Source organism: Peromyscus eremicus, chromosome 3 (assembly GCF_949786415.1).
Source record: "Peromyscus eremicus chromosome 3, PerEre_H2_v1, whole genome shotgun sequence".
Lineage (NCBI taxonomy): Eukaryota > Metazoa > Chordata > Mammalia > Rodentia > Cricetidae > Peromyscus > Peromyscus eremicus.
The window spans coordinates 156133388-156421745 of record NC_081418.1 but is presented as its reverse complement, the minus strand read 5'-3'; the positions used below and the strand labels follow the sequence as shown (position 1 = coordinate 156421745).

The 288358-nt window shown below is 43.5% G+C and overlaps 2 protein-coding genes across 2 annotated transcripts; one reads left to right on the top strand and one right to left on the bottom strand.

The window, feature by feature from the left end:
* The first annotated feature begins 54937 nt into the window (after window positions 1-54937).
* Window positions 54938-278643, top strand: Tmtc1 (transmembrane O-mannosyltransferase targeting cadherins 1). Its single transcript, XM_059256410.1, has 20 exons — window positions 54938-55236; window positions 72661-72838; window positions 81847-81920; window positions 85510-85686; window positions 87129-87332; window positions 161697-161778; window positions 162288-162391; window positions 176028-176217; window positions 193175-193296; window positions 202199-202366; window positions 209454-209567; window positions 228282-228425; window positions 244276-244384; window positions 256948-257050; window positions 259007-259142; window positions 259630-259774; window positions 260690-260827; window positions 267833-267955; window positions 269476-269553; window positions 275553-278643. The coding sequence occupies exons 1-20, from the start codon at window positions 54938-54940 to the stop codon at window positions 275691-275693; spliced, it is 2829 nt and encodes a 942-aa protein (XP_059112393.1). The 3' UTR covers window positions 275694-278643.
* On the bottom strand, window positions 145589-146543 carry LOC131905534 (small ribosomal subunit protein eS4, X isoform-like). Its single transcript, XM_059256411.1, has one exon. The coding sequence runs from the start codon at window positions 146474-146476 to the stop codon at window positions 145688-145690; it is 789 nt and encodes a 262-aa protein (XP_059112394.1). The 5' UTR covers window positions 146477-146543; the 3' UTR covers window positions 145589-145687.
* Window positions 278644-288358: the final 9715 nt, after the last annotated feature.

Genomic DNA, 288358 nt, shown 5'->3' with positions numbered 1-288358 from the left:
TTAATAACATATGCTCTCATCTTTAACAATGGTAATGAAAATGATGTCTTAAGTAGCACTCTCCTAATTCTGCAAGCATTTGCACATGTATTACTGTATTACAGGACTGCCCGAATCTTGTGCTTTGGTGCATAATGTAATTCCTCTCTTAGGATAGGGACTCAGAGAGCACTTCATGTACTTATGATCAGCACCACCAGCAGAGCTAGAGTCTTTGTGTTTCCCACACCAGCCTATGTCTCTTTTCAACAGTGTGCTTTCACTACCCAGTCATAAATAACCTTTGTTCATGTGAGTCTTAAGATCCTTTCAGAGTAGGGAGTGACTTTGCTGCCCTGGGTTTCCCGCCACACAAACACCTCTGGAGTGACCCGTCAGTCAGTCAGCAATTTGTTCACCAGGGAACAAATCTCAGATTTTCTGGAGATAGGTGAAAGGGGCTTCACTTCACTTTCACTTCTGAAAGATACCTTCCTTGTAGATAAGCTGCTTTTTCTTCCCCTTTTAGTATTTCACAGATATTTGTTCAACATCTTTTGCCTTACATTGCTCTTGTGTTTATCTTTTCTTTTAAATATTGTGTGTGTGTGTGTGTGTGTGTGTGTGTGTGTGTGTGTAAACACATGTGCACATACTTGTGGAGGCCTGATGTGGACATCAGGCATCTTTCTCAATGGCTCTCCATCTTATTTTTGAGACAGGGTTCCTCAATGAACCTAGACCTTGTGGAATCAGCTAGACTGGCTGGCCCATGAGCTCCAGGGATCCTCCTGCCTCTGCCTTCCAGCCCTAAGATTACAGAACTCCAGTTCTCATGCAAGCACTTTCCCCATCCCAAATACTTGATGATATTTATAGCCATTTTTTTTCCTATCAACCCTGCCATCTATGTCGTTTGGAGACATATGCCAACTATGTCGTTTCTTCTTGGCCATAGTTACCACTTTTTGTGCTTCATCATCTTTTAACCATGTGCTTTAACCATCTTTTATTGTGTATGTTAAGTACTTTTGGGAGGACTATTTGAATTTGGTTATTTATTTTTAATTATGTTGAATTTGCTTTGGCAACTTTGAAGGTTTGTGACCAATGGGCCAACCTGGCCTTTTTGAGACTTGTTTCTGTATTTTACTGACACTCATCTAGGATGTTGTTTACTTCTGAGCTAGTTTGCATTGTTATTACAATAACTCTTAGCCTGGTTGTCCCAAGTATTCTACCAGGAACAAATCAATAAGCAAGTACTCAGCAGCCCCAGGGACTTGAGACTTGCTTAGCTTTTAGTTGCTTTTGGCATCTGATCTCACCAGCTTTTACTCCATTCATGTATTGATATAAAATAATGACTGTTTTAAAGGAACTAAGAAAATAGTTCATTTTGAAGGTCAACAAGATGGCTCAGGTGGTAAAGGTGCTCACTGGCACACCTGATGACCTTGCCAATCTCCAGAACCCACATGACAGAGAGAACTGACTCCCACAATCTGACCTCCACAGATGTGCTGTGGTATAGGTGCACACACATGCATATACACACCAATAAGTAAATGAAAAATAATGAAAGAAAAATGTTTATTTTGAGCCAAATGTGAGTTGCTACAGAACCAGGAGCGTGGACTCACACTACTCTGAGTGAATGTCCTACCATCAAAGTCCTACATGAACTTTATGGACACAGAATAAAAGAAAGCCAGAAATTGATGCACTCACCAAATATATTGATGGAGAATGAGGAAGTGAAGCTATTGCAACGTGGTGAAATTGATCAGATTCTGTTATCATATTAAAGTGCTCTTAGCTCTAGGGTTGCTGAAGGCAACCTACACCTTCAAGCTTAGCTACACCTTCAAGAATTCTCCCTGAGTCACAAGAATATGAGATCAGATACAGAGGTTAAAATAAATGCAGTTTAAGGGACCAAGATGGCCTGGGATGGCCTGGGTAGTAAACTATAGCTTCCCATCACTCCAGAAGCATTATGCTCCTGGTCACTGGTCTGCAGGGTCTTAACAGAGATGCAACCATATCTGAAGCTGTATCATATATACATGTGTGACGATGTGATCCAAATACCAGTCAATATTCATTGTCCAATCATATGTACCCAGCACCACGTTTGTTATCATACTCATAGCACAGGCTGAGTATTCCTTATCCCCAAATGCTCCAAACAGGAAATTTCAAATGTTCACAGATGTTACAATATTTACATATTCATAATGATAGTTTTATTTTATTACAATTTTTATTTATGCTTCATATATACCTTATACACATGGCCTAAAAGTTAAAGATAATTTTACACAGTATTTTTAGCACACCTTGGCTTCAACTAAATCCAACCCACTAAATCAGAGATGAGATTTTCCACTCCTGACATCATGTTAATGCTAAAGAGTTTTAGATTTTAGATCTGAGACATTTGGTCAGCATTTTAAATTGCCACAAAAGTACCTTTCAGAGTAGAGGATAGAAAGTCTAGTGACTGATCTGTGGTCAAATGGCTTTTAAGTAAAAAAGCTGAGAGTCTGAGGAGTGTGTGTGTGTGTGTGTGTGTGTGTGTGTGTGTGTGTGTGTGTGTTATTGGATATGGAACCTAAGGCCTTGTACATGTTAGGCAAGTTCTCTACTGCTGAACTACATTCCCAGCCCAGGACTGAAATCTGAACACATACAGTCTGATCACAAGTTCCCATGCCCTATGATTTTAACTGTGATACTCTGGCTTCCCCAAGACCTTTCTTGATTGTTCTAGATGCTCTGTTCAGTTTAATGATCACAATCGAGCAAATGCCATAAACAATGATTTTGCCTTGATAGGTGATATTTTAACAGCCGTCAGAATTTGAATCATTTTGCTCACAAAGGACCCTAAGAGCTGGGCACTGTTGTTGCTTCACAGTCAAGGAGACTGAAGTATACCAAGGTGGGGTCACTTCTTCAAGGTCACACAGGAAGGAGGCAACAAAGGAAGAACTTGATCCCAGCTGCTCAGGTCCGAAGGCCCTGACCTTAAGCTGCTCCCTGCCCCAACAGCAAAGGCTCACATCACAGTGCTAGGATTGGACTACAGGCCTTGCCAATCTCTTCTGCCTCAGCCCTCTGCCCTGGCTTCCTATGCCTCCTGAGCTTTGGTCTTGTCTCATCTGTCCCAGCTTCTTTCCTAGACTATGCCTCCAAGTGTTTTTCGAAACTATTGGTTGGCACTAGCTGATGACCTAGAATAAATGCTAAAGAAACAAGGGTGGGATGGGCCAGGGAGAGTGTTACTTTGCAATGCTATTGAAGGGAGCCCTGTTTCTTCTTAGATTGATTAGCTGCAGGTTTTGCATTTCCAAACATAATTGCCTTTAAACATGGTTTGAATCTGGAAGGAGGTGGGGTCTTCATTAGGCTGGCAATTGTGCACAGATTACTTGAGTTTAATGTATTTATAGAAGTTCTGTCTGTCACCAGGCCTTGGGGAATACTTGCACTATTTAAAATATAAATTAGAAAAATATGCTGATGTAATTATCTGCCCTGAGGAATTTTCCCCTCATCACTGCCTTCATGCCAATGTGAAAACTCCCACTTGGCCGTTCCTCCCCAGGCAGATTGGAGTATGCATGTGCAAGTTAGTGAGAAATGCTTTGTGTGAACACAAATGCTTGTCGTCTAGGGTTCTTCATGTACATTACCTTCTCCTGATTCTCTTCTATCCAAGAGAATCTTATATCTCCTACCTGCTGGTGTCAGTGGCTTTGTGTGATCGTCCCTTCTTGGACATCTTCGGGGTTTCCTTGCTTCTACTTGAAAGGTCTTCTTTCTTTCTATATGGGGGGGGGGGGAGAAGCTACATCTGGTTTGAAGTAGATGATCAATAATTATTATGAAATAAAGGGTGTGTTGTGACAGAAATGATTACGATTAAAGAGAAATCAATCCTAAACTCTTTTCTTTTTCTCTCTCTCTCTTTCTCTTTTTCTCTCCCTCTTTCTTTCTTTCTTTCTTTCTTTCTTTCTTTCTTTCTTTCTTTCTTTCTTTCTTTCTTTCTTTCTTCCTTCCTTCCTTCCTTCCTTCCTTCCTTCCTTCCTTCCTCCCTTCCTCTCTCTCTGTCTTTCTCTCTCTCTCTCTCTCTCCCTAAAATGTGTCTCACACATGCCCTGCTGTCATGTGATATTTTGTTTGTGTTCTGACAAATAAAGCTTGCCTGAAGATCAGAGGCTGGCCTGTTAAGATACAAGTCAAACCATGATTAAGTTTAAACCCCAGAAATTACTAGTGACTTCACATCCGTTCAGTGATGTCTATGGAGCTTCACACTCAAAACCAAGCTCATCCAAAACCCCATCCTCTCCAGCTTCACCTCCTGCTGTCACACTCTCTCTCAGGCTGCCAGCCACCCCATCCTCCTCCATGCTCCTTCACCAGCAAGGCTTAGTTCTGCCTCAAGGCCTCCACACTTCCTGTTGTTGGTCTAGAGCAGTGGTTCTCAACCTTCCTAATGCTGAGAACCTTTAATACAGTTCCTCATGTTGTGGTGACCCCAACCATAAAATTATTTTTGTTATTACTTCATAACTGTAATTTTGGTACTGTTATGAATTGTAATGTAAATATCTGATATGTGACATCGTTTGACCCACCAAAGGGTTGAAACCCATGGTTGAGAAACACAAGTCTAGAATATTCTTTAAAACATGTATACACTTCTTCCCTCTCTCGCTCAAGTTCACACACACACACACACACACACACACACACACACACACACACAGAGGTTTTATCCCCCGTCCATACTCTTTCTCCTGGAGCCATTATTACTTTCCCATATACTATATTTTATTGCTTAATTTTCTCTGCTTTTTCTTCAAAGGCTCTTTGATGGCCATGTTCTCCTTTTCTATCTGTTCTCTATCCCTTGCCTAGACCAGTGCTTGGCATGCAATCAGCCAGCTATAATATATACTTATTGCACTGATGAATGAAAGCTACCAGTTGGTGAGATGCCAGCTTCCTCCAGGGATGTTCCTTTCATTTATGGCCTTGTTTTTGGCTATGGAGGTCTCTCAGTCACATTTTCTAATGAACCAAGCAAGCTTGCATTGCATTCAAATAAACACTTTTTCTTGTTCTTTTATGTCTAAGTATTGTTACCCAATTTTATTGTTACAATAACAATTGCTGAAATAGTGTTAGAAAAAAAATCACTAACATTGTGGAAGTGACAAAAAATAAATAAATTCAAAGAAGACCTTAAAGGCATAAAGCAGAATAATGTTTATTCTATTAAACCTACAACATTAATTATTTAAAATATATTTCCTGGGACGCCCACCCACCCACTCACTATGCTCCAGGCTCAGTTCTAAGAGCTGGAGTCACCATGATGAATTAGTCCCTATGTTGTTGGATAATTAACAAACACATGGTTCAGGCTGAGATAAGCTGGAAGTTAACTCAGTGTGTGATGAAGAGAGGCAAAGCAGAACTACTTTAGGTGGAATGATCAGGAAAGAATGTGTTAGTCAGGCTTTCTATCAGTGTGAAAGACACTTGGGGAAAATGGGTTAAAGGGAGGGAATCACAATTTGACAGATCTCAGCCCATTGTCCTTGGCTTCTTGGATGCTGAGCCTATGGTGAAGCAGAGTGTCATAGTGGCAGAAGCAAGTGGGCGAAGCCACTCACCTCATAGAAGATAGGAAATACAGAGAATAAGTCCTGGGCCAGGTACAACCTTCCAAGGTTGCTCCCAGTGACCTACTTACTCCAGCTAACACTTCTCCCAAATATGTCCTTCCTTTCCCAAAATAGTTCCAACCGCTTGGGACACAGCAAACAGAAGCTTCTGAGTTCAGTTCAAACCACAGGAGACAGAGTAGGAAGTATTTGAGAGAACTGACCTAAACAAAGAAAGTCACATGACTACAACACGCCCCGCCCTCGTCTTTTTTTTTTTTTTTTTTTTAAGGATCAGCAAGTACCATGTCCCTGAGATCTGAAAGTCTGATGTAATACCAATTTGCCTCATTCTGGGATACTATTGATTGTGTGAAGTTGGTGCAAAAGGTCAAGTGAATTCGTCCATCCTCAGGATAGAAGCAAAGAACAGCTGTGGAAATTTGAGATGTCAGACTCTCATCTACAAAACAGATGAGTTTGGTGTCTTCCAAATGCAGTGTAGAACTTGCTTCAGAATCACAGGGAGCTTGCTGAAATGCAAATTCTTGGACCTCACTTCAGAATTCCTGAGTCAGATGTTTTTGGGACAGACCTCAAAATTTGCATTTAAACAGCTTTCCAAGAGGCTCCGATGCAGACTTTTGAGGTGTGTGTTGAATAGTTTTATGTCAAATTGAGACAAGTTAAAGTCATTCAAGAGGAAGGAACCTCTTTCTTCAATTAAGAAATGCTTCCATAAGATTGGGCTGTAGGCAGGCCTGTAGAGAATTTTCTTAATTAGTGATTGATGTGGGGGCGTTTAGCCCATTGTGGATGGTGCCACCTCTGGACTGGTGGTCTTGGGTTCTATAATAAAGCAGGCTGAGCAAGCCATGATGAGTAAGCCAGTAAGCAGCACCCCTCTGTGGCCTCTGCATCAGCTCCTGCCTCCAGGTTCCTGCCTTGTGTGAGCTTCTGTCCTCACCATTATACTGAACTGTGAGTGAAATAAACACTTTCCTCCCCAAGTTGCTTGTAGCTAGAGTTTTCCTGCCTGGCCCACAGTCAGGGCAAATCTCTCTCATCCACCAGTCCCACAGCCTCTCAGACCCGACCAAGTAAACACAGAGACTTATATTGGTTACAAACTGTATGGCCGTGGCAGGCTTCTTGTTAACTGTTCTTTGTAGATGTAACCAACTGTCTTATTAAATAAGAAACACAGAGCCGATTCAGAGAAGAAAGCCAAGAAGTCAGAACTAAGAGCCTTACCCTTCCTGCTTCAGCTATCCTGCTTCAGCCAAGAGAGCTCTCCGAAAAAGGGGCCTACTTCCTGTGTGTATGCCTTTTTATAGTCTAGCTGTTCTGCCTTCTCATTGGTTGTAAACCTAAACACGTGACTGCCTTGTCATTGCCTGTATGTACCGCCCTCCAGGTCCTTAAAGGCATGCGCCACCACCGCCACGCACTTGCTATGGCTCTAAAACTCTGACCCCCAGGCAACTTTATTTATTAACATACAATTAAAATCACATTTCAGTACAAGTAAAATACCACCACATTTCCCCTTTTCTATTTTAATAAAAAGGGAAAAAAAGAAAAAGGTTATAACTAACAAAAGAAAAACTATATACAAAAGTACAATAACTATATACAATATATACAAATAATAAATGTCTAAACAATGTCTAGTCCATTTGTATTTGACAAATTCAGAGATAATAATTTCATTATCCTATTTTGTTAAGTCCAAAATGTATCTAATTCACTTTCTATCCTAATTAATCTTCAGCTATAACTAACTAACCTTCAACTATAACTAACTAATCTTCAACTCCCTCAGAGACCCAAGAAGGAAATAATATTAGCTAACAAAAAATTACTTTGTTAATTGCTCTAAGGTCTGTTACCATTCTCCATTTACCAGATTTCTTTTTAATAACAAATACAGGAGAATTCCAAGGGCTGGTTGATTTCTCAATATGCTGAGCATTTAACTGTTCTTCTACCAGCTCTTCTAAAGCCTGGAGTTTCTCTGTTGTTAAAGGCCATTGCTGGACCCATACAGGCTTGTCTGTTAACCATTTTAAAGGTAGAGCTAGCCGGGCGGTGGTGGCGCACGCCTTTAATCCCAGCACTTGGGAGGCAGAGCCGGGCGGATCTCTGTGAGTTCGAGGCCAGCCTGGGCTACCAAGTGAGTTCCAGGAAAAGGCGCAAAGCTACACAGAGAAACCCTGTCTCAAAAAAACAAAAACAAAAAAAAAAAAAAAAAAAAAAAAAAGAAAAAAAAAAAAAGGTAGAGCTGTTGATGTCTTTGGAAGATCATCAGTTGTTGTGCTCTGTTCTTGTATAATATGGATGGCTGGTGACCACTCAGAATAATGCCTTCTAATATTTCTCTCAGAAACATGTGCTAGTTTATGATTTGTTATATTATATAGTTATGATTTTCTGAGATTGGAAGGATGTTAATCTGAGTATTTTATTGTTGTAACAAGTCTCAACCCCAGAGGTTCATAGCTATGTTAGCTACATATGGTTTCAATTTTCCTCTCTGTCCTTCTGGACCTATACATTCAAGCCATCTTGCACTCTGTTTCACCTGAGATAATGTCCCAATTCCTAATAGTTGAACATTTACCTCCTGAAGAGGCCAAGTTGGATGCCAAAATTCTGGTGCAATTATGGTAACGTCCGCACCTGTGTATACCAGACCAGACAACAAAACACCATTTATTTTTATCGATAATTTTGGTCTTTGTTCATTAATAGAAGTTTGCTAAAAAATTTTCTTTATATTTGCTCCTGAATTTTCTATTCTCTCTGTTTCATCATCCTGACCAGCATGACTTATTCCAATAGGCATTTGGTTATTTAATTGCTCTGGGTAGGGGTTTCCTCTACGACTGCAGGAAAGGTTTGAACTGGATTTGCTATTGGGGCCTGCATGAGGCCCCTCTGGGAGTTTCCTGAAGACTGAGGCAAAGGATTACTCTGTCTGTCCCTTGTTGATCTACATTCATTGGTCCAGTGTTTTCCCTTACCACACCTTCTGCATACTCCAGAAGGGGCATTCTGTTGCCATTGTTCCTTGAAGAAACATTGTTTCTAGGAATGACCTGTTTACAGTCCCTTTTCAAATATCCTTGCTTTCCACATCCAAAACATCTAACATTCCTCAAACCTTTTGAAATTGCTTCTCCTACCCACGTATCATCATGCTCATGAGCTTCAACATTAACCGTGTCTCTAATCCAATCTTCCAAAGGTGCAGATCTTGCCTTTAACGGCCTGATTATTGTTTTGCATGCTGCATTCGCATTCTCAAAGGCCAAAGATTCAATTATTATCTTACTAGCTTCTGAATCCGGGACCATTCTCTTTACTGCTGAAGCCAGTCTTTGTAAAAAATCTGTGAAAGATTCTTTTGGGCCTTGTACAACCTTTGTAAATGACTCAGTTTTTTTTCCTGGTTCCTGAACTCTGTCCCATGCATTCAAGGCTGCTGTTCAACATAAAATTAGGGTTTGGACATCATATAAACATTGTGTTTGTGCTGAAGCATATTGACCTTCTCCAATAAGCTGATCCTGGCAGACTTGTATTCCTTTATCCCTCCACTGTTTTTCTATGGTTTTTGCTTCATCCTTGAACCAAGTTAGCCACTGAAGCCTTTGACTGGGTTCAAGAACAGCTTGTGCCAGCTCCCGCCAGTCCTGTGGTACAATCCTATTATATGTTGACCAAGAATTTAACATTTGCTTTACATATGGGGAATGCATGCCATAAGATGCTATTGCCTCCTTAAACCTTTGTAAATCTAACATTTCGATTGGAGCCCAAATATTTTGTGTAGTCATTTGATCAGGCAACTGCTGTATGGTTACTGGACAAACTAAGGGTGACTGTGTGAAAACAGGCTTTCTTTCTGTAACCCTATGATCCAATCTTGAAGCAACTTCACTGTTAGTTTCTTCTGTCTGAGTTTTTACAGGTTTAACAGGTTTTTCTAAAGCTGTCACCCTGGCACTTAAATTGACTATCTTTTTAAATAGTAAAATGAGGATAAGCATAGTAATAAAATGCATAATTCGATCAACATTAATCTTCTCATATAGCTGTTCCATTGTCAGACTGTCTAAAATTGCAAACAAAGCCCAATTTTCTTCCAATGTACACAGAAAACCCATTTTTTTTTAATGTGGAAAAAAATTTCTCTTTTAAATAGTTTCCTTTAAAATATCTGATATGTTAAGTGACTTACCAAGTCCTTGTAGAACAGTACCAATCCGAGGGAATTTCAAAACAGCCACCTAGTGTCCGAGGTGTGAGTCCAGAGAGAGAGAGAGAGAGAGAGAGAGAGAGAGAGAGAGAGAGAGAGAGAGCACACGCAAGAACCGTAGCCGCAAGTTCTGCCTAAGAGCTTGAATCCAGCCACGTGTTCCCGCTTGAGCCTAGTCAAGCCTTGGCTCTGGCTACCTTAAGCTCCAACCACATGCGTTGGCTTTACAGGCAGGGGCCCTGTTCGGCAGGGCAGGCCTAAGTTGTCTGTATCACTGGCTTTAAGCAAGTAGCTCAAGGTTGGTCCGGCCTGAGGCCAAGCCGACCTGGGCCCGGGCTAGGGAGCCGGCCGCCCTGGCGGGAAACCAGACCTGCCCACCGCCCTGGCGGGAACCCGGACCTGCCGCCAAGCCAAGTTAAGCGGTTTTTAATGGATTCTTGTCACGTTGGGCGCCAAATGTAGATGTAACCAACCGTCTTATTAAATAAGAAACACAGAGCCAATTCAGAGAAGAAAGCCAAGAGGTCAGAACTAAGAGCCTTACCCTTCCTGCTTTAGCTATCCTGCTTCAGCCAAGAGAGCTCTCTGAAAAAGGGGCCTACTTCCTGTGTGTATGCCTTTTTATAGTCTAGCTGTTCTGCCTTCTCATTGGTTGTAAACCTAAACACGTGACTGCCTTGTCATTGCCTGTATGTACCGCCCTCCAGGTCCTTAAAGGCGTGTGCCACCACTGCCACGCACTTGCTATGGCTCTAAAACTCTGACCCCCAGGCAACTTTATTTATTAACATACAATTAAAATCACATTTCAGTACAAGTAAAATACCACCACGGTTCTTAAAGCTTAAATTAATCCATTTCCATTAATCTATACCTTGCCACGTGGCTCGTGGCTTACCGGCATTTTCACATGCTATTTGTCATCATGGCGGCTGGCAGTGTCTCTCCTCTCTCACTCAGCCTTCCACTTGCCAGCTTTATTCTCCTCCTTGTCCCGCCTATACTTCCTGCCTAGCCAATGGCCAATCAGTGTTTTATACTGATCAGCAACACATTTGCCATACAGAACATCCCACAGCAGTTGCTTTTGGTCATGGAGTTTCCTCACAGCAATACTAACCTTAACTAAGAAAAGGAATGGGGATCTCAGTATTGAGGTCACTTGCTAGGATGGCAAAGAAGAAATTCTGAAAGTACGAGAGACTCAAGGCTCGTTTATCAGTTTCCCCTCTTCCTCTTAAGATACTGCTTTCTTTTGGTCCTTCTTTTAGAAACTTCTAAAATGCAGAAATTGTGCAAATACCTATACCCACTTTGGACAGTGAAAAAAATTAAAGGGTTAGAGAAATTGATATTGGTAGGACAGCTGGCCTATTGGATGACCGAAGATGCACACTTTTGCATCTTATACTGCAGAGTGCTTTTGTTGATAATTTGGGTCCCTTGTCCTTCTGGAACATGATAAATTCCCAACAATATATGTAAATTTGTATGTGTGCACTCATTTTTTTTCAGAAGAAAGGGGCAGTAATTCTCATAAAATACTCAGAAGAGTCCAAAAAGTTTAAGAACCACAACGTAAAAAAGGTGGTTAGCTAACTCTGATAAAATGTTAAACACAATTTGAAAACTAGGGAAATTGGCTTTCTTACTCATAAGCCTCTCCACACCCAAATTCTGACTCACAAAAAAATTAGCTTTGTGGGTGGCATTTTTCTTTGTATATACAATGTACTCTTTTAAGTCGTAGAACCTCATAAATAGCAATTTTATGCCTGTCAAGAATGTTTTGATGTGGGTAGGGTTACAAACTCCCCTGGCCCCCTACCTCCTGACCTGTTATCTCTTCCAGGGACTCTGAGGGTGACAGCTGACTTTAGATTCTAACACACACACACACACACACACACACACACACACACACACACCCTCTCCTATCTATCTATCTCTATCTATCTATCTATCTATCTATCTATCTATCTATCTATCTATCATCTATCTATCTCTCTATTATCTCTCTATCTGCCTATCTATCAATCATCCATCCATCTATCTCTCATTCATCTATCTACCTATCAATCATCTATCTCTCTGTCATCTCTTTTCCCCCTCTCACTCTTATTCTAAAAGCCCCACTTTCTTTTTTCTCTGGCTTCCCCTCTAGTGTTAGTATGTTCACCAAGTGTTAGTTTTCATCCTAAGAAAATAAGAGTCACAATCAGCCACAGTGCTTCACAGTGGTCATGTAAGAATTCCCTCCTAGGGCCAAGAACTAGAGAGCTCACTGGAGGAAGTCTGGTGATGAGCTGTACTGCAGACCCTGAGGTGTCTCCTTGCTCTCTGCCTTACTCTCCTGTTCTTCCGGGTTGATGAGAAAAGACATGGTCAGCTGGGTGACAGTGGCTTATTGTGGGAAGAAGTGAGAAAGAGGAGGGAAAGGAACCCAAGCAACTGTGCATACACGCAGAAGCAGGCTTTGGCTGTAACTGTTAAACTGTACAGCCAGTGGTTCTGTCCATCTGCAGCCACTTTGCTGGAGGTGGGCTGGGGCTGCGCTTTGGTCCAGTCCAGCATAGTCTTCTGAAATTCCTGTTTTTGCCTCTACCTCTCTTCACTCCGTCCTCTGCCCAGCAGCCAGGGTGGGTCTGTCGGGACAAATCCCTCCTCCATGGTCTCTCCATTTTACCTGGCATACAGCCAAGCCTGCTGTGGCCCACAGGGCTCTCCTCCTACCTAGTCACCACCCCCACGGAACCTTGGTGTTGGAATGGCTCACAACTACCCATGACTCTAGCTCCATGGAATGTGATGCCTTCTGTGGGCATTCAAGTGTACACACACACAGACAAATAAATAAAACATTAGTCATCACAAATGTATATTCTATGAGTTCAGGGATTTTTTTTCCTATTTTATTCCAACACATGGTATGATCCAGGAGTACCTGTGTGTTCTTTTTTTTTTTTTTCGAGACAGGGTTTCTCTGTGTAGCTTTGCGCCTTTTCCTAGAACTCACTAGCCCAGGCTGGCCTCGAACTCACAGAGATCCGCCTGGCTCTGCCTCCCTAGTGCTGGGATTAAAGGCGTGCACCACCACCGCCCGGCCTATGTGTTCTTTTTTGTTGGTTTATTTGTTTGTTTTTCAAGACAGGGTTTATCTGTGTAGTTTTGGTGCCTGTCCTGGACCTCTCTCTCTCTGTAGACCAGGCTGGCCTCAAACTCACAGAGATCCGCCTGGCTCTGCCTCCGCCTCCCAAGTGCTGGGATTAAAGGTGTGCACCGCTGCAGCCCAGCTGTGTATGTTCTTAATATTTGACAAAAATGCTGTCCTCTTAAGACTACATATTCTGTACTTGAATGCATACACATCAAAAGTTCTTTTGATTCCAAATTCCAAAATTCTACCTCCATGAAAATTTTACCCATTCCTTACTTTTAGCCAGGCAATGGGGGAACGTCTCCCCATGTGAGCAGTGGTCAGTCAGCTGAAGGCAGCTGTTAGTGCCTGTGGCTTCCCTGTCATGGTCCCTGTTGCATGCTGTTCTAAGAAATCTTTCCTTGCTGGGCTGAAGAGATGGCTCAGAAGGTAAAGGCACTTGCCACCAAGTCTAAAAATCTGAGTGTGATCCTTGGGACCCGCCCACAGAGTGGGAGGGAAGAACCAGCCCTGGTGGTTATCCTCTGACCTCCACGTGTGTCCAAACCAAATGCCATACTCTGAGTGGGGTTTGGAAGAATAAAGAAAGCAGAATTAGTGATGAAGATGTAGCTTAGTGATGAGAGCATTTCATCTGCCTAGTATGTATGAGGACCTGGGTTCAATTCTCAATGCTGACATTTTTAAACACACACACACACGCACACACGCACACGCACACGCACGCGCACGCGCACGCACACGCACACGCACGCACACGCACATACATATGAGAGGGGGAAGAGAGAGAAAGCAGAATTATCACCTCTGCTTTTTAAGATATCAATACACTGGGAAAGTCAAAATACAAATTTGACCTTACATTAACTAAATCCCCAAAGTCTTAGCCATTGTGAAGTCATATTATACCACCTAACTGGATGATTGCCACTTGGACCAAATTGCCAGAATCAGGCACCGGGCCTTGTGTCTGCCGTTGTCTTGGAAGGCTTTGTGTCAGCTTAAGGTCTCATCACTGCTTTCCTCTCACCTGAGCACTCCAAAGCAGATGGGCCTACGCCTCTCCGAACAGATGGAAACAGTCAGTAGCTCTCACCACTCCGATGTAATGTCCAAAGTTCCATGTTCTCTGAGAACCAGAGATTCTTGATTTCCTTCCCTGATTCCAGTTCCACTTCCAGAAATTCTTCCCTCACCTCAGCCCTTTCCTGATTCTATTTGGACATCATCTTTCCAGAGTACAGAGCCTTTCTGTTGTTCCCTCTCTGGGAAAAAAGGACCCAGAACCCCGTGGTAAGCCATGAGATGTTGATACCAGCTCATCCTGACCCCAGTGCTCCATGACAGGGCTCTGCCCTCCCACTGAGCCCCAATAAACACCTCCATGTTTAGTAATCTCTCTCCACTGGAGGGCACTTGGTACAATTATTGCCCATCATGAATAGCACTCAAAGTATACCTTTGTCATCTCTTGGTGTCACACAGCTGCAGTGACCTACCGTCACCACACTAGGACTTCTGTAGCCAAAGAGGGTGCTAGAAATACAGAACTGTCCTAAGAACACATCTTTCTTGCATGGTGCTCACAGTTGGTTCAATTACTTGCAACCAAAGAATCTCGGTTGCCATAGACACCAATCCAGGAAGAGGGTCCAGCCCTGTCATCCCCCAGCATAGAGCTCTGAATATCCAAAGCTCTTTCTTCTTCTGGAGTCAGGATTAGGCAGATGACTTTCCTCTTGGACTAATTCTCACCCTTTCTCCTCACATGTTATAGCTCATGTCACAGCAGGGAAGGGATAATTTGAAAATTACTTAGAGCACATTGAACTGAATTTATGAGACAAAAGTAGACAGTGCAGTCTTCAAAGTTTAGTTTCATATTAACATGTGACTCTTGTGATTAAAACACACACACACACACACACACACACACACACACACACACACACACATCTCCATGAGAGGAATGCTGAGGATATACCAGAAGCCAGCTGTGAGGAAGATCTTAGTGTCAGCCCCCAGCTATCACAGGGACAGCCAGACTGAGTAGATGAGGGGTATGCTATGTCACTTTCTCTTATGTTACAACCAGATGTTGTTTCTGTTCACAATTATGTTTTTGTCAGACTTTATTAATTAGCACTGCCAAAAACAATTTCAGGACCCCACACTGATCAAGCTGCATCCTTCAACTGCGGTAGGTCCCAATTGCTTTTCAAGCGTCACCCTGCACTGAAAGGGTATCTGTTTGATCAGTGGATATCCACATGGCATGCCCAATTCTCAAGTTAATTAAAGTTTGTAGGTTTCACCCTCCCAACAAGTATATAAAGACAGAAACCATAGACTAGTGAGAAAAACAGGCAGGCCTGGATGTGAGACTTGGGGGAGGGGGGGCATGTTTTCATGTTTACCCCTGAAAAAAACTCAAAGCTTCTGTTTCTTTTTCAGAAAACAGACAATAATGACCTGATTGCCACACATGTTACTGTATGCTGGTGTCAATTCCCATGTCCTCGGTTGTTCTTTCATAATGTCTACTTGTGATCAACATTAGGTACAGAGCAACCATCTTCTATTTAACATATTTTTGACTAGTATGTGGCTGGGACTGAAACTGGTTCATGAAAGAAGCAGCCTGTGATCAGCCTGAATCCTCCATCATCAAGGCTGCCTGTAGCTTTAGACTCATGGTTTTATGTTACACATCTTTTCCATCAGAACTAGCTAAAGCCAGGTGTGATGGTGCATATCTATACTTCTGGCACTCAGGAGGCTGAGGCAATGGGAATGTCAAAAGTTTGAGATCAGCCATGGGTACACCTAACATTCCAGACTAGCCTGTCTCAAAAGGCAAAACCACCACCACCACCACCACAACAACAACAACAAAACCCTGAAGTTTGCCCTCTATGGTGAGATTCAAAACACTCATGAGAGATGGATCGAACCTGAGTAAGGTACCCACCCAATTGCAATCAATTGTAGAATTTAAGCTTTTGTACTGTAGTGTTCTCATCCTAGATCTAAGATGTACCAGGACCAACCAGCAGCTTATGTTATAGGATTCAGTTGTATTGCTTAGAACTGAAGCTACCAGGAAAAAGCCACAACTGTGTTGTAGATGCCACAAGCCTGATGGACTGATTAGAACTTTGTGACTATGGGGAGTTAGAATGTCACAGTTTCAGAGCCAAATTAACTTTGGCTATCTTTCATCTCCTCAGTAACTATCCATTGCCCACCTCTGTCTCTGACCTAACATCCTTGTGAATCTCATATAAAACTTTCTGGAATATATTGACTTAGAAGACGAATAACTTTTACCAAGCCACTCCCTATGGGTCTATAGGGGCTATTTTCATTCAAACTACCAGACCAGGTATTTGGCTTTAATGGTTCTCAGTCTTGCAGATTGAATAAGGAACATTAGGGAACCTTGGTAATCTGCAGGCATTGAAGGCAAAATATGTTAATAAGGTTTAGGGTTGACTGCCTAACTTTAAAAGGCTTTTAAAGTCCAGCCTGCTATTTCTTATTAGTAGTTCCAGGAAAACAAACCTTAAATCTAAATTAATATTAACTAGTTAATATTGTCACAACATTTATGAAAGCAATCGGATAAAATTTGATGAGAGTAGGCCTATTTCATAAACAAATTGGGGCTTATTGTGATTTTTTTTATTAGAAATGAAGGTGGCCTGAGTCCATGTTGGGGTTTGTGGTCCTGCTGCATCTGGACCTGTTGTGGAATAATCTCTCTGTAAACTGTGAATGTGTTGCTCTCATTGGTTTAATAAAGAGCTAAATGGCCAATAGCTAGGCAGGAAGAGGTTAGGTGGAACTTGCAGACAGTAAGAGAGTGTGGAGATTAAGAAGGACAGAGATGCCAGGAGCTGGGGGGGGCAGATGCAGAATGAGTCAGACACACAAAGTGGGATAGAGGTAACGAAGTCATGAGGTAGAAAGTAGTTAATAGAAATGGGTTAATGTAAGTTATAAGAGCTAGTTGGCTGATCTTTTATAATTAATAAGAAGTCTCCATGTGGTTATTTGGGAACTGGCTGATGGAACAGAAAAGTCCGCCTACATGGACCTATGTTACCACTGAAGGCATAGGGATGTCCATGGTCTGTGCTGCCACTTGAAGCCATGTTGATGTCCGTGGGCCAGGCTGCCTCTGGTGATCATGTTGGTGTCCATGGTCCATACTGCCACCTGAAAACATGCTGATGGCTGTGGCATGTGCTCATGCCAAAGGCCAGGTGGATATCCATGGTCCATGCTGTCACCAGAGACCACATGGAAGCTCATGATCCATTCGAGCTACTGCTGACTGTAAAGGACAAGGAAGCTTCTTCTGCAGTGGTATGGATGACTGCAGACTCACAGCTGAGAAAGAGGGACATAGAAGGCTTCTGTGACAACCCCCTGGCCCTCCCCCCAAAAGAAACACCCTAGACAGGAAGCCAATGAAGAGAACTCTTGAAAATTGTCATAAGGATTCTGGAGTTCTTCACAGTAGAGGGCTACTGGTGGGAGTGGAGTGGGGAAGAACTCACTTTCTTTAAGGGGCTGGATGCAGGGAGTTTGATCATGCTTCAGTGACTACATGGGCAAAACAAATTGAACTCTCTTTTTTTCAATCTCTTTTGGGGGTGGAAGGCCAATGGGGGAGGCAGGGTGGACCTGGATGGACTGGGAAGTAAGGGTGATCAGGGTGCATTTTGTGAAATTCCCAATTAATCAATAAAAGTATTATGATAATAATAAAAATAATAAATCTTAAAAGAAATTTATACAAAGAAGAAGAAATGAAGGGGGCTGTAAGGAGAGAGTATCAATCTGAGGAAAACCCCTTGTCAGGCTCTAGACCCACAGTTCTACATAAAGCCTTTGCTCCAAAGGCTTCCAACGTGGGTGACTTGATAAGAGCTTCTGAGGACTAACTACACTTAGTCCAACTGACGAGCGGCCTACTCAGGGTGTTCACTGCAATAGCAGGTACCACAACACAGACATTCAGACGTCAATGCAGGAAAATATCAAGCTCAAACCTAGAAACCTCAACTATGGGTGGTCTTGACTGAGGCACATCCTCAGTCAGTATTTTGGTTTTGTCCCTCAGAAAGTCATTATTGAAAACTTCATAGTGTGATATGTTTATCTCAGTACTCTTCCAAGCATGCTATCAGTCCTTGTCCATTTCTAGGTGGTCTTATTGTGACCAAGGTGACAACTGGAAGATCAATGACACAGGAACTCTGTCAGCATTGTGAATTACGAGCCCATGAGGAGACTGACCCAAGTTCCAATTAATCTATCATTAATAAAAGAATGCTGGTTATTTAAATAAGAGGATTGCTTCAAACAAAACAAGTGGAGTAAATGGGTAAATGGCTGAGTTGCTAAAATGCTTGTCATACAAGAATGAACACCTGAGTTCCATCCTCAGGACCCATGTGACGAACCAGATGAGGTGGTAAAAGCTTGTGCTCCCAGCACTGGGGAGGCAGAGACAAGAGGATCCCTGAGACTCTGGTTACTTAGTCTTGTTCTAGGTTCAGTAAAAAGTCTTGTCTCAAAAAATAAGGTGGCAAGCCATTGAGAAACACACACACACACACACACACACACACACACACACACACACACACAGGAATTAAAAGACCATTCATTTTTCTAAGATAGCCTAAGTGCTGTGTGTTTCTTTGTAAGCAAACTGACTCCAAATGTAAACAGTGAAAAGAAACCTAAGACGTGAACAATCAGTCACTTGCTAGGGACTTTATCTCCAACCATACCCACACAGGCAACTCCTCACTGTGTTCAGAATGGTCAATAATTCACTAACATCCAACCACAGCCTAATATAGGCTCACAGCTCACACTGCAGAGAGGATCATCTTTCCCAGGATTCATACTTCCTTATCCAGAATTGTTCTTTGTGCAGATTAACTGTTTAATTTCTGTAAACTTTTCATTTTAACAACTATAACTACATTGTAAGTGCCAATAAAGGCAGACCAGTAAAGGGCTCCTGTGGAGATGGGGGATTTTAATTGGGCCTCCAAGGGTATTCAAGTAAGACTGGATGAAGTGTGGAAGAAGGGGAGGACCACAGAAAGCATAGGTGTGTGTTCATGTGAAACAGTGCAGAAAGTGATTGAAGGAGCCTTCCTGAACCTTGAGAGCCCATGGGTAAATAAGGCAAGGAATTATTGTCTTTGGCGGCAGATTATGAGAACCTAGGAAACTGGCAGACAAGTTCATTCTTAATGTAACAGTGAACAGGAAGCACAGAAGGTTCTTGAATGAGTGAGGAGCTGGAAAATGAGCTGAAGATTAGCAGTTGTGATGGTGAGGAGACTGATCCTGAAATTTCTGCTTGGAAAGTGGGCAATGGAGTCCTGAGATGAGGCTCTGAAACAACAAACAAAAGCCACTGTCTTGTGACGATTGATTAAAGATGTTCTATTATTTCAGCAAAGAGAAATTTGGAAATAACCTCAAGGTTTCTATAATAACAGTGCTACAGTTGGAGTATAATTAGACAGTAGGGAATGGAGCCATTAAAATGTAACCTGACGTCTTCTTTGTTAATAGTTACACACGGGATACAACTGAGGATTAGGGAAGGAGCCAGTTTGGCTCAGGTGAGTGTGAGGAGCCAGCTTCACGTTGGCATGTTGAATTCTCATAGGTGCCATGTCAGAATGGAAATACCATTTTGGATTTTAGCTGAAATATAAATCACAAATTACATCTTCCTTCCATGAAAAGATCTGGACTGGTCAATACAAGGATATATTGTCCCGGCCCTTCACCACTCCAGTTGGGAGTATTAGACAAGAAAACACATTACTACAGCACAAGTCAGCCTGTGACACGTCAGTGATTCTTAATATTTTCACACTAAAAAGTGGGATTCTGCACTGCAGATGACATTAGAAAGCATTCTTAGAAATAATGGCGAGGAAAATTGGTTGTCATCTATTGGCGTGCCAACCAAGCCTGCTGTGTCCCGGGGAAACGAGTATTGGAGACTTTCTGAACTTGTGTGTTTTTGAAGAACCCCAACAGCGTATTAGACTTGCCATCACCTTTTATGTCATAGAACTAAGGATGTCTGTTTCTCTAGTAAAGACCACTTACATTTGTGTAGCTAAGTCTTGAAACTAAATATTGTATGTGTATCTGTGGTGGTATTGTGTTCCCCAAAATATTGTGTACCCTAATAAACTTATCTAGGGTCAGAGAACAGAAAAGCCACTAGATACTTACGATAGGCAGTGGTAGCACACGCCTTTAATCCTAGCATTCCAGAGGCAGAAATCCATGTGTTCAAGGATACAGCCAAGCATGGTGACTCATGCCTTTAATCCCAGAAAGCGAGCCTTTAATCCCAGGGAGTGGTGGTAGAAAGCAGAAAGATATATAAGGTGTGAAGATCAGAAACTAGAAGCTTTTAGCTGGTTAAGCTTCAGGCTTTCGAGCAACAGTTCAGCTGAGATTCGTTCTGGATGAGGACACAGAAGCTTCCAGTCTGAGGAAACAAGACCAGCTGAGAAGTTGGCCAGGTAAGGTAGCTGTGGCTTGTTCTGTCTCTCTGACCTTCCAGTGTTCACCCCAATACCTGGCTCAGGTTTGATTTAATTAATAAGACCTTTTAAGATTCCTGATACAAACCTGTGTGTCTTTTCCTACACCATTGGTCTTTCTATTTTTCTTTTCTCAATTTTAAACTTAATTCTTCATTATTTCTTACGCCAGTACCAAGCTGTTTTTATTACTGTAGCTCTATAGTAGAGCTTGAAGTCAGAGATCATGATGCCTCCAGAGGTTGTGTTATTGTACAGGATTCTTTTGGCTATCCTGGGTTTTTTGTTTTTCCATATGAAGTTGAGTATTATTCTTTCCAGGTCTGTGAAGAATTGTGTTGGCATTTTGATGGGGATTGCATTGAATCTGTAGATTGCTTTTGGTAAGATTGCCATTTTTACTATGTTAGTCCTGCCTATCCATGAGCATGGGAGATCTTTCCATTTTCTGACATCTTCTTCAATTTCTTTTTTCAGGGACTTAAAGTTCTTGTCATATAGGTCCTTCACTTGCTTGGTTAGTGTTACCCCAAGGTATTTTATGTCATTTGTGGCTATTGTAATTCTTCATTATTTCTTAGAAAAGAGTTTGTGTGTGTGTGTGTGTGTGTGCATGTGTGTGTGTGCGTGTGCATGTGTGTGTGTGTGTGTGTGTGTGATATAGTGTGTGTGAGTATATATAGTCATCAGCAGTCAACCTCAGCTGTCTTCCCCTCCTCCTCTCTACCTAATTTTTTTGAGACAAGGTCTTTCACTGAACTGGAGCTCACCATTTTGACCATACTGACTGGGAAGTGAGTCCCAGAGATTCATTCATGTTCATACCTCTCTTGCTCATAGGCTTAAATGTGGGTTCTGGAGCTCCCAGCTCAGGTCCTCATGCTTGCAAGGCTCGCAAATGACTCATTGTGCCATCTCCCCAGCCCACGTCAGGCATTTCCAGTGACCATAAGGTTTCTTTTAATCATGTATGGTCATTTTTAAGTCAAGAACCCTAAGAAGGCATTCACCTTGCCTTCAGGGACAGCACAGCAGCAAACGCTTTTATGCATCAGTCCTTGCAGAGTTCTATTCTTTTAAGACAAGTTCCCAGAAGAGAGACTGCTTAATCAAATGCTATGCACAATTAAATTTTGATTCACTTTATCAGAATAGTTGTTCTAATTTATTCTCTTACCAGCTGAGGATGAAAAGACCTGATTCCTCAGAACTTCCTTCATGTTTTAAATCAGGGCATCTCCCACTGGACCTCAGCTTTGATGAACTGACTTGGGATTTTGTTTCGCAAGATCTGTTACAGCTGAAAGCTGTCTCTTAAGCCAATGGGCTACTTTGCTTCAACTAATCTTAGCCACACACATCTGAACTCTTTGGGCCAGGAATGAAAGTTCCAGTTTCCCTGCCTACCTCCAGGTATCTCTCTTGGCAACATCTCTGAGACTTCAAGACAGGGCTCAGGTGAGGAAGTCCCAGAAGTGGCTGAGAAAGTCTGCTGAATCAGCTTACTTGAGGGATCTGCTGACGCTGTTTTCCTTCACCTTGTGCTCAACTCTTGAGTGCCTCTAGATCTTCGGCAGAAAGCTCCTCTTTGCCTGATAAAGGATGGGCTTCAGAAGTCCTCTACATGTCCACAGCCCTTACTCAGATCTCCTGAGTGCTCTTAAAGCATCTTTCAGAGGAAGTTAAAAGGGCTGGAGTTAGCAGACCCACATAGCAATTCTCCCACAGGTTTATTTTTTCATCCCATTTAAAAGGATGCTATCACTATTCAGGCTTTGAGGGGTTCCAGTATGACAAAGCCCATTTCAATTATAGACCACAAATAACCATTAAAAACATATCCTTGCCAAACTTTCATTTTCTAACGTAAATCCACTCTCCTCTTTTCAAATGACCGCTGGGAAACACATCTTCCTCCAAGAAGAGCAGATAAAACGGCTTCAGTCCACAGCCGTGACTCCTCCTGTCTTTTTCCTGGTTTAGGTAAGGAAACTACCTCACGTACGTGGGAACCTCACGTGGTGGTAACCAGACTTCAGTGGGTAAAGCGTCAGTCTGTGGAGATAGCTGGCTGAGTGCTTGCCTTGCAAACACTGGGACATGAGTTCGATCCCCAGAATCCACACTTACAATGAGAAGCCTATGTGTGCTTCTGATCTCACACTGCTGTGGAGGAGGAGAGAGGTGAGTCTCTGGGGCTCCCTTGCTGGCCAGCCTAGCCTACTTCTAAGCCAATAAGAGACCCTGTCTCAAACAACAACAACAACAACAAATGTGGCTGGAGCCTGAGGAATGACACTCAAGGTTGTCCCCCAAGGTTGTCCTCTGTCTTCCATAAGCACACACACAGCATAGACAACTACATGCATGTGCACCCACATGTACACGCACTTGAACACACATCCACAAAGAAGTTCTAGATCATCCACAAATCCACTGACATAATCAGCAGCATAATTAACAACATGACTGATAATAAGATTTAAATGAGAGGTTCAAGAGGTTTTACACCCACCTCAGAGATCTGAGAACATTCTAGAATACTACAACTGATAAACTAGAGGACTGAAAAGTAAAATGACAGATATGTGACAAGGACAGACAGCATCCAAATACTATTTCAGACATATGCAACAGGGGTTCTTGCAAATGAAGGTATCTCAAAGGCTTGTTAAGTGTTTGGCTCTGAGTGATATTTGAATGGAAGATGGCTTCCTAATCAATAAATGAATTGTGTATCTAACAGTGTAGTTGGGGTGTGTGCTGGCATGGTTGGGGTGTGTGGTAGCATGGTTGGGGTGTGTGCTGGTGTGGTTGAGATGTGTAGTGGCATGGTTGGCGTGTGTGGTAGCATAGTTGGGGTGTGTGGTGGTGTGACTGGGTCTGTGTGGTGGCATGGTTGTGGCTGTGTTCTGGTGTGTTTTTTGTGTGTGGTAGCATGTTTGGGGTATGTGGTGGCATGGTTTGGGTATATGTAAAGTTCCTCTTCCTACTAACAAGGCAGCACCTTTCTCCTTAGAGTCACTTGAAACACTTTTACAGTTTCCTTACAAATTTCTGAGGCCTAGAACCCCAGTTATCCACAAGTGCCATTTCTTATTAATAGCTTTCTTAGCCAGCAGGTAGAGCTGCTACAAGCTACAGAAGGCTGAAGAGAGAGGAATTCTGTTTTCATAAAGGAAGAGGCTCTTTCATTTTCAGGTATGGTGTGACAAGCAGCTCTGGAGACAAAGTCATGTCTCTGTCACACTGTCCTTCTGTCCTGGATGTTAATGTGTGTTATGGTTTGTATCTGAGGCCTGTTACTCAGAATGGGGCTGTGGGGAGGTGGTGAGACTTTTAAGAGGGGAGCCTTGTAGGGTCGTCTGGACTGGAGCATGCCCATTAGAGGGTTTTCATTCATGTCCTGTCCATGGCGGGAATGACTTTGCTCTGCTGATGTTTCCCGATGTGCTGCCTCACTACAGGCCCAGAAGCAGTGGGGCAACTGACTATGGACTGAGACCTCCAACACTGTGAGTCCTTTCCACCCTACTAGTTGGCCTATCTCAGGCATTTGTTACAGAAATGGAAAGCTGACTCGCTCAAAAGATAACAATTATTGAAACCTTCAAGATCGGAGCAAGTAACATTTTGAAATGGAGGTGTGGTGAGAAGAAGATGTGCTAAAAGCTTTCATTTTGTATACTTTGTGGTTTAGGTTTAATCTTAGGAAAGCAGCTCACAATGGCTAGTCAGTGTTACCCAGTACTAATTATGTTAGACACATTTCAGAGGGCAGCCTGCTTGAAGCCTATCATTAACAAGGAAAGTCTGAACTCTGACATTTCTCTCATCTGTATCTTTGCTGGATCTATTCACTAACTCCATGTGCACATACTCACCCCACAGACACACACACTCATACACATAATTAAAAATGAAATAAGTCTTTTAAAAATGCAAATGATTTTGGTAGAGAGTTTGGCTATTCTTCCTCTAAAACGCCTAGGACCAGAAGTGTTTTAGATTCTGGAACATTTGATAGTGAAATGTTTGGAAGCTGGGACTCCAATCCAAACACAAAGCTCATTTATGCTTCATGCAGATTGTCTGAAGGTAATTTCATACAACATATTGGTACATCTGCGTTCTGGCTGAGCCCTAGTTAGATGAAGTCAGTTCTGGAATTTTCCACTTAGGGTATCATATCAGCACTCAAAAAGCTTTGGAATTTGGAGAATTTTAGATTTCAGATTTTTGGATTAGTGACACTCAACTTGTTCTAACCTTGATCCCATGACTTTGGTAGTTTTATTCATCACTTCTAATGCTGGCTTTGTAAATTGGGTAGGAAGTTCTAAAACATTTCTGTTACCTGTAAAGATCTTCAGTGTTTTTTTTTTTCTGATTTAAAAATTTCTTTTTATTTTTGGCATTTTTTTTTTGCCACAGCCAAGGTGGCCAGTCCAGTACAACACTGAGGAGAAGTGACAGTGAGTGTAGCCCACAGGGATACTGGACACTCTGCTGGCTCTACATGCCCAACTCACAGACTCCCAAGGAACAGCAGGCTTTGACTAGCTGGTGCAGGTATCAGTTGAATCTACAAGTATTAGAGAAATATCAAACTGAATTTAACTACTCTGTAAGAAAGACTTATCATAGCTAAGGGGAGAATGCATCCCTGAGGTGATACCCAGGGACAAGACAACAGGCGGGAAGCCCAGAGGGAGAAGGAGGAGCAATCTTTCCTCCTTCCTTGCCTTCCATTCTTCCTCTAATACCATTCAAGCAAACGGCCTGCGATAGAGCTGTTCAGTAGAGGAGAGATGTGGTTTGCAGATCACAGACCCAGCATCACAGAGCTGAATATAGAGGAGACATTCAGAGCTAAGAGAAAACAGATAAGTAATGGTCAATCCAAAAATTCACATATCAACTTCAGAGACCCTGAGCGACTCCCAGAAGTCCACATAACTTCACCTCTGGTTTGTTTTACTTTCATAGCGTGGGAAAGACTATCAAGCTCAGGTAACACAGGTTCGCTCTGCTCTGACCTCAGCTCTGGGGAAGCCCCTTTCCAGTTCCACTTCTACCGTCTTATGCCATCACCGCCGTTGTCCTTATTTCCCCCACATCCTCTGACTCGCTGTCACTCTCCTCCACAAAACTATTTTACTCTTGACCCTGAAAAAACTTCCTTCTTAGCATCACCTGTGCTAAGAGTCTGCTTCCATTCAGGGTACCATGAGCATGGTGACTTTACTTCTCCCTCCCTCTTACAACTTCATGGACAAATTCACAAACACATGGACAAGTGTGCACAGACCTGGCAACCTCAGCATAGAAACCCTGACATTGTTTGCTCCAGGGTAGAAACCAAGTTAGCATCCAACTTTTACCTTGGCTGATTCTAAAGCTCTTATTCTTTGTGTCTTCCCTAATTGCCACCATTCTTTAGTCTTTAGTACTGAGAATCAATAACTCCACTTATATCCCTTCATTTTCAATTTGCTTGTAAATTGCTTGCTGTATGTGACAATCAAATTCCTGTTTAAAAAGTAGGCTGGATGATATTATTTTCTGTATGTTACAAGAGGAAACTTTAGCTCAGATCCTTTCCTTTCAGAGAGGAAAACATGTCCAAAGGAAACACAGACGGTTGATGAACCCACCTCTGTTTCAGTGTGCTTTCCATTCTGAACTCATTTTAAACATTTTGAAATTAACTCTACATCCCAAATACCCCCAGCCTCTTTTCTTTCCACTGCCTGAAAGCCACTGGGCACTGTTTGTGCTTTTAGAGATGATTGACTTCCTTAGATGCTAGTTCCTGGATATTTACCAGCACATTTGCATCTTATTCCAATTTTTTCTTTTCTTTCTTTCTTTTTCATTTATTTATTTTTTGGAGTGCTATGGTCTGCATACTGTGTCCCTCCAAAACCAATATGTTGAGAGATGACTAGGTCATGAAGCCTGCACTCCCATGGGCCAGACAGAGAGAGCCCTTATAAAAGGCTCCCACTACATGAGTGCTCCTCTAGAAGGCACCATTTGGAAGCAGAGAGCAAGCCCTTTTACATACTGACTCAGCTGTACCTTCATCCTGGTCCTCTCAGCCTCCAGAACCATAAGCAATAGATTTCTAGTTTTCACAAAGCAATCATACTATATTGTGTTTTGGTATCCCACATGAGACCAGGTATGTGGCAATCTTTTGGACTTTGAGCTTTTCATTTTGATATGGTATGAGAGAGACAAACATCAAAAAGTCTACTTCACTGTGTGAGCCTTGGTTTACCCAGAACCAGGAGAAGGTAGCTATTTGTCTACAGATCTCCTAGGCATCGCAAACTGCAAGAGTTTGTAGCTCCATGTCCTCCAGATCATTCTCTGGGGAGTGAAGTAGTTCATCTACTGGGTCATTGTAGCTCCAGTCTTGAACAAGAATTGGCATTAATACCAAAACTCCTTAGCTACACTGAACTGATTCTTTCTTGGGCCTTTTGTTATTATTTGTTTTCGAAAAGAGGTCTCCAACCCAGACATCCCTCAAATTCGCTATGTAGTTAGGGTCAGCCTTGAACTCTAGATTCTCCTGTCTCCATTTCCCAAGTCCCAGCATTACAGACATGCACTACCATGCTTGGCTCATATGTGCACATGCATGTAAAAGCTAGAGGCCAATCTAGATGTAATCTACACTGTTTTAGAGGTGGAATCTCTCACCAAATCCAGAGTTCACTAATAGAAAGCTTAGGTATCCATCTGTTTCTTCTTGCCCAGTGCTGGGGCTACAGGCGTGTCCCCACATCAGGCAGATAGGAAAGGCAAATCAATACACAAGTGGTCCTGCTGGAGACATAGGATTCCAGCAGAACAATGCTATCCTTCAATTTTCCCATTGACAAAAATGGATGAGAAAGCTTGGGAGATGCCTCAGTCAGTAAAGTTCTTTCTATGTAAGCAAAAGGACTTGAGTTGAGATTCCAGTGGTCAGTATAAAAGCTTGGAGTAGTGATGTGCTCTTGAAATCCCGGCACTAGGGAGGCAGAGAAAGGAGGATCCCTGTGGTTTACTGGCCTGTCTCTAAAATTAAGGTGTGGAGTGGTTAAAGAAGCATTGACTTCTGACATCCACATGCAATAAACCCCCATATATTGTACACACACACACACACACACACACACACACACACACACACACACACACAAGGGTAGGGAGATTGCATTATTTTCTCAATGGAGGCTGTGTTTTCATGGCTTCATAGGCTATGCTGTGTCTTGCAGCTTCCTGTTATGATTCTATGAATATTAGGAGTTCCAGGGGAATGTATTGATAACAAAGTCCTCAGAACTGTCTCTGGTAAAATAGTTTAAAATTGGCTTGGGATGATGAAGGCAAATGTGAAACAAGTTTTCTTGTTGGACTATCTTTGGGTCACCAGCCCCAAACAACAACATGAAGGCTTACTATTAATTATGAAAGCTTGGCTTTTAGCTTAGGCTTGTCCCACTAGCTCTTATAACTTAAATTAACCTGCTTTTATTAATTTATATTCTGCCACATGGCTCATTACCTCTACTCTGTTCCATATGTCCACCCTCTTCAGTGACTCCCTGACATCATCTGTACACCTAGATACCTCCTGTTCTTCCTGTCTCTCCCCAGAAATTCCACCCATCCCCTCCTGCCTAGCTATTGGCCATTCAGCTCTTTATTAAACCAATCAGAAGGCACCTTGACAAAGACATATCTTCACAGTGTACAGAAATATTCTGCAATGCACATGTTAGAGAGTGAGTGATAGATGCCTCCTGCTGGGGCAGCCAACAGCATGCCACAGGACCTGGTACTAGGTCTGGACAGAATCTAACATCTCTATAATGATCTGGAAGAGTGAGTCAATGGCTCATTAATGGAGTCCACAGATGAGGTAGAACGATTGATGGAGTGCTGGGAAGCAAAGGAATTAATGATAATAGTAAAGCTAGATGCAACTTATGGAAATGCTCACTCATCCTTGGAACAGAAAATCCCCATCTGAAAATCATTTAATGGGAGTGATTGGTCCAGAAAGTGCCTTGGGTACCAGCAAATGCCTGGAGGTAAGTTAGGCAGAGATTGGAAAGCAGAGCCAGCACAATTGGAGTTTCTCTCTGGAAAGATCTGGCAACATCTGGCCAGGGTTCATGAGTTTTCCTTAGTTCTTGACACACAGCCAGGGCCCCTGAAATCCATTCTGTTCTTCCTTGTGGCCAGCCTGCCTTGTACTTCTTACTGGCTGAGAAAGATGCCCCCAGATGGGTTTCTCATCATTTCACACCAGTCAAGTGGATGCTGCTTAATACTTTGTTCCCTGGAGTCAATAACAAGGCCAAGGCTAACGGTGTGGGCCTGTCTTCCGTGTAGAATGTTGGCGAATATTCCAGTTTGAATCAGGAAATGGTTGTCTTTGGCCTCGGCCCTCATTCCAACCCAGGTGTGCTTTATTTTTAGTCTTCATCCAGGGTGAAACTGCTTGCCACTACGGGGTTTAGCCACTGGACTTGCTGGGGTCTTGATGGCTGCAGTACCTTGGTTGTTTCCCCTGGCATCTATGTGCCTCCCTTCCAGTGCCCTTTTATCTCCTGAGGCATCGGGAAGGACTAAATAATTTAAGGTATTTAAGTGTTATAACTAGTATAGAGCCCTGACTTCAGAAGGCCAGGGTCAAACATCTGTTTCTTCAGTTTCAGGAGAGTCTAACTGTCCCCTGGAGGTCTAGACAAATAACTTCTCTCCTCTCTTCTTCCCCATATTTTTGTTGTTGTTGTTGTTGTCTTTCCTATTGTTGTTTTGAGATGAAGCCTCATGTAGTTCAGACCAGCTCTAACTCATTATGTAGCCAAAGTTGGTCTTGAATTCCTAATCTTCTGTTTCTACCTCCTTCTGGTGAAATTGCAGGCATGTGCCACCACACCTAGTTCTTTTCTTACCTGTCGTGACTGTGAACTTAACCAAGCCTTGTAACTTCTGAGAGAGGGGCAGCAATCTTCTTTTGTGGTGACAGTCTTACCTGAAGGCAGGAAATTATGGCCAGTTTCTCAGCATAGCATAGCATTATAAACATTATGTTAAATTTTTCAACCTAGAAAAAATACAATTGCTTCTTATGAGAGTCTGGAGTCCACTCAGCAATGCTATCTAACTCTATTGTCTTTGGCTATTATTAAAGTTGAATTTCTGTTGATTCAACATTTGGAAGGGTTACGGATAACAGGATGAACTTGCAAGTAAATTACTGCATGATTACTAGATCAACCAAGAAGAAGTGACAAGGGTGGGCAATAATGATACTTCTGGGCATGTGGAATGATACAGTGTCCAGCACACCATGCATAGAATGCACTCTTTATACTGGGGCTTACTGGTGGCTGATCCACACAAGCCTGGAAAGTCAAGACTGGAGGCCCCCACATCCTCTTTTCTTTAAGCCCTATGAGGACATGATACAGGATACACCTTCCTGCTCGTTGATGAGGAAATTCTCAGTTTCAGGAGCAGCACCCTGAGAGCCACGCTGGGCTGTGCCCAAAACAGACTGTAGCTTCTAGCCTGAATTCAGGGAATTATGGATTCTGTTGATTCTCAGACCCTGATGGAGGCAGATCTGTCCCTTGTCAGATGTCAACTGGATGCTTGCCCAGTGTTCAACAGCAAACAGCTGACAGTTCTGAACCCTACAGCCTTCGCCTCTGCCCTTCCCAACGTGAGGCTTCCACCTGCTCGCTGGTCCCTTGCAGCCGACACAGCAGCGGCTGCTATGATTACATTTCATGTCACCCTCAATTAACCTGACAGAATACAGCCCTCCCTATCCCCTCCATAGACTAAGAGGAGAGAAGAGGCTTAAGGTAAAAAAACAGAAAGAACTTTTATGTTCCTGGCTCTTCTTCAGGTAAATCTGTCAGAAAATTGCACGTTTATTGTTTCCAGGCCCTGAGCTCACATTGCAGCAGCCCAGGTCTGGAAGGGCCTGTCAATTCATCCATCAGCTTTCACAGGGTGGAAACCCCTGTGAGACTGGGGCCACTCAGCACAGTGGGGACACTAATGACAGGGTCCTAGCAAACACCTTTCTTTGTGCCTGGAGGGTACCTCCCATTTCACCTTCCAGATAAAAATAGCACAGGACTTGATTGTAAAAGAAATAAATAATATGGTGTGTGTGTGTGTGTGTGTGTGTGTGTGTGTGTGTTCGTGTGTGTGTTCATCCGTCCACAGGATAGTGTCAGAGCCAAATGCCTGTGGAATTTTCCAAGGAAAATGAAAATGTAGTTGCTGTCAACATCTTTCAGGGAATCCATTTTTCCCCTCTCTGAAGTTGGACTGTATACAACCCAGAAACACTGCAATCTGTACTAAAGTGGTGCTGTTGGTTATTTCTCTGTATGCAAATGGAGCTTATGACATAGTTATTCACATTATCTATACAACACATAAGTAGCGTTTATTACCCAGAAAGCAACATTGACAATTAAATGGAAAGTTAGGGAAGAAACCTAGCTAGCTATTTAATTTCTTTTCAATGCTAGAATATGCCAAGTATGTTTTATTAAACTTAGTGAATTACAGGCTATTATTTCACTGAATTACATCAGTCATTGAAGGTGCAAGATATAGCATTGAGAAATTAGCAAATGCACCAGGTGTGGTGGTACACACCTTTAATTCCAGGGCTCAGGAGGCGGGAGGAAGATAGATCTCTAAGTTAGAGGCCAGCCTGATCTACAGAGTGAGTTCCAGGCCAATGGGGGCTACATAGTGAGACCCTGTCTCAAACAATAACACAACACAACACAACAAAACAAAAAAGGGACACCCAGTGTGATAATGAGCTTTAGTCCACCTTGACACTGATGAGTCAGCATAGGTGGCACTGTTCCCTAGGCAGGGAGTCTTGAACTACATGAAGTGGAGAAAGCAAGTCAAATGAACACGTATTCATCATTCTCTGCATTTGACTGTGAGTGTGGTAAGACTAGCTGCTTGGCGTTTCTTCCTTTACTTCCTTACAATAATGCACTATAACCTGGAATTATGGCTGAAATAAACCTCTTTCTTAACTAAATTCCTTTTTGCCAGGGTATTTTATCATCAGAGAAACAGAAATGAATCTAGGACATCCAGTTAATGTCCAAAATACCCAAGAGCAACGTGAGGGTGGAAAGATCTATTTTGGGTCAGTCCTTGGATGCACAGAACCTCAGGGCAGGGGAAGGACATATGTGCCAGAGAAGATTCTTCATCTTTTGGTGACCAGGGAACAGAGCAGGAAAGGGACTGGGGACCAGGTATAACCTACAAAGTCATGTCTCAGGTGACCTACTTCCCACTAGATTCTATCTCCCAATAGCACTACCAGCTGGGAACCAGACTGCTGTGGGAATTCATTCTGTTCAACCAATAAACTTTGGGCTGTGTGCCCAATAGGCATGGCCCTTTCTGGGTATATGACCGTTAAAACTGAGGAGAGGTTATGCCTGCTCTCTCTTGGGTGGCCAGAGACCTGATGGTTGGTTCCCTTCACCCTTGGGCAGAACGGAGGACGACGGCTGTTTACTTTGTTCTGTATCCATGAGTGTATTATCGCCATTTTATTTTTTTTTTTTTGGTTTTTCGAGACAGGGTTTCTCTGTGTAGCTTTGCGCCTTTCCTGGAACTCACTTGGTAGCCCAGGCTGGCCTCGAACTCACAGAGATCCGCCTGGCTCTGCCTCCCGAGTGCTGGGATTAAAGGCGTGCGCCACCACCGCTCGGCGCCATTTTATATCTTAATAAAATAAATTCTTGATATCTTTGAACAGACTCTCTTGGATTCTCATATCACCAAACCTTCTACATATGAGCCTGTGAGGAACACTTCATGTTTAAACTAGAAATGCTCCAAATGCATGTTCCTTTAGTCCTCAACTGGCATTATGATGTCCTTGTTTAAAACCAATTGCTCCTGTAGTTGATGTCACTACCTGAATGTCTGCAAAGTTCAAGTTAGGAAAATCCTGAGGAAGCCGGGAAGTGATTTGCCTGCATCTGTTCTCCTGATTGTCACAGTCCTGAGCTCCATTGTGTCTTTGTCGTGGTACACCTGTGCTGTTTGCTTCCGGGTCTTCTTTGCCACACTAATTTCTTCATCATTTTGAGGTAGAAATATGAACGCAGGATGGAACTCTATGAACAATTAGATTTTATGGAAAGGAGAAGATACTGGAGTCTGGGATGAGGGAGACATGGAAATAGGGTTGTTAGTGCATTCCACAGCATGGGTGTCTCTAGCACAGCCACACCTGTGGTCGGACACAATTAGTTGAATATTTCAAAATAGCTGGTAGAGAGGATTTGAATGTTTCCAACACAATGGCATGATGAATGTCTAGGATGAATAGTTTTTGTGACCTGTTCATTCATTTGTGTATATGTATACTGTACCCCTTAGAAGTGTATGGTTACCAGGTGCCAATTCAAAAAAAAAAACTGTATACAATTTCCATGAGAAGGAAAATAAGAATTTCATGGTGATGTTTAAAGTTTATGATATTACTCTGATTGCTTTTGCTTTTTAACAAGCTGATTCTAGGCAAGTGATGCTGTATTTAATGCAGGGGTGACTTTGAATGGGATTTTTAAATGCTTTTCTCAGCTTTATTAAGAAACTTTCTGAAACAGAGCATGGTAGTACATGTCTGTAATCCTAGTACTCAACAGGATGAGAAAAGAGAATGCCAGGCTGTGAGTTCAGAGTTAGCCTGACCGTGTAATGTGTTCCAGATCTGCCAAGGTTACACAGCAAGTCACTGTCTCAAAAACCAGCAAAGAATGTCATTGTAAGAAATTAATATTTCTAGCCTTCCTAATGAGAAAAGAAAAATATATTTTTGACTGGTAAAAATTTTATCCTTTTTTGATGAGTCATTATTGTGTTTACTAAATAAGCAAGATAAGGTAGAACAGACTCTTTCATTGAAATTGGCATTGAGAGGGCCAAGTGTGGGTGCAGGAAAATCACAGCAAGAGCAATGGCATCTAGATCATGTTGGGAGGACTTTGAGTATCCAAGTCCTGGATGACAGTACTCAGTGGTTTCCAAAGTGGCCTCTGCTCCAGGTTGGGTATCTCTGGACTGTGAATCTTGCTGCTTGTTCTACCTCCAGTCTCTCTGTGTTACTGTGTCACGAATATATGGTGGCATGGGGGTCTTCCACATGACACCCCAGTGCCAGCCTTTCACATGACCAAGTTAGCCTTCATGACACATTTAAAGTGCCCCAGAGGGGAAAGCTATTAGATTCTATACATTTCCTGTTACTGTTTGATTGGAAGCTCACAGAGGATTCATTCATACATACTATACTACAGGAAAACACCTCAGTAAGTAAAGCACTCTTGGCCATGGCCTCTAAAATAGTTTTCAGCTCAAATCCAATTTTGAGTATAAGTCCATGTACATTGTATCTTCTTGTCACTGTTTGGGTCAAGAACTGACATTCATTTATTCACTCAACTGATCATTCATAGTCAATTTTCATGTTCCCTCATCCATTGGAAAATGTATATTGGGTCACATGGCAATATACAATTCTATTATTTCTGGGATCACATTTGGGATTCAAGACCTGGGAGTCATCTTCTGATTTTCCCTTTTCACTGGGTAGTATATCCTCCAAAAAGCTTTATCGTTTTTTAAAATTACCTTCCAAAATTAGTTCAAGGGTGCTGGTTGTCATAAAGGATATTCCATGATAAACAGGGATAGACTATAGCTCTTAATTAGAGTTGAACCCTAGAATTTATAATAAAATTATCACCCAGAGAATTTTTTTCTTCTGGTTAAAATCATCTACCCAAAATAGTGTCCCTGTAGCAATGGCTTACAAGGGGAGGAATTGTATGGGTCATTCTCTAAGGGTTTTGCATTATGAGGCAAGTGTTCCTTGTGGTGAAAACTTACCAAATTCAATTTCAGTTCAGTAAAAATGTATCTTTTCTCATTTATAAAATATTAGGTGAAATTATTGACAAACTTCATGTTTTTATAGGTCAACATTGGCAAAATAGCTTCCATTTTCCACTGGCCAAGGGATTGCTTTTAAGTTATATACTTTTAATGCATTCTTCTGCACGTGTGCACCTGTGTGTGTGTGAGTGTGGAAACCTAAGGTTAACCTTGGGTAACCTTGGGTGGGTGTCTTCCTTCCAGATCCATCTTCCCCCTTGGTTGACTTTTGTTTTTGTTTTTGTTTTGTTTTGTTTTTTGAGACAGAGTCTTTCATTGGCCTGGGGCTTACCTACCAGGTTATGCTGGCTGAACCCTGAGACCAGGGATCTCCATTCTCTTCCTACTGAGCACTGTGATTACAAGTGTGCACTGCCTTGCTTTTTCCACAGATGGTAGAGGATCAAACTCATGTCTGCATATGTTGGCAGCGAGCCCTTTTCTGCCTGATCCATCTCCCCAGTTCAAATGTTCCCATTTTGACAGCGCAGTTCCAGGACAGTGTGTGCGCTCACACACACATATGTACCCAGTGAAAACACAAATTGATCTTCTGACAAACTTCAGTCTCTGGAATAACCAGCTACTGTAGACTAGTTGTGTCTTCTCTAAAATCCAGTGTAACTTGTGCAATGAAGTGTGTAGCTTTGCTCTCTGGCTTCTCACTCAGAAAGACCTGTTTCTTCATCCACAGCATGGCAGTCAGCAGCTTCTCTTACTGTTACAGCTTATGACTGTCAATCTCTTTACCAACTAACCTATTATAGATATTTGCACTGTGTCCACTTGGGGCTTATTATAAAGCTGCTTTGAATAAATATTTGCATTCAGATCTGTTTGTGATATATTCATTTCACATGGATGAATACCTAGGAGTGGAGTCTTGGATCACATCTAACTTACTAAGAAGCTGTCATCTCTCTGTACGTTTATTTCTACACTATTCTGCTCCTATGGCATACATATTTAACTTTGTGGGTACATATCTAGAAACTGTTTTATGATGTCTTGAATTTAAATATCAGAACTCTTATAGCTTCGCCACTTTTTTCTAGATTGTTGTGGTCTTTATAACTTTAGAATCAGGGGCTTCAGAGATGGCTCAGCAGGTAGTAGAGTACACTGCTCTGGTAAAGGACACGAGTTTGGTTCCCAGTACTTGTGTTGTGCTCCTCATAGCCACCTATAACTCCAGCTCCAGGGAAGCCAACATCCTCTCTGACCTCTGCAAGCATCTGCACTTATGTGCCCGTGCCCACCAATTGCAAATAAAGTAAATCTTTGAAATACATGCATAATCCATTTTAATATATTTTACTTGCAACAGTTATGACTGTGTACATGTTGTTGGTCTGTTTCTTTTTAGTAAAATACATTTGATTGGGGTAATACCATAATTTTGGACTTTACCGAGAAGAGATGAAAACTGTATCTTCCTTTTCAATTTTCTGAAAGAATTTGTACTGTTGCTATCATGACTTCCATAAATATTTGATGGCATTCATTATGGGAATCTGCTGTGGCTGGAGTTTTCTTTGTAGGAATGTTTTTTAATTATTTCACTACCTTAATCTATTCAATTTATTTCAATCTATTTCATTGATTTTCACTCTCACCTTCGTTTATTTCCATCTCCCTATCTAGGGCTTAATTTACTTGTGGATTTGGTGGGAAACTTCTTAAGGGAAGCTGACAGAAACAGTCCTCACTGTGGGTGATTTCTTAAGGCAAGGATCAATGCGGGCAAGAGGAGGCTGTGAGTGAACAGGAAGGGCTGTGGGAGCTGCAAGGCACCCAGAGATTAGAACTGAACGGTGGATGGAGTGTACGTCTCAGAAGCCTCCTTCTACCGGTTCTTTGACTCTCAGAAATGTTGACCACAAAAGCAATCTTATCCCAGATCTACACTCCTGTTGGACCTACTAGATAATTTCGTCATCTCTGGTAAGAACCCAGAGACAGCGCAGAAGCTGGCCTTGCTGCTGCTTCTGTCAAATGACAGTGACTGGTGACAGCAGCTGAATCCCACCGAGTCCACACTTGGCAAGTGCAGCTCACGTGAAGAATGGAAACAGGAGGATGGACAAGTGTCAGGGTGCTCCCAACACACACATATTCCCCGCTGAGGTCCCCAGCCAAGACCATCTCTACCAGGGTCTACCTGGGCCTCACCGTAGAAATTCAGACACCATCTCCCTTGAGTGTTAACAATGGCACAGCTGCCTTGGTCAGCTGGTAGGAGCTGAAGGCTTCCCAGCTGTCTAGTGCTGCTTGTTTAGTTGTACAGGTAGCTCTTACAACTTTGGTCAAATTAAATAATATGTTTCTGACACCTTTGCCAATTTTATCATCTCCACTATAGGACAGTGTCCATAAAAACTAGGTACATCTTTGGAATATTGTTCAGTTCACATTTTGTAGTTCCTGTGCATACACCAGTGAAGTGCGGTCCACAGAGAATGTAGGCATTTGGAATATGAAAGTTCCCACTATTACCCCATAGTTATGAATCATCTTTGTATGTAACCAGGAAGTCAAGGCTTGGTATGCACATGGCAAATGGTGCTCTGAGGATCTACTTGCAGCTGAAGACAAAAGTGTTTTATTCATGCCAGTTTTCCACCATCTGTCATCCGAGGAGGGAAGGGTTCTTGATGATGTCGAAAAGTTTTACGAGGAATAGGAATGTAGAAAAGACAGTTCTAATATTTGCTCCCACTTGTGTGGTATTGCTACCACTGAAGGACAGCACTGTAATTAGAAGTAGTTGTTTTGCATGGGACTTGGGCTCCATGTGAATGGAGGAATTGGGGTGTCTGAGGGCTGTTAGAACTGCCTTTTGTTTGAGACTAGGGGCATGAGTAAAGTAGTAGAGTTTATTATTAACATTCTATGAGAGAGAGAGAGAGAGAGGTGTTTTCCCAAAGTAATCACAAAGTGGTTCTTTTGTTTGTGTGTTTTGTTTTTGTTTGAAACAGGGTTTCTCTGTGTAGCCATGGCTGTCCTGGAACTCACTTTGTAGACCAGTGTTGGGACTAAAGACCTGTGCCATCGCCTCCTGGCTTACTAATGGTGATTCTTATAAATAGAAAAAAGTAAAAAGTAAAAGTTATATATTTTTAATTTGCAAAGCTATTAACTTTCATTCCCTTTATTCTAAAGCTATCTCAAAATATTTTGCATGTGAGGGAAACTTATTTTAATTCTAGCCCTAGCTTACAAACCAGATCTTCTGTTGCTAGCTGCAGTTCATGGTACACTAAAAACAGATAGGTACACTGGAAACAGCAGCCTGTGGGTTTACCCAGAAGGTTGTCACAAAGGATTGAAAAGGTGATTTTCAATTTTCCATCTTCGCTTGTCAACTGGACTCATGCCAAGTGCTAGAAACACAAGCCTACCTGAGTAAATAATCTGTGTCACACTGTATGTTTTCTGTTGTCCTGTTCTACTCATCTGAGTCAGAGACAGATCCTTCCCTGTGCTCAGTATTGTGGAGCCATGCTTTGGCATCCGAAGAGCCTGTCACTATGGTCAGGTTGACTGAAGTCAGAGAGGCTACAATGTAAGTTCCCAGTTGGTATCGATCTAAATTCTTGGGGAATGCTTGTCTTTTCTCTCAGGGCGAAGGTAAATTCTCTTGTTTAAAAGCTTCTTCTTCCTCTCTTGAATGACTTACATTTGTAAAAACATGTTCTTAGGGGAGGGACACAGGGCTAGAGAATGTGTCAGAATGAGAGGTCCGAGGAGAAAGGAAAAGGGTCTTGGAAAAAAATCAAAGCAGGAGAAAATGGCATCTAGCAGAAGAACATACTCAAAAGAGAACTGGGTTAGCAGTTAGAAAATGACAAAGGTTTAGTGAATCAAAAGGTCACAAGTTTTTCTTCATTTTCAAATAGCTTTGGGGAAAATACCCTTTAATGAAGCTATTTGGATGTCAGAATTTGGGTTAGAAATTTCTTCTCGTTAATTAAAAAAGGGCAGAATATTCAATATTAGAAATTATCATGCCTCTTCACTCCAAGTCATCTCTAAGATGAACAATATCAGGTACATTGAACATTCAGTAGAGGGGCCACTTGCACTCCAAATTATCTTGGGTGAACTTGTATGATTTTGTAAGATATGTGTAAGAATTCAAGTCAGATGAAGATATCTGACAAGGAGACATTGATAAAGTCTGAGGCAGCCTATAAGAACTTGCAAAGATCTGATATAGGTGTCAGTTGTAAAGCTTTGGGCCAATCCCTCCAAGCAGAATCCAGCCATTGCTGACAACAGAACTCAAAAATAATTGGCCTTTAGTCAATGAAGATTTTGGAAATCTGTCAGAGAGAAAAAGAAAAAATAGAACCTGTAACATTTCCAGATGATCACCAAAGCACAATTTATCTGTTGGGAGATATTGGCCTGACAAGGTCTTAAAATTCTCAGTTACCAGGGCTTACATTGAAAGTATTGGTTGTTGATCACAGCATTAATTCATGTCTAGCCTAACCGGGTGTGTCCATCACAGGCTGCATGCATCTCAGGGTAGTGATGATGTCTTTGTAGATGACGATGTCATGTTACAATGTCAAAAGGTTGGCCACTCCAAACCTTTTGTTAGAGTTTTGTTAGAGTCCCCAACTGGATCTCCAGTGATTTCATGGTCTGCAGATCCCTGTAAGCTGTGTCTGAGGGTAAGTCTAGAGGTACTGAGCCTGTGGTCTGCACATCCATGTAAACAGTCTGAACATTGGACTGGAAGTGTTGAGCCTATTTGCATTGTTACATTCTGTTCTACACAACATTGAACATGACTTCTATTTATAGATAATAGTGGTTAAAAAGAGAATTTTTTTTTTGTGTGTGTGTGTGTGTGTGTGTGTGTGTGTGTCAGAATCTCCTTTAAGTGTCTTGCAGGAACTACCTAAGTTTGTTCTCATGCCACAAACCTACCAAGACCATCCAGGTAGGAAAGGCAAACCTGAACTCAGTCCCAGCAGTCCATTAGCTTAGCCTTCGTCTTCCAGACAGTTAACAAGGGTTGTGAGGGGCTGATGGCTGTCAGTGCACATTGCATGGAAGGTTGTTAAAGCACTGAAATACTTCTGTAAAGTACTGGCCAACATGAGCATCCTCTTCTAACTCCATAATGATAAAGAGTTAATGCCAACTCCAGCTGGGAACCTGGAGACCAGCTCAAGAACCAAGTGTTGAGCCCCTGCCCATACCATGGGCGTGGGATTTCCCCACAGATTTCTGTGGCTTGCATCCTGGGTGTGGTTTTAGTCACTCTCATTCAGAAACAGAAGATTCTATAAATGTAATACTTCCTACTTTTTAAGCTTTGAAGAGAAGTGTAATATATATTTTAATAGGATTAAAATGGTGAATTTCACCTCCTGCCTCCAGAAAGTGCTACGAATCTTGCAGAAACCTTCCTTCTATGTGTTTGTGAATATATTCAAACATGAATCCATACTGTCAATTAACAATTATCTGGCTTGCTCGTGTGTACAGACGTTGACTCTGCTGTGGGGCACATGAAAACAACACTGGTGGTTTAGCTTTTAGAAAAATGTTTACCACAGCTAGCAAGTTTAAAAGCAGAAAGCTACCTGCAAAGCCAGTATTCCAGTTATAAATCAGTTGTATTGGTTAAAAGCTTACATTTTTATTGTCTTAGGCAATTTGTATTTAGCATCTTTTACCAAGCTCATTCATAGTTACATCACGGTTGCCTTACATTCATCATTCCAGGAAAAAGACACAGGTCTTATCTTTAAAATGGATTCACTGTTTTACTAGGTGGTTCTTTAAAAAGGAATGCCGAGAAAAATGAGGTGTTTGTTGGTATTGATTAACCCTTTTGGCTCAGTTACCTCTCATTCTTAAAAAAATGGGGGAGTGTATTTTGAGAAACAGATGACATCACTGTATAATGTAAATCATAGCCCAACAACTAATTCCTACTTTGTTTTCTCCCCAGATTATGTCAATTATGTCAGAACAAAATACAAAATTATGATAAATTAAAAGGTCTTGATTTTGTGACTCCAGAATGGAAACCACTTCAGTCCATAAAATGGAGTGGTTTAAGGGACTGAGCAAGAGAGATGATTTTACTCAGAAACAGAACAAGAAAAGCAGACTGGCCTGGGAATACTGCTCTCCTCACTGGGCAGGGAAGGGAGACTGAAAACAGGCTGAGTTTGGAACATCGGGAAGGGGCAGCATTCTCAGGACAGATGACATGGTCCTCTTTGGGAAATTTGGTTATTTCTCTTAACTGTTTCCAAGAAAGATTGTGTGACAGCTCAGGGTGTATGACTGGAGCTTTGGCAGCAATGACTCTGGTTGACTTTTGCTAGTCAGTAGGTCACTGGGAGCATGTCCTCAGAGAGCACTGTGGAACCCTGGTTGATTTCTTATACTTTCCTCACTTCCCAGCAAGAAGGAAGAAGTTTTATTTTATAGTATGCTCCTGCCATGATGTGCTGTCACAGCCTTAAAGCAACGTGGTTCAACAACATCTGACTCAGTTCTCTAAAACTGAGAACCAAGGTGAACCTCTGATTCATAAGCGATCATTGTAGACAGTTTTTACAGTAATGCAAAGATGGTTTAAACATGCCACAATGCACAAGGTAAATTGCCTTCTTTCTGAGGAATGTCTGGAACTGGCCATGCTTGGCTCAGCCTCTTGTTCATCCCAGTACAACAGAGACCACAAACATGGAGTTTGAGCCACTGTCCCCTGGCCTGGAATTTCTCTGTTGTTAGTCAGAAGTCACGAGGCAGATGTCATTGTCATTGTTCAATCTGGGTTTCTATCATCTTCAGAGGAAGAGTTGGTCTGGTTTATCTAGACCTGTTTCTGAGAGAGAAGCCCTCTCTTGATTTTGTTTTTGCCCAGGGCATTTTCATTTTCTTCAGGGATTGGTACAAAGAGTCTTAGTCTGCTGTTTTTTTCCAACCTTTGAGTTAATATGGATGTGGCAAAGGGAAGTCAGCTGTAAATTTGAAATTACAAAGGAAAATAAATAAATAAAAAGCTCCAGCCTGGAGAGATGGCTCAGTGGTTAAGAGTACTTGCCATTCTTGCAGAGGACCTGGGCTCAGTCCTCAGCACCCATAGGGTGGCTCACAATCAATCATCCTTAACTCCAGTTCCCAGGATCCGATGCCCTCTTCTGGCCACTATGGCCACTGCATGTACAAGGTGCATAAACATACACTCAAGCAAACATATATAAAATAAACTTTCTTTTTTAAGGCTCCAAGTTTTTCTTGAAATTCCTAGGAATGGAATTGACATTGGGTAATGATTCCTTCCTATTTTATGCTAGCTTATTTTTACCATACACTCAGCTTTAGTAGGATTTTCAAAATTAAGCAGAAAAAAATGGAGTAGAAGTTAGTGATAAAATAGTGGAGGGTGTTGCCAGTGTGTTATGAAATATGCTGCTATTATAACTGAGGGGATATGAAAACAAGCCTCTGAAGTGACCATTTGAAACCCAAGCCATGAAGGAAAAGGCTAATATGTTGGAAAGAAAAAAGTACCCCCGCCCCATACACGCACAGACACACTTTTTGAGGGGGAGATAATACATTGATTCTGGCTTCAAACTGGAAGGAGAAAGAAAGAAAGAAAGAAAGAAAGAAAGAAAGAAAGAAAGAAAGAAAGAAAGAAAGAAAGAAAGAAAGAAAAAGAAAGAAGGAAGGAAGGAAGGAAAGAAAGAAAGAAAGAAAGAAAGAAAGAAAGAAAGAAAGAAAGAAAGAAAGAAAGAAAAGCAGAGAAGCCTAGTGACTCATGGACGAGGAACATACTCCCTGGCCCTGGGAGCTGAGGTAGGTGGGCAGCCATGTTGTCATTCAAAAATAACTGAATGGTCTGGGACTGGGAAAGCAGACACCTCAGGACTGCTTTGTAGTAGGTTCTGTATTTCACAATAATGTGGAAGGAGGGAGGAGGGTGACAGAGAGACAGAGACAATGAGAGAGAGAAGCGGTGAGAAAACGGGGAGCTGAATTTCCATCAGGATCATAATCTTCCATCAAAGCTTGCCTTTCTGAGCACCTAGCTGCGCGCCAGGCCATCCTCAAAGCTCCTGGCTTTGCCCAGTTCTTGCTGTCTTCCCCCACCCCCACCGCCTAGCGCGCTCCAGCTTCTCTTATAGATCAGAGTGCTGGAACGCTGTCTGGCAGCGATCTGACCAGGAGGTCTTGCTCTCTGTACAGCTTGCCCAGAAAACACTGGAAACAGAAGAGAGCAATTAGCTCCCGTGCAGGTGTGAGACTTGGAGGATCAAAATTTCACTGCAATAAGGGAACAGAGACAAAATAGAATCCATCTTTATCCATAAGAACAAATTTTAATTGTGGGGAAGACAAAAAGAGTCAGCTGTAAGAGCATTTATTTGTGCAGAAATGTCTTTAAAAATAGTTCTTAATGGTATTTTTATGGAGTTTCTCACTTTCTAGGTATATTGTTCATAGAAATATCCTAATATGGCAACTTAATTGCAGAAAACTTATTATGGAAATTGCCTCTAAAATACCAAATTAGAATCTTCTTAGTCCTGTTTAAAATTTTAGTAGAAATACCTTTATTCCAACGACACTGATAATATCTAAAGCTCAGCATGAAGTAGATGGCAGACACAGACAGTACATAGATGTGAGAGTACTCTCTAAGGTGCTAACTTTATATCCATATAGGGTGTGTGGATCTGGCTGTGGAGCTAGCTGGGTGTTTTATGGGCACAGAGAACAAGAAGTTTCTGGTATGGGTTTACATCACCACCACTCTAGATGCTGCCATTTTGTAGCTGTTATCTGAATCCTGGGCAGAACATAAGCAGGAAAAATAATAACTAGGTGTTTCCATGTGCACAGTGCATCAGCAGTGAGCAGCGTTATTTGCAGTTTCTTAGAGGCAGGCGCAATGCTCATTCTTTGAAATAAGTTTTTCAATTGGCTAAATCCCTTCCTGATTCCCTCAAACAACCAACCAGGAAACAAAAATCATAGAAAAGCAGGAAAGGAAAGAATAGAGTCTGTGAGACCATGAGGCAGGACTCAGGAAAGACACAATATTCTGCTCTCATCTGAGATGAGTAAAGATTAAAATCATTTAAAACTACCATAAAAAGAAGTAAAGAAAAAAATAATAACAAGAAAAATGTTCAAAAATGAATCTGAAAGACTTTTTTCATTTCTTATAAGCTACAGTGGATCTGAAAGGTCACTTCCATCTCTTTTGATTCATTCACATGTGGAAAAATAGTCCAAGAAATAAGACAACACAGTGAGGAAAGATGGCCGACAGTTATTTCCCAAGGGGAGAGGTTTATCTCCAGATATAACCTTCATTTCTCAGCAGCGATAAACTCCTGTGATGGGCTCTCCATCTCCTTTAATAAAAGGATGGAAAGCCAGACACTGAGTTATGGTGGGAACTGTATCGGGTCCTTTGTTCCCCAAGCCCATTAATTCTGGATGCCCCAAGATTGAGTTGGAAAATTCTGTGCATAGGGCTCCCTCTGAAGCAATCCTGGCCTTGTGGGTGTACACAGTCTGGAATTGTAATGCTACATTCAGTGGACTCAGTGCTCAAAAGGCTTCCACTGTTGGCGGAATGCCTGCCATTGAAACTGGCTAAGACTTGGGCATACCTGGATGGAATTCCTTGGGTTGCCAATCAGGAGAAGCCTCCAGGCCCTTCACAGACAATTCACAGAAGCCAGGTTGTCTGGTCAATGACACTGTATGGCAAAATTCTCATCTTATCATCCACCCAGGAAGCAGCATCTCTCCCTGCTCTTCCTACAAACTCCTGTCAGCCAACTGGGAAGGGAGATTTGAGCTCATAGCTTAGACCATTCTGACTGGTGAGCTGTGATGTAAACCTGCAAAACCCAGGGATGGCTTGGTGTGGAGAGTGCTCATCTAGCATACACAGAGCCCCAAGTTCAATCAGGCATGGTGGCACATACTTGTAATCCCAGAACTTAGCAGGTTGAGGCATGAGGATCAGTCATTCAAGGTCGTCCTAGCTATATATTGGCACCAAGGACAGCCTTACCCATTGCCATAGAGTTATTGTTTTCTTTGCAAGTTTGGAATGGTCTCTTGGTCAGTTATACGGTCACATAAGTAAACTCAGTGACTTTGAAACAAGGGCTCTCTCATCTTCATTTAACACAGGCTCCACAAATGATGTCTCTGAAGCTGCTAAAGGTGATGTTGGGGCAGAGTGGGTCCTGGGACCCTCTGTGAGGGGAATCATTCCTTAACTAGATCATTTTTGTAATTTAATAAAATGTAAAGAGGTGGCATTAAATTAATACATTAAAACAGAGCCTGACTGTACAGACTGGGACACAACCTACTTAATATTGATGAGCCCAATAAATATTTTATGTAGATGGACCAGACTCTCGGCTCTCATTGTCCAGTCTCTGTGCAACAGCCTTTGGAACTGAGCTGCTTCCTCTACAAACTCGATGTTCACCCCAGCATCCCACATGGGGGTATTTATTTACTTTTTTAAGCTTTGTTTTTTTTTGAAACTCTTCCTAGAGACTCTCAGTGGTGAAAAAGAACAGATTTTAACACTGCAGGTTTGGGAGGTATCTTTGTTCTGGATTGGGTCGGTACCCATTAAAAACCTTTTGTTTTGGGCTCAGGAGATGGCTCAGTTGGTAAAGAGATTGTCTCATGAGCGTGAACACCAAAATTTGATCCTTTAGAGCCTGCACAAAATAAACCAGACTATGACAAATATCTGTAATCTAGGGATGGGAGAGGCAGACAGGTACCTGGGGCTCAGCGGCCAGCCAGACTAGCCAAATTGGTGATTCCTAGGCCCGTGAGAACAGTCTTAAATAATAAATTGTACAAGACCTGGAGAATGACTGCTAAAGTCCACCTGTGACTATTACATGCATATGTACACATATTGCCCGCCCCATACCCACATGATACACACACACACACACACACACACACACACACACACACACACACACACTGAACACATGATGAAAGATATTTGTACACTGTATAAAGATATATTTCTGTGATTGATTTAAGAAAGAGCTGAATGACCAAAAGCTAGGAAGGAGGTATAGGTGGGACTTCCTAGCAGAGAAAGAATAGAGAGGGAAGAAGATTCTAGGCATGCAGGAGATGCCAGGGAGACCCTGAAGAGGCCAGACATATGGTACAGAGTAGAGATAAGTGAGTCATGTGGTAGAACATAGATTAATAAAAGTAGGTTAATTTAAGTTATAAGAGCTAGTGGGACAGGCCTAAGCTAATGGCCAAGCTTTTATAATTAATAAAAAGTCTCTGTGTCATTATTTGTGGGCTGGTGGTTCAGATGGAAAAGTACTATTACAAACACACACACACACACATTTTTGTAGTATAGAAAAAAATTAGAAGTAGAGAAACAGTGCTAAGGACAATAATTGCAAGTTTTTAAAATCATGGTCCATCTGGCTGTTAGCTAGAAGTGCTCATAGAATTAATTGAAAACATTATACTCCCAGCCATGGATTATTACAGGGAACGGCACAGATGAAGGTCAGCCAATTGAAGAAGCACACTGGGTGGTATCCAGAAGAGATGGACACAGGCTTCCTGTGCTCCTCCACAGAGCCAGGACTTGATGCTCTTTGGGTACCTGCCACTCTCCTATGTGACAATGTGCAGGGATTACTCCCAACCCGGAGGTTCACTTGACGCTTTGGTGTCACACGATCTGTGTGTGGCTGACCTTCAGTCTTCAGCATTCCAGACTGGAGCTAACACCTGTAGGGAAGGAAGATTTTCTTCCTCTGCCCTCCTTGGTTCATTGTCCAAGCACTCTGCAAATTAAATGACAGAAAGACTAATTAATAAGAGAAATAGCAGATTTAATTACACATATTTGCATGAGAGCTTCCAAAGGATTGTAACACAAAAAGGCAGTTAAACTTAGAGCCTATATGCAACTTTATTTTTAAAGTTATTTTGATTATTTTATTTTATGTGTATGAGTGTTTTGCCTGCATGTGTGTCTGTGTACCATGTGTGTGCCTGGTGCTCGTGGAGGCCAGAAGAGGGTGTATGATCCCTTGGAGCTGGAGTTACACTTGGTTGTGAGCCACCATGTGGGTGCTAGGAATGAAGCGCAGGCTCTGACCTGCTGAACTGCCTCTCTGGCCCCTGTTAATATACACTTTAAAGCAGAGAAAAAGAAGGAGTTCTTTGCTTCTGGAGGAGAGGAGTAAGGTTCTGGAAGAAGGGGAGGAAACATGTGGCAGGTAGGGATTGTTTAGTAAGGTCTGTTGTGACACTAACAGTCCTTAGTCTTCGGGGAGCTCCTTTCCTGGTCTGTTAGAGGTAGCTGTCTTTAGAAATGGACATAGATGTCCTGCTTTTGGATAGAAAGGGTGCCAGAGCTCATTGCCTTGAGCCCCAAACAATCCTGATGCCAGAGAGGCTTGTTTTGAGCTTCCATCAATGGGTCTCCAGCACATTTGTTGTCTCTAGTTTCCCTAGAGATCAGAAATGATATGCTGGCTGTGATCCAAACCCCACCTTAATCCACGCTAGATGATCCAGCACTGAAGCACCAGCAAAGAGACTCCTGTGAGGCAGAATGTTCTACATACTCCCCAGGAGCCAAGGTCAAAGGCCAGACTTGTCTGTGGAGAACTTCATTCTTCAAAAAAAAAAATATGATAACCTTCCAATATTTACCATTTGATTCAAAGTTACAAAACTATAACTCCAATCACAGCCAATACTATTCTGACAATGGAATAGAGTCAACTCAGGGATTTTATGAGCCAGATACTAAATATGGACTTTATCAAAAATTAAGTTTTAAAAATGAAAATAATGAGGATAGAAAGACAGGAAGTTAAGGAGACATGGGATGAGTTAGGTTCCAGTAGCTCACCAGCTGAGAGTCAACAATTCAGTACAGTTAACATTAGCTGTGAAGGTGGCTTACAAAGACACAATATTCCTTTTATATAGAGGTATTTTCAAACAAGAATGTTAAAATAGCAATGAGCCATGTTTAAGGCTTGCATGCACATGACCTTAAAGTATGCTTGTAACTCCTTTCAAAGCCATAAATTTGCAATTTTCTGGGAATTTCATGAACAAAACTATGAACTTTATTTGTAGTTTTTTAAAAAAGTGACCTAACTGCCCTGTTCACCCTCTTGTGAGCCTTTACCTTGACAGCTGCAATGCTGTCTGGAGTGCCTCAGGAACCATCCTGCATCTCACAGAGAGGAAGGGAGGGAGGGGGGAGGGGGAAAGAGGGAGGAGAGAGGGAAAGATTCAGAAATTCTTTGAACAATGTAACTTCAGATGTCACATACATGGCCTCTCTCTTATATGTGTATGTATTATCCTCTCCTGTGTGCCTCTTATTTTGTTAATGCCTGTGCTTGAGTCTATGCTAAAAATCTCTTTTAATAAACTCAAGCTCTGCTTCATACTGACCTATCATGAAATTCTTTTTTGTGTTGAAGTCAAGAATCCCACTTTACCCAGTAGACGTCTCTGAAAAGATCTCTTCAAATCGCAGCTGTGTCTCGGCTTCCCTCTTACCCACCGCTAACAACAAATGCTCAAAACTTATCATTTTAAAGTTGCCTTATTATTCCTAAGCTCTTGGTCTTATTTACAGATGGTTTCCACCTGTTGGAAACCCTGTAGAGTACTGCCACAAGGCTCTCTCTATGTCTCTGTGTAGCACAAGGTGGACCTGAGTGAGCATAATACCTGATCAATACTATGATCAGGAATTTTTTTTTTTTGATCATCTTTGACTTTGAGATACTTCTTTCTGCTGGTCCAGTGGTTACAAGAGCTGTTGAGAATGTGTTACAGGCCACGACAATACTGGGCCAAATGTCTGATAAATTATCTCAAAATATAAAGTTTGTATAGAGCTCATGAACCTGACCCAGGAGTTTTACCTATAAATTGCACTCTTCGTACAACCTTGTTCTGTGTGACTCTGGATTTAATTTTAAGTGTAAATTTATACAATGGCATTTTAGTGCTTCTGACATTTTGTGTAAATTGTGGCTGGTGTATGAGAAACTAAAAGTAGCATTTTGATTTATAAGTGTAAGATTAAAATGTATGCATGTAACACTTGCCTCATGTGAAAACAGTGTTCTTTTCTGTTGTGCATAATGACTTAAATTTAAGTTCCAAGACAGAGGATATTTACTTGTATGTGGCAGCAGTTTCAAACGCAGAGACTCCAAAGTCTCTGGAGAACTCAGTCAGTCTTTTCATTGATGGGGATCAGGGCATTCATTCCACGGTATGGCTCCTCAGTACACTGGACATTTCACTTGAACGTACAGAAGGGCGTTTGTCTGAAGCTGGTCACAGGACTGCTCCTGTCTGAGACAATCAACTTCAAAGAGGAAGGTTTATTTTTGTCTCACACTTTCCCAGGCTGCAGCTCCCAGTCAGTGGACCCCACTGCTTTAGACTGGTCATGGTGAGAAGTGTGTGGCGGGACAAACATCCTCACCTTATGGAAGAAACAAAAGAGAAGAGAAGGACTAGGGGCCACCCCTTCTTGAGGGAATGTCCCCATTGACTTCACACCTCCCCCCTGGACCTGGCCTCACACTGGGGAACTGTGCTGAACTGTCACTGAACACAACACTAAAGCTTTGAGCAGTTACAGCCAGCATTTAAGAGGTGGAGAGGTGTCAGTCTCCAAACATGGAGGCACCAGAATGAACCTGACTGGATTAGTGTGGGGAGCAGAGGAAGCCCTCTGTGCGTGTGAAGTGCTGATGAGTGTGTATGGTTTGACAGACATGGGCACCACACATCTAGGATCCTAAAGCCTCGGACCCATGAGAAATTGCAAAGCTTTCCCTCCTGATCCAAATTTGAGTGTTGATAGTGTGTGCAGAAAATGACCAGCACAGCTTTCTTCCCCCCAGATATTTATGGCCTGAAGTCTGCTCCCCTCCAGAGCCTGCTCCTACTAAGATTAGTTAAACCTGCCTCCTTGTTCAGCTGTGTATAATAACCCCACCTCTTGTTAGGCTGTATGCAATAACTCTGCCTCCCTGATCAACTATATATATCTATATTAAACTCTCTGAGCTTCCAGGATGCTGTGGTTTCTCCATCAGAGAGCTCTCCCCACCTGATCCCAGCTTTTTTGTGTGTCCCTGTGTCTGTCTTTTTTCATTCCCTCACTGCCCCAGTCAGGTCTAGTTTTAGGAGTTGTGCAAAGCGGTGGCAGATCAGCCTTGCCAAGTTTCCCTGGTTACTACTGTCACTCACACCATCTATCCTATCATGATCCTATCCCATGATCTTCCAGTCTCCAGCAAACTGAGTAAAACAAACAAGCAAACAAATCACCAGGTTGGGGTATAAAAGGGTTCAGTGGTTAAGAGTGCCCACTGGCTGTTCTTTCAAGGACCAGAGTTTGATTTCCAGCATCACATAGCAGCTCACAACTCTCTGTAACTCAAGTCCCAGGGGATCTGCCGTCCTCTTCTGGCATTTGTTGGCACTATGAGCACGTGGTATGCTGACATTCATGCTGGCAAAACACATCTATTCACACAAAAGATAATGAAAAAAATATATACCAGGCTCAACTGTCTTTGGGTCTTCATTTTTGTATATCTCCTGGGTCTTTCAAATAATATATTAAATCAGTTTATAGCCTTTCCTGTTAATCTGCCATCTACTGTGTAGACCCAGATAAAGCCAAAAAGGACAGGAGGAAAAAGATATTTTCCTTTCTTCTACATGGTACAGGGCAATGTTCACATGTGTACTTTTGTCTTGTAGGAGCAGGGTGACAAGGTTTGCTGTCCAAGTGATGGAATGTTAAAGATAACAGATGTTTTTGAGACATGTTCCTGTTTGCTATGTGAAGCTGCTGTACAGCCTCAGGGATGGAAAGGGAAGCCAGTTTGCTTCCATGTAAAGTCCATCTTATCTCCTGGGGATGCAATCTCTGTAGCCACCAGCCTGAGACTCAGGAAGACCACAGCTCCTACTGCAGACATGGCATCCCAGACTGCTCTCCACACTGCTAGGTATTGGGTAAGTCTGGGAGCACTGCTGCTTACAGGGTTGTCTTGAAGAAGAGATAATATTTAAACTACTAAACATTAAAAATTAATGTTTTAAAGTATTGTTGTCAACCATTTTGCTAAATTTCTGCCTTTGTAACATTGCACTTGATCTCCTGTATATAACCTACCTGATTAGGGAGTATTGTTAGGATGAAAAAATCACAGTGGACCTTATTCAAGGAAAACAAATTATTGAATGATACTTGTTAAAACACAGTCAGGCTGACTTTATTCGGGATAATGGTGACAGGCATAGAACCATGGCAACAAGATCTTGCTGTGGGAAAAGGGATCAGGCTCAACCCTGAATGCAGCCAGGAGTCGAGTGGGAATTGATATTCAGGAGCCAACTGCGTGTGTGCAGGGAGAGGGGTGGAGTGTCAGTGGATGGGGTATTGCTAAAATGCCATATCAGAGTTAAGAAGGTGCTGGGCTTTGAATGCAAAATACTCGCCGCCTCCCCCCCCCCCCCCAATTGTTTGAATGCTTGGTGCTGTTCCTGCAGATTGTGAAACCTCTAGGAGGTGGAGCCATACAGGAGGAAGTGGGCCAATGGGGGCGGGCCTTCCTACTTGCTATCCCACCTCCGCTTCCTGCTCTTCTTGGATTCGAGCAAGATCCTGCCACTTGTTTTTTCACCTCTCTGCCTTTCCTGGCCTAATGGGCTGCATCTCCCCACATTGTGAGCCCAGATAAGCCCTTCTCCCTTATGTTGAGCTTTCGGGTGTTTTATCACAGTATCAAAAAAAAATAACAGCTGTAAGAAGTTTCTATCTGAACTGATCTGCCAGGATAATTCTGTAGTCCGGTTGGTCAGACATTGCTGAGTGGACGGTGACTATAAACCTGATCAGATATTCATGATTATCAAATTTAAGAGGTCTCTTTGCTAAAATTGAATTTTATAGGGCAGTGCATATAATCTAGGGTCCTAGGATAAGTTTATGAAGTCTCACTAAGGTTTGGCAAAGCAAAGAATCTTTGTAGTTAATTTGAAATCGGTTTTATTAAAATAGTGACTTGCCTTTGATTTATTTCTAGTGTTCAGGAATTCTGTTCTTGAGATGTGTATGAATGACTCTGTCTGAGCCTCAAGGGCACTTCTGGGATTGTTTGTTTTAGATGGCTCTGGGTGGACACGGATATCTTAGAGGTATTATTCCTGCAGTTACCAAGATCTTAATAATTGGAGACTAAGTAGCAAGATATTAAATCTAACTTCCTTTTGGGCCCCTTTATTACCTTAGTGTTTTGTACCTTGAGAGAGGAGCAGCCAGCTTGATGGCTGGTGCTGTCTGATACTGGCACTACGGCACGGAGCTGATTGGGTTAGGAAATGAGGCTCCAGGAGAATCTTCCTACAGGTGCTCCTGGGCTCACAATATATGTTGTGAACAATGTGTTGGGCATTGAAGATGTCATATGTCGAAACACATTTAATACTTCCAACCTGTGGAACTTCAAGCTTAACCTGAACACCACGGTGTCAGTGGGGCTTCCTGGAGCTTCAGGAATACCAAACCCAACCCTCAAAGTTTGGTTTCTGTGAGGTGTATGGCTCTCACACCACTGCCAAACTGGAAGGCTCTAGGCTGAACCTTGTAAGTTAGGGACCATCTTGATTTTGAATGGCCTCAAATCCAACATTTGAAGTAAAGAGTGCAAACGTCACAAAACCTGGGGGGGGGGGTAGTCTCTGCTTCCCGAATGCTTCTTCCCTCTCTCTGCAGGTTCAGCTCCAGTCACCCTCCAGCAAGGTCACCATCACTGACAGCCCTGATTCTGCTCCACCTAAAAACCCAAATGGCTGAGGTAGGGCAGCGTGCCTCTTGAGAAGGTAGCAGGGTTGCTGTGAGGAAGTGAACTGCCATAGAATCTGTTTGGAGTCTCTCCTGGGTTTAGGGTATTGTCCCTGGATAGCTCTTGTGCATCACACACACACTGGCCTCTCACCAGCGACCATTTCCACAGGGCAGGGCTCTGCGGCTACGGTTCTAGAGAGCCAGTTATGGTTGGGAAATGTCCCTCGTGTGTTGTTTAGTGCTCCCAACACACAGTCAGTCTCTCTCACACGTACACAGAGAGTCTACCACACGCACAGTCAGTCTCTCTCACACATACACAGAGTCTACCACACACAGTCTCTGTCTCACACACAGTTTCACACACATAGTCTCTCACATAATACACCTATCGTCACACACACAGATACAAATCAGTCTCTCTCACACATGGTCTCCCTCTTGCGCTCTCTCTCGCTCTCTCTCGCTCTCTCTCTCTCTCTCTCTCTCTCTCTCTCTCTCACACACACACACACACACACACACACACACAGAGAGAGAGAGAGAGAGAGAGAGAGAGAGAGAGAGAGAGAGAGAGAGAGAGCATGAGCAGCCTTGTGCCTCCACCTTTCCTTAGCACAGTATATACCAGGTCAATCCATTTTTTTTTATTACTACAGAGGAAGCTAAAGACACAGGTGTGTGGGGTCTGGCTAGAGCAGCCATTGAGGATCAGATATTCTGGTAAAGCCATCACTAGGGCTCAGGATTTCAGCTTTGCTTCTCTGACACCAATTTTAATTCACCAACAATAAATAAAACATCAAAAGAGGTAAAATGGGTCGTCATGTCTTGGACTGCATTCCTGTTAATCTGAGAACTATTGAATTAAGTGCTCAGGTGTTAAAAATTAAGGAGCCATTGGAAGGCTCAAAGAACAAATTCTCCTTTACGTTTCAAATTTCTTTTCTTTCTTGTCCAAAGTTTTTTTAAATTGGTTGTCGTTGTTTGTCTGTCTGTTTTAATGGTGACTTTAATTTTGAGGTTTGTGGTCTGGATGTATGGAAATCTCAGTTAACTTAAGTAAAAAGGCATGTCAGTTCACAAGTGGCCTGAAAGAATTAACAGGTTTTTCAATACTAGGGGAATTCGGTGTTACTCTGGAACACTTCATTTATTTACATATTGTGATTGGCTTTCAAAAGTAGCACAGTTTCGGGAAAGACAGTTAGTTTCTGAGTTAGAGGCAATGCCAGGGCGGTCTGCAGTTTTAATTTGTATTGACAGGGCTGGCAGTCTTGCATGCACTACCCAGGAGACAATAGTTACACCCAAGATATCCAGTAAGACAGCAGGTAAAGCAGCTGGGCCAGAGAGGCTGAGGCAGGAGGATTTCCATGATTCGAGGACAGCCTGGCTCCTTCCATAACCAATGCCAGAGGGCGACAGAGTAAGGCAATGTCTCAAAACCAAAACCAAAAGAACGCCAGAAGTGATGTGTTCGGCGCCTCTCATTGCTTAAGAGTTTAAAGGAAAAACAAAAGAGTCAGCCGAATGGAAATAAAAAATCAAACCCAGGGCTTATTGTAAACCGTAGTAGTAATAGCAGCAGCAGCAGCAGCAGCAGCGCAATACTGCAAGGAGGTAGTCCACAGCCCGGCATGCACCCCTCAGCTTCGGGGAAGGGACGGCTGCGTGCGTTCCCAGGGTTGGGGCGCAACGCGGTGTAAAGCTTCAAGCCTTGCGGGCGCTGGAGCGTGTCCTCGCGCTGTTCTGCGGGTGTCTAATCTCTAGCTTCTCTGGGGAGAGACGGTGTTGGGGTGTAGACAGCGCACCTGCTAAGCATCCCGGCTCCCGGCCAGGAGGCGGCGGAGACCTGTCCCTCCGCAGCTGTGATGGACTGGGGATAGGTCTGGGAGAGCAGCTGGGCGTACCCGGAGGGACCCCGAGTGGCCTTCCCGCGTGTCGCTTCCCCCACCCCTAGCCCGGCAGCGACCCCGCTCCACCTGTGCGCGCTCTAGTCGCTTGGGACCCGGCGCCCGCGGGCGGAGGCCAGGTGTTAGGGACCTTGGGTCCCGGCATCCAGGAGGCGGAGGCGCGCGAGCGGGCATGCGCAGTGGGCGGAGGCGGCGGCGATGGCCCGGGGAGGCGGGGGGACCGCTGTTTATTTGCAGCTGGGCCACCGCGGCGGCGGAGCACGGGGCGCCCGGGCGGGGACAGTGGGCGCGCGATGCCCGAGCTACGCAGGCCACCGCGCGCCCGGGCCCCGGCTGGGGAGGATGCGCGCCGCGCGGGAGCGGCCGTGCCGGCGGCGCGATGCTGGTGACCCGCGGGGACCGCGGCGGCGGGGAGCGCGCGCCCTCGCGGCGCCCGCGCTGCGGGCTGGTTCCGGCCGGGGCCGCTGCGCTGCTAGCCGGGGCCAGCTGCTTGTGCTACGGCCGCTCACTGCGGGGCGAGTTTGTGCACGACGACGTGTGGGCGATCGTGAACAACCCCGACGTGCGGCCCGGGACCCCGCTGCGCTGGGCCGTTTTCGCCAACGACTTCTGGGGCAAAGGCCTGGCGGACAGCACCAGCCACAAGTCCTATCGGCCGCTGTGCGTGCTGTCCTTCAGGTGAGCCCCGTGCGCCCTGGGGTCTGTTCACCTGTCCCTGGAGAAGAGGTGGCACTGCGGGGGCACTTCTGACGGATCCATCCGTACCTCCTCTTGGGTGCCCTCCCCTTTCAGCTCTGTCCTCCGGGCTCTACCCTAGATCTTCTTGCCATCAGCCCGGTTCTCCTCGCTTTACCTCGTGTTCTCCCGGCTCAGCCTGGTCTACTAGGTTCTACGCTTGCCCCTCCTTGCTCAGCTCGGTTCTCCTGGCTCTGCCCCAGGTCCTCTGGGCTCTATGCTTGGTGCTCCTGGTTCTATCCTCAGTGCTTTCTACTCGGCTCCAGGTCCTGGCTCTGTCTAGTATTCTGTCAGCGAAGCCCTGGCTTCTTTCTGACGGAGGTTCTCTGCGCTCTGCCCCAGGACCTCGTCGCTCTGGCTGGACCCTCCCGGTTCTGGCCCTGATCCTGCTGTGCCAGGCTCTGTCCCGAGTCCTCCTGGCTCTGCCTCAGGTCCTTACCAGGATTAGCTCCAGGTTCTCAAGGCCCTGCCCCGGTTCTCAAGCATTGCACCGTTTTTTGTTTTTTTGTTTTGTTTGTTTGGTTTTTTTTTTTTTTGTTTTGTTTTTGTTTTTTCTGTCTTGGGTTCTCTCCGCGGTACTCAGGGACCTCCCTGCTCTGCCGGGTCCTCTCAGCTAAGCCTAGGTTCTCCCGCGCTTCCTGGCTCCTGGGGCACCAGCTGCGGAGTTGGAACTGAGTTTCTCCTGAGACTGCGCTCTTCCTGCTAGGTTCCCGAGGATTCAGGGCTGGTAGACCTGACTTCGCACCGACCCTTCCCTAACCTTCCCGGTCTTCTCCTGGCGATCGGAGGGTTCCAGAGGGTGGCGTTGCTCCAAGTTGTTAGCTTCTCCCGGGAGGTTGGACTGCTGGGCAGATGAGGAGTAGAGGGGGCCGGATCAGGTGGCCTAGGATGCGCCTGGAGCTGCCAGGCTGTGAGTGTTTCAGGCAGAAGCTGGGAAGAGGGGTCAGGGACCCTACCCTGAGCATCAGGCTTTGCGTACTGGGCCGCTGATAGTCTCCCTAACCCGACCATCTCCAACCCCAGCCTCCGAGTTCGTCACACGGCGCCCAGCCCCCGGGACCCATGCCGAGTACGCGCGAAGTGGTGAGGCACCTACCTGGGGTCGCAGAGACCCTTCCCCAACTCCGGAATCATGACACAGCGTTTCTGGTGTGAAGTAGTTAATCCGGACCGAAAGTATGAGTTAGCAGGGTGGGGTATCCGCTTGAATTTAGAATTCTGGGGAAAGAACGGGTTGGAACCCAAGAGCTGAACTCCATTCAGTGTAACTTGGCTCCGCATTTGAGCTGGTGTGAGTGAGTAGGACACAACAGCTCTCACAGGGTATTAGCCCCGAAACCTGCTTTCCAATCCTTGTCATCGGAGCCCTAGTTCATGGCACTGATCTCTGGGAACAGTTGGCAAAGTAACAGTCAGCGTGGACCTTCAGGCCCAGGGCTTTGGAGAGGTGGCCCCATGATATAGAAAAGGAAACCCGGCAGTTGGCTTTTCACGTCATTCTTTCAAATAAACTAATGTTTTAAAGAGACTGAGAAAATAACACGTCTGACTCCTAAGCGGATGTTTTATAAACATTTATCTTTGGAAAGTTGTGTTGATTTTCAGCCCAAGGTAGCCTTAGCTGCAGTTTCTCAGCCTTTTTAATTTCCCAAGTGTTTTTTTTTTTGTTTTTTTTTTAATCTTAAAAATAGGAACGCTTCCTTGGTGGGCTTTTTCATTGAGTAGGTGAGGCTGTTGATTAATTTGAAGCTGTATAAGCTCACAGCACTCCATATGCAGACTTTTTACAGCCCTGGTCCCCGGCCTGAGCAGTTTCCATTTAAAGGGCCAGGGTTGAATGCCTGCTGGAGGATGGGGTACATATATGGTGCTGGCTGTCCAAGTGTTTTCAATAGTTCCTAGCAGGAGTTCTGCCAGGGCAGAGGAGGAAGGGAGGGAGGGTGTGTAGAAACTCCACCTCTTACATCACTACCTTGACTTCAAACCCCTGGTGGGGGTGGTTAGTGAAGAAGGGGGTCTTGGTGGGGTTCATGGGCAGGGTGGCAGAGCAGGGGAAGGGGGAATATGCAACCTCTTTTGGGTGTTCATTGTTTTTTGTTTGTTTGTGTAGGGTTTCTCTGTGTAGCTTTGAGCCTTTCCTGGAACTCACTTGGTAGCCCAGGCTGGCCTCGAACTCACAGAGATCCGCCTGGCTCTGCCTCCCGAGTGCTGGGATTAAAGGTGTGCGCCACCACCGCCCGGTGGGTGTTCATTGTTTATGCAGAGAAGTTTGGTTTCTAAGACATGGCCCTTTGCTGTGTGGGTTGCTAGAAGAGTGCTGGCTAGGTTTTTTGTTTGTTTGTTTTGTTTTGTCAACTTAACACAAGCTAGGGCCATCTAGGAAGAAGGAAGCTCAATTGAGAATATGATGCTCTCATCAGACTGGTTGGTAGATAAGCCTGTGTGGACAGTTTCCTGATTAATGATTGGTGTGGGTGGGTCCAGCTCTCTGTGGGTGGTGCCACTCCTGGGCAGGTGGTCACAGCAAGCTGAGTAAGCAGTGTTCCTCCATGTCTCTGCATGAGTTTCTGTCTTGACTTCCCTAAACGATGGAACTGTGGTCCAGACATGTAAGGCAAATAAACCCTTTCCTCCCTAGGTTGTTTTTGGTTGTGGTGTTCATCACAGCAGTAGAAAGCAAATAGAGACACAGCAATGTCCCCTCCTCTTTTTTAATGGGCCAATTGAGTTGTGAGTCTAGGGAGCAACCGGATATGACTTGGAATAGTTATCTGGAAGAGAAGCAGACCAGTCCTGTTCACATGGTTGGTTTCAATCGGAGTGGCCACCTCTTGAGTAGTCAATGAGGTGCAACCCATGTTCTAGTGCAGTAGCATGGACTGAAGACTTCAGACACTTTATAGTTTTTCTTTCCTTTCCTCTTCCTCCTGTTTTTTGTTTGTTTCTTGAGACAGGCTGTCACTCCATACCCCAGGCTGGCTTGGGATTCACTATGTAGCCCAGGATGGTTCTTTACTCATGGCCGCTCTCCTGCCTCAGCCTCCTCAGTGTTGAGATTACAGATTCAGTGAGCTGCCATGTCTAGTTAGACCTGTGTAACCTGAACCTGCAAAAAGGAATGGAAAGAGCCACTTTGAGCATTTGGTGTGAACCAAGCGTTGGCCTAGTGTCCCGACTGGTTTTTGTGTCGACTTGGCACAAGCTAGAGTCATCTGTGAGGGAGAGAACTTCAGTTGAGAAAATGCCTCCATGACATGGGCTGTAGGCAAGCCTGAAGGGCATTTTCGTAGTTAGTGATTGATATGGGAGTACCCAGCCCATTGTAGCTACCTCTGGGCTAGTGGTCCTGGGTGCAGGAAATAGCATTGATATAATCCTTAGGATCCCCCCCCCCCCAATCCTGTAGATTTCACCAGCTTTTGCATAGCTATTTTATTTATTTTGATGTGTATTTAGTTCTCTGCAGTTTTATGACAGGTGTCAATTTCTGAGATTCTACTATAGTTACAAAGTCTAGAACACCTCCATTGCATGAACTCTATACTTCCTCATCATAGCAACGCACCTAAAGTCTAACATTTAACCCACAAACTACCACCCTGACCACTAATTCTCCATCTCTATAATTTTATCATTTTGATGTTATATAAGCAAAATTTCTTAACGCACACTTTATTGAGATTGGCTTCTTTTTTTTTTTTTTAAATCTCAGCATTTCTCTGGAGTTTTATTCAGGTGGTTCTGTGCAATGAAGAGTTTGTTTCTTTTCACTTCTGAGTGATAGTCTATAAATGTCCCAAGGTTTATCCATTTTCTCTTATTTTTGTACCTTACTTTTTGTTCTCATAGAATCCCAAATCAAAATATAAACCTTTTTCTTTTTCTTAGTAAAAGTAAGTTTATATCCTCTCTATATTAAATGTATGTCACATACTGAGAGATGGAAACTCCCTTAAGAACAAACATAATCAATTGATACATAATTCTTTTGCTGGACCAATGCTTGTATATAAAGAATAACAGCTGTACCTACTGTGGAATATTAATTTAAGATGTGTTGTATTTGTTTGTGCTATGGAACATTTGTTTGATGGTGCAAGGATGTGTTGCATTCTTTATGTTGCATTTGTTTAACTGTGAAGCTGTGTTACTTTGCCTATCTAAAACACCTGTTGGTCTAATAAGGATATGAATGGCCAATAGCGAGGCAGGAGAAAGGATAGGTGGAGCTGGCAGGCAGAGAGAATAAATACAAGGAGAAATCTGGGAGAAAAAAAGGAGAAAGGGCATGAGAGAACAAGGAGAGGAGGATGCTAGGGGCCAGCCACCCAGCACACAGCAAATCATGGAGTAAGAGTGAAAGTAAGATATACAGAAGTTAGAAAAGAAAAAAAGCCCAGAAGCAAAAGGTAGATGGGAAAATTTAAGTTAAGAAAAGCTGGCTAGCAACAAGTCAAGCTAAGGCCGGGCGTTTATAATGAAGAATAAGCCTCCTTGTGTGATTTATATGGGAGCTGGGTGGCAGGCCTCCCCAAAAGACCACAGAGTAAAAACAACCAACAACATATTCCTGTATAGTAAAGAGCCTTATCATGCTTCTCACGTAAAAGGTGAAGTTGACTGAGGACAAGGTGACCAGATGATACTAGTTGCAGAGCTTACAGCAGCGAAACAAGGTGTGACAGGATTGTATACTCCATCACCTTCACTCTGTTGTGACTGTCTCTAGATCCCTCTTCCCAGGGTGGCTCTGCATTAGGGCTGACCCCAGGAGACAGTTCTGAGAGGTTTGGAAGGTGGGAGGGAAGTGGCCATGATCAGGCTGAGATCCAGAGTCTCATGTAGATTGAGCAGGAAGTGCTGCCTGCTCCTGGTGGGGACTGCAGTAGCTCAGGTCACAGGCCTCCAGTCTCCCCTGAGCTCCGCCTTGGTGGCTGGGAATGCCAGCACAGGTGTGAGCAGCTAGAGTGGAAGAGTCAGGCCTTCTGCAAGTTTGCCTTGTTAAGGTGGGGCGTCAGAGGCAGTGAGAGCGAGCGAGCAATGTAGCGTGTTGTCTGTGACTCTTGCTCATCCTGGCTTTCATCTGCACTGCCCTCTCTCCCCACTGGCAGCCCTGCTGGCTTCCAAACCCAAGCATCAGACTTGTAGGCGAGTAATGGTGACCTCTCATGTGGCTATTGTAAATATTTTTTCTCTGGATTACTCCTGGGGGTTCTTCCTACGTGTTGCAAATAGTCACCTCTGCTCGTGAGCAAGGACATGCAGGAATATATTTAGACAATAGTAGAGAAGAAACAAAGCATGTGAAAACTTACTCTGCAGTCTTCACGTTCTTTTGATTCTGCTTGTTTTTATCCTTAACTTTTTTTTTTATTGGTGTTCATCAGTGTACATAGTGGGGGAGGGGGACTTAACACAGACTGTTTTCACTTAAGTACATCCTGTACTTTCACCGTATTCAGCCCATACCCTCCCCTTTCTTCTGGCTGCCCCTCCCACTAGTTCCTACTGCTTCTCTACATAGTAAATATACAGATACCTGCATGTTATATATTTGTGTGTATATGCATATGTGTATTATATACATATACACATATATATATGGTTTTATATTTATATAAATTCCAAGTTCCACATACAAAAGGAAGCATCTGATATTTGTCTTTTCTGGTCTCCAGTTGCATCCATGTTCCTGTAAAGGACATAATGTCATTTCCCTCCCTGGGCATGACCTCTGAAATCAGGAGGAATGCATTAAGCTTCTCTGCAGATACTGAACTGACACAGAACTAAAGGCCACAGTGCCCATAACTCCCCCTTGAAAAATTGCCTTGATTGATTTAAAAGGTACTTCGTGTTTTCATTTTGTCCTTTTCCCCTTTCCTCTCGGGAAGAGGTTCCTGTGGAAATTTCCATTCAGTCGGTGAGTGGAGCCTGACTCAACAAAGAACCCGTGGTCTTCAGGACTGAAGATGAAGAAAGTTAGGCTGGTTGCAGGACCTTAAACTCGGGGTTTTTCTTTCCATGTTTAGGCTATTAGATCATTATTTGCTCTAAAGTTTTACTGAATGCTTCTGATGCTAACATAAATCATAAGAGTGAAGTGGGTGGTTTAAATGTCAGAGCTAAAAAATAGAATATGTTAATATGTGTGGCTGTGGGGACCTGCAATGCTTTAATGCTTGAAAATGAGAGATTTTACCAGTAGTTCTCATCTTTAGTCATAGAATTCTTCCAACTCTGAGAATGTGCAAGCATTAGCTTCCATGCCCTGCACTCGAGAACGCTGAAATGTTCATCTTGGGTCTCCTCCTGCTGATCTGACCCCTTTGAGGTCTCTGTCTCTGCAGGGTCATACTGCTTTCTGTATACTCTAGACAAGAGTGAAGATGGCCTGGGATATTTGATTAAGGTACCCAGACATTCTGTGATGGACACACAGGCAAGGAAAAAAGAATTGAAGGCAGTAAAGTCTCTATGGGGAAGATGATTTTTTAAAAAATGAAATTTTTATATTAAATTAAGAAAGCACTGGAGGCAGAGATTGTGATCATGGTCTCATAGATAAGTCTAGACCTCAGTCTGGCTGTATAGGAAGAGCAGGAAAGGAGAGGAGCCAAAAATTGGATTGTGGGGTTTTTCTACAAGTTTGTCCCTGAAGGAAATAATAGAATTGCCTCCAAAAGCAGCCTGTTTTTATTGACAAATGTCTTTCTATTTTCCTTTGCAGCCACACTCTTATTTTTTCCAGACCTTCAGTCTAGTCATTCCTCTTTATGAGGACTGAGGAATGTTTGGTCATGCCAAAGGAATGGTAGTGTGTCTCCTCCCGCTGATAAGATGTGGCTTCTGCCTGCAAAGTCCTGGACTCCTGCCTCCCACGCTGATGTCTAGGCTGTCCTTTCCACCCAGCACCCTGGAACCCTAGCTTCTTCACAGGCCAGACTTGCCGCTGCCGATGGCCTCTGTGCCTTCAGCATCTGCCGAGACATTATGTTGTCAAGGAGGCCTGCTCAGGACTCCTGATCTAAACATTCTCAACGTTTCACCTTTAGTTTCTTACTCTGATCTGTCAGTCACTTTTCCGGCACTGTGACACCATGCTTGCGAGTAGAGAGGGCAGGCAGGAAGGTTGTAGCTCACAGTTCCAGTCTGTGGTTGGCTGGCTCTGTGGTTTCTGGGCCTGTGATGAGGCACAGCATCATGGCAGAGCTGCCGCCTCATTTGCGGGAAGCAGGGAGTCGGGCAGAGAGGAGCCCAGGACCAGATGGAACCCCGAGAGCCCCGTGCTCTGTGATCTGTTCTCCAGCTAGACTCCACCTCCCTATAACTAGCGAAGTGCTGGGAAATCCGTGCTTAGGTCAGAGCCCTCGAGGCACGAACACCCCTCCCGGGTTTGGTCCACCATCTTGGGACCACACACACACACACACACACACACACACACACACACACACACGGCACAAGAACCTTCTAGGGACTGTCCTCATCCAAGCCCTCCATAAATCCACTGCTGTCTGATGTCATTTTCTGTCACTGGTTTCAGTGTTCTGCCTCTCCTCTGTGAGCTGTCTATAATATGTAGACTTTGCCTGTGAGCTGTCTATAACATGCAGACTTTGCCTGTGAGCTGTCTATAACATGCAGACTTTGCCTGTGAGCTGTCTATAACATGCAGACTTTGCCTGTGAGCTGTATGTCTATAACATGCAGACTTTGCCTGTGAGCTGTCTATAACATGTAGACTTTGCCCGGCTTGCGAAGTAGGGCTGAAGAATTAAACATGGGGCTGCACTCTTTGCATGGGAAGTCTGCTTGGTTCCTGTCTTTCTAAAAGATATGTGTGTGTGTGTGTGTGTGTGTGTGTGTTTGTATGTGTCTATATTTATGTGTGTCTTTATGTCTGTGTGTGTCTCTGTGTGTATGTATGTGTATGTATGTGCCTGTGTGTATGTGTGTGATCTGTTTGTCTCTGTGTGTATCTGTTTGTCTCTCTGTGTGTATATGTGTATGTGTGTGTGTATGTATATGTGTCTGTGTGGTCTCTGTGTGCATGTGTATGTGTGTCTCTGTATATGTGTATGTGTGTGTATCTGTGTGTGTGTCTGTATGTCTGTATGTCTCTGTGTCTCTGTGTGTATGTATGTGTGTCTGTATGTGTGTATGTATGTATGTGCATCTGTGTGTGTATGTATGTATGTATGTGTATGTGTATGTATATGTGTCTATATACATATGCACTGGGATATATTATATATATATATATATATATATATATATATATATATATATATACCCCACACACATACACATGCACACAGAGACCACACAGACACATATACATACACACACACATACACATATATATGTAACAGGGAGCTAGATCTCCCTGGAGCTTGAGTGATGGGTTGTAAGCTTCCTGTAATGGAAACCCAACTCAGGTTCTTCAGAAAAACAGCAAGTGCTCTTAACCACTGAGCCATCTGTCCAGTGTAGATGTAATTCTGAATGGTCTTATTAAATAAGAAACACAGAGCCAAATGCAGAGTTAAAAGCCCAAGAGGTCAGAGAGCAGTAGCTAAGAGCTAAGACTAAAACCGCCTTCTTACCCCTCACTGCCGCTGCCATCCTTCCCCTGAGAAAAAGGCCTACTTCCTATATGTCTGTCTTTTTATTGACTTTCTGTTCTGCCTTCTCATTGGTTCTAAACCCAACCACATGACCTCCTTGTCATTGCCTGTCTATACAGACCTCCAGGTCTCTATGGTTGGTATTGAGATTAAAGGCATGTGTCTCCATGCTGGTGGTATCCTTGAACACACAGAGATCTGCCTGTCATGTGATCAGGATTAAGGGCATGTGCTACCACTGCCAGACTTCTGCTAAATGGCTTGTTATTAGCTCTGACCCCCAGGCACCTTTATTTATTAACATACAAATAAAATCACATTTCAGCACAAATAAAATATCACCATACTCCAGCCCAGTTTTCTGTCTCAATTCACTTTTTTCCTTCTTCTCTGGAAGAGAAAAGGGGACCAGAGGGGGATTTCCTTGGACATTGCAGAGGATCCCTGAGGGCCCTGTGTTCCTCAAGTCAAGGGCAGCTTTGGCTGTAGAAGGATGACTGTGGCTGTTATAAAGTGGAGAGAATGGAGATCTTTAGTCTGGCACTGTTCCCCTTCCCCCAGGACACCACTGAAGCACACAAAGTTGCAGAGTGCATGGTGCAAGTTCAGAGCAGGAGGCAGGGGTTGTACCTCTGAGGTTGTACCCTCCCCTCTTCCCCATGGAGGCTTAAGATCCATTCATGCCAATGCCCTGCTTTCTCTCTCTAAAGTAACCAGGTGGAGCACAGGGACCTCAGAGTCTTGTCAAAGGAAGCAGATGGTCCAGCCATCTAGATTTGGTCTGGTATTTGGTTTGGGTTCCTTCAGAGAAGCCTTCTTTCTAAACCCTTGGGATTTCTCAATGTAAGGAATTCCGTATTATTCAGGGTGTAGACTAATGGGTCCACCATGCCTGAGGAGCGAGTGACACACTGTGGGCCCTATGCTCTAAATGGAGCTAAAAAGACCAGTAATGATTAGAGATGGGCTTTGAGCTGTGTGATATCGGTTCTACCTCCCATTTGAAGAGGGGAAGGGGACTGCAGATTGACTTCAGTCCTGTGTCAATCAAATGGGCCAAATAATGAAGCCCAAAATAATAAAGCCCCAGTAAAACCCCAGCCCAGGGTCCGCTCACACTTCCCTGGTAGATTCTATGCCACCCTGATGCTCTGAGCCAGGTGCGTCTGAGGCTTGGCAGGTGTGTGTTTACGATTCTCCAGGCCTTCTGCCAGGCATGGCTAGCTGCCCTTGGTCCTGAGTTTTGTTCTAACACTCCTGTAGAGCAGCAATTTCCTTAATCCTGTGAGGCATTCAAGAGCATTGGAGAACTGGAGGGAGATGGGAAGCCCTGGTTTTATAGCAGTTGGTCAGAAAGGTGCTTTGGGGATATTTGGAGTCAGGAGTCTCAAGAGGAGATAACTCTAAGTTATTTCCTGTAACTGTGGGTAGACCCTGTCAGAACTCCAGTGTGCCCAGGGGTGCTAGAGAACACACCCTTCCTGAAGAAAGCAAGTGCAAAATTAGCAGCTTAGTTACAATATCACTAAGATATTGGGCTCTTCTAGCTGTTTGCTGATTCTCCCTTGACCATGTTTTCTTTCCTGTGCCGTCACCAGTGTTCCTGCCCAGGGTCCCCCTTCAATGTCCTTCCCTTTAGTCTGTCATCACTCAGAGTGCCAAGGAGACAATGATGGTGGTTGGCACCTCTCCTGGGGAGCAGCTTTCTCATGCCCAGTGAGGAGGGGAGGATCCAGTCAGAACTGGATCTCCTCCACACTGTGGTGCCGCCATCAGTTGCATGGTTTGTTTCTTCAGAGGGACGAAGTGATGATTTGTTGATTTGTCTAGAACTGGAGGGATAGAGAAGAGATCCAGAATGATTGAGCGCCTATGAGATTCGCCTTAGAGGGGAAACAAGCTGAACCAGGTCTTATTTATTGGCTGAGTGATCTAAGGTGACCGTGGAAACCATTCCCAAGCCTGACAACCGTGGGACAGCTAGACGTGGGGAAATGGAAATGACGGAAGATGGGCATGTTCGGTGGGTCGTACTGGGCTGTGGACACCCAGGAAACGTACCATAAATGCTGATACAGTTGGAGTAATAGCTCAGAAGGTAAAATGCTTGCTGGCAAGCATGAGGACCTGAGTTCAATCTCCCAGAACCCATGTTAGAAAAAGAAAGGAAGGAAGAAAGGAAAGAAAGAAAGGAAGAAATGGAGAGGTCAGGCATAGTAGCAACACCATGCTTATTAACCCAGTACTGGGGAGGCAGAGACAGGCAGGTCTCTGGGGCTCGCTGGCTGGCAAGCTTAGCCTACTTGGTGATCTGTCTCAAAAACAGGGTGGCTGGCACCTGAGGAATGACAGCTGAGGTTCTTCTTCAAATGCACACACATCGATATCTTGCATACAGGTACACATGCACACAAGAAACGATGATGAAGGAAGTACACTTACCCCTCCCCCCTTTCCTGATTGAGTTCTCTTTTGGAAGAGAATGCTTACTGCTGAGCACTCTGGTTTTCTGTTGAACTTGCTCGCCCTGTATGCCCTCAGTTGAGGTCTGAGACCTATGTCTCTTAGCTCTGCTAGTTCTCTGCCTGGGTGCAGATCTCAGGCTTCCTCTCAGATCTGTTTCTGGCTCTCTTGAGATGGGATAGGAGCAGGGAGTCATAGCTGAAGGTCGCACAGAGAAGCTTGGTGACCACTGGCACCCCGTGGAGGCCTACGCTTAGGGAGGTCCAAGTGTCACCTTGTCCTTGATACAGCGTAGTTCATATTCCAGGCATCTACAGCTGCGTGCACTCGTATCTTCTGTTCCACTGTAGTCCCCCCGAGAGGAGAGTGTCGGGTGGCTTTGCCTTCCCCAAGGCACTAGACTGATGTCATTGGGACAACTACAGAATGGAGAAGCTGTGGGACAGTTCCTTCCTGCAAGGTGACTGTGATCTACATATGTGTGGGGGACTGCCACGGAGAGGGGCTTTCAGATGTTAGTAAAGAAACCCCAGGTTACAGGAGGCTGAGTCTCAGGGCTTGAGTGCCCAACCAGGCATCATTTCCATGAGAACAGCACAAACAAGTTTGGTGCTCAGTTGTTGGACTGCACTGGGGTTGTGGGGTTGGCAGGTACTCATGCCAAGGAAGCTGAATGAAGTAGAGAGACTGATCTAGAACTTTGTTTGACCTGTACTGGGGGAATACAGGTGTGTGTGGTGGTGGTGGGTGCACAGGAGCAGACTGGAGCTACCACAGTGGGAAATCCTTCCCTCTGGCCCAGTTTCCAGACCTGGCTCATTCATGGATTTGGAGCATTCAGACTGAAGTACACCCAGGGGCCTCTGAGAATGGACCCTGTATGTCCCCCAGCACAAGTCTCTCTTCCTGGGATCCATCCTGATTGAGTTTTGTTTTGTTTCTTCCCCTAGATCAGGATATTTTCTTAAAATGATACTAAAAGGAAATGAGAGTTTATCTGAAGCTCCTGACTGTGAGAGGGAAGAGGCAAGGAGCTCATGCCCCTTCTGCCTTGTTGTCCTTTGGTGTCAGATGATTGGGCATTAGGACTTTTCCTGGGACCCGATGTGGCTGGCCTGGAGATCAGCCCATCTGAGTGCTCTGAGCTCATGCCCCATTCTCCTGGTCAGCTGTGTAGGAAGAGGAAGGGGAGTCCATTAAACTGAGAGGCTCGTGGCTGGTCAGAGATTCCTGTTAAGATTATTTCAGAAAAAAATATTTCCTACTGCTTGTCCTAGTTCTAAATGAGAAGTGAAGACTAAGCCAAGTAAAATGAGTGATTCTTAGAGCCGAAAGGGAAAGATGGGCTTTTCCGACTCCCAGCATAATTTAAATCCATTTGTTTATTCAACAGATTTGTTTTAGAATCTATTGTGTGCTGAATGCAATGGATTCCAGTGATGGAGAGAAGTTAGCTTCTTAAATCTCTGAAAAATTGCTCATAATTCCTGAAGACAATTGTTAATGAGTGCCTCAAGGAGGTACTGTCAGGGTGACCTGGAACCTGAGACACTGTTCAGGTTAGATGGTGTTAAGGGACTGTCACTGTACTCCTGTGGACAGTTTAGGTCAACCAGGCACACATATTGTTTTAAATGTTTACCAGCTGCACTGGAGTTTTCTAGAGGCACTGGACCCATAGGATATATGCATAGTGTAAGAGTTGTTAGGTCGGGTTATATGGCAGAAGCTAGGTAACAAGGGCCACCTGCATGCTGGAGAAGCTGCTCAGTCCCTGAATCTAGAGGTCTTGGCAGTCCCAATGTGATGGTCCCTGCAGAGCTGCTGAGGTTGAAGAAGCTTTGATGTCAGCCACGGACTCACTCGGGAAGAAGCAGAGGCAGGCAGGCTTATACTGCCTTTCCTTTGGATCTCTTTGTATCTTGGATTTTTTTTTAAAGTCACACCCACTTTGAGGATGAGTGTCTCCCCTCAACCCTTTCAGGAAACAGTGCCATGGACAGGCCCAGAGTTATGTCCCCTAAGTGACTCTAAATCCCATCAAATTGATAATCTAGACAGAACATCACACTTCCATGATACCACTTTTTCTGAGCTGAGGCCTCCTTTGTACTTTTTCTCTAAAGGTTGAAATCTCAGCTGCTGAAGGTGTCAGTTGACTGGGTCACTGAGGGACTGACCTGTTCTTTGGTGTATAGTACTTTACATTGTAGGTACATGGGAATACCTTCTTTTCTAGAAATATACTTTATTTTTCTTTAAACAATAGTCAAGCTGTCTTTTTTTTTAGTCTCCTGTGTCATCATAAATGAGTGGCTTTCATTAGAAGCACACTAGAGACGATGGCTAATTGTGAGTATTTGCCCTAATGAAACTGGTACCCACATATTCCCATGTAGCACAGGCAGCCTGGAGTTGTCAAGTCTTCTAATATTTTAAAATAAATTTGAAGTATTTGTATACAAACATCTTTAAAAAATATTGGCTGATTAAAAAAGAAAAGATGTATAAAGATGAAAAGAAACTGTTTATGGGGGGAGCCTGGCCTGGGAGAGTTTGTTTCTAATGTAATTAAATCTTGCTTTCTTCCTTGGGTAGACTTAGAGTAAGTAAGTGCGTTGTCTCAGCGTTTCATTCATCCATCCATCTGTCCATCCATCATCTACTGCAGTATTTACTGTGTAACAACCATGAGTGACACTTGCTCTAGACACTGGAGAGCAACGTTGTAAGCTCCACAAACATCATGTCCCTTGCACACTGATCACTTCTGCTCACCATCTCTCTCTAGCTTGAGCATCCCCCATGTGCCCAAACCCACCTCCTTGAGACTCCATTTCAGAGGACCCCCACCATCCTGGAGCTCCCTCGTGCAGGTGACCCCAGTGTCTAAGATGCTTTCTCAGCCCTGCTGCCCCACATTGGGTATCATCTGCCTTGCCTCTTTTTCCACTTGGAGAACATTTCCCTCGTTGAGAGCTCTGACCTGGTAGGTCCTTCCATTGCCGGAGCTCTGCCACTATTGATGATCTGTGTATGTTCATTTCTTATTCCCACTACTCTGTTAACCCTTTAAGAGTAGACACCATATCTCTTGTTGTCTCTCTGGGCTCTGCCTCCTGTGATTAGCACCTAGCAAATTTTGTTGAATAAACTGAAATGATAAACTGTTGAGTTCTGTGGCTCGTTTTCTCTCTGTTGGATTTGTCCCTGCTTTGGTGGCTGGAGAACATTAACTTTTTCAGGTGAGGGTAACAAATCCCTCTGGGCCATAGGATATATGTAGTTCTAATCTGGATGCAAGTATTTGCTCTTTTTTGTACCCAGTGTGTTTTAGCCCTCAGCAGAGTGTTGACATCAACAGTTGTGGCCACTTTGCCCCTGAATCTCAGTGAGTCTTCCAGTGTCCCCTTCCCCTTCTCAGCACAGACAGTGTGTAATCTTTGTAAGTGTGGATTCTGTAGTTACACTGAGCTATTGGCAGTGGCATTGGGCAGATCAGAGATAACACCAGGGCACTGTGACAGGCGCTGGTGATCTCAGACCTGGAGGACATTGATGTATTAGTCTCCACTCTGTATTGGCTGCAAATCCATCCTGGGCTGTCATGTATGCAGGCAGACTTCAAGATATTTTGATGGATGTCTCTGTTAAGACATAGATGCAGAGCATCGATCACAGCCCCTCTTCTATTAAATTATGAAACTTAATCAGTTAACACCCTTTCTTCTGTACACTCATATTGGCTTCCAGAACCAGAGACTCTGCTCTCTGCTCACAGATAGGTTATGTCTGAAAATTTTGTTAGCATTTTGTCTCAAACTTATGTACCTCTATCTTTTTACACATTCTAGATCTTGCTATTTTATAAATAACGTTATGAGATGTGTGTGTAAATATGTTTTTGGAAGTCCAAGATTGATGCCAGGAATCAGTCATCCTTAGTTCACTCTTCTACTTTATCGATTGAGACCCTGTCTCAGTCAAACCTAGATACCATGACCTGCACTGCTCCAGTCCTAGAACCCTGATTATGAGCAGTGAGGGAATAAAGAAAGGACAAATACACAGATGTGGGTATAGGAAAGCTGGGATCAGATGGATGGAAGGCATCTACCACCCCTGGCTACCCAGAACCTCAGTGTGCTTATTAGGTACAGCACACTGTCTCTGTAGGGGAAGTCTCTGTAGGTGAACATCACTTGGGTAAGGCTTTGCCGTTCCCATGGGGCTGAGGCATTGGAGTCCTTGGCATGGCCATGCCCATGTCAACAATACACATCCACTCAGGGACTCCTCTCTGCTCCCTATATACTCAGAACTCACCAGAGTGGCTAGTCTTGCTAGCCTGTTTGCTCTGGGGAATCCCATCTCCACTTGCTTACAGTTCCAGAGGGTACAGTCTACAGTGGTGGGGAAAGCATGGTAGCAAAATGTCTGGAACAGTAAGTAAAGGGAGGCTATAAACCCTCAAATCCTTCCAGTCCAGTACTTCCTCTAGCAAGGCTACACCTCCTAACCACAACCTCCTCAAACAGTGCCACCAACAGGGGACACAAAGCTATGGGAGTGATATTTCTCAAACCAACACAACCAGTAACTGTATTGTTTAGATTCATGTGCCCAAATAAAGTTTGGGATATTTAGAGTTTTAAAGGTCCAAGCTGTGCATAAATCAAGCCAGCTGTTTAGAACCCACATATGTCATCTCTAGAGTGACTTGTACATTTTTGATTGGTTGTTTAGACAAAGAGGGTGGTTTTGTAAGAGGGGCAGGTCAAGAGCACTAGGGTAAAGACCTGGGATTGCTGTTTTGGTGTGATGGACTGGAGGGCAGCCGGCTGTGGGCCATCAAACTCCTTATTGTGTGCATACTGCCCTGCATAAGAGTACTTTTTTTGTTTGGGTTTTTGAGAAGGGGCTTACCTCTGTAGCCTGCACTGGTCTCAAATTCACACCAGTCCTCTTTCCATAACTGTTCTAGTGCTGGGATTACCAGTTTGTGCCACCAAGTCCAGCAAGAGGTTTTGTTTGGGAATTTTTTTTTCTTCTATAATTCTACATCAGCAGTTCTCAACCAGTGGGTTGCGACCCATTTGGTCAAATGACCCTTCCACAGGGGTCACCTAAGACCATGGGAAAACACAGATATTTACGTTACAATTCACAACAGTAGCAAAATTACAGTTATGAAGTAGCAAGGAAAGTCACCACAACATGAGGAACTGTATTAGGAAGGTTGAGAACCACTGCTCTACAGACTTAGTTGGGAACATTGTATCCTGTTATTAAAGGGGACCTTTAGATGTATCTGCTCTGTGTTTGGGTGCCATGAAGGAGTTTTTTTATGATGAGCACCTGATTCCCTTCTGTCTGTGATTCTCTTTTAGTTGGCTTGTCATAGTGTTAACAGTCAGATCCTCAGATCAGTGGGAGCTTGTGTTAAAACCAAACCCTGGCATCCAGATGGCTCAGTGGATAAAGGCTTGCTGCCAGGCCTGATGACCTGGGTTTGATCCTGGAGGCCCACATGGTGGAAAGAGAGAACTTTCATCTTTCTTTGGGAAAGAAAGACTCCAGTAGGTTGTCTTCTCACCTCCACATGTGCACAGTGGCATACATGTGTGAACACATGCACCTACCCTCTCCATTACCCTCCCCCAGACATGCACATACAAAATAAATAAACATTAAGAAAAACCCTGCATACACCGAAACCTCACGTGAGTTTGCCCTTTGTGTTGTCTTAGCTGCAGCTTAGAGTAACCAGCATTGCTAATGCCCTGTGTGGGGTGGCAATGAGACTCAGCTTCCAGATGTAGAACCTGGAAACGTGGTTCCTGATGGGACCGTGGCTGAGAGAACACGTTCATGCCTTGTTTGTCCTGGCTGAGATACAGTTGCAGCCCCCTGGTTTCTGTTTATCTCCAGCGGCCAAGGCTCTGACACCAGCACTTAGGACCCTCCCCTGGGCTAGAAGTAAATGCAAGAATAATAGGAAGGGAGGGCATTGGTGAGTCATGGAGTGATGCCCGTCTATTTGCCTCCTTGAGAGGTCCAAGTTCTCTGAATAGCAATGTGCTGTCTCTGCATTGATTTCTATAGATGAGCCAATTCTGAGATAGGAAAAAGCTGGACCGTCCACAAGCATAAAGTGTTGAGAGTCCCTGGAAGCTATTATCCAATAGCTTGTCTTCTTAAGTGATGGATGGATCTCTTGTGCTCATATTGTGATTACGGCTCATACAGACTGCTCTATTTTTAATTTTTACAGGCTAAACATATTTCTGACTGGCATGGACCCTTTCTACTTTCATGCGGTGAATGTCATTCTACACTGCCTGGTGACCCTCGTGCTGATGTATACCTGTGATAAAACAGTCTTCAAGAATCGTGGACTGGCTTTTGTAACAGCCCTGCTGTTTGCAGTGCACCCGGTCCACACCGAGGCGGTAAGTATAACAGATGCTATGAAATAATGACCACTAGCAGCCAAACGTCTGTCTGCATATATCAGCTAAAACAGTCATTTCTCCTCTTTCAAATCTCATGACTTGAAAGGCCCGTGTCATGTTTAGCTTGACCTCTGTGCCCTTCTGCTTGCCAATGCTGCTTTTAGAATGTTCATATCGGCTCTGCCCAGCATTCAGTTGCTGCTTTTCACAGGGGCTGTGATTATTATAAGAGGTAAAGGACACTTCCAATTTTTTATTTGCAAAAAATTTAAATCTTGTGTGCTTTTAGATAGCAGAGGGCATTGTGAAACCTCTACCACAGTGTCACCATCCCTGCTCTGCTTCATGCCTGTGTTTATGTTACGAAACTACAGGTGCTGGAGGAAGAAAGCTAGACTGATGACATTCTCCCAAGTTGCAAGGATGGACTTAGTAATTGCTTTCTGAGTTACTCAATAAGAAGTTTACTAATTTTGTGTGAGGAAGACTTTGTTCAGAAGGTATTGCTTCTGGATCTGTGGCTCTTTTAAGAGGGTTTGGTTCATCATGCACCAGACGAGATGGTGTCATGAAGCCACTGTGTCAAGTCTTAGTAGCAGTGGCTGATTTCTTTTATATGTGTTGCTATGGTAGGTAAAAGCTTTCTAACGGGGCACAGGCACCAAGGTTTTCAGAGAATGAAGCCTTCCAGTAGGTGATAGGCACTATGGCTTCCAAAGAATGGCTTGTGGAGCCTCTGCTGGCACCTGGATACTTTCTCGAAGATCTACCCAAGAACACACTTTTGGTAAAGATGCCACATTGGGTCTCTTCTGGAGTTGTTCTCATCTGTCCTTCTCTCATTTGGATGAGGAATGCTCATGCATTGTGATCTGACCGTGTCCCAGCAGTGCACACCTCTGGGACCCCTGCAAAGGACAGTTTGATGTGTGGGTGTCGCGATGCCTCTGTAGAGAAGGGCTTCCCGGGTATGCCTATATCCGTGAAGAATACAACCTGGTGTTAGAGGTACTGGGTAGTAAGTACTCTGTGTTAAAGTTCTGAGTCAGAAGTGAAATAGTGTCCATAGGGATTCATGGAATGTTTATTTGAACTGGCATGAGAAGTCTGATTCAATTAATTGATATTACTGTGAGGACTGGTCTTGCCAATTTGGCATATGATGGCTATGTTTTCATGAGCAAAATTCTAAATCTCTGAGCTTGAGGTTTGACAAATGAGTGTGTGTGTGTGTGTGTGTGTGTGTGTGTGTGTGTGTGTGTGTGTTAGACTGGGCAAAGTTCCCATAAGTGGAAGAGTTTGACGTGTAAGTAACAGTCCTCCAGGGTGTCTTGGTAAAGCTGTTTACTTCTGTGAAATGGTTACAGTGAGAGGAGAGTCTGATGGCAGATTGCATAAAGACTGATGTGCTTACATTCATTGCTTCTGTCCAAATTCAAGTCAAACATGGCTGACTTGTTAGATTATGGATCATAAAACATTACATGAGATGGTGGATCCCTAAGTGGTAATTGCCTCGGACTTTGGAGTTCAGAGCATTAAGCCACGCCTATAGCACACATCCTTCCATTCTCATGCATGTGAACCATCTAAAAGGTGGAAATCAGACTTGGAATTGTGTTGCACACTATCTTAATCTTCTACAAAAAGGTAGACTAGCCACAGATACCAAAACCAGCCACATGTAATAACATGTACACCTTCGTGTTTAGTGCTTAACATTTTTCTACTTTCATCATGATGCTAATTATAACCAAAATACTAATACATAATTAAAATATAATATGTAGAGGTTTATGATTATCCCAGGAAATTTAAAAGATAATTAAGGACCATAGATAGATAGATAGAGCTCTGTGGTAGAGTGATTGCCCAGTGTGTGTGAAACCCTGACTTCCATATCTTGCAGCACACACGCACCAAAAGAATCCATATGCATTTTCAATAGAGAGGTGATCTGATAAATAAAATATATTTAAACATTAGTCTGCAATGCATCAGGAGGAAATACCGAAGGGGAATAGCGCTGAAGAAGTTCACAGGAAGAGAAGGCTCCCAAGGTGTCCACTGAAAGAAAGCTCTCCCTAGCAAGTGTAATGGCCCAGGCCAGTGATCTCAGCACTTGAGAAGTGGAGGCAGGGAGATCAGGAGTTCACAGTCATCCTGGGTTATGTAGTACAGAGTTCTAAGCCAACCTAGGGTACATGAAATGCTGGCTCAACAAACTAAGAAAAGAAAATAATTAAACACCCCTTTGTTTAGGTAGAAGATGAGGTAGCTGGAACTGCTCAGGCTCCCTTGGGTATAATAAAGCCTAATTTAAAAATGTCAGTATTTATGGTATATGAGAGGTTAGATTCTTTTAGTATTTAAAAGTATGATTATCAATTTTATGTATGAACCTAAGTAGATGAGAAATACCTAACTTTCCAATGCACTTTGTGGACATGATATGAAGGAAAATAACCAAAGATTTCTGTTCCTGGCAGTGTTGGTCGAAGGCCAGGATGATATTATAATTTTGACAATTTGTGGATTACAGTCCCAGAGCTGTACTGTGCTTGGGGACAGTTACTGCAGGAAAGACCAACCGATTGTGTGGTTGGAGTTTTAATTCAATGGCTGAGGAGAGAGAGTGCACATGCCAGGCAACCTTGGGCAGTATGATCACGAGCTGACAGAGGTTAGGATGGATTCTAAAAAAACAGGCAAATCCTATTAGCAGAATGACCTTTAGAAAGGGGTTTCCAGGGGCTTTTGTGCTAATAAAAAAGTCCATAGTAACACAATTAAAGAGGCATAGGTGTTGAAGAGCTGGGCCGTTATTTGGAAAAGGATACTGGGAAGGTACTTGTTTTTGCAAGATGAAGGAGCTGTGAAGAAGAGGTGAACAAGCCTGACCCAACGTACCATTTACACTACAGAGCGAAATGGAGTCCCTATTTAATTATAGATTGAAGCTCGGGTTTCTGGGGAGGAGGACAGAGAGACAGGAGAAGCAATGCACTTCATAGACAATTAGTGATAAATTATTAAACATGTACAGTAAGACACGGGGGTCTTGGGAAATCACTCATCTTTGTCAAAAAAGACTGAAAATGGGACCATATGTCACATTGTTCCAGGAAGGATGGAAAATTTAAATTTGGGGGTGGAATTTGGTTTAGAAGCATCGATATGATTGTGTGTCAGCATGCTGATGTGGCTTGCTTTATAAGTGAGGCAGTTAACAAATAGCTAACGAGTCTAGGCTTGTAGGTGCCAGGAGATTGTAGGGATGGGGAGCAGAGTTCCTACCCCGGTTTATACACAAGCTCACAGAAAGCCCGAGACTAGACACACAAATCTGTGTAAGAGAAACAGGGGAGAAAAGTTAGTTCACGTTTAAGCACATGGGACACATTGGTTAATCTCATCTTTCAGCTGACATTTGAATGAATGCATATGGTGACAGTGGGGTAGTGTCCTGCAGGGCAGGGAGTGAAGGGGACCAGACTACCTCATTTAAGCCCTGGAGATTCTCGGGCAGATCTTGGGATATTTTTGAGCAGGTTTCCCAATGTTGTATTTCTTTGAAAATTTATGCCTTTCTGAATTCTGAATCATGAAAAATATTGGGGAAATTATTGTGATTCTCCTATGAAAATTTAAATTTGGGCATCATAGATATTGGTTTGCAGAAGTGAAAGCAAGATCAGGAACAAAGAGTTTGAAGATTAAAGCCAGCATTTCTAGAATCTGAACAGGAGGGCTCAGGAGAAAATTGGCTCTGATCTAATCAGTTGGTCTGGCTCTTAGCTGTTGTCACATGTTTCGTCCACGTTCCTGGCCTTGTCTGATGCTAATGGAGCTCATTCTTGCAGATAAAATAAATATTTGTAACTCTATACAGAGTCTACTTGATATAAACCCTGTCAATAGCATTCCTAAAATAACACATTATAACCTGAAGGCAAATGAAGTTCTAATGGGCATTTTCCACCTATGGTTTTGTTATCCTGCTGACAGGTCCACATGCCCATTACAGCTCAGACACCCCTAACCTAAAAATCTCAAATTCCAAATTCTCCAAAGCCTGACACTTTTTGAATGCTGACATGTTACAAGCAGGAAATTTCTCACCTGACCTCACATGACAGGTCGCAGCTGAAACATGGCAATGCTAAAAATATTGTATAAGTTCACCCTCAGACTGTGTGTATAAAGTATAAAGAAATATAGGTGAATTTTTTTGTGTTTAGTCTTAGATCTCATCCCCAAGACACCTCATTGCTTGTGCATGAAGATATTCTAAAATAAAAAATAAATAAATAAAAATTAAAAAATACAAACTCTGAGACATTTTTGGTGTCAAGTGTTTGGGGTATGAGAGACTCATCTGTTTTAGATTCTATTCAGTCGTATTCACTAGCACTTTCCAGTGTGTTAACGGGGTTTTAACAAAACAGCCCAAAGTGATGAAGGCCTGAAGCTTGTGGCTGAGAAATGTGCATGTATTTCTACTCACCACGAGGGGCCCGGCTGCTCCCTTACGTCCGGACATGGCAGGTTCATCCCCATTACCATAGCTAGCCTCACCTCCTCACCCTTAACCTCTGCTGCGTGTGGTTCTCAGCGTTCGCTCCATTGACTGCCCATGCGCCGTCACTTCTGCCTCCCCTTCCAGAACGGCCGCCTCAGGGTCTCCTACCCTCCAAGAGGAATGAGTGTGAGTGCCTTTTCCAGCCGCAGGTCCTGTTCCCCGGTCTTAAACTCCCCAAATCCTCCTTGACTCTTCTTTAACTCTCGGATTGCAGAGCTGCCCTTCTGTGATGCTTCCCAGATCCTGTAGCCAGAACCTTTTTCTTTTCTGGCAACAATTGCTCGTTGTGATAGATATGGCCCTGTGTCTGAACGTAAAACAGAAATAAAAAGGAAAAAGCTCAACAGGGGTACGAGAGTAGGCATTTAATATGTACATTGTGGTTTAGCCTCTTGAGGAGCCTGTTAGCATCAGCACTAACACTGTCACACCCTCTCTGAACTGATTCTACATTATGATGATATTGTTGAGGTGAGGTCTTACTATGTAGCTCAGGCCGGTCTTGAACTCGTGACCTTCCTGTCTCAGCCTTCCAGTGCAGGGATGACAGGCAGGAGTCAGCATACCCAGTTAGTATATTCTTTATGTCTTGGTGTATTCAACTGGTATAGTCTTCTGCTCTTTCCAGATTGGCTCAGAGTGAGGAGCAGGGCTTCAAGATACTTTGCAAGTTCGGGTCCTGCTTGTGTAGTGTGTGTCTTCTGTACTCCACCTTGCTATACTCAGAATCCGCTTGCAAGTCTTGCTGTTGGCCACATCATCTGTCTGGGATGAGTATCCTTTTAGGCTTTGCTCCAGGACTTCATGGCAGGCTGGGTGGGCTGTCTTCTTAACCTTCTTGAGTGTATGCTGAGTTAAATGTTCCAAGACAGCAGTCGCCACTGAGCCCATCTGAGCCTCAATGGGACGTGCACAGTCCTTGCTCAGCCTGAATCTGAACTCTTATACCTTTGTGCACACTGCCTACCTCCTCAGAGTCACACACCTTCTCCAATAAGGCTCTCAAGCTCCTTATAGATCAGCCAGTTAATGAAGACCGTGTGTGGTCCAGGCAGCCATGCCAGGGTCACAGCTTTCGCTCTGTGCCCTTGCGGTTCTTGGTCTGTGTCCAGGTTTCTCATGGTATAGGAAGGATTTGAAATTTTCCCAGCATGTGACCTGCTCTGATTTTAGATTTTTAACTTATAGACATACTAAGCTACCCAATAAAGCTAAATAAAGATATCGTGTAGGATAGTTTCTATAAACCACACAGGAAGTGCTATGTTGGACATAAGAGTTTCACAAAACTTTCTCCAAAATCTTCACATGTCACCTCATTGGCAACAGCAGTCAGGTGTTAGCATATGAGATAACAAACTGGGGTCTCAGTTGGGTTTCAGAAGTCAGGTGATCTTCCACACCCACACCATGGCCTCTCATGTGACTGTAGAGTGTGCTCATAACATAGTATGTTAGTGGTTCAGATTCCCTGAACATTATTTTCTCTTCACATTGGCTGGTTCTACAGTGCACATGGACCTGGGGTCTTCTCCGACATGGGTGACAATGTTTCCTGTGCCCGAGAGATCAGACGTACTCATCTCCCATGTAAACAGCTCCTGGCCCAGCTCTTCCTGAGACATTGTGTTGTTCAGTTTTTGTCAACTTGACTCAAGCTAGAGTCATCTGAGAAGAGGGAGCCTCTGTTAACAAAATGCCCCCATAAGTTTGGCCCGAAGGCAAGCCATTTTCTTGATAGATGATTGACGTGGAAGGGCCCCACACACTGGGTGCAGTGACATCCTTGGTCAGTGGTCCTGGGTGGTGTAAGAAACAAGTCATGGAGAGCAAGCCAGAAAGCAGCGTTTCCCGTGGCCGCTATTTCACTTCCTGCCTCCAGATTCCTCCTTGAGGTCTGCTGTAAAGGGAAACAAACCTTCCCTCCTCAGGTTTCTTTTGGTCAGGGTCCCTTGTTACAGCAATAGAAAGCGAACTAGAACAGAAATATTTTTAAAACTATGTCCCTGTTTCTCCTTTACAATTTTATATCTTGTATCTTAAAAAACAAAGAGAAACACACACACACACACACACACGCACGCACGCACACACGCACGCACGCACGCGTACACACACACACATCTTACGGACACAATAATGTTGGCTTGTACGCATGCACGCACGCACGCACGCGTACACACACACACATCTTACGGACACAATAACGTTGGCTTGTAAAGCATCCCTCATCGCCCCTGCATGCCCATCCAGCTTCTCAAGCAGCACTTCAAGTTAATGCTCAGCACTTAATGCTCACACTGCTCTGTGGTCTTGATCAAGGCTCACTGAGTTTAACTTTTGCTGGCTCTGTGTTGTCGTTCCTCTCTTCCTCCCTCTCTACAAAAATATTGTTTGTTTTCTGAAGCAGTTAGAGAAGGCTGCATAATTCATGCTCCTCCACACATCAATAATTCAGTTGTGTATTTCCTAACACGGAGAGAATTATTCATGGTTTCATCTCTTTCAGTCCTGAACACTGTCTTTCTATCATATATTATATAAATTTCAATATGATTTGGAGTTTATATTAAAATGTATATAGTAGAAAATGTTTTTAATATATTTGAGTGCAACTTATAAATGTTATATAAATATATACTATATAATTCATAACACAAATACTTCTTAGAGGCACAGCATATTAAAATGTATGCCTTGAAAATAAAAATAATATATATCATATCTAAATAAATAATACATTCTTTAAGTGTATAAAATTTAATATCATTATCAGTATATAATGCACATATATGTACACTAGACCTATAAGTTTATGATTTTCTATTATAATAAGTTATAAGTAGTAACATAATTAGGAGTCATGATAAGTAAAAATACAATGTAACACAAATGTAATGCAGCTCTTAATGCAGATTAATATGCTATAATTTAAAGTATGTATTTATGTTTAGTAATATGTTTACATCCTCCTTCTTATGGATTGTGTCTCTCCTTGAATTTGTCTGATTTTTCTCATGCATGTGATTAGTTGTATATCCTTGGCTAGAACAGGCCTGCATGGTGTTTTTATCGTGTCTTTGAAGATAATTTTCATTTTGATTTCCTGGCGGATGTGGTGTGCCACCTTAATACATCCTCTCCATAGTGTCTTCACTCTTTTATTTTTATGAAAATTAAGTTGGTGAGGAAATGTTTTGAAGTCATGTAGATACCTTGCATCTCAAATAACTTTCATGTCCCAGAGTTAGAGTTACCATCGGTTATTCTCTTGTTTATGTTCATTTTCATGGTGCTGAGGATCTAACCCTGGGCCTTGGGTTCTCTGGATAAGAGTGCTTCACTGCTGAGTTACCCTCCCAGATCGATTGGTATTTCTGGCTTCTTGCTCTCTCCAACCTTTGCTCTTCCAGGAGCCAATGGTTATTTTCCAGCTTGGCTGTTCTATCCACACACATTGACTGGCTTTTTAGCGGAGCAGAGTTCCCACTTGTTCACTCATTTATTTGCTGTTTGTGTTTATGCACTTGTGACCTTTATCACCCATGTGTCATCCGTGTGGATGTGGATTTCTCTGTCTTCAGTGGTTTATCATGTATCAGGCTCCTTGTTTGTTTTAATCAAGTTTTCTCAGGTTTGTTCAGCGGGAGTCCCTTTTCTTTGGATTTTTTTTCCTTTTGACTAACATTTTCTGAGTGCTTTTGTACTCTGACATGAGACAATGGTTCTTGTTGCTCTTGAGTTTCCCTAAGCCTCAGCTCTAGAATAAGACTCTTTTCTAGGGAGCCAGTGTTTGTCTGAGGTGGGGCAGTGGGTTATGGGGCATTGACAGACTTATGAAACCACAGACACATGCATCTGTGCGCATGCATGCACGCACACAAACATACTCTGTAGCAATCAGGAGTCCCCCTCATTGTTAAAAATATTGATTTCTCTGCTTTTGTTTTTCCTCCACTCTGTGAATACTCAGTGACCCATCATACCTCACTCTCCAGTGATGAGAACAGTGACTGACACTCAATGTTTGAGGATAGAGTTTATTGAGACTCAAACCCAGGGCATTGTACAGTCTAGCCAAGCACTCTACCCCTGAGCTATGCCCACAACCCTTAAAGTATGTTTTAATAAGTCAATAACTGAACAAACTTTTATGCTGGGAATTGATCCTCTGTGGAAGAGAACTTAGAAATAAGGTTAAGTGTGGAAACTATGTCCCTCTGCTTCTTGTTTCCTTCTGTCAGTGTACCGTGAAGCATCTGTAACATCAGAGGTGATCAGAGGGTTTGGCCATAGGCTGCCATCTGTAAAGAGCATGCTTTCTGTTGTGCTATTCATATGTCTACAATCAGATGCCCTTCCACAAGATACCGTGACAATCGTTTTCCAAGTTTTACATTTTTCATTGTGTTGTACCTTCTAGGTGGCTGGCATCGTGGGCAGAGCTGATGTGTTAGCATGTCTCCTGTTCCTGCTTGCCTTTCTTTCCTACCACAGGTGAGTGAGGATAAACAAACCCTTCTGTGGTTTTGTCACATACTACCACATATACACTAAACTCCTGCTTGACCAGAGAGAGGCTGTGGGCTGTAACATGCTCAGTGGGTGCTGGGAAGAGAAACCCTCTTTTTATCCACTGCTGACCTGTTGTCTTCCAGCCCCATTCTGAAGTATTTAATATTCTCTCTCTCTCTCTCTCTCTCTCTCTCTCTCTCTCTCTCTCTCTCTCTCTCTCTCTGTGTGTGTGTGTGTGTGTGTGTGTGTGTGTGTGTGTGTGTGTAGTGCTTACACATGCATGTACATGTTCTCATGGAGACAAGAAGCCAATGTTGGTTGTTTTCTTTGATTGTTGTCCAGTGTATCTTTTGAGGCTGGGCCTCCCATGGAACCTGTCGGGAATCTGCCTGTCTCCACTCCCCCAGAGCTGGGATTACAGACGTGGTGTCTACATTTTTTTCCCCATTTAATGCATGCTAGGGATTGAACTCAGGTCTCCTGCTTATGCAGCAGGCACTTTATGCACTGAGCCATTTCCCATCCCTCACATCAGCGTTAAAAGACTACCATCCCTGTGCCGGGAATCTAAGAGCTTGATTCTTTTGCTTGTTGATCCTGGCTGAAAATGGAACTTTAGCTGTGAACAAAAATAGATGGAGAGTCATGTTTGCAGTGCTCCATTTTACTTGCCTTTGATTTGTTTAATTTATCCTCATTTTGTCCCTGTTTTACCTTTTTCTATTATTCTTACAGCAGCCATTCACAGTTACATAACAAGGTTGACTAGAAAGTATTGATTCTTAACTATAGTTTTGTACTTTAGAATCCTTTTGTCAAAATACAGGAAACCTCTTTCTATGACATTGTGCCTTTATCCCCAAAGTGAAGGCATTTTTAATTGACTTGTGACATACCACATGCAGAGAAGAATGAGTTAGGAAGATATGAGTTGGAATAGAGAGCTCAGGGTATCTTCCTAAAGATGCCAAGTCAACTCTATCAGCCGACTTCATGGAGAGATGGATGCTGGCTGGGGATTTGTAAACTTGGCTGTTGGATCAATTTGATGACCTGTAACTTACAAAGCCCAGTGACTGACTTTTAAGAACATTGTTCTAAATCAGGGGTATTGAATTATCAACCATTTCCCTTCTTCCTTGAGTATAGTAGCTGCTTTTGCATACCTGTGGCCCAAATATCCAAGAGAACAGCCTAAAGGAAGAATTATTTATTTTGGCTCAAAGTTTTAGTCATGGTTGGTTGGCCCATGTATCCAGACAGAATCATTTGTTGTGATATTTGCTCCACCCATGACCTTGGGTTATATGGCCCGAAGGAGGCCGTGCTTCTTGCCATTGTACGTGAAAGGGAGAGGGGTCTTGGCCCCATGTATCCAGACAGAATGCAAGAGCATGTGGCAGTGAATACTTAACCTCATGGCAGACAGGATATAGAGGGAAGCAATAACAGGTCTGGTGCATGAGATAGCCTCCTCTAAGGACACACTCTCAGTGCCCGCTTCCTCCAAGCAAGCCCCACCTCCCTCAGGTCTTCCATCTTCCAGTACTCTATTCAGACTTTGATTCCATTGATGTATGAAAGCACTCATTAGGCCTGAGCCCTTGTGATATCAGTCATCTCGGTTGTCACACTGGAGAAGTGCTACTGGCATCTAGTAGATAGAGCGTCAAAATGGCCCTGGACAGACGCCCTGCAGTACATAAGACAGACCTCACGACAAAGAATCATCTGGCAGGGAAATACCATATGGCAGAGGATGCTGGTATAGTCCAGCGGAGGCCTTGGATCTGGGGTGAGATGCATGGAGCTCCAGGAGATGTTGCTAACGGGAGTGGGGCTGGACAAGTACAGTGTTCATCGCCAGGCCCGAGCTTTGACACTGTCTGCAACATCCTAATTGTTACGACATCTTAAAACTTAAGGTCAGATTTAGTGTTTTCTCTTTGCTCTGGTGTTGGACCAGAATCAATCTATTGATTTAATTTAAAATTTTCTGTTTGGTTGATGTATCTAAGAACATGATGAGCTTTTCAGTGTGCCCCTATCTGTGTGGGTGTGAGCTAGATCATCACAGGTGATTGATTGTGTGTGCCCCTATCTGTGTGGGTGTGAGCCAGATCATCACAGGTGATTGATTGTGTGTGCCCCTATCTGTGTGGGTGTGAGCCAGATCATCACAGGTGATTGATTGTGTGTGCCCTGCTTACCTTTGGGACTTTAAGTTCTGGACCAACCCCATGGAAAAATGTATATTTACCATTAATTTTGCATGTAATTTTATCTAATTCTTCCAAGATGTAATACATAGGAGGAGCTGTCACAATACAGACAGAGTATGGGCACTCCCTTCAAGGGAGAGTGAGCTGGTGACTGTGCACCTATATGAGGAAATAGCCATGTTTCCTAGGACTAGTTCCATTTATAATTTGGAAAATAACATTGAAAACATTTTGAAAATTCGTATATGAAATTATGATCAAAAATAAAGATTACAGGACTTCGGAGATGGTTCAGTAGTTAAGAGCATACCCTTCTCTGTCAGAGGACCTAAGTGGTTCCCAACACCCATACTGGGTGGCTCCCAACTGCCTGTAACTCCTGCTTCAGGGGATCTGATGGCCTCTTGTGGCCTCCATAGGCAACTGCATTCACATGTATGCAAAACCACACACAGGCACACACATATATACAAATAATTAATTTTAAAAATTACTCATTATATGTATATTGAAAGTAAATTCAGATAGAGTAGTCAAGAGAAAAGAAAAATGCTTAAAACTTATTGTTCCATCATCAAGAGAAATGCTATTTACATATATCTCTCCTGTTTTGTGCATATATGTGTGTAAAAACACTTTGATCTAATCATGGTGATGAGCACTTGACATCTGTCACTTATCCATTCCCTGATACCATGCTAATTCTTCCATTTCTGAGGAATGGTGTCCTGTTTGCTAACTGTACGTCTGTGGTTTATACCAGGGAATTTGGCTTCTTAGTTCATGCGTATTTGTTAGTAATGTGTGTTATTTGCTTGAAACATATTCACTTAAACATCTTTCTATCTACTAAATCTATCCTTATGTTAGTGTCTTAAATGTCTTTTTAGTGTTCATTCATTATAAACCATATTGCATCATAATTTGCATACTGTAATTTAGTTTTAAGTTGATATTTTTTGGACTTTTTTCCATTTCAACAAAATTTTTAAAGATTTTTTTAAAAAAAAGTGTGTGTGTGTGTGTGTGTGTGTGTGTGTGTGTGTGTGTGTGTTCCTGAGGAGGCCCAAAGAAGGCATAGGATCTCCTGGAGCTGCAGTTACAGGGGCTTCTGAGCTGCCTGATGAGGGTTCTGGGAATTAAACTCCCTTCCTTTGGCAGAGCAGCAAGAGCTCTTAGTCACCGAGCCAACTCTCCAGCCCCACCATCTTCACAGTTTTCAATGTTGATGGCAAATGCTCGTGGGGGAACCTTTGCTCTCCGCCTTGTTCTACACTAGATACATCTCTAAAGGTACTATGTCGTAGCAACCCCTGTGTTCACAAGGAAATGCCCGCCTTGCTTTGCAGGAGTCTGGATCAGGACTGTGCAGGGCAGTGCTTCCCCGCCACGGCTTCTCCCTTCTTCCTGCTGCTCAGCTTGTTTCTGGGGACCTGTGCCATGCTGGTGAAGGAGACTGGCGTCACTGTGTTTGGAGTGTGTTTGGTGTATGACCTCTTCTCCCCCTCCCACCAGCAGGACAAGTCGTAAGTGATTTCCAACCTCAGTGTCGTATTAGTGACTTTTCTTGTTATGATAAACCTGACAACTGTAACTTGAAGGAGGAAGAGTTTTTTTCTGACTCATGGTTTCTAAGACTGCCATTCTGGAATTCAAAGAAGCTGTATTAAATGCCAGTCTGCACCCCTGGTTTGTTTTGCTTGTGTCCTGCTGAGGGAATCCTGATTCACAAAGAAAATCATATTATGAATGGCAAGTATTAGCAGCTTGTTTTGAGTACCCAGGTTCTGATGGCTGTTACTCATGAGTGAGCTCCTATCTGCTTGCTCTAGTTGCGTAACCTAAGAGCCTTAAGAGGTTGGTGGGAACCAGTCTTGGGTATTCATGTGTACTCACTCACAGGTCATGTCATTTTCCAGTTTAATAGAAAGCTTATTGAGTACCCCATCTTCCTCTTAAAACTGAAAAAGTTCATTTGTTTTATGTGTGGATTGTGATGCTCAGAGTGACTGGGGAATATCCGGAGTTCAAGCATGTAGAATTTTCTTCCCTAATCAAACCCATAGTTCTTATAGTTTTACATGTAGTCATTAAGAAAACAGCAAATGGCAAATGCTGATGAAATTGTGGAGATAAGAGAATACTTATACACTGCTGGTGGGATTGCAAAGTAACGCAGCCACAGTGGAAATCAGTATGGAGGTTACATAAAAACAAACAAACAAACAAGCAAAGATAGATCTATCATATGACAATTTCTGGATATTTACCAGAAAGACTGTAAGTCAGCATACTACAGAGACATGCACATGGATCTTTAGTACAGCACTAGTTACAACAGCTAGGTATGGAATCGACATAGGTTGTCTATCAACAGAGGACTCTATAAAGTTAATTATATACAATGGAATTCTGCCATAGAGAAGAAAGAAATTATATCATTTGTAGGAAAATGGGTATATCTGGAGGTCATCATATATGGTGAATTAAGTCAGAAAGACAATTAGCACATATTTTCCTCTCATTTGTGGGTTATATAGCTGTATATATATATATATATATATATATATATATATATATATATATATATATGTGTGTGTGTGCATGTAAGATTCCCTTGGGACTGTCTTGGGAATGAAGGGGTGTAAACTGAGAGAAGAGGAAGGTCAGAGGGTATGAGGGAATATGTTAAAGAGCATCATATACTTACATGCAAATATCCTCACGAAACCTAGCAGCACACACAGTGAATATGTGCCAGTAAAAATAAAACTGAAAAAGGAAAACTGAAATGCAGTTATGCTTATGAAAGTAGGTAGCTGCAAACAGCAGACACGGGGTGCTTGGAGACTTGAAAAGCACATCCTTCTAGGAATCTCAGCTAGGGAAGCAAGGGGTGGCTGCTGCTTTGTTACAAGTCTTGTCATTTTGTCTGATTGTTTTTTTCCTCAATTCTGTGAACTATTAGGAGCAATGGGGTGATCTGTCAGCACAGCTCACAGCAGCCAGGGAATCCCCAACCCTCCTCTCAGCATGCCCACCCCCACCGTGACAGCAGAAAGCAGCGCTTCTCACACAAAGATTCTTGGGGAGGCTGCCATTCACCACTGCCACCGGAGCCCAAGAGCAGAGGGTTCCCTGTGTCCCCAGGAGCAGTGTGGTCCCTAGTGAGGTAGGTACTGGGCTGGGTTCTCCACTGTATTCCTTTCTTGTGTTGTAATTGCCCAGTGATGCAGGCCAGGGTGTCTGCAGAGCTAAGGTACTGAGTAAGCTCTTTGGGACAGCCTCCTTCCCCCAGGGGTCTTGGCTGTGGGGTAGGGACTTTCATGGTGGGCTGGGAAGTTAGTCTGGAGTGACTGTGAACACCTTGAGGGTGGAAACTTTCTCTGTGTTGTTGGCAGTTGATCCTAAGTTCTTTTTTTTTTTTTTTAAGATTTATTTATTTATTTTGTATACAGCATGTATGACCAGAAGAGGGCACCAGATCTCATTACAGATGGTTGTGAGCCACCATGTGGTTGCCGGGAATTGAACTCAGGACCTCTGGAAGAGCAGTCAGTGCTCTTAACCTCTGAGCCATCTCTCCAGCCCGATCCTAAGTTCTTAATGCAGTCTTTGGCTAATAGTTATTTAAGTGTTTGTGAGATTAAAAAAAAGTGAGCCATAAGAATGGATTGGGATCAACCATAAGAAAAAAAATTCGATAGAACTAGCAATGACACAATGGGAAGAAAAGATGTTAAATAGAAGAATGTTAGGCTTTTGTTTGCATTTTTATTTTAAATTTCATGTGTAGGGTGCAGGCCCATATGTGTGCAGATGAACTATACAGAGAGATGAAAGACAGCAGAGTAGAAAGCATACAGATGAAAACCCACATGGGTGGCGTGCTCCTATTCTCTGTCTAATAACTGACTCTCCAAAGAGGGTACCTGATTTATGTCTGCTCATTTCCATGTAAATGTTCCCACCACAGCTGATGCTAAACTGTGCTAAGCTGTGGTATGACATCACTGGCTGTGGAGTCATTGGTGCCTGCCACTCTGCAGTTTCCACCAGACAGATGACATAGACACTCAGCATCTCAAGAGCCAAGTGCACTGTGTAGTCCAACTAGGAAATGCCTAGAATTGATACTTAATACTTCTTTTGGTGTAGTTTATTTAAGCTTATCTAAGTTGATATTTAATGATGGCTGACTTTAATAACTGGCTTGCAAGATTCCTAAACAATTAGTCAACTGCTATTCCAATCCACTGTTAGCTCCTGAACACCAAGGGAGCAGGTTCACTGTGAAGCTGAAACAAACTTGTTATCTGTTGCCTACCTACTGTTCACTGGGTAGGGGAGAGACTTGCACATCCTACTGCTACTTCATGTCTATCACAGTGTCTGTGCCCATGCTCAAAGGCAGCATGTGTAGGAGGCTGGACTGGGCTGGGTCACTAGATCAGAGCTCTACCACTTGTGAGACTGTGAGTGCAGGATCCCGGTGCGCACTTAGTGCCAGAGTGGAGGTTCCCACTTGGACCAGCTTGTGTGATCCTGGCTCCTTTGTCACTGCTCTGGGTTTGGAATGATTCCTGCAGTCGTCCTTGGGTCCACACGTGAGAACTGGGTGAGAGTTAGGTAACATGCTTCTGTAGATTACACTATTTTTCTATCCAGGACACCATGTTCTAGAAGTAGACCACATTCTTACCTGGTCAGCCTTCTTGTATGGAAGGATCATTTTCCCTCCTGGGGAAGGAAGGCTGTGATGTTTCATGTATTTGAGTGTAAATGTATTATTAAAATTGGTTTTGGAAACTCTGCTCATACTTTTGTCAGATGTGATTTGGGTAAAGCCACTGAGTTCGAGAAGGCAATGGCATCCTGCCTCTTGAGACCTCTGGCTCTGCAGAGAGGACATTCAACCACAGCTCCTTTGCTTACTCTCTGTTACCCTAAAAGCACCATGCCAGATTGGCTATCAGGACCAAGATCATCTGTCCTGAACATCAAGAACAAGGAAATTGATGCCTGGAAGCCCATGTTCCTCTGCTATGTGGCAGACCTCTGCATCCTTACTGTCAGTTCTTGTCCTTGCTAGCTTTAACGGCCAACTTGATACAGCCAAAGTCAACCCAAGATGGAAGATTCAGTTGAGCAATTGCTCAGATCAGTTTAGCCTGTAGGCATGTGTGCAGGGAATTGTCTTAATTATTAATTATGTACGAGGACCTAGTCCAGTGTGAGTGGGACCATTCCTTACCACTGGTCCTGAGCTGGATAAGAAAAGTGGCATAAGTCTCTGAGGGAGCCAGTGTTCAGCAGAGTTCCCAAATGGTCTGCTTTCATCTCTGGAAGTGTTAGCCAAATAAACCGTTTCTTCCCGCACACTGCTTTTGGTCAAGATATTTTATCACAGCCCCAAAAGGAGCTTAGCACAGTTCTGCACTGTGAATGCTGTGTCGTGATTGTGTGGGTCTCCGAACGCAAGGGTACAGTCTGAGTGGTGAGCCTGCCATGTGCAGCAGGAAGGGAGATTGCATGGGAGTTTTCTGTTTTGGTTTAACTTCTAGGATATATATCTCAAGCTGACAAAAGTCGAATCAAGAATTGTCATTTAAAGTGTTGTTTTCAGAAGTTTCCTAATTTAGAGAAAAATACAAACCCAGGAGAAAGGCCTACAGCAAGGCGTTGATTTGGTGGCTTGTCTTTGTATGTGATTTCTTATGGGTCACATGCCCCTTCTCTCTGCTCCTGCCTGTGAGGTGGATTTACTCCCGGTCAGATCAGAGCACAACTTCAGCTGTCTACTCCATTCTGTATTCATGAGTGTATCTCCTCAATTTATATCTTAATAAATTCTGTTACCCATTTAATAGATTCACGTGATTTGATTGCAATAAGGTATGGGGGAGATGGAGAGCCAAGGGCCCACGCCCTGGAGTCAGATCACAGTTCACTAGTAGAACCATGTACTGAACCACTGTATGTGAAATGCTTTGGTTGCCAACAAACCTCTCATGTCTTAAAGTCATCACATACGCATGCACACGCACACTTGCGTGTGTGCACAGAGGCATACCTTCTCTTTCATGTTAGGAAGCTCAGAGAGTGCTAAAAGAAATCGCATCTTTGTTCTTCGTGTGTATATACCCAGTCAATTCCATAGACAGGCCACAGTGGCCACAATGGGCGCTGAACACAATGGTTTCTTATACACATCCCCTGCACATGTCCCTTTTCCTTGACACCCAGTGGAGTCATTCTTTCATCCTGATGCACCCTGCTCCTCTTGTGTGTGCTAGACATTATTTTTAATGCTGAGAACATGGAATTAGTAATGACAGTGACCAAATCAATGCATAATTGAAATTACTTATATTAAAATATATATTTATTTCATTTAATTTGTATGTGTGTTGGGGGTGTGCACACCACTGGGTATAGAGACCAGAGGAAAACTTGTGGGAGTCTGTTCTGTCCTTCCACCATGTGGATCTTGTGTATTGAACTCAAGTTGTCAGGTGTGGTAACACATGCCGAAACCTGTTATACCACCTCATTGACCCTGAATTCATTTACCATTGAACAGCTTTAAATCTGTTTATATCTAGGAGGCTATCACTTGGGCTCAGTATTACCTAATACCCTTTTCTGATCTTAGTCCTGTAGACCCTAAGTGTCTTCACGGCTTGTTGATTTCTCCTTAGAGTAGTATATTAACCTGGACTTCTCTGGGCCCCTATACTCTGGTACTTGGGCCTCAGGATAGGTGATAAATTCTAGTTTGGAGCGGGGAAAGTGAGTTATTATTGCAGGCATCTGTCCTCTTATGGAGAAGGACATGATTTGTTGGTAAGGTTGATTGAGTGATGGTAAAGAAATGCTGAAAAATTTATGTCTTTATTTACGTTTTTGTTGTTTGTGATAGTTTCTCCATATATAACAAAGGCTGGCATGAGACTCATGACATAGCCCAGGCTGTCTTTGAACTTGAAATCCTCATGAAATAGCTTTGGAGAAGTCAGGTTACTCTGACATACGCCTCCCCTCCAGAGCCACATCCTTCATGACAGACAAATAAGCTTTCTCCCTTCTGAGAAACGATGCTTGTAAAATGTTCAACAGACCAAAGGGTTCCTCCTTCCTTGCTGGCAAATGATGTGTTGTAAAAATGCTTTGGGGCTGAGAGTTCTTTGTGTCAAGAGCCTGTTCTCAGCATCACCGGTTTGAGTAAAGGACTTTTATTTGGCCTCATATGCATGGTGGTCTCTAATTTTCTTGGGTGGACTAAGGCACTCCTGCCTTAGTCTCCTGTATGCTGTGATTAGAGGCATGCACCATCATGCCTACCCAGCAAGAAATTTGCTATAAAATAATTTTTAAAAATAATTAAAAATCTTATTTAAAAATATCCCGATGGTATTATGGTCACAAGGCTCATTTAACATGAACTGTGTGTTCACAGACAGTATAAATTTTAAGTTCTTAGTGACTTTAAAGTCATATCTTTCAAATATGGAATTTAACAGAAAAATAATTTTCTTCTGTAGATGGAGAAGAACACAAGGTGTTTTTTCCTCTTAACTCTTCCCTGTCTGTGAACTGAGAATGGGTGGGAATGGCAAGTAGGCCCAGCGTGTGATGCAGTAGCCAGTGCCTGGGCACATTCCCCCAGAGCTGGTTGACTTCCTGTTCCATCTGGGCTGAGCTCAGTGCAGCACTGGACAGCTTCAACAGACCCTTGGCTGGCTTTATGAGGCTCAGCACAGAAAGCGCCTCCCACATACCACACACTCAGGAGGCAGCACTCCTTTAATTTATGGGAGCCATTGGTGCTTTTGGACAGTCCTGACTTCATGCTGCTGTACCCCGATTGGCTGCTGCTTTTCTGTGTCCCCTCTGAATGGCAGTCATAGGCTATCAGTTCCTTCCCTTCTCAGCATAGAGCCATCAAGCTAGGCATCTGATTCCAAGTGGAGACACAGGGACATATGTTGAAGGAGAGAGCCACCCGGGTGCAGGCATTTCTGGTTGGCACTCACTCCCGTCACCATCACAACGGGTTCTTGGAAGAGGTCTCAGGTTGTCTGCTTTTCTAGCAGCCCAACAGACACCATCTGGAATATCCAGCGTCTGGCTTCTATGGTTCAAAGTGTGGCAGCTGTGACTTCAAGGCCACCAACCAGCTCTCTCTTCTTCTGCTGAGCTTAGAGAGAGATCGTAGGGTGTTGCTGGCAATTTGCTGCTATTTGCTCTTTTAGTCAATTCCTTTGTCATTTGGCTGATTTTTTTTCCTTCTTTCTCTTTTGCAGTGTAGCCCATGGCATGATTATAATATGAAGCAGTATTAGTTCATTGTAACAATATGAACGCTCAGGGGATGTATAAATGTTCTTTCATGAGATATTATTCTGTGCCAGGTCATAAGTTATTGTGGTTTCAGACATTTCTTTGGGATTTTCAGCTTGTTGCTTTCACAGTTGGCTTGCATGGGTTTTGATCAGATACCATGTATTGCAGATGCCATCAATGTGGCCAAATCTTAAAACAACACACAGCTTGAAAGGAACAAAAATTCATGAAACGTGTTGAAGTTAGTTTTTCTAATGGAAGTAAAAACAGAATTATGGAAATGCAAATGGATTGAAAATTCTCTTATAAGGGAGAGTAATCGATGAGATCATGATTTCATCATTATCAGTATTATGGGTACTATGGTAGTACTTGTGGGTGGTAGCATCCACGTGACAGGTGTTAGACACAACTTTGAGCTGTAATCCTTACCAAAGCCTGTGAGGTAAACAGTGGACTCTCAAAGCAGTGCATGAGGTTCAGAGTGCCTGGTCTGCCAGGTGTGTGAGTAGCTGCATATCCCTTCAACTCTGTTTACCTCTGTGTAAAATACTGTAGCCCTGGTGCTTGCCCTCTGGAGTCAGGGTGGGGAGCAAATGAGTTAATACGAAATGAGCTTAGAGTAACTCTTAATTGTAATTTTTCACAAGTGTGAAGATCACATACATGTCATTTTATGTCAAGACTTGTGTGAAAAGAGTGTTTGGAACCCTTTTTTTTGTTTGTAACCATCACTTTTTCTTTGCCGTATTTACAAGGGAAGTTGTTTAGTATTGGCTTGACTTATTTATAGTGTTTGGCAACTTCCTTTTTATGAGCTTACAATATGCTAGAAGGAAATAGAACATGAAAGACAAACATTCCTATAGTCGTGGTGGGAAGTTGTCCATGTTTAACAGGGGAGTAGACTGTGATTCTATTTCATTAATTGATACGAGCTGTCCTCCTTAGAACTTCAAACATTCTTGTTATTCTTAGCTTCTGAGACTGTTGACTTAAAAAAAAAATATGTAGCCAAAGCTAGCCTTGAACTCCTAATCCTCTTACCTCAGTTTCCTGAGTGCTGGGGTCACAGGCATTATGATGTCCAGTTTAATTAAAAATCCTGATGCATTTAGAGTTATGACTGAATAAATTGTTGCTTTAACAAACAAATCAGAATGGAAATCCAGTAAGGAAGACTTGATATGTGAGTTTTTAAAATAGATGACCTAATAACCTTAGGAAAATGTGCTTCATGGTATGGATTTATAAATTTTTCATGTTATTCATATTGCTCAAACCACAGTCTGTATTCTTTCTATAAGCTGGGGATGCATATTGATTTTGAAATCACCCCAAGCTACTGATTCCACAAGAGGCCCGGATTTGCCTTTAATGATTTAGCCTGCACAACTATTGCTAAAGTGTTTAAAGAAATCTAAGTATTGATTTTTAGGGGATAAAAGCAATTAATATAGCATAATTAAAAAAAATTTAAAACAATCAGCCAGAGCTCTGTGGAAGAGAGGACTAATGCTGTGCTTTGTGTTAGAGTTCAGCATGTCCTGGATATATTGTAGTCAATAACTGGTATTTTGGTTCTTGAGTGGTATGTTGTGTTGTCACCAACAGTTAATCTTTTAATAGATTTTTTTTTCATTCTTTGTATTTGGTTCCAAGTGAGTTCTCTTTGTGATGGAATGTAACTTTGGAAAGGAATGCGTATCTACAATATGTGATGATGAAAACCTTTGATTGGAAAAATGGTCTTGCTTGGACAGAGCCAGGAGAGACTGGGGTTTCCCAGTCAGCTGCCTCCTCCATTCTCTGCAGCTGTGAAGGACAGGTAAACTGATGAGACGCTGGTATCCAGGCATTTAAGTGTGATTACAGTGGGCAGCTCAGAACAGAATGTCTTAAATGCGAACACTCATTATTGCATTGCCGGAATTGTTTATGAAAGTCAGGAACAATGTGGACCATGATGAGTGTTTGGATTTTGTTTTGTTTTGCCTTTTGTTCTTGGAAGAATTAGTTATTTCCAGATCTTCCTGGAGCTGCAGATAAAGAAAGGAGAGGTTGTGTGTGCTTCCCCCAGCTTCCAATGTGCAGCCTGTCTCTTGGGTCAGTTGCTGACCTCTCTGGATCTTGGTCTGATCTCTTCCTTCTCTCTCTCCTTCCTTCCTTCCTTCCTTCCTTCCTTCCTTCCTTCCTTCCTTCCTTCCTTCCTTCCTTCCTTCCTTCCTTCCTTCTTCCTCTCTCCTTCCCCCTCTATCCTCTCTTTCCCTCCCTTTCTTGTATTCTTTCCTTTTCTCTTCCTCACTCCCCCTTCTCTTCCCTTTCTTCCCTCCAACCCCTTTATTTATTTACTTTTTTTGAGGCAGCATCTCACTATGTAGACTAGGTTGGCTTCAAACTCAGTCTTTTTGCCAGCAACACCTGAGTGGTGTCGTCACAAGTGTGAGACACCACACCTGGTTTCACACTTGTTTTTCATTCACTTAGATATTTGTGCATGTGTGTGCACCACAGTCCACATGTGTGGGGTGGAGGACAGCTGTGGGAGTCAGCTCTGTCTACCACATGTGTTCTGTGTTCTACCTTGATTTTTTCTTACCATTGAAAAGATACAGGGTGGATGGGCTGGGCTGGGCTGTATGGTTTGGCGTTTCCTCTCAGATCTGCTTTCCTGGATCTCTCCTGAGGCTTTGGGGTCACTTTTCCTCTGCTTTTTAATTACCACCCTCTGGGCATTGTGATATTGGGAACTGAAGCTGGAGGCTGATCCAGAAATGAGTCCCACAGTGGCTCTCGGGAGCGCGGAGCAGACATGAGGAAGTCTTTCTGCTGTGTTCACTTTGTCATTTCCCCCCTCCTTTCCTTTTCTATTCTAGACCCGTATACTGCCTGAGTCTCTGAAACTTAGGTCAAACGTATTGATGGAAAATGTCAACATTAAAAAGATTAACTTCTAAAGATTAAATACACTGCCTCCAGTCCTCCTAGTTGTCCTTAAAGCATTGGTCAGATCACTGATTCATTGGAATAATTCACATTTATTATACACTCACAGCATACATATCTTAAGAATCATTTACAGAAAGGATTCATGTGGATTTTTATAGAGTCTGGTTTCTGGACACAGTGACACATACTTATTTGCTTTTGCCTTTCTGGAACTTCCTGGTATCTCATTTGATTATTTATTTAAATATATAGTGCTGTGGGATGTTCTGTATGGCAAATGTGTTGCTAATTAGTCAATAAATAAAACACTGATTGGCCATTGGCTAGGCAGGAAGTGTAGGCGGGACAAGGAGGAGAATAAAGCTGGGAAGTGGAAGGCTGAGTCAGAGACACTGCCAGCCGCCACGATGACAAACAGCATGTGAAGATGCCGGTAAGCCACGAGCCATGTGGCAAGGTATAGATTAATGGAAATGAATTAATTTAAGCTGTAAGAACAGTTAGCAAGAAGCCTGCCATGGCCATACAGTTTGTAACCAATATAAGTCTCTGTGTTTACTTGGTTGGGTTTGAGCGGCTGTGGGACTGGCAGGTGAGAGAGATTTGTCCTGACTGTGGGCCAGGCAGGAAAACTCTAGCTACAATATAGTTTTACTTTTCAGCCTTTTAGTGCATTTGTGTATCTTTTATTTTGTGTGTATGCATGTGGGGTGCACACCACAGCACTCACTCATGTGAGGTCAGACTACAGCTTGTGGAAGACTGTTCTCTTTTTCCACCATGTGGCTTCTGGAGATCAGACTCTTATCAAGCTTGGCAGCAAGCTCCCTTACTCCCTGAACAGTCTGGCCAGCCCTCCCTCCTTTTAAAGACTGATTATTGTTTATTGATTATTTGAGTATTGCATTCTACACTCATTCTGTCTTTATATATCCCCTCTCAGTTCAATTTTATATAGAATATGAGCTGTGATTACTCTTTCCAGTAAAGAAAGTAGTTGGCCCAGCCTGGACTAGCTTCCATGGAGGTAGAAAATCATGCAAATAAAGGGATTGTTTCCCTGTGGGTGGGAAACACAAGGATAGAATGAGAGAGTACACCAAAGAAGTCACCTTGGCAACTTGGGAAGTCTGGCTGAGTCTGTTATGATGAGACAAGTGAGCTGGAAGGTGGCATGGTCCCTCCAGGCTGAAAGCACAGCGTAGGCAGTTCAGGACTGAGGCAGTGGAGATCTGCTGGAGTGGCACTCGGGCACCTTGACCCTGCTTAGGCTGAGCAGCATGTTGTGTGGGCTTGTCTGAATTAGATTTCTCTCCGGGACAGCCTCAGTACAGCCTTTTAGTTTTCAGAATGTCTTAATGATAGTTCTAGACTTCTTTAAACCATGACTGGATTTTGTGTAGCTGTGAAAGCTTCATATTTTCTTTTAAGGTTGTGCCAAATGGATACATGTATTCTATTTGCATAAAAGCCTCTTTTGTTTGTTGAGATAGGGCCTTACTGTATAGCTAAGGCTAGCCTTAAACTCACGATGTAGCCTAGGCTGGCATCAAAATTGAAGTGATTCTCTTGCCCTAGTCTGTAAATATGGGTTCACTTGTTCTTAGAGTTTTGTATTTTTTTTTTTTTGTGGAATGTTCATATTTAAGAGAAGTTGACAAGACCCTTGGAGAGCAATTTTTTCTTGGCCTTCAGTAAGAGACTACAGTGGTTAGTTTTAAAAGTTACCTTGTCACAACCTAGAATCACCTGAGAAAAGAGCCTTCATTGAGGAACTGCCTAGATCAAATTGGCCTCTGGGCATGTCTGTAGGGGCTTGTATTGATTATTAATTGATGTAGGAAGACACAGCTCACTGTGGGTGGCACCATTCCCTAGGCAAGGAGTTCTAAACTATATCAGACAGGAGAAAGCTAGATGCAGTCAGTTCGCAGGCAGCATGGGTGTGTTCATTTCCCACTGTTTTTGACTGTGGATGTAGCTGCTTCTAGTCCCTGCCCTGACTTCCCTTCAGTGATGGACTGGGATTGTAAGCCCAATAGTCCCTTCCTTTCTCTGTGTTGCTTTTTTGTCAGACTGTTGATCACAGCAATAGAAACTATAACAGGGACAGAGTATCATTTATCTCCACCTGCTCATTGAGTTAAACCCTCTCAATTCACGACTATCTCCCAAAGAGCACGGTCACTAGAACCCAATGGGCTGCTAACCCCTTCCTGTCATTCATTAAGTATACTTAACTTATAATTTTGATTCCCAGTTTCTGCTTGAAACCCGATTTCTTTTTATGGTCATTGTGCCTGGGCAGCTGTTGTATTTCATACTGGAACAGATAATTACTTTTCTAAGTGGCAGAGAAGTGAGCGGGTGTCTTTTTCTGACCTGATTGATCAGGAGCTCTGTGTTCCAGTATTGACTGGGTTTTTCACAGTGGTAGAGTTAATGCACCAATGTCCAATGACAGCTGGGAGCTTTCTGTGGCCAAGACAAATCTTACTGAGTCTTTGTGTCAGATTCTGGCCTTTTTAGGTTGGAACAGGTCACATAAGGAAAATAGTGTGCTGTCCTGAAGAGCCTCTCAGATGCAATGGTTTTAAAAGTCTCTCTGGAATTTTCTTCCTGGCTCACATGCAGTGGTGGAGCACCACAGAATGCTCAGTGGTTCATGGAGCCCAGAGTCACACAAAAGTGATTTAAAGGAGATTTCTCGTTTAGTAGCAGTAGATGTTACATTAGCTGATTTCTAGAGTTCTTCAAAAGAATGGCTAGTGCTGATTATTACAGATAGCATGTCACCTGCTCCTTGTCTGAAGATGCCTAGTCTCTTCCACAGTTGGAGCTGACAGAGGATGGATCACATTGCTTAATACCCCAGGCTCTACTTTGCAGTGTCTTCAGGGTTTGGAATTGTTATCCATTGTCTCGCTATAATTTTAGGTAAAAAGAAACCGGTGGGAGATGTCTGTTACATGGCTTGACCCCTGCTCCAACTGTCACCAAACCCTTGGGACATAGGTCTTCTCACCACTGTCATCAAATGAAAAGCGGAGCCTCATGCCAGACTCTTCATGTGGTTGTGTCATTTGTAAAATCTCTGCCTAGTTATTTTAGTTGTTTGATAGATCAGCAATCAGAAGATCCAAGATGTTTGCTGCATCTCAGACTCAATCTCTCATGTGACTTCAGGGTCCACCACGGTTGTATGCGAGCCACAAAGACCCTCGGGCCCAGAGAGCCACGAAAGTCCTCGGGCCCAGAGGCTGTGTAATCTGCATAGCAGTGCATACCCAGAAAGTGCACAGTCTTGGATTTGAACCCATACCTGTTTGTTAACCTCCAGGCTTCTTCAGACTGTAGAAGTTAAACCCCACCTAGTATTTTTCTGCAAAGATTTATGAACAACTTCTAGAAAGGCCAATCATAGGGAAAGCAGATACTCATTGTGGGTATTGATCTACTGCCAGCGTTTGGCTGCTTAGGGTCCTAAATGGTGGCCCCTGAGTGGCAGCTCTGTTTTCCTCGTTAGTGTCAAGTAGGTGAGTAGGTGAGACTTGTCTATTCAGAGCCCCTGGCTATACACTCTGAGGAAGACGCTTCACCATAAAGCAAAGAATTGGGTAGGACATTTCACATTTTTAAAAGCTTTTCAGGGCAGTGTGCACTGGGCGCTCAAGGACAGATGCAGCCCAGCCTGTTCTTCCTCCTGAGCTTTGTGTCAGAAGGTCATGTTGCCCTGCTGTGGAATCTCAGAAGTGACATTTTCTAGTGATGGCTTGTGGGGCTCATTACTGTCTCCCTATGGACATAGAAGAATTCCATGTGGGTACAAACCATGCTTCTTGTCACTGTGTTATACCATTCGTTTCTAAATCAAGATGATGAAAATGAGAAAGGCTACTGTTCTGTCTTTGAGAAATTTAAAATATTAAGAATATGAGAAAGAATATCATAGACTTCCATGTTCCTATTTAATCATATTTTCTCCAATATTTTTCTTTCTTTCTCTAAGAAATAAAATAGTAGAGGACAGAAAAGGTCCGCCTCACCACTGCACTGCTGTTGGTCTCTTAGGGTGGGGACCAAGTGCCATTTGTATAAGAGGATGCTTGCCTGGGCCACCTCCTCCCTGTCAGTAAAGCATCATCCTCTGGTAAATCTGGTCCTGCAATGCATCTCCAGTAAGAATTGGATCAAAGGTGTGTGCGGCCTGGAGGGAAGTATATTCCATCCAGTGCTTTCTGGTCCTTCAGGCTGTGATGGACCTGAGGGACATCTTTCTTTGAATCTTTAATAACCTAGAGAGATCTAATTTTGGGCAACCATAAATGATACAAAGCTAACTCCCTTACCTTCATCTCTTCCAGTCACCTAACCACCTGCTTACAGTGGCTGCAAACCTTGCTCTCCTTCCATTCTAGTGTCAAAGCCACTGGAGACAGCAGTGGCTCTCAACAGGACTCACCACACCCTATCAGAGTTCTGACACCTCCAGTCAGCTTTCTCCGTGTCTGCTGATGTGGTTCCTGTACCTTTTCTGGCATTCATTCAATACCAGATGGATGATGAGGTCATAGTTTTTTATTGGATATGATATCAAACTCCAAAACAGAGTCCCTTCTAGACTCTATGGAGCATGTGTGTGTGTGTGTGTGTGTGTGTGTGTGTCTGTGTCTGTGTGTGTCTGTGTCTGTGTGCACACGTGCGTGTTGCAGACTCCATCATGGAGACCCAGGAAGGGTAGGTAGCAATGTTCCCTGAAGACAGTCCTCTGATAGAGACCCCTGGGCCCCTTCCTGCTCTGCCCTATAAACAGGAGGCTAATTCTTCTGGGAAATTTCACAGCTTCCCTAAGCATCCCTCATCAGTATAAGGATGGACCTTCTGAGTGAGTGTCTTAGGCCGGGTCTCTGCTCCCCTGACCCAGGGCACCTTCACTCTGGGGCTGAATGGAAACATGGTTGGAATACGACTTAGTGTTTGAAACTTTTAGATATTTTTAGCCTGAAAGAAGCTGGTACTTATAATGGAAGCCAAACACTGCCAGGAAGCAAGCTCAAAACAAAAACGAAGAACAGCAGTAACAAGAGCAAGCTTATTCAAAAGATCCACAGATTATGTTTACAAGGAGCCAGCGCAGCCCCAGAGCCCCCTAGGCTCCCCTTCATCATGGAGAACTTGTTTCTCATCATGACTTCTGTTCTGCAAAGCAAAACAAGAAAACAAAAGCTCCACATTACCAAAACTAAAGAGGAATTTACAAACCCTGGGCTGAGGCTGCCCTGTATGAAAGGCTTTGGAAGTGTGGCATATACATTTCTGTGAACATTATTATTGTATTCTGTGTGCATGTGTCAGCACACGTGCAGAGGCCAGAGGTCAACCCTGGTGTCATGCTTCAAGAGATGTCCACCTTGAGTACTGGCTGAGTCTCCCACTGTCCTGGAACTCGTCAATTAGGCTAGGTTGGCTGGCCGGAGAGCCCCAGGAATCCTCTTGTCTCTGCCCCTCAGTGCAGGTTATGGTCTGCCACCATGCCTGGCCTCTTTACATAGGTTCTGGGTTTGAACTCAGGTCCTCATGTGGACCACAAGTACTTCACCAACTGAACTTCCTTCCTGCCAAAGGAGGTAAATTCTTAAAATCTTTTCCTTGGTGTTTTTACAGCTACATAAATAGTTCTGTTCGGCTTGTAAAACTGTCAGTGTAACCTGTGACCACCAGGCTTATTTGCACAGGCCATCTGTCTGCATGCTATAGTAGCTCGGAGGGTATGCCAAATGTCAGAAATACAAGAAGAAGGATGGAGTCAAAGGCAGAGGTCAAGGGTCATCCATATGGGAATGCTTGCATCTCCTAGGGCCCACTGGAAAGAATCAGAGCGTGCAGCTATTCTTCAGGTAAGGGCATCCCATTTCTTAGAGAAAGGCCAAAGCAGCAGGCGTTCCAAAAGAAATAAACTGTCTCTGTGGGACATCCCTTTTGTGTTTTCCTGAAGATTAAGAGAAATACAGAAATTACAAAGATAAAGAACACTATTGCATTAGGAAAGGACTAAAGTTTGTGTGTTAGAGTGCACATGCTCACATGTATATAATTTGTATATTTTCATGTGTGGGGGAGTGCTAATCAGTGTACATCTGTGCACATGGAGGCCAGAGGTCAGTCTCAGCTGTTCTTTCTCGGGTGCTGCCCATCTTGGTTTGTTTTAAGACAGTCTCTCTCTGGCCTGGGACTTGCCAAGAAGGCTCAGCTAGCTGGCAGTGAGCTCCAGGGATCCTCCTATCTCTGCCTTCCCAGCTCTGGGATTAAAAGCACAGAACATGATTGGTTCTATAGAGAGACTGAACTCAGGCCCTCATGCCTGAACAGTAAGCACCTTATGGACTGAGCCATCTCCCAACCCCCAGACTCATGGTTTAATGGATGAACTTTGTGAGCTTATCAAGAAAGCGGATGCTACAACATGGTTTTCAGGACACTTTGTTCTGAAGTGGGATGAAAGAACACAGGATCACTATGCTGTGGAAGGCACAGTGGCTTGTGCATTCAGAGCAGAAGCAAGCCACTTTCCCCAGCAAGTATTAGGTGTAAGTCTTCAAAGAAAAATAAGCAAACAACTCCAGTGCATTAATGTGCTATGGAAACTGTCATGAAAAAAAAAATGGCCTTGGGTTGTCAAAACAAAGGAACAGAAAGTTCCTGATAGAACAACAGAGCAAGCAGAACGGTGTTGAAAGAGGTAAAGTGAGAGTGTGGCATGCTGAGTGCAGAACTGTTGATGGCACAGAAGCTGAGAGGGATGAGGAGAATCAGGAAGAGGCTCAGAAGAAATTGAAGCTCACAGGGAGGCGTAAAGCTGTCCAGATCACAGATTGTGTCGTTTCATCCACACGAAGAGGGAGGCAGGGCATACGCAGAAATTATCAGAATGGCTTGATAATTATAGCTGGCTTGATTTGTGCTAAGCTTGGTGATGAGAATTTTGCAGCTTAGTGCTTATAGAGAGATCCCTATTTGAGATGGATTCGGTTATTATCAACATTTCGTGGATGTGGGCATCCAGGTAGGAAGCAGTGATGGCCACAGTTAGGGAGCACTGGATCTTGTTCTACAGAGCCTCCTTTTGGTGTCTATAGGTGGTTTGGCTTCAGGCCGAGCTTCCGCCCTTGTGTCCCTGTGCCTTCATACTGTGAGAGTTTGCTCCAGCCTCGTGACTAACTACTGAAATGTGCCTACGTTTCCTGATGTCATGGTTTTCTTTTCTCATCTGCCTTGGTACCACCACTGTAGCCACTCTCAATGATCCTTATCTAGTCACTCCTTTAAGCCTGCCCACCCCATCTTGGCATTGGAAATGAACCCCAGAGATGTGCCTGGCAAGCTTGCTATTGCAGCTCTTTGCCATTAAGCCACAGCTCAGCCCTCTAAAGCCAGTCAGTCCTGTGAAAGCTTTTGCCTAAGCATTGATATGGTTCAGTTTCCCTCCTCCTAAGATAAACTGAATTATTATTGGTCCTTGCGTGCCATATATTTGTAATATCCTTTGTATGAAGGATTTTAACATCTCTATGGCGAATTCCAGCAGTGCTTAATACCACATTGTACACATCATTTACATTTTTTATTCAATTGACTGACCTCAGGAGGGAATATTCTAATCAAAAGATGTAATCCCAACCCATATCCCAGTTTATGGAAATTGGAATAAAGTTGCCCAAATGTTGTAACAGAGAAAAAGAAAAGACTACAAGAAAATAATAGCTAAGGAAAATGGTATAGTAAGAGAAAGAGTATTCTGGAACCATGTGGGATGTGAGCACTTTGGAAGAACTGGATCACTTGTGTGTCAGAAATCTTTAACCCTGTAACAGGGGTTAACTGTAGCAACAGAACATTGGTGTAGGGCCGGCTGTACCTCAGTGTAGATGTGGAAAAGCATTCTTTTAAGGAAGCTAATGTGTGCATATCCTTTACATATTGATATTTGTTTAGCTAGCTCCTTTAAGTAAATGAGAGGAAAAAATAACATTAAATTCAGAGACTTTTCTACATTTTATTTAGTAGTAGTTGCATAAGCAGGAGCTGCCCCTACACATTTTATTATTTTGTTTAATTTTATTTCAAGAGCGTAACATTTACTGAGTACTACGTTTGTTTTATGCTGTTAAGGTCCTCTTTGCTAAGACTTTATTCCTCCACCACCCCCTTTTGCTATGTTAATTTCTCTTGCAGTAAGAACCAGATCACACTGAGAGAAAATTGCTGCCCAAAATAGTTTTATTAATCTATTACAACTAATTAGGCACTGTTTCCTCAAAATTCCAATTTGTGGTATTCCTCAAGAATATGTAGTGTTTGGGCTGGAGAGATGGCTCAATGGTTAAGAGTACTGGCTGCTTTTCCAGAGGACTCAAGTTGGTTCCCAGCATCCACATGATGGCTCACTATGTCACATGTGGTGCACAAATATATCATAGACAAACACCAATATGTGTAAAATAAAATATGTTTAAAAATTGCATGGTGTTTTCACCTGTTCAGTGTTGACAGGATGGGCCGCTCTATAAAGCAGGGGCTAAAGAGACCCCTACTTAGTACCCACAAATACTAATAAAAATGTTGGCATCCTGAGGCTGGCTTTCCTATTTGGACAAGATATAAATGGAACTTCTGATTGTGGTCCCTCTCTTTTCTTGTATTCAAAGTAGATTAGTAGTAAGTTAACTATTAACATTTTGGAATCTGAGAAAGATTATTACTGGGTTTACTGACTTTTATTCTCCTCAGAAATAGCTGGAAAAAATCGAGTAAATGGATATGGATCCCTTTGTTGACATAGGGAAAGAGTTAAGTTTTCTTATTGTTAATACCACAGTTTCCAGTACAAGCAAAGAGCTGTCTCCTGTGGTGACCCTTCTTAGAGGTGATTGTGAAAGTTTAATCTTTGCATGCTTGCAGAAAATCTGACTGGGGGCCAACCTCTGATGACTTAACAGGGTGGGAAATACCTCTGGGTGTCCAGTGGGAGGATCAACACTATACAGATGGGCTTCTCAACCACCAAGGGTCTCCTACTTGTGAGGGGCCAAAGGCATGAGCAGACATTTTCGTGCAATTGAGCAATAACTGAAAATTATTGAGGTGGAGCATAGTGTATTATGCCTGTAGTCCCAAGACTTGGGAGCTGAGGCAGGAGGCTGTGGATTTTCAGGCCTTCTTTGTTCCATTAGGAGACTGTGGCCCTTCAAAGCTCCCCAAACCAACAGCAATAGTGAAAAACATCAAAGATCCTGATGAGGTAACTTTGCTAATGGAAACAGAGGCGAAGAGTTCCAGAACATAACTGGGCCCAGTCAACAGTAAGCCAAGGGCAGAGATTTGAACTAAGAAGTGTGTTTCTGAGTGTGCTTTGCTGGGTTGGTTGAGCTAGAACTGGTGTGATGCAGAGCTGTGCACACCTTCACATCGGTGGACTTGTTCCAGGGCCTGTACTTACAAATAGTATCCAATTCAAGTGTCCTGAGATGGTCCAGGAGTTGCTCCACTGATGTGGCTCATCAGTGGTGAATGACACTTAAGGCCCATCCTAGGCTGGACTCCTAACTCCACACTCCTGAGCTGTTCCAACAGACTCCATGGAAGTATACTGGCCTGCCCCTCCCTGCCTGGTCCCCTCCTCCTGGTGTTCTGAGCTTGGATGCCCACCCTAAGGCCTATGGCCAGCAGTGTGGCCATGCTGTCAGTTGCTTCTTCCCAGGCCCCAGGCATTGCCAAGATCTGGCACTGTTTCTTTTGTCCCTAGATTCTCATGCCCTGTCGTAGCTGAGTAGGTCACTGGGTCCAGAAGCAGAGCCTGATGCTCATGATGACATCATTTACTTTACACTTTGGAATTTCAAGCCCCAACTGTAATACTGTTATGAAAACCTCTCTCTATATATCTTAACAAAGTTCTTTCTTTTCTTAAAGGGCTCCTACAATTAGAGTAACAATATAAAATTACGCTGTGTGGATGGACAGTGATCCTTAGACCTGCCCCCGCCCCCTTCTCATTACCAGGGGATTAACATTTGCTTCCACAGTAACTATAGATGGAAAACAAAAGAAAACAAACAAACAAAAAAAAAACATTCCTACTTAACATTTGAAGCAGACATGGGCATCTGGTCCCCGATGTTCCCAAGCATTCTACCTATGATCTGGGGCTCCTTAGCCATTTGCAAAACTTCAGCACACTTCAGAAAAGCAGCCAAGGACAGTGCTAATCCTTTCTTTCCCCACTTTTCTTCCTTCGCTTGAACCACACAGCCTCCATCAATCACAGGCTGAGTCTTTCCTTGTGCACCACTCCTGTGCCATTAGGCATCATGTGTGATGGCTTCTTTGCTGTGCTTTGACAGTCAGGGAGGAGGTTAATTGTGCTGAAACTGTTCTCTGTCTAATCAGAACCCAGCGGGGGGGGGGGGGTGTCTACCCCTGCTGTGCCCAGCAGATCCTCCTGCAAGATTAGGGAGAAGGTTGCTGACTGTCTTGTTACCCTGTTTGCAGAATTCATCATCTCCTAACTGCATCCATGCTACACAGAAGTCACACAGACCAAGTATTTCGAAGGGATGATCTTTTCCAAGTAAATTTACCTTGTGTGTGCAAGTTTGTGTGCATATGTGTGTGGAGGCCAGTGGTTGAAGTTAAGTACCTCCCTCATTGATTTCCATCTTACTTTTAGAGACAGTCTCTCACTGGAGCTTACTTAAACAACAAGCCTCAGGGACCCTCTTGTCTCCTTCCAGCCCTGGAGTTAGTGCACATGCCCAGCTCTTTACACCAGTACTGGAACTGAATTCAGGTCTTCATGTGCACAGTAGCTCTTTACCATTTCAGCCTGCCCCTCTCTGTGTACTTAATGTCTCCTCCTAAACAAATAAGTCAGGACGACTGTGTTGAGGCCGCTATCTTTTTTATTCTCCTGCTCTGGTTTTAGGAGTATTTTTCTTACTGAAGGACTATTCTTCCTGAGGCTTTCGAGCACCTTGTTGGCGTGCCCAGGATTTAACCTGGGGCAGGAATCCTGAGGTTGTTACTGGATAGGTGAGCTGTGCTGTCAACTTTGGTTATAAGGTTGGTGAAGAGTGTGGGAGAAGACAGGAAAAATTCCAGAAACAGCAGGACAGAGTCTGGGCTTGATTGCCCCCTGGAGGGGCAGTCTGTAGGTGCCTCTGCTGGTGTATTTGCCTTGGCTTTGTGCCTTACTTATTTCTTGGGGAATGAAGAGGTCTTTATTAAAAATCTAAGGAGACATTGGGCCTGTGTTAAGATTGAGATGGAGTGAATCTATTACTAATAGTAAATTCTATGAGAAAATGTTCCAAGTATCCTTAAGGGTGGCTTTTAAATTAATTGTTTTTGTCTTAAAAATATCAAGTCCAGCTGTTGAGGGGAGATCGAGGGTTCTTCCCAGAGATCTGCTTCCTTCTGTCCCCACCTTGGTTCTCTACAGCTCTGGCTCAGAGGCTTCCCCAAGGGCAGGCTCAGGTCTCTGGGGGATGGGGGTGGGTGGTGTCCCTGGGCCTCATTGTTTCCAGAGGTGAGTTAGATGCTCCAGAACACCATGTATGTTTTTAAATTCTGCTCAGACTGAGAACTTGGCAGCATACTCAGTTGAACTGTGGAATTCTGGACTTAGGTGGGTCTCTCTGTAAAGTTTTGGATCTTAAAAAATGCTACAAAAAGCCAGGATGAAACTTTCCTTCCAGGGGGCAGCCTGTCCTGGGAGTCAGAGATACTTTTCTGATGTATGTCCCAGAAAGCAAAGCCAAAGTTTTGAGTTTGAATAATAGACTTACTATCTTAGGTTTTAAATGCCATTGTTTTCTCACTGGAAGTTGGTCCAGTAATGACTTTCAGATCCATTTTTGGAAGCCTGAGTTCTATGGCCAATGACAGATGGCCATGGAGTAGCCAACACAGTAACTATTTTTCCTGAAATGATAAAGGCTTTATTGCCGAAGCATCTTGTCTCTACAGATGTATAATTAATTATGAACAAGAAATAAATTATATAGCTTGTGGCACATTTATTTGGTTCAGCATTTTATAAACACGATTATTCACTGGTGTTTCTCAATTCTGCCTTTATTACATGATGATCTGATAATTCAGAATGAGAAATAGCTTCATTAAGGACTTGGCAAAGAGTTTTATTATGAATTTTAGATTATTTGTAATAAAACAGCCTCAATGATGTGGCTCTTTAGCTCATGATCATAGTTTTACTTTTATATAATGTTTTTCCATAAAAGTTGGATTTTGAGTAGAAATTTTAAATGCTTAAATTATTTTTTTAAATAATGTGTTGAATGCCCTTCCTCCACATTACCCTCCTCTCAAAATCGCAGTAGTGGTAGTGACATTCCATGTTCTTCACAGCTGTATGATACTCTGTATGATGCCACATAGACTGGAGAGCACATCTGTCACAGCTGTATGATACTCTGTATGATCCCACATAGACTGGAGAGCACATCTGTCACAGCTGTATGATACTCTGTATGATGCCACATAGACTGGAGAGCACATCTGTCACAGCTGTATGATACTCTGTATGATGCCACATAGACTGGAGAGCACATCTGTCACAGCTGTATGATATTCTGTATGATGCCACATAGATTGGAGAGCACATCTGTCACAGCTGTATGATACTCTGTATGGTGCCACATAGACTGGAGAGCACATCTGTCACAGCTGTATGATACTCTGTATGATGCCACATAGACTGGAGAGCACATCTGTTACAGCTGTATGATACTCTGTATGGTGCCACATAGACTGGAGAGCACATCTGTCACAGCTGTATGATACTCTGTATGGTGCCACATAGACTGGAGAGCACATCTGTCACAGCTGTATGATACTCTGTATGATGCCACATAGACTGGAGAGCACATCTGTCCCTCATTCTCCAGTACAGTCCAGAGAGCTCCTGTCACGAGCAGCATGTTTGTTGTGTGTGTGTACACAGACTAGGCTATGCACTTTTTCTGTATGTAGGAGAGTGGTGTGTGTGTGTGTGTGTGTGTGTGTGTGTGTGTGTGTGTACATGTGCACACATGTGGGGGCCACAGGAGGACACTGAGCATCTCTTATTCTACCACTCCTGCCTTACTCCCTTGAGGCAGGGTCTCTCTGAACCACAGCTAGACTGGCAGCCAGAAGGTCCCAGCAGTGCTTTCTCTGCTTTACCCCATGCAGCCATGCCTGACGTTTTGTGTGGGTGCTGGGATCTGAACTTGTGTCCTCACGATTGCAAAGCTAACACTCTACTGACTGATCCATTTTTCCAACCTCTGTTTGACTCCTTTTCAAAGGTTTTATCTTGTTTTTTCGTCTTTGTACATGTTAATCTTCAAAGGTGAGATGTGTGTAGATTTCTGTTTTTTGTGCTTGGGATGTGTCAGGAATCATGAACTTGAGGACTGGACTCTTTCCCAGCTGGAAATCCAATACTGCTATGTTTCAGTGTTTCCTCTGAGACATTCTTTTTTTCTTGTTTTTCCTTCTGGGCCTCCGGTTAAATGTGCTAAACTTTCTTACCTTTCTTCCATTTATACTTACCCTGCTCTCACATTTAATCTTTATATCTGTTTTTGTTTTATTCTGGGTGATATAAACATGACTTGATGATTCCACTTCATCAATTCTTTCATCTTTCTTTGTGCAGTTCATAATTCTGTCCATGGAATTTTATGCTTCAGTTGCACATCCCTTATTTTTAGTTTATCTTTTTGTTTGTTTGTTTTTGTTTTTTGTTTTTTGAGACAAGGTTTCTCTGTATAGCTTTGCTCCTTTTCTGGATCTTGCTCTGTAGACCAGGCTGGCCTCGACCTCACAGAGATCCACCTGCCTCTGCCTCCCAAGTGCTGGGATTAAAGGCATGTGCCACCATCGCCTGGCTTAGTTTATCATTTTTAGACTCCTCAATTGTTTTATTCAGACATACTTAGACTTTTTATGATTTTTTTTTCATGCTTTGTGTGTGTGTGTGTGTGTGTGTGTGTGTGTGTGCGCGCGCGCGCGCACCAATTCTTTAGACACTGTAGAGAAAGAGGCTTAACTATATAAAAGCACACACACTGGCCCATCTGGTGCCATGTTTTCTAGGGAAACACAAAAAACAAGAGTCCTGTCATCCTAGCTTCTGGGAGGGGTGGGTGAGTCAAGAAGGACACAAGTTTCAAGCTGGCCTGGACAACTTAGGGAGCCCTTGCCTCAAGATAAAGTAATAGAAAACAAGAGCCTGTGGATATGGTCTAGGATCCTGCATAACTTTTTTTTTTTTTTTTTAAAGACAGGGTCTCACTATGTTCCTTGGATATAATGGAACTCTTAAAGATCCTTCTGCTTCTGTTTCTATGCCTAGGTCTGGATAACTTCTAAAGGCATGAGGAGAAAGTGTGTAAACCTAAGAGGTGGAATGTTTAAGCTGTGAAGTTGGGGTAATACCACAGCTTTCCTGGTGGGACCAACAAATGGGTCCAAACATTCCAGCAGTGTGGTATATAACCACAGCTTCCGCTGTGTTCCATCTCCTCCATCTTCATGCGTATGGCCTCAGTGTTGCCCTGTGCTTTGCAAAAATTCACTGTGACCAGTGCTTAGATCTGGAAGGGTTCCATGGAAATTCGCCAGCCTTTAGCAGATCAGCCTCATACAAGCCACATTTATGAACTAGCTGCCTATCATTTCATCCCCACATCTTGACTTCCCTGAAATTGGGGTGCAGCTTCCAACTGTAATTTCAAAGTTTTTTTTTTTTTTTTAAATTTTCCTTATAAATAAGAACATGGTACATTTGAGTGTCTGTGGCAGTTTAGAATTGGTAAAATTTGACAGTTTGTATTTCTGTTTTAGATAATTCTGATCTATGGACTTTCGTGGCTCTATAGATCCTTGGTGTATTGTTTACTTTGAGGCTTGTTTCTTAGCTCTGATCTCATCTGTCTGTGGGCTCTGTGTGGATGCTCAGATGTTTGAACTACATGACTCTGTTCATTTCATTTGCCTGGGGATAATGTAACACCCAGGAATACGTCAAGTGCATACAAAGTGTTTTATAGAACACAGTAGTATGGATTCCAATTTTAAAACCTTGTTCTGGATAGTGTGATTACAAATTCTCAAAAGAATTATTTCTTTCCAAGCCCACATCAGTGCCTGCAACAGTGGAGTTTCCTCACAGGATACTGACAGTAAGGGTGCAGCCATTCCAATGCCAGCTAACTGTGGACAGGAGGCTCCTTTGACACCATCAGGGGTCGTCCTGTCCTGTGTTCTTGGGTCTCAGTGCCTGTCAGGCCATGAGCTAGAAGCACCACCACATTCTTACTCATTGGTTGCTCTCACAGTCCCCTTGTGTTTGTTTGGAAGCCTCAGGTGGATTTCTCTGCAGCATTGCTAGGAAAGGAAATCCCCTGTCTTTTCTGGCTTCTAACTGCAGGCCATGGAGAGCCTGAGACTCCTTTTTAAAATTGCAGCTGAGTATCTTTTTAAACCAAGGGTGCATATCTTAAGGGAAAAAAACCGTTCTGAGGACTTTGCAATCTGAAAATGAATCTGCATAGTGGTCTGTTGTTCGAATCTTAGATGATCTTTTAATAAAAAAAATCCAGTACCAGATATTGGGTTAAAAGCTGAAAGATCAGAGAAGCAGAGCAAGCCACAGCCACCACCCATTACCTCACCAACTCCACAAATCCTCTGACTGAAATCCTCTGAGTTCTCACCCCTGGGGGTCTCAGCTGGACTGCCTTAGTTCCTGTTTCCTCACGCCTTATGTACCTTTCTCTGTCCTGCCGTCACTTCCTGGGATTAATGGCTTGTGTGTTTCCAATACTGGGATTAAAGGTGTGTGACACCACTGCCTGGTTCTGTTTCCAGTGTGACCTTGAACTCACAGAGATCCAGATGGATCTCTGCCTCCCAAGTGATAGGATTAAGGGTATGTGCCACCACTGTCTGGCCTCTATGTCTAATCTAGTGACTGGCTCTGTCCTCTGATCCTCAGGCAAATTTGTTGGGGTACACAATATATCACTACGGTGGTCTCTGGATGTTCTTTAGAAATCTCAGACAAATCTGCCTTCCCTGTCCTGTGGGTTTCTCTAGGCTCTATTCCGTGGGCTTGTTATGTAATTTGGGATGTGATAGTGTGTTAGATAGGGTTCTCGTCACAAATACTGGAGGAAACATTGTAGTGATATTGTGTTCTCCAAAATATTGTGCACCCTAATAAATTTATCTGGGGTCAGAGAACAGAACAGCCACTAGACAGATATAGAGGCCAGAAAATGGTGGCACTCACACTCCAGAGGCAGAGAGCCTCTGGATCTCTGTGAGTTCAAGGCCACACTGGAAACAGCCAGGCATGGTGACTCATGCCTTTAATCCCAGGAAGTGATGGCAGGAAGCAGAAAGTTATATAAGGTGTGAAAACCAGGAACTAGCTGATTAAGCTCTTTCAGACTTTTGAGGAGCAGTTCAGCTGAGATCCATTTGGATGAGGACTCAGAAGCTTCCAGTCTGAGGAAACAGGATCAGCTGAGGAACTGGCAAGGTGAGGTGGCTGTGGCTTGTTCTGCTTCTCTGATCTTCCAGCTTTAACTCAATACCTGGCCCTGGGTTTGTTTTTATTAATAAGAACTTTTAAGATTCATGCTACATCATTTTAAAGCAGAGGAATCTGTTGGGCTCATGGTCTCAGAGGCCTCAGTTGTGGTCAGCTGGCTCCATCACTAGATCAACTGCACAGCACGTCAGAGCTGTCATCATCCAGTCCTGTCTGGAATCGGCAGGTGGAAGGCTAAGGCAAGAGGACTGGTGCAGGTTCAAGGCCAGCCTGAGCCACATAGTGAGACCCTGTCTTAAAACATTAAATAAAATCTGCAAATAAGTTAGTATGATTTTAAAATTGCCATGTTTGGGGGCACTAATTATTAATTCACTACTATATTAATTATGGGTCTTATTAATAAGCAACCTTTAAAACAGTACTAATGTGGTTTATTGAAATGTGTTGAAGCCATGTTGTACAGTAGTTAAAGCACAGATTTGGGAGCCGAAATAAATGGTTCAAAGCCCAACTCTAAGTATAGTTGCTCTCTAAAATGGAGATTAAAGGTACTATGAACCTGATGGGACTGTTAGGAGGTAGTTTATGTGACAACTGAGAATAGATGCACTGTAACAAATACTGTGTGGATATTTTTATTATTATTCTTGCCATGATTATTGAAAGTGAACAGTCGCTGACATGTTTTTTAATAAGATAAATACATAATAAAAATCAGTTCATGTGTCAGTGGTGAATATTACTAGGATGAATCTGGGTTCAATTGTGGCTATCCATATTTTTTATATGTGTTTAGATTGAGAAATATTTTATATAAATAAGTAAATGAGATAGAATAAAAAAAAATTCTTTGAATTCCTTTTGGGCTATATGTAGCTAGAGTTTTCCTGCTTGGCCCACAGTCAGGACAAATCTCTATCACCTGCCAGTCCCACAGCCTCAGACCCAACCAAGTAAACACAGAGACTTATATTGGTTACAAACTGTATGGCCGTGGCAGGCTTCTTGCTAACTGTTCTTACAGCTTAAATTAATCCATTTCCATTAATCTATACCTTGCCACGTGGCTCGTGGCTTACCGGCATCTTCAATGCTGTTTGTCATCGTGGTGGCTGGCAGTGTCTCTCTCACTCAGCCTTCCACTTCCCAGCTTTATTCTCCTCCTTGTCCAGCCTACACTTCCTGCCTAGCCAATGGCCAATCAGTGTTTTATTTATTGACTAATTAGCAACACATTTGCCATACAGAACATCCCACAGCACTTCCCCCTTTTTTTTTTCAAAAAGGAAGGTTTTAACCTTAACAAAGTAAAATTACATATAATTTGGGAATTTGGGTGTAGCTTCTCTTACTACTTCCTGCTGGAGGGGGGCGCTGTATCTTATGGGGAAACAAAGAAAATTTTAGAATTATGAAATAGTCCATGAGGCTGTATCGTCTGAGCCAGATGCCTTCAAACCATTCTGGATGTTGGATCATCTGGGCCATGGTGTCATCGGAGACCTTTCAGGGGGTCTTGGCTGGTCAAACCTGATGTATCTTAATCTGGAACAAATCCATAGCCTTTGGCTTTCTGTGGGAACAAAAGCAGAGTCTCCTTTCCAAAGTAACATATCCTTACATCCAAATTTTGAAGTCAAGGTATCTTTAAAATATACATATTGGTTTAACTCAAAAGCTTTTATAATCAAATGTTTTTCTGCAGTTAAAAATCCCAAAGACAACACAATCCAGATTCTCTGTGTAATATTCATCTTTACGTGGCTTATTTTTATATTAATTTTACTGTCTCTTTAAAGACTTTATTTTTTAAAACTATGTATTTGTTTATATAACTGTATATATCACCTTTTTTGTTTCTTTCAAGCCTACGTATATTTTACACACATTGTAAACTATTACATCTGAATCTTACACACATTGTAAACTATTACATCTGAATCTGTCTTATTGTGAATCTACTGCTTTAAACTGCAGCAGCTGTGGCTCCGCCCACCTCAGCTTCCCAACATGGCTACGTTTACCACCAGCTCTGGGAGCTATCGTGGGTCTATGCTTTTATCCAAGCAGCGTGTAGCCCAGAAACCTCTTTTTTTTGTTTTGTACCTGCAAAGTCTAAATCCACCACGCAGCTTAATGTGCCACTTGCAGAGGCCTCATTCCCCCATACTGCAGGTCGAGCATGCACGCTAGAAACCCGCCAGTAGCTCAAACCGGCAGCTGCCGCTCATTTGAGAGAGACAATTAGGAACTGTTTTTAGCACCGTTTTAGAATCTTTTTTCTCAGGTTTTAGGTGGAAACTCTTGCCACCACGTTGGACGCCATTTGTAGCTAGAGTTTTCCTGCCTGGCCCACAGTCAGGACAATTCTCTATCACCTGCCAGTCCCACAGCCTCAGACCCAACCAAGTAAACACAGAGACTTATATTGGTTACAAACTGTATGGCCGTGGCAGGCTTCTTGCTAACTGTTCTTACAGCTTAAATTAATCCATTTCCATTAATCTATACCTTGCCACATGGCTCGTGGCTTACTGGCATCTTCATATGCTGTTTGTCATCGTGGTGGCTGGCAGTGTCTCTCTCACTCAGCCTTCCACTTCCCAGCTTTATTCTCCTCCTTGTCCAGCTTACACTTCCTGCCTAGCCAATGGCCAATCAGTGTTTTATTTATTGACTAATTAGCAACACATTTGCCATACAGAACATCCCACAGCAGCTATATGCCCAAAAATCACTTACTGATCTTCTCTGAGATCATTTTTAATGACCTGTCAGTGAACAGTGCTATTTTATCTCACTTTAGTTTTGTTCAAAGGATTCAATTGAAAGCTACTGCACTTGAGAAATGATTTCTGTTTCTCTGTCTCTTGTCTCTCTGTCTCTCTATCTCTGTTTCTTTCTTATTTATTTTGTATATATTCATATACATGTGTATACACACAAACACACATGCACACAAACACACACATGCACACACCATGGTATACTTGTGGAGATCAGAAGATACATTTTGAGAATAGTTTTTTTTTCCCATTTTGTGGATCCTGAGGCTCAAACTCTCTTTTCCCTTAAGAGTATCCTTAATGAAGCAATAAAAACAAAATGATTAAGTCTTGTGATAGTTATTGAAAATTGTCAACTTGACAGAAGTTAAAATCACCTGGGAAATGGGTTTGTGGGCATGACTGTTGGAGATGATTTATATTAGGTTTATTGAGGCAGAAAGACCTGCCCATTGCAGATGACACAGTTCCCTAGGCAGGGGATCCTGGCTTATGTAAAATGGAGAATGATAGGCAGGTATCTTTTTCTGACTGTGGATGTCATGTGACCACTGTCTTCAAGCTCCTGCCATGGCTTCCACCATGATGAACTGTACCCTGGAGCAATGAGCTAACCCCAAAAACAAAAGCCTTCTTGGTTTTTTTGTTGTTGTTGTTTGTTTGTTTGTTTATTTTGTGTGTGTGTGTGTTTTGTTGTTTTTCGAGACAGGGTTTCTTTTTTTTCATATTTATTTATTTTTCTATTATCAGCTTGATACAGTGTAAATTCTTATCCTAATAGTGAAATGTTTCATTGAGGTTTGCCCAGTAATTGAGTAAAACCAAAACTTATTATAAACCACAGTCATCCTAGGGTCCCCCCTGCTATATAGCCTCCCTGGTTCTGTGGGTTACAGTCTGATTGTTTTTTGCTTTATGTCTAGAATCCACTTATGAGTGAGTACATACCATATTTGTCCTTCTGAGTCTGGGTTACCTCACTCAGAATGATATTTTCTAGTTCCATCCATTTGCCTGCAAACCTCATGATGTCATTCATTGTTTTTCTCTGCTGAGTAGTACTCCATTGTGTATATGTACCACATTTTCTTAATCCATTCTTCAGTTGACGGACATCTAGGTTGTTTCCAGGTTCTGTCTATTACAAATAGTGCTGCTACGAACATAGTTGAGCATATATCTTTGTGGTATGATTGAGCATTCCTTGGGTATATGCCCAGGAGTGGTATAGCTGGGTCTTGAGGTAGATCGATTCCCAATTTTCTGAGAAACTGCTATACTGATTTCCACAGTGATTGTACAAGTTTACACTCCCACCAACAGTGGAGGAGTGTTCCCTTTGCTCCGCATCCTCTCCAACATTGACTGTCATTAGTGTTTTTGATCATAGCTATTCTGACAGGTGTAAGGTAGTATCTCAAGAGTTGTTTTGATTTGCATTTCTCTGATGATTAAGGCAGGGTTTCTCTGTGTAGTTTTGGTGCTTGTCCTGGATTTCGCTCTGTAGCCCAGGCTGGCCTCGAACTCACAGAGATCTTCCTGGCTCTGCCTCCCAAGTTCTGGGATTAAAGGCATGTGCCACCACCGCCTGGCAAAGCCTTCTCATTTAAAAGCTGCTTCTGTCAGAGTATTTTATCAAGCAACGGGAAAAGAAGCTATGACAAGACTCAGGACTTCAGTTGTCTGCTTTAGTTACAAGCCGAGCTAGTCACATCATTAGCAAAACATCACTTGTTAGACTCACTGTCAAAAAACTGTCTTTATTTTTGTGTTGCTATGACATAATACCACAGACTAGGTAACTTATAGAGCACAGCAGTGCATTCTCCCAGAGATCTGGATGCTGGGGAATTAAAAATGAAGCATTAGCAGGCTAAGTCTCTGTCTCTCTGTTTCCACATGGCACCTTGAACACTGAAGAGGAGTAATAATGGTATGTCCTTCTGTATCTAGAGAGCAAACGGAGAGAGCCAGTTCATCCATGAAGGGGCCATTCTATGCTTCAGCTGCCCCCCATTCACCCACACTTCTCAACACTGCAGCACAAGTGACTAAATCTGAGGTGTGTGACTTTTGGGGGCAAAGTCAAGCTGTGTGCCTTTTCAGATGTGGATGGATATTCATGATCTGCATTTTCTCTCGATGAGCAATGAAGCCGACAGTTGTAGGAAAACAGCCTACAGTATTATGTATAGTGCTGAGACTCAGATTTTCCAGCAAGAAAAATGGACTTTTGGAAACTGGCCGATCACAGATACTGGCAATGAAAAGTAGATCACTGGGTAAGTGAGGAGAGAGAGGGAGAGGAGAGGCCAGAGGAGGGGAGAGGGAGACAGGGAGAGGGGGTGCAGGGGAAGTCCAGTCATAATTTGAGGGGCTGGCAAGTTTGGAGTGGTCCTGCTCTAAGGACTGGTTGGTAAGGCATGATTTCTTCTTTAGAGGCAAGATTCCTTTTTGAGGACCCAAGTTTTTTCCTAAGGCCTTAATCACTAGATAAGGCCCACCATTTGCCAGTGACCCTGATGTCAGTCAGATATTGAAAGTCCCTGGTTTTGGCATTGGGACACAGAAGGTGGTGCCCCCCATACTGGTGCAGTTAGAGAGTACGATGCCCAGTTTGAACTTAACAGAGATGTTTTTGCTTTAATAAACCTTTATTCCCTTTCAGAGTCATCATGTAATACTCCTTCTGAAGAAACCCCACTTTTTAGCCTTTGAAAAATAGTAACTTTTCTATTTCTTTCCTTAAAAAAAACCTTTGTAGGGCTCAGGTAGGTTAGACCAAAGTTGTCTGAGGTCACAGTAGTCAGTGATACACACTGATCTCTTCACCTTCTGGTTTCTGTCTCTTGGCTCCTGAGAGATCCCTGAAATAGGAACTTGGTTTGATGACTGCAGAGAAAAAGCTGCCACAGACTGATTGGCAGACAGTGGGAGTTCCAGGAGCCAGGGCCTTACAAGGGACTGCTGTGTCCTCCAATGCCTGGAGGTTTCCTGCAGACCTTGGCAATGTGGTGCCCGCTGAGTGTAAGGAAGTTCAGTCCGAAGCCAGCTGGCTTTGTGTTGGCTGCTGGTTACACAATGGGAAATAAGAAAACACAGACTAAATTCCATGCACTGGAGATGGAGAGGGACCTGTCCGCTAGCAAGGTAAGGTAGACAGCTGAGAACAGCTTCCCAGGATCGTCTTTCCCCTTTGGCATTTAACCCTCATGCTGTGGACAGTCCCTCAACATGATCTTCTTCTCTGTAATAAGGAGAGTGGCGTTCTGCACAAAAAGTGTTTGGTTGGTGTTGGTTCAGTTTGAGAGTACAGTAGATCCTAGCAGGGAAGTCACTGTGGCCAGAGCGTGAGGCAGCTGGCCCCTTTGTGGAAGTGACCAGTTAGGAGCAGAGAGAGAGAAATGTTGGTGCTGAGCCCACTTTTTCCTTTTTATTCAGTCAGGAAACCCAGCCTATGGATGGTGCCACCCACATCTGGGGGGTTTTCACTCCTCAGTTAAAATTCCTTTGAAACTCCCTCCCAGATGTGCCCAGAGCTGTGTCTCCTAGGTGATTCTAAATCTAGTCAAGTTGACCTTGACAATTAATGAACCTGTCTTACAAATTAGCAGAACAAGTCAGGCAAGTTACTGGCAAGTCTGTAGTAAAATCTGTGTAAATACAAAGGCATTGTGAAGGAAGGGAGTTCTGGGCACACTCCGGAAGGCAGCTGTACATCTAGAAAAGTGTCTTCCAGCTGAGTGGCCACAGTGCTGTGTGAATCCAGTTCCTGAAATGAAAAGACAGGCAGAGACAAGGAAGCTCTGGGAAGTGGGGATTTATCCTTTTTTCTTGTCTAGTTTGCGTTCCCTTTCTTTTGAAAAACTGAAAATTTTTGCTCAATTTTTTTTTCATCTGAACAGGGTCTTGTTGTGTGTACCTATCATCCTAGCTTCTGGGAGGGGCGGGTGAGACAGGAAGAACATAAGTTTCCGGCCAGCCTGAACAGGTTAGGGAGCCCTGGTCTCAAGATAAAGAAGTAGAAAACAACCTTAAGTGTTGCTCAGTGGCAGAGCACTTGCAAAGCGTATGTGAGGCCCTACACTCAGTCCTCAAGACTGAAAAAAAAAAGTCAATGTATTTGTACTTTAAAATTATTATCATTGTTATTTTTGGTGTGGAGACTTCAACCCAAGTCCTTGTACCTTCTCAACAGGCAAACATTCTACCAATGAGCTAAATCCCCAGGCCCTGAATGTCTAAAAATTTCAATTTATTTATTTAATGGAAATGCATTTTTATACTCTTTCGTACTTGTGTCTGGTGTGAGAATCTTTTCTTCCTTGAGTTTTTTCCTTTCCACCCCCTGTCTATGTTGTTTATTTGTAGCTTAAGTTTTCCTGCCTGGCCCACAGTCAGGACAAATCTCTCTCATCTGCCCTCAGACCCGACCAAGTAAACATAGAGACTTATATTGCTTTCAAACTGTATGGCCGTGGCAGGCTTCTTGTTAACTGTTCTTATAGCTTAAATTAATCCATTTCCTTTAATCTATACCTTGCCACATGGCTCGTGGCTTACCGGCATCTTCATAAGCTGTTTCTCATCATGGCGGCTGGCAGTGTCTCTCTGATTCAGCCTTCCACTTCCCAGCTTTATTCTCCTCCTTGCCCCGCCTATACTTCCTGCCTAGCCAACGGCCAATCAGTGTTTTATTGATTAATTAGCAACATATTTGCCATACATCCCACAGCATTTATTTCAGCTTCCAAAGTTCCAGATACTGCAGGAAAGTTGTTTTACATTGATTACCTTGACTTGAGTGTGGTGGCTCATGCCTGCAATACAAATACCTGGGAAGTTGAGGCAAGAGTATCACTATGAGTTTGAGACTAGTCTGGGCTACAAAGTAAGACCCATTCTCAATTTTTTTTTCTCCTCACAAAATAATAAAAATAAAAAATAAAACTCGCTGGGCAGTGGTGGCGCACGCCTTTAATCCCAGCACTTGGGAGGCAGAGGCAAGCGGATCTTTGTGAGTTCGAGGCCAGCCTGGTCTACAGAGCGAGATCCAGGAAAGGCACAAAGCTACACAGAGAAACCCTGTCTCGAAAAACAAACAAACAAACAAATAAATAAATAAATAAATTTCAGGTTATTTTATTAAAATATATACAACCTTGAAATATTTCTATTAATATTTTTAGTATTCTCATTTTACAGAACAAAAAATGAGGCTAAGAAGATGTATGTCCAGTAATTCAAAGTCCAAGTTGGTGGCATTCTTCTGTGAATTTCAGCGTTCTGACTAAGGCACCCAAGTCCTCACAACTGCTCTGCCTGGTTTCTCCCCACATTAAACATCTCTACCACACTGAATGTCTGCTTTCCTCTTGTCTGCATTTGTGTGTATGTCAGGCTTAGGGTAGAAATTTCACTTTATGATATATAATGACAAAGAAACAAAACAGCATTGATTTTTCTTTTCTTGGGCTGGAGAGATGTCTCAGCAGTTAAGAATGCTTGCTGCTCTTGCAGAGGACCCTGATTTGATTGCCAGCACCCAGATAGTGGCTTGAAACCATCTATAATGCCAATTCTAGGGGATCTGATGTCCTCTTCTGGAGTTCAGGGGCACCAGGCATGTACATGGTATACATATATACATGCAAACAAAATACTCATATATATGAAATAAAAAGAAATTAAATTCTTTTCCTCATCTCTACTTTTGACCCTTTGATCCCTTTTTTTTTTTTTTTTTTTTTTGGTTTTTTTGTTTGTTTTTTGAGACAGGGTTTCTCCATGTAGTTTTGGTTCCTGTCCTGGATCTCGCTCTATAGACCAGGCTAGCCTTGAACTGACTGAGATCCATCCGGCTCCGCCTCCGAGTGCTGGGATTAAAGGTGTGTGCCACCGCCGCCCCTGGCCTGACCCTTTGATCCTTTCTCAGTGATTTCTTTTTCTCTAGTAGGTAGGTCTTGTTTGAAGGGCATACTCTGGGCAGAAATAGCACTTTCTTATTTGCCATGAGAATGAGTAAAAGAAATCACTTCATGTCTTAGGAGAAAGCTAGCTGAGGTAGATGCTGGGTGTGGCCATTCATTTAGGATGCCAATTTCAGTCACAGAGTTCCCAAATCTGGCCTCTCAGTTGTTGAAGAGGCACAGGCTGCTCCTTTGTATCTCCCGGTGTCAGTCTGAGAGCTCAGGAGAGCATCATCTGTGCTTCTGATTGTGCTTGCTTGTATCTGTGTTTCCAATATGGCAGCTCTTGTTGTTAGAATGTTTTGAACAAACCCAAGTTCTCCATAGCACCTACAGTCTACGTGCTGTGTTTGGTAAAGTTCTTTGTGTCCTGTCTAGGAGTAGGCATTATGGGTAAAATGCCTTCAAACTGACAGACCCTACTCAGAGTCCAGAAACTCCTAAGGAGTCCTGCATAACACCTGTGGGAGCAGGTAGGCAGTGGTTGTTGCTGCTGTTCTCATTGTTATTGTTGGTGGTAGCATTGTTGACATTATTGTTGATGGTAGTGAAGCTGTTGATGGTGGTACTGGTGTTGGCGGTGTTGCTGCTGGCATTGGTGGTAGTGGTGGTAGTTATATTGGTGTTGGTCATGTTGGCATTGTGTTTTCAGAGGGCCTTTGTTGGTTAGGAACTCGTTCAAGTGATCTCTGAAGTGACTTTCATCCAAATCATTCCTGTGGGTTTCAGTCTGTTTGTGACTGCCCTTCTGTCTGTGTCATTCATGTGTATTTCTTTACTAACATGCAGTCTAATGTCTTGCTCCTCAGCTGTGTCCACTCATTTATTTATGAAGTGCTTATAGGGTAGGGCACAGTACTAAGGCAGCTCTGTCCCACAGAGAAAATCAGATCAGCTTATTAAATACTCATTATGCTGACCTGCACTGGTCCATTTCAGTTGTCATCACACTTGGTAATTGCACATGTGTGTGTTGTCCCCCTCAGGAGAAGGTCAGGACTGCTGTCTATTCGCCCTATAATGTGTTCCACAGTGCCAGGCGACAGCCTGACATGGGAAATGATCTGGGGCAATATTTGTTGAGCAAAGACATCTTGTGCTGCTTCAGAGTGTTGCAACACGGTGCATTCAATATCCCTTGTGGGCAAGTAATCATGAGGAATTCCAGTACTCAGCCTCAAAGGCCTTGTTTGTTTGTGGAGGAGGAAAGCACACACGTTTACGGCAGATGAAAAACAAGAAGAGAGGGGGCAGCCACAAGGAAGGTTTCATGGGAATGAGATGATGGAGAGCCCCAGAAAGGGGGGAGACAAGAGGACATTTCAGACTCAGATGGATAGCAGGGTCTGGAAGTAAGTAAGGTAGGCTAGCCACATGTGCAGTGGACAGTGCTGGACAGCAAGAAAGGCAAAATGCTAGGGAATGGCATGCACGCAGAGAGCCAAGGTGAAGATCACACAAGGCAATATTCATAAATAAATAGCACATAGCCAAGCATACCTACTTGTAAAAGGATATATATATATATATATATATATATATATATATATATATATATATATATATATATGGCTCTTTGGCCTCCCTGTGTCCATGGCTAGGGGACTTCATAAAAACCACAGTACAAATGGCTGGGGCAGAATCTGTTCCTAGGAGGGGGCATCATGAACCTAGGGGCTAGATGGGAGATAGACAGAGAGTCCTATAACATGGTTGGAAATCTGAGGTAGTCCTTGTATATTCACAACCCACATCTCATATCCACAACATCCAAAATGAAAAGTTATTCAGAGTTCATTTTGCTTCTTTCTGTTTTCTTTTTGCCACCCCCACCACATAATCAGCTGCTTTTAAGTTAGATTTTACCTTATTCTTTTTTTAAGCATGCAGCTCTATAGTTACACCCATCATCATCATCATCATCATCATCATCATCATCATCATCAAAATGGTGTTAGAGCAGCCACCTCCAACAGAAACTAAAGTTTTCTCAAAGCTACTCATATGTAATGTCATTGGCAAAATTCAGAGTAACTTCCAGGGAAATGAGTCTAGCCTTTTCAATGTTAAGATGCTGCTGCTGATGAAAGTCTGCTCCCAACTAGTTTATAAGGTTCTGGTCAGTGTTCCAGAAGGAAGTATCTGCACCCACCCCTCTTGAATAAAGTGCTTCTGTAATTACTTCTTCACATCCCTATACTAATCAAAGAAGACAGTGGCTCTAGAGACCCCTCTCAGCCTCGATGGTGATGGTGCTACCCCACTAGCATGTGGCTTGTTCGAAGTCATGTGTGCTTTTCATTAGTAAGAGAGAAAATAACAGTGATGTGGTCAGGCAAAGGGAAAATGGAGAATGCAATTCCTTTTATGTCTCCACATAGGAAAGAGTGACGGGATAATGTTGTGTTTGCTCTTGTCTTTGTATTGAGTGTGCTGGGTTTGAGTGCAATCTTCGTTATTGAGTATTCTTGGTTGCTCAAACATATGCTATTTACTACATCTAACTAAGCCTTTCTCTACATGTCTGGCCCAGAGTTTAGTCTCTCCACAAATACTTTCTTCAACACTCATCACACCGTTCTCTGAACTGTGGTGGCACTGTAGTTTGGGTACCATACTCATGATTTGGATATGAAGTGTCCTATTTGTGGAATTCTTGATTCGGATGTTGAAGGTATGGTCCCTTGCTGATGGGTCTAATCATTGAAAGGTGATTAGATCATGAGATGCTGTCCTAGTCAGTGAATAAACCCACCCAGAGTTATAATCAGATAGCATTGTGGGAAAGTGATGGGAACTGTCAGAGGTCAGGCCTCGTTCTACAAGGGAGATATTGGATTTATGTCCTTGGCAGCAGTGGTGGGAGTTGGAGGTGGTGATTATATCTTGTCCAGAGCCCCATCTATGTCAATCTTTAGCCTTTTGTTTACCAGGAGGTAAAGTCAGTCCACCAATCATGGGCTCAGAAGTCATGAAGCTAAGCCACTGTGGCTTGATGCCTCCAAAGCTGTGAGCTAAATCAGTCCATCCCACCTTTAAGTCATGCCTCTCAGGCATGTGTCACAGTGATACAAACCTGACTAACACAACTGACTCAGTGTATATCATGGAAGAATTCTATTTCCCTTGGAATCAGTGTGCTGTACATACCATCAGCTGCAGTAGATTGATTTTACTTTCATAGAATATAGGGAAAGCTATAAGAAGCATATTTTGGGAAAGCATGATGGGGTAAGAACTATATTATAGCCAGATGTATCTTCGCTTCAGTTACTGGTTATAGCTTACATGTTGGTACTTTATTCTACCCAAAGCAAATACTGCTAGGGTTGGAAAAGTTCTGTCATGTAAGAAATAGAACATATGGCTTTTTGGAATCACCCTCCTCACTTGAAGAGTGTCTCCCAAGGAGGCCAGACATTGTGTAAGGGAAGAAATGGGATTTTCTCTTTGTTTCAGAATTCTTATTTGGGATGAACCCCTATTACAAAAGATACATAAACAAGAGTAGGTGAGATGGCTCAGAAGATAAAGGTGATTCCTACCAAACCTGATGACCTGAGTTTGATCTAGGGCCCACACAGAGGAAGGAGAAAACTTACTTCCCCAAGCTGTCTCCTGACTTCCACTTGTATAAATATAATAATAAAACAATAGAAAAATAAACAAAAGTTGCGTAGCAGGCATCAAATGTAAATACCCAGAAAAATGAGTGAATATGAAAACCCAGGATTTGGGTTCACGCTTAAGCTCCACAGTACCTTCAATCAAGAAAAGCATGGTGTGGGTTAAGGGCCATTTGAGGGATTATATGGAAACCTACTACCATAGAAGCTTCCTAAAATATATTCATATATGAAAGAAATCTAAATGGAGTCACCAAATAATGGGGGAGATAGTGCCCCAACTAGACATCTTTCACCACCAAGTGAAACATCCAGTGCCAGGAATAGTTGTTACATCTAGTTGAGCCATTGGCCAAAGAGACCTCCATGGAAACCTCCAAACATTTCATGCTATTTCCAAGGCTCTCAGTTACATTCCACAAACATACCTCATTGAACATGGAGAAATTGAGCTGGTGTCTAACTATAGCCTTAACTTTTACTGACTAGTATTCATAGTACTGGAAGGCACACTTCACACTACCAGAGGATAAAGATAAACACCCACATGGCTGCAAACCCTGTGATCTACAATGGTGACCTGATTATATGGCATGCTAGTGCAATAATGGCACAAGTACTGTGTTAGCAACCAACCACTCTCTGACTGGATTTAAGGCTCATTCCGTGAGATAGAACCCATGCCTGACACTCCTCTAGTGGCCAAGAACCTAAGACTGTATAGACCATGGGCCTAGGGAAAAACAAAATACTATTGTTCTGCTAAAGGAATATGGCAATAAAATGAGTCCTAATGACAGTTTGCTCTATCAGTGACTTGCTCAGCCATCATCAGAGAAGCTTTCTTTTGCAGTATATGGGAGCTAACACATAGACCCACAACTGGACAATGTGCGGAGACTGATAGATTTTGGAAAACTCAGTTATAAGTGGAATGTCTTCACCCCTCACACCAGGGCTCAGGGAGCTATGCAGATGAGGAGGCAGAAAGATTTTAGGAACCAGATGGATAATTCAAGGAAACTGTGTCTTCCAAACACAACAGGGCTGGTGCACATGGGAAAAATGAACAGTGTTCATTGTCCAAGCCAGATGGGATCCCAGTGCTGAGAAGGAGAAATGAACATGATCTCCTACCACTAACCAGGAAGCTATCTGTAATTGACATTTACTTGCAAAGAGAAAAATAATTTTCTCCAGTGGAGTCTCACTGAGTATATTAACCATACTTAAGAGTACACCCCATGGCCAGCATTAGCTGGCCAATACAAAACAAAAGTAAGTGGTATTTTTGTAGACTTTTTTCCTCATATTTCTTTGTTTTTTTTTTTTCTTAGTGATCTTTTGATTGTTGTATATTATGGTTTACGATTTTGTGTGTGTGTGTGTGTGTGTGTGTGTGTGTGTGTGTGTGTGTGTGTGTATATATATATATATATATATATATATATATATATATATATATATATATGGTGTGTGAGTGTATGTTTCATTTTTTTTCTCTTCTGGTTTGTTTTTTAGTTTGCCTGTTTTCTAAAAAAAAAAAAAAAGAGTGTGTGGAGTTGGGTGGATGAGGAAGAGGGGAGAAGTTGGCGGAGGGGATCAGAATATATTGTAAATTTTTTAATTGAAAAACTATTTTCAATTAAGAAAGGAAGGGAAGGAGTACGGGATGGGGAAGCCTAGCAATGGGACAGCATTGGGAGGACAGGGTGCATCAGGCCAAGTGATATTCTGAGTTGATTGCTGCCCCTGAAGATTTAATGGTCTTTCTTTTCCTGGAACAGAGAGGGAGACACACTTATAAATGGAGATTTCTTTGTGGGTGCATGGTTTTCCTTACAGAAGGGTTATTTCTCTTCTGTTTGCAAAGCTTTTTCTATGTCTGCAGTTTCTTAGAATAGCTAGCTCAAAATAAGCCTTATCCTAGAGGCATATTTTGGGGTAACATATGCCAGCCTAAGAATACTAGCAATGGATGACTAGGAAAAAAAAAAAAAAGCAGCCCTCTTTGAGTTTGCTCAAGAACAGGTCCTTGGGGTTTGAGGAGGCCCAGGGAGTAATAGGGCTAACACTCCCCACAGCAGCCTGTCAGCATGTGCTGCCCCTGCGCCTCCTCCCTGGTGTGGACTGGGTCCTGAGCTTGGGGTGAGGAACACTTGTCTCACCTTGACTTTCCTTCCACCAGCAGGCTGCATTTGCTAAATAACTTCTTTTCCCAGACAATTGCCTTCAGTTTGGTTAGCGTTTTCTTGCACAGAGCAGTTGTTTATTTTGTCTAAAACCATTCCTCACTTCTGGGTGGGTTCTGCCATGTAGCCTGGTCATAGCTAGTGATCCACACTTGAAGAGCAGAAACCTTGTTAGAAAAGTTCCTCAAAATCTGCAATAGGGCCACCAGCTCTTAGGAGCTGTTCTTCACCCATACTCTGCCATTCTGTAAAGTTGTTTATGGCATCTTTAACCTTCTTCTTTCTTATTTTTTATTTTATTTTACTCCAAGACAGGGTTTCTCTGTGTAGCCCTGGCTGTCCTGGAACTCACTCTTGTAGACTAGGCTGGCCTCACAGAGGTCTGCCTGCCTCTGCCTCCCAGGTGCTGGGATTAAAGGTGTGAACCACTATGCCAGCTGGCTTCTTTAACCTTATACTTCCTCCCTTTTTCAGGGCCTTCAGCATTCAAAGAGAAGCACTGCCTATATATCCTTCTTTGGAGGGACAGAACCTAGACTACCTAATCACTTCTGTCATACCATGCCTTGGTCTTTAGTTTGTTTTAAATGTAAGAACTAGCAACAGGCTGGGCAGCGATGGTGCACGCCTTTTAATCCCAGCACTGAGGAGGCAGAGCCAGGTGGGTCTCAGTCAGTTCAAGGCCAGCCTGGGCTACAGAGCAAGATCCAGGACAGGCACCAAAATTACACAGAGAAACCCTGTCTTGAAAAAAAAAAAAAAAAAGACCAACCAAACAACAACAAAAAAAACTAGCAACAGGAGGTTGGGTCTGTTGTGATGTGCCAGGCAGAGAGGGAGACTTCTGCCCTACATGGTGATATCTTCCTGCCTCACTCCCTGTTTCCTTCCCTGTGAAAGCATGTTGTGCTGCTGAGCCCTTCCACATATTGCTTTGAGAAGAAAGAGTCCCTCCATCTGCCTAGGATAGCTGGTCTTTGAATAAACTTGCTCCTCCTTGTCTACTTTCCCTCTTACTTAGTGGCCTTTGAGCAGCATGTAGCCTGGACCTTAATTTAGTAAATTTAGCTTTCTTTTCTTTCACTTCTGCCTTTCTCCTGTAAAGTTGGACATTCTTAAAATTTAATGCAGTTAAATGTCAAATTAAATCTTGGTGTGTTAGATTTGAGCTCTTGTTCTTGTCTGAAATCTCCTGGAGTTTGGTTGTATCCTCCATTCCAGTAACCAGTGCCACTTTTCCTCTGCCTCCTTATACCCTTTCTGTGAGCTGTGGATGTTAAAGGAACATGGTAGGCCATTCCCATGTGCGATGACTTCATCTGATCATGACCTTGGCACTCACTCCTTTCCACACAGACATGTCATTAATTTATTTCCCCTTTCAAGTGCATGGTTTAAAACTGAGTCTTTTTATTTTTGATGCTAAAATTCTGGGCTTGGCATGATGTGTTTTTAATAAGCTGAGAACTGCCTCATACAGATTTATGAATTATTGAGCCTGAAAGTTTGAAGAGAAATTGACCTAGGGTAAGCATTAGGGACTACTGCCAGGGGAGTTGTGCAATAAGGGGCTCCAAGTAGATGATTTCCAGAATTCTTCTCAGCAAACAAGTGTCTGTATGTTACTGTCACACCTGGTTACCATGGCCCACAATGCAGCTTGACATTGGGCAGACTCATACTCATGCAAACAATACTATCTTTGAAAACCATAGAATTATTTCATAAGATTATTCTAAATCAATAAAGAGCCAAGCCTGCTGCATTTTGATGACTGAATTAGATTCCACCAACAGTAAATTGCTTTAAGAATCTTTAAATCAATCATGGAAACCAGCAATGGAATATATTGTTGTTTTTTAAACTCTTGTCTTGATCATGACAACCCTAAGCTTTTTCAGAGCTTTATCAATTAAAAGAAAATTCATCCTTTTGAAAGAGGATTTTCTAGGTCGATATATGAACAAAGCCCTATTTTTCTGCATACTTCACATGACTCGTGCTTTGAGAAGACAGATTTCCTTATTTAATTCTTTTCTGTGTGTATTTCCAGAGTGGCCCATTTGTTCAATTTTATTACTTTTTGAATTTTTTTAAAGAAAAGAAGAAAGGAAATGAGGCAGTGGAGGCGGGGGACACAATCCTTAGCTGTTTGCTATGACTTTAAATTTTCTCATTTTAATGAGCCAATCTTTAGAATACAATCAAAGCATCTAAAGCCAGTGTCCACAGTACAAGGGTTGGGGGTGGGTAGTTAGTCCCACGGTTGCTGCTTCCTGTCATTTGTGCTCCTGTATAATCACTCACTAGACTGTGGGCTGGATGTCGTGACCCACTTTCGTTGTAAAGACACGGTGGTATGTTATTTCTGAGATTGTCATAAAAGTTACAGCTACTTCTTACTCTCTTGCTCTGAGAGATTCAAGAGACTTATGTGACAGAGAATGAGGGAGGCCTCCAGTGATCAGCCAGCACAGAGCTGAGGCCTAGGGCCAACAGTGTGAGAGGACTGGCTTTGGCCTATGCACCATGAATGAACAGAGAACCATCCTTCTGTGTCTGAGAAGATGGGTTTTGAAGTAATCTGTTATATACAAATAGATAGTTAACACAAACTGTTCAGTAAATGATGTATTCCTGTTTTCTGGATATTGCTGTCATCGAGTGTTCAAATATAAAAAAATCAAAGGGAAGTCTTAGGTGGCTCGTCTATCAGAAAAATACATAAACAATATTCACATTAGAAAAAGAATAGGACTGACCAGATAGTCAGTGCATGCCTATACTCCCATCATTCTGGGAAACTGAGGCAGGAAGATGACTATGAGATTGAGGCTTCCTTGGCTACATACTAAGTGCTAGGCCAGTCAGGGCTAGAGAGCAAGAAGACCCTGTCTTAGGAAAAAACTCAAAACAAACAAAAAGCCCAACAGGTATTTCATAAAGGTAGGAATTTTAAAAGATTATTAATCAGCATGGAGCTAAAAGTGAACTCCTGGTGCATCTGACTTTTTCAGGAATAAGATATAATGTGCATTTCATATTATTATATGCTGTCAGAGTGGATATGAGCATGTAATAGTTATGTTGACCTTTTCTCTTGGTTTTTGTTTTGTTTTGTGTGTATACTTACTTGCATGTGGAGGTCAGAGGACAATTTTGGATGTTGTTATTCAGAAAAGATGTCCACTTGAGTGTAAAACAGGGCCTCTCATTGGCCTGAAGATGGTCTGTTAGGTGGGCTGGCTGTTCAGGAATCTCTAGGGATCTGTATATCTTCACCTCTCCAGTGCTAGGATTACAAACACATGCCTTCGTGCGTGGGGATCCAACTGGTCCTCGCGCTTGCATAGCAAGCACTTTGTTGACTAAGCAATCAACTACAGCTCTCAATGTTGTTTTCTTAAACAATACCTGTGGTTATATTAGGAGAAAAACATTCAATATGAAACACAGTTTAACAAGTTAGAGAAGGGACATTTACTTACATTTGTTTAAGTGCCTTAAGGGCTTTTAAGCATGCCCTTGTCCTGAAGTTATTGCCATGATGAATTTAATTGAATAGTTCCCCTGTTAAAGTCGGCTACCTCATATCCCATATAATACACAGAGAGATTTCTATGTGGACTACTGGGGTTAGCTTCTTGTCTGACAAGTAGCATACATATTTAATATATTTTCTTGTAAAGTTCTTACATTCACTTGAGTTACTCAAGAAGATGAGATTTAATGTGGAATAGTTTTTAGGGTAAAATAGAACCAGAGGGGATGAAAAGCACTTTAGGACTTTTAGTATGTATGGCCTCTGTGATAGAGAGTGGAAGGGAGAAGTGTGCTTAGGAAGAGCCTGTGAGAGAAGATGGGGGGGGCGGGGTGTTTTAGGAAGAGTCCCAGACTGTTGGCCAGGCAGACCTAGCAGTCCTTTGACCAGTCTGATGGGGTCTGGGATGGCAGAGGAATAATCACCTATTGGCCCAGCTTTGGACAATAGGGAGAATTGTAACCCAAGCCCATTCAGGGAGAAGAGGGGGGAGCATTTGGGGCTTACAATTGGTCTAAGTGGTAGGTCTTAGTGGTAAACATACATGGTGCCCATCCCCAGTTCTCTTTGAAGGTACTTCATTTCACTGTTTTCTTCTTCTTCTTTTCTTCTTTCTTTCTCTTTCTTTCTTTCTCTCTCTCTTTCTCTCTTTCTTTCTTCTCTCTCTCTCTCTCTCTCTCTCTCTCTCTCTCTCTCTCTCTCTCTCTCTTTCATGTTTTGTTGTAGTTGTTGGTTTGTTTTTAAAGAGAGTCTTGCTGTCTTGCCTCAGCCTTGAGCCGCCTGAGTGGTCACATTCCAAGCATGTGCCACCACACTTTACCATGCATGTGCTTTTACTTATTCATTTTCCTATCAGAGCAAAATCTTATGAACTTATATTGGTGAGCTAGGCCTTTCCATGTAAGTATCATTAGTTTGAGATGCACTTATGAATAAAGAAGTTTACTTAAAATAGCTTTCAAAAGCCACCAACTTGTGAAGTGTCTGGGCTTACTGCACACATGTGGTTTTTCACTTTCTCTTCCCAGTGATGTACAGTGTAAGTTTGTGGGGTGACTTTTGTGGGGTGCTGTGTGCCAGGCATTGGGTTTACTGTCATATTTTTGCCCTAACAGCTTTATTCATAGTTTCAAAAAATTTTTTATTTCTTTTTGTTTTCTGTGTCTGTGTGGTGCCTGTGTGCACCACATGCATATAGTACCTGTAGAGGCCAGAAGAGGGTGTCAAATCCCCTGGAACTGGAGTTATAGGAGGATTAACTGCCATGTGGGTGCTGGGAAACAAACTAGCGTCCTCAGTTAGTGCTCTTAACTACTGAGCATCTCTCCAGCCCTGACCACATATATAGTGAAGGAAGGTTGCAATTTTATTATTCATTTGTTTGTTTATTTGTTTATTCTTTTTGGGAACAGGTTCTCATGTATCTCAGGCTGGCCCTGAACTCCATACTACTAATTCTCTTGCCAGTGCATGGGTTACAAACATGGACTATGACATCTGGCTTATGTAGTGCTAGGACTTGAACCCAGGCCGTGTCCCTGTGTTAAAGCAGAGGACAGGCGGGCACAGAAAGGTTCCATGATTGCTTGGTCCTCTCAGCAGGCACTGTTCTGTCTAATGTCAAATTAAAAGCTCAGTTTAATACACTCAACACTTTTTGAGGACTTCTTTGAACAGCCCATTTTAAGAGGCATGGAATTAATAAGCCTTGTCTTTTTTTTTTTTTTTTTTTGATTTATTTCTGTGAGCACAGGTATGATTCATATATGATTCATGTGTGTGAGCCTGGCACCAGCAGAGACCAGAAGAGGGCACTGGATTCCCTGGGGGAATTGAGTTACATGTGAATGTAAGCTGCCTGATGTGGGTGCTGGGAACTGAGCCCAGGTCCTCTGCAAGAGCAGCAAGCGCTTTTGACTACTGAGCCATATCTCTCCAGCCCCTGAGCTATGTTCTTATGAAAATGTACAGCTACAGAAATGTCAGGTTTCCTCCAACATGCACAGTCCTTGTTTGACTATGGGTTGAGGAGCTAGCTGGATTTAAAGAGACCAAGTAAAATGCTGTCAAACCCAGTAAGAACATCACAGAATAAATATGTGGGTTTCTTGTAGGAGGAGGTTCAATACCACCTGGTGGACAGCTGGAAATAGTTTGCGCTGATACTTCAATAATTAAAGACTTTTCTTTCACTGCATATGCCACAAAAGTATTATATCAGCCAGAATTTTTTTGACCAGTGAAAGGGCAGATTTTTAAAAACAACCATTTGCATGCCTAATTCTGTAAATTCCTACTCTAATTTCAGCTTTTATTTCAATTCAATCTCCAGTTCTTACAAAGGAACATTTAAAATAGTTGTAGAAGACAGTTCTGCCTACTTTTTTTATTCTATTATATGGTATTACACTTTGTGTGCATTTGTGTGCATCCATACATGTGCATATGTGTGCATGGGAACCAGAGGTCAACTCTGGGTGTTGTTCCTCTAGAGCTGGACACCTTAGATTTTGAGACAGGGTCTCTCATTTGGGACCTTATGCTTGGGAATTGGCTAAACTGGCTGGCCAGTGAGTCACAGGTACCTTCTTGTCTCTGCCTTCCCTGGGCCAGGATTACAGGCATGCATCACCATGCCCAGCAAGAACTTTACCCACCAAGCTATCTCCCCAGTCCAGTGTTCCTTTTTTTTCTCCCGTAAGGTTCACCACAACTCATTCTGGCTCAGCTGGCAAAGGCACTTGCGCCAAGTCTGAAGACCTGGGTTTGATCCCTGGGTCCTATGTGGAGGAAAGAGAGAACTTAGTTCCCTAAGTTGTCCTATGATTTCCACACACATGTGCCATGATATACATGTGCCGCCCTCATACATACATAACTAGATTACAAAAAAGCAAGATGTACCAAAACACAATTTTCTCAGAGCTGGATTTTCTTCTTTTTTTCTCTTTCTTTTTTAATTTTAATTTTTTATTTTATACAAGGTCTCACTAGGTGCCTCTGGCTGGCCTGGAACTCACTATAGTGCTGGGATTAAAAGTGTGCACCATTATGCCTGGGTAGATTATTCATTTTTATGCCAAAGATAAATTTTAAATTAGACATAAAATTCAGAGAAAGTCACAAAATTGTGACTCATAATGAGAAAGAACAATACATATGCAAATACTGGGGTACTCGGGGCCTTTCTCTGCATGGCTTCTCCTGCCCTTCTCTTGTGTCTTTTAAAAGATGGAATCTTTGGCCATTATCCCATGGGCCCACCTCCCTCCCCTCCCCACTTGGAACACAATGGGGCATTCCTGAGCTCAACATCTTGTGGGGTCTGTAATTAAAGATGCAGCTTGTGTACATAAGCCCAGCTGGTCCTCTGCAGTCTTGATGGTAGATTTACAGTCTCACCTATCAAAAAGTCAAAATCCTGTTTCCCATCCATCCTAGTAAAGCGGCAGGAGTTTCCTGGAGGGAATCTGCCAGCCTGATTATTCGCAGCTGGGGAGTGCAGGGCTGGTTTCACTAGTGATAGTTAACTCTTTCCCTGATTACCTCTTGGCTTTAAAAATAGGAGTTAGACCCCAGGGATCTGTAACAGATACTCAGGTTTATATAAAAGGATCCTGAACACCCATTCATGCTCATGTAAGATGAGGGAGGGTTGACCTAGATTTGATGGCAAATTAATGAATAATACCACAGGTTTTTTGTTTTCCTTTTGTTGCTATTTTTCTGATACAGATCTCATGTAGCCCAGGCTGGCCTCAGATTCACTGTGTAGCCACGGATGACCTTGAATTTCTGACTCTCCCACTTCTAGCTCTTGTGGGTTGGGATACAGGCACAGATACCATATCACATTCATTTGGGTTTATGCTATGCTGGCGAGCAAGCCCTTTATCAACTAAGCTATATTCTTGGCACCTACTATAGGCCTCAATATCAGACAAGAATACAGAGGCTGCAGTGTTCCTGTGTTAGGGGAGTCAGTTAAATCATCAGCTGGAGTGACTGAATAATGAGATTCTCCTTGTTCTACAAAGTCTAGTTGTGACTTACAAGTATGAGAATTATAGGACATTCATTCTAACATACTTCCAGAGCAGGTACAATGAGACCTGGTGTGTTAGGTAGCTTTGGAAGGTTCTGACAAATGCTGAGGAAAGCAATGTTAAGATTTTACTATATTTTTATTTATTTACATATTTGTATGTATGTGCAAACATGCCTTCACATTACATTCACAAATGCCCCAGTGTCATGTGGAAGTCAGAGGACAATTCTGGGAAATAGGTTCTTTCCTTCCACCATGTGGGCCCTGGGGGTTGATCTCTGGTTGTCAGGTTTGGCCTCAAGAGCCTTTATTTCCTGAGCCATGACACAGGCCTGTGGAAAGCAAAGCAAGCCAGTGAGTCCAGCAGCGGGTGCTTGTGGGCATGGCTTCTTTACATGGCAGTAAACAGGAAATGGAAAATGCAGCTGCAACTACCAGGCACAGTCTTTAGAGGGGTCCCTAGTGACAGCCAGGGCCCTATTCCTCAAGACTCAGCCAAAGTAGTACCCCAAGCTGGGGGCCTAAGTGCTCAAAACATGAGGTGGGGGGTTCAGAGAGAAACCATCACAGCCAGACAGTTGAGTTCTGAGGCAGTAAAGTTAGTGAGGTCTCCCATGTTCCTAGGAATTTACAGTCTTAAAAATATTAGTATTAAAAACAAGTAGCAAGTCAGATTTGATCTTTGGGCTGTAGCTTGTTTCTCCTGAAAACGATCATTCACAGTCTAAGCCACATACGGACAAATGAATGGCCTTCTACAGTGAGTAAGGAAGGTCTTCAAGACAATATTTCTATAGGCTTTCATGTTCTAAAGCTTTTACATCCTTTCATTTCATTTTTTATATTAAAAGAATAATATTTCTCCTCTCATTTGTTAATCATGAGCTAAGTTCTTCATATATTGAATATGAATTAAGAATGAAAATTCTACTTTAAAAATAGTGTTAATTCATATGGAATACCTCTTGCATATATCAGAATTTTTTATTAATATTTTCTTACCTTAATAGCCCCTTTTTAGTCATATTCCACCCCAATATTTGCTAGCAGTCTAGTGTAACATGTTAGTCCCAAGAAAACATTAACATATGTTTTTTTCTTTTTTCTTTTTCTCAGTGCTGAAGTTGAAGTTGGGCTTCATGCTATGCATACCATAAACTTTAAAAATAAAAGGTACCAATAAGCCTTAATTTTAAAATGTTTTTTTGTAAGAAAACAAAACCAGTAACAACTGTAGGTTTTAAGTTGATGATAATTCCTAGGTTCACATAGATCTTCCACCTGAGTACTCAATGCAACATTGGAATCATGTAAATCCAGGAGAAGTAACATGTTTATCTTTGAAAACAAATGATGTAGAAGTGCTAAAAAACAAACAAACAAAAAACCCCACTCTATCCTTAGTTTGCTTGGAAATCGTGTGTCCCTGAAAGGTTCCCTTCTGTGCTGAGCACTGACCATGTGGGAAAAGGGTTGCATTGGGGTTAATGAGGTGCCCTCAGATCTCTGCAAATCAAAATGTTTTGTTTAATAGTCTTCAAATTGATATGATTCTTCAGACATCGACATGAAAGGGGTAGCGGGTGTGTCCAGCACAGGTGAGGCTCTTGCTTCACAGATGGTAGTCAGACTGGGCTGTTGTGAGTTCTTAGGTTTCTAAGGCCATAGATCCTTCCCATTTGTTCTCGTTTTGAAACATTCGCTAATACATTATTGTGTCATTTATTCTAACCCATCAAAGCAGCAGGGCTGCTTTCCCACACTCTGCAGTGACTCAGAGCCAGCTGTGTGTGGCCCCTTCCGTCTTTCCCCCAGATGCACTGCTACACGCACAGGTGACAGAGATGATAATGCTTCGGTACTGAAGGCTGTGATAAAGAAAGACTGTCACAGTTCATTGCCGTGCTTTATTCCAGCCTGAGGTGTATGCAAACACACCTCCTTTGGAAAAACACCACTGGAGAGAAACAGGAGTCCTGGAAAATAACTGCCATCAGTCACAAAGAGAGATGGGAAAATCAGAAGGTACAGGAGGAAATGCAGCCAGCTCATGCCTCAGTGAATGCTATTTATTTCAGTCATGGAAAAGGTTGCTTCCTATTTTCTCAATGGGCCATACTCAAATCCATTACAAAACCCTCCTCCATAATTCAGGCTGAAGACTTGGGCTTTAAAAAGAAAGCTATTTCCCAGTCAGAGATAAATCAACACGGCAGAAACACTGATTTGTCCACTTAATTTGTTTTTATTTTGGTGCTGGGGACTAAACCCACAAAGGCTAAGCAGAAACGGTACCTCTGAGCCATCCCTCCAGAATGATGACTTGCTTTTTGATATTTTTAAAATAGATTTTGTTTACATAGTGTGGTGGTTTAAGTGGCAGCTCCCCGAGTATCCATCCACATCCAAATCTAAAGACCCATGAATGTGCCTTTATTTAGAAAAAGAATCTTTGCAGATGTTTAAGCCTATGGGTCATGAGAGAATACTGCCCTGGACTACCCGCTGTATTCCTACTGCTCCTCAGGACTGTCCTAACCTCGGAAGACAGATGCGCAGTCAGTGCAGAGGGAGGCAGAGGCTGGAGTGACAGCTGCAGGCAGAGGAAGAGAAGGAATGTGCAGGAATGACTCTTGCCTAGACCTTCGGAGGGAGCAGGCCCTATTAGCAGCTCACCTCTGAAATGAGGGAAAACAAACGGGGGGTGGCTTTAAGCCATCATGTTCGTGGTAATTTGTTACAGTAGCCACAGGACTTAACACATGCAGGGCCCAGCACTGGTTCTCCTAGGAATAACTGTATGTTAGTTGCAAACAGGTTACTGGAAGCATGGCTCCCGTGCTGTAAGTTTACACAGAGGTAGTGTATAGACATGAGGTAGACCACTGCCATCCAGTTTGACCTGTCAACCAAGGCTATAAGGCCACTGTTAACCTTAACAAGGCAGGTTAGGTTAAGTTACAAGCAGTGCTTGCTTTAGAAGGAAAACATGTAAAACATGTTACTCTTGACATACCTATTAATATATAAAAAAGCATGCAGTAAATAAGAAACACTTGAGTTAGATGAGTATACTGCATGAAGGGTCAGTTTTCTCTACAAATGCCAAGAGAGCGAAACTAGAACAGCCAACCTGCTATGAATCAACCTGGGCGTTTTAATAACCTAGTTTTGTTCCAGGCTGTCTGATTTTCTGCATGAAAATATTTCTCTAATTTTACAATGGAAACTGGTGAATAGGTCCTAGTATTTACCACTCTCATATAAAGTGAGACTAATAGAGTATTTTTAAAGCTCTGATGAAGTATAATTTAGTTTGTAAAATCCATTTGTTTTAAATATACAATGTAATGTTGTTAATGGATCCATAGAGCTGTGAAAATGCTGTAGTTGTGGTTTTTTTGTTTTTTTGTTTTACTCTTTTGGGGGCCCACCACCCAGCTCTCAAATAAATACACAGAGACTTACTCTTACATATGAATGCCTCGCCTTAGCCTGGCTTGTTTCTAGCCAGCTTTTCTTAACTTAAATTATCCCATCTGCCTTTTGCGTCTGGGCATTTATCTTTATATTCTATTACCTTTCTTTCCTTCTTAACTCCATGGCTGGTTGTGTGGCTGGGTTGCTGGCCCCTGACGTCCTCCTCTCCTTTTCCTTTTCTTGCTTGTCGTCCTCTTCTCTTCTTCCCCCGAGCCTAGATTTCTCCTTCTATTTATTCTCTCTGCCTGACAGCCCCACCAATCCTTTCACCTGCCTAGCTATTCACTGTTCAGTTCTTTATTAGACCACCAGGTGTTTCAGACAGGCAAAGTAACACAGCTTCACAGAGTTAAACAAATGTAACATAAAAGAAACACACCTTTGTATCATTAAACAAATATTCCACAACAAAACTCTACTGCAGTCTCAGAATACCCCACCACCCCATAGAAATCCCTCTCCAAAGGCATACTCAGCTCTTACCCAGCCCCATCCCGGGCAACTAGCACTTGCTTCTGTCTTTGTGAATTTGCTCTTTCTAGATGCTTCACATAAACTGATTAAGAAAGGGTTTGGTCTGCTGTGTCAGGTTTCTTTAATGTGGTTTAGTATTTTTGAGGTCTGTACAAAGTACTATTAATATTTGCATTTTTCATGGCTAATAGTATTTATTTGTGTTCAGAACACGGACACTTGGATAATACTGCTCTATTCATTCCAGAACAAATGGTCTTATTTTTTTCTTTATTGTAAGGATGCCCAAATACCTAGGAGATGCTGGAAATAGTCGAGAGGGTGCCTGAACTGGCCTACCCTGGTGATCAGATGGCTGAATACCCTAACTGTCATCATAGAGCCCTCATCCAGTGACTGATGGAAGCAGATGCAGAGATCCACAGCCAGGTGCCAGGCCAAGCTCCAGGAGTCCAATTGATGAGAGAGAGGAGGGATTCTATGAGCAAGGGACATTGAGACCATGATGGGGAAAAGTACAGAGACAACCAGGCTAAACTAGTGGAAATGCATGAACTGTGAACCAATAGCTGAGGAGCCCCCATGGAACTGGACTAGGCCCTCTGAATAAGTGAGACCGTTGTTTGGCTTGAACTGTTTAGGGGGCCCCCAGGCAGTGAGATCGGACCCATCCCTAGTGCATGCGCCAGCTTTTTGGAGCCCAGTGCCTATGGTGAGACACTTTGCGCAGCCTTGATGCAGGGAGGAGGGGCTTGGATCTGCCTTAACTGACATGGGAGAACTTGCCTTGGAGGAGGTGGGAAGGAGGGGTGGGTTGGGGGAGAAGGATGGGGAGCGGGAGGAGGGAGAACAGGGGAATTTGTGGTTGGTATATAAAATGAATAGAAAATCTCTTAATAATAATAATAATAATAATAATAATAATAATAATAATAATAGGATGCCCAAATACTGAGGAGATGCTGAGCTGAAGACAGGTCTTCCTCTACCCCCAAATTCTTTCAAGAAGGCTGTACCAGTTGTCATATCCCAATATATAAAGTTCATTCTTTCCCATCTTCATCAGAACTCCTTGTCATTTATTCATTCATTCATTTATCTGTTCCAGTCATCCTAATGGGTGCCAAGTGGTGTCTCACTCTGACTAATGACTGATGACACTGTAGTGGTTTGAAAGAAAATGACCCCCAAAGGGAATTGCACTATTAGGAGGTGTGGCCTTGTTGAAGTAGGTGTAGCCTTGTTGGAGGAAGTGTGCCACTGTGGGGGTGAACTTTGAGGTCTCTTTGGCTGAAGTTTTCCTTAGTGTGACAATGAGACGACTTCCTGTTGCCTGAAAGCCAAGATGTAGGACACTTGACTCCTTTTCTAGTACCATGTCCATCTGCACACCCATGATGCACCATGATAATAATGGACTAAACCTCTGAAACTGTAAGCCACCCCACTTAAATGTTTTCCCTTTATAAGAGTTGCTGTGGTCATGGTGTCTCTTCACAGCAACAGAAACCCTAAGACAGATATTGACTGGGTCCTTTTAATCCATCCAGGCAACTTCCATTGTTAACTCATTTTATCATTCCTTAAGTATGTGTGTGTGTGTGTGTGTGTGTGTGTGTGTGTGTGCATGCATACATTTAATTATATTTTTCCCTAACCAAGAATGGCATGCTGCATACTAAAAGAGAAGAAAAAAGGTGATAGGAAGAATTAAGGAGAAAAGTGAAATAATGAAGATATTGAGGGAAAGAAATGAGCATAAAGCAGATGTGTGATGTGGGCAGGCAGGGAGGAAGACAGCTTATTAAAAAAGAATACAAGCCAGTTCTTTGAAAGCCAGGTCACATACTCATAGTGACACTGGTAAGACAGTGAGAATGGTTAGTTTGGAAGCTCTGTGACCAGAGTACTGACACCATGTACCAGCGCTCTGGCTCACCTCCTGGGATGGACAGTTCCTTTGAGCCGAGGCTAGAGTTGTGTTGCAGCACTCTGTTTACCTTAGTGAGATTCTGGCTAGGCTGGGCTCATTGACACTCCCTCCTAGAGGAAGGGAGGACAACACTGAGCACCTGAGCTTCTTCCTAGGATGTGCAAGCACTGACAGTTGCTACACAAAGGAGACACTCTGATGGTGTAGCTGCCCATTAGGTGGCTGTGCTCCTGAGATTCTACCCATCCTCCTCCGTAAGTCACCCCATAAACTCATTGGTTCATCTACCTACACATAGTTAGAATTGTTCTTTGGCCTGTTGCTGCCCTGTCTACCTAGACTTCTCAAGCTTGGCCTGGTGGCACAGGCCTGTAGTCCCAGTATCTCAGGAGGCTGAGGCAGGAGGATCAAAAATTCAAGACCAGCCTGGGCTACAGAGTGAATTCAAGGCCATCCTGAGCAACATATTAAAAATCTGTCTCAAAATACAAAGTACAAAATAGAGCTGGGGAGAGAAGGGACTGGAGTCTGAATATGGTACACATACACACACATACATTTAGGCAATTGCCAATTTTTTATAAGTGTAAAGGTAGGGCTGGGGATATAGCTCATTGGTAGAATGGTTGTCTAGCATGGTGACATCCTATGTCCAACCCTCAGTACCAAAAAAAAAGAATGAAAGCGAGGAAGAAGTCAGGAAGAGAAAAAGAGAGCGAGGAGAGGGGAGAGAAAGAAGAAATATGGACAGAGGAGATCTTAGACCATTCATCTTACATCAGCTGATCTAATTTTATACTTTTTATTCATGTCTATGTGTGAGTGCCGTCAGAGGCCAGAGAGGACCTCAGACCCCTAGAACTGGAACTAGAGGCAGTTATGACAGCCCTACATGGGTGCTGGGAACAGATCTCAATGGAAGATTATAAATCATCACTGAGCATACTCACCAGCCACAGTTTAATCCTAGTCTCAAAGGATGGCATTCCCCCGCCCCCAATGCAGTCATAAAACGTACACATTTATAGCTGAAGGACTTTCTTATTGCAACAAGAATATTACAGAGATTGAGCATGCCAAGCAAATGTCCTAACACTGAACTAGGACTTAAAAAAATTAAAAAAAAAAAGTGTTGGGGGAGCATATCTTCTTCAGCATTTTCGTTTATTATCAAATTAACATTATATGTGAGCTGTGGAAATCAAGTGCTAAGACTGGTTTCAGTACGGAAATTAGAGCTACATTACAATGGTCTTAGCTATAAACTGTTCCACTCATTTTGAATTCCTTAATATTGTTTAGAAACTCTTACTTTGAAAATTTCATCAGTGCCAGTTTATGAACCAAACAACAAAAGACTGATCTCATTTCTTTATTGTCACACTTCATATAAAAGATGCTATAGCAATATGCCATAGTAATTGGGCTTATAAATAAATAGAGATTCCTATCTCACACATTGCCTGGTGCTTGGTTTAGGCTATTTTGAGATTCGAATTACATGTTTTCCTCTCATCTCATAAGAAAAGCCGTATGTTTAAAGCACAGAATGCTGGGCCTGCAGCGTTTGGTTCTCAGAGTCCATTACTCTCCCCCTGAATTTACTAGCAAGGCACTCCCCCCCCCTTTTCACTAGATATTACAAAAATGCTCTAAGCGCCTCGAGAATGAATTGGTTTTTGTTGTTGTTTGTTTTACAATGATAGTTGTGCTGAAAGGGCTTGGTTTCAAAAGCTTCTTAGGGTTTCACTCCTATCACTGACTGGAATAACAAATAGGGTCAGCAGAGACAAACAGGGGTGTGGATATGATACTGGGGGTACAGACGTGCTCAAATAAAGGGCTTGGTTAACCATTCAGTGTTCCACCCCATAATTAATAGGTTCAGGAACACGTTGCAGTTGAGCCGTGAGCATTCACAAAGCTTCTTAATCCCACTCACCAAGAGAACAGCTGCTAGAGCGTGGGTTCCCGGCAGATGGTAGGACACGGAAGAGGCCAGGTACTTAATTCTGGAAGGTAATTATTATTCATTTCCAATGTCCCTGCAACCATCCTGACTCGACATTCTAAAGTCCTAGATTTAGGGGAAGCCTTAAAAACAAACCCACCTGTGCCTGGCCCAGGAGGTGGCTGTGATGGAAGCGCTTGCCATGAACGTGTTAGGACAGGAGTTCAGATCCAGAGGACCTACTGGAATGCTGGGTGTGTTTGGCGGTTGCCTGTAATTCCAGCCATGGGAGGCTGATACCTGATTCTCAGAGCAGGCTGCCTGGAAAGACTAGCCGGATCGGCGAGCTCCGGGTGTGATTGAGAAGCCCTGCCTCCATGAAGAGCTGATGCCTCAGGCTTCCACAGGCATGCGCACTAGGATGCTGGTGTTTGCGCAAAAACAAAAAACAAAAAAACCAAAACAAACAAACAAAAAACCGCACACACATGCATACGTAAGAGGGGGAAAAAAAAAAAAGCTGTGATTCCCAGTGTCCTGGTCCGTGAACTTTATAAAGTTTTTAGTTAGAAAACACGGGGCCCGTACTACAACGCCTTTGTCCCCAGCACTCGGGAGGCAGAGGCAGGTGGATCTCCGAGTTAGAGGCCAGCCTGGTCCACACAGCAAGACCCTCTCTCCAAACCATTCGGAGTCCAGCACTGTATGTGTTATTTGAGTAAAGATACCCTTGGGACCCAGGTTTGGGTGCTAATTTATTTTTCTCTAATTTAATGAGGCTTGAAGGTCATGTTCCAGGGCAGCCAGGACAGCGCCACTTTGTTTACCTCCAGTCCTGCCAATCCAGTTTGGGACTGCCTGCTATCAATCCTTTAGGATTCTAATCCCCGATAGCCCATAAAAATGACCTTTCCTACAGTTGAATTAAGTACATTTACAAGAACTTTAAGTACATTTTTGTAGCAGGAAGTTTCTCTGGTCCTGCCGGCCCCGCGGTCCAGACGAATCTCTCCCATCTGTGGTCTCCAGCAGCCGTTTATAAAATAATCGTTCGGAGGCGAATGTTACCATTCTAGGCCTAGTTTTTTTTACCCCTCAGTGCTGGGAATTGAACCTAGTATCTTGCATGTGCTAGGCAAGCACTCTTAAGAAACTGAGCTATATCTCCAGTCCCTAACTGTAAATTCTAAAATGTCGTTTATGAGCTAGAGATGTAGTTATGTTGATAAAGTGCTTGTTTAGTGTTCAGGAAGCCCTGGATTCAATCTTCAGAACCACACAAACCTAGCCTGGTGGAAATAAGCCCATAATCCCAAGCACCAAGGAGACAGAGAATCATTTCAAGGCTATATTTGGCTACACAGAGAATTTAAAACCTTTGAGAGCTAGGGAGATTGTCTAAAAAAATAAGAATAGGTTAAGTTTTATGGAACAAAGAATAGCGTGTCTGAACCAGGCTTTTCTATGCTACTATTGAGTTAGAAAAAAGTCTATGTATCACTACAATCATTTGTAGTGACTGTTAGAATACAGCTGTGTGCACATGCGCATGTATGCCTATTTTGTGCTGTGTTCCTATTCTTGCTACAACCGGCAGCTCATACCTAGGCGGAAGCAGCCAGTATTTAAATCCAGGTCTGTCTGCCTCTAGAGATTATTTTCCATAGTGCTAGCAATTGAAGTGATCTAGGATGGGGCTGGCAGGATGGCTCAGCAGATAAAGGCAACTTCGGCCAGACTAATGACTTGAGCTCGATCCCCAGGACCCCCACTTGGTGGACACAGAACTGACTCCCACGTTTTCCTCTGATCTCCACTTGTGAGAGTTGACCCAAGCTTCCCCCTAGTAAATAACTGAAATCCAGAGCTGGAGAAATTGTTCGGTATTTAAGAGCACTTGTGAGCTGGCGGTGGTGGCACACACCTTTAATCCCAGCACTCGGGGGGAGGCAGAGCCAGGCGGATCTCTGTGAGTTCCAGGCCAGCCTGGGCTACCAAGTGAGTTCCAGGAAAGGCGCAAAGCTACACAGAGAAACCCTGTCTCGAAAAAACCAAAAAGAAAAAAGAAAAAAAAAAAAAAGCACTTGTGGTTTTTGCAGAGGACCCAGGTTCATTTCCTAGCAACCATCTGTAGCTCCAGTTCCAGGAACTGTCTTTTGGTCTTCCAGGACACCAGGCATACATGCAGGCAAACGTTCACATATATTTAAAAAACAAACAAAAAACAAAACCACCCAACTATGTTGTGTCTGCTAATATAAGTACTCTCCCAACAAGCTGCCCAAAACCCAGACCTCATCTCTTCACACCAAAGCTGATCAGTGTATCTTCAGCAAGAAAAAGAAATATTTAACCATGACCTTAGTTTTAACACTGGCAAACTAATCAGCTCTAATTTTAGCACTGAAAAGCAAAAGCCATCTTTTGTAAAGGAAATCCTTATCTTTGGTGCTAGAGATGGCCCAGTGGTTAAGAGAAACACTGCTCTTTGCAGGAGACCCAAGTTTGTCCTCAGCACTCAGATCCGGTAGCTCACAACTGCTTATAATCCATCTTGAGGGGTTTTCCAACCTCCGACCACTGTGGGCACCTGCCCACGCACAAATCTGTAAAAGTCTCATCTTTGGATGCGTATAGTATCATAAATAGCTTCTAAAATGGAAAAAAATTAGTTTCCTTTAATTGGGAGTTCACAAACATCTGAAATTCAAGTATTCTTTCTCTAATCATTATCAGCAGAACTGTCCTGGAAATCTTGTTTGAGCCCAGCAAAGGGGCAAAATTGTAAAACTATTTTTCTGGCTCACTGGCATTAAAGTGCTAAGAAATAAATTATTTTACGTATAAGCTGCTGTTATGAAGACGACTGAACTCTCTTATAATTACTTTGCAAGCCTTGCTTTATTGGTGTTTTTTGTTTTGGATCTGCCACTTCTATAAACTTGGGTTTTTTGAAAGAGAAAATTATAGCTACACTTTGTGTTGTAAATACTCTGGCAACAGAAAGCTTGACTTAATGCTCATGTCATATACAGCTGGCTACAGGTTCCTAAGTTAGGGTGTGACATTTCACCATATTCTCTAAATTACTTGCCCGGAGGTTAGAATAACAGGCCCTTTAATTCCCACCCCCCCACCCCCCACGTTTTTTCTTTTTGGTTTGTTTTCTGAGACATGATTTCTCTGTGTGTAGTCCTGGCTGAACAATCCCATTTTTAGACCTCATAACTTTTGGGTTTCTCTATTTCCAGATGCTTTGGGGAGAGATGATTGATGTTAAAGAGGCTTACCTAAAAAAGTCTAAAGTTTCTACTGATTTTATCGGCCTCTAGGCATTAAATCCCAACCCTGGAATATTAACGGAACAATGAAATAACATTAGTTGTCAGCAACGGTAACCAAACCCTGCATGTACCCATCTCTTTTTCAAAATGAGGTGACCACACCTCCAGGTGGTTCCCCCATGACGAGGAAGTGTGGCAAGGGAAAAAACACCCACACCAGAATGAAGTTTGCTTCCTTTTTAATTCAACATGCTGTTTAAAACTTGAAGTAAAAACCAATATAAACGTCTCCCACCGCCCCGATGTCCCTCGGAGTCCACTTCACCCGCTCTGCTTGGCCGCCAGCCTCTTGTCTCTCTCTTCGGCGATGGTGAGGCGTATTCCTTTTCCTCGGGGAAGAGAAATCCACGGCTTGTTGCCCTTGCCGATCACGAAGATGTTGGAGAGGCGGGTGGCGAAGCCGTTGCCGTTGGCATCCTTCACGTGGACCACATCGAACGAGCCGGGGTGGCGCTCCCGGTTGGTGATGACGCCGATGCGCCCCAGGTTGGCGCCTCCGGTCACCATACACAGGTTGCCGGTATCGAACTTGATGGCGTCGGTGATCTTGCCGGTGTCCAGCGAGATCTGCACGGTGTCGTTGACCTTGATGAGCGGGTCGGGGTAGCGGATGGTGCGCGCGTCGTGCGTCACGAGGTGCGGGATGCCCTTGGTACCCACGAAGACCTTGCGCACCTTGCACAGCTTGTACTTGGCCTCCTCGGGCGTGATGCGGTGCACGGCGAAGCGGCCCTTGGTGTCGTAGACCAGGCGGAAGTTCTCCCCGCTCTTGTCGATGCTGATGACATCCATGAAGCCCGCTGGGTAGGCCACGTCGGTTCTGACCTTGCCGTCGACCTTGATGAGGCGCTGCATGCAGATTTTCTTCACCTCGTCGCCCGTGAGGGCGTACTTGAGTCTGTTCCTGAGGAAGATGCTCAGCGGCAGGCACTCGCGCAGGCGGTGCGGGCCGGCGGACGGCCGGGGCGCGAACACGCCCGTCAGCTTGTCCAGCATCCAGTGACGCGGGGCAGCCACGCGCTTCAGGTGCTTCTTCGGACCGCGGGCCATGGCGGAGGAGCGAACGGAAACGCGGCCTTCTCCTTCCCAGAGCACAAGCGGAGTGAGCGGCTGCGCGCGCAGCGGCAGGAACTCCGCCCATCCGGGTCTTTTCCGGTGGGCGGGACCGCCTAGCGTCACCTGCTGGCGGGAGGCCGGAGGAGCGGGGCTGAGCGAGGCCTGTGAGGTAATGGGACCTTTCCCTCAGTGCCTGAGCTTCGCGTGGGCTGGGCAGGAAATACCGAGAGTGCCGAGATGGAGGAGATAAGCTGGCTGCCTTCTGGGAAAGTGCAGCTGGCCGTACAGGGAAGTACGAGTCAACAAAGCTCACTTGAATCCTTTTTTGTGTGTGGTTTTTCGAGACAGGGTTGGAACTCTGTAGCCTCAAAACTCACATCCGCCTGCCTCTGCTTCCCGAGTGCTGGCATTAAAGGCCTATGCCACCACTGCCCGGCTTTAGATACATATTCTATTCTATTCTTTTTATTACATTTGGGTTTTTTTAGTATGTTAGTGTGGAAATCAGAGGGTGAGTCCTGGGAGTCCATTCTTGCCTTCTACCATGTGAGGCCTGGGCATTGCACTCAGGTCCTCAAGTTTAGAGGCAACATGCCTATACCGTTATAAGCCATCTCACCAGCCCTTACTATTTCTTAAACGTGTTTTGTCTGCGTCATCCTTCAGACACCCTGTGGTCGGTCAGCCAACCCCTTACTAAGTGATGGAAAGGTCCAACAAACCTATTTCTCATCTTCTGTGCAGACAGTGGAGGGCATGGGCTATAGTGAGGGCAGAGATGTAAGGTCTTTGCGCAAATATTAACACCTTGCCCTTTGCTTCCTGTGTGATATGCCTGTGACACCTGCCACGAAGTCTCAGGGAAGAGGGAACTTGACAGAGCATCGGGTTGTCCAGCAATGTAGATCTGGATATTCTGTATTCCTGCCTGAAAGCTGCCATTGATCCTCTACTTCCTGCTCAGAGGGAGCCCAGCTCTCTCTTACTTATGGCTTCTCTGAGATGATGACCCTTGCCTATCCCAAACCTCTAAGCTATAGTCACTCCAAACTGCAATGAGGGTTCAACGTCTCCTTCCTTCCATTCCCCCACTTAGTTTTTTTTTTTTTTTTCTTTTCATTTAAGGCAGGGCTTTCTCATATAGCACAGGCTGTCTTCAAACTCGTGATCATTTTTCTTGTGATGGACTTTTTTATGGCTGTCAGTCTGCAGTATTCTCTATACTATTAGTGTGGCTGCCGTGTGAGAGACAGTGTAAGTGTCATAGTGATGGGACCCAGGATATTGGAGCCTTCATGTGTAAGAAGAATGATTTTAGATAACCCTGAAGTAATTAAATTTTGGATTCCTGGGAAACATGACAAAAGAAAGAGTGTCTGTGAGGTCCATTGCCCAAAGCCAGGAAAGAAGAGGGAAGATCCTAGGAGGCTGGGAGGTTAAAGAGATTTCAGGGAATCATGGGCAGATAAAACATAATTTATTTACCAATACACAGTCTGCTAGGCAGGCAGCTGCTGGCAAGAACCCTGGCACAGGCCAGCACACATGAAGTGCGTGTAGGAAGGCACAGGCATGTAGGTTACTCAAAGGTAGGCATCTAGGCCTACAGACAGACATGCCAGGGGCTGGCTGGCGAAGGCTTAGGCTTGGGCCTCTGACCTCAAGGCTACATTTATTACACATAAAAGTAGCTCTCTCCCAAAAATATATAGCAGATTACATCACTGTTTACTTGGGGGTTCCCTGGACAGCCAGTGTCAGCCATGTTTTAGCTGACTTTTGCTGGGTATCCATAATAGCACTGAGTTATCTAAACATAAACTGGTCCATATGGCCCTTTATTCCCAACAGTAGCTTATGGGAAAACTTCCATGAACTTTAAGTATTACCAGTATTTCAAAATGAAAGTGAGTATCTGACACCTGTGTTCACTGACATACACAGGTAAATGTGTCAAAGTTCCAAGTTTGGGGATTTTAGTGTTGATAATGTTTGGGTTTGGTTGTCTATAGATACGATTGATTATTTAGGTACCATTATGTTTATCATTTATGCATGTGGTGTGTTTTAAAATCTAGACTTCAGACTCCTTGTAATTAAGGAGTAAGCTTGATGCAAACGGGTTTTGAAGTATCAACCCCATCAGCTTTGTAGTGCACTAGATCAGACCATTCTGTTTCTTGTGTAGAGGGAACCTGTGCCACCCCGGTGTCTGTTGAACCCTTGTCCCTCTCTTCCCTCCTTTCCTTTTTGCTACTTAAACAAAAATGATGCTGACAAAGAATGCTTTATATTAGCTCATCAGGTTAAGTGCAAAGATCTGCCAGACAGCAGAAAAGCAGAGATGAGAAAACTCTAGTTTGCATCTGTTGAGAATTAATAAGTTGAACCTATTAATAGGTGGCTCCCACCAGAGAAGCACTTGTTGTTTTTTTAAACTCTTACAAGGAATAGGAAGAGAAGGAAGGGGGAGAAGAGAAGGAGGGACAGAAGAGAACAGAAAAGGAAGAGAAAGAAGAACAACTAATGTGAATACCAGAGTCCAGAAAAAAACAAACTCATTTCTTTGAATTTTTGGGAATTAAGATTTGGCTTCCTCCTTTACACTTTACTTCACTGCCCTGTACCAGCTGTGTATGATGTCATTAGTGGTGACACTCCCTCCTAAGTTTCCCAGGACTTTCCAGCTTAGCATTGAAAGCCAAGTGCTAGGCAGATTGGACTGGTTGCCATTCTTGAGGACAGTCCAGCCTCATATATAAAAACTTCTTGTATATGGAAACATTACACTGGATGATGTTCAGAAGACATTTAGTTGGATGAAATTTAGGATAGGGAGAATACATTTTGTTAAAGTCAGACCTTCCAATCAGTGGGGTATAACTGTAAAAGGCAGTGTAACAACTTAAATGCTTAGGGATTTAAAATTTCAGTGTGGTGCAGTAAATCCCACCATTCAAAGCATTGAGCTGGCTAGGTACAATGGCTCATGCCTTTAATCTCAGTACCCAGGAGGCAGAGGCAACGTGGATCTCTATGACTTCAAGGTTAGTCTGATCTACATAATGAGCTCCAGGACAGCCAGACCTATATGATAGAGAGATCCTGTCTCCCCACCCCACCCCACCCCCCTAAAAAAAAGAAAAGAGGGAAAAAAAGAAAACATTGAGCTGAATTTGTATGGAAATACCTCTGGTGGAGGAAAAAAACAGTGTTATTTGTTGTTTGGTAACTTTACCGATGGCCCAGTGACTAGAAATCCAGCAACATGTGAGACTGCCAGTGAGCAAATGCAAGCTGCTACCAAGAAGATAGAATTATCAAACTAAACAAGTCTCCAGAAGAGCCTTGATTACAGCAGGAGTATTAACCAATAAGAAATCAGGGCTGCTGCTCCACACAGGGATCTCTTCATGAAGGAGCAAGCTGCAAGCATGAGGCCCCGGGGGCAGCATAATGTTTTAGGTCCAAGGCACCTTTTGCTTTTTTGAGTGCATTAGGAAAAGGTTCCCCTTCCTTACAAAAGTAAATGGCCATTGGAGTACAAATTGATGAAGAAGCTTGGGCCACCTCAGTACCTCAGTAGCTCCTCCTCAGCCAGCATCCTTGCATGTGTACAGTCTAGTCACTGCATGCCCTGTGTGTCCGTGGTGAATTCACAACACCATGAAAATGAATTAAATCTTTAACTTATAGGAAAACACTTTGTTTCTCTCTCCTTCCAGGAGGGCTGTAAATGACAAACCTCAACAGACAATGAATCCTTTCGGTATTTGCCCATTGAATTGGGGTTGAGGGTGGGATCAAGCTGGCTAATTCCACATTGATAGCTTCTGTAAGTAGTGTGGGCTTCTTAAGACATCATGTTGCTACAGACCATGTAGATCACATGTAGCAAGGGCATGTATTACTCAGGGAAGGCCAGGCTGCCAAATGTCCTGCTTGGCCTACTGGTGAACTCAACACACGAAGCCAGGGTATGTGAGAGGCTTTGAGTTATGTAGGTTGAGGTGAGAAGGGCTTGGAGTGGCTCTAACGGAAAGCACACCTGTAAAAGGTGGCTTGATCGTGGTCGGGTGAGACTTTCTCCTCTCTCTGCCTTAAATGTCAGCAGACTAGATCTGTAGCACAGACCCCAGACCCGTGTCAACTATAAAAGTGGGCTGGAGAAAGACAGACAAAACAGACCATCCTGACCTTCATCTGTATAGACACAACAAATGGACAAGACATCACAGATACTGATGGGAACAGTGACCTCTCCCACCACCAGTGTGGTTAGGCAGTGTTTGGGGTATTGATCATGTCATCTTCTGGGGAGCCATCAGCATCAGGTACATGGGAAACAGAGGATGAGTTTATTCTCTAACCTGCTGCAGGTTCTGAATGGGTACAGTGCTCAGGTGACACCAGTCAAGAACTAGACAGGCCTAGGAGACAAAAAGCTTCCAGGCAAGTTCACCTTGCCTCAAAAGAAGCTGAGCAAAATGGAGCCAGAATCAACACAATCATGTATGGTGTGTCACTTCTATCCCACTGTCAGGACTTGAACCTCCCTTTTACCATCCTTTTATTCTGATTTGAGGCTCAGCTTTGAGACCCTTACAGGAGTGTGCTGAGTGCTATTGCCTTACTGAGCTAGCAGGGAGCTTGTTGTTGCTCATCCTCAACCCTGAACTGTTGTTGCCCGGGCACTTCCTCTTGGCCCCTCACCTTCCATATGCTTATGTCTTCAGTATCTCTCCAGCCTCAGGCCAAGCATCACCTCTCCTTTGTAGCTTCTTTTCCTTTCCTGGCTCATATCCATTCCTTCTCTGATCTGTAGCCCTTCATCTTGTGCTGCCTTCCTGGGGCAGGGTGGCCCTTCAGTATAGTAAGCTGGGGGTGGCTAGGAGACAATACACAGATTCACACCCTGATTCTGCTGATGATTGGTTCACTTTTGAATGCCTCAGTTTCCCTAGTACCACTTGATTCCTAATTATATGAATGTAGATAAAGAATGAAGTGTTTGGAGCAGTTTCTGGCCCCTGCTGTGTGCTCAGTAAACATTAACGCTTATTTAAATGTTAGATTATCCATTTATTCCTTTCATGTAATACTTTTAGGGCCTGGCTCTGTTCCTGGAATTTTTCCTGTCAAACTGAATATCGTTATGTAAGTAACTTGTCATTTTTCATAGTGATGAAGTTGTATTAGATGTTCTTCTCACTTCCTGAATTGATCAGGTATGTCTTGGTACTCTGAGCTTGAATCTGTCTCAGCATGTGTACCTGATACGCTTGTAATCCAGAGGGATGTATCCCAACTTCAGGTATCTTAGGAAGATGGAGACAATTTTGCTGACAGTAATTGGAAAGGCAGCAGAACGTGTGTAGCAAAGGTACAGGCTGGATTTGTGTTCTGCCTCCAATCTCTTCCGTTCATATCTTAGGACAAAGTACTGGGTCATTAATGCCACAATTTCCCCTCTTGCAGAAAGGAAATATTAATAGTGAACATGATCAGGGCCATATGTATTAGCTTAGGATACACAGTAGGCAGTCACTAAATGGTAACCTAAAGTGTACTTTGTTGGTTTGCCCAGACAGTGCTAATATTGTATACTCCCTCTCACTAGCTTGGTTGTATCCAGTCCAAATTTCCTAATAAGGTTCAGAAATATTATAGCATTGTTAGCTATCTTTGGATTTTTCTTAGTGCTAAGGTTTGTCTGTAAGGTGGTATATATTTGCAAGTTACCATGATCTTATTGCACAGATCCCTTAATACAGCTGGTATGTTACAAGTGTGGGTGGGTGAAAATGAGGGGAAACGGAGTACACGGTGAGAGAAAAAGTGCGTGGTCAGAGAAGGGAATGTATAATCTCAATGAAAGGCATTGAACTGTCTGTCATACAACTCCACTCTGGTCTGAGACTGTTCATGTGGTTTGGATCTGTCACCTGGAGTGGTGGTCTCTGTTCTGGCAACCTCGAGGATCTCTCAGGGGCTAAGGGCTAGGATGGACAGCCACAAGCTCCTTGACACATAAGTGCTATACTACAAATACACATTATAGCCATTTCACAAAAGATACTTAATTTTTAAGATTCTTTTTATTTGTGTGTGTGTGTGTGTGTCTGTCTGTGTGTCTGTCTGTCTGTGTCTATGTCTGGGTTTTTTTTTGGGGGGGTGTATTTGTATACAGGTGCCCACAGAGGCTAGAAAAGAGGTTTCAGTCTCCTGAAGCTGGAGTTACAAGTGGTTGTGAACTGCCTGATGTAGATACAGGGATTCAGGTCCTCTTCAAGACCAAAACATGCTCTTAACTACTAAACCATCTCTCTACCCTCCAAAAGTTCATATTTGGGTAAATTTAATATTCTAATCAGTAAAAAGCTGTTATGTTTTCAAATTAATATCTGATTCATTAAAGATTCAAACTCATTAAAAAGATATTTAACACCCAAATCTTATTTTCACCCTTGTCTCGCTGGTTCTTGTAGTAATGTGTCTCCACTGGCTTGGACGTAAACATTTTATCTGTTTATGAGTCCGTGTTGCACAATTTCCAAACCAACTCTGGTCTGCTCTCTGGTCCTCGTCGTCTCTCCTCTAGGGTTGTAGGACTGTTGTTTGTGATCAACCTCAGAATGGGTCTGTGTCAGCATCTAGCAGTGCTAAGGCTGGGCTGCTGAAGGTAATCAGTTGTCTCTGCCAAAGTTCCTCTGTGACTGTTTTCTGTGTAAACATAGACCCTACATGGTTTCTCTCACCTGTAATCTTAGCACTCAGGAGCCAGGGGCAGGAGAATCAGTAGTTCAGGGCCAGCCCTGGCTACATCATAAGCTTGAGGCTAGCCTGGGCTACTTGAGACCATGTCTCATTTTCCCCAACCTACACCCCTCCAACTCAAAACCTTTGACAACAAACCCAGACACCACTCTGGTCTCCTCAGCCTGTGCTCTCAGTACTCTGTCAGCACTACCCTCTAGACATGGCTGACTTCTACCCTCTTCCTCTGGGTTTGTTCTCTCCCAGTCCTAGGCTTTTTGTGTACTTCTTGTATTTTCCCTCTTCAACATTTTCTCTCCTCCCAGGTGTCAGCTATATTTTCCAATTGTGTACCCTAATCTACTCTGCTGCTGGCTGCTCATCTCTGTGAGGCTGGCTGGTTGGACATCTCATGGCTCAGTGATGCTGCCAGCCCAGCCTCCTTTCCTGCCACTGCTTCCCACATGGATGTTCTGAGTCACCTCTGTACATAAGGAAATTATAAATCTTCAACCTCAGCACCCTTCATACATTGGCCTTTGAGGGATGCTTATTAAAAAGCATTTCAGAACTTATGCTCACATGTATGAAAAACCTTGGTAGACCTCTATAAACTGATAAGCTGTATCAATTAATTAGTATTTGAGTCCCAGCACCCAATTTCAGGTGAGCCTTATCCTGTAGAAGCATTAAGAGATGAAAGTTTAGGGAGATTGGCTGACTCCTGAGGCAGAGTGTTCAGGAGTTGTTGAAGCTTCTTAGACAGGTTTCATAGCATAGCTCAGACTCACATCCATCTTCCTGCCTCAGCTTCCTGAGTGCTGGGATTACAGGTGTGAGACACTGCATCCAGCTGTTGATGCCTTTGTGAAGAGGCTCTGGTGAGCTCACCTTTCTTGCCTTTTCTGCCACTGTAGACAGAGCACAAAGAATGTCACCAGACACCAGTGTTGGCACTGATCTTGGTCTTTGCAGGCTCCATGACTGTAAAAATAGGTTTTTGTTCTTCACAAACTATCCAATCTTTCACATACAGACTAAGACTAAAAGTATGATGTCATTAACATCCATAAATGCCTTTTAATAATATAAATGTTCTGGAACTTACAACACGGTCCCAGTTAAACCTGCAATGACTCTTGATGTCTTCAATTTTGAAGAGGGAGAAGGAAAGCCTAGTAAAAGTTAGGGATAAAAAACTTCATTAAACTGTTTCCATGTTGGAACATGGTTTTTGGAGTAAACAAATGTGTTTCCTGGCCAAGGTCACTCATATTTGTCTTCCAGAATAAACCATCTCTTATTCCTTTTGAGGTGAGCACTGTGATTTTGTGTCTATAACAGATGCTCCTTATGTGATTACTGTGTCTATATTCATAGCTGAGTTGCTAACATTTAAGGAAGCAAAGTTACAGATCAAAAAGAATGACAGAGAAGTCATGTTCTCCATCTGTTTTAAGCTATGCATTGGATCTCTGCAGGCCCAAGTGAAGGGTCCATGCTTTTTAGCAAGAACAACTCCTGGTTCTGTCACAGCATGGCTAACATGGGAAGAAGATGGGAGTACTCAGTACAGTGACTGACACCTATCAAGTGCACTTGTGGGACTGTGGCTGAAAGACAAGACTAATGTCACCAAAATGGAATTTTACCATTCCCTGTAGAAAGAATTAAAAGCCAGGGATTCTGACTAAATTGTTTGTGGAGGAAGTATAAAATGGATTATCTAACTAAATTAATGAAGCCCAATTTCATTGATCTTTGACATAGAAAGACCATGACTTTCTTCAAATCAGTTCACGTTTTTTGACGCGTGCGTGTGCGTGCGCGTGCGCGTGCGCGTGCGCGTGCGCGTGCGTGTGCGTGTGTGTGTGTGTGTGTGTACAGAGGCCAGATATAAATATAACATGTCTTCTTCCGTTCTCCTCTACCTTATTTTTTGAGTCAGGGTCTCTCACTAAACCTGGAGCTTGTCTATTTGGATAGATTCTTTGGCTAATGAGCCCCAGAACCTTCCATCTCTGAAGCCCCAGCACTGAGATTACACACAAGTGCTGCTGTCCTCAGCCTTTTTTATATGTGTTAGAAACTGAACTCAGGTCTTCATACTTGTACAGCCTGCACCCTATAAAACTATAAAACTTCCTGAGTGTTTTGTTCCCTTCTAGTTTCGGGTTTGGTATTCAGAATGGTTAAGAGAACAGAAAACTATGCTCCCTTGTAGTCTCCAGTTTCATTTCCACCATTCTGTGTGATAATCTAAGTAAAGGGTCCTTTAGGAAATTTTAGGGTTTGAAGTTTCTGGAAGATACATTCACCAGAGCTGCAGAGTTGGGCATGGAAGGTGGATTTGGGTTTCTGAACGCGCCACTGAATTCTCAGAACAGTTCCATCTCCCATCAGAATCATGGTGCTGGCAAGGGCAGCATGCAAACCTGACTCTGTGGAGAGCATTTGCTGCTGACACAACTTAGAGGAGAATCTTCTGGGGTCCAAGGCAGTGCGTTAAAGAAGGATCTTGCTTTCTTTGGTGTGTGGTTAGCTGATAATCTTTTCTAATGTGAGTTGTGTCTTCGCTATCTTTTAGCAAAGTGAGAACGTTTTCTTCTTGTCTTTCAAAGAAAAGTATTTTGGGATTTTTATTCCAAAAGATCTGAATTTAACTTCTTTCTCCCCTCTGAGTATATAATTCTTTACCAATATCCTTTATTGTTTTAAATTCAAAACAGGAAATTAAGTTAGTGTGGTTGGTACTCTAGAAGGGTTTCTGATAGCTGTGTATGTGATTGGTGTGCTGCTGAGCAGTGACAGTTCGCTGCTGGTTTCACCATCTGCAGTTGACACTTAGGCACAAATTATGTGGTATACAGATTCCAAGAAGAGCTGGAGAATCTAATATAATGTCCATTCCAGCCGTCAGGATTTATGAAAAAGGGAAACAGTGCTATCCAGACGGTTGTCATCCTCCACCCTGCTGTCCACATCCCAAATCAAACATTTTATACACCAGCCTCGTGCTGAGGAATAAGAAAAGCACAAGAGAAGAGGTCGAGAGGTGGAAAAGGAAGGACATTTAGAATTCTGCTTAGGTTACTGGGGTTTATTGATCTTCTTGATGTGCATATGAAAGAAAATCTATTCAGATAGTGCTTGTGAAGGAAGACTATCTTCAAGGTGGAGCAGGCCTGTTGAGGCATGTTCAGGAATTACTGGGAAGGTATTCTGTAGTAAGAAAGAGAGTTTGGGTTTAACCCTGACTATAGCTGTGAGTGGAAGTCTATAGCCAAGAACAGGGTTGGCAGTGAGGGTAAGGGTTAGAAAATTCCTGAAAGAAAACATTGTGCATAAAGAATTCTGTCTAAATGAAATAACTAAAGACTGGCCAGGGTGGTCAGACATTACCTGGTGGAGAATGACAAACATCCACCAGGTTACAAGGGCAAGTAAATATACTCAGGGTGGTCTAGTTAGTTTCCTATTGCTGTGGTAAAAACACTGACCCAAACCAACTTGTAGCCAGAGGCTTTTCGGTCCAGCTCGGTTCCGTAGCTGCTTTTAAAATAATCACTCAGAGGCTTAATATTAATTACAAACTGTTTGGCCTATTGCTCAGGCTTGTTACTAACTAGCTCTTACAACTTAACCCTTTTCTAGTAATCTATGCTTTGCCACATGTCTGGTGCTCTCAAGCTTACAGACAGCGACTGAAAGAAACCTATTCACTGTAGCCTGTGTAAGAGGTTTCGGGAACCCGCCATGCAGCTTAGCTCATGGCGGTTGGTGGTTCACTCCATCTCATAGGCAGTTGTCTGGAGAGGCGTCTCTGTACTGTGGCCAGCATGAGAGACTGGGAAGCCCAGTGTAGCTCCATTTCTTCATGCTTAGGACCTTTTAAAAAGCTTTTTTAGGTCATATGTAGACCCATGCCCAGCTAGCTCACTCAGTAGAGCATGGGACTCTTAATCCCAGGGTATAGGTTTGAGCTCCACATTGGGCACCCTATGTAGACAGAGGCTTTTCTGTCCCACCTGGTCCTGCAGCCGCTTTTTAAAGTAACCACTCAGAGGCTTAATATTAATTACGAACTGTTTGGCCTATTGCTCAGGCTTATTACTAACTAGATCTTACAACTTAAATTAACCCATTTCTATTAATCTATATTTTGCCATGTGTCTCGTGGCTTTACCATCTGGCAGCTGGCTGGCATCTACCCGACTCCGCCTTTCTTCTGTATCTCTGCTCTATCTTGACTCTATCCTGCCTTGCTATAGACAAAAGCATCATCTTTATTAACCAATAGCAATAAAACATATTCACAGCATACAGAGGGGTTATCCCACAACACCAACTTGAAGAGAAAAGGGTTTATTTGGTTTATAGCTTAGAGTCCAACATCAGGAAGACCAGCGCATAAACCTAAAGGCAGGAACTGAAGCAGAGACCATGGAGGAATGCTGATTACTGGCTTGTTCTTCATGGCTTTCTCAGCTACCTTTCTTATGCCTTCCAGGACTCCCTGTCTAGGAATGGCACCATCCATTGTGGAATGTGCCCTCTCACATCAATAATCAACACCCCACAGACGTGCTCATAGGCTAATCTAATGGAGGCACTTCCCTAACTGAGGCTCCCTCCTCCAAGGTAACTAATTTGTGTCAGCTGACAATAATAACTAACCAGCACACGGCGGGGGGGGGGGGGGGGGGTTGTCTTAGAAAATTGACATAGCAGGGTTCTTGCTGAAAATGAAATTTACAAGAAAGTACCCAGACAGACCTAGAAGAAAGTTCTGACTCTGGAGTCTTCCTGGATAGTTATCACCTGTATTAATATCTATGAACATGGTGACTGCATTAACAAATGTCAGTGACGCACAGACCCTGGGTGGGTGATTTGGTGTCGCTGTTGTTTTGGTCTCTACTAAAGTCTCTCCACAGGGTATGAGGGCTAAGCAACTGAAGGATGAGTTTCAGTTTTAACACTGAGTATTTAACACAACCAACTGAGACAGTGGATGTGTAACTGAACACAATGGGTCTGAGTCTTAGTGAATATAAAGCCAAATGGAGAACAGACACAAAATAAAAGATGAAAAAAGATCATCATGTGCTGCAGGCAAGGGAAGCAAGAGAATCATTTACAAAGCAACATTCTCTCTAAATGGGAAACATGGGGATTTCATCGGGAGCCTGTATGTACATATTCACACAGAAGTGAGCACATTCCTGAGAAGTGAGGACTATAGAGACATTTTTGAAGCATGCTAAATTGAAGGTCTTCAAAGTCAACATGGCAGACAGAAACAAAAGAAATGCCACCTGGACATGCAGTGGTGTACTAGCCTGCCTGCTTCACTTATCAGAAAACCTGCAGTGTAGGGGAGCAAAACTTGGGGGAATCACTTTGGATAATCTTGATCTTTTGTTTTTATGTGGTGAAAGTTGAAGGTGGTTAAAATGCTTCATTTGACAATACCAGTCTCCTACGTTGGTGCTAAATCATCATGTACAACTAAGTGTTCTAATTATCTCTTCAAAGTAGTGTTTCCTCATGGATGCCATGACATCCTTTTTTCTTGAAATTTGGTTTCTCTGTGTTTCTTCAGTGATTTCTGATGTCATCAATTGATGAAAACATCCAGCAATTGCAATCTTTTAGGCGCCCCCAAGGCTACTTTAGTAGCTCTTGGATAAAGGAAGAAAACTGGGAGCCTGCAGTCTTGATGTAAGTTGAGAACACAAAGGGACAGAAGCCTCAATCCATGGTTCTTATTCTTGTGCTTTCATAGTGGCTTGGAATTGGTTGTTGTTGGTACTTTCTGTAGTTTTATAAGGAATGTGCAAATTCCGTGGAGAATTTGCTAAAATTAAAGTGTCCCTAGCCAGGCTTGGTGGCACACATCTGTACTCTTAGGATAATAGAGTCTAGGGTAGGAGGATTGCCATAAGTTTGAGGCCAGCCTGGGCTACCTAGCGAGTCCCAGCACAACAGACAACTTAGTGAGACCCTGTCTAAAAAAATAAGTAAACACAAAGATAAATGAAGTGTAGTTTTAGCATGTTTTTCTTACGATTGAAATGAATAGCTGAGAAATCAGGTTTAAAAATTGTCGCTTCTAATTTTTTGATCTTGTGGAATTATTCTAAATGGTAGATAAGCTGTCATATTTAAATCAAAATACATGTCTGACATGTACTGTTAGTTGTTACTTTTACTAATGCTATTGTTATTCTTGGTCATTATTCAGGTCTGTTCCATAGTACATAAGAAGTGAATCAAGGGGGAAATCCCACTGTCCAGCTCTGAGGTGGAGTGGAGGAGGAAATGTACAGAACAGAGCCCATGGCACACTCTCCACCTAGCTAGTGCTTCTCCAGACATGGCACCATGCCATATGTATCACTTTGCCATTCACTGTGGGCCCACAGCTTCAAATAGAAATCTTGACATCTTGTTTTTCCATCAAGAATCCCTGTACCATTTCAAACTTGTGTGACCTTAGGATGTTATATAGAGTAAATTATCTGCTACTCTTATCCTAACTTCTTGTGGAAATAGAATTTCACCAAGACTCACTGAACTGGGGGAAGCATTATAAATACAGTTACTAAAATAGCCATTGTATCAAACCGTCAGAAGTGATGTATGACAGCTTCGTCTAAGTTTAACTTCAAGAAAAACCCCTAACTGTGTGGCTTGCTCTATAGAAAGGAAAGCCACATGTAATTTTTCCAGTGTTAAACAAGTTGGAGAGGGAGCTTGAGAAATGAAGTCTCCAAGAGCAACTACCTGGAAAGTTCAGACACATTCCCACCCATTGCCCTCTTGGGCACCCTTTGTCCTGCATCCTTGGAGAAACAGAAGTGCCAAGGTCTGGTCTTGGTTTAATTTACTTGAGACTTATAGTCAGAAGGAGGCAGAGACCAGAGAAGGATGTGTGTTTTTGTACTACTACTGTGAGAATCATAGACCCAGCTGCCCAAACACAAAAGCCGAGGACTACCTCAGTAAAACATCCAGATGCACACACACACACACACACACACACACACACACACACACACACATACACACACACACACACCTGTACCACTCCAGATTCTCTAGAGCCCATTCAGGGACAGCCTCTGTGCACCCTCCTAAGGCAGCTGCAGTGACCCTGGCCTAGCCTCATGCCAAACTTTCTGCTGTGGTCTCAGAAGGGAAGGAAGGGCTCAGAGGTGCTCTAGAAGGTGGGCCTATGCAGAACTTGTTAGCAGCAAACTTCATTTGTGGCTTCACCCCTGCTCATTTTCTCTGATCATCAAGTACTTGGCTAGCCAGTTCTGAGCATCATCACTTCCAGATATTCTTAAGAGCCAGAAAGAGAAGTCTTGAGGAAGAGACCTGCTTTTGAGTAAAGCTGTCACTTCCTTGCAGTTACAAAATACTTGCTACACTACAGGGCAGGGGCCACACATCTTCTGTAAGCAGACTCAAGGTAGACCTATCTCTGCAGGACACTAGCCCACTTGGGTTTTACTGAAGAGGCACTGTCTGGACCAAAGTTTCTCTCCAAGGAAGAGCCCTCATTCAAATGCAGACTTCAGTAGAGAAATCCTGAGGGAATAAACAGATTAAATGGAGTGAAAGAACTAATGAAAAGGGCTAGGGAAAATAAGGAGGGGAATGCCAGAGGGATTATATGATTCAGTTCAACTTCTTTTCTCTGCTTTGACTAAAGTATGCAAGCCTGCGTGGAGGATAAGATGGACCCTTTATGCTTTCACAGGGGGCTTGTTAACCGCAGCTCTCTCTTGTTTCTATGTCACAGAAGCCAGCCAGTCCCATTCATAAAGCTGCAGCTCCTACTTTGAACCAGTGGGGACTGTGGCAGATGCAGGGTGCCCATTAACCTTTCACCTGTGAAGCTGACATTCCTGCAATCTAATTTGTTCCCTAGGACAGAGGACAGTAAGCAAGTGAGAAAACTCTTGAGTGTGTGTGAGAGCTCGGTCTTTGATCCACCCCAGAAGTATAGTCTATTTCACTTCACAGAATCTTGGCATCCTTGTTCTTCAGGGACAAGACAATTGTGAGATACTTTGAAGACATTGTGCCCCTAAATTGTACAAAGCAGGTAAATGTAAACTCATGCTATCAGTGTATAGGTTAATCAGGGGCAAATGGCAATATTTATAGCTAACAATGCTAGGTCCTGTTCTATTTATTATTTCACTTATTCCTAACAATGTTCCCACAAAGTAGATATTATTGCCATTTAAATGAGCAAAATAGATGTGCAGAGAAATGAAGACACCTGTTCCCACTCCCCAAGCTGCAAGCGGCAGAATGGGGTGTTGAAACCCACATGCTCCAAAGCTCTTGGTGTCTTCTCAGAACTCAGCGTCTTCACAGACAGGAGCATTGTGCTGTAGATGGTCGCTCTTAGATGTTCATCTTTCCTTTCCTGTTTCAGGTGTCTGACAGGAAGCAGCAACGGGAATTTCCTGCTTACCCTGAGACCGTTTTTAAAACGGGCCATTTTGGTCATCAGTTATGTAAGTATATAGTGTATACTTTAAATATAGCTGGTAAGGGTATTTTCACCTAGTCTCCACTCAGAGACATGCTCCACATTACTTAATAAACTCACTATCAACATCATCTCTTAAGGAAGGTTTACAGGTGGTAAATGTTGCTTTTTAGCAAAGGTGTGTGTGAAAGCGTACACGGGAACCTGATGGCATAGTGTGAACAGCACAGGGTTTTAAAGTCCCTTTCAAAGTGTTTTCAAAGTGACCTGGATATATCAGTTGTCTGCTGCTTGACACAGCATCCAGTCCCAGTACCCAGCTACTGCTGCTTGTCCAGGAGGTTTTAGTTTGGAAGCTCAGCTGAATGGTTCCCCATGTCATGATTTGGGGCTGGGGTTACACAGGCAGGCTTAGCTATCAGCTATAAGGGGAGGGGACAGCCGACTCCACTTCTTGATAGAGGATCAGAATACATGAACAAAGATGGAAGAGGTGTAGGTGGACATTTCATCAGGTCTTCTTGTTCCTCCAAGGTGACTGTCATTTTGTATTTCCGCCTGTGGATAATGGGAGGAACTATGCCCCTCTTCTCAGAGCAGGACAACCCAGCTTCGTTTTCACCTTACATCCTTACAAGGTCAGTGGACGTACATTATGTAAACTTTATTTGGTACTTAGTAGTTTTGTTGGATATTTTTATTGCCTTAAATCATTTTTACAAAAGAACAAGTCTCATTGCACTGAGTTCATACATACTGGATCCTGGTCAATAATATTAAATCACAAGCCAGCTATGCATTTCAAGGAAATAATGATCATGAACTATCCAGTATGAGGACAGGAAGGGAAGCGCTATTTATATATATGGAATTCTTTTTAACCCATGTGACCATCTGGGCAAGATTGTGGCTATGATTCTCACTGTCATATATTTGTTTATTCGACAAGTATTTTATTAGATGCTTATTGTCTGTGATATACATATCTATTGAGTGGCTTTTAAAACAAGCATTACAGAGCAGAGAACAGAGTTGTGGGCAGAGATTGGTTAGACAGCACAACCTAAAATCCAGGGAGTCTCAGAACAACAAACAGGAACAGTATTTGCAACGATAGTGCTAATGGCGCTTTATGCGTCCTCAGAAGCTCTAGAGATGCTGAGTTGGAAAGTGGTGTTGATGTATGTTCCTGTGCTCGGGGAAGATGTTTGACTGCTTATCTGCTGTGTTGTACTGCTAAAGTTTTAAGATACAATCACATCTGCCAATTTTAATAGCTTCATATCATATTCTCCATAGTGTTTTAAACATTAAGATGACATGTTCAACTATTTTCATAGTCATACATGCTATACATATCTTATAATGCTATATCATTTTAATAATAAATTTATGATAGTAACCTTTACTGTTTTGGTGTTTATATTTTTATAATATGTTATAAGACATGGTAAATCTTTTGTTTTCAGATAGGGTCTCACTATATAACATTGGTTGACCTTGAACTCAAGATCCTCCTACCTCAACCTCCTAAATGCTAGGATGACAGACAAGTGCCACCACCCTTGACTTATGATAAATCTTATACTGAACTTGATAAGTAACTGATTTATAGTTGGGCTTATTTGTATTTCTTAGAGATAACAGAATTTTGACCTTAGTTTTATGTCAAACAGCAGTTTTTGCCCCATCAGTTTAGTGTACATGTTTTAATCAATATGCTTCATTACTTGTTTTTGTCTGCATGGTTCTTCTTAGGTTTTGTGAGATTTTCCTCTTTTTATTTTTAAATTTTTAATCCATAGATTTTTATCTCTTGGTGCTGAGGATCAGTTTGGTGCAAGTCAGTGCTCTCCTGAACTATACAGCCTGCCCCTCTTTTCTCATGTAGACTTTTTATTTTAGTATTCAAAAAAAATCTTCCAATCTGACTACTGACATATTTTTATAATAAAGACTCTGTCAAAATTGCTTTCACTACTTTGACACGTTGGTGTTCATGGTCTCAAATACTGTTTCCTAAATCTCTGACGTTAGCTTACCTCTTAAGTAGTATAAGAACTTTGTAATGTTGTTAGTTTTGTACATTTTCAAAATGTTGTTCAGTCTTAAAGCTTGCCATCTCCAATTCAGCTCTCTGGTAATGTTGCCTGTCCTTTTTAGATCTCTCTCACTGACATTCAGTCTCTGGGCTCTTTGGGTATTTTTAGATGTGACAGTTCGTGGATGAACAGTTCTGGTCTGTGGCTTCTTCAACAGCTACTTTCCACATTTAAGAGAAAGGACATCAGGTCTGTTTTTGCTTGGTGGGCCCACTGTCTTAATTAGAGTTATTATTGGCATGAAGAGACACCATGACCACAGCAACTCTTATAAAGGAAAACATTTAACTGGGGCTTGCTTAAAGGTTTAGTGGTTTAGTCCAATGTCATCATGGTGGGAAGCATGGTGACATGCAGGCAGACATGGTGCTGGAAATGTAGCTAAGAGTTCTACATTTAGATAGGCAGACAGCAGGAAGAGAGAGTGAGCCACTGGGCCTAGTTTGAGCTTCTGAAACCTCGAAGCCCATCTCCAGTGACACACCACTCCAATAAGGCCACACCTCCTAATAGTGCCACTCCCTGGTGACTAAGCATTCAAATCGATGAGTGTATGGGGGCCATTCTTATTCGAACCACCATACTTATCCTTCAGCTTTGGGATAATGTCCTTTAATTTTGGGATGATTCTTATTCTTATTCGAACCACCATACTTATCCTTCAGCTTTAGGGTGATGTTATTTGTCTTTGGGGTGATCTCCTACCAAGCTTTCTGTCTATGAGTTGAGGCAACCACTCTCGGCTTCGAAGTTAAATATAGCCTACTCCATGAACTAAGCCAGAATGGAGAGATGGAACAAATGTTCCTTCCTGTTTTTTGTTTGTCTTTTCCTTCATCTCTCTTTTTTTTTTTTTGGTTTTTCGAGACAGGGTTTCTCTGTGTAGCTTTGCGCCTTTCCTGGAACTCACTTTGGTGACCAGGCTGGCCTTGAACTCACAGAGATCCGCCTGGCTCTGCCTCCCGAGTAGTGGGATTAAAGGCGTGCGCCGCCGCCACCACCACCCGGCTCCTTCATCTCTTTAAGGGAGTTTTTTATTTCCTTTTTGAGGGCCTCTGTCATCTTCATAAATGATATAAAAATTTGTTTAAAAATGTTATTTTTAAGGTCGTTTTCTTGTGCTTCAGCTGCATTGGACTGTTCAGGTCTTGATGTCATAGGGTCACTAGGTTCTGTGGTGCTTATTTACCGTTCGTTATTGATTGTGTTCTTGCACTGGTGTTTAGGCATCTGGATTTGGGATGGTTATTGGTCTAAGTATTGATTGCTGTGTTTGACTTTTTTGGATGGGTGTTTTGTTCCTTTATTTTATGTTTCCTCTCTGGTCTTCTGGCCTAAGTGGCCAAGGGTTCTAGCGACTGGCAAGTCTTCGGGTCCAGTTGGGTGTCTCCATTGGGGCTTGGGGGCCTTGGGTCCCTAGGTCCAGCCTGGCCTCTGATAAAAGTCCTCATCTGAAGTTGTAGACCATAATATGGATTCCAGGGGAGGAGGTTCTGGCCTTCTGTGTGGCGTGGACTGTACCTGGGCCGATGGGGTCTGCTGGAGTTGTGAAGAAGGGCTGGCCTCCAGGGGGATGATGAGGTGGGAAGAATACTGGGGCATCAGAATCCAGAGGATGGTGGTAGTCCAGCTGGTAGGTGGGTCAGTTACCTGCTCGTTGACTGATGAGGACTGCACCAGAGCTGAAACAAATACACCTAAGGGACTTAAAGACTTTCAAGGAGCACCTAAGCCTGGATAGAGATGGAACAAATACTCAGGAGACATGGAAAGGGAATATGCTGCTTCAACTCACCATCTGAGTATGTCATTTGTGTCCTATGAACCAGCAAACCCCAGGGCCTGGTTCAGGGTCCTAGTGTCTGGATAAGGTACTTGATCTCTGATCATGGCCTTCCTAGCTGTACCATCCCTGCCAACAAAATGGTGAGGTTGTAATTTTTTTTCTGGTTGGTGGCCTAATGACAACAATCTCTGGTGGAATCCCTGGTAAACTTAGGATTTTGGCTAAATATTTGCCAGGTCTTGCTAGTTACTCACAAGATACAAATAATTTTTCAGTGAGGTCTGATATACATTGCCAGCAGCACTTTCCATCTAAGTCAGGTAATTCAGTCCACACAAAGGGATAGACCAGAATGTCTCAATTACTCTACCTTTATCTCTTTCTTCTTCTTTTGGAGTTTTGAAACAGGCTCTCACTCTGTAGTCCAGGCTAGATTCAAACCTATAGCAATCCTCCTGCCTCAGTCTTCCTGGTACTGGGATTGCAAGCATGTACCACCATGCCTGGTTATATTCTTCTTTATCTTAAATAATATGTTTCCATTCTTGAGTTTCAGACTTCAAATATGTAGGTCCTGGGGTTGCAGGGACCAGTGACAACAGTGTCCACACTCTTCTTAGGTGACAGCATTAGAAGAGTCCTATCATGCCTCCATCACACCACCTAGGAGCACACACTTTGCTGCTGGCATGCTGATGCTTCTCTAGCGAACTTTCTTATTTTGTTTCCTGCTTTTGCTAAGCTAGCTCCTGATCACCTGACTTAGCTGTGAAGTCTGTCTCTACTGGTGCCAATTTGCCATTTGCTTTGTCTGTCTGCCTTACTGAAAAATTCTTCTGCATTCATCTGCCAGGACTGACAGAAGAATATACTTAGACTGTGTGGCCTGAGCCACAGACGTAAGCCCCTCTTAGTTCTTCAGGCTGGAAGTCCCAAATCAAGATGCAGTCAGAATTGGTGTGTGGTGAGGTATCTGTTCCTGCGTGGCCGACAGCTGCTTACTCACTGCGTCATTCTTTCCAAGTTCTGGAGTGCGTGCATGCGTGCATGCATGTGTGTGTCTGTGTAGGAGCACATGCATGTGGAGGAGGCCTTTAGGTGTCTTTCTTCAGGTGCTGTCCACATTGTTTTTTTGAGGCAGGGCCTCCAACTGACTTGAATTGGACAAGTAAGCTAGGCTAAGAATGACACAAATTGCTAAGCAGTCTTTTAATAGAAAACCCGGAGCCAGATATTGGGGTAAAAGCTGAAATATCAGAGAAGCAGAACAAGCCACAGCCAACCTCACCTTGCCAACTCCTCAGCCGATCCTGTTTCCACAAATCCTCAGACTGAAAGCCTCTGAGTCCTCACCCCTGAGGGTCTCAGTTGAACTGCTAACTAACTAGTTCCTGTCTCCTTGCCTCTTATATACCGTTCTCCAACACCACTGTCACTTCCTGTGATAAAAGGCATGTGTGCTTCCCAAGCAAAGGCATGAGACCTCAAGTGCTGGGATTAAAGGTGTGTGCTACCATGCCTGGCTCTGTTCCCAGTGTGGCCTTGAACTCACAGAGATCCAGACAGATCTCTGCCTCCCAAGTGATAGGATTAAAGGAGTGCGCCACTACTGCCTGACTTCTGTGCCTAATTTAGTGGCTGACTCTGTCCTCTGATCCCCAGATAAGTTTATTAGGGTATACAATATATTGGGGTACACAATATATCATCACAGCTAGGCTGACTGGCAAGCAATCCCCAAGGGTCTACCTGTTTCTGCCTCTCCAGCAGTGGGATTATAAGAATGCACCACCATACCCAGCCTTTTTTTTTTTTTTTTTTTTTTTTGGTTTTTCGAGACAGGGTTTTTCTGTGTAGCTTTGTGCCTTTCCTGGATCTTGCTCTGTAGACCAGGCTGTTCTCAAACTCACAAAGATCAGCCTGCCTCTGCCTCCCAAGTGCTGGGATTAAAGGCGTGCGCCACTACCACCCGGCCATACCCAGCCTTTTTACCCAGGCTCTGGAGATCTGACACAGGTCTTCCTGTTTGCATGGTTAGCATTTTACTGGCTTGATATCTATTTTTTCAGGGAACCACTCTTGATGAATTAGAGTCCCTCCCATATTAGTTACTTTTCTTGACATTGAGACCAAAAATCCTGACAGAAACAGCTTAAAGGAAGAAAGGTTTATCTTGGCTCATGTTTTCAGAGGAAGGCTTGGTGGGGTAGCTTAATCCATGGCTCTGCGAACAAGTGGTAGTTGGCTGTTCTAGGGAGTGGAGGAAGAGGCCAGAAACTAGGCCAAGCTGTGAGTGGCGAAGGCTCACCCCTAGTAACCCACCTCTTAGTGATTCCACAACTTCCCAAAACAGCACTAGTATCTGGGAACCAAGGATGAAAGCATATGGGCCTGTGGGCGACACAGCTCTTGTGACCTCACTTGACCTATCTTCCTGGTAAGCTCATCTCCAGTAGTTGCACTGGAAAGTAGAGCTCGCTTCCGAAGATGCGGTTTTCCTGGCCTGATTCAGTCCAAAGCCACTTCCTGTACTAGATTTGTAAACTCTGTATGACTTTCACAATTATCTTTGCTTCCATCTCAGAAGTATTTTCTCTTTTAAAGCAGGTATAAAAGTTACTCCCTCGTCCAATGACACTGACCAGTGTCTCTCCATTGTAGTGGCTGTAGTTACTTATTGCATGTTGTCTTTGAACAGTTCCTGTGGCTCTAGAGATGGTGTGTTTCCCATGTATTCAGCTCTCCCTGTTTGACTGATCTGAGACAAAATGCCACCATGGAATGATCATGAGAAAATGAAAAGGAAACTTACCTAAGGTATAAGAACATGACAGAGGTCTCCAGGGTGACCCTGGCTCACTATGGTCCATGTCATCACTGCTGCCTCTGTACTACAGCTGTCATCTTAGAACCCTACTGGAGGGACACCGGAGAAGTGTGGTTTCCTTCCCCTTGTGTACTGTTCTAAATTTGCTTCTCTGCTGTTGTGATAAAACACCTTTACCTAAAGCAACTTGGGCAGGAATGATTTATTTCGTCTTACAGTTTACAATCAGTCATTGAGGGAAACCAAGGCGGGGACTCAAGGCAGGAGCTTGAAGCAGACATCCTGGAGAAATGCTGCTATTGGTGAAATTACTAAGGCCACTCCACATAGTTAAAAGGGAGATTTATTTAGTGGCGTAACTTACAAATTAAGGGATAGGTAGGTTCTGGGAAAGACGCAGCGCAGTCCGGCAGTGTTCTCTAGAGAACTCTCCTCCGTCTACCTCTAGTGTCCAGGGTCCAGGAAACAAGAGAAGCAGCCCATCAGGATCTTCAGAGTCCTCTCTTGGCCCCGCCTTGTAGGCGTGACAGTTACCGAAGCCTCAATGTGTGTTGGAACTTCCAGATCAAAGCTGGAATGGCTACCCACTACATGCTGCTTAGCGTCTTGCCTCCCCTGGCTTGCTCAATGTAATTTCTTATATAACCTAGACCTACTTTTCTATGGCAGATACTGTCTACAGTGGGCTGGGTTCCCCTACATCAATCAGCAGTCGAGAAAATGCCCCCACAGATATGCTCACGTATCAGTTCAATAGAGGCAGTTCCTCAGATCGTTCATTTGCTCAGTCTCCAATGAGACCATCTTCACTGTGGCCTCGTGGTCTGCCACCTGTGCCACTGATACAGCTTCCCTCTGTGCGTCTCTCTCACAGTTAGCACTCAGGCTGTGATGCTCCATGCTGTGCCCAGTTGACATTTCTAGTACTCCTAGTATTTAGAAGGTCGGTGGTTTACTAATGTTTTTAGGATAAGGAGTCAGGGTTCTGTCCACTGCTGCACTCCTGACATTCTTCTCATCAACCTGAAAGGAGACTATCTCCTGTCTCCTCCTGCCTTATATTTCTCTCTCTGCCCAGCCATATCACTTCCTGCTTCCTCCTCCCAAGTACTGGGATCAAAGGTGTATGTCTCCCAAGTACTAGGATCAAAGGCATGAGATCCCAAGTGCTGGGATTAAAGGTGTGTGCCACCACTGCCTGGCCTCTATGGTTAACTAGTAGCTAGCTCCACACTCTGATCTCCAGGCAAGCTTTATTTGTTAGAGCATGAACAAAATATCACCACACTCCTGTTTCAGCTTTCAGAAGCCATCACCTCTGCCCACACCAGTTGTTATTTGCCCCACCCAATTGCTAGAGGGCTGGAAGTACAATGTTTCCAATGTGCCTGGCAGAATACCTATCAAATATGAATACCTACCAGATATGCCTGATAGGGCCCATGATGGTGTTTGCTTTTAAAATGATGATGGATAACACAGTTAAAAGAATTGTTTTATTCAGCTTGAGGTCTAACTTTTTTAGAAACAAACTCTTCCCTGGTATTTTGTTGTTAGTAAATATTCTTAGTTGCATGAGTCATGAGAACAGAACCCTTCAGTCTGGTAGGATCCTCACAGACCCCCATCCATTTTGTTAACCCACAGTATACATTGAGTCTAGGGCCCAGTTGTCCCCGGCTCAGACACATACACCCTTCTTATTGAAATTTGGTATTAAAATACCACCATTCAACCATATAATCCATGACTGTCTTTTGACCACGAGTGCAGTATAAAGACCCTGGTGAGAGTCAGGGCCAGAGCTTATCATCTTCAGCACCTAAGATACACACAGAAAATGAGTTAATATTTACTGAATCTTTTTTTTTTTTTTCCAGAGCTAAGGACCGGGCCTTGCACTTGCTAGGCAAGCGCTCAACCACTGAGCTAAATCCCCAACCCCTTTACTGAATCTTTGAGAGAAGATTTCTTGTGGATTGAAAAAGGCCATATAGGAAGAGGCTTTCTTAGGATGTTCTGGAAAAGGTTTTGGAGATGATATTGAGCAGGTTGTGTCTGCAGAGCCTTATCATTCCTGGGGCCTAGGGACCTGAGGCAATCTATTGAAGCAAGAATGGAGCTATTAGGAGCTGAAAGGGTGACAGTGAGCAGCTGCTGCAGAGGGACAGAAAAGATCACCAAAACCCACAACCCTAAACCCCAAATCCAGTGGGTCCAACAGGGCTAAATGCCCAGTGGCTAGGTGATATTAGCATCTAATTTCATCAGAGTTCATAGTAGTACTATCCTTAACAGTCAAGACAAAGCCAACCCAGAAATCCACTTATTGGAGATTCAGTGCCTTGGTTGGAGGGAGGTTGTTTAACAGGGAGAATGGGTGAAGGTCCATAGGTGAAGAAGAGGATGATTCCAGCAGCAATGTTCATTACATAAAACAAGCAAGAGCTACTGCTTGTAGTATGGTTTTGTTCCTATGTCCCAGTCACAGGCATCTGTCTCAATAAGGAGTGTGGTGGGTCCATCCTCTTTCTTCACTCAAAGGCAAAGGCACAAGCTATGTGTATTTCTGCCTTTAAATCACTTTAATTTTTTTCCTCATAAAAATGAAGAGTTTGGTTCCAGAGCTACACACAGTTTCAGTAGGGGTGGTTTGGTGGGTGCTCTTCTCCAAGAAGCTTATCCTTCCTATGCATTTCTGTAACGATCTCTTTCTGTCATTATGTGTTTTTGACAGGGCCTCTCACTCTAGCCCTGGCTGGCCTGGTGCTCACAGTTGACTGGGTCCTGTTCTATCAACCAGGAGTCAAGATAATCCCTCATAGTTAACGTTCAAAGACCGTCCTGATCTAGGCAATTCCTCAGCTGAGGCTTCTCCTTTTCAGATGACTCTAGATGGTGTCAAATTGGCAGTTAAGGTTAACCATGACAGTCGTGCAGGCTGGTCTTAAAGTCACAGTGACCCTCCTGCCTCAGCTTCCCAAATTCTGGGATTATAAGCATGAGCTGCTCACTTCTGAGTATGAAACCCTCCTTCAATCATTGCTGGGTTCTCAATAAAAATGAATCATTAAATTGTTTACATTGAATTTCCAGTTCTCTGAGTTGGCAAGACATTTTTGTGGTTTCCACCGTTAATGGGATTTATAGTAGAAACTTGGTAAATAATTCATTTTGTTTTTGTTCTTGCTTTTTTTAAAAAAAATAAGAACCCAGCAGGGCAGGAATATTGCACAGGCTATTTCATTTCTGAATTTTTAGCAGTTTGAATGTAATTCACAGAGAAGGAGTTAAAAAGAAAGTCTGTAATTGTTGATCACAGTTAGCTCAAATAGCCCTCCCTAAAAGATAATTAGCTTTTGGAGTGATTCCAAATGGCTTCTTTGTTGCTTATATTTGCAAAACATTTTTCCACTGCTATGTCCGTATCTCAGAGAGTACTTAAAGAGTTTCCTAGCTACATGATCAGAATCCGTACAAATTGGAAATCAGTGACTGCTTCTCATCTGTGATTTACTCTGTTCTCATTAAGATTATAATTTAAAACAACATGAATCTTAATTTTCCTCCAGTTGGTAACATTGCATTCCTAGAAGACAAGCAAGGAGGGGGAACTCGCAGGGCAAAGCAAACGTGGACTTCAAGTAAGAAGCCCTCCGTAGTTAGCAAACATCCTGTGGGCCAAAGGGGGCTGGAAATAAGATGTTTGAGCAGTTCTTTCACCTCCCTCTATTTAAGGTTTTTATCATGAAAGATATCAGATACACACCAAAGTGGAGAAGGTGGTATGCCAACACCCACATAGTGGTCAGTTGGCGCACTCACAGTCCTCAGCCGTCTGGTCCATTAGCATCCACCCTTTCTTCTCTTCTGTGCCTGGTCAGTTATATTGAAGCAAATCCTAAACCATGACTTTGATAAACTCAACTAGTTTATTTCTCATGGTGTTTCCCATCATATAACATTATCACACTTTAAAACCTAATGGTGAGTCTCTGTATCCAGCACTATTATCCATTAATATTATAGTTTTTTTCCCAATTATATGACAAAAGCTTAGTTTAATAGTGGTTTCCTTGAACAAGCTTCTTTCTCAGTTACTTTTCCTAGTACTGTGTTAAAATTCCCTTACAAAAGCAACTTAAGGGAGAAAGTTTGTTTCCGCTCCGAGTTCCAGCATACAGTCCATTATGGTGAGGAAGCAACAGTGACTGGAGCTTGGGGCAGCTGATCAACCTGGGACCGGGAAGTGGAGAGCTGTGACTGCTCAGCTTCAGTTCTCCTTCATATTTAGTCCAAGTCTGAGGCCGAGGGAATGCTGATACTCACTATTAGATTGGTTCTTCCCACTTCAGTTCACCTTATCAGGTAATCGCATAAGGTACACCAAAGGGCTAACCTAATTTAAATAATGCCTCACAGATATGCCTGGAGGCCTCTCTCAGGTGATTTTAGATCCTGTCAAATTGGCAATCAGCCATCATAGTACATAAATAGATTCTGTCCTCTGGGAGGTCTCTTTGGCCATTCTTAATTTATGTGTGCCCCCCATTACCATATGCTTGTTTAAGAAACTAGCTCATTGGTGCAGTGATTTCTCCCACATCCTCGGCATTCTGTCCCCAACATGTCATGTAATGTGTTCTGATGGTTCTTGTATGTATTCTGTATTAGTAGTTGGCTTTAGAACTGGTTCAAATTCAAGATTTTGTTTCTGTCGTGTTTTTTTTTTTTAACAAGATTATTTCATCATGGGTCTGTATAAGCTTTCTCTCTCTCTTTAAGACATTAAAATTAATTAGTGAGCTCTATGTACCTGATTTGTTTTATTGTTGTTTGAGACAGGGTCTCACTCAGTAGATACCCTAGCATGGCCTCTGACTCAGAGCTATTTTTCTGCCTCAACCTCTTGAGTGCTGGGGCTGTAGGCACTTACCTGATCCCTCCATCATATAGTGCCACTAACTTAATATGTTTAGCAGTCGTTGATGGCTATTCTATATATATTTATTTCAAGTGGAAAATATTTTAAGCAGTTTTTAAGAGGAGGGTGTAAATGACAACTGCTTTGTCTGTGAAATGTGTGGCTCAGCATCCACCAGTCAAGCCATGCAGAGACTTTCCACTGAACTGGAGGGAGGAGCATTGTGCTCCCATGCAGAGAAAGCAGTACACAGTAATGCTGCTGGTTTGTTGTGAGATAGCATTCTCAGGTAACAGCACATAGGCCCAAGACTTAAGTGGCTTCGGTCTTTACTATTTGTTTATTAGCATTTCATTAAGAATCACAGGGGAGGGAAGGAGTGGGAACTACTGTTGAGGCCATCCCACTCCCCCCTGTTCCTGTGTAAGAGTCTGAGAGTGGTTTTCCTCATTGATGTGGGGGATTTCTCACTGCAAAAGGAGGGATGGAAGAGGTGGTGGGAGAGTGACTGGAGTGACTGGGTTGATGGGTTTCACACTAAAGTGACACAGCCATGGAACTTGTGTTAGCTGCTTTTCCTGTTGCTGTGAGGAAAGTACTCGACAAGAAAAACTTGAGGAATGAAAGAAGGAAGGGTTTGTTTTGGTTCACACTTTGAGGGAATAGTCCATCATGGTTGGAAGGATGTGGTGGCAGGATTGTTAGGCAGCTGGTAAGCCTGCAGTCATCATCAGGAAGCAGAGAGAGATGCATGCTGGTGCTCAGTGCAATTTTTCCCTTTTACTCAGTCTGGTACCCAAGCCCATAGAATGATACATCCCAAATTCAAGAAGCATCTTACTACCTCATTTAAATTCCTGTAGAAATGTCCTTCACACACATCCATGAGCATGACTCCCCAGGGAGTCTAAATCCTGTCAAGTTCACAGAAGGTAACACAGAAACTCTGCTCTAACCTCTGTGCCACTCCAAGAATCCCTTCTGTGGGGAGGGCTTCTCTTTGGGCCCTGTACTCTTATGACATTCGTCTTACTTTTCCCTGTTCTTTCAGGGTATATAATTTGCATTATTGTATTTATAGTCCTTTGAGAAAAGGTGTTTGTTACCTGTTTCTATTTAATTGCATATGGGTGTCATAAGCAAACTCGGTTCTCCATCACTTACAGTGGTAAGAACAGGTTTTATTTAGTAACTGTTGACAATAGGGGGACGATCTGAGTCCATTCTGATTTGTATGAAGGTGTCATCTTTATCTGCTTGCTGGCAGTTACTAAGTGAGAAGCCTGTCCCCCACTGCACTGGAGACAGATGCCTTGGCCTTCCTCATTGGTTGGAGTTTCAAGCGTGGCTCTTAGGTCCTAGAGAATGATAATTCTGGGTTTGTTTGTTTGTTTAATACAGGCATGTGTGCATGTGTATATGCCTGTGGGTATAGGAATAAATGTGTGTTTGGAGGCCAGAGGTCACCTTCTACCTTAGAAACATTGTCTACCTCCATTGAGATGGGGGTCTCTCACTGAACTCATTAGGTTTTGCTGGCTGTATATAGAGCTCTGGTGATTGCCCTGTTTCCACCACACCAGCACTGGTATTAACTATGCCTGACTTTTTAAAGTGGATTTTGGGGATCAAATTCGGGTCTTCATGCTTGTGTGTCAAGGATTCTGCCTGCTAAGCTGTCTTCTTCACTCCAGTATTTAAGGTCTACACAGTCAAAATCCTAGACCCCTTTTATACAAAGTCTGTGAGGGATGCTTAGAGAGGCCTGTTGGGTGTTGACTAGAACAAAGAACAAATTCTCTGCTCAGCCATGCAGAAACTCAGGCAAGCATTTTAATGGAGATTGGGGTGGTCTGACGTCTCTGGGTGTGGCTTTGTGGAGCTAGAAGCCATGTGGCAGTTGCTCACCTCCTCCTGCAGAGGTTTGAATATATCTGTGCTGAGAGCCCTGAAGTTCTCAAGAACCTTGGGTGCCGCTTAATGACTGTGTAGGCTAAGTGAATTTGGGTAAACTCACTTTCCTCTAACCCCAAAGAAGATGTTCAAGTAGAATGCCATCTATTTCACCTCAGAGCCTTGTCCTAGGCAGGAAGTGGGGGTAAGAACCTACCCAGTGTCTCCCTGGCCCTATATCCCTTACCCTACCAACTGTGAATAAGAGATTTAATATCTCTACCACAAATACTTTACTTTATGAAATAGTCTAATGTGGATCAATCTACTATCAAGATGATGAGATATTTTCAAATATATTATAAGATTCTGGACAATAACAAGATGAGATGATCTAAGAGACAGGGTTTCCTACAAAGCAAGAATGTGTTTGCCATTTACCTTCATCAGGGTTTCCTATTGCATTTATCCCATGTTTTGTGTATTTACTTGTGTGATAAGTTTAAATATCTTCCATGGGAACTATGTCTTGTTTGCATTCTGTTGAAGTCAGCACCCAACACAGTGGCTAGAAGCTGTGAGACAAGTTCCCAGATAATCAGTTTGGTAGACAGTTTGATGTCTTTCCCTGTCTTCCTCTACCACAAACAATGAGAGAACAGACATGCTATTTCCTAGAACTGTGGTAAACAAGTGTTTGCAAAATGTGGGAAGTTGTATTTCACAACTGTTCTCTTCATAGGTTCCTTACCTATTCCTACCTCCTGGCCTTCAATGTATGGCTTCTGCTGGCACCCATCACCTTGTGCTACGACTGGCAAGTGGGAAGTATTCCTCTGGTGGAGACCATATGGGATGTGAGGAACCTTGCTACTATCCTTCTGGCAGTGGTGATGGCCTTACTGAGCCTACACTGCATGGCAGCCTTCAAGGTAATCTCTAAGAGCAAATGGATTCTCATATTGAAAACAGACCATCTCTGTCACTACTGCTTCTTTTTGTAATGGGGGTCTGGGTCAAAATCATAAGGTTACTCACAAAACTTTGCAAATTAAGTTTTCCTAATAGGTAATAAGTATTTAAAAGTCTTTAGCAGGGCTAAAGAAGATGCCCATCTTAATTTTATCATGTCTTTATTTAAAAGATTTATTTTTATTTATGCGTATATGTATGTGTCTCTATGTAGGTATACCATGTGTGTATAGGGCCTGTGTCGGCCAGAAAAAGGTGTCAGATCCCCTGGAGCTGGAGGTATAGGTGGTTGTGAGCTGGCTGACTGGGTGCTGAGAACCAAACTCTACTCCTCTGGCAGAATAGCAGTTATTCTTAGCCACTGAGCCATTTCTCTAGCTCTGTATAATTTCTTTCATTATGTCTAGATACTTTGTAACAGTAAAAATTTCCTCCTGGTATGGTTAGCTAATATTTGAAGGAATTTATTTGATATAATGTCATAATAAATAATATACTTATAAATGTTTAAGGTATGATTGAGACTCCATATCCACTTAAATTTGATGGTTCCTTCTTCAATCAGAAAAAAAATATAAAACTGGACAAAATTATTAACTTCAATCATTTAAAAAATGATCAAAACTAGAAAATATTGATTGATGGGAAATTACCACTACGTTGATGACATGCCTCTCATCTGGGTTATTCTCATTTTCCTAGACCTGGTGGTAAAAATTCACAAGTCTCCTGGTTGGAAGTAGCTGAACTATAGAAAAAAAGCAAAAGCACCTAGAATTTTTGTTTGTTCAATGCTTTGAGACAGTGACTCATGTCGCTCAAACTGACCTTGAACTCTGTTTTGTCTGTGGATGACCTTGAGCTCCTGATCCTCCTGCCTCCATATCCTAAATCCTGGGATTACAGGCAAGTATTACCATGACTGGCTAGCAGCTAGGATTTAAGGGGGAGGTTGTATAAGTGAGAAAGCTGCAGAATGCTATCCAAAAGCCTCTCCATGCCTTTATGGTGACTGCTAGGTCATTATATGCAAATATGAAACTCTGGAAAGAGACTTGTTTGGGGCAATTCTGAATGAACTCTTCCCACGCACATAGGTTCAGCAGTGGAGAGCAAACATTCACTAATCTGATTTATCTCTATATAATTTTTGTTCAAATCATTGGCTGCCACAAAACCAGCCAGGCACAGCAGAGATGATATCCAGAGATACACACAGAAACCAAAACCAAAACAAAGAAACAATAGCAACAATTTTAAAATTCTGACCAAAAATCTCAGCATTCTCAAAACATGCAGGACTGGGAGATGACTCAGGTGTTACAGTGCCTTTGGTGCAAGTATGAAGACCTGAGCTTAGATTCCAGGGCTGCTGTGGCATGTGTCTGTTGTATTGTCACTAGGGAAATGGAGACAGGAGGATCCCTGGATTTCCTGGTCAGACATGCTAGTCAACCAGTGACATATGTTTTATTTCTCTTGAGCATATTGCTGATTCATGTAAAAGTTTGATTTTTAACTTTGTGCAGACTGTCCCTGACCGTGCAATGGCTGCCCTGTGTCATATCCCACCAGTTAGGTAGAGCTGGTTCAGTGTCTCCTCCTTCAGTGCTGTGTCTCCCTCCTCCCTCTCCTCTTCTCCCTTTCTTCTCTCCCCATCTTCCCTTTCCCCCTCTTCTTCCTCCTCCTCTGTATTTGTATTCTCCAGGTAGACATTCAAGCTTCTGTTACAGAATATGGAGAACAGTCTAGAATTTTTTCATTGGCTCAAGGTCTTTCCAACCAAAATTTAAAGTAAAATGGTTTCCTCAACAACAAATTTTAAAGTTATTAATTTTCCCTCACATGGTGAGATAGTCCCTCTGAAGGTATGTCTGTACAGGAGAGATGAAGGGTGTTCCATCCATGAAGGAATTTACCCCAGGAGAATCATGGGCTTTTCTTTGTGGCTGGTACAAACTTTACATCGTCAGGAAAGCACCCTTCTGACATGGTGTGTTTGGGGGGCTTCTTTCCACTGGACCTCCTCCCAATAACTTCCTTCCTATGACCTGTCCTCTAAAATGGCCTCACTGAGTGATGGGAAATGCTGCCCAGTGGTTTTCGGGAGTGATGTGTTTGATATGGGCTCTTCATGTCATTCTCACAGGTCTTCTTGAGATTTTAAGGACTTAATGAGTTCAAGTCACAGCTGCAGCTCTGAGACCTGGAAAACAAACCTAGTCCTCAGGTCCTTAGGGAGGCGACACTGTAGCTGCAGCCCTGTAGCAGTGAAAGTGCCTGCAGTGAGGACTGGAAGAGGCAGACTGGGGAGGGAAGCCCTGCACCCCTCACCTGAAGAGGTGCCTGCAGTCACTCCTGGGACTTCCTTTAGTGTCCGTTCCTAGCCTTTCTTTGCTTCTTGCTAGTCCACATCACAGTCCTCACCTCTCTACTCCCCAGAGAGTAGTCACCTGGTGTGCAGAGGTTCCCACCTAATGTCTCTGAGCAAGGCCCCCATTCTCAACCAGGAGGCAAAGCTAGAGTATGAGCAACTGTTGGAAAGTGGTTATCTGCACATGGACATCCCAACCTCATTGAGAACAGGATTCAGAGCAGTCAAGTGGACACACACACAGACCAAAGAAGGCACATCTTGCTGTTGCTTTTTCCTATTTTAAGGAACAAGATATTTGAAGTGTTGCTGCCCATGTGATCTGTCACAACTCTATCCTTGAAGCATAAATTAGCCAACCCTGCGGCATAAAATTGTTATACCATAGACCCATACAGTTGAACTAGGCATAATTCCAGATGGCTAGAAATTATTTTGCATTTTGCTCATCAAAATAATAGACTATCATATTATAGTGACACACGGAAGACTGGGTTCTAGAATGTTCCTTACAAAACCTGATGAATTGAGCATCGTGTTTTAATACAGTGAGTGGCAAAATAGCAGTGAGCTTGGAGGATGATGACGGCGTTAACAGTGAGTGGTCTGCGCCCATGCTGCTTTTTCCTTCCCCTCCGCTGACTTGTATCTGTTTAGTTCCCATTCTCTGCACGCAGCACTTCCCATTCACGTTTTCTTAATTCATAGAAAGTCCTCACAGGATAACAGGGACTCCGTCTTTCTAGTGTGTTTGGGGCCTCTTGGTAGTTGAGGCTCTAAACTGTGCTGCCAAGGTCCCATGTGTGAGGTCAGCTCCAAAGTGGTCACAGCCAGGGCAGCTTTCCGGCCTCTGTCTCTGCTGGCTCCTCCTTCTGCCGCCATGTTACCATGGCCACACTGACCTTGGGCTGCAGGTTTCTACCTCAGTAGCTATCTTCCAGATTTGCCCTGGACCAGTACTACAGAACTGGAGTTTCATTTGTAACCTTTTTCTGAGATGAATTTGAAAGTAAACTTACCCTCTCCTCTCATCCAGTGTGGGGAGAGACGTGTTGCTGTGGAACTTAATCGAAGACCCTCTGCTGCTCTCCCGCCTCATTTCATGTTGTTGCGTTGCCGTTGTCGTATGTGATAAAGATGTGGCTTATCTTCTGTGATTCTAATTTTATATGGTAATCACACTTTAAATTCATGGCCACACAGCCCAAGTGAAGCCTGGCCCCTCTGTGCTGGAGGTGTAAGAGGAGAGCTACCTCAAGTCCTAGGCCAGGGCTAGTGATGAGCTTTGCTGCTCCTCACCTGTGTCTGTTCCCCTCCCCTCCTGCACCATGCTGTGAGGTCAGACCAGGGCACCCAGGGCCTCTGACACAGCACAGTAGCCCTCACAGGGGAACAATGAATACATTGCAGCCATTTGCAGAGTCTGGTCATTGTCATGGTCACCATCATCCTGAAAGTGTTGCAGCTCAACTCCAGGAGTACAAAAGGGCTCCTGTGTATAAATAGCAGAATTAATAACAAAGAAAACCACTGACCCATGCTTGCTCAAACAGTGAGAATGTATATAAAGTTATTGTTATTTATGAACATCAACCCTCTCCCTCTTGCCCAGCTCCCTTCATCCCCAGTGAAAGAGAACATCTTTAAATTCTAACAACCGCTCTCTGTCCTTTAATGTTACAAGGGTTACTTTTCTCATCACACTGACAAACTTAAGGGAGGAAAAATTTCTTTGGCCCCACAGTTTGGATATACAGTCCATTATGGCCCAGCTGTGGCAGCAAGGCAAGGCTGCCTGCTCACATCTGGACAGATCAAGGGGCAGAGATGGGATAAGAAGATTAGCCAAAGTCCTCCACCCAGCAAAGCACTTCCTCCAGCTGGACTCTGCCTTCTAAAGTCTCAGCTTCCCAGAATAGCTGAGTTGGAACCCTTGAACCTGTGGGTGACATTCCCAATTCAGATCGTATGACAGGACCACCACAGATGTGTATAGAGTCTGTATGTTCAGATGTCACAGAAGGGCAGGAGCGAGATCACTAGTTTAACTGTATGTGAGGTGGCACTGTAAAGAAACTGCCAAATGACCATCCCATGGTATGATTAAGGGAAAGGTTTTTGTTGTGCATAAGAGAAAAAATATTCAGAGGCATCTGGAAGAGTCCAGAGTAAAGAAAAAAGAAAGCAGACTAGACATGGTCAGGGCTGTATTCGAGAGAAAAGGGAGAATAGCAGAAAGAGAGCATATCACAATTGGGGGCGGGGAGACTAGTGAGAACAGCGTGTATAGCCAAGGACAGAGGGTATAAAGAGAGTAAGATCTGAGGTGAGAAGGGCCAGGATGAGATCATGGACTTTGGGGAAAAATTGTATAACAAGTACTTGTGAGTAGGAGCTAAGGAAGCCTGGAGGCCAGCATGGGCTTTGATATGCAGCCACAGGTACATATCAATGGAACCATATGTCCCTTCTGCCAGAGGTAAGATAAATGACTCCTGGCAGATGGGAACTGGTTTCACAAGTTCCTGAGGAATGCTGGCTTTTATCTATTCACCAGAAGTCCTCCTATAGCCCAGTTGGAGCTCATTTCTAGACATATGGACAGCCTGAAAGACCTAACATTAACCAGCTAACCCTGGTAGTTATAGCTGAATGCTAACAAAGAGTTGGAAGAGAACAGCTAGCATCAGGGAATAGGTGGACACTGGAGTCACATCTTTATGGTCTTTAAACTTGAGAGATGTAATGAATGTCTTTAAAGGTACTTGAAATTTTATCAAAAATTAATTTTCTTTTAAGAAAGTGTCTTTTAAGGGTGCTGAGACTGAGTCCAGGGTCTCCTGGGGCCTGGTCTCCAGCCCAGCCCTCATTTTCCTTTTGCTTCTCAGTCCTCTAGAGGCTGTGGCTGCTGACTTCCTTCTACTCCTCTGTGGTAAACAGTGGAGCAGAAAACACACTAGAAATGCATCTTTTTATTCAGTGACTACCTGAAAACCAGAGGCCAATAGCCAAGCCTTTCCCACGGCTTTCTGTTTGTGGGTGATGGCTATGCCACTTGTGAAACCCCTCTGCTCTCCTTCCTCTGGAGTTGAAACCTACAAATCACGTTTCCAGGTGTCCTGTGTGATGTGGTCTGCCTGTTCCTGGCGCTCTCTGCTCTGCCTTTGATCTGGGCCCACAGGAGTTTTTCCACATCATTAAATAATTTTCTTTATTCTTTGCCTTCACAGGGCAATCACATTCGCACAAGTCATACTACTTAATAGGCAAACGGCCTGCCTACCGCTCTGATGTTTATGCCTCAGCTGGAGGACTCACCAAGTGTCTTAATAGAAGAATTAAAGTGTTGTGTATTACTAACAGAAGTTTTCATGCATCGCTAACAGCTTGATTTGCTTTTCTTGATTTGTATGTTGTGTGATTCTCAGTGAACTTTAGTGTCCACAGTCAATGCCCTGACTTAGTGTTCGAAAGGTAATGACTGCGCAGTCTCCCTAGCCCCGTCATCTTCTTTTTTAACACTTGTTATTACTCTTACTTCAATGAATGACCAGTCTATGGAACTAACGTTACCGTGTAGCGGTAAGACACTTCCTATAATTTTAAACTTAAAATGTCAAATATATTTTTGTAACTCCTTGGGACATTCAGTCCTTTCTGTTTCTATCAGAACATAAAGTTTTATTTAAAGGAGCACATTATTTTTATCTGTTCTCAGCCACAAAATATGAAATTATGAGTTTCAGAGTTAAAAGTAGTAGAAACAGGAAGCTGGGAACAAAAAGCCTGTTGTGTTGCTTATTGAATTGGGAAATATGAGACAGGGATGGATTATCAGGCTCTTTAGAAGGTGGGGGGTCATAGTACTCATGGGATAGATGAGTACAGCATGGGAACAGCTACCCCTCATTAAAAGGGAAATATGCATTTTATGTGTACATTGCTTAAAGAGCAGAGGGCACTGGAAAGCAAGTTTGTAATAGGAGTCTTAGTGTTTCTATCTCTGTTCTTACACATGGTACATTCTATGGAACTTCTTTCTCACTTACAATGTATTAAGGATAAATGAAATCATGTTTAGGGCATCTCACTATCATAAGCTAATAGAAGAAAGGGCTGTCTGTGTGTGCATCTCGTCTCAAGTCCACCATCCCTGAGTAACTGCTGAATGAACTCATCAGTCCATTTCCTCAACAGCCTTTTCCATCCCAGAGCATTCTACGGTTGGCCTGAGCCAAAATTCTTGAAGCTTCCTCTCTGTGTTTTTTTTCTTTCCCTCCTCTTCCCTGACTGCAGCATTTCTGCTTAATTCATGTCAGCCATACTGTGAGCACTTTTCCTCCCCCTTCCTGCCATAACCTGGTTCAAGGGGTAAGCCCTAAGTTATTGCCCTGGCCTGACTGGCCTCCTCACTTCTGCCTTGTGGTTCAGCCTTTTCTCAATACAGAATTTTGTTTTTCATTCTGTAGAGACTGTTACCATTCACCTCCTTTCCTCCCCACCCCAGTGTGGGGGTGGGGTGGGGGGTGTTGGTCACAGTGTTGCTGTGATTGTGGGGTCAGGATATGCCCAGGCTAACAAAGCCATCTGTTAAATACTAGTCCAGGGAAGCAATGTCAACTACAATATCAGTTCCACTCTTTATGAGCGGCTGTTTCCGAAGTGTGAGCAAAGGGACACCACACCCAGAACAAGGAACTGTTTCTCCTGCTTCACTGCTGCTTTAAGAGCATATCTGGAGGGTCCCCAGTGCCCTGCTGCATGGTCACTACAGAGGGCACCTTTCCTGGAAAACTCTTATTTTTTGAGACGTGGTTTTATGTAGCCCAGGCTATCCTGGAGCTAAGGTTTTTCTAATTTTAGGCCCTCACATGCTAAGATTACAAATGAGTTACCAGCCCTGGATGATGGAAGATTCTGGTAGGAGAGCTAGAGGGCAGAGGAGGGAGTCCCTGGAGCTTCCTGAAGCCAGCATGTTCCAGTAAGTGATTGCATTCGGGCAGAGTCTTGCCAAAGGCATACTTTCTTTTCTGTAACCCATCTGGCTCTGATTGCCAGAGGCCTCTAGTGTTTGCAAGAGGATCTGGCCAGTTCAAGTGGCCAAACTGGCTATGGGCTTGTAACCCAGGAGTCTGGCATTTGGTATTGAACAATGATTAATTGGGAAAAAACAGCATTTACTAATGTTGCCCTCCTTGGCACTGCCCTGAAAATTCCCTGTTTCAGGCACCACCGCTTGTTTGGATTTGGGTAACTGGCAAGTAAACTTGAGTTTTTATATATTTAGTCTTTCATCATATCAGCATCTTGAAAATAATTGAACACCAACATTTGCTAAAGAAACACATTACTCTTGGTTTTTTTGTGGAGAATATTTTTCTCTTAGAACATCACAAGCATTCTCCAAGAAAAGCATGACTCCCACCTCATGACTGTGGGTCTGTTTTGTTCTTTGATGTCAGATTTTACTTTTTATAAAGTGTCCTCTCATTAAACAGTCGAGTGTTTGACAGAAACAGGCCTTTTGATGGGTGCCTCTTCCTTGCTTTGAAACAAAGAAAGTTGGTATGTACGTGGCTGGATTTGGAAAATTACAGGTGTTTGAAACCAATTTAAATTATAAAGCCTGTTTTCCATCCTTTGCCCCATGTTATTAGTCCAGTAAATTTAAGCTGTGGTGAGTTGAACCCATAGTGAAAAATGAGGGAAGAATGCCAGGCCAGTAATTTGTGAAAAGAGCACTTTAACTGCCTCTGTGAGAAAAGAATTATCCACCAGGCTTTCACTATCACATACCTCAGAAACAGAAAAATAGGACATATCCCCTGAATTGTAACACATTTTGGTAGAGAAGATATTTTGATTCTAGATGAGGACACTGACTGGAGACAGAAACCAAATCTACCTGATGATGCCTAAATCTCAGTGTCCTTTTCCTTTAGTGCTTAGGAAAGAGGATTCCTAATCTTGTCATCCACTTACAGAGTGACCTGAAGTAAGCCAGACCCTTCTCTGCAGTTTGTCTGATAAAGCAGGGTGAGTTATTGCTAAGAGATGCTCCTGAAAGCCAGGCAGGTCTTCACTAGAACAGCCATGTGCCCCTTATGTCTCCTCCTTCTCATAAATCGAAGAGCACAGGACAAGTGTTCATCCTCTGAGGCAGTTCCATGTGGGTAGATGAAACACAGCTCTCGGCAAGGCAAGTGAGACAAGAAAAGCTTCTTGTCACTGAAAGATGTTGACAGCATCCTGCATTGGGGGGGGGGGGCTGCTTAGTAGAAGTCCCCGCACAAGTGTGGTAGGTAAGAAAACATTTCTGCCAGCCACACCCATCCACAGGACAAAGTGATTTAGAGCACATCTGACTCCTCTTTTGCCTGCCTCCTCAGCCCCAGCAGAGGCAGATCCAGTCATCACTTTGCTGTATTTAAATCCATCCTTGATCCTCAATGAGTCCTTACAAAGGGAAGAATGATTGACTGTTCTCCCCTTCCCTCCGTTCCTGAGACACTCTTGTGAGCTAAGTTTGTTGACGTTGGATTCTGTGGTTACCCGAGTTCGGATCTGAATGTTCTCCAAAGGTCATGTATTAACGACACGGTCCCTGCCTGAAGTGCTAATGGAACCTAGTTGAGCTTTTAGGTAGGAGGTTAGAGGAAGGAAGTTAGGTCACTAGGGGTGTGCCCACTGGAGCTTTGGCTCCACTTGTTCTTCTTTTTGCTTTTTGGTCACTCTGATGGGCTTAGACCTTTCAGTGATGGGCTACCTTCCCATAGGACCAAAAGTAGCAATCCATCCAATGATGGACTAAAGCTTCCAAAACTGTGAGTAAAATAAACTTTTTATCTTTTCCATTATTATCTCTGGGACATTTTGTTACAGTAGCAAATATCTGACTAACATAATAGCACTCCTTGTATCATGGGTCATTGCTATTCTACCAAACAAGCCTAGGCACATGTGACCCACTTCCTGAAGTCTAGGTGTCTGATGAGGTCCTACGGTACTTCTCCAAATTCCTCCTCATTCCTGAGTCCCTTCTGTCTGAGTGAACCCTGAGTGTCAACCACATTACATTCCTGGATGAACCATGCTCAGCAGTTTGTAAATTGTTTAGAGCAAGATCAAGATTTAGATTTAAGAAGACCATTGTCCCTCAGCTTACTCTGTATCTCTGTGGTCCCTAAAATTAATTTCTTTTACTTGATTTGCTAAGGACAATTCCATCATAGTGTTTAGTTTGTCATGCCAAAAGTAATCATTATCTCCCCTACAGTCCTTTTCAGATATAACAATAATTTGTTATTCAGTAACCAAAGTCTGTGAAATCTGCCTTTAAAAAAATTTTGTGTATATGTGTGTGTGTGTGTGTGTGTGTGTGTGTGTGTGTGTGTGTACATGTGCGTGAGCTCGTACCTGTGGGCATGCATGTGTGTGGAAGTCAGAGGATAACTTGTAGGAGTCAGTGTGCTTCTTCTACCACATGGATCCTAGCTATCAAACTCAGGTTGTCAGGCATGGTGGAGGCACCTTTATTCATGGAGCCGTCTCATTGGCCCCAAATGTTACGTCTTAACTGGCTTCAGTCAGTGAGCATGTATATGTTAGGTGTCTGGTCTCGGATGTTGGGTTTCAGGAGAGTAATGGCCATCTCAAACCATTCCTTGATTCCCTCGAGCAGGACATGAGACAAGGAACAGTGCTGTGTAGACTCTAGGACACCTGGGCTTGTGTTCTTCTGGTGCCCTCTGTTAGATGCCGGAAGGGGTGGGATTTTGTAGACCATGCAGCACCTCATCTGGCTTCCTCCACGGGAAAGCGCCTGACCGTTGTAGGTGTTCCTGCCCTGACATTTCTACCTACACTTGAAGTTGGCTGTAAAAAAAAAGGACAGGCTTTGGAGTCAGTCAGATCTCAGGTGTTTTGTTTTGTTTTGTTGTGGTTAGGATTAGGAGTCCCTCAGGCTGGAAAGATGGCTGGGTGGGTCAAGTGCTTATGAAGACTTGAATTTGAACTCCCAGAATCTACATAAAAGTCCAGCATGGTGGCATGTGTTGGTAACCCCCGTGCTGGGAGGCAGAACTAGGTAGAGCCTGTGGGCTCACTGGACATCTGCATAATCCAAGCATTCAGCTTCAAGTTCCCTGAACGACTGCCTCAAAAGAAGTGAACTGTAGAGAAAGACATCCATTGTGACCTCTGGACTCCATACACGCTCTTACTGATGAGCACACACTTCCTCACATACCTGCGCGCGCACACACACACACACACACACACACACACACACACACACACACACACACACACGGGGGGGGGGGGGGAACGCGGCGGGATTCACTATGTAGCCCAGGTTGGACTTCCCAAGTGCTGGGATGGCAGGTGTGCACAGCCATGCCTAGCTTTCAGCCTGAGTTTGAAACCTTCACTTCCCACTGGTTGGATTGACAGGTAACTGCCAAAAGCCATATCCTGAAATTTAATGGCAGCTTTCCCCCAGCATATGTTCCTGCCTCTTCCTGTCCTCCACTAATGCCGATTAGCAGGTCACAGAGGGATTTGTAAATTGAGTAGACCCTTAGAAGATGGCTCTTCTTGCCACTTCCTTCCAGTCTAACCCTTTCTAAAACAAAAATATGTAGGTTTTACTCCCTGTTTTCATGTTTGCTCAGAACCAAAGCTAGCGATGAAGACTGTTATTTCTGACTCCCCCATGCCTCCCTAAATTACTGAAATATTTTCATTCTAATTGGGTGAAGATTTATTTAGCAGCATTTTCTACTTTGCTGACTTCTCTGAACTCCTTTTGGGTGCTTACCTAGCTTAAAGCAAATGCATGTTTTTATACTCATTATCCTGTAAGTTACCTTTGAAGATGTCTGCCTTGATTTTTCTTTAAACATTTAACAACACGTTTAAGTAAAAATCTGACTTTACATTTCCAAGTAAAGTTATAAATTAGCTTATGCTCAGAGTAAGGTAGTCTGAGCACTTCAGCATTCCACCTCATTTAACCCTGCAGTGTAATTGTATAATTGTACACTTGAATGAGATAAGAAGTAGAAATCTCGGGAACCAGTGTTGGCAAGAAAGTTCAGACCATTAATTAAGTACAAATCAAACACAAAGCTTTGTTCAGAAAAAACAACCAAGATTCAAAATCAAAGACCAGAAATCCAAAATGTCGGTTTTGAATGCTGTGATTCAACCTGCCTTCGGCTCTGTTCATTAGAGAATCTGGCAGTGCCTCTTGGCCAGGAGTCTGGGCTGGGAAAAAGCAGTGTTTAAATTGGCTGAGAGAAGGCGTGGAGTTATGCTTTCTCTCCTTTTGTCTCAGAGCGAGTATAATCTCTCCATTCGTTTCCCCCTTTAAATTTTCACTCTGTGAGCATTTACCAGGAAATCTCAGCACTCAAGAAAGTCAGGAAATGACACCACCAGCCTGAGCCAGGCAGAGTACAGGGCAGCCACACTGGTGTTGAACCCATTCTGCTACAGTTGAATTCGTCCCTCCAATATCAGTCTAGGAGAATAAACAGTAGTCCAACCTGAGATATGGAATATGCTCATCTCCTAGGAGACTATCCTTGACCCATCTTCTTAGAACTTTGTCAGGGGTCCTGACTGAGTGTGCAGAGTGAGGAGTGAGGCAACTGTAACCAGCCCCCAGGAATCGGCTTTGAATTTTGTGTTTGTGTGTGTGTGAGCATGTGGAGGCCAAGGAACAAGTTTGACTGTCATTCTTCTGGCAACTCACCTTGGTTTTTGAGACAGGGTCTCTTACTGACCTAACATTCATCGAGTAGGTCAGGCAGGCTGTCTAGTGAACCCCAGGGGTCTACTCATTTCCACTCCCCCTGCGTTGAGATTACAGGACACTATTACATCTGGCTTTTCACATGGGTGTTAGGATCCAACTCAGGTTCTCATGCTTACAAGGCAAGCATTTTATCAACTAAGCTATCTTTCCAGACCCCATCCTTCGGGTTTTTAGATGCTATGTTTATAGCTTCACTAATCTTAAAATAAGAGGTTTTCCAAAGGGCTGAAGCCTAACAGGAAAGCAGTGATCAACACTATATGGAGACAGGAACATGTCTGGGTGTTCTGGAGCCAGCCTCACCAGCTCACCTGGGCCAGACATCTGATCTTCCTTAAAACTGCTTTCTCTTCTATCCCTGCAGCCTTCTCTCTGCTGCCCTGAGTCCCAGCAGGACACCTAGGGTGAGAGTGGCAGCTTAGAGAATGAATTCATCTGTTTTTTGTTGACATAACGAAATATCTGAGGCTAACTCCTTTTAAAAGAGGTTTGTTTGGCTTACAGTTTTGAAAGCTCAAAGTCCACACAGCATGACACAGACTTTGGTGAGGGTCCCCCTTTGCCTGTATCATAATCATGGAGGAAGTATGCATATAATGCTCATTTGTGTGGTCTTCTTCATAAGGTCTAAAGGATTCACTCATGCTAATGACTACATCAAATCTAATCACTTTACAGGACTCTACCTCTGAATGCCATTATCAAGTTAAGTTTTCATACTCTTAATACTTTGAACATGAGCCTTGGGATTAAGTCCTGCGTGAGCCTGGAGGAACAATCAGTATTCAGAGACTAACATAGAAATTCTAGGCAGGAGCTGTGCCATAGATAGGCAAGCTAGTCACTGCCAGAGAAAAGCAGAGGCTAGAAAGGCTGCTAGGGTAAGAATGTAAACAGCCACCCAGAATGTGACTGTCAGTGGCTTCACTGGGGAATGGATTCAAGGTCCTTTGTGCAGAGCAGATGGACTCTCTGATCCATCTTCCTCAGCATGGTCTATTGCAGTCTGGAACAGTGTTCTTGGTTTCTGAAGTAGAGTGCTGAGGGTAAGGTCAGTCTTTCAGCCACCTGGCTCAGTCTATTATCTCCATCCATAAAAGCATTGCTACACATAACAGCTTTCGTGATGTTTTGAATGAACCATAGAGTTAGATCTATTAAAATGGAGAATCAGAGATTGATTTCTTCTGGACGTTAGCTTTCAAAGAGCTGAAAGTGAAAGTCAACAATCTCTACAAACTAAAACTGAATAAAAAGATTATTTTCAAGGTACTCAGTATAGATTCAAGGATAATGAGGAGCTGAGAATAGAGAAGGCACTCACTCTGGGCTTTATCTTCAGTGTTTGCTAGTGAGAAATCCCTGACCTGGTACAACAGGATTCTGAGGTGGGTGTTTGTTGTTTGCTATGTGTCCAGGTCCTTGAACTGAAATACCTTTGGCAACCTTAGACTGTTGCCTGAATTAGAAGGACAGTGTCCTGATTAACTGTCTGGAATTATCCAAGAAGAGAATCCTAATTAAGGAATTTCTGAGGTCAGGTTGGCCTGTGGGCATGTCTGTGAGGGGTTGTCTTGATTATTAACTGATGTAGGGAGACCCAACTCACTGTAGGTGACACCATTCCCTAGGCAAGTGGTCCTAAACTGCATAAGAAAGCTACCTGAGCATAAGCCTACCTTCCGACCACCAAGCCGCACCCTGGTTCCTGTCTCACTTCTTTGGTTGTGAACCAAGTTCCTTGGATAGAGGTAATGGTATGTAGAATAGCAATCAGGCCTGCCTTCAAATTCCTGCCCTGACTTCCTCCAGTGATGGACTGTGACTTGGATGTGTAAGCCCAATAAACCCGTTCTTCCTCTAGGTTGCTTTTGGTCAGAGTGTTTAATCACAGCAACAGAAAGAAAACTAAAACAGACAGCTTGTAGCTTTTAAACACAGTCAACTGGCTCCTCGTTTTCTTCTTCTTTTTCACATTTTTATTTGGCAATCTGGGGAGATCCTAGAAATATATACATATGTATGTATATGTGCATGATGCATACACACATAACATTCCTCTGTGCCTACCTGATTTGGAAGCCACTAAAATGGCATTTATCCCCTTTCTTCTGAGGAGTTTGGTTCCTGTAGGTCATTACTAACAGAAAGAAATCATTTGAGAGAAACTGTTCAAATCGTAGGGAATCTCTCCAAGAAATTTCATTACTCTGCACATGGTAGTTAATAAGACAAAGATTTTAATAAAGTCCTGGTGACAAATCTTTTACTTTGCATATTTAGAGTATTTGTAGTTCCTGGTAGGGAATTTTATTTATGTTTTTTGATATTATCTTATTCTTTTCTAGTTATTAAAAGTGATATAGTACTTTAAATATTTATGGGAATCATTAAAGATGCAGTATGTGACATGGAAAGTTCTACTTGGTTTCCTTCTTTGTTTTTTATTAGCATGTGTTAATTATACATAGTAATGGGTTTCATTACAGCATTTTCATACATTATATAATGTATTTTTAGCACTTTGCCCTCCATTATCCTTTCCCGGTTCCCTCTACTGATCTTCCCACCTTGTACTCTTCTGTTTTCATGCTTTAAAAAAAAATTTATCTCATTCAGTTTCCTTATAAGATCCTGGGTTAGTGTTTATTTACAGGAGTAGAGGCTGCTTACCTGTGGCCAATACCAGCAATGGAAATGCCTCTTCCTCCCCTAGCAACCATTAGCTGCCTGTAGACCAAGTTCTACTCTGAAGCTTTTGTTTGTTTCTGAAACAGTCTCCCTCTGCAGCACAGGCTAGCCTGGGACTGGCAGCAGTCCTCCTACCTCTGCCTTGTGAGTGCTGGGATTACAGGGTCTACCACTAAACTAACAACATTCAATATCCTCAAGTGTATTTTAACTAAAATTCTTCAAGCACATCTGTTGCATATAAACACACGGAAGTACAGTTCCACCAAAGTGTCTATTACAACATGTAAATATAAAAAGCCACTTTTCTTTTTTAAAATTATTATTATTTTATTTATTTATTTATTATTTATTTATTTATTTATTTATTTATTTATTTATTTATTTATTTATTTATTGGTTTTTCGAGACAGGGTTTCTCTGTGTAGCTTTGCGCCTTTCCTGGAACTCACTTGGTAGCCCAGGCTGGCCTCGAACTCACAGAGATCCGCCTGGCTCTGCCTCCCGAGTGCTGGGATTAAAGGTGTGCGCCACCACCGCCCGGCTAAAATTATTTTTATTATTTAAAACTATTTTTAAGTTTATGTGTATTTTGATCGTATTCTTCCCCTCCCCCAAGTCTGTCCAGATCTTCTCCTCCTTCCTACCGCCCAGCTTTAGTTGTGCCACTCCACTGGAGAAAGTTGATTTCTCTTTCCTAGCAGGTATAGACAACAGTGCTGTTGTTAACCTTCACCCTAGTGCTAGGTTTACGGTCGTTCATTCATTTTTAAAAAATATACAAAATAAAATATAATAAGACAAAACAAAACTATCTCAGACAAGACAAACCAACATAAGGAAAAGAGCCCACTTGCTCACACACTCAGGAATCCTATAGAAACACTAAACCAGAAGCCGTAATATAAGCACAGAGGGCCTGGTGCAGACCCATGCAGGCCCTGTGCTTGCTGCTTCAGTCTCTATGAATTCATATTAGGTTTGCTCATGCTGATTAAGAGGGCCTTGTTTTTTTGGTGTCCTCCAACTTCTCTGGATCTTACACTCTGTCTCCTCTTTCTCCTACGGAGAAATCTCTGCGGAGAGAGATTTTAGTTAATAGAACCATTACAAGTTAATTTTCACTAATTTTAGTTACACAAAGACTAAGAAATATCTTTACAAATACTAAGAAAAGGTCCTTTACCAATTTAGTGAGTTTTCTTTTCTTCTTTTTTTTTTCTGTTAGTTTTTTGAGACAGGGTTTCCCTGTGTATCCCTGGCTGTCCTAGAACTCACTCTGTAGACCAGGCTGGCCTCAAAATCACAGACATCCACCTGCCTCTGCCTCCTGAGTGCTGTGATTAAAAGTGTGTGCCACTACCACCAACCTCATAGTGGTTTTTTAATTTAAAAAGTTTTGCAGCCAGTCCTGGTAGCCATGCCTAGGATCTCAGTACTGGGAAGGCTTTGGGAGAAGGATTGTTGTATGTCAAGGCCAACCAGGACTACAGAGAGATCTTGTCTCTAAATAAATTAAATAAATAAATAATAAATAAAAGTCCGCTTTACCTTAGTTTGAGAGGTACCAGGAACCCTGCAATTCAGCTGACCCTCATGGGCACCCTCAATTTTGCCATCAGAACAGCATCTCTTTTATGCAAAACTTGGCTCTTGCTAGTGACCTTTTGGCTTCTTCTTTAAGAGAGGGTACCACTCAATGCCTGGCTCTGCCCAGCTGCTTTGCTCTCTGTACAGTCCTGAGGCCATGGAAGAGGGGTGGGGACAGACTGAGCAGTAAAGTTCTCAGGCTTCCCAGAGTGGTGGGCAGTGATCACCACCAACTGTGCCCATGTCAGATGTCTCTGGTGACAGGTGTGTATTGGGCACAGATGGGTGTGTGACAAGCCAGCACCTCTAACTGGGTTTTCCTGTGGTCAGTTCAGCTCTAGGATGTCAGTTATCAACTGAGAACCTGAGGGTTCTGGTGACATGCTGTCTGAGACAAAGTTGAACAGAGATCCACATGTCCTTTCCCTGTTGTGTGTTTCAGAGGCTGGAGCACAAGGAAGTGTTGGCCGGCTTGCTGTTCCTCGTGTTCCCGTTCATTCCAGCCAGCAACCTCTTCTTCAGGGTGGGCTTTGTGGTGGCCGAGAGAGTCCTGTACATGCCTAGGTAATTACCTTCATCTATCACAGGAACCCTGAGAGCTCCAGGGAGACAGTCCTTTGTAAGGTAGTGGATCCTTCTGAGCCCTGCTGTCATCTCCAGGGACCAGGCTTGCTCATGTGCCCTGACTCACAGGCTTAGAGGTACAAGCTTTACAGTGAGACAGGAATTATAGTTTCCAATATTAGGGATATACGCAGCAGTTGCTTACCAAACTGCCATTGTCCAAATATGTTTTATAATTATACTTGTGATATTTCTAAATACTTGTTGATTTACCCAATATTACTATATTCAGTTTATTTTTATCTTTCCTCCCCTTTTAATTTAGAAAGTAGGAATTAAACTTAAAAAAATTATCTTTGGAGAAAATGGTTCAAAAATGACAAAAAAATATTTAGCTGTGGCTTCCAGGTTGCTTAGCTTTGCACATCTCCCCTTTGTTTTAGCTTGTCATGTGCTGTCTTATTTGATGTCATTGTCCCAGGGCCACTTTCCTGGAAATGTCACTGAGTCAGGGGACAGTCTTGTTCTGACATTTGCTAGTTATGTGACCTTGAGCAAGGTATGAAGCTTGTTTACATCAAAGGGAGAAATTGGTGATACACATCTATAATCCCGGCACTTGGGAAGTGAGCAGGAGAATCGGGAGTTCGTGGTCATCCTTGACCAGCGTCAGTCCAAGGGCAGCCAGTGCTACACAAGACAAAACAAACTGCCCTGTGCTGTTGTGTCCTGAACAGGGCTTCAGAGTTCCCAGTTACTTTAGGCTCATCTGATTCGGGTGAAAATAAAACTGCGCTATAAAGAAAATGTCAGTATTTTCCAGAGCAAGTGCCTGCCTCGGGGAGTCAGCCTGGGTTTGCTTATGTCAGACTCAGCCAAGAGTCTTACACCAGTGTCAGTACCTAGCCTTGGTCCCAAAGATGACCATCCTTTCCTCTCGGAGGCCCTGCCTGGGTACCTTGCAGCACTCCTTCCTATCAACGACTGCTGGACCCTGCCCATGCCACCATTGTGCTCAGCATGGCTACTGGCCCTGCAGAGGGATGGTCTCGGCAGATGCCAAAGCCTCTTGATCAGAGGTTTGTTGACTTCCTGCCCTTGAGCCATGTTCCTGAGGCTGATAGAAGGCCGGGTGACTCCAGCCCTCCCTTGAGTTCTTAGTCTTCATAACTTCATATGTGAGTTGAGCTGATGAGGACGTGAGGTGGAGAGATCTGGCAGCTTTAGTGCAGGGACTCAGAACACAGCAGCACCTTTCACGTCCCTGGCCAGAGGTGAGGACTGTTATGCGGGGACTCTGGCTTCTTGCTATCTTTCTTCTCCTAAATGAGCACTGGAGGTATGAGGGTCCAGATACTTGAATCCTTTCTGATGAACAGCTTTGGGTTTTCACAATGGAGCTAAGTTATATCTAGTTTCCATCCAGTTTCAACACATCTCCTGAATGATCTTAGGGTCTCAACTCCTTTTTTTTGTTGTTGAGACAGGGTCTCATTATGTAGCACTGCCTGGCCTAGAACTTAACATGTAGCCCAAACTGGCCTTGAACTCAGAAAAATCTGCCTGGTTCTACTTTCCCAAGTACTGGGGATAAAGGCATGTAGCATCATACCCAGAGAGGGTCTCAGCTCTTGAAGACCTGTTACAATCTTAAGAGTCTTTGTAGATGGATTCCAGGGGTTTATTGAGGCCCAGGAAGGGAAAACCATTAACTCCTGGTTAAAAGAATGGAATATACCTCTGGCCCTCAAGGAGACATAACATTCTGATCTGCTCCAAAGATTACATTACACATTATTGTGTCCTCCCTTTAGAGATAATACAGCATTTAAAAAAAAAAAAAAAAAAAGTTAATGTAGCTGGGCCTGTCAGTCACCTCACCAAGATACCACCCCTCAGAAAGAATGTGACACCTAAAGCCATGGTGAGGAGATGGAAGGAATAATTATCCCGTTAATGAGATAAAGTATTAATCCTTCCCTGAAACTGTAGCCCTATGCAGTCACTCACAAGAACCCTGACATATAGCTCTGCTAAATTTACCTCTTTTTTTGAGTTACTCAGAGAAGTATAACTTCCTCTTTTCCTTTTTTCTATCCTTCTTCCCTTCCCAAAGCCTACACACACTTTCACCAGTTTAATCTTTGGCTTTTGAAAATGCTAATTTAGAATGCAAAAAGATAATTGCACCCTTAAAGGTCAGGTCAGCACCCATAGAAGAATGGATCCAACACATAGTTAATATTGAGTCTCATAACTATAGTGATGGCACTTTGGGCTTTCTCACTTTGTCTGAAGCCTCCCACATCATCTACCATATGACTGCTTTCAAATGACATGATTTTCTCTCTCTTTTCTTTTTCCCTCCTTCTGGCAACTGCTGAAATTTAAGGTTATTTACCCCCTTGTTTTCTTCCAAACTCCAATAAAATTGTTCTCAAGTTTCCTTCCAAGTTCTATGGACTAAGGACCCACAAAAGGAAACTCTGTAACTACAAGTAGGGAGGGAAGGAGAAAGAGAAGAAAAAAGAAAGGAGAAGGCAGAGAAGGAAGAAGGAAGGAAGGAAGGAAGGAAACTTAGCTGTCAGTGTTCCTGGAGAAATTGAGCTTCCTACCCAGTATACATCACAGAGAAATCCAACCAGCCTCCTAGAAACCTGCCTGGGTCCAGCAGCCTGGAGGGACTGATCTGGCTACGTTACTAGAAAAAGCCAGATTGAGTCTGACTCAGAGTGTGCCCTTTTATCTTCTTCCTTTGTGATTAACAATGCATACGCCACTCAAGCCTTCTGGCTTCTGTTCTCCTTCCAGCCTAACCCAGAAAAGGCCCTTATCTTATTTGCTGCCAGAAATCTTTGGATAAAAGAGAGAGAACTTGGCTATTTGCTTGGCTTCTGGGGTCAAAGTTTTACCATCAAAACACATAGAATAGAATAACATTTTCTTGCTCTGATAAATGTCACTTTTGTGCATGTCATATTTGTGCAGGCAAGGGAGTCTGGGGATAAAATCATTCTTTCAACGAAAATTTTCTCTTTTATCCTGACTCCAAGAGAAGCATATAATTTTATGGCTATCTCTCTTGCATTTTATATAAAAAAAAAACACACTGGAAGGGGAAAAAACAAAAACAACTAAACTCTGTAGAATTGATGAAGCAAAAATAGTTGATGAAAGCTCTAGGTAATTTAGAGAAAACAGTTGAGTATTCACCCTCATGCCAATTGAGATCTTTTCACTCTGGGGGCAGAAAGTACACCCCCAGCGGCTGCAGGAGAGCCTATATGAGCAGAAAGGAGGACAGACTCCACAGGAGTCAGAGAAGGCAGAAGTTTAGTGGTATGAGTCTGAGTGGAAGAAAAAGATCACACCACACTCTTAGAGAGTATTCAAATGTGCACTTGTGGGAATGGTTTATATCCAAATCAAAATGGGTGTGAGGGAAGAATTGCTTATGTGTTTGTTTCTGAGGTATGTAAATACCAGTAAGTACATGACCACATGCATCCACATATTACCTGTCTATCTTACACTGTATGACATTTGCACCATAAAACATCATAGATAAACACAGTACTTGAAGTAAATACTACTGTACAAGTGAGCTTGTAGTTTCAAGAATATTTTTCATGAGTGTTTTTTAAATGCTTGGAATTGTCTTGTTCAAGCAGGACTTTGATAAACTGGGTTATTTATAGCTCTAATCACATGCTTTATCCATGTTCCAAGAGTAACACAGCACTCATGAACACAAAAACACTCTGCATGGCAACATGGCTTCTCCCATTTTACTCAGTTCATGAAACATGCTCACATACACTCTTTCATGCAACCGTTTGAAACCAGTTTGCAAGCAATATTAGTCTTGTAATGCACACAGTTAAGCCTCCAAGAGGTTAAAGGACTCATCTCTGACCACAGAACTGCTGAATTCTCATGACTGTTTCTGATTCTTGAATCTCTCAAGAGTTCCCTTTCCTTCATCCTGAAGCTCCAGACAGTCTGCACCTAGGACTCCTGCACTCCCTCTACTTGCTAATGGCCTGAGATCTTAGGACACTGGTGCAAAGATAACTGTTTTGACCTGGAAAGTATACAAATGTTATAGATTCCCTGCCTACCCCTCTGTTCAGCAGAAACTACCTACCTACTCCTAATATTATTACAGCACAAGAATCTTAATGTTATTATTTATTATAGTGGAGGATGCTCTTAAGTGTTGGCTCACAGCAGCCTGCAGCTTCTGAATAGTCGCCACTGGCTTGGGGCACAACCGCCACCAGCTCTCAGCTGAGTGTCCTGGGCTTTACTTCTGAACCATCTGGGGATAACACCCAGAAAACTGGAATAAAAGCTTACTGTGAGATAACTTGTGAGAAGAAGCCTCAGCAGAGCAAAGTGAAGTCAAAGGACACATTCCTTCAGACCCTTGAGAGAGAGTGCTTAAAAGTGATCAAAGTAAAGGGTTTTGTCCGGCTCGTAATATTAGTTTTATTTTTAGATAATCTCAGTGGATTGTTGGAGCTTGTTCACATATTAGGTATACTTTCAGCTGTGCTTGGTGGTATGGGACTGTGATCCTAGCTATCCCCCCCCCAAGTCTTTCTTCCTAGTATTGCCACATTAATTAAATCTCTTTCTTCTGCTTTTTACTTACTTAGCTCTTTTAATTGGCTTGTTGAAGATGAGTGGTCAAACCTGACTGTGACCCTAAGTCTGATGACTTGATTTTGATTCCTGGAAATCACGTGGTAGAAGGAGAGAACCTACCCCCACAAGAACCTACTCTCTCTCTCTCTCTTTCTGTTTCTGCTTCTGTCTCTGTCTCTCTGTCTCTGTCTCTGTCTCTCTCTCTCTCTCTCTCTCTCTCTGTCTCTCTCTCTCTCTCTCTCTCTCTCTGTGTGTGTGTGTCTCTGTCTCAAGACAAAAAGAAGGAAGGGACAGAGGGAGGAAATGAATCCTAGTGATGACTAGAGCTATTCACTAATGGCTCAGCAGGTTCAGACGCTGTCTGGTGCTAGGCATGAAAGGGCACAGGAGTGCTCTGTGTGGAAATCTCTGATCATCAGCCCAGAGGTTCCTTAACCAGAGTAACCAGAGCAAGGTAGTCTCAGGTTCCATCTCCCTGGAGAAAAAAGCATGTAGTTCCTCATTTGCTTGATTTTCCACTTTCTCTGCAAGGCCTCATCTTGCCCCTGGCGATAGAAAGAACATGTTTCTTTTGCGTGCTACTGGGAATGCACTAAAACAGATGTTGAAGGATGAAGTTTCAGAATGGAGGAGTGTGCCACTTGCTGCAGTATTTGTATCTGAAAGAACTTAATGGTTCCCAAGAAACTGCAAACCCAGCAGAGGGTGCTTTCTGTGGCTTAACATTTCTGAAGCCATGTGTCAATTCAAGGACTTTGGAAAAAACAATTAATCATGTTATTTGATACAAAAATCGATGCCAAATGGTAAGGAGAGGTTCTCCTTCATTCTCACAGAGCAGGGGCCAGCAAATTGTGTGACCCATGAGTCAGGTCTAGCCCTCTACTGTTTACAAATAAATTTTGTTGGAGCACAGACGTGCTCATGCATTTACATGGTGTGTGCTTGCTCTCACACAAACAGAGTGAAGGAGAGATGACAGAGGCATTGTGGCCTACATAGAGGTGAAGGAACTTAACCTCTACTCTCCAATGGTCTGGATATTTATGTCTGATAAAAGGAATTGACAGTAAATAGATTAACAGGAGTAAAGGCAAACAGATGTATCAATGTTCACGGACAGCACATTAACGCAGAAGCTCAGAGAAGGCTAAAGCCTCTGTACTCTCCTCTTAGGAAAGAGGCCAGTGGGGCACAGAGGTGGGTCTAGAAAGGAGATGAGAGGCCCAAAGAATGGACAGTGGGCTGACACTGTGCTCTGAGTGTAGACGCTGATACAGTGCTCTGGGTGCAGATGGTGGTCTCTAGGTAGAGACCGTGAGCTGACACAGTGTTCTGGGTGTGGACAGTGACACAGTGCTCTGGGTGTGGACAGTGACACAGTGCTCTGGGTGTGGACAGTGGGCTGACACAGTGCTCTGAGTGAGGTGATTGGTTTTCAGTCTCTTCTTCTGGTAAGAGTTTAATCTTTCTCAGTTGATGTCATTTCCCTAAGGAGCTTACAGGCAATTGCATTTCCCCTTGGCTGATCCAGTCTTTAGGTAGATATGGGAACTCAAAGAAAGCCCTTCCATGTGTTTCTGTGAAAATAGGATTGAGAGACATGAAGAAGGGAGGCTGGGATGGGGAAGGTCGGAGAGGCCTTGAGGCTGCTGCTCCAGTCTAGCAGGTAAATGGGGGCACTTGGGGGATGTTTTGTGAGCCCCAATATAGAAAACATTGGCACTATTTACTGCCTAGCCTTTTAGAGAAGGAGTTTGCAAGCCTCTCAATTTTAGCATTCTGTCCGAGTCTGCATATCTGGCTTGTTGAGTGCTAGCTTTGGGGCTGTCGGTGGACTCTTGAACTCATCTGAGTTTTTAGTTTCTTCGCTTAGGACGTGGATGACACAGGATTTGAAGTTCAAGTTAGAAGACATATGCAGAGTGCTATCCTTGCCCTGCAAATGCTGTTGAGAGCTCAGATGATGCTCTTAGCACAGTGCCTGGCACACAGGAAGTACCTGTGAACACCTGGATATACAAACCGTAATGGTTTCAGATATTGTCCTCATTATTCTTGTCTGCTGACACTGCTGTGCACTGCCAGCAGCTCCTGGGATCCCACCCTCTTCCTTCCTGCTGTTCTGTCACAGGCAGCTCTGGTTCCTATAGCCAGGAAGGTCTCATGAATACAGAGCTAAGATGAACATAGGTGATATAGTGGGTGGGACAGAATCCAGCCTGTCACATCAAAAACCCTACAGCAGGGCAGCATGTGGGGCAAGGTGCTGGGTCTGAGTTCCTGGGCTAGTCTCACTGGCCCTTTGTGCACTAGATAGAGCCTATGGCTCCTGTAGCTCTGTGAGAAGCCATGGTGCCGAGTCAAATATAGACAGTGCTGACCGCACAAGATACCCTACCCCTTAGCAATCTTTATGTAGAGGAGAGTAAGCTTGGGAATGCAAATGTCTGCATGGCATGTTCTCCGTGCATTTCAGGTCTTCACTCACATGTCTGCAGGTTCTTATTTGACCATCCATGTTGAAATACCCATCTTTCCATTGCTTGATTTCTTCATGCAGCATATTATAACACACATGCTCTGTATTTAATCTACTTAATTCATTTACTGTTCTTCCCCGTGTTCTAGGATTATGATTATAGGCTTGTTTTTCACTGATAAGTTCTTGGTGTCTGTAATAGTCTTATATACATAGTATTCAGTAAATTATAATGAAAGAGGGCTGGCCCTCAAGTGAGCTTGATCCCCAGCATCCATGGAAAGACAGAGTGTGTGAGTGGCGAAAGGTACTTTCAGAGATGTGATGCTATGCCAAAACTTGGAAAAGCTGGGGCAGAGCCAGTGAGAAAACCTTGCTAGTCCAGCTCAGGAGGCAGCCTGTGGGTGGATTTGGAAAATGGAGGGACCTTAGCTGGTCCATTGGGAGGCCTTGTAGGTGGCACATCTCTGGTTCTTGATGACTGCTATCCCTCCCAGACATCCTCTAGGCTGCTGGGGTAGGACCTGCAGTGGACCAGGCTCTGAATTCAGACACACCTTGCTACATCTTGTGATGGAGGCATGAGGAAGCCTGGGCCAGAGAATCCCCTCAGATCCCATGTAGGACTTCCATGCCTGATGCTTGGAGCCTGTGGCTTCACATCATTGCTGGAGAAGTACTGAGCCATCCTGTGAGAGCCAGTGCCTTAGACAACCTGTCTGTGACAGGGGAATTCATACGTGTTCCTCTAGCACAGGACAAGCCCGCTTGTCTTAAGAGCATGCTTGGGGAACTACCCATCCATAATGAGCCCCAACCCACAGTGACGGTCTTAGTCATTGTTCTGTTGCTGTAAAGTGACACCATGACCAAGAAAACTCTTATGAAACAAAACACTTAATTGGGAGCTTGCTTACAGTTTTGGAGGTTTTGTCCATTACCATCATGGTGGGGAGCGTGGATGCTAAAGCAGTAGCCAAGAGCTACACCCCGAAATGTTTGCAGAGAGAGAGACTAGGCTGGGCATGGGCTTTTGAAAACTCACACCCCCTCCCCCAGTGGCACACTTTCCCAACCTCCTAATCCTTCTAATCCTTTCAAATAGTGCCACTCTCTGGTGACAAAGCATTCAAATACATGAGCCTATGGGGACCATGCTTATTCAAACCACCACAGTGACCTGTAGCACGAATCTTAAAAGGTCTTATTAATAAAAATAAACCCAGGGGTGAACGCTGAATGATCAGAGAAACAGAATAAGCCACAGCCACCTCACCTTGCCAACTCCTCAGCTGATCCTGTTTCCTCAGACTGGAAGCCTTTGAATCCTGAATCCTCATCTGAATGGGTCTCAGCTGAACTGTTGCTCAAAAGTCTAAAAGCTTAGCCAGCCAAAAGCTTCTAGTTTCTGGTCTTCACACCTTATATACCTTTCTACTTTCTGCCATCACTCCCTGGGATTAAAGACTCACTTTCTGGGATTAAAGGCGTGAGTCACCATGCTTGGCTGTATCCTTGAACACACAGAGATCCAGGTAGATCTCTGCCTCTGGAATGCAGGATTAAAGTGCTACCACTGCCTATCCTCTATGTTTAATATTGTGGCTGTTCTGTTCTGTGACCCCAGATAAGTTTATTAGCGTGCACAATATTTCAAGGAACACAATACCACCACAATGACCTTCTACCCATAGCCACCCCCAGACAGTGACTCACCAACCTACAATGACCTCTTACCTGCAGTGACCCTGCTCTTTTGCTGTGTTCCAGCATGGGCTACTGCATTCTCTTCGTGCATGGACTGAACAAGCTATGCACTGGGCTGAGCCGGTGTGGAGCCACCTCCCTGATGGCATCTACTGTGTTGTTGCTACTGCTTTTTTCCTGGAAAACTGTGAAGCAGAATGAAATTTGGTTGTCGAGAGAGTCCTTATTCAGGTATGATTAAGCAGGTAAATGTATATCTCTTCCCACTCTTTTACTGATGACAGATTTGTTTCCAAATGAAGTAACATGGGTGTGGTAGTTTGTATTAACCTGGAAAATTGCTTTTAATAAATTTGAAATGAACGATATTAATTTTATTTGGGGGTTTAATTTTAGGTTTTTCAAAGTGATATATAAAATCTGACATAAACTCACTCTAAGTGGATTTGTGAGAGTAAGAAGATTCTGGGTCTATGAATTTGGGTGGAAATATCCACTGATGAGCTGGGCTGTAAAATCAGTCACCAAATAAAATCTACACACCACATTTCATCACTCAGCCAGGTGCAAGGGGAAGGTAAGCACACAGCAGGAGAGCAAGACAGACGGCAAATCTCTCTGGAATATTCCAGAGCATTGTCGTGGTCTATGTTCTCATTGTTTATTTTAAACATTAATTTTAGGTGACAAAACAAAAGACTTCCATTTTCTGGTGGTTTTTTTTTTTTTTTCCTCTGTGATGGAATTTTTTTCTGAATACAAGCATTGTTGCTGGCTTGGTATTAGCAGCTCAGGGGTAGTGAGCGCACTTGCCAAGCACACTAGGTTAGATCCCTACATCATTCATATGTGAGTGTGTGTATTGATGTGCATATGTATATATGTTATATGTATATATACATATATGTGAATGTGTGTGTACATATTTACAAATATGTAAACCCATCTTATATATACATAAACACATACATATATGCACATATGTGTATATATGTATGCACATGTACATATGTGCATGTGGGTGTGTTTGTGCATATTTACATAGACATATATATGTATATGTGTTAATCTATAGCTTCCAGCCTGTCCCAAAGTATGAATATTAGTATTTGTTGTGAAGAAGTGAATGAATGCATGAATGAATGAACAAATAAGGCAAATGCTCACTGGACTCTGCTACTTTTTGAAAATAATTATGTCTGAGGCTGGGTATGGTGGTGCATGTCTTTAATCCCAGCACTTGGGAGGCAGAGGCAGGCAGATCTCTGAGTTGGAGGCTATCCTGGTCTACAGAAAATTCCAGGACAGCCAGGGCTACACAGTGAAACCCTGTATCAAAAGAGAAAATAGAAAAGAATGTGTTTAATCTTACTACCCTACAATATAAACATTTTAATGTAGTTAACTTGGTGTGCCTGTCTGGGTGTCATTTATCAACATGGTGTCATTGCAGCCCGGGTTCCTGTAGAGGGACTGCTGCAGGAAAAGGCTTTTTGTTTATCAGATGTAATAATGGGTCTCATGTTGACACTCTGTGTGAACATAAGGGATTTTGACCACAATCACTCTCCATTCAGTCTTTTGTCTTGGGTCCACTGATCACCTTCTTCCAAACTAATACCTGTCTACTTCCATTTCTTTTTTAAAACAAGTTTTAAGTTATTTATTTTATTTTATGTGTATGAGTATTTTGTCTGCATGTATCTCTACACACTACTTACATGTCTGGTGCCCATAGAGGCCAGAAGAAGGCATCAGATCCTTGAGAACTGGAGTTACAGATGGTTGTGAGCCATCATGTGGGTGCTGGGAATCAAACACAGGTCCTCTGTAAGAGCAGCTGTGCTCTTAACTGCAGAGCCTCTCCAGCTCCCCCTTTGGTGACACAGTGAGTTCCATTAGGACTGTTAACAGCTGAAGGTTTGTTTATAGGGTCGTAAATCCAATGCTACACCACTGAAGACAGAGTCTCTCCCTACCTTCTGGAACTCTCGGGGTTTGCTCCAGCCCTCCTCATTCACTGTGGTCCTTACAGAACACAGGGGCCCCTCCCTCCCCATGCCTCAGGCTGGAAGCATTGAAGTTCAGACACAGAACTTCCTCCTGGTCTCTTGGTTTAATCTTTCTCTCACTTTCAGTGGTTGATTTTTTATGAAACACTTCCCAACCATTCTGCTATTGTGTTGAACACTTTTCCTGGACAAAGCCATACACTGGGAATGGCATCTGCTAATGATGTTTACTGCTTAATCAAAACAACTTACATGGTGGGGGTAGGAGGCAGCATTTGCTCCAAGGATAATAAGCTAGAGTTCAAACTCTCTGCAAATAATACCAGTAGTTAAAAAATAAGTGAAAACAGCAACAACAATAAAACTGGAAAGCACACTGACTTTGCATCCCGAACCTTCTGTCCCTTTTGGTGGAAGTGTGTTGGAAGTTGGTTACTAAGATACAACCATCCCACATCTGTGCTGGAAGGGACTTTGGCCTGGGAGGCCTTTGAAGATTGGGTGAATTTTTGTGTCAGGTGCAATCAAAATAGCTTATAGTTTAAATAAAACTTTGACTGTGTCTAAGTCCTGGGAGAAGCTAGAGGCTTGTAGAGTCTTTTTTTCTTAAAGGCTAGATGTGTCTGTGTCTTCATCTGTGAGAAATGATGTTGAGCTCATATGGACACTTCACTGCCAGCTTCTGAGGTAGGACAGGGTGAGTGACTGAAGGTCACATCTGGAGTTGGGCTTGCTGACTGCATGCAAAGTTCACCTGTTTAATTGCCTGCTCTTGGGCAAATCTCTTAAAGTTCATTGAAAAATGGAGAATAACAGTGTTTATCATCCAAGGTATAATGTAAGAATAAAACAGTGCCTGAGAAATACCTCCAACAATGTCTGCAGTGGGGTAAACACTGTGTAAAGTTCTCAGATTATAACTGTGTTCTGTGTTCTGGGATAACAGAGGAGAAAGATACAGGTTGCCAGAATGAGAGGAAGGAGACTGGGAGAGGAGGACTCCCTGGAGGGTCTGGAAACCAGCATGGAGCAAATGTTACTGGTATTCTCTGTCTCAGCATCAGACTAACCAACTTTAGGAATGAGCTTGATCAGGACTCTGGCCTCTCCATCTATAGTGTAGGACATAATAGTTAGCGTCTGCCCTGGGGTGAATGATGACATAGGGTAGGTGGGCACTTGACCCAGTGTCTGGTTGAAGGTGAGTGGTATGCAAGCATCACCATCTGTGGTGGCAGTGTGAAACCGTGGACCAAACCAGGATTCAAAACAGAGATAGATCTCTCCTCCTTTCCTTTGCTCTGATGCGCTAGCTGCCATTTGTGATGCTTTAATGTTTTGTCTCTAGTTATGCTATTCAGTAATGTGAACAAAATAAGTTGATGTTCTAAACCCCAGGAGAGACATCTGATGAAGGTGGCTGTTTTGTTGGTTTTTTTTTTTTTTTTTTTTTACTATTTCTTTTACTTCTCAAGTCATCTACAAATGAGAGGCATGAGGGAGTCATGTGAAATGCATGTGTTAAAATTCTGAGTGGTAAGAGCTGGAGAGATGGCTCAATGGTTAAGAGTTCTGGATGCTTTTCCAGAGGACTTTTGATTCCCAACACCCATATGACAGCTCACAACCATCTGTAACTCCAATTCCAAGGGATCAGATTCCCTCTTCTGGTCTCTGAGGGCACTGCACAGACTACATGAAGGCAAAACACACATACACATAAAAATAAGTCTTAAAAACAAAACAAAATGCTGAGCGTTGGCACGCTGCTGTGATCTCAGCACTTAGGAGATGTGCACACCCACACTACTTTATTTTTGGTGAACTTCATGGCTCCTCAAGTCTTTCATTGACATGATAAAAATAAACAAGATTACAGCGTTTTAATGAAGGGTATCCAGAGTAAATTCTAGGATCACCCCACCTAACTGGGTTTTCATCTTGAATGCTCTGTCTCAGTTTATTTCTCCCTCTCTACTTTCTGTTACCACCATCCTGCTCTCTGCTCCTATGGTTATGAACTCATATGCACACAGCATTTTTCCTATATGTGGCTTTTATAATGTCTTCCAGGCCTACTCATGTGTCACATATTGCACAATCTCCATTTGTAAAGCTTAATAATATTCTATTGTACATACAAGTCACAGCTTCTTTTTTTGTTCATCTATTCATGAGCCTTATGTTAACATATCTTGATTATGGTGAATAAGGGGGAAAGCTATTTGATACTGACCCTGACAATGATTTCTTAGATGTCACAATGAAGGGTAAGCACAGGCCAACAAAAGCAGAAATGGAGAAATGGGATTACATGAACTTGCAAGGCTTCTATACCTGAGTGTAATGTTCTTGGGATCAGAAAGCAGGACTGTGAATTGAGAACTTGGGCTCCATAGAATGGTTGCTTCCAACATGCCAGAATCAAGAGCCTACCCAGACAGTGAACTGACCATAGAGAGTATATGTCCACAGGCCAGAAGCAGGGCCTACCCAGACAGTGAACTGACCATAGAGTAGATGTCCACAGGCCAGAAGCAGGGCCTACCCATACAGTGAACTGACCATAGAGTAGATGTCTACAGACCAGAAGCAGGGCCTACTCAGACAGTGAACTGACCATAGAGTAGATGTCTACAGGCCAGAAGCAGGGCCTACCCAGACAGTGAACTGACCATAGAGTAGATGTCCACAGGCCAGAAGCAGGGCCTACCCAGACAGTGAACTGGCCATAGAGTAGATGTCTACAGACCAGAAGCAGGGCCTACCCAGACAGTGAACTGACCATAGAGTAGATGTCTACAGACCAGAAGCAGGGCCTACCCAGACAGTGAACTGACCATAGAGAGTAGATGTCCACAGGCCAGAAGCAGGGCCTACCTAGACAGTGAACTGACCATAGAGTAGATGTCCACAGGCCAGAAGCAGGGCCTACCCAGACAGTGAACTGACCAGAAACCTGAGCTTAGACTCTAATCACCAGAATTGAGAGAAAGAAATTTCTTGTTTTAGCCACTTAAACTGTGATGTTTCACTATGGCTGGCTGAACAAACTATCATTTGCTTTGTTGTTGTTGGTTTGGTTTGGTTTGGTTTTTGGTTTTTTGAGACAGGGTTTCTCTCTGTAGCTCTGACTGTCCTGGAACTTGATCATGCTGGCCTTGAACTAACAGAGACCCACCTGCCTCTGCCTCCCAAGTGCTAGGATCAAAGGCATGCGCCACCACTGCCCAGCTTATCACTTGCTTAAGCAAGGCTTTTGATGCTTCCAAAATCTTCATTTCATTGATTATAGAATAATTATTCCTACAGTAATTCAAGTTAGCATAGACTTGATATGGCAATATTAATTTCGATAAATTTTATCAATAGGGATGTCAGCCTACATTCATCTCTCTGAATGATTCATTTTTTTTACTTAATCTCAAATTACTGAAAGAAAGAAAACAAAAAGAAGGGCTAACTGAATGAAGGAAGGAAAAAAACAAAACTGGAATTGACCTGTAGGTACAGGTTTTCTCTAATGGAAACTATCATAGATTCTGCTACCTCCCCCTTCTGGCCACACCCAACCTCTGCTCCCTCTCTCCTTCCCACCCTGCTTCCTCCCTCTGTCCTCTGCAATTTCCACAGCAGTTGCCCAGAAGGCTTCCCTGCCTGCAGTCCATTTCCATAAGGCAGCCACTGTGTTCCTTGTCCAGCACTCAATTGTTGGTATCAGTTCTATCCTTAAAGCCCTGCCCTGACTTCCCCACTGCTTTGCAAATGAAGCCCAGAGTTTTCTGCTCCATCACTAGGCTGTTGGTCTCCTCACTCTGTCTGGTCTCTTGTGATCAGGTACCTCTTATTTCAGCTCTCCTACCCCCAGTGGTCCTGCTCTCATCTCCCTGCATCTTCTAGGCTGCTTGTTGCCCTGATCAAATGCCTGATGAGAAGCAACTTAAGGGTGGACGGATTTATTTTGGCTCACTGTTTAGGGAGATAAAAACCATCATGCCCAGGAAAGCATGGCAGCAGGAGCTAGAGGTGTCCGGTCACATTGCATCTGCCATCAGGAAACAAAGAACAGATCAACAGATAGGAAGTGGATCAGGCTATGAAACCTCACATGTCTCACCACCACTCTTGACCCAGTGACCCACTTCCTCTAGCTGCCTTCCTCCTCCTAAAGGCTCCACAACCTTCCAGAACAGCAGCATTGTGAGCTTTGAGGGACATTTCACATTCAGACCACATCTGCTTAGTACATGGCACTGCCTCTTCCTCTAGCTGCTAACCCAGCTCTCCTCTTCATCTCCAAAGCCTCAGCTTTGTTGCCTGCTCAGTTCTGTTTCTGTTCTGAGCTAAGCTCCTGGTGATTTGTTGGTACCCTACCCACTTTATGAGAGGCTCTTTCACTACCTCTATTTCCTAACTACCCACATGTCCCCACCCCGGTAAGATCCCGAACAAGCTCCCTGGCCATTTTATGTTCCAACACCCAGCACAGCACGGTGCTGGGGCAGCACCACATAGATACTGAATGACTGTAGTATTTACTTCTGTAAACTTGTTTTAAGCCACCAGCCTTCTGGGATGCTGCATTTAATGCAGACCATACATTCTAGACCCAGGCACAGAGCAAGGACAGTACTTGTCAGATCTCGCCTCGTGCCTTAAAGGGCGGTTTTGGTCATTGGGCTGTGCATTCTCACTTTATGAAATCCATCTCATCTTGCCTTCTTGTACCTTTGTATTACACACACAAAATCACTGAGGCTGTATCACTTTCTAGCCAAATTTAAAAAAGCCTTCACCTGAGGTAGACATGAGAGAGAAGGGCCTGCCTGGGGCTGGGATCCCTCAAAGGGACGGTGCCTGCCTCACCTTCTGCAGGGTCTAACTTGGCTGCCTCCTGTGTCAGATCCTCTGCCCACTGCACCTGAAGGTGGAAGGACAGACTGGTCTGGACAGTCGGAGGCTTTGTGTCCTGGCTGTGTTCTCCCCCTTCATGTCTGCAGTTGGGTTCTGCTACATTCCAAACAAAAAGCCTCAGCAAAGCTGACTGACCTTACCAGCCCCAGGTGTGTCTCTAGCAGAGAGAAGGGTCCCATGCTTCCCTGCAGAGAGCATTCAGTTGTGCACACCTAGCCAAGGCCTTCACTCCTTCCCTATGTAGTCACTTATGTCATTCACAAAATGCAGAAGCCTGTTTGGGATGAAAGCAGAGGACGTTCAAAGGCAGCTTCATAAAGCTGAGAGTAAAATAGAAAAGGGTCTGACAACAGTATGATTCTTGTTTTCTTTCTTTTTAATATCCATTGTAGGTCTGGAGTTCAGACTCTGCCCCACAATGCAAAGGTTCATTACAACTATGCCAATTTCCTAAAAGACCAAGGTCGGAACAAGGAAGCCATCTACCACTACAGAACCGCCCTCAAGTAAGCACCACAGAAGGCTTTAAGCTATAACAAGGACTGTTCACATTACCCTTCCCCTCCCAGGGTGTGAGGGTGGTCATTTCTCTTGACAGTGAACTCACCCTTGGAGGTAGAAAGGCTCTTGAATTCTGAGTCTCTGAGCTCAGTATTCAAGTCTGTCACAAATGGACTCAATGCTGCTTCTCCTTGCAATTGGTGGAAGTATTAAGGCAACTCCATGTAGTTAAAAGGGAGGTTTATTTGGGGGGGGGGGGTAACTTACAAGTAAAGGGATAGGTTACAGGGTCCGGTAGAGGTGAAGTGCAGTCCAGCAGTGTTCTCTGGAGAACTCTGCTCAGTCTACCATCCAACATCCAGGCTTACCGGGAACCAAGAGAGCCAGCACATCTGGATCTCATCCAGATCTCAGGTCTTAAGGGCTCCCGTCTTGGCCCCGCCTCGTAGGTGTGACAGTTACCAGAAGCCTCAGTGAGGGTAGTACTTTCAGGTCAAAGCTGGAACAGCTACCCTCTACACCTTCCATGTTCAACATCTTGTAATGGACTAATCGGCCATTGAGACCTGCCTCAAAAAGGCCAAAATAAAAAAAGAAGATATATTCCATCACAGGTACACATAAAGTATGCTTTGGCCTTAATTGTAAATGTTTTGTGGTTTCTCATACATTCTTGAGTGGAGGAAATAGGCAGTTAGTCCGTCCAACAGTGTTGGTGCGAGACTTTCTACACATTTACAAATTCTGTCAGCTTCAAATAGAAAAGCTGACCCTGATCCACAGCTGGGCCAAGGGTTTATATGAAGTGAAATTCTCTGGCAGATGATTCCACAAAATTATAGTTGCTGGTTTGCTATTTCTGCTTCTTTCCTGTGAAACAACAAAAATAAATATTTGTTTCTAGAAGAAATATACACCATGAATGGGGGATGACAATCAAAGCTTAAAACCAGTGCTGAAATTAGTGAGTTATTTAATGCTCTCAACCTGGATCCCAGACATTTCTGATTTAAAATCTCATTTTTATATGGACTCCTCTGCCATGGACTTTTGGCAGATAGGAGTGTTTTACTTTCTACTTTAAAATAAGTTGTCACTCTTTGTGTTAGACAAAAAAGGAAAACCCAAGACTATTCATCATCGAGACAATTGTTTATCTTTGGTGAATGGAAGATTTCCCATACTGCTATTCCTTGGTGGGAACTGCCGAGAGGGACTCAACTCATCTCCTACCCAATGGCTCTTCTCCTTCAACTCTAGATCTCATGCTCTATATTTACCACAGCAAGGAAGAGAGTGACTAGGGAAGCAGCAAATTAAAGGCAGTGGGGTCTGGAATCAGTTCCTCAATCCCCCTAACTGATGAAATGAGCATGTAGATGCCACAGGCAGTGGCATTTACCTACTGTGTTAGCAGGGAGCAGAGAGCAGAGGGGAAGCTGAGCCTGGTGTCAGCCTCAGAGCACATCCAGTGACCTGCTTCCTTCAGTGAGGCTGTACCTCCTAGAGAGTCTCTAAGTTGCTCAAACAGCACCTCTGCCTGAGGACCAGTGTTCAAACGCCTGGGTCTGTGGGGCCATTTCATGTCATGTGCACACCACCTCAGAAACCTGTCCTTAAGTCTTCAATAAATGCCAAGCATGTAAGTGTTGCCGTGAGGGGCAGCTTTCCAGTTCACACTTAATTTTGACACTAAATCCTGAGACTCTCATCTGAGAGAACCAGAAAACATGGGTGTATCTACTGTCTACCTCCCAAGCTTTCTAACTTTCTGTTGTGTAGGAATAGATTCCTGCCATTTTGTGGCAGGTAATAGGAGGGAAGCTCAGAGACCTCTCAACAATCCAGCTGTGCTGTTCCCACCTAAGAACTCCCAAGCAATGCCTTCTCCAGTATGTCCGGAAGAAGGAGGTGACCCTGCCTGAACAATATGCAGGAGATGTGGAGTGGGTACTTGGCGATTTGTGTGTTTATTGACTAGTTGTAAAAGTCAGTTAAAAACAAAATCATAAAACAGGTCTCCTTCCCTCCTCTTCCTCCCTGTTCTCTCCTCCTTCCCCACTCCACCCCCCTTCTCTCCCCAGCCACCTTTTACATTTGAGTTTGCAACAGGGTCTCAGTTGCTTAGGCTGATCTTGAAATTGCAATTCTCCTGCTTCAGCCTCCTGAATAGCTGGGATTATAGGTATGCACCACAGCCAGCCTCATGAATACTTCTTAGTATTTTATCTTGCCTTGAAATTTCAAATGTGCATTCATTCACAAGCCTTCTAGTAACAACAACAACAACAAAAAGTCCTTAAGAGCCTGCAGATTCAATTTCGCAGTGACGGTGCCCATATTTAGTCATTATAGTTTTGTTGTTTTAGAGTAGAATACAAGTTAAAGGTACTTACAGTCATTTTAGTAGACTAGTTGAGATTTTGTCTTACTTTCCTCCAGTCTTTTACAGTTGCTTCACATCTAAATCAGTGACAATTTTTTGAACAAACCCTCTTTTTTTAGTATTTCTAATTTTTACCTACTTTCCTTATGTTTTCTTTCCACGCTTATATTTTACCTGTTTGTAAAAATATTTCAAGGCAGTGAATACTGTAAATAAAAAACCACCTTTATTAGACACATCTGAGTTTTAGCATTTACTTGGTTTAGAAGCTATCTAGAGATCTGATAGTATAATTAACAGGCTTTTTGAAGTGCAGTCTTACTACAGGTGATAGTTATAGAATCTGCTTTTCACTGTTTAAATCGCTGCATGGTTAAATTCAGGTTGTTAAACTGTGCTGGTCAAGAACCAGCACCTGGAACAGAAACTAAAGTTTGCCTTTGTCTGGTGGATCAGAAAGACTTCTGGCTGAGCAAGGTGATGTACACTTGAAATCCCAGCATGTGAGAGGCAAAGGCATGAGTGCCCCTGGGAGTTCAAAGCCAGCCTGGTCTACATAGTGAGTTCTAGGCCTGCCAGAGAGAGCTACATGGTGAAGAATTGCCCAAATCCTCATTCCCATCCCCAAAGAAAGAAAAAAGGAGAATGGGGTGAGGAAAGGAGGGGAGATAGAGAGATAGAAAGAGAGATGGAGAAGGTTAGGAGGAGAGAGGGAGGGAGGGGGGAAGGAAAGCTCCATGGAACCTTCATTCACTCAGATGCGTCATCCCCGGACACATTCTATGTGCAGGATTCTATGCTGATAGAGGGGCTGCAACCCTCTGCCACTCAGGCAACTCTTTTTACAAGAATGGCTTCATCTTAATCTCACAGTTAAAATTTAGCCACCACAATTCCAACAATGCAGTCAGGTGATATGATGTCCAAACTGAAGGCACTCAGGTGCCTTTTGACTAGGTTTATAGTACCAAGCATGAATTCCCTTCCTGTGGAACAGGACTTAAAGTCAGTCCAAAATGATTGATTATATCCATAACCTTTGTGCACATCTGACCTGGCAGGTGAGGCAGTATTGTATACAGTGCTGTGTTCATCACAGGATAATTCCACTGGTGGGTTTTTCTCCCCCAATAGCCTACACAGCATTTCTGGCACTTAGAAAGCTAGCCTGCAGGGAAGAAGTTTTCAGATCAGTTCCAGCTTGATCTCTCTGTGTCCTACAACCAAAGTGTGTTGTATCTGCAGCAATAGGCTCTTACCATCTAGTTATAGTGGGCAACCAATAGCCTGGGTTTTTTGGTGGGGTGCTCTGGGGTTTCCTGATCAATAACTCATAGGGAGATGTCTTAGTTACTTTTCTGTTGCTATGCTAAGATACAATGACCAAGGCAACTTATACAAGAAACAACTTTGGGGGTGCTTACATTTTCAGAGGGTGAGTTCATGACCATCATGTACAGAGCATGGCAGCAGGCAGATGGGCATGGTGCTGAAGCAGTAGCTGAGAGCTTAAACTTTGATCTACAAACAACAAGGCAGAAAAAATCTAACTAGGAAACTGGAAATGGCATGGGCTTTTGAAACCTGAAAGCCCACCCCAGTGACTTACCTTTTCCAATAATGTCACACCTCCTAACCCTCCAAGCATTGAAATATATGAGCCTATGGGGGCCATTCTTATTCAGACCACCACAGGAAGGATCCTACAATGGACCAGGCTCTTTTCTATTGGATAACTAAATTTTCTCTTGTACAAAAGACATCTCCAGTGTGATGGTTGATTTCCATTGTTGACTGATTAAGAAACACCTGGGGCATTGATGAGGCACACCACTAAGTGTGCCTGTGAGGGTGATTCCAAGGAGGGAAAAACCTACTCTGAATGTAGCTGGTGCCACTCTGTGAGCTGGGGTCTTCAATTGAATGAAAAGGGAACAGGAGGAAGCTGGCTAAGCGCCAGCTTTACCCTTTGGAGCCAGGTACAAGTAAGCAGCCTCCTTTCCCCAGGCTTTCACCCTTCAGTTGCGTCTGTCAGGTGTTTTATCACAGGTGCAAGAAAGGGAACTGTTCGATTGGCTAACACACGAGAAAGATTGAACTGAAATCTATTGCAGTTTGCTTAGTGTATAGACTCGTCAGGAGAACAGAGCCCATTGATGTAGTTCTTTGTATTCCTCCTTCACGGGATGACTGGAATTCTACAGGGAGATCCCATTAGATTGAGCTAAGTGTCTGTGGGAAAACGAACTAATAGAGGAATGAGTACTGAAGAAGCATGGTTGACATTAGAGTCTGAGGAAACCTGAGATGTCTAATTAACTACTATGCTTGATGCCTCCAGTCTGTCGACATTAGCTCCATGTAATTCCTTTAAAATTCTGTTTATAAGCTGCTGGAGTTCGGTCATTAAAAATCAGGAGTCAGGAGTGTTTCTAAAAGCTCCTTTACAGTCTGTGCTGAGGAAACATTTTTAAATGTCTTTCTTGTGACCACGACACTATCTGCCTTGTGTCTCTGGAAAAAAATTAAAATCCTAATATTGTTTATTAACCAGGTTTACCCAGGAGGAGATGGTTTCTTTGGCTGGTGTGGCATTTTTATCTGTGAAATTCTAAAGAAATTTTCAATATCACAAGTAGGTGCTTGAAATTATTTTTGTTTTTTCCTGCTGATGAACTAAGAATAAGTTACCTTCTTAATCTACATACACATGCACACACACACATGTACACACACACACACACACACACACACACACACACACGCACATATATCAGATACACACATGCATGTATGCACATATATACACATCTGCAGATGTTATTTATTATGTCTCATGTTCATAAAGTTTAAGGAATTAACATTACTTTAGAAAAATACTGAATTTTAATAAAATTGTGGCCAACTTATCAACTGAGTTTCAAAATGAAAGTGTCATTATTTATCTTCAGGCAAGTTCCGTGCTTTCTGGCTGCCTTTTTTCTCCCCGTGTCTCACTTCCATTTAACTAGCTTGGATGAGGCTTCCCAGGACATAGACTTCAGAGGTTTGCATACAGGAAATCCATCCAGAGCACTCTCATAAACTCAGGAAGGAAGCCGAGCACAGGATGAACAAGGGCGTGGGGATGCACTGAACCGCACCAGGCTCACTGACCCTGAGCACTTCTGCAGCAGGGCTGACCCCTCAGAGCAGTCATGAGCAGACATCAATCTAGACACCCACTTGCCACCAGGCACTACACCCCAGGTGTCTGGTGGAGAGGAGGTAGGCCATGGTAGCACGCACACCTGGCAGCTGGCAACGAGTACCTCCAAACTGAAGGCACGTGCTCCAGACAGCACATACTGCTTCTTTACAGGAGAGGTAACCCTTACCCAAAATGTATGTGACCTTCAATGTTTCAGAATTCATCACATTTCACCAGAACAGAGTTTTGACTTTGTGTTAATGAGGATGGTGTTGCCACCTACTTCAAACAGATGGCAGATCTCATTATTATTCCTGTAGCAGGCTTAAAATAATGTCCAAATCACTCATCACGTAGCATTCAGAGACAAATTCTAACCATAGTCACCACTCCTACTGTTCCTCCTGTCACTGAGACCACGGGCTGGCCTTGAACTTGGAACAAGCCTTTGGCCTTAGCCTCCCCACTACTGAGTTATAGTTGCCCGCCACTGTCTTAGTCATAGTTCTATTGCTGTGAAGGGACATGATGACCAAGGCAATTCTATAAAAGAAAGCATTTTATTGGGAAATTGCCTAAAATTTTAGAGGATTATTAGTCCATTATCATCATAGTAGGGAGCATGGCGGTATGCAGGCAGGCCTGGCCCTGGAGCTGAGAGCTTTACATCCTGATCTACAGGCAGCAGGGAGAGAAGGAAGGAGGGAGGGAGAAAGGGAGAGAGGGAGGGAGGGAGGAAGGGAGGAAGAGGGAGGGAGGGAGGGAGACAGACAAAGGGGAAGAGAGAGAGAGATACTGGGCCTGGCATGGGTTTTTGAAACCTGAAAGCCCACCCCTTCAAGGACACACCTCCTCCAATAAGATCACACCTCCTAATCCTTCTAAGCATTCAAATACATGAACCTGAAGAGGCCATTCTTATTCAAACCACCACATTTCATTCCCTGGCCTCCATAGGTTGTTACCTGTATCATAATGCAAAATGCATTCAGTCCAACTTCAAAAGACCCCATAATGTATGTCAGTCTTAACATTGTTTAAAGTCTAAGGCCTCTTCAGAGACTCAAGGCATTCTCTTAACTGTAATCCCCCTGTAAAATCAAAATGAAAAACAGATCACATACTTCCAACATACAGTGGCACAGAATATACATTACCATTCCAAAAGGGAGCATAATGAGGAAATACTGGACCAAAGCAAGACCAAAAACCAGCTGGGCAAACTCCAAACTCTGCATCTCCATGTCTGATGTCAAAGTGTTCTTTAATCTCCAACTTCTTTCAGTTTTGTTGACTGCAACACACTTCTCTCTCTTAGACTGGTTCCAAACAGCTTTCCTTAGGAGGTATCCCACAGCTCTGACATCTCCAACATCTTGGAGTCTGTTATGATTTATTATGCAACACTCTCCCCCACACACCCAGAGTACCCTGCTTGTGCAGGGAAACATGCTGGGCAGATGCAGTGGCCAGTGATACACAACCCAGACAATGCATCCACATGGAGAGTTTATTATAATAGAGAGATAAAGAGGCAGAGAGACAGAAAGAGAGGAAGGGAAAGAGAGAGGGGGGTGCACACCTCTGAGAGGAAAAGGCTGAAGAAGTGAGAGAAAGGGGCGGAGTTTTTCTTTAAAAGGAGACTTTTACATCAGACACAGGGTGGCCCCAAGGGGCAGGATCAGAATATTAACAGTTTCTCTAAGACAATCCAGGCTTCACCATCATAGCTTCACACAATGGCTGGTCTAGGCCTCCATTCAGGGACATCCCTGATGCATACCTGGCCTCAGAAGCTTCCCTTAGAAGCCATGGAGGGAGATTCCACAACCTCTCTCTTGTATCCTTGACTCTAAAGCCACAGCCATGTGGCTAAAGCTGCCAAGTTTTGCTGCTTTCTGGGGCTAGAACATGGCCACCTCATTCAATTACATTTGTGTCAGCTTTCTGTTTCCCTTGCTGCTTAAGCTTTTCTTTAATTCCTTTTTACAAGTTGGAAGCTTAGCTGGGTGGGTTCTTGCACTGAGGTCACCACTCCCTTTATTCCATCTAGCATCAAGCCTTCTTTAAACTTTGTATATCCTTGAGCACTAGACTTGTCTCCAACATTGCATTTCCATGTGCTCCTTTTCTCTTCAAACTGTGCTTTGTATTTTTCTTTGCTTCTTTTTTACTGTAGATCTGCATAAGACTTACCACTAACAATGTGACACACACAGTCAATACTAGGCCTGTTATAGCAAGGCCCTAGTCCCTGGTACCAAGTTCTGTTTTTGTCACTGTTCTATTACTGTGAAGAGACACAGTCACCAAGGCAATTCTTATAAAAGAAAGCATTCAATTTGGGACTTGCTTACAGTTTCATGGTATTAGTCCATTATTATCATACATAGTGGGGAGCATGGTGGTATGCAGGCAGGCATGGCCCTGGAGATGAGGGTTTTTATGTCCTGATCTACAGACAGCAGGAAGAGAGAGAGACAGAGACAGAGAGACAGAGACAGAGAGACAGAGAGAGACAGACAGACAGACAGACAGACACTGGGCCTGGCATGGGCTTTTGAAACTGCAAAGCACATCCCCATCAAGGCCACACCTCCTAATCCTACTAAACATTCAAGCGCCTGAGCAGCTTGTAGAGGCCAGGATTAAGGGTGTGCACCACCACTGCCCAGCAAGGCTGTTCTTATTCAAACCACCACAACCACCATGCTCAGCTAATATCTATGTTTTAAACTGCCTGAATTTCGTGAAATTTTTATAAAATCTAACAAATATAGTGTAAAAATTAAAAGACTGCAATAACTATCAATAAAACAAACAGTTAACAAACAGCTGAGGTTTACGCCAGGTCTTTGCTCCTTTTCCTGGACCCACACTGCCAGGAGAGGGGCTTGTGATGGGGACACTTAATCAGTCTGTCTGGGCCATTATGTCCAGAAGCTTGTTCAAAATTTACCATCAACGCTTCTGTGAGGTGATCTCCTTCAGATGAGACTCAAGCTTAAATCCAGAGCTTCTGAGTCAGGCAGATGACGCGGCATAGTGTGAGTGACCCTCATTTCAGTGAGCTGAAGGTTCTTATAGAGATTGCCACACCGGAAGGAGAGTGTCGGTCCGTGACAGACTGCCTCAGGACTCAAACTTAGTTGTTCCTTCTGCTTCCACAAGCCAATGAGCCAACTCCTTTAGCAAATTTCTTCTCTGCAAAGATTGTGTTCTTTTTCCCTCTTATTTTGGCATGTATATATGTGGGTGGTGCTTGAACATGTATGTACACATGTTTGTACAGGTGTATGTGCACATGTGTGTACCAGGTGTAAAGGCCCAAGGATGATATTTGGAATCTTCCTTAATTGAGGTCTGTGGTGGTTTGATGAGAATGGCTCCCATAATCTCAGATATTTGAACATTTGGTCCCCAGTTGGTGGAACTGTTTGGGAAGGATTAGGAGGTGTGGCCTTGTTGGAGGAGGTTGTGTCACTGTGGGTGGGCTTTGAGGCTTCAAGAAGATTTTTGTCATTTGATCTCTCTCTCTCTCTCTCTCTCTCTCTCTCTCTCTCTCTCTCTCTCTCCCTCCCTCTCCCCCTCCCTCCCTCCTGGTTGTGTCTCAAGATGTGACCTCTCAGCTACTGCTCCAGCACCATACCTGTCAATCTGCCTCCCTATTATGATGGTCATGTACTCTAACTCTCTGAAACTGTAAGCTCCAAATAAACTCTTCTTCTATAATTTGGCTTGGTTGTGGTGTCTCATTATAGTAATAGAAAAGTAACTAAGACAAGGTCCAACTTACTCATTGAGCTAGGACCCCTGGGTTCATGGATATAGCTAGTCTAGCTAGCCAGTTTGCACTGAGGCCTCCCTGTCTCTCCATGCTTACTTGGCATCTATTTGGGTTCTGGAGACCCAAACTCTGATTTTTATACTTGAGCAGCAAGAATTTTATCCACCAGTGTATCTCTACACCTTTACTTCTTTCTTGTTTTGTGCTCAGGATCCTATCACATCTAGTGTTGAAATGATCTGACTAGTAATCATTGCTTTAAATCTGTTTCTGTAACTGCCTGTCTTAGTTAGGGTTTTTATTGCTGTGAAAAGACACTATGACCACAGCAGCTCTTACAAAGAAAACATTTAATTGAGGCGGCTCGCTTACAGTTTCAGAGGTTCAGTCCATTACCATCATGGCAGGGAGCATGGCAGAGTGCAGGCAGATGTGGTGCTGGAGCTGAAAGTCCTGCATCTTGCAACAGGAAGTCGACTGACACACTGGGTGGTATCCTGAGCATAGGAATCCTCAAAGCCTGCCGACACAGTGACACACTTCCTCCAACAAGGCCACACCCACTCCAACAAAGCCACACCTTCTAGTAGTACCACTCCCTGTGAGATTATGGGGGCCAGTTACATTCAAACTACTATATTGTCCTTCATCTGGCACCTGTTGCTCTGTAAATGTTCTTTAATTGCTCCAATTTTAAACAACCCTGCTCATAAGTCTGTCTCTATTTCTTCTTCATCTGCCATGTAGGCTAGTGAGTCTGTTCATTTTTTGCCCCTCAAGTGACACAGTCTCCTAGAGAGCCACAGCCTCTTCTCTGTGTCCTTCTGCTCCCTCAGACCCTCTTCTTGGGACCCCTGGGGCTGCTCTCTCCAGGTCACCAGCTGCTTCCCAGCAGATGGGCCTGTGGAATCACCTATTGGAGCATTTGATTCTCCTTATCTTCACGGTGCACACTCTTCTTTACTTGGTTTGGTTTGAGCATGATGATACATGCTGTTGGTCTCCCTGGTATTTCCTTAGACTCTTCTTCCTTTGAATAACCCTTCATAAACAGTTCTCCCACTCCTTTCTTCTGCTGGGCTTTCTTCTTTTCTGGGTACTCACTTTGTTTCAGAAAACTTCCTTCGCCTCTTTGTGCTGCTCAGCCATTAGATGTATCTCTGCATTGCCTGTTTTCCCTCTGTTGCCTCATGTGCCTGGCAGGCCGCAGGGCATTTCCACATCCTTCCCTCTTGCACTGCACACCCAGTACTCACCGTCTCTGCAGAGCAGCCTGCCTGTTTCCACCGTGTCTTGGTGAACTGCCTCTGATTCCCTGAGTTCTTTGGCTTTACTTTCTTTCCATGGAATACTGCTGCCACTCTAGTTGGCAGTGTGAGCCTGAGAGGGTGGAGCCTAAAACTGAGGTGGACTAAAGTCTCATGCAATAGCCAACTTTATTCAGAGCATCAGACCATTTATATTCTGAGGGAGTTCTGAGGGTTAGGCCAAGTCATACGAGCAAAGTTCACTTGAGTTCAAGTTGTATACAGTCACAGGACAAGGTCACATGAGTTTAGCTTGTACTTGTGCTTGGGAACATCATTCTGGATAATAATGGGTAAGATGACAGGTAATCTGAAGTAAACCCGATCCTACTATTACACCCAGGAGGGGCACAAAAGCACATTCCAAGAACAACCCATGAGGAACAGAGGTTACAAGACTCTTATTTACTTGGAGTTTTCTCACAAGCTCTCAGAAATCTTCTCACACAGCTTCTTTCATGGACTGTTCTGTCAGAACACTGTTAATCCCACTGGATGAGAATAAGACCACTACCACAATTTTTAAGCCAAATTTGAAGCAGGCTTTATTAAATACTGGTCAGGAATATAGACACTGACCAGTTCTATACCCAAGATTCCCAGAGAATGGCCCCGAATTATGTTAGTCAGGTACTTGCAGAGATAAAACTCACAAGACTATGTACTTCCTCCCTTCATCCAATAGGGGCCAAGCATACATCCTGAGGTCCTTCCTGCCTGCATACCTCCCACCTATGTGTGATGAAGCACATCCTATGCAGTTGGGGCAACCAACCTTGTTTATAGAAGTGAAAAAAACGTGACTTGTTATCCTACATAAACAACAGCCCCCAGCATTACAGGAAGTTATCTGTCCTTGGGCTAGTGGGCCTTACAGGTTAGAGGGATTTTGGTTTTTAGATCTCTTAAGCACAGTAATTAAAACTTAACAATATACTGCTAGCCCTCACGATACTTGTCTTTCTCTCCCTGCTTTTGCCCCTTCATCAGGCCCAGTCCCACCGTCACTGACCCTCTTTATACGTCTGCATTATAGATTACCTTAAGGAACACAGAGACCCCAGGCATGTGTTCTCCATGCTCCCCACAGCTCACTATTTCCACCTTTTCTGTCTGTTTCCTACTGTCTGGAAGCAAAGGCCGGTTGTCTTGCTGTTCTAGGCCTTTGACAGAGAGCATGGCCCACTGTAGGTGCTTAAGAAATACTTGTAGAGAGGAAGCCTGTGTAACAACAGTGTATAACATCTCAGTCACAGGATGCTTTGTGACAGCCCCGCTGAGTGTGTTGGGTCGGGGTCTCACAGTAATGGGGGACAGACCACCAAAGTCTATTAAACTAGAAGCAAACTTTATTCCAGAAAAATTAAAAAAGCAAAACACTGGGGCACAAAAGCTTATCAGCTAGCTGAGACCACAGCCAATGTTGGAATTCTGAGGCTGTGGCAATGGAGGCAGGTACTGGCCCCCTTTTATAGTGTAGGCACGGGGTGCATGCTAGGAGTCATGTAGGAACATCAGGTATGGGATGCATGCTAGAAGTCATGTAGAAACAACTATTAAAAGTTAACTTTGGTCCAGGCAATTGTTGGCTCTAAGGGGCAAAGGGATTAAAAGTTAACCCCTGGCTGTTGACAGAGGAGCTGCTGTAAAGCAGAGAGCCATTGTTAGCAGTTAACCTTTAGAGATGATGACTGTCAGTTTTTAATCTCTTAAGCTTATAATTTTATATTTCTGTATTTCTGGACCCTTCAAGTGGTGCTTTTCAGAACGCTGTGGGCAGTGAGGGCAGAATAGCTCTCCATGGTACAGGGCTGATCTGGGTATTGCCAGATACTTCCCAGCCTGCCTGCTTCCAATTGTGTGCCAGTGATGATCCCCAATGCTCAAGATGGACATTCAGAATATGTGCCCTCCCCACCCCATGATCTCTTTAGCTAGAAGTTGTTGATTAGGAATACAGACATATCTTCCTGCCCACTGTTGTCTCTGAGTTAGCCTACCAGCCAGTGTGTGTTCATGCTAAGAAATGCCATTACAGCAAAGACCCAGGGGCACGTGAACCTGTCACTCAGAAGGCACACAGGATTTTTGAATGACCCCCTGACCTTGGATATGGCTTTAGAATTGGTCTAGAATTACATTTAGTGTGGAGCAAACAGGAAAAGCTTTGGAAATGCTGCTGGGCCTGTGAAGATCAATTATTCCTACTGTGAAGAATTGACAATACCTTGACATTCTCAAAATGGAAATGGTTCCTTAGCCTTAGTATCTGAGAGGGCACAGCACAGGAAGAACAGATGTATGGGAGCTGGTTTAAATGTTTGTTCACTGGGCTGGTGATGGAGAAAAAAACAGATGTTATTTTGACTGATAGGAGCAATTCAAAGGCTCCTAGAGGCAACGAAGAGGGTGAGTGGTGGTGTGTGTTTCTTCATATGCATGTATGTTCACCCACGCAGGTGAGTGCGGGGTGGGGGTGGGGGTGGGGGTGGGGCTGAGGTTAAAGTCAGGCGTCTTTCTCCATTCTCTTCACCTTGTTTTTTCTGTTTTGTTTTGTTTTGTTTTTTGAGACAGTCTCTCACTGAACATAGAGCTCACTGACTGTATCAAGTAGGCAGCCAGTAAGCCTTAGGAACGTACCTGTTTCTGCTCCACAAAGACCAAGTTTACAGACATGCGCAACCATGTCCAGCTTTTTTTTGTTTTGTTTTGTTTTTTTGTTTTGTTTCTGTTTTTGTTTTTCGAGACAGGGTTTCTCTGTGTAGCTTTGTGCCTTTCCTGGATCTCACTCTGTAGCCCGGGAGGGCCTCGAACTCACAGAGATCGGCCTGCCTCTGCCTCCCGAGTGCTGGGACTAAAGGCATGCCTGGCTTCCATGTCCAGCTTTTACATGAGTATTGGAGAATCCCAACTCAGACTGGCATGCTTGTGTGACAGGGACTTTACCAACTATCTCCCCAGTCTGAGAGTGATGTTTCTGATGTGAGGGAAGGAGAGCCCCAGCCTGGCATGTGATCACCAGGGTCCTGCATTTGACCTCAAAGTACAGTTGTGATGATGGATGTTTTTATGCCCATTATCTCATTCATTCACACAGAAACTTTATAGAAGCAATTTACTCACACATGTACTCAGCATCATGCTGCTGACATCTGTCCCCTAGTCCAGTATTTTCCCCATGGACTAGTTTCCTGTTCACTCTGCCACTCAATCCAAAGTTCATCACTCTCATCCTAGGCTCCGAGAAACGGGTTGTGCAAACCATTCCTATTGAAAAGGGAAGAGAAGTGTTAGTTCAGTAGATTTTCCCACCCTTGGAAGTGAAACCTCTGGAATCAGGACAATACAACCATTTACAAGTGACTCACTTCCTGAGGGCTTGGAGAAAATGTTTTCACTCTGCAGAGCCTCAGCCAAACCCCTGGGTGGAGTCCCTCCACAGCAGCCCTGAGGTCACTGAGGTGAAGGAGGTGAGAGGTCCTGTTCAGCCCCTAAGGCTTTCTTCAAGGGATCAGGAACTCAGTGCAAAAAAGAAGGCCAAGTGCTGGTAATCATTTCATACAGTCAGAAGCAAACTGGGAAGATCACCAGTGTCACCTAGGGCCGCTGGTGACAGGATGATTGAATTGATGGAACAGAAGGAACCAAGCTCTTAAAATATGCAGAATTAACAGTCTGTCCATGCCTGAAGGGAAGTGAAATTGAGCTTCATTTGTAGAGGTAGAGTTTTCCTAGTCATGTTTTCCTTTATGGTATTTTTTTCTCAACTGGAAATAGAAAATAAACAACCAACCTTAGTTAACCTCAAATAAATTTATGTGTGGCATGAAAATCAGACACTTGGTTAGATGTGTATAGCTCTGGAAGGGAGTTGCAAACTATAACACATAAATCAATGTTATTTGAACAATAAAATTACTGGTAAGGTACTGAAAGGGTAAAAACTTACCCTTTTAAACCTTTAAATTCTTAACTTTTAAATTTTAAAATACATGAGTAAAGCAAAATATAAGCCCAAACTTTAATCTCAAACAGCTATATCTATGGGCCTTTACAGACAGGGCACAGTGGGCAAGAGTTCTTGATGAGCCAGCATGATGACCTGAGGTCAGATCACAGCACCCACATAAAAACCCAAGTATGGCTGCTTATGCCTATAACCCCAGAGCACTGTGTGGGTGGAGACTGAATTAGTGGGGCTTGCTGGCCACCAGCCTAGCTCCAGGTTGGGCAAGAGACCCTGCCCCAAAGAAATCAGACAGAGAGTGATAGAGCAGGACACTAAGCATCCTCCCTGCACAGACACATGCACACACCTACATGTACACACTTATACACATACAAACCTTACAAACAGAAACTCATAAAGCAGGAGTTCACTTCTTATAGGCTACTGAGTGTTGTTGACTCTAGCTAGTTCCCAAACAGTGTGTGCTTCTTAAGAGATAATGGTATAAACTGAGGACATGATCACTCCAAGGTATGGTTGAGGGGAAGGTTTTTATTGTAAACATGAAGGAGAGTGTAGCCAGAGCCATCTGAAAGTGTCCAGGGCAAGGAGAGGAAGTAGCAGACAGAACATGGCCAGCAGAAATGGACTTGTTCATGAGACGAGAGAGAGAAAGAGAGAGAGACAGAGAGACAGAGAGAGAGACAGAGAATAAGGGTGCAGGAAACCAAGGAGGAGGGGCTAAGAGAGCATGTGGCCAAAACGGTAGGGTTATGAGGGAGTGCGACGCTAGGGAAGGGAAGCCCATGAGTTGGAGAGGTTTAGGGTAGGGAATGGGTAAGAAGAACCAAGAAGAGCCAGGGTGTGTTAATCCCACCAGTGGAGAATAAGACCACTACCACAATTTAAAGCCAAATTTGAAGCAAGTTTTAATTAAATATTGGTCAGGTTGATGGACTTTCTGGCCAGATCTATCTCTGGGTTTCTAGAATATAGCCCCAAGTCACAGTTTGCTGGAGCTTAAAAAGGCAAAACTCATGATTCACCACATTTCCCATGGGGTCCAATCAGTGGTAAGCGCACGTCCTGATGTATTTCCTGCTGACATGTGATCGAGCCTGTGAGGCGCAAGATGGGTCAAATGAACTTGCCTTGTTACCTCCCATAAAAAACAGCCTCCAACATTTCAGGAAGTATCTGTCCTTAGGCAAGGGGCTTGCAGATCAGAGGTGTTTTTGTTTCATGGATCTCATAGGCACCATAATTAAAACTTAGAATGTAACTTTGGTTCTCACAGATGCCAGCAAGGACTCCTGTTATTTTTATCTAATATTTTTACTCTATCTAGCAAGAAGACTCAGGAGTCAGATATTGGGGTGAGAACCTGCTAGCTCAGAGAAGCCGAGAAGCAACCAACTGACCTTCCTTTTTGGCTGGAGACACAGCAAGAGAGCATCTCTTCTTCTCTAAGTCCCTCCCTACTCCTTCCTGTGGGTCTCCCTATCCATATTTCTGGGTCCTCCACACTCTCTATGACTAATTCTTGTCAACTAGTCGCTGGCTCCACACCTGATCCAAGGTTGATTTTATTAACAGTCTCAGAGTGTCACAGTATGATTAAATAGCCCATACCAGACTCAGTAACAGATAGAGCCTGGTAGCCAGCATGTGCTTGGTATCCTAACAGCACCACAGATATCCATTTGTGTGGAGTTTATTTTGGACCTAACAGTCTTGATGATTTTAAGATGGGGGGCGGGCAATGTTTTGTAGTAAATAAGTGTTTCTGAAGCCATCCTTTTACATGTTGCATTGATTTCACTTCCCCCTCTGAGAACTAGTTCCTATTTGGTCATAATTTAAGTGACTTGCTGTTGCAGGAATCTTAAAGGGGCTTATTAATAAAAACAAACCTGGAGCCAGGTATTGGGATGAATGCTGGAAGATCAGAGAAACAGAACAGGCCACAGCTTCCTCACCTCGCCAATTCCTCAGCTGATCCTGTTTCCTCAGACTGGAAGCCTCTGAGTCCTCATCCAGAATGAATCTCAGCTGAACTGCTTCTCGAAAGCCTGAAAGCTTAACCAGCCAAAAGCTTCTAGTTTCTGGTCTTCACACCTTATATACCTTTCTGCTTTTTGCTATCACTCCTGGGATTAAAGGCTCACTTTCTGGGATTAAAGGCATGAGTCACCATGCTTGGCTGTATCCTTGAACACACAAAGATCCAGGTAGATCTCTGCCTCTGGAATGCTAGGATTAAAGGCGTGTTCTACCACTGTCTATCCTCTATGTTTAATATTGTGGCTGTTCTGTTCTGTGACCCCAGATAAGTTTATTGGCGTGCACAATATTCCGGGGAACACAATACCACCACAACTTGCTCAGAGGAAATAATAAAAATATTCTAAATAGAAGCTCTAATTCATAGCAATTCATTTATTTGCCGAGGGTTGAGTGACTCGTATATTATTTGGGAAAACAAATGGATCAACAGGAATAATTTGCCTTTTTAACACCTAAGAGAACAAGTGTTTCTGGTGTGTGTGTGTGTGTGTGTGTGTGTGTGTGTGTGTGAGAGAGAGAGAGAGAGAGAGAGAGAGAGAGATGTGCTGCTTTAGCTTATTTTTCCCAGCCTCCCTTTCCTCAATGGTAAAGCGTTACACAAGGAATTTTTAAATGAGGTGATATATGAGAAAATGCTTCAAAATTTTGCATTAGCAAAATTGCGAATTGCATTTGCATTAGCACATACTGGGGTGAGCATTGTCTTGGTTTTTCTGCATTAAAAGTCAACTCTATGGGTAAGTGACAGGTGGAGGAAGCTTTCTAGCCCGCTAAGAATGTCCATTCCAGATTGTTCAGAAAGGGCTGACTGTGTGGTGGTTCTACCATATTGAATGAAAGACTGAATTGACCCCTCCCTCCCTTAATGTGTGGATAATTTAGTTTGCTAATACATATGCCACCCTGCTTTTTATTTCTTTTGAATTTTAGGAAGGCTGGCTTTTACTTCATTGCATACTAATTTTTGTGTCTGAGCTGTTTTAAGTTCTCAGGATTTTAAGAATTGTATCAAGCCCAGTGGAAGGAAAGTGAGGGAGAATGGAGAAAGAGAGTCAAGATCAAATACAGTTGGTTTTACTCTTTACTTTTTACTCTTTGACTCTGTGGGGACCCTCCACCCAGCTCCCAAATAAATACACAGAGACTTATTCTTACTTATGAATGCCTGGCCTTAGCGTGGCTTGTTTCTACCCAGCTTTTCTTAAATTATCCCATCTATCTTTTGCCTCTGGGATTTTATCTTTCTATATACCTTTCTTTACTTCTTACTCCATCTCTTTCTGTGTGGCTGGCTGGCCCCTGAAGTCCTTTCCTTCTCCTTTTGCTCCTTCTATTTATTCTCTCTGCCTGGCCACCCACCTATTTCTCTCTCCTGCCTTGCTATTGGCTGTTCAGCTCTTTATTAGACCAATCAGGTATTTTAGGCAGGCAAAGTAACACAGCTTCACAGAGTTAAATAAATGCAACATAAAAGAATGCAACACATCTTTGCATCATTAAACAAATGCTCCACATCATAAAAGAATGTAACACATCATTAACTAATATTCCATAACAATCAAGTGTTTCTTTTTATGAGGAAACATGTGAGTTCCATCCTTTCTTGGTTGAAGCAGTATTATTAGGTTCTGATCCAAAGATATTTGAAAAGATCCCTCCCTGAGGGGGGACCCCACACCAGCTGAAAGCACTGAACAGGGAGCTAGTAGCTGTGTGACCTCAACAGAAAGTTCCCACCCAGGGCAGGGAAGATTCTTTGGCAAAGGAGTGTAATCAGCTTCTGAGGGACTGAAATGTGTTTATTCTTATAAATTAACATTTTATTTACTCTTGCTGTGTTGGGGTTTATTTACTTACACCTCTGAGTTAAAAGGTTTTGCTATATTTATTTAGATACCTACAGCTGCAAAAGCACTTGGCCTTTAGATATAACACAGACATCCCATTACAAGGAAAAGTTCAGGGTGCATTTGGACTGTGGCATGCTTGGGATGCCTGTTTAGAAGTCTAAGTTTAACACTTTGATTTTCCAGGCTGTACCCACGCCATGCAAGTGCGCTGAACAACCTTGGGACACTGACAAAGGACATGGCAGAAGCAAAGATGTACTACCAGAGGGCACTGCAGCTCCATCCGCAGCACAACCGCGCACTCTTCAATCTGGGGAATCTCCTGAAGTAAGGAGAGTGGCTTCTGCTGGCTGGGTGGCCTGGAGAGTTCCAGAGACACTTGTTTCATTGTGCTACCAATGCCTCTTCCTAGCGATGAATATTTCTTGTTAGTTAAAAGCTGTATTTCTCAGAATGTCTTTCTGGGATCAGCCCATGGATTGTCTGTCACAGGGAAAGGAGAAGGGTTACATAGTCAAAGAAACTTACATGTGCTGTGTTACAAAGAAGGGGATGCTACAAAGAGCTTTCCTATGCTTCTAGTCCCTTGTGAACCTTTATGAAGGACTCTAGGGGGTACAACCATTCCAAGACGAACATTCCACAATAGACCTCCAGGAAAGCAGAGTTCTCTGAGGGTAAATGAAGGTCCTGACCAGGATTCATGCTCAGTGTGGATTAAAGTTTAAAAAAAAAGCCAGGCTTGTTTGGAGTTAGACTAATTCTCAGGAGGGGCTGGAAAGATGGCTCAATGGTTAAAAGCAGGAACTGCTCTTGCAGAGGACCAGAGTTCAGTTCCCAGCCCCCACTTGAGTAGTTCATAACTGCCTGTAACTGCAGCTCCCGAGAATCTGACGCCATCTTCTGGATTCCACAGGCACCCACACATGTGTGAACATACACAGACACATACACATAAATAAAAATAAATCTTAAAAAATAAAATAAAACATATTAAAACACATGAGAAGGGTGAAGTCTAGTTACTAAGACAGCTAACTACCTGCAGGCAGCACTTTTATTTCACTTTAGAACACTGTGTCTTTGTGTGAAGTTGTAAGGACTTGAGTTTGAACATTACTTGAGTGTCTATGTGTGCTTTGTTTGTGGCTCAGTGAGTGGGTAGAAAATCCCACAGATATCTCCTTAGGTAATTGGCTTCTATAGCACTAGTTTCAGAAATCTTTCCAATGAGGGTTTTTTTTTTTTTCTCCTAAGAAGCTAACCTGAATGGCTGCCTACAGAGTAAGACTCCTTGTCAAGAATGCTCTCCAGAGTTCTGTGCTCAAACTGGACAACATAGCTCTGTGGCAGTGGTTCTGTCCTGTTTCCTCCTGCTGGGGACCAAGCTGAAGATGTTAATCTTCCACCCAGTCTGTCTCCACTGACCTCTTCAATAATTACATCTGAGTTAAAACTATAGGAAAGCATGCTTTAGAATGTAGTGATGGCTGCTTTGCAGTGAGGAAAGCTACAGACTTACATAAGGCATAAGGCTTTCCCCCTCTCAGTAAAATAAGTTGTCACCCAGATCAGTAGTATGGCTTTACATCCATGTAAGACGAGAATGGTTTCTGGCGCCTTTTGTTTTTAATGGTGCTCTTCCAATGAGACCTCAGTGTGAGTGGAGAAGAGGAAATGGGGATTCTAAGAAGTGCCATGCATAGGGAGAAGCAGCCATGTCTTAATGTGAGTCTCAGAATCTAGTGAATGAAAGCATGTTAATAGCTAACATTTGTGTAGTACTTTCTAACTAACGTAAGTTATATATATACAATCTACTTGTAATATATGTGTGTGGGTGTGTGTGTATAGCTGTACTATGTAATTCTTAAAACAACCTGAGCTGAGAGGGTTACCATCTTCATCTCATTTTACAGGTAAGGAACCCAAGGCTCCTCCAAGAGCTATGTGACCCTGACCTAGGCTTGTGACTGACCCAGGACTGAACTCTGCACTTTGACTCCTTGTCTTGTTTATGCTACATTCCTGTTTTTCCTAAATAGTTCCCCAGCTTCAGATTACATAATATAAAGCTGTGTAAGAGCTTGCCTTGGCCCTGTGTAGACTTCCTAATAGTCTTTCTGAAGGAAACAGTTCAGTTTATTTTCATTATGTGGAGGTTGCTTACTGAGTGACAGAGGAAGGTGGTGCAGAAAGCTGCAGGGTTACTCTGCATTTAGACGGATCTGAGCTAACCTCTGCTCCCCTAATGGGCTGCTGGGCCAGGAGTAATGAGTAGAAATCAAGAAAAGGGTGAGAATGTTGCAAATGTGGGGTGAAGTGCCAGGATTTGTTGTTTCTTCAGCATCCGTGCCCTGATCCTCTCTGGAGTCAGCTTTTGAGTTATTGCAGTTTTCTTTATAAAACCATGCTTCTTTCTGTAGTGTAGAATGCAATGCTCACTCTTTGCATATGAGCAGCGCAGGTCTGACTGTTCGTAAGAGGCAGCCACTCACCATTCCTATTTAATAAATGAGGACACTATAGTTTGGACCAGAGAAACCTCAGTCCTTTTAATTCAGCAGCCCTGACCACTGCCTCCTAGTGGCTTATGTGGAAAGTGCCAGCCCGCTGTAAAATGGCCACCAACTGCCTGGTAGGAACTGTCTGAGAACTGTGTATGCAATGTCAGGAAGTCATATTTTAAAACATATAAAAATTAACTTTAATCATATCCTTAGTTAAACCCTAATATGTCTAAATTATTATTTTAGTGCATGATTAATATTTAACAATGGTTTAAAATTTTAGCATGAAACATTGAAGATATGAATGAAAGGACATGCTTTCTTACACTAAATCTGTGAAATCTAATATATATTTGACACTCACAGCCCATCTCAGAGCAGCTCTACTTCAAATGTGCAATAACTACACCTGGAATGGTCTCTCTTTTGGCCAACACTAACCTTTACTAATAACCTTGACTTTGAAGGAAACAGGTCCTTTGTACATGCCTGAAATCTAAAAATGAGAAGTTTCTCTGTCAGAGAATGACAGCCCGTTCACTGCACGCTGCTCAGATTCTTGGAATTATATGACCCCTGCTTCAGCAGTAGACTCTAAGGGTTCCTCACCCTGTGTGGTCTCATTTGAGCCGTTTCTTGAGACTTTGAAAATTCTCAGTTGTGAGTCTGTTCAGCATATTATGGTGGAATACTGAGGAGCAGCCCCCAATTCATGTTGATTAATAATGGCTTTTCTTGGGACTTAAAATATCAAAATGGAAAAATGAAAAAAGGAAAAGAAGCAAGAAAAGCTTGTGATTTTTATGGGCAAAGATTACAGAAGTCCCTAGTGTATCAAGAGGGCACAACAGACTATTTAAGATCAGGGTATGGGGAAACAGTTATGTGAATGCATGATTAAAATAGATAGTGGTGTTTGTTACTAAAATGAAAAACAGAATGTAAGTGCTCATGTTATACCTCTCCCATTGCCGTTAGAGGATGTCCAGAGTGTTTCTCTGAATCTGTGATGAAAACAATGACAGAATGTTCTAGAACGTCCATCAACAGAGCTGTGTGATAAACTGAATGGCAGTGTGTGTTTTATCTTCTTTAATCAGCTCCTTCAGAATGAAGACCTTCTAAAGACTGTGAAGGCATAGAAATATAACTATTATTTTATAAAAAAAAAAAAAAAACTTCAGTGTTTGGGGCATGCTTCCTCACACCCTCTTCACTGGCCACACAATGTTTTATGAAAGGACATCTGTATGTGCACAAGATGGTAGATCTCTACTTCTCAGCGTTGTTTTCTTTTGAGATGGAGTATCACTCTGTACATTAGGTTGGCCTTGAACTCATGGCAGTCCTCCTGCCTCAGCCTCCTAGGTGCTGGGATTTTAGTCAAAAACCTTCACTTTTTAACTTTAGCACAAAATGCCAGTTTAGTGGGTAAAGGTGCACTCTCCCTGGCTGCTGCTACCTTGTGAGTGGGCAAGTTACGGTTCTCCTTCTTGGCCTGAAATCCTCCATTCACCGCCATAGTTACCTATCTGTAGTTAGGTGACTTCTGTCTTTATCTCTAGCCCTAATTCCTTATGCCTTTCCCTATCTCATGTTAGCCTAACTCATGCCTACCTTTCTGCAGATCTTCTCCAGCTTCCAAAGCCCAGCTCAGCGTCTCATGCTGCCACCTGCATCTTCATCTCTGCACTTCACAGTATTCTCTACACTCTTCCATCATCACCGTCTTGAGTACCAGGCAGTAGTTTTCACTGTTCCACAATCTGTGCTGCCATCAGTAGTGAACTTTAGTACCTGTCATCCCCTAGGTTCTGTTCATCCTTCTCTCTGAGGCTGTTCATCTCCACTGTGCTTGGGTACTTTCCAACATGGCTGTGCCACTAACTTTCTAAGAGTGCAGGTGTTTCCATTCTATAGTTCCTGGATTCTGACCTTTGACCTTTGGCCTCTTACCTCTGCTCATGCACCTTTCCTTTCTCTCACTCTCTTCACTCCTACTGACCTTTATGAACTGTCATCTTGTAGCCCTTCTCTGTCTCTCTTCTGTAGTTGTTTTCTTTCTAGACTTTTCTGTTATCAAACCTCTGTGATGAGCACAGTTCTCCCCTTATACCACCTTACTGCTGGCCTGTTGACAACTTTGTTAGATGCCCTCTATTAAATAGGTCGCATGACATTATTTTGCTCCTTTATCCAATACCTAGTCTTCTTCACCTTCTCTATGGACTTGGGAGCACTTGTGCCCTTTGCATTGGCACAGTGTCCAAATGTTTCAGCATTCAGGATTTCCTGCTCACCACTCATTTCCACTCTGCTGTCCTTGGTGAACCCAGACCCAGCAAATACTGACCAGTTGTCAGTGTGAAAGACACCTGCCAGACCACATCGACGGAGGCCCTTCGTAAGGCTTAGTTAACTCTATTCTGGTTCACTGGATATGCCCCATTTCCACTCTCCTCCACTCACAGCCAGTGTCTGTCCAGCAGATTCATCTGGGAAATGAGAACGTGTGCTACGACCCATAACTGAGAACACAGCAGACCATTACCATACTTCTGTGAACATTGACCCCACAACTATGCTCGCACCATGATTCCTGGCTCTTAAATCCTTAGTGAAGTTCTCAGGCTGTGATAAACACAGTCCAGGCCAGAGCAGAGTGCCACAGGAAGCAGTCTTAAAGGAGCCCAGGGCTTTGTTTACATTCTCTGGAAGGATTGTCATCCGCTGTCCCTGCACAGATATTTCTAGGAAAAGATAATGTGCCAGACCTGATTGCCTTGTCAAGTATAAGAGCTTTTAAGACTCTCCAGCCTGCACTCTCCTCTGTGTGCCTTTGCAGTAGAGCTGCTCTGAGCCCCACAGGGCAGGCCCTGAGGGAGGTGGCTTAAGGAAGGAATGGTCCAATTAAAGTCTAAAGGTAACATGCCAGTCACTGGGGACTTCTTTTGCAGGCACGGTCATCCTTTAAGGCACCAACACTTCCTTTATCTTGAGTCAGTCCAGCAGGCTTTCACTTTGGCACAAAACCTCAATTTGGTATTCGGGTTGTTGGAGGAATCAAAAAGCTTTCAAGTTTAAAAATGCTCTTTGTACACTAGAAAGAGAAGCAAGAAGGGCAGAAAGAGGAACGTGTGTGTGTGTGCTGTGTGTTCTCACACCTACTTATGGCCTGCAGGCTCAATCCCAGGCAGCACTTGGGGAGGTGAAACTTGGTTTTTAAGGATGCCTTCCCTTCTAAGGGACTCATTGTCAGTTCTGCCAGCTCCTTCCTCTTCTGCCTTCCACAGAATCCAGTCTCCCCAGCCTGTCTGCTGGGTAGCACATGGGCTTTCTGCCCTCACCCTTCCTGTTACCTTCCTCCAATTGACAGGAATGATGGTTGATTCACTCCTTTCTTAGGACTCTGTCTACTAGGAGCAGTGGGGGTACCACCCCCATAACTCTCCTGTCCAGACAAAGAATTGACTAGGACAGGATCACATGCCAATAAAGTACAGAGAGGCCGTTGACATCCAGTGCTTCCTGTGACATCAGGCCATGTCCTTTCTTAAAAGAGGTAGCTGCTACCATGTACTGATCTCTGGTTGTTGTGTAACTGCAGGGAAACAGTTTTAGCTTGCTGTGGCTTCAACTGTTTGTGTGTAAAGTAGAAATAATTCGAGAAACAGCACTTTTCTTAAGTACTAAATGTAATACATATAAGCACTTAATATAGGACCCAGCACCCAATAAAGATGAACTAGATATTAGCTGTGACTGTAACCTAGGAATGTAGTATCTCATGTCCAATCTGAAGCTTGGCTTTTTGGCACTAATAAAGGATGAGAGGTAGGCAGTCATACTCTACTCATGACACTAGTTAAACAGCTTAGATGACAGTCAGCTGCTGAGGCCCAGATCTCTTCACTTAAGTAGAAGATGGGTCAGCAGGTCCTAGAGAGCTCTCTGTAAGCATCTGCAGCTTACCTATGACAAGGGCATCTAGTCTCTTAACTGAAGTATAGCTAGAGAGCTTGAAACTCACTTTCTCTTGCTGCTACGGCATTCCACCTTTGCTGAGATGCCACACAGTCAGGGGTTCTGGATCACATCTGACCCATGTTGCTCAGCAACTGAAGCAGAAATGGACAGAAACAGCACTCAGCCCAGTGACTAGCAGGAACACAGTACAATGACTCATCCACTCAGCCTCCAGCTGTGGATAACAACTTGCTAAACCAGGACATTCTCAGCTACCTTCTCCTCCAGATCCCAGCGATGGAACTGTGTTTGTGCCCTCTTGAAGTTCCCAGAGGGCTTGGGATGTGCATGTGTTTCCAAGTCACGCTACCTTGGGACTGCTTTTGTACTTGATGTGGTACTGGTTTGGCACTAACCTCAGCCCACCTTCACGTATCTGTATGTGCAGGAGCAGGTAGCACCAGAACCTCAGCCCACCTTCACATATCTGTATGTGCAGGAGCAGGGTCACAGGAGACAGGTGTCCTATTGCATAGGCACACTGCAGTGACCTCACAGGGCTGATGCTAAGCACATCAAGGTCTGCCCCACACCCGTAAAGAGAGAATCAGGACTAAAGCTTCCGAAGTTGTGCTTTGTGCCAACCTTTATGAAGTCCTCACTTCAGTCCACCACCATGTCTCTTGCCCTGTGAATGCTCATGTTTGAGTTTTTCATCACATATGCCTCACTTTCTGTCCTTCAGTGGCAGGATATGAGGTACAACTGTGATCTTGTCCTTGAATTTTAGCTGTCATGAGTATCTCTTTGTATGTATGTGTCTGTTTCTAGTGCGTGTCTGTATGTGGGTTCACATGTGTATGCATGAGCATGAAGGGCAAGGGCAGAGGTCAACCTCTTAGGTTGTCTACTTTGCTTTTTTAAGATGGAGCCTGTCATTGTCCTGGTACTTGCCAAGTAGGCTGGGCTCGCTGGCCAGTGAGCCCCAAAGATCCACCTGTCTCCATCTCCTGAGTGCTGGGAATACAAGTTTGATATCAATCACACTTGTCTGGTAGGGATCAGACTCAGGTCCTCGTGTGCAGTAGACTACCAATGGAGCCATCTCCCCAGCCCAGCAGTGTGATCTGAATTGATCAGTTTTCCAATCTTCACTGTTATATAACAGGAATGCGCTTTCTGGGCTGTTGTGCATGAATTTTATAAAAATCAAGCAGAAAAATAAGTGTGAACTGCAGCCAGCCAGATGCTTTTACACACTGCTTTGGCCACAGTGCACTCAGGCATCCTGTGCTGAAGTTACACATGGCAGACAGGAGTCCTTCCCATCCTGTGTGGGAAGCAGAGCCCTAGGAGGCCCATGCTTACAAAGACCATTTCCTGAGATGTCTGTAGCTTGAATTTCACACAGCAGTTCTTCTGAAGAACTGGTAATGTCTCCTGCCATAAAAGTAGAAATAAAAATCTTCTTTGTTTATGGGAAACATCAGTTTTGACCCAGTAACAGCAAAGCACAACGATATGCTAACAGGAGCTCAGTAACACAGAAGACCTCCTGTTGCTGCCTCCACCCTTCACTCCACGCTCAGGCTGAGGTTCCTTTTCTTTTTTCTCATTCTTTCTCTCCCTCTTTCCCAAACCCATCCATTCTAGTTTATATTAGCCAACTACTGCTATGGGAGGGGCTGCCCTGGACTGTGGTCCTATATCCAGTGTCATAGTGAAGAAAACTGACTGTCCCTCTCCCAGCAGCATTCAAATGCCAATACCTCCTTAGCTAGGGATAAGATTTTTGTGGCCACCCCACCACCACCACCACAAACTCTGTGCTGGGATTTTGTCTGACTTGAGCTTGCACAGGTCTTGTGCATACTGACACAATCATCATGAGTTCATATATGCACCTATCCTATTGTGTTTGGAAAACACTCTTTCCTTAAACTCATCTACCACCCTCTGGCTCTTCCAGCCCTGAGGTTGGGGGGTAGAATGTGATATAGACATCCCATTTATGGTTGAGAACTCTGAAGTCTCTTATTCTCTATGCATTGACCAGTTATAGGTCTGTGTGTTGATGGCCATTGTGGTAGTTTGAAAGAAAATGGCCTGTGGTGATATATTGTGTACCCTAATAAAATTTACCTGAAGATCAGAGGGTAGAACAAGCCACTAGATTAAACATAGAGGCCAGGCAGTGGTGGCACACACCTTTAATCCTAGCACTCGGGAGGCAGAGATCTGTCTGGATCTCTGTGAGTTCAAAGCCACCCTGGATTATATGAGATTGACTCAGTCTAGGAGAGAAACAGAGCCAGCCAGTGATGGCACACACCTTTAATCCCAGTACTTGGGAATCATATGCCTTTAATCCCAGTACTTGAGATCTCATGCCTTTGCTTGGGAAGCACACATGCCTTTAATCCCAGGAAGTGATGGCTGGGCAGAGAAAGGTATATAAGGCATGAGGACACAGAAACTAGAGGCTTTTTTGGCTGGAGCCTTTCAGATGAGGACTCAGAGAATTTCAGTCAGAGGATTTGTGGAGTTGGTAAGGTGAGACATGGCAGTGGCTTGTTCCTTTGTCTCTCTGAGCTTTCAGCATTTACCCCAATATCTGGCCCTAGGTTTTTTATTATAATACCATTTTAAGATTTGTGTTATAATGGCCCCCAAAGGAAGTAGCACTATTAGGAGGTGTGGCCTTGTTGGAGGAAGTATGTCACTGTAGAGGCAGGCTTTGAGGTCTCCTACGCTTAAGCTACACCCCATGAGACAGACCACTTCCTGTTGCCTGCAGGCCCAGATGTAGGACTCTCAGTTACTTCTACAGCACCATGTCTGCCTGTACACCGCCATGCTTCCCGCCATGATGATAATGGACTAAACCTCTGAAAATGCAAGCCACTCCAATGAAATGTTTTCCTTTTTAAGAGTTGCCATGGTCATGGTGTCTCTTCACAGCAATAGAAACTCTAAGACAGCATCTACTATTGAGAAACTCCATTGCTGCTGGTGAGTCACCAGTTCTGTATCTGCTGCTGACACTTTCCAAGTTCATCCCGTGTGTCAATTTTTTCCTAACTCAATCAGCTACTTCTGTTGAGAAGAATGTGGGACTGTTGAGAAATCGAGAAAATTTTGTAAAATAGCAAATTTAACATATCTCTAATTACTGAAAGAAAATATGGCAACTCCTTAATGCCTTTGCTAAATACCTACCATTGAGATGGCACCAGGAAAGTGAGCCTATGGGAGTGTTTTTACTTGACACAGAGGAAAGCACAATAAGAGGGAAGTACCCTGTGAAACCACAAATGTTGAGCTGCAAAAGTCTTAACATTCTGAGCAAAATCGAATTTCCACTTGATGTTTTTCTGATGGAATCCATTCTGAGGGTATTACTGGTTTCAGGAACCCATTCTGAGGAACCTTGGAAATTCCTGGGGTAGGGGCGATTTAAGAGAGTTGAGTCCCACTGCAAAGTTGTAAAAGGTGTGTATTTATGTTTGATGTTTACATGGATAACATGGCTAAGCAAGGTACATGTGATTCATAGTTGAGGACACTCTTGTAGAGCTCCTGTAGAGAAAGTGGCAATGTCCCCTTGTCATTCCTTCTAATCCATCCATCACTGGGGATGACTTTGATGGTTTTTTAATATATGCAAGTCATTGGACTGGGATTAAAAACAACAACAACAAATGATTAGTAAGATTGTCTTAGTCTTAGTCAGTGTTCAATTGCTGGAAAGAAACACCATGACTTCAGCAACTCTTATAAAGGAAAATATTTAATTTGGGGCTGGCTTACAAGTGCAGATGTTTCGTCCATTATTGTCATGATGGGAAGCATGGCAACATATAGACAGATATGGTGCAGAAGAGGTTGCTGAGAGTACTACATCTGAATCAGTAGGCAGCATGAAGAAAGAGAGACACTGAGCCTAGCTTGAGCACTTGAAACCTCAAAGCCCACCCACAGTGACACACTTCCTCCAACAGGGCTATATCTCCTAATAGTGCCTCTTCCTGGTGACCAAGCATTCAAATCTATTAGCCTGTTGTGGGGGGAGGTGTGGACGTTCTTATTCAAACCACCATAAAGATCCAAAGTCCACTTACAGGGGAGCTTAAAATTGAGTCATAGAGCACACACTCTGGGTGTTAGGATCCTTGTGGGTGTTTTTCCTCAAGGGATTTACTGTTGCACTGCTTCCCAGAATTCCCTAGGAGAAGCCCTGATGTCTCTATTTCCACTGTGTCACTCAGATGGACATTAATGGAGTCCTCGAGGACTTACATTATAGGCTGTGTTAAGTGGTAGTTAATCTCTCTGAGTTCATTTATGAAAGGTCTAAGTTTCCATTTTAGCTGACATGAGTTATTACAAATGAAAGCCACTAACCCATTATTATAAAATTCTTGTAGTTTTTTTCCCCCTCTGCTGATTTTGAAGAATTTCCAGCTAAATAATGTCCTGTAGGGACTAATTTTCTGCCTTAATTTTGTAAGTCTATGTGTTCCCTTAGATTCAAGCAGCATTTCTAAATTCTACTTAGTGAAGACTCTTTGGAGTTCTAACCATAAAATCAGTGGTCAAATTACTAGGGTTAAAAAATGCATTTTTGCTTTAAAAAAATATACAAATGGAAGAGTGACTTTTAGTGTGCTTGTGAGAGAACATACATGTGTGAAAACTCACAAGCTCTATAGAGTAGTGCACAACCTTCATGAACTCTTGTTGACCAAGTGAATCAACAAGAATTATAACTTTCATCTTTAAGGCCCCAGTTCAAGGATGAGTCCTTGAAGGACTGGGCTATTAACCCCCTGCTATCAAAGTCTGGAGCATGCATGCAGGAGAGCCAATTAGGAGCTAACCAGATCACAGTGAGGAGAAGAGGTAGACAGCGTCTGCCTTTGCTGGTTAGTTTAATTAACTTGATAAAAATTAGAGTCACTCAGGGGGAAGGAACCTTAATTTAGGAAGTGCCATCATCTGACTGACCTGTGGGCATATTTGTAGGATATTTTCTTTATTATTGATTGATGTGGGAGTTCTAGAACATAGCCACCTCATGTGAATACATTTTTCACCAGCTTTCTGTTTTCAATGGTTTCCTTCACTGTCTAAGCTCGGCTGTCCTGGAACTTGATCTGTAGACCAGTCTGACCTCAAACACAGAGATCTGCCTGCCTCTGTTTTCTCTGAGTGCTGGGATTAAAGGTATGCACCATCAAGCTTTACTTTAATTCCTTTTCACAAGCTGAAAGCTTAGCTGGGTGGGGTCTTGCCATGAGGTCACCACTCCCTTTATTCTATTTAGCATCAGGCTTTTCTTTAAACTTTTCCTGGTTTCCCTTTTCTCCTCAAACTGTACATTTTGTATTTTTCCTTGCTCAGCTTGCTCCTTTTCCTTATAGATCTGCTTAAGACTGGCCACTAGCAACACAGTCTATACTAGGCTCTCTGGAAATCTCCTATGCCAAAGCTGTTAATCCATAACTCTTCAATTTAGACTTAGGCATATTTTTTTTAACAAGGGCAAAAAGCAGCCACATTCTTTGACAAAATATCACAAGAATGGTCTTTAGGTCACACACTAATATTCTTTTCCTCTGAAACCTCATAAGTAAGGCTCTCCCCAGTTCAAATCACCCTCAGCAACACTGTCTCCCATGTTCCTACTAGTATGGTGTATTAAGCCCCATTTAAAGCATTTAACTGTTTTCCTAATCCAAAGTCCCAAAGTCTACATTCTTCCAAACAAAAGCATAGTTAGGCCCATCTTACCAATACCCCACTCCTAGTACCAACTTCTGTCTTAGTTAGGGTTTCTTTCTTTCTTTCTTTCTTTCTTTCTTTCTTTCTTTCTTTCTTTCTTTTTTCTTTTTGGTTTTGTGGGGGCTTTTTTGTTGTTTTTGTTTTTGTTTGAGACAGGGTTTCTCTGTGTAACAGCCCTAGCTGTCTGGGAACTCTCTTTGTAGACAAGGCTGGCCTTGAACTCACAGAGAACTGCCTGCCTCTGCTTCCTGGAGTGCTGGGATTAAAGGAGTGCACCACCACCACCCAGCTCTTTTTGGTTTTTTGAGATAAGGTTTCTCTGTGTAACAGCCTTAGCTGTTCTGGAACTCACTTTGTAGACCAGGCTGGCCTTGAACTCAGAGACATCTGCCTGCCTCTGTCTCCCGAGTGCTGGGATTAAAGGTGTGCACCACCATGCCTGGCTTTAGTTAGATTTTCTGTTTGCTGTAAAGAGACACCATGACCACAGCAACTCTTATAAAGAAAAACATTTAATTGGTGCTGGCTCATAGTTTCAGAGGTTCAGTCCATTATCATCATGGTAGGAAGCATGGCAGTGTGCAGGCAGACATGGTCCTGGAGAAGGAGTTGAGAGTTCTACATCTGGATCAGCAGGCAGCAGGAAGAGAGAGACACTGGGCCTGGCTTGAGCATTTGAAACCCCAAATCCTACCCCCTAGTGACACACTTCTTCCAACAAGCCATACCTACTCTAACAAGGCCATACATCAAATAATGCCACTCTCTATGATCCTATGGAGGCCATTGTCATTGAAACCACATCTACCAAATTGAATCCTTAACTCCAAGGACTTTTAAAACTGTGACTTTTTATTCCCAAGTCTATGATAGGAATCTACCTTCTAGGTGAAACTGACTGGTAACAAGCTGCTTCTGTCACTGAAGCATTCAAACTACATTCTACAGACCCTGGACCTGCGGAGGGGTAGGAGAAAAGGCCTGGTATTAGGAATGAATGACCTTGACCCTCGAAGCCCTTGAGAACACATGACATAGGTATGCTGAGATCTCAGTGCCCACTTAGATCACCTGGGAGGTGTGGATGAGGCCTGAGTTTCTATATTTTCAGCAAGCTGCCAGGTGACATTCACTCTAGTGCATGAATCACACTCTGAATAGAAAGCTCTTGGGGATGAGGGTAGACTTCTGAGAAGAGATTTAGACCTCGGCACAGCCTAGCATAACATGTATATATACCGATACAGTAAAATCCAGAACGAACCACCCAATCTGAACAAACAAACAAAAAACCAAAAAGATGAATAAGATCCAAGACAAAGGCCGCAGAGAGCACACACTCAGAGTGTTAGGACCCTAGTGTCATATTTTAAAGTAGTCTCATGTGGGAATTGTAGATGTAACCAACCATCTTATTAAATAAGAAACACAGAACTAATGCAAAGAAGAAAGCCAAGAGATCAGAGCTAAGAGCCTTACCCATCTGCTGCAGCTAGCCTCTTCAGCCAAGAGACCTCTCCGAAAGAGACCTACTTCCTGTCTGTTTGTCTTTATATAGACTTTCTGTTCTGCCTTCTCATTGGTTGTAAACCCAACCACATGACTGCCTCATCACTGCCTGTCTGTACAGACCTCCAGGTCTTCTATGGTTGGTATTGAGATTAAAGGCGTGTGTCTCCAATGCTGGCTGTATCCTTGAACACACAGAGATCTACCTAGCTCTGCCTACCAAGTGCTGGGATTAAAGGTGTGCACCACCAACGCCCAGCTTTTTTTTTTTTTTTTTTTTTTTTTTTTGGTTTTTCGAGACAGGGTTTCTCTGTGTAGCTTTGCGCCTTTTCCTGGAACTCACTTGGTAGCCCGGGCTGGCCTCGAACTCACAGAGATCCACCTGGCTCTGCCTCCCGAGTGCTGGGATTAAAGGCGTGCGCCACCACCGCCCGGCCTTTTTTTTTTTTTAATACATTTATTTATTTATTTATTATGTATACAGAAGAGGGTGCCAGATCTCATTACAGATGGTTGTGAGCCACCATGTGGGTGCTGGGAACTGAACTCAGGACCTCTGGAAGAGCAGCTGGTACTCTTAACCTCTGAGCCATCTCTCCAGCCCCAACGCCCAGCTTTTGCTATGGCTCTAATAGCTCTGACCCCCAGGCAACTTCATGTATTAACATACAATTAAAATCACATTTCAGTACAAATAAAATATCACCATAGGGAATTTTTCCTCAAGGGATTTCAAGGGTGGCCTGGCATACAGAGTTAGATCTTATCCCAAAGAAAATGAAGCGGTCATGTTACAATGGAGAAGCATTTGGAAGAGGATGTGAACATAACTAGAGCCATTTGACTCTCCTGCATGTGAAATTTTAAATTAGAAAGATGAGCATAATATCTATCATGTGGGGCCACTGTAAGAACTGAACTCATAATGCTATGAGAATTTATGAGAATGCCCGGTACACAGTTATTACCAAGTTGAGTTGTGAAAACATATGCACCAGACTTTGTATTGGTCCCTGATGGGAAAAGGTGCCCCCAAGGACTAGACCTAGATCCTTGAGGCCATGGACTGTCTGTGGTTCCAGAGATCCTGTTCTTCATACTACATTGTATTTATTACATTTATAATATCTATCATTTAACATCAGCGTCTGTGGAAGTTGTTTTAGTAACAAAGTTATTACTGCCTAAGTGTGAGTTTTTTGGCTTCAAAGACAGAGAGATCCAGGGACCAAACCAACAGGAAACAGGTCTTTCACCCAAGGTTAGGACTTGCAGATTGCCAGACTTCAAGTCCCAGAGAAGACCGAATAACAAAAGTTGAGACAGTGAGGATATAACAGCGCATTGACTATCCTTTTTCAGCCAGTGGTCCCAGTGTTTTCTAATTTCATAAATTGTATGTGACATTTTCTTCCTTGGATATAAACCATAGATGGATGTTTTGGGCCAGTAGTCACCATTAAGAATTCAGCTTGTGAAGCTCAGTAGTTAAGAATACTGGTTGCTCTTCCAGAGGATCTGAGTGCCCAGCACCCATGTCGGATGGTTCATAACACCTGTAACTCCAGCTCCAGGGCATCCAGTGCCCTCTTCTGGACTCTGTAGGTACCTGCACACGGTGATACACATTTATAAACATAAAAATACTTTTTAAAAAGTATTTTTTGGCTTGTGGTGCTGTTAGAAAGGACACAGACCATCTTCACATCTTTATACTTGGTCCAAGCCAACAGGTGATGTGCCCAGAGTGCTGCCCTGAGGTCAGTGTTTCTTGTTAACAGACTTGCAGACTCTTCAGGAGAACTTCCCAACACCGCAGGGCAGGTATGCTCGCTCACTAAGACCAAATCCTGACAAGCAGAAATTTAAGAGAGGAAGGGCTTCTTCAGGTTCCCAATTATAACAGGTATATAGCTCATCTTGGTTAGGGAAGGCATGGCCTTAGGAGTGTGAGGTGACATTGTATCCACAGTTAAGAAGCAGTAAAAAGGACTGGAAGTAGTCTGGTCTGTAAAACCTCAGGGCCTGCCCCACCCCACCCCCACCCCCATCCCCGTGATCTATGCCCCGCCCCCTATCCTCCACCCTGGCTCCAAGACCCAAATGTCCACAGCCTTCCATAACAGCACCTGGTGGGGACCAAGTGATGTTCTGATACATGAGCCTGTGGGGGCAGACCACATTTAAACCACAGCAGAGGAGGCAGGGGCCTTCATGGTGCCTTCCAGTGAGAATCCAGACATGAGAAGAGATTTAGACCTCGGCACAGCCTGGCATAACATGTATATATACTGATACAGTAAAATCCAGAACGAACCACCCAATCTTTGCTAAAAGAAATGAACATTTGAAGTCTGAGCAGAGGACTAAAGTGCTAATGAAAGGTGTCCTTCCCGTGCCATCTGCAGGTCTCAGGAGAAAACAGAAGAAGCCATCATGCTGCTGAAGGAATCCATTAAGTACGGTCCAGATTTTGCTGATGCTTACTCGAGCTTGGCTTCTCTCCTGGCTGAGCAGGTAATTGTTTCCATTTAATTTCACAAGTGTTTCTTTAAATGATACCGCCAAGTGCATCTGCCAATATCATCACAGGTTTTCAATTTTATTTATTTATGTACTTTTTTAGGTATGAGTGCTCTGTCTGCATGCATGACAGAGAGAGTTTCAGATCCCATTACAGATGGTTGTGAGCCACCATGTGATTGCTGGGAATTGAACTCAGAATCTTTGGAAGGGCAGCCAGTGCTCTTAACCTCTGAGCCATCTCTCCAGCCCTTCATCACACGTTTTTATAGAAATGACATAACTAATAATTGGTAGCTCCAGTCAAACACTGGGTCTTACGTCAGCTAAGGTGCACTTGACTAACACAGAAGTCTAGTTTTCTTGATGTATAAGGAACAAACTGAGATGCCTTGCAGCAGCTTCTTGGCTTAAACATAAGGGATGATTTGATCCCACACATCACTTACTGAAGGTAAAATCTGCATTTTAAACATTTCAAAAGTTCCAACAAGTAGCAAAATTAGAATAGACTATGAATATTCAAGTGACAGAAATTATAAACTTAGTTTTTATGCTTTATACAGCCATTTGCAGAACCTTCCTCAGACACAGAAATCTGTAGATTGGATTTGTGGGTCCCAAATATAAAATGGCATTATAGGTGAATAACTCTTGTGTGTATTTTTTTTAATTACTTAAACTTAGTGCAGTGTACACTAGCCATGCAAATAACTGCTATGCTGCATTGATTAGGGATAAAGACAAGAAACTTCAGTACAGACACAGTGTTTTCTAATTGTTTCTTTGCGTGCGTGCGTGCATGTGTGCATGTGTGTGTGTGTGTGCGTGTGTGTGTGTGTGTGTGTGTGTGTGTGTGTGTGTGTGTGTGTGTGTATGTGTATACCAGGTCCAGAAGAGGATATCCAATGACTTCCTCCATTACCTCCTTCCTTATTCCTTTGAGATAGGGTCTCTCGCTGAACCTGAAGTTTACTCTTTTGGCTACACTGGCTGGCCAGTGAGCTTCTAGGATCTATCTGTTTTTACCTGAGTCACTGGGGTCATAGACACATGTGGCCATGTGTGTACTAGGGACTCAAACTCAGGTCCCTAAGCTTACACAGTTAATCCTCTTACCCAGTGAGCCTTCTCCCTTGCCCTTTTCTGAGTGTTCGATCTGAGGTTTGTTGAACCTGCAGATAGAGGAGTTACCTGTGTCCTCTGAACAGCATAGACAGGCTGTAGACAGGAAGTCTATTGGGGTAGTTGATTTTCTTGAATGTTGACTGACATATAGTGTTTTAAATTAAGGTGATTCTCCATGACATTTGCTTTCAGTCCTGGACAGCCTTTAACTTACGTTTAATGAAGTCACTGAAGGGTTTTCTAGAGAAAAGATTGCCTGCATCCCTTAGTATCACGTCTTCTCACTTCACCCCGGCTCCTTCATCTTTCAGAACACACACACTGCCTCTGCCTGTGACCTAGTCATGCCAAGCACCCTCTGTGCCGGCATTTTCCTCAACCACCACACATCTCTGACACAGATCCATTTCCTCCTGCCATGCTAATTTCTGCCCCCACAATATCTTGAGGTCCTCTGTGATAACCCTTTGCCTACCTTCTGCTGTGCCTTCCATCACCTTGTCCTGTGTTTTCCATTCCCTACAATGTTATACCATCTAACATAGCTTTATGTGTTAATGGTCTCTCACCCACCTCCAGAATGTCTGATTCTGTAAGGATGGTTATTGTATTTATCGAAGTATTTTCACACCTGCCAGGCTGCATGCAGTCAGTAGATTACAGATGGTGAATAAATAAATAAACTTGAAGAATGTGCAGTGCCCACTCCACAGCCTGTTCTGGATTGTTCTCTTGCATTACAGGGGGCTTGACTTGGGGGTCACACGGCTCTCATTGAATCATGCCTCAGTGTGGTGATCCGCCCTGCGTGAGGACTAGTCCGAGAAGCAGTCATGGGGCACTATTCATAGTGACCCCAGAATGTCAACCATGAGGCTATGGCCACCATCCCTTACACCATTTAGTGTGTCTTTATGAGGCCCTGAGGGTGAGAGGTCTGTGTTTCAGTGTTAGAAAGCCTATATATGTTTCTCCTAAATTACATTAAGTTTTTATTTTATTTTTAATTGGTACATGAAGATTTTTTATTTTCTGGAAAGGTCAATTCTGTCTCCACTCCATTTCTCCTCAACTGACAACCATCTGGACTGTATTAGCTGCTTCTCTCCTGTGCTGTTTTTACTTCTACATTTGTTTTTTGTTTTTTCCCTTAATTCATATTCAGTTCATGTTCCTGCCTTGATTTCATTATGCAACAATGAGGTGTGAGTGAAGATTGTACTAATAGTTTCCAGCTCAGATCTTTTTTACCAGCTCCCCAGCCAGGCAGTAGACACTGAGTTGCTCTTAAGAAAAAATACCACATCGTTAAGCAATGACCCATTTACATCTACAAGTGATAACCAAGTCTGTTGTCTTGGGAGTTCTTGATAGACTGATATCTCTTTACAAAGTTCACCTTTCTCAGGACCATCTTTTCTTTCTTTCTAAATCCCTTCTTGCTTCCAGAACAATTCAGTTTCCAATTCCTGCCCAAACTTTCTCCACTTCCCCATTTTATGGTGAGTCATATTTCCAGAGATCTCTGTGTTCATCACTTTTCCTGTTATTGTGAACAGATACCCCAACAAATGCAGCTCAGAGAGGAAGAGGAGGGGTTTATTCTGCTCACAGTTTGGGGGTGCCATGTGTCATGGAGAGAAAGGCATGGTAGCAAGTGGTTCTGGGGTGGTGGGAATATTTGACGACTGCTTGTCCACATCTCAGTGGTCCAGGAAGCAGACAGCGAGCCCAGCTATAAATCTCAAGACTTGCTTCCAACACCCCCTTCCTCTACGTAGAGATGCTGCTAGAGAGCAGGCAGCACCAGCTGGGAACTGAGTGTCTTGTAAGGGACCTTTCACCCCTGAGCCATGACATCAGCATACAAACTCATCATTTATTTCATTTCTTGGGTTAGTATCCTGAGATAAATTTAAACCACATGGGCCAGGGAGACAGCTGAGTGGGCGAAGTATTCACTGTGAAAGCCTGAAAGTTCAGATCCTTAGACCCTACATCAAAAGTGGAGCAAGCATTATTCCTGCCTGTGATTCCAGCACTTGGGAAACAGAGAGAGCAGATCCACAGGCTAGGTTCACTTGAGAAAACCTGCCTCAATACATAAAGGGGAGCATGATCGAGGAAGACACATAATGTCAACTTTAAGCCTCCACATGTATGCACTCACACAAATGTGTATGCACATGCACATAAACATGTGCACCACAAGTGCATGCACTCACATACACATGCAAGTGTGAATACACACACATGCACACCACATCACATTTAAAACAAACAAACAAACAAAAACCTAAACCAAGTGTTGATTTTCAGTGTTTCAGGCTCATCTTCCCCTGACCACAGGTTTCTTTAGGAAAAGCATGTTTTGGATATATCTCCCCTGCTGTCTGGCTCTACTCTAATTAGTGTTATTGTTTATATACAAATAAAACATTGATGTGTTAATGCTGTGAAAAATAATGGTCCCTAGTAGGCATCTCACAGTTTCAGCTGTATTCCTTTTCTAAACTGAGTGCAGTTAAAGATACTACTTTAGGGCTGGAGAGATGGCTCAGCAGTTAAGAGCACCGGATGTTCTTCCAAAGGACCTGGGTATGATTCCTAGCACTGATATGGCAGCTCACAACTGTCTGTAACTCCAGTTCCAGGGGGTCTGGCACTCTCACACAGACATGCATGCAGACAAAACACCAATGTTCATAAAAATAAATAAAAAGCTCATTTTTTTTTTTTTAAAAATAAGATACTAAAAGCAATCAAGATGTTTAGGGACCTTGAGACGTGTTAGCCCACCAGGACTGTCACATCACTAGTACAGTAAGCAGATCTTACACCAAGTGGTAGTTTGTTGGTTTTTTTGTTTGTTTGTTTTAACGAAATAAAGGCACTTTTCAGGCAAAAATTTTAAAAGAATAACATATATGCTTTTTCCTTAACTGAATTTAAGAGTGTCAGATGGGATATTTGAAATGATTTCCTGGTTAAGTTATTTTCTGTGGAAATATGGCAAGCTGATGTGAAAAGTTATCACGTTCCGTACAGTTGGAGCTCAACAGTTCTGAAGAGAAACAGATGATGCAGGAGACCTCCATCTTTTCTGACAGGCGAAAGGCACATCCTATGGAGAAGACCTCCATCTTTTCTGACAGGCAAAAGGCACATCCTTTGTAGACCTCCATCTTTTCTGACAGGCACATCCTTTGGCCTTTTTCCCACTCTAGGGAAAGGGTGTACGTGAAATGCTTTGGAATCTGAGGATCTCACTAAAAAATCTGAAGGGTTCTTCTCCCTGAGGGCAGTTGGTTTTAACTTGAAAGAGACAAGACAGCTGTTAGGTGGAACTCAGGGCCCCTCCCTTCTCCTAGTCTACATCTTACTGGAATGTCTGGAATTCTTTTGGGAAGAAACAAGTTTCTGAATCACACAGTATGAACCCGAGGTCAGAAATCAACTGACCTGACGTCCTTTGAAGCCCCCCTTTCCTGGTGGCCCCACTCTCACAGCATCCTAGCCTTTCAAACACCAGAAAATATAGAAGCAATATTCTTAAACTTTAGTCAGCATGTACACACAAGTGACACCTTCACCTCTCCCTGAGCAGAGCTACCATCTGCCACACACACAGCCCATGCTAACTGTGGTTGTGGACCAATGTCATACTAAAAGAAATAATGATCGAATAAAATCTCCCATGTGCAGCCAAGATTCCAGAGGCTATGTGAAAGGATTCATATTTATCTGTATTTAATTTCAAATTTGCAGAGAGCACAGCCTATGGGCTGTGAGGCACTTGGCAATTAGGGTGTCCATACAAGATTTGTCTTTTGAATATGCTTGGTTTATTCACACAAACATCCCTTATACTATTAGGCTAATATAAAATTAAGCAGACATCTTACCAAACCAGGAACAGTTGATTGGACAAAAAAAAATGTTGCTACAGGGGAATCTTCTCTGGTAAGAACACTTGGGAAGCTTGCAGGCTCATCCTATGTCTATGGTGAAGTCCTTCAGCTGTGGCAGGCAGACTGGAAGCAAGGCACTGATGAAGGTCAGGGATCCCTTGAGAGCATAGACCAGCAGCTGGGACTGACTAGTGGCCTGTGTGTGCCCAGTGATAGTCCAGAAGTACCAAGACAAGGCCATGCACAGAGTTTTGAGGCTTCTTGTTGATGAGTGTCAACACAGAGACTAGAGAAGCCTGCTCTCCAGAGCAAGGCAGGGCAATCCTAGAGGCCATTTCTAAAGTTACAACTTTTGTATCATTTCACTGGGCAGTAGCTTTGGCTTTCAGAGCTCACAGCTTGGGACTGGTTCACTAGCACATCAACACTACCTTGGAGTCACTTGGTTAGTATACCAAGGCCTGTCCTGAGCTAGCCTCCTATCTGAGCTGCCTGGGGCTTGCTTCTGAGGCCTAACTCCTCACAGAGCTGACTGGTGATGGCAAGCTTGGGTATCATATTTCAAGTTACACAAAATGGCTTTTAAAATTACACAAAATGGTATGTTCCTACCCAAGTTCTTTGTCTCTGCTTGAAATTTCTGATTTTCTAAGACTTTTTAATCCTGTCTTTTCTGCCATTTAAAGTATCAATTACTCTTTCCAGCTAGCTATTTCAGTGGGGAAATTTGAGAACAGTAACTTTCAATTATTTGTTTATGTCCTTAAAAAAAAAAAAAAACCTTTATGGTGATGGGGAGAGCAGTTCAGGCTCATAATCCAAGTGTTTAGGAACAGAAGCCTGAGAGTTGCAGAGAAACACAAGAAGCCCAGCAGGACCCCTCCAGGACAGGGACACAGAACCCCAGCAGGGCACCTCCAGAACAGGGAGATCACTCCCAGCCACATTTAGCCATGGAGAAGCCAGAGAAAAGCAAACTCAGGCAGAAAATGAAATCAGCCTTTTCTCTTATTGTGGTGGTATTGTGTTCCCCAAAATATTGTGCATTCTAATATACTTATCTGGGGTCAGAGAACAGAACAGCCACAATATTAAAAGCATGGTGACTCACACCTTTAATCCCAGGAAGTAATGGCAGGAGGCAGAAAGGTATTTAAGGTGTGAGGATGAGGAACTATATAGCTGGTTAAGCTTTTAGGCTTTTAGCAGTAGTTCAGCTGAGATCCATTCATATGAGGACTCAGAGTCTTCCAGACTAAGGAAATAGGATCAGCTGAGGAATTGGCGAGGTGAGGAAGCTGTGTCTTGTTCTGCTTCTCTCATCTTCCAGCATTCACCCAGCTCCAGGTTTGTTTTTATTAATAAGAACTTTTAAGATTCATGCTACATCTTATTACACAAGGAATGTCTGTGATGTATTAAAATCAGAGAAATGACATGTGTCCCTTACTCAGTGTAATAATATCTAGAAACAATGTCATCCTGCTTCATTCAGAATTCTTACATACATTTGTGTTAACACAGGTTTGTGTGTCGTCTGAGTGGGTTCTTTTCCCTTGCCATTAGCTTATGAATAGCAATGTACACTATTTTATGTATGTATGTGGATCACATGTATTATGGCACATGTGTCATGGCAGGTGAAGGTCAGGTGACAACCCTAGGGAATCTGTTCTCTCCTTCCATCTCATGGGTTCTGAGGATTGAACTCTGAGTCATCAGGCTTGGCAACAGGCTCCCTTACCTGCTGAGCCAACTCAGAGTACCCTACAAGTATCATTTTAATGCCTACTTTACTAGTTAAAAATAGTGTGTTGTAGTTTGCATACTAAGGCACCAGCTGTTAGTGATCTGGGTCCTCCTTCTTCCTTCCTTCTCTTCCTCCTTCTTTTTCTATAACAGCAAACTTTTTCTTTCTGGCAGTCTTTTAAAAACAATATTTTGAGCTGGGTGTTGTAGCATACCTGTAATCACCTGAAGCATGTAAATGAAAATCCCACATGTATAAGATGGGTGGGTGGACACCTGGGATAGGAAAGTGACTTTGGACTTCAAACAAATGAAACCATATTATGAGCAGGTGATTTTTCAGAATGAGAAGTAAAGAACAGTATTTTGTGGGGGTGGGGAGGATATTTCAGTCAATCAAGTGCTTGTTGAACAAGCATGAGGACCAGAGTCTGATCTCCAGAGCTCATGTAAACAGCAGGGTGTGATGAACTGAGTTTATAATCCCAGCACCGGGGAGGTGGAAACAAGATCCCTGAGGCTCACTGGCTGACCAGCCTCATCTGTGAGCCTCAGGCTCCAAAAATAGGACAGAAACTGAGGAAAATACTGGACGTTTGCTTCTGAAATTTTAGGTGTACTGGAGAAAGCAAACACCCCTCTGTGTACCATGCAGCCGAAGGGGAGAGTCTTAGGGTGGCAGGAGCCTGGCTTCAGAGGTGGATGCTGAGCTTCTCAGACAGGGCTGGAAGTTCCTGAGCCCGTAGGAACTTGTAACCACCTAGTTCTTATCACAGAATAAAACTTGGCATTACACTAGCAGTAAAGGCAATGAAATTAACATTGTTTATAATCCTGACCACTGTAAATTATCACTAGCCTCAGGTTTATAGTCTATTGAAAAACTCAATTAATACGAAAACATTTATAAAATATTTTCCTTTCATGTATTTAGGGATGTGATTTTATTTAATACCAGAGTGAAAGAATATTGAGACCTGAGCCGGGCGGTGCTGGTGCACACTTTTAATCCCAGCCCTCAGGAGGCAGAGCCAGGTGGATCTCTGTGAGTTCGAGGCCAGCCTGGTCTACAGAGCGAGTTACAGGGCAGGCACCAAAACTACACAGAGAAACCCTGTCTTGAAAGAATATTGAGACCTAACATGAGTTAGTAAGAGGATACACTCAGTGTCTCTCCTGCAATGCTATCATGAATTGGGTCAGTCACACTCAACACTCAGGGCTAAGTCAACTTGGAGTGAACCCTAATGTGAGAATGTATTAATTTAATCATTTAGATCATGGTGACTGAGAATGCGAATCCCAGCAAACACCACAGATCCCTCAAATAGCAAGGCCTATGTCTTACCTTCCTGAAACCTAGTCATGGAAAGGGGAGTTGGAAGCAGAGAGTGAGCTCCCTGCAACTCAGGGTGTTATGGGGACTTGAGCCAAAAGACGTGGCTAAGGGTGTGGCGGGTGCTATAAGCTAATGCATGAAGCTGAGGAGGAAAACCTTTCTGGCCAGAAGAAGACTTAGAAGACCATGTGGATCTTACATCTGCAAGAGTAGAGGATGGGTCAAAATGACAGGAAAGGCTGGGAATCGGACACTTCAGTTGTTTGCACATGTGGGTATCCTCTTTCCTGGTCCCATGTCACCCCTATAGAGATATGCTCTTATGTTCTTTGTGCGTGTGTATTAATTTATTTGAGAATTCCATACATGTATACAATGTAATATGATCATATTCATCCCTGTTTTCTCCCCTCCTCCCTGCCACCATTCCCCCCACACACCTCTTTTCCATTTTCCTGTCTTCTTTTTTCTTTATTTGTTCAGTTAGCACTGGGGGAAGGACATACTCCACTGGAGAATGGACAACCTCTGTAAAAGAATGATTCTCCCTCCCCAGGAGCTATCAGCTGCCAACTGTTCCTCAGTTAGGGGTGGCCATCGACTGTCTCTTAGGGAGGTGTCTCATGATGTTTTCTGTAATTTCTTGGAAGCTGCATTGTCCACTTGTGCATGGTACCTCCACTTGAACTTTTTTTTAAATCATATTTTGAAATTATCTTGCCTACTAGTGGGTTTCCATAAGGCTTTCTCACAATCCTTGGTTAACCCATTCCTTTCCTCATCCCCCTGCTTCCATCCAGCTTAGCACTTTAATCCCTGTACCCCTCCTTCTTCTTCTTCTGTATCCATGTGTTCTGCTATCCCTCCCAGTCACCATGTCCTCTTCATTGTTGTTTTCCTGTTCTGGCTTTCCTCTTTGAAGTGGCTGTTTCTCTTTCGCTCTGTTACCACACACGCATTGCTCACACTCTGCTGGGAGACAAAGACATGCAGCATTAGAAATGCCAACATTTCCTCAGGGAGGAAAGAGCGCCAAGCACATTGATTTATTTCAGTTGGATATGAAGGAAAATGAGACATCAAACATTGATATACTATTTCTCAGAATTGTCCTGTGATCACTTGAAGTTGAATGTTTACCGTTTTGTAAAGAAAATAGCAGTAGTGCTAGTGATGAGGCAGGCCCCTCAATGTCTTCTTCTTCGGGGTTGCTGTGTCTTAGCAAAGTCAGCAGGACGTTAGGAAGCCACAGGCTGTCAGACTTGTCAGTCCCCAGCTTCCCAGGGATGTCATATAACTTAGTCTCCAGGTATCCATTTTCCTAAAGCTGCTAGACTTATCTGTCCCCTGTGTCCCAGAGTGTCATATCCATGAGTCCTCAGCTTTCCAGGGCTGTCACAGACATACATGCCCGCTTCCCAGTGCTGTACCAGTGAACAGGCACTTTGCGACTGCTTTGCTTCAGAGTTAGAATGAACACATTTCTGAATGGGGTCCAGACCTGTGGCTGTGTCAGGGAACTTTTTCTGTGGTTAGGAGAACCCACTGTACACCTCCTAAACATTAAATACACCTTGCTATGGACTGTCCTCTAAGTTTCCAACTACAGTGGTGTTGAGGGAGCTTCCCGGGGTCCACAGTGGTCAATGCAGTTTTCCTACGAATATGAAAAAGTAACTTGCCTTTCGATCTCATTCTTTTGTAAATTTACAGTAGTTCTCTGTACTCACGTGGTATATCCGAAATTCAGAAAAGGCTGTTAAAATGATAGCCCCCTTTCCATTTTTTCAGCTTGTCAGGTCACATTTTCTTCATACTTCAACTACCAATAACAGAAACCACTTAAAACGCACTGGCACAGAAGCAGGTGTGAGAACCCAGATATCCTCTACTAGGTCAAACATCAAAGAGATCTGTAAAGAGTTAATTTCATGGAGCCAGGGATAGCTCAGGAACTAGTATGTGTGAGGCTCTTAATTCTGACCCCAGTATGCCCACAACCAGAATAATCTAATAAATATCTCAGTTAATGCCACTATGGAATCCTCTTTCTCTTTGGAAGGTATTTTTTATATAAATGCATTATTTATGTTAGACTTTATTGTTTTCAATAAGCTGTATCACTGAGGAATAAGAGTCTTCCTTCCCCACAACCATTAACTGCCTACAGCTCCTCAAGAAGGGAGGAAACCTTATAAGCCCCTTCCCACCCATGACAGAATGTTATAGGTAAAGACGAAATTATTTATATATATAAAAGTGTGTGTGTGTGTGTGTGTGTGTGTGTGTTTGTGTGCGCATGCGCACCACCATGTAGGTGTAGAGACTGGAAAACAACTTGAGGGAATCAGTTCTCTCCTTCTGCTGTTTAAGGGGATTGAACTCAGGCTGTCAGGCTTGCCAGCAGACACCTTTACCAACTGAGCCCCTCACAGGTCCCAGGGGGCAATTCCTGATGGATGTGCCCTACTTCCTATAGCTGCTGCAACTGTGATACACTGTGGATAAGTGGACCAAGGCCCTATGATACTTTCTAAACGTTGATTGGAATCTGATGTAGTGTACACTCTTCCTGTCCTTTAACACACACACACACACACACACACACACACACACACATCGACTTTTCAATGCACAGTGTCTTCAAAAGCTTTCTTTCAGGCTTACTAAGATCAAAAGTACCTATTTTGAGATTTTCATTCATCTTTAACTTCTTTGAGTTTGACATTTATTGAACTTGGCAGTTAGAGAAGGTGTTTGAGAAATGTGCATCTCTTTTTGCTGGCCTATGGATGTCTGATTCAATAAGTAACGCTTGTCACATGTAAACATCCTCCTTTCCTCAATGGTGCTGAAATAACCAGATTCAGACAGATAGCATTGGTGGTTCCACATAAGGTGAAGAGCCCACAGTGTCCCTTCCAGCTTCTGGATCTCAGTCTCTTGGCTTCCTGAGCAGCATAGAAGATGACCACCCCACATACCTTCACTTACAGGCTGGGGTGTCCATTTTCACATTGCTGATGATGTCATGATAACATGATAAACATTTAGCATCTTAAGGAAAAGTTGCAAAGTGCTTTGTACTGGATTGGTTTATTTTGCCTAACTTTAACAGCAGTACTAGGAAATAAAATAGTTAACTATAGTTTTCAGATAATTCTCAGAACCTTTGATTATTTACATAATTTTAATCCATGTATTTTAAAAGAAAGGATGATACAATGATTTTAGATGACTGTGGAAAAATACCTATAAGTTATTATGTTCTGAATTAAACGTTATTAAATTGTAAATAATTAAAATATGTTAAGGTATATAGAGAAGGAGGGCAGTTAGAAAATGGCCCATTGGAGGTGTGTGGCTGGTATGGCATATGCCTCAAGGGGACAGATAATCCCATTGCAGAAGCCAACTTAGAAAGCACAGATTTATTTTATTTTTTGTAAATTATAATCTTTTAATTTTGGACATCCAACTTTTAAAATATTTTTATGTCCATTGATTTTTGCCTGAATTCATGACAGTGTGAGGGTGTCAGATCCCCTAGAACTGGAATTACAGACAGTTGTGAGCTGCCTTGTTGGTGCTGGGAATTGAACCTTGTTCCTCAGGAAGAGCAGCCAGTGGTCTTAACTGCTGAGCCATCTCTCCTGCCCCCTAAAAGCACAGATTTAATAAGGCAAGGAGCACAGGGTTTGGTGAACTGTCAAAATACTTCAAGAAGAGAAGGGGTAAGACAGAGTCCTTGTTTCATTTGCACCAGGCCCCTCATCACCTGCCTTAAAACCTGCCCCCAATCTCAGCACTCATGGGACTGAGGCAGGAGGCTTGTAGTGAGTTAAGAGACTGGCCTGGGCTATGAGGTTAGGTCAACATGGACTACAGAGCAAGTAGGGCGCTCTCTCTCTCTCTCTCTCTCTCTCTCTCTCTCTCTCTCTCTCTCTCACACACACACACACACACACACACACACACACACACACACACTGCAAAACTCCCCTAGCAAATCTTGGGGGCTGTTCTGTCAAATACAGTTGTCAACCCCCTAGCACTCTGCCTCCAAGCCCAGCTGCCACCTCTGTGCCTCAACACCTGCACTGATATTCAGCATTTCCATTAGAGTCACCAAGGTGAAGAAGGAACCCCATTCCAAAAATCATTCTCAGACCTTTTCCACATACAGGTCTGGATCTGTCCAGATGCTGCATCTTCGTAAGTATCAGCGTGTGTGCACCAGAGGAACTAAGCACATCTGTACTTGTGTGCAGTTAATGTTGGCTTGGATTCAGGCAAAGCTTGTGCGATTTTCTTGGTGCCTGGTATATAATCAAGGCTCAGTAAGCATTCTCTCTTTTCCCTGCTCACTCCCAATCTTCACTGTATTGCTATTTTTATAAAACTTTATTTTTCTTTGTTCTCTGCTAAAGGAAAGATTTAAGGAAGCTGAGGACGTCTACCAGGCTGGAATAAAGAACTGTCCAGACAGCTCAGATTTACACAACAACTACGCAGTTTTCTTGGTTGACTCTGGTGAGTGAGCCGCCACGCTGCTGAGATCCCTTTTCTCTCTCATACTGGTGTCAGTCATCAGCTGTGCAGGTGGCTTACACTTTGCACCCATAAACTGTAGGGCTGCCATTTTTCTAAATCTCCAAGTTCAGCTCAGCATCCTGTCTGTAAGAAAACTCCCAGAGCAGGAAGTAGCTTTGTCTTTCTTAACACCACATCCACAGGGCTGTGCCTCAGTGCTGCCAAAATCCTCCTCAGGGAAGAACCTGCCTCCAAACCTGCTTCCAGCAAATGGTGGCTGCTGTCTATAACTGACTTTGTCAAGCCTTTGGAATTTTTTCCTTGATGTACATTTCAGAAATGCATTCTAGCAATTGACACAGTGGCCTCCTGTGACAGGTGGAACTGGGCACAGATTCTGTTTCCTTTGTGATTTGTACAGAGCCCCATACACTGTTCATGTGTAGTGAATCCTCAGAAATAATGTGATGACTTTTGGCTTTAATATAAAAGTGGCTCCCTGTGCTATTGGCTCAGCGACTGTCCGCCCTGCAGGAGAATTCAGTCTGATTATTATTTTTCAATATTAAGTGCTTGAAAGGATTTTCATTTTCTAGGATGTGTGAAGCTTTTCTGTTTAATAGAATATAAGCTTATGTTTGGATCATCTAGGGAAAGCAAGCTGCTTTTGCATATAAATTGCTGTGTGGTGCCCCCTGCTGGATCATTAGACACATGATAACACATCATTAAAGTAGGAAGAGCACCTGTTCACCTGCCTGAACTAAAGCTTGTCCTTTCAATTCAACAACAGTCCCACATGAGCCTCTGAAGAGAACCCTGTCAAATCACTGATGGCCCCCTGACATGGTCCTAGATAAACCTGTGTTCAAAGAGAGTGTAGTGGGGAGATCATGTGGACCTGTGGGTCCAGTCTGTGACACTTTGGGCTGCTCTGAAATTCAGTCACTTATTTAGTTTCTAGGAAGCTTCTCTGGGGGCCCTTCTCAGACCAGGGAGACCAGATTCTCCCTCTGGCTTTTGTCTTTACTTGCCCTGGGATTGTTATCCAGTCCCTTAAGGTCTTTGCACTTTAGTGTCTACATCTCTAAAGAGATAATTTTGTTTTGGTGTTTTTAAAAAAGTACCTCTTAAGTCCCAAGAGGCAGCTAAATAGGATCCTAAACAACTGTGGAGGCCATGTGAGCAGAGAGGTTTTAATATACACACTGGGCAAATACAAGGTGACATAACTGCTGTGTTTAAAATCTCATTAAATGCATACCATGGAGGCCAACAAGATGGCTTGGTGGGTAAGAGTACTGGCCTCTAAGCCTGATTCCTGGGACCTGTGTGGTGGAAGGAGAGAAACTGATCTCATTCCTTCCTTCCTGTGCACACATGCACACAAAAGTATATGCAACACACACACACACACACACACACACACACACACACACACACCATTCAATAAAATGTGTGATTTACAGGTTTTCAAAAGAGCACTGTCACTCTTTTATCCTGAAAATTGAGACAGACCTTTAGAAATCACTGAGACCTGTGTTCTTTCTGCAGTAGCCTGTTCTACCTTGTGTGTAATGATAAGCAACAATGTCTTAGATACATAACCACAGCCAGCTGTGGTGGCTCATGCCTGTCATCACAGCACTTGACTGAAGCTGTGGGATTTCCATGAGTTCAAGGCCAGCCTGAGCTAAAGGGTAAGACTCTATTTTGGACAAACAAAAAATCACTGCCAACATTTTATTAATTTCCTAGGAAGTGTTGGTGAATAGTGACGGGTCAAGATTAGGCAGTGGCAAGCATAAGAGGCCCAAAATCAAGCTGATCACAAACTGCATACCTGATGCTATGATGCTGTCATGCTGAGAAAGAATGACATGCCTCAGAAGGGAGACTGGTAGCCATGCCCCTCATCCCTGTGGTCTGTTCTCTTCCCACCCCATCACACTATAGGCTCTCCAGAGAAGGCCGTGGCTCACTACCAGCAGGCCATCCAGCTCAGCCCAAGCCATCATGTGGCTGTGGTGAATCTGGGCCGACTCTACAGGTCCTTGGGAGAAAACAGCATGGCAGAAGAGTGGTACAAACGGTACAGTCCCTTCTTTTCGCTTTCTTAGCCTCTTGGAACCATCAGCAGTTTCTCACGGGCTCCCTAGCTACTGGGACAGACAGCCTTTCAGAACAGGAGCACATGTGGCTGGCTCAGGTGACAGCGACTTGCTTCCAGAATAGCATGACAGTGTAGTCATGTGCTCACAGAAACTTCCCCACTGGTGAGGCCACAGTGCTCAGTCAGGGTTGGGATGAAGTGGCCATTTCAATACTAGAAACAGGTGTAAGGCTGCTCTTTGTCAGAACCTGAGCAAGTCAATCATCATGACTGGTACAGACTCTTGAGACCCAGTTGCCGGGTTGGTGGGTCACCGGAGGCATTCACCCAGGATAGAGGATGACTTTGATCTATAAACAGACTAAGTTCAAATGGGTATCTAACTGGGCAGTCCTCCCACTGCCTAAGTGCAGACCTTGGAAATGTGCCCACCTCAGGAAGCACCTGTCTGCCTTTCTCCCTGCAGTGCCCTGAAGGTGGCCCGCACGGCTGAGGTCCTGTCACCTTTGGGAGCACTCTATTACAACACTGGCCGACACAAGGAGGCTTTGGAAGTGTACCGGGAAGCTGTCTCACTCCAGCCTTCCCAGAGGGATCTCCGCCTGGCACTGGTGAGTAGAGAGGAGATAAAGTGATACTGGGTGTAAGTGTAGCTTGCAAACAGAGAGCTGACACCACTGAGCCTCTGAGCTGAAAGGAAAACACTGTTGTGTGACTTGTCAGGTGACTCCCGGGGCAACCTGTTACACAAGCCAAGACACAGACGCTGTTGAAGCTCCTTGTTTCCAAATAACTTCAAATTTCCCAACGCAAGCTACAAGGGAGCTGTGGGCACTGGCAAAGGACTTCCCAGCATGCCCAGGGCCTGGGTTCTATCACCAGCACCAAACCAAACAAAAACTGCCTGGAGTACTTGACCCAGATCCACTAGTTTTTGGCGTTGATGCATTTGTTTGTCACTCCTCCTGTGTGTGAGTGTCAATAGACGGGTGTGTACGAGCAAATGTTTAGGTGCGTCTGCGTGCTCTAGTATGTGGCCTGTTCTTCCTGGCGTGACAGTTGGTGGTAGATACCACCTGCTTCGTCTGTCACTTGCTCCTATGATTCCCATAAGTCAAGACGTTGTCTCATATACCCGTAGGGTGGTGATCAAACTCAGGGCAGTTAACACCTCCAACATTTTAATTTCAGTGTTTTGAATTTCATGCTTTCTTCTTAAATCAGATCTGTCATTTTCTTACATCATTGTGTTCTGTGAGGGAACTACCTCCTGGCACGTTTTATCACCTTTTTTAAGAGTCACAAGCTGTTTGATGAGTGTCTATGGCACTCCCATCACTGGCACCCAGTGCATGCAGGAATCTACTACAGCCAAATGCTGGACTCTCTGCTGTGGCATTCAGCTTTCTCTAAAATGCTTTGTGCTGGGTGTTGGGATGCTTTGTACATACCTCTCTGCAGATGTTGGTTCATCTGCTAAGGAGTGACCAGGTGTCTTCTAAGCTTGGTGCCCTGTGGTTTTTCAGGCACAGGTTTTAGCAGTGATGGGTCAGACCAAAGAAGCTGAAAAGATGACCAGTCACATAGTGTCCGAGGAACCCAGATGCCTGGAATGCTACCGCCTCCTATCGGCAATCTACAGCAAGCAGGAGCACCATGAGAAGGTAAGGAAGCTCTCTCTTCCAAGCTTTCAACCACCAAAGCAAGTGGGAATGCCAAGATGAGGTAGAAAAGGGCCCTTAGAGCCATGTGGGGTTTACATAGAAAAACAGCATACGCCAAAAGATCCTCCAGCGCCATGTTCACAATGCCACGAAGTCTTGAGAGCATTGGTCTGCACATTCCACCCACTGGGAGCTTTTCTCAGACACTCTCTTACCTCCTGACACATCTTGAAACAGCACATCCTTGACTCCTCCTTGATTTTCAGATACTTCATCTCACCATTACCAGCCCCCTTATGTCCAGCCCCTGCATGTCTAGTCCCTGCATGCCCAGCCCCTCCATACTCAGCCTCTGTATGCCCAGCTCCTGAATGTTCAGCCCCTGCATGCCCAGCCCCTGCATGTCCAGCCCCTGCATGCCCAGCTCCTGCATGCCCAGCTCCTGCATACCCAGCCCCTGACTGTCCAGCCCCTGAATGTCCAGCCCCTCCATGCCCAGCCCTCTGGCTCTCCAAGTTCTAATATTTGATGCAATCCTCAGGACAGCCCTGGGAGGCAGAACTGTGACTCTTTATCTGTATGTTGAAAAATCACATAACCATTAAATTCATTAACCTACTCAAGAAAATATTTATTAAATGCCTACAAAGTGTTGGACACTATGGTAGGCTCCAGGCATAGGGAGGATGGAAAAAAAAATGCTACTCTGGCCTAAGGAAGCTTATGTAGAGAAAGAGACAGACACTGATCAAGAAATCATAAGACAAATGTGATTGGTGAGATCAGAAAGAGGGACACCAAGCATCCCATTGAGAATCAGCACCTGGCTAGTTGAGGTCATGCCCGGTCCTGCGGGCCAGGTTATTTGATGAGACCCGAGGAGGCACCTCCTGAAAGATCAATGGGGGTGAGAGAGAAAGGAGACCAGGCGCGTAAAGGAAGACAGAGTCAGTCTGAGTTGCGTCGAGGTCTCCGTTTATTGACTGGGTGTTGAGGCTTATAAGCAGGGCTTCAGGCAGGGAGGGAGAGCAAGGGAAGCAGGGAGAGAATGGAAAATTCCTAAGGGAGGGGTCGGGGCGAGGTCGCTTTGATCCCAGGCCCCTGCAGCTGGCTGACAGGCTCCAGAAAGTTTATCTAATCATATATCCTACAGTTAGGCCAGGAACCTCCTGTCAAGGCTTGATGAAGCAGAGAAAGTCACACAAAGTTCGGGACACAGCTGTCCGGAGTCGGTCCCCAACAGTTCCCCCTCTTTTCTCAAAAATGGACCAAGTCCATTGTGATCGGGGTGGCTAAGGTCCGAGAGAGTCCCTGTCTTAGGCTACACAGGGGGCTTCCCACGCTCAGCAGCGTGCCATGTTGAGCCGGTCTCACAAAGACCTCTGTACGCTGTTGTCTCCAGCGTGGGCCCTGTACTATTCCCACCATTGAGTACCCTCTAGCAGGACCATGGGGACGCTAGGGCCTTAGGACACTGAATCTGAGTCCTTGATGGGGCTCCTGGCCGGCCTCCTTGGAATCTACTCTGTGATAATGAATCGAGACGTGTGGTGGTAAGGCCGAATCAATCTGATTTTTGATAAACCGAGTCAACCGCTGAAAGGCCCAGGGACCAAAGGTCAAACCACCCATGCTGATTTTCAAACTCCCTTTTTCTTTGAGCCAGCCTTTCCCTTAATTTTTCCATCAATTCCCTGACAATACCAGTATGGTCGGCATAAAAGCAGCATTCTTTCTTCAAGGCTGCACTTAATCCCCCCTCCTTTAAAAATAGTAAATCCAGACCTCTTATGTTTTGTAACACAACCTCAGAGAGCGAGGTTAAAGATTTCTCCAGAGCAGAAATGGATCTTTCTATGGCCTCTAGGTCAGTAGTCATAGCCATTTGTAACTGCATAAGGTGGTTGCTCTGCACGAGGGCAGTAGTTCCTGTACCAATTCCTGCAGTGATGCCCCCAATACCTAACAAGAGGGCAATAGTCATAGACACAGGTTCTCGAGTGTATCTGCCTCTCTGCTCAAAGAATTTCATAACAGAGACTAATTGGACCAGAACATAAGAGTTTTCCCATTATCAATGGCAAAGTGAGCTTCCCCTTATGTAGTTTTTGCCATCTGCAAGTGTGTCATGGGTTCAGAGGTGGATATTGGAATTCTAGCATCCTCAGTTTAGTGGTACCCAGACATGAATCATCATTTAGTTAAGACATCAGTGATATAAGAGCCAACAGTAATTAGCAGAAGCACAGGGCCAAAAGCCTTATGATGGCTGACAGAGTTCCTTATCCTCAAGGAACTTGGAACTTTATCTCAGGTTCCCTATGACAAGAAATTCCCTTTTGATCTAACATTCTGGGGTGGGGGGGAAACAGGGGCGATGTTTTCTCTCTTCTGTAATTACTTCCTGCTGACATTGGGACGTTGTTGTCAAGGTCCTGGAAAGCCAGAATGTTAGTCAAAGACAAGAGGGAACGTTTTATTGACCAGCTGAAGAGATGGTATGCATATTGGCTAAATTGGTCCATATCAGCTTTCAGCAAGTTCAGGGCTCATAGTCATTTGCAGTAGGTTGTCACCAGCAAATGATGCTTGGATGTATCTGTCAGCCAAGTGCAAACCTGTTGAGATAGATATAAACTAGGAACAGGAGTTAAAACCTATGAACTTATTTGGAACTTTTAGACCCATAGTCTTAGTAATTAAAGTATTATCAATTTGCCCTGAAATCCATAGTGTCTTTTCTATCTAGAGAACCAAGTATAGATTGGACTGAAATTTCCTTGGCCCAATGAAAAACATCTGTAAGTCTATATTTAGAACCTGTTTATCTTTTTTAAAGAGACTTATTAACTTTAATTAATTAATCCATTGATCAATCAATTACTAAGCTGAGAAAGCTATAGCTAGTCCAGTAATCAATGTCATCAAAGATCTGAGAAGGATAAACTTTACCTGAGTGTAAACTTGTAAGTCTATTTTAAAAAACAACATAGATTATCCATTACCCAGACTGCCATCATCCCAGGCTCCTATAGTCTTCATAGTGTTGGCAGGACAGGTGTCAAGACAGCATCAGTCTTGGCTGCTGGGCCCATAATGTGAAATTCTCCCTGTTGAGGAGCAACTTGGTAAAAACTGACCTTATCTTGTCAGTGTCTCATAGGCCACATCCCTGGCAGCAGGTGTTGAGTCAGAGCGTCTTGCCCAGTGGTCGGTGTTGTCCACAATTCAGGTGGCATCTTCTTGTCATTGTTCCATACCTTTTTTGGAGACCTTGGGAGTCATTGCTAGGAGCTGGGGAGCTCGGAGTCTCTGTTTGCTATAGTAAGCTTTTTATCAAATAATGTAAATGCCATATTCATCAGATCTTTGACAGGTTTGAGGACCATTATCTATTAAATGTATCTGAGCCAAACAAATCTAGGCCTAATCTTGAAAATATCTCTAAGTTTGGTAACAATAACCAGGCCAATTTGTTCTCCTAGAGATATATTAATCAAATATATCTCTTAGTTTTTTTTTATATTAAAATAGAACAGTTTATGCTTTAAACTAGTATCTGAATAGCCAGATGACTAGTATTAACTTGTATTCCTTAACACAAAGGACATGCAAACTCAGACATTCAAAACCAAACATACATGTGGCCACATTTTTCATTCATACCTGTAGAGTAGACAGACATTTTTACAACTATGACCCTTTGGAGTCTCAATGTAACAGAAAAATAGCAAGACAAAGAAATCTGAAACATGTTTCATTCTTTTTTTATATATCTCAAGTCATTTTTTATAAAAACATTATATTTTATCTTAACCAACAATAATTTGAAACCAATTTTCTTAAATGATGGCAAGTATTTGTAACCCACTGAACTCAAATGACCAAAACCCATTGTTATGCCCAGATCGCCCCCAAAGAAGCCATTGGGAGACTTAGGTACAGAATGCAAAAAGCAAGGTTTATTCAGATGAAGTAAGTTTACAAGCCTCGGCAGGGGGCTCGTTTCAAATCTCTCACGCACAGCAGGGAGATTGGAAGGAGCGCCCCTTTCTTAGTGAGGCTAGTTCTTAAAGGCACAGACCACATAATTCATCTCTCACAGCCCGCCTTCCTTCTGGTTCACATCAGTAATTTTTCATATTATCTTTATTTCTTGTTTGTTAAACAACCGTGTCTAGGAGTTTTACGAGCTGTCTCCGGGGTTCAAGAAGTTTGGGATGTTTTATGACCACTTAGCCTCTGCCAGATGGTCATATATTCTGACTCTGTGTTTTTCTAAGTTTCTGTAGCTGATAAAGCCACCTGGGAAAAAGGGGTCTAACTTTTCATCTACACTTAGGAATCCTGGTTTAGGCTCCTCTTTATCTGTAGGGGATAGAGGAAGGGGGGTTATTGAGGTTTCACACCATGTAAATTTGTATTTTTCCTGTGGAAACAAAAGCATAGTTTTTCCAGTATCTTGAACTGGTAATTTAACATTTCTTTTTAAGCAATATCAGGACAGAGAAGGGTTAACAAGAGAAGCTGCTGGCCAGCAGAAGAGACTTTGAAGTCATCACAGTAAAGGAAGGGAGGGTCAGATTCTCTCTTTAGTGTTCACACAGTTTTTGTCAATTGCAAGCAGTTCCCCATTGCCCTGTCCAAAGCTCCTGTCTTTGCCTGTACGGAGAGCACGCACCCCCACCCTCGTGAGAGCAGCCAGCTGGCTGCAGTCCTGATAGCAAGAGAGCTAGGGAGGGACGGAGATGGCCTTTGTTATGCCTCTCTTTCCTCCTCTTCCTCTAGGAAAATAAGGGAGGTTAGTAAACAGAAACAAATAACATTTACACAGACAATCCAAGAACTGGAACATCAGCACTGAGATGATGGCCTCATTCACAGCCAGCAAGCCCCTCTTGCAGTATGCAAGCCCCATCTGGCAGGAGCTACCTGTTTATCTTAGTTCAATCGGGGTGTGGGGGTGGGGAACCCAGCTCCCTCTATTGTGGCTCACACATCCTTCCAGTGGGCTAGGCAAAGGTCTAGTAGAGAAGAAGGGAACTGTCCCAGTCAAGTCAACAAAGAGAACAATTAATACATTACACACAAGACCAAGGGCACACGAAAAAACTTTGCCCCAACAAAGCTCCAAGAACAATGACAGCCTGATGTGCTCTGGGGGGAGTGACCCTCCAGGCTCAATCACACCAAAAACAATCCAGAGTCAAGGACTCTGTCCTTAATCAAACAGACATCAGGGGCTTCCACATCCCTGTCAGGCAGACATGCACCTTTTTTTCTTGGAAGAGGAGAGAGTAAAGTAACAATGATCACAACAAAACATACAAAAAAACCCCACAAAATGGCTCTGACAATTTCCCGGGACAAAATACAAAGTGGCTCTTCCTCCCACCGTGGGGGAAGATACCCAAAGATGCTCCTAAACCAAATTGTCACCTCTGAGGTGGCCTTAGGCATCTGGGACGTCTCCCTTCGCCGCCAGGTTCACTGTCCGGACACGTCTGTCCCAGTGAGAGCCTGCAAAGTACAAATCGATCGACCGGTACAAAACAAAAGTAACATGACAGAGATACACAGACAAGACAGAGAGCTCTCTTACTGGTAGATGTCAATAAACCTCTGGACCCTTGGGTGTCAGGCAGGGGGAGTTTGAGAGAAAATCCTCTGCAAGGGCTAGTAAATGTGAAACACGCCCATGTCCCTCTGCTTCCTTTAGAACATCTCTAATCACACCATAAAAACTAAAAAAGGCGTTGGGGACATTTTCCCTGTCTCTGAGTAATTTGTTAATATCTTTTCCAACCTTGTTCCAAGTCAGAGGGTGAATTCCTGGTCCATTAATCACTAACCAGGGACATTTCTCCTCCGCATATTGGAAGAATTTTATCAAATCCTTTTTCTTAACTCTTATTCCTCTCTCCCTAAGATTACCTTTTCATCTCCTTTAGAAAAACAGCCTCTTTAGATAAATTTTTGCCCATGATCGATGGGACGACACACTTACCTCAAGACTCTCCCGTGTTGCACGAGTGATGCAGTCCGGGCGTCTCTACCCTGATCCTCTCTGGGGCCCCTTCTGTTGTCCGTCGTCCGGCAGGTCACCGTGCCTCGAGCCCCACGTTCGGGCGCCACTTGCCCGGTCCTGCGGGCCAGGTTATTTGATGAGACCCAAGGAGGCACCTCCTGAAAGATCAATGGGGGCGGGGCGAGAGAGAAAGGAGACTTATAAGCAGGGCTTCAGGCAGGGAGGGAGAGCAAGGGAAGCAGGGAGAGAATGGAAAATTCCTAAGGGAGGGGTCGGGGCGAGGTCGCTTTGATCCCAGGCCCCTGCAGCTGGCTGACAGGCTCCAGAAAGTTTATCTAATCATATATCCTACAGTTAGGCCAGGAACCTCCTGTCAAGGCTTGATGAAGCAGAGAAAGTCACACAAAGTTCGGGACACAGCTGTCCGGAGTCGGTCCCCAACAAGGTCAGGTCTCCACATGGCAAGATGTGAGGGAAGGGTCAAGAGAGGAAGAGGTCAGCAAGCAAAATGGGCCTATGACAGCAGAAGCAGGTGTGCCTAAGGCATGAAGGGTGGGGGAGGGGCAGAGCACAGAGTTGAAGGTGCAAACGTGACTAGACCCACACACCTAGGGAAAGGCCATGGGCTTTATCCCTGATCTAGGATAAACTTTGGAGTCTTCACAACAAGGCAGAATTGTACTTCTAAGCAATGTCTGTGTGTGTAAAGGTGGGGCAGGAACCAGGGGCCAGTAGTCCTGCAAACCCCACTGCAACTGTGTAACCTTGTAAACTGATCAAGATGTTTGATTCTTGCTCAACTGTAAATAGGGAACCTGAGGCATAGGGAATGATCTTTCTGGGGCCATTAATTCCCAATGAGAAAATGAGAGTGTAGAAAGTATGTTTTGTTTGTCATGAGTCACACTAGCAGATGGCTATGAACAGAGGTGTAATGTCACTCTAAGTTAGGGTTCCTACATTTACCCCTGCTGCAGGCGCTCGAGGCCATAGACAGGGCTCTTCAGCTGAAGCCCAGGGACCCAAAAGTCATATCTGAACTTTTCTTCACAAAAGGAAACCAGCTGAGAGAGCAGAACCTTCTGGATAAAGCTTTTGAGGTAAGACGAGCCAAACTGCCATTAAATTTACAGGTTTATATTTTTGGTTGTGATTCTAGTCTTTAATGGCTGAGCTATCCCTCCGGGTTTAAATGAATACTGCAGCCATAAGGGAATCTGGGCAGTCAACTCTCGTCACTGGCGGTTTGTGAAAGTTCTGCTTAGCGGACAGTGGCTCCTTTCCTTTAAGCCTCTGGTTTTTGATGACTCACCTACACAACACCTCTGAATTATCTCTTCAAGTTTCATGGTTAGAAAACATTCAAAGAATTTCATATTCTAGAATTCTGAAGAGCCACCTACACTGTCTGTTTTGTCTGCAAGAACCTTTATCACAGCTCGACGGGAGCCCAAGGAGCTTTGGGCATTTATGTGTCTGTGACACCTGCCATCACCTCTAGATTTCCTCTCATTTCCAGGGCTCTTTACATAGGGTCATGCAGTCTTCCCCAGGAAGCCCCTCTAGACCATCCATCTTGGTCTTTCTTCTGAAACTTTTCTTCTGAAACTTAGGAAGTATCATGTCAGGGATGGCAGGATAGCTCAGTGGGTCAAGGCACTTGCCTCCAAACCTGACCACCTGGGACCACTTGGTGGAAGAAGGACGCTGACTCCTCCCAAGTTGGCCTCTACTTCCACATGTTTGCAGTGACATGCATGTACCTATTGTGTGAGCACACACACACACACACACACACAAATATTTAAAACAATTCCTGTGTTAGCAGGATGTGGTGATATATCTGGAGGCAGAGTCAATAGGATCATAAGTTCAAGGCCAGTGAGTTCCAGGGCAACAAGGCTATAATGAGAGACTTGGTCTCAAAAAAACAAAAGAAAAAAATGTAAACATTCATCATTAAGGTTATCAGTCATTTGCCCCTGAGCAGCTAAAATTACAGGAGTGTGCCACTACGTTTCAGCTTTGAAGAGCTTCCAAAAGGTAGGGAAAAAAAAAAAAAAAAACAGGTGTCGTGACCCCTATAAAACAATGTAAGCATGCTGCTTAGATACTTAGCAACAAGTTGGAGGTTGAAGGGGCTGGGCCGTGGTTGAGCGGCTAGAAGAGCACCTCAGGTTCTCTGATTTCTCATTAATTAATTAATTTATTTACTTGTTTGTTTGTTTGTATATTTGAGTGCTGGGGATGGAGCCCAGGGCCTCACACAGGCTGAGCTTGTGTTCTGCACTGAACTACCCTCCTTGGATTCTGTAATCCTGACAGCAGTGTTCCTTATCAGCTCATTTATGGATGAGGAAGACCATCAAGCACAGCTTTCTTGCAGAACCAGAGAAACAAGCTGTTCCGGAAATCCCTGGCTCCCCAGTGGCATGCCATATATGTGCTGTCGTAGAAGCCCCCGAGGCCCTTCAACCATCAGCTCTAAAAACGATAACAGACTAAACTTGCCGGCTGCTAAGTGGCTGTTAGCGGTCTCCATGTGGGCTGGGTTTGCATAGTTCTGTGGCATCTTAGGTGCATCTCATGTGTTAACATGAAGCTTTCCTTCTTCGCTCAGAGCTATGAGGCTGCTGTGACCCTGGATCCTGACCAGGCACAGGCGTGGATGAACATGGGTGGAATCCGGCACATCCAGGTAGGAGTGGCACTCATTGTGTTCTCATCCTGGTTTAGAAGCCACTGTTCATTTTCTGTTTGAAATCACTTGAATACTTAAAACATAGACATTCTGAAAGTAAAATTCAGAAGAGCTATGTTTTCTGAATCATGAATATTATGGACCTGTTTAAATGTTTATAAGCTTAACTCTATTATACTGCTGATCATAAGGAAAATCACATGTGGAAAGAAGGGTTATCGGACAGCAGCTGAGGTCTGTGTGCACTGACCCTGTGAAGCTTGGCAACTCCTCAGCATTACCAGACTGTTAATTTAAATATGCTTTACTATTTCCTATTTTTCATTATGTGTGATTGTGGGATATGAGTGCAATGCCCTCAGAGGCCAGCAGAGGGTGATGGTGGGCCCCCAGAGCTGGCGTTATGGGCCTTTCTTTGTAAGATGCCCAGCATGGGTGCTAAGACCTGAACGTGGGTCCTCTGTAAGAGCAGTATGCTTCACTGGTGAAGCATTTCTCCTGCCCCTTTATTTTCCATGTTGAAAATATTTTTTATTCCCTAACCTCTTAGTGGAAAACATGTTTGTCTGCTTTGGTCCCCACCCCCTAAAGTTAACTTTGGGTGAGTCTTTCTGCCAAGAATGATCGAAAGTGACCCTAGGTGGGTGGCGTTGTTTGTGGCCAATAAAGTCAAAGATGTGTTGTGATTCATTCATGCATGTACTCATTCATCTGACTTGCATCTCTACTGAGCATCCATCCTGTATGCCAGGTGCATGTCTAGATACTGGGCATGTAACAGTGATCAGACAAGACAGAAACTCTTGTCCTGGTAGAATTGATACTCTAGTTTGGGGTGACAGGGAATAAGTACACGTGTACACACGTCAGATAGTAAGATGTGTATGAAGAAAAAAAGGAAAGGAGAGGGGTGCTGACAGGGCTCTTAGAGAAGGCTCCTGTAGAATGCAGGGATCTGAAGGGGTCAAGTCATGTGGACAGATGAAGAGCACATGCAGAGGTCTGAGGCTGAAGGTGCTGGTGTGTGTGGAAAATGGTAAGCAGGCAGCATGACTGGTCAGAGGAGGTAAAAGGAGATGGTGGACGCCGAGGCCCGAGAGTGAGGCCTAAAAGCGATTCCTGGAGCTTGGGTTTTTGTGCCAAGTAGCTGGGTCCTGGAAGGGCTTTTCACAGAGATGCCAGGGTCTGACTTGTGGGCCAACTTGCCCTCAGGCTTCTATCAGACCCTGCAGGCATGAGGGATAGTGTAGTGATGAGAATTTCCAAGAGGCCTGCCAGTGTTTTCCTCCCACAGGCACCTGAGCACTCTTAGAAAGACAGCGGAGTGAAAGGGGCTTGCAGCTGCTCGGGTAAGGGCACAATGTCTTCCTCGTTGTGGGGAATCTAAGCTGTCGTTGCTCAGTCACAGACCCACAGTACTGTGGGATGTTCAGCAACATCTGTCAAACAGAGTGGACTTTCCTAAGAATAGTGCATTATTTTAAATATTCAATAGTTGTTTTTTAGAATAATGTATAACTTTCCCAGGTGGAATATAACAAACATTAAAGTTCAGTTGTTAATTTGAAGTAGAAAGAATATACCCAAGATCATTCAAAAGGAAAAATAGTATAATTATTATGTATCTGAACTCAAGGCTGTATGTTCACAGGACAGAGCTCTGGAGATTGAGGAAATATCTACTGAGTATATTGTTTTCAAATGTTCTTGTATAATATTAGAGGGACCAGCCTTAATATTGTACATCCCAGGGGCTCAGGAGAGAGAACTACTAATGGTGAGGACTATTTTCAGGAAATAGAATCTCAGCACACTGAGCTCTATAGTCCACTTGCTTTAATTCCTCTGGCATAACATCCTTTATACACAGCTTCAGTTCTGTTCTCGTGCCTAGCTCCTTTCTTGCCTGATTTCTCTCTATACTTATCTATTGATCCCTCTAAGTTCTATCTCAATTCTCTCATCTTAATTCTGCCTTATCTAGGTCCTTTTCATCTTGTTCTTACCCAGCTAGTACTTCCTCACCTTCCATCTCGTCCCTCTAGTACTCTCTTCTAGCCCTCCAATCTAGTTCTTCCCCATCTCAGTTTGTTCCTCTCAAGTTCTTACCTGTCTAGTTCTTCCATTCTCTTTTCTCTTCTTCATCCTGTTCTCTCAGTGTAAGAAGGGAGGGTCCAAGCTACATTGTGTAAAGCTATTACCTAATGTCCACCTGACCTAGGCAGTGTCTCCTTGTGGAATTTACCTTAAGTCAGGTGACTAGCATGTAAACTGTTATCACTGTTAGTCCTTGAAAGTGGCTAAGGGAGATATCTGATTCTAGAGAAAGCCTTTCCTGAGGCTGTTCTCCAAAGTCCTGGAATATGTATGTCCAGAGAGTGATCAGTCCACACTGTTAGCCCTTCTTAGGGAAAAGTCCTTCTTGGGAAAACTATGAAGGCACACATGATTTTCATAACAGAATACAGCTGATATATCACAAGCCAAATAACACCAAAAGCTCCTTGGAATTTGGCTTCCTCTGGAAGAAATCCTTGATCCCTTCAGGTAGTGACTTTGCCATAACCAGCTGAGTTCTTATGATATATTCCTGCGGCCCGCAGCAAAATGTAATTGACATTCATTAAAATAATCAGCCTTTGTCACTGCAGACATCATGGATTAGCCTGAGCTTAGGAAACTCTCATACTCATAGTTTAACAAGTCTGTGGGTAAATTTGAATAATGTGTGTAGTGGGCACAGCTTGGCTGTGCAGGAACAATCCTGAACTTCCTGTGTCTTTTGCAAGGAGTGTTCATCACAATATCACTCATGCTGGCCCTGGCTCCTGCCTGCCCTGTGCCTGGGGAGTATAGGCCTCCAAGGCTTATGGAAGTGAAGAGTTGAAATAAGGCTTTGAAAGGAGGTGGCATAGGAGATGGGGGGAAAAACACTGAAAGTTGTGGTAGTCCTAGGAAGGAAGGACACAATCACACCATGTGTCTAAGGTCAGTGCTGTGACCTGAAGTGCCTCAGATGTAGACAGTCAAGTCTAACTGCACAATTCACTCCACCTCTCACATTTTTGCCCTTACATGCAGCCCCTGCAGTAATTGTATAGGATATTTTTAGTGTGTCTGCAGTTTGACAGGTAGGCCATTCCATGAGGTCAGTTACAGAATCCTCTATTTATGGTATCTTGTCTGTTCAGAAAGTGTTGGACTTTGAACATTTTGCGTTTTGGGGTGAGGGATGCTCACTGTCTGTTATGTTCCCTGAACTTTTACACAAGATGAAGTAAGGAGATGGGCTGGAATTTCAAGCTCTAATGGGATTTCATCATCCAAGCCATATTTCTTTTTTTTTTATTAAGAATTTTTTTATTCATTTTACATACCAACCACAGATCCCCCTCTCATCCCTCCTCCTGTCATGGGGAGTCAGCAAAGTCTGGTAAATTCAGTTGAGGCAGGTCCAAGCCCCTCTTCCTGCATCAAGGCTGTGCAAGGTGTCCTACCATAGGTAATTGGTCCCAAAAAGCCAGCTCATGTACCAGGGAAAGATCCTGATCCCACTGCCAGGGTCCCCTGAAACAGACCAAGCTACATAACTGCCTCGATTGTGCAGAGGGCCTAGTTCAGTCCCATGCAGGTTCCACAGCTGTTGGTCTAAAGTTCATGAGTTCCTGTTAGCCAAGCCATATTTCAAAGTTCTGTTTCAGCATGGCTTCATGATGGCCACCCATGCTTTGCAGAATATTGTTGTCTAGTAGAGCTCTCAGGCATGTTCTGTATCTTCACTATCAAGGAGCAGTGACTGGCCACAGCAACTGGACACAGGAAATGTGTCTGGTATGACTGATAGATGGATTCTAGTCTTAATTAATGAAAATTCAGTTCTAGAAATCAGATTGTTACAGTTTGTATATACCATAGACTTAGGATTGTTGACTTAAGGGATATAATTTAAAAAAATAAACAGGGTTTACAGTTTAATCAAGAATAGAGCAATTTGAAGGAGAGAGGGCACACATATTTTGTGCAAAAAACAGAAACCCAGTGATCTGAAACAATACCAAGGTTAAGAATGAGGCCTAGATTCGGGGTAGCCTCCAAGGACAGCTTGAGGCCTGCATGTGGAGTATCTTGCGATTTCTTGGACCCATAAGTGTGCAGGCACCCAGATGTACGCTGGGCTTATTGGAAGCCAGAGACTTGGAGGAGGATGCTGGAGGTAACAGAAATGCAGCAGAACTGAGCTCCTTGCCTCAAGTAACTTTGGCCTTTTTCATCAGCATTAATTGTCGAATATAACTACACAAGCCAGTGCTGGGTTCTCAGTGGACAATTCCTTCTCTTTTTTTCAGCATTTCCACACCCTCTTACACCAGCTGTACACATAAACACCATGAGAACTAGACAGTGAGTCATAGAGACTGAGCAGTCTACCCAGTGATGGGGGTAACTCCAGCATTCTGTTGAGGTCTCACTGTGTCAGGCAGCATCTAAGCTCTTGACACACACAAACACACGTGGGAAGACACTTACACCTTGGTAAGCATTAGCTGCTAGCTTTGGAGAGGTGTTAATTTGAATTGTGATAGAAATTTAGAACATCTCTGGTGTCCACCCACATGAGAGCTGCAGCTGAGGATGATGTAAAATCAATTTGTTGTTTTAGAGTGGGAAGAAATCGGGCAGCTTCCTGGGGACGGTGTAAACATCTATGCCTCAGATAGGGCAGACCAAGAAAAGAGTCCTGCTTCAGTCCAGCGTGGTAAATCAGTGAGTCTCTGTTTCACTCACAGGAGTGTGTGTGACTCACTGAAAGCCTGCCTCAGCTGTGTCTCCAGAGCTGCCTGCCCAACTTCCATGAGTCTTAGCCCCCTGAGTCTCCTTCCTCAACTTCCAGCAACTGTTTACTGCTTATGTTACCTCAGAGAGGGGCCTCAGGAGTCCTGCAAGTCTCATGAGCTTCCTGGGCCTTGTGAGCAGAGGAAACAGACAACAAAAGCTTCGTAGCAGTCTGAGTCTTGGGGCTCTGCAGGGCTCAGGTCTGCAAGGCTGCACCAGAGGCGGAAGATGATGCATTAGGCCGTAGAGAAGGGAATAGAAAAGCTACTAGCTGTGACCAATGGTCAGTGATCAGCTGGGCCCAGGCACACATGTTATTAAACAGTGTTGACAGAAGTGGGAGCAGGTGTGCTCAGCAGGTCAGAGGTCACATTCCTTCTCCCCTCCTGCAGCAAGTGTCTGGCTGGTGCTTTTCACCACATACCCTGGCTAGGAGATAATCCTGAGTTCGTCTTTAAATTTATTTTTTAAGATTTATTTGCTTTATGTGTATGAGTTTTTTATCTGTATGTATGTATGGGTACCATGTATGAAGTGCTCACAGAGGTCAGAAGAGAGTGTTTGATCCCTTGGAGGTACAGATGGTTGTAAGCCATCATGTGTGTGCTGTGAATGGCACCAAACCCCAGGGTCCTCTAAAAGAACAAGTGCTCTTAACCGTAGAGCCATACCTCCAGCCCCAGGTCCATCTTTTAATCAAGTCTTGCATTGTGTAAAACTGGCATTAGGCACAGGCTGCTTATGTGTTTCAGTTGAAAATTAGAGCAATCTAAAGATAAAATGGATGTCTGTTTAATTATTGCTCTCCCTCCGTCTCTACCCCCACCCCAAGCCTATTTGCTTACAAAGAACAGCAGCCCCGTGCTAACCTCCTGAGAACACTACAAAATAACAATCTCCTTCTCTGTAGTAAGATAGCTGAAATCTGTGTTTCTGCCGTTGAACCTTATGGTGTAGCTATCAGCCTCCACGTTCTCCATCTGGTCTGGTTCTTAAAACAAATGGATTCCCCTAAAGCACCCCAAGAGATAAGGATAACAATATCCACAGATAAGGTTTCCTTAGGGGAACTTAACTGGCAGTCAGAGGAAGGGGTCTTCTCCCATCCTCAGAGGGTTGTGCTGAGCAGTCTTTCTCTTTTTCTACACCCCCCCCCCCCCCAGGGAAGCTACGTGTCTGCAAGGGCCTATTACGAGAGAGCCCTGAGGCTGGTTCCGGACAGCAAGCTGCTGAAGGAAAATCTAGCCAAGCTGGATCGCCTGGAGAGAAGGTTACAAGAAGTCCGAGAAAGGGATCAAACATAGCTCTGAGGACACAGTCATGTGGGACTCAGCAGGCTGGAAGAGGACAGAGTGGGGGCGGTCTTGCTCATACACAGCAGGCTCTGCCAGCCAGGCAGTCCCCTCCTGGTGGGTGGCACAGCAAGACAGCTGCTGGGGACTGTGCTGAGTTGTTTCCATGAAGGGACAAACAGCCAAGGCGAGCAGGCCACCTGCAGGGAAGGGAAATAGCCTGTTACAGGTTCCTCTGTGTCAGTCCCTGGTCCCAGGATGCAGACACTGAACTCCATTCTTACTGTAGCCCAGAAGCACAGAAGCTTGGAGTTCTGTAGAGGAGACAGCTGTTCATAAGGAAGGATGTGTCCTCTGAAGTCAGCTCTTGGGAAAGTCTACTTGTGGAAGTTTAATTCATTCTCAAGAATCCGGAATGGGTGGTGAAGAACATTGGTAGAGTCTTGTGGAAGTCATAGGAACAGGGCACTTGATCGCTGGGCTTGGTCTAATAACTCCCAAGAGACTAAGGACCTTTGGAGAAGTACATTAAATTCCACTCTGATATATGCTTTTCCAGTGCCTAAAACATGAGGGGATCTTCTAGAATTGTATGTGGGTATCTTTATTTCTACAGGATAAATCTCCCTGAGCAGTAAAAAAGAGCTGAGCATCCTTGATTCTTTATGAAAATGTTTGAATTGTATTCCAGATTGTACTAGAGTTGTGTCTCCACGCTGAAACTTCTCAGTGCATTAACCAGGAGACTCCTACCCTGAAATATGCTGCTCAGGTGAGGAGCGGCAGGGTGCACTCTGCATGGAAGTGTTAAGGGATCAGTCCAGAGAAGTGCTCTCCTTTATTCTCGTAAGGTCAAGACGTCGTGAGATTTATTATTTTTGAAACATTGAGGAACCTTTACATTGTGTTACAGAATTCCTCACAGATTGAGGTGAGGGAAGAAAGCTCTATTTATTGACTTTTGAGTTTTAGTAGGAATTCTGTACTTAAACGCAAGTGACCAAAAGCAGACCGTCTGCTTAGTAAGTTTGCAGACTCCATGGAGAATGCTCTAAAACTCTCGGGTAAAGTCTAAATTCATAATTTTTTAAAAATATATTTATATTTAAAAATGAGGAAGGCAAAGTTGAAATCATAATTTGACATTATTTTTAGTGTTATTTATTGTATAACTTATAAAATATTTAATATATATCCATATGTCTTGTTTTTTTTCTCTGTACATAGTCATTTTGATAGCAGCTCTCAAAACCAATCATATGAAAACTGCAAAATACGAAAGCTTTAACAGTCTCCCCAAATAATACTGGTTATTTGCCACTTAAAGCTAATGGAATTAGGGGCAGCTCAGTGTCTGGGTAGTCAGTGAAGGAGCTGGAGTACCTGCTTCTAACTGGTACTTATCAATGGAGACAGAGACACACAGGAAGTGCAGGTCCTGATGCTGAGCCAGCTGTCAGACACACATGACAGCTGGAAGGCAAAGCGTCCACCTGCACAGCCAGAGGGAAAGCCCCTGCTTCTTGCAACCCAGCATCAAGATGCAGTGCCTCTGTATGTTATTTTTCTGGCAGGTAAATTGAAATAAATGGCTGAAAACTTATTTGAAAAGACATGCTGAAGCCAGGTGGTGGTGGTGCACGCCTTTAATACCACTACTTTGGAGGTAGAGGCAGGCTGATCTCAATGAGTTCAAGGCCAGCCTGGTCTACAGAGTGAGTTCCAGGACAGCCAGGGCTACACAGAGACCCTACCCCCCAAAAAGGGCATTTGACCCAGTGCACACCTGCTTTTTGGGGCCAGTATTTGTCACTGTCACCTGATATATGTAATTGTCTGTCAGTGTTACATATCATAAATTGATCCAGAATCTTATTTTCTTCTTCCATCTAAGACATCTTTAGTACCAAGGTAAAAACTATGTACCTATAGTGTTTATTATAAAGTAATTCCAAGCCCCTAATTTGGAAAGCAGGGGTCCTTGGTCACATCTTAGTACCACTTTGTAGAATAGTATTTACCAAAATGGGTGCATTAAAAACTAATGGGACAGATTGAACTTCAAAGTTTGACATAATTCTGCCTTATGTAAAGTGCTACAGAAGGTCTCCATGTAAACTTGTTGGAATAATTAAAAAGGTATTTATAACATAGACGTTTCTAAGGAGAAAAGGCCACATGGCGTCTAGAGACTGCTGCATGGGGCCTCTTCTTTCATTTGTCTGCCCACTCTGACATCTCCCTGAGCAGTAAAAATAAGCACTGTTTAATAAGAGAAACAAAGTCAGCGTGCTGTTTGGCTCGGATATTGAATGAGCCAGTGAGAGAGTTTCCATGGTAGATATGTTGCCTGGGAGAAAAATCAATTACGAAGTGTGTTTTCAAAGCTGTTGAGTGTATCTTGTAACATGCTGTTTGGTTCTTGTGACGTGGACTAATCCGTGGGAGTCATCCTTATTACAGTAGAAACAGAGATCCTGGATGTGAAAATGCATCTGATTTGTCATTAGCAGGCTTGTGCTTCATGAGTGACTGGAGAGCTGTTTCTGAAATCTAGGAGTAGAGCTAACTTTGTGCACGAAAATACTCTGCTGGCAATTCTAACGTTGTCATTGTCCTCATCATTGGTACTGAGAATTGGACCCAGGACCTTGTACATACCAGGAAGCACTCTCTCCCACTGAGCTCTATTCTCAGCTAAAATTATTCTTAGGGTTTTGTTTTGTTTTATTTTTTACAAGAGTCTAGTGTGTGTCTCAGAATTCTGTAACATGCCGTGGGTAGGAAGGAGGAGACAAAGAATGAATCAGGAGTTGCTTTGCCTGGGCTGAGCCCCCAGCATGGAGTTTCTGGGGTTCTTTCCTCTGTTACACATAGAGCCCTTCACATCCCTGGAGCCCCTCCCCCACCATTCGCTGTCAGGCCTGCCCATCATCGTCCCTAGACTAGTGCTTGTCATGAAATCCACTATGAAATCCACCCGGTGGCAGTCCATTCATGTGCCCTTTGACATAGAAGCTGCAGGAATAGCTTTGGTGGCTTACTTCAAATTTGGGGATTATTTAGTAAGGATTTTTCAAAAATGATTCAGATGTTTCAGGTTATTAATGTCCTTTATAATACCTGATTTGGTGGTGGAACTCAGGGGGGAAGTGCTCTTTGAGGGGCTGGGGCCCTTGTTTGTTTTTGTGGTTCTGGCCTAGAACTCCATGTGCCAGGCAAGCCCTCCCTCTGTCACTTGCTACCAGAGACAGCTCAGCCCCAGACAAAGCAAAGAGGTTTCTGGTCTTCATCAGTATGCAGGTTCTCTTCTGAAGTCTGCAGCAGAATTTCAGAGGCCCTTTTCAGCTTTCACAATAAAAAATTCCAAGCTGCACTGTAGAATCCAACCTAAGGTGACTGAACCGAGGGAGAAAAGAAAGCAAATGTCCCGTATCTTGTGATTGTTAGCAGAGTCTGCATCCTTCTGATCACAGAGAGCAGGGGCTGGAGGGCGCCTTCCCTCCTGTACAGGGCTCTCAGCACTGGCTGCCCTTAGAGAACAGCTAGGACTCCTCCAAACTCCCTAAGATGAGCTTTCTGGTGCCAGCAAAGTCCTGCAGGGATGACTGCTTTGAACAAGGCTTTCTACCAAGGAGAAGTGGGTATTACCATTAAATTTTTATTTCTAGCTACTGGACTAAAATGAGCCAAAGAATTCTAAAGGCTGAGCCATTGCTCCATGGGTTAGTCAAGGCCATTATTCCTAGACTGACCAGCAGGTGGCTGAGTAGGGTGGCTTTATGCTTGTGGTAACTGGACTACAATTTGTCCTTCTATTTAGAAAATGCTTGGGTGTCAAATGGAGAGGCACCACCTTGCCATTTGCACACACCAGGCAAGATGCCAAGGATAAAAAATAATCAAAAAACCTGATATCTTTTTACTCTTAGAAGGTATCCATGGCGCAGAGTTTGTCTCTTTCTGCCTGGCACACAGACACTGGGGCTTTGTTATTTAGTTCTTGATTGCACTTACTAAAACCTGTTTTTGATGAGCTGAATGTAGTGGTGCCCACCTTTAGTCCCAGCACTTGGGAAGCAGAGACAGGCAGATCTCTGAGTTTGAGACCAGCCTAGTCTACAACAAAGCAAATTCTAGGACAGCCAAGGCTACACAGAGAGACCCTGTCTCAAAAAACCAAACCAAACAAACAAAAAAGCCCTCCTTTAAAAAAAAAAAAAAAAAGAATCATGGGCAAAACTGCCTGCTCTTATCTGTGGTGGATCCACCCAGGGGAATACTAAACCTTTAGATTAGTACTGACACAGAGAGCATGTAGCTATGGTAGAGGTAGGCTGTTTCTTTTTCTTGTTTTCAAATCACATTTTTGATTGTAGGCTGGCAACACCCAAGTATCTAAATGCCATCCATTTACATTTAAAAAATGTAAATGTCTGTCAAACCTTTCTTTCAGACTGCAGCTGTATAAGCTAAGACTTTAGAAAACCAAAAACCAGTATTGGAAATATTACATTTCTTACCATTGTTCTCAGTTTTCATTACAAAGCATGTTGTATAGTTCTGAAAACACTTCTAATATTTTTTGTTTCTGTGAGTTCTTTGTTCTGAGATAGGAGATAAAGTCACCATAGTACAAAACATGGCTTCATATTAGAGTGGGACCACAGGATGGATAAAATATCTGGAGCCATCAATTGGTTCATATTAAAATAGTTAATGTTCATCACCAGGCCTCTTCCGATTAAAACCATCAGGGCATGTAACTTAAAACAAAACAAAACAAAACAAAAACCTAGCACCTCATACTACACAGCCCTGGCAACATGGGTTGCCAGTCATTCCTAACTGGAAATGTCTGCATGCAGAGGTCCGGGATATCGCCTCCTTGTCAGGGGCAACAGTTTGTATTTGTAGTGAGTCTGGAAGTTCCTGCTGTGCATATCCTTTAGCTGATGGCCCGCTCATCATGGGGACACACTAGTTCAAGATTAGTGCTTCCGAGTTCTAATTCTAGCGTCACTCTAAGGAGTTACCTCACAAGGGCAGGTTAGTCTGAGTCTCAGTGGAGTTTGTCACCCATGAAGCACTGCCCTGTCCAGTGTTTCCAGGAATACCATGAGCCTCCAAAATGTATTAAAAGGCACCATGCGTCTGTGAAGAGAATGATCTTATTCCTGACTGTTCTTACTAACAACCACAAGGACACATGCAGACAAACAACCCTGGGGAGACTAGGCTGCCTAAGTGTGTTAACATGGTAGAAGTAACTCTTACTTTACAGCCGTGCTTAAAGTCCTTATGGTGACCCTGTCAGTTTCCTGGGAGAAAAGATAATGTCTTCTCCTAGGGAACTGAGGTGTCTGTGGGAGCCAGGGATGTGTGGAAGTTGCTGTGTTTGCTGTCGGGACTTTGTCCTTCGTTCCCACTGTTCAACGTTCCTGTTTTGGTTGTATATAAATGTACACCTGTGTTATTTTTGCTATGCTGCTTAAAATATTTCTCTGTTTAAGTCTGACTGTATACTTTGCCTAAGTCTTTCAAAAATAAAATTTATGTAAATGTCTATTTTATATAAAACATGGTAAAATAAGAATTCTGTCTGGCCTTGGTCTCTGAAGTTCTCTGATTAGAATCCACCAATAGCCATTTTGCTAGTGTGCCTGAGCTTCAAAAGCAAAGATGGTCTGTCCATCATCTTTCAGGCCACACAGTAACTGTCTACTTCTCACCCACACCAGACTCTACCTCCAGGCTAAACTCTGCCTGCTTGGTAGGTGCCCCTGGGCCTTTATGGTACAAATGGAAGTTAGAAGGCAAGTTTTCCCCCCCAATACCCTGAACTCCACCCACTGCTGTACCTGGACCAAGTGTCTCTGTGGGCTCAAGACTTCGTCGTCTCCATTAACCTCCATTTGTTGGCTTTTACAGACTCTGTCTTAAAGCTCACTAATGGGTGGAGACACAAGCACTCAATCACTAGCACAAAAGGGAATAAAACACCACAATCTCCATCAAAAACAAGGAAAAATCCTTCCTTTAGTCCTCCATTTCATCAATAGCTGCTACATTTTTTTCTACCACACAATCATACTTTTTCTTTGGTGACCTGGCATGTTTACTCAGGGTTGTTGACTGGGGCAGGGAACCTCAACAGTAGTAGCTATACCACAGGAAAAAAATTATCTCTCCTGCCCCCCAGCAATCATTAACTGCCTTTATATCCTCGGAGAGGATGGGGTATCACGATCCCCTCCTGCTGTATGGTGGGATGTCAGCAGCCCAACTTTGGTCTTGTGCTGATAATCAAACTTCGGAGAGCGTAAGAGTACAGCCATACTTTTTGAACAGCAAACTGCTACTCTAGGGAACGTGTCAAAATCAAAGGCAGATATCCCATGTGCCACAAGTTCACCCCAGGGCAAGCCAGTCCCCTCCCTGAGACTAATGTTCTTTCCTTCTTTTATTTATCTACATGTTCTGTTATTTTAAGTATCATTGGACTGTTTCTTCACTACCATAGACAGTTTCTACTTGCCATGCATTATCTTATTAGTAGATCTTAAATTAACTAGCCACTTGCCACTCTGTATTATAATTCATTTTCCCATGAATGGAAATGCTTTGTTATGGTGAGCTTGCACTAGATGAATTCTCTACATTAGGATAAAGTCTCCCATAAGACCAAGGGCTTTCAATTCTGGTAACAAAGCAGGCTGTGCAGTAACAAGGAATGAGACTGTGCCCAGTTGTATGGAAGGAACCAGAGGACATAGACAAAGCTGTGTGGACCACATGTGGGAGAGTGAGGGGATAAGGTCTGGGAACCACTTGGAGAGACTGTCTGCATGGCATGGGCAGACCTGGATCATTGTGTCCCTGCAGTTACTACACAGCACAGGTGCCCCACTGCCGACATGGCTTTACTCCAAAGGCTTTTGGGTGGGTTTTATATCACACTTAACTGAAACAGAGTGTTGAGTCTGTGTGGGACTTTGAGCTTCACTAGAAAACAGTGTGCACCTGGGGTGAGCATGAGGGCCCAGTGGGCAATCCTCATGACACTGGGGAAAGAAAGCGGAACTCTGGGAGGAAAGACTCAGCGGGCCACCAGCCAGCCAGTCCACACTGGGATGCTTCAAGAGGGGATGCAAGCTGGGAAGTTGAATATTTTACCAGCTCTGCCCCAGCCCTCATTTCTCTGGACTTGGATCATAAAAATCAAATAACACTCTTTTGTAGTGGGAAGTTTTCCTGTGTCCTTCCTGGTCCCGCAGCCACTCGGTCCCAAGTAAACACACAGAGGCTTATTATTAATCACAAACTGTATGATCTATGGCTTTAGCTTCCTGCTAGCTAGCTCTTTCATCCTAAATTAACCCATTCCTATTCATCTATATGTTGCCAGGTGGCCATGGTGTTACTGGTCGGCTGGCATCTTGTTGCTCCTTTGGCGGTGGCTGGCGTCTCTCCCGACTCTGCCCTTCTTCTCTCTGTATCTCTACTTGGATTTCCCGCCTAGCTAAAGCTCTCCTGCCATAGGCCAAAACAGTTTTATTTATTATCCAGTGGGAGCCACACACATTCACAGCATACAGAATGACATCCCACAGCAGTCTTGGGTGCCTGCACCTACGCTTACCATTTTGAGTGTCTTTTGCTCCCCAGTACATGTGTCTGCTTCCACTTGTTTGCCCTCCCAACTCCAAGAGACAGTGGAGCCCAGAATTGTTAATGCATTCAGAGTGTCCTCTTAGGCTTGCCCTTAGAGTCTAATTAAACATAAGTTCACTAATAGTCTGGTTTTTGTTCCTTTCCCATCCTCAGGCTTATTGCCATACAATATTGATGGAGAAAATACTAACATGATATCTTACTAATGAATTAATTGTACTTACCGTAAACAACGGATCACACAGCATTTGCTCTGGCTTTTGAAGCTGATGGTAAATACTGCAACCCAGGAAAGTAGCGAATGTGAACTTTCTTGAGGGTCAAGAGCTTGGACAGGTTTCTTAGAAGCGCAACAGTAGTTAAGTGTTGAATCTCCTGCTTTGAGAAGTGCTTGCTTGCGTCTAGCACGGATTCCTGGGTTCAGTGCCACCATCTCTGCATCCTACTCTAGTCTACAGATTTCATTAGGCTTTCCAAGGCAATAGCCACCATGTTCCTCAGATCTGTTGCAGGGCCCTTGACATACAGAGGGACCTCCTGCCATGGGACACCTCTCCTAGGGCCAGATTGGAGCAGGAAGCACTAGGAAATCTAGAATGACCAGGGTGACAGTGAAGCAGAATGATCATGAGGGACACCTGAACCCGGTATTGCAACAGGTACAGTCCTATAGTGTCCTGAGAGAACTAAAACAGCAGTTTCAGCTCACCTTCCTCACTTGGTGTCATCAGTCTGTGGGCAAGGAGAATTCAGAGATCTCATGGAAACCGTGGAGCTCCTGAAACCATGGAGCTCCTGCCCCAGGATGGACTGCTGCTGCTGACCTGTCACTCCCAGAACCTAGGTGAGTGAAGGCCCCTAGATCTGCCACCAGACGAGGCTTACATCTCCATGGCTTGCTCTGGGTTTCCTATGGTTGTGGCCAGTATGGGCCCAGAAATTCCCAAAGGGAGGCCTGCCTTGGTGAAATGCTCTGAACTGGGAGTTTGGGGCTTTCTGCTAAGGTGTCTCCACCTTAGAGCCTAGTGGTCCTGGTATCTTCAGCGCAGACTCAGTTCTCTAACTAAATCTAGTGTCAGAGGTAGGGCTGGTTCTCCCCTGCCCTGGGTCTTCTCTTGTTAGGGCAGCATGGGGTCTGAACACTATGGGGTGTTCTTAAAAGAATCCCAAGAAAGTTAAGGGGGGGGGGGTTAAAGCTGAGTGACTTCAGAGCTTCTGTGCCAGGCTTGGGGAGTCTGGCTGAAATCTTGACAAAGGGAAGTCTGAAACACAGGCTGTGTATGTGAGTGTAGCTACCTGTGTGGGTTCCGGCAGCACTGAGGTGTGGAATCCAGGTATCTGATGTGAAAAGCAGGGAAATTGGCCTGGAATCTGCACTCCTCAGAATTAGTAGCTGTAAAGGCTGGATAGTTGGTGGATATTAGGTCAGAACAGTGACATCCATTGCTTTCTATTTTTTTAAGTGCTTATTTTAAAAAAAAGATTTAATGTATGTGTATGTGAGAGGCCAGAAGAAGGCATCAGTTCTCCTGGAACTGGAGTTAAGCAATTGTGAGTTGCCATGTGGGTGCTGGGAACTGAACCCTAATCCTCTAGAAGTACAGCCAATGCTCTTAACTCCTGAGCCATCTCTCCAGCCCCCTAAAAGTACTTAATGCATTTTCCAGGACTCTATATGTCCAGAGAAAGTAGGCACGGTGTGTTGACCTTGAGTAACAAATTTATCCTTTGCTTCCTTTCTAATTGTTCACCAAGTGAAGACTGCCAGCGGTCTCCCCCATAGCTGTCTCACACGTTAAAAAAGGCTGTTCACGCCTGGACATGAGTGGGGGTAGTGAAGGGCGAGGGTCGAGGGACAGAGAGGTTGGGGGAGTGGGAGATCCCAGCTGGATCAACAACAGAGAGGGAGAACAAGGAACAGGAGACCATGGTAAATGAAGACCACATGAGAATAGGAAGAAACAAAGTGCTAGAGAGGCCCACAGAAATCCACAAAGATACCCCCACAACAGACTGCTGGCAATGGTCGAGATACAGCCCGAACTGACCTACTCTGGTGATGGGATGGCCAAACATCCTAATTGTCGTGCTAGAAACCTCATCCAACTACTGAGGGGATCTGGATGCAGAGATCCATGGCTAGGCCCTGGGTGGATCTCTGGGAGTCCAATTAGCGAGAATGAGGAGGGTTTATATGAGCGAGAATTGTTGAGACCAAGGTTGGATAAAGCACAGGGACAAATAGCCAAACGAATGGAAACACATGAACTATGAACCAATGGCTGAGGGGTCACCAACTGGATCAGGCCCTCTGAATGGGTGAGACAGTTGATTGGCCTGATCTGTTTGGGAGACATCCAGGCAGTGGGACCGGGTCCTGTGCTCATTGCATGAGTCGGCTGTTTGAAACCTGGGGCCTATGCAGGATCGCTTGGCTCGGCCCTGGGAGGAGGGGACTGAACCTACCTGGACTGAGTCTACCAGGTTGATCTCAGTCCGTGGGGGAGGCTTTGCCCTGGAGGAGGTGGGAATGGGGGGTGGGCTGGAGGGAAGATGAGGGGGGGCGGGAGGGGGGAGAACAAGGGAATCCGTGGCTGATATGTAGAACTGAATTGTATTGCAAAATAAATAAATAAATAAATAAAGTTAAGTAAAGCTGGCTAGCCACAAGCCAAGCTAAGGCCATACATTTATAATGGAAAAAAAAAAAGGCTGTTCACAATGTTCCTGCTTCTGACTTTTTTTGGGAAGGGAGTTTGTTGTTTTGAGTCAAGGTTTCTCTGTGTAGCCTCTGGTTGTCCTGGAACTCATTCTGTAGACCAGGCTGGCCCCGAAATCAGAGATCTACCTGCATCTGCCTCCCAGGTGCTGGGACTAAAGGTATGCGCCACCACACCCAGCCCCTGCTGCAGTCATTTTGTTTTGGTTTGTCAGACAAAGTAAAGACGGGTGATGTTGCTACATAAAGACTAAGAGAGTAAGCAGGAAACTGAAACCCTTCCATTAATACTGTAGTGCTTTATAAAGTTAAACCAAGAACCAGAAGGTAAAGGGTAAGTGCCAGGGCCTCACACAGTCATACAAGGCAAAAGTTCTGGGGACTGACACACAGCAGCTGAAGTAAATCCTAATGGGTGATGTGCTGAGGGAACAGACCATCACTCCATGGCACAGCCATATCTGACAGGAGCGGCAAAAGTCATAAGGCCAGCACAGCTGCTTGACAAAGATCCAGCAAAGCTGAGCAGCGTGATGGCTGCCATGCCACCTTTGGTTTTCACCTCCACCTGCTGCACATTTGGGGGACTTTTAATATTTTCACAATTTGAGGATATTGGATTGATGGAAATTTCCTTATGAATCCTTTATGCCTTCTCCCAAGAATGCTGCTTCTAAGCTTTCCCAGGACAGAACATACTACCCCTCCCACTTTTAGGGAGATATCCTTTTGCCTTGTAGGTTGTGACGCACATAAAGAAGCCAGAGGTCTCTTTATGAGGCTATGAAACATTCTTGAAATGTCTGTCCCTTCACTACCCAGGAACAAGATAATCAAAACAAAGTGAACTTAAAAAAGTCAACAAGATTCAGTGGGCTAGAGGGATTTGGCCACAGATCAGATTGCAAGCCTCTTCCCACTGTACACTCAGGCAATTACGTGACATATACAGCAACAAAGTTAGATTAGCTGAAGTTACCTCTGCCCTACACAGAGACTTATATTGATGAGCAAAGAATGGAGTGGAAAGATGATGAAAGAATGAGATGTCAGGACCTCCCTTTCTTAGAAAAGTTAGTACATGCAGACTCACTGTGGTGTCATATGGCCATGGAACAACAGAATGCCAGGATTAGACATATAAAAAATTCTATAAATATATAAAACGTAACATTGTATTTTGCTAGAATTTAAATAATAACTGCAGCATCTTTGGCTTGAGGATTTTTCTTGGGCACTGTGACCTTAAGAGTTAATAATACATTGCTTGGGGCATAGCAATATGCCCGGGCTGGCTTGGGAATTTTGTTTTGCTCTAGTGTCCTTGAAGTCACAAAAGCTATTCGCCTGAGAACAGGATGTCATATGCCTCTAGATTCTTAAAAATTGGGTTGTGGGGTTAATGAGTAAAAATGATTATAAAAGATAACTCTGTTTATCAATGATGTCAAAACTTGAGGAGAAATGATTGGAAAAGATAACTCTGTTCTGTCACAGTTTATCAATAATGACTAAAAGATGAGCAAGAGGAAGTGAAACACATGTCCAAAACCAAAAATAATATGACCTATGTTTTGGAGCAACATGAATTTATCTCCGCTTACTAAATTCTGTATAAATAAAAAAGCACTCCTGCTGCTAGTCAGGCTATAAGATTCTTTCCACCACCGTGGCCTGGCTCATCCTTCCCTTGCTGACTCCTTACCTCCTCTCAGGACCTGTCAACTGTAGCAGGAATGCTGTGGGATGGTCTGTATGTCAAATGTGTTGCTGATTGGTCAATAAATAAAACACTGATTGGCCAGTGGCCAGGCAGGAACTATAGGCGGGACTAACAGAGAGAATTGAGAGAACAGGAAGGCAGAGAGAGACACTGCCAGCTGCTGTCAGGACAAGGAAGATGTAAAGTACCGGTAAGCCACAAGCCACGTGGCAAGGTATAGATTTATAGAAATTGATTAATTTAAGCTGTAAGAACAGTTAGCCAGAAGCCTGCCATGGCCATACAGTTTGTAACCAATATAAGTCTCTGTGTTTACTTGGTCGGGTCTGAGCGGCTGTGGGTCTGGCAGGTGAGAGAGATTTGTCCTGAGGTGGGCCAGGCAGGAAAATCCTAGCTACACAGGAATCTTAAAAGTTCTTATTAATAAAATCAAACCCGGGGCCAGTTATTGGGGTGAAATGCTGGATGGTCAGAGAGACAGAACAAGCCACAGCTAACCTCACCTGGCCAACTTCTCGGCTGGTCTTGTTTCCTCAGACTGGAAGCCTCTGTGTCCTCATA

Coding starts and splice junctions, on each gene's coding strand:
- Tmtc1 (XM_059256410.1), top strand. CDS start 54,938: ATGCTGGTGACCCGCGGGGACCGCGGCGGCGGGGAGCGCGCGCCCTCG. Junction 176,218..193,174: donor ACTGCATGGCAGCCTTCAAG/GTAATCTCTAAG, acceptor TGTGTGTTTCAG/AGGCTGGAGCACAAGGAAGT. Junction 209,568..228,281: donor CACTACAGAACCGCCCTCAA/GTAAGCACCACA, acceptor TTGATTTTCCAG/GCTGTACCCACGCCATGCAA.
- LOC131905534 (XM_059256411.1), bottom strand. CDS start 146,476: ATGGCCCGCGGTCCGAAGAAGCACCTGAAGCGCGTGGCTGCCCCGCGT.